Source organism: Mya arenaria, chromosome 9, assembly GCF_026914265.1.
Source record: "Mya arenaria isolate MELC-2E11 chromosome 9, ASM2691426v1".
In the NCBI taxonomy this organism is placed as follows: Eukaryota; Metazoa; Mollusca; class Bivalvia; order Myida; family Myidae; genus Mya; species Mya arenaria.
The window spans coordinates 29,743,741-29,998,227 of NC_069130.1; the positions used below are offsets into that span (position 1 = coordinate 29,743,741).

Sequence of the window (254,487 nt, forward strand, 5' to 3'; positions counted from 1 at the left end):
TTACAATCATGGAGATGTTTTTACGAGATTTGAGTTTCCTCTCCATTACGTTGTGTAGTTGTACTTAAACGATCAACTCGTTATTTTAATTAAAATTGAATGTACTTGAGGAAACTTGACTTCTATTGCACACTAAGTGGTTGTACATCCTTCTTCTGTGTTTGGTGGTTTCACCTATTTAGGTTAAACTCTTGAAAACAACATGTGCACTATTTGCATAAGAGCTGATTATGAATTAAATATCGTTCATATTTTGAGTTTTAATGGTATATATCACAAGCGAGCGCCTTGATGTGTTACATAAAATTCGAAATATAAACGATAACAAATTCCCAGTTTGACCCATTTTGTCACGTACGCAATGCCGCCCTCATTGAGTTGGTCCATGTAGACCACATACAGAAAAATACAGACTTATTTTCTCCATATCAAGGCGTCTGGGAATTTTATGAGAAATCTTTCTAAAATTTGAAAAGCAAACTGCAAATTAATTGGCGAACAAAGTCCTTCAAGAAGGGCAAACATCAAGGAGATTTGGAGGGGCGGGGCGCACCTGGCGCGCGCCCCCTCTAATATCTATCAAGTAAACCTTTTAATTTAATATGGGAAAAAAAAGTAATAGCACACGCTTATAATGCAACACAAGTCCAAGTCTAGACTCAGACTCAGTAAAGAAATTTTAATAGGTTATGAAAATCGTCTTTCACCCCTTTACAATAAATATGTAAATTCTAAATAATAAGAAAAACAATAATTTAATTCATCAAATATTGTTATCAAGAATCTTCTAAGTTATAGAAAATTCAAAATGAAATGATAATTTGCAATTTCCTGAGTCTGAACTCACTTAAGACTATATATTGTCATGGCCCTGGTCTTATCTGTGACACTCGTTTGTCTCAATGCTGTGAAAACGTTTGGACCCAGTGTGTTTATACCTTTTATATAACTGGCAGGGCTACTGCAAGGACACGAAAGTATAAAATACCCATAAGTACCAGGTATGAACAACTTCAGCTGGAATATCCTTCAAATGTAACATTGATCTTGATCTAGATCTCGGGCTAACACATTTTCTAGAACCGGGGCCAACGCATTTTCAAGAACCAGGGCTAACACATTTTCTAGAACCGGGGGTCACACATTTTCTAGATCTGGGGCTAACACATTTTCTAGCTGTTTTGTAGATCCGAGGCTAACGCATTTTCTAGAACCGGAGCTAACACATTTTCTAGATACGTGGCTTATGTATTATCTAGATCCGGGGCCAATGCATTTTCTAGATTTGGGGCTAACGCATTCTTTAGATCCGGGGCTAACACATTTTCTAGATCCGAGGCTTATGCATTTTCTAGATCTGGGACTAACACATTTTCTAGATACGTGGCCAACGCATTTTCTAGATCCGGGGCTAACACATTTTCTAGATCCATGGGCTAACGCATTTTCTAGATCCGAGGCTAAAACCTTCCTTAGATCTGGGGCTAACACATTTTCAAGATCCAGGGCTAACACATTTTCTAGAATCGGGGCTAACACATTTTCTAGATCCGGGGCTAACACATTTTCTAGTTCCGGGGCTAACAGGTTTTCTGGATCAGTGGCTAACATGTTTTCTAAAATTTAGTGTCAAATTGCTTAATATATGTTAAAGTTAAACAGAATACAGTGCATGTGGTGTCAGTTTAACTTTTATCTTTGAGCAAGGTGCTTTATTCTTGCGCATACCACCCCAACACAGTTGTGCCATATTAAGTATTACTATTGTTAAAGGAGAAGAAAGTCAAATGTCCAAAAACTCGCATTGATGCAATTACGTCCAGCTTATAGAGTTTTCAATTGACCTTTTACATACATACTATTGCATAATTGGCTTCAAGTTATGGACTTCATCTATGTAGACCGGTCCGTTGTCTCCATGTGAGCTACATTAAGGTTTGTGTCAAAAGGATACAGAGTAACAAGGTTGCATATTTCAAAATTATGTACAGAGTTCAGCATACGTGTATGATTTGACAGCATAGCTACATTGGTGCCCTTGGTCTCCACTTACTCGCAATGTATTCAACTTTTGTTGTTAAATAATGGGCATACTCAGGTCATTGACAGTTACAAGTCATTCATGAATTTGCATTTTTATTCCTACTTCCACATAGGTATATATGCATTGAAAAGGAATTTAAGAAAATTTGGACGGAAAAAATCTTTCTAAAGAAATGAAATACATGTAAACATTTCATACAGATCTAACCAGTAAATTACATACAAATGCCAGGTAATGCACTTCGCACATGAAATACAAAAATAATCTGGCATTTAAAAAATATCAACATATCAGAAGTGAATCCTTAAGTCATCTTGTAAACAGTTAAACACAGCTTAAATAATTACAGACATGAAATGAGTCTAATAATTGACTAGATGGGTGCATGCACCATTTGTTGTCCAACTATTGTAAAGTAAAAATGCCCATTTTTATTGACTTATCCATCTCATCACATGAGAATGGCTTATCAGTTATCAGTACAATAATATCTATCAGTTAATGCATGCATACTGCCATTCTGCGTGTCACATCGCTGGAGTTCATAAGAAAAAAGTATAATAGTATCACTGTAAGAGCATCAGAGAATAAAATGATTTATAATATTGTGTCAATATTAAATAACTCATTTTAATGTAGGTAGATGTTTGCCAAACATCCTGTGATGCTTTCATATATCCAATATACAGTGACCTTTAATACACAGGTGTTCATCACAGACATGCAAACATTTCATTTTGTTCATTTTATGATAAACCTCAAGCATTATGTTGTTTCGATAATGTTAGGTTTAGCCAGGTTCTAAAATGGCAGTGTGCTAAGGGTGGAAGGTGCACATTGTATCAGGCTGTGAAGAGCTTAAATATTATAAACTTGACAGAAAATATTATAAATATGTTTTATTTAAGTATTTTTTAAGGTTTCAACAGCCACAAATATAAAGTTATGTATCTATAATCATAAAATATGCTTTAAAACAAAATTAAAAAAATATTGGTTTATCTTAATCATTTCATTCTACGAAGGCAGAAAAGTGCGCATGCTAGTCATGATGAGGGCAGAAGGGTGTTATCAAAAAGGACAGGGTGCAGCATGCTTCTAAACTCATTAGCTGAAACCCTAGGTTATGGCACACTATTGCATATTTATTATAAATAAGCACCAATAATGATAAACATGGTATTATTACAAAAATGACACAATTTCAACACACATGTATACAGATAGTTCCCCAAAATAGCACTTCAGATGTATAAATATTGAACATTTATCAACCAGTTTCTCAGCAAACACAGTCAAACACACTTGCTATGTAATAGCTAGTACAAAGTGCAAACATGAGCACCACTACCAGATGCTAACACTTGTCTGGTGGTGGGCCTTTCACATTGTCAATAGTTACATATGTCCAAAGTTTGAGGCAAATATTGAGAGCAGTTATTGAGTTATGGCCAAGTTTTGCCTTAATACTTATCAACAGGTGGATTGGATTACTAGTTTAACAATGTTTATGGAAAAAATTAAATTAACTTGTTTTAATGCTGTCACTGCCACCAATGTTATTATAACATGACTGGTTTTCTTAGATTTTTTTTATAGAAGTTAAATACATCAGATTTGATAAAAAAGACACGTAATAAAACAGAAAAGTCTTATCTAAAAGCGTCAATATTAGGTATTTCTGTGAAAACACATGTAACTCAACCGTGACAGGAAGACTATTATTTTTATAAAAGCAAATGCATTGAGCCTAGAGTATTGAAAACAAGTTTCTGGAGTATTTTATGATTTCCTGATGGGGACAAACTTTTCGGTGCGATCCTTGATGAAGTATTTGTCCCAGAAATATGAGTGTTGTGCAGATCGATCCCAGGGTTTAACCCGACCACTCCAATGTAACAGCTTGGCTTGCTGTAGAAAACTTTTGGTAAACATATTGCCCCGACCTATTCCTGTAATTTACAACAGAATTTTTTCATACAACTTCAGTGTGTTTATTCCCTTTCAAACAAAGAGCCAGAATGTGTGGGAAAAGCATTAAAATATCTTATTATTAACTGTCGCTGTTTAAAATTCTATAATAAATTCAATTACTCACTCCTTTAATTTGTTTTTTTCCTGAATATCAATTTTCATCAACAATTCTTTACGTGGCGTAACAGAAATTCTTTAGTTCCTACCAAGGTTTCGGACATTCCAGCTGGGGTCCAGGGGGGTGTATTTCTTGTAGAAGACCAGCATCATAGGGGGTTGGGACCCGCCCCCTCCCTTCTCATTGCCATATACCTCCTCCCTGACAAGAAAAGTATTCAACATTTGTCAAAAAGGCCATTTCTTGACCTTTTAATTAAGAGTAGGTCAAGGAAGAGAATCACTGGAAGTGATTTATGCTCCCCAAATGCCCTTTTTCAATGAAAAGGCGCAAATTGTAATACCATCAGCAGGTAGAAGGTGAATGGTTGAAGCATTATTGTGATTATGAAAGTCAGTTTGTCTTATTGTAAAAATTTTACAGTAAACATTTTGTTTTCCGTTTAAAATTGCTATGAGATGACAAACTGACCGACTGATCCATGCATCCTTTGGTCAAGTAATGTCAATCCCTTATCTATTTGCTCAGAACCCATTTTCGAAATATATAAGGGAAAGGGGAGATGAAATAAACTAAAATATATGTAGGACAGAATTACTTTTTTCAAAGATATTGCCAAACAAGAACACATTTCCTAACAATATCAGGTTAAGGGGAGACTACTTTCATTTTCTTTCCAAGATTTGTCCTGGGAAAGGTTTAGTTTAACTTAATGTTGAAAAAGGTTAAGGGTAGATAACTTGATTCTATGATTCTTGTGCACTGCACTTACGCTCATTGCCATCTATATTTATATCATATTTTATTTCAATAACATAAGAAGTTTTCAAGTCATTCTCTAAACAAGGGTGTGACGTATGGTCAGACGAACAAAGTGGCAGCTATAATCATGATCCTCCCTTCGGGAAGCAAAATAACAAAAAAAGTGCAATATTTCCCCTGAAAAATGAAACATCTAAACAGTACAAAGCCTGATATATAATAATTGCTCAAGTCAAAAAGGGTTGCATCAGAATACAATAAGTACACTTGAAAAACCTCAACACATTTCAAGCTCCAGATTGTGTGTCAAAAATAACTTAATAAATGTGTGTAAGTCAATCTCTACAATATTCCAAAACCTTTATTGGAAAAAAAACATGAACTTAATTTAAGCAAACCATTATACATACAAACCATTACTTACTGTGTATTAAGAACAAGCCACTTTTCCAGTTTCTCTGTGATGTTGTGTTTTCTCCAAAGGTCAAGGTCAGTGACATACACGCCTGTGTTGAAGGCGCACTCTGTTGGGCTTATGCCCAACTCTTGTACATGCTTATTCTTGAAGTCAATGTAGTCAGCGTAGTGATTCTGAATGGTCAATAAAAGTCATATAGATTGTTTCTTGTATTTGTTTTGCATATATTTTAAAATAATGACAAGCATACACTTATAACAAATATTTATGATATGAGCGCACACGCAAAAACTCATATGTTATTCTTTCACTTGAAAAGGTGCATAACTTAACAAATATTTAAGCCAGATTTTCCCCCCTTACATACATGTGCAAATTGCTACTTGCAACATGTGTACTAATTGTTATGTAAATTGAACTGGTTTTGAGTTAAGCCATGGTTTAAGTTTTGGAACTATGACATCTACAACGTCAACATTAAGGCTATCACAATACCTAGACTACTTTTCTTTGAAATCCCCTGTGACTAAAACCATACTTTATAAGGACTAAGTACAATCCCAAAGTTTCCACATAGCATATTTAACACTGCTAGCATTGATGGTGACATTCTGATTATGTAAAAATGAGGAGCTTCTCCACATTTCCAGATTAGCTTGCTACATACCAAGATTCATCACAACACTACATTCCTAACTGAAGTTTCTAAGCAGAAACTGTTTTTTCATTTTTTAGTAACTGCAATCTTGACCTTGACCACAAATGCAATTGACCCCGTTACCCTAAATGCAGCGTGCATCAAAGTGAGCTTGCTAAATACCAAGTTCCACCATGATAACTCAATCCTAACTTAAATAATTGAGCAAAAATCATTCTTGCATACCGGACGTGTGTTTCCGGTCATGTGAACAGTGCTGGAAAAACCCGTCTTACACCCCCCATGTAAGATGAGTCATGTGAAACAACAATTTCTTTTTTTTAAATTTGTATGGTTTATAGAAAGTATATTATGCCATTTCAATAAAGTGCAATCAGATATATACTTATGCAAGACTTTTAATTGAAATTGGAAATAAACAAGAATAAAAACGTGATTTTTCAAGGAACTATTTGAAGTCATAAAGTGCAGTAATTTTAAACCACTATTGACTCAATAGTGGTTTAAAATTACTGCACTTTATGACTTCAGTAAACAACGTCGAACGCGATTTTTGGTGAAATGTACAACAGTGTCAATTTTTCCACAAAATGATGCATATCAATCATGTTTATCTGGTCTGGATCAAATAATCCAACCCTCTGGCATACTGCGTGTGCTCCTCGGGTTGGATTTATCTATCCATACCAGAAACACATGATAGATACTTATATTCTTCTATTTTAAGTAACAGTGACCGTCCTGGCCCTTATATAAAAAATGCCATGACAAGGTATGTCATCTTTTATCTGATAATCCAGTTTCGTTGAAAACCAAGTCAAAACAGCAAATGCCATTGAACAAAACAATGACACTCTAATGCAAATTTACAGTATTTTAGTTGGGATAGCTTTTAAGCATCTTGAACAAAGTACAGCAGAATACAGTACTATTACTGAATCTGAGACAATGCATTCTGTGCATACATATACGGTAGGCTGTGATACTAAAGCACATGAGTAGCAGAGTTTCAAGACATTATTTATCAAACAACTGTACCTGCATCATGGTTATCCTTTTAGCAGAACCGGTGCAGTCCTCAGCGAATGTTGCCCAGTGATCAGGCTTGATTGTCATTTTGAATAAATCATACACATCACCTGAAAACAGATCGGTAAACATCACCAGTCAAACAGATCATACACATCACCTGAAAACAGATCGGTAAACATCACCAGTCAAACAGATCATACACATCACCTGAAAACAGATGGGTAAACATCACCAGTCAAACAGATCATACACATCACCTGAAAACAGATCGGTAAACATCACCAGTCAAACAGATCATACACATCACCTGAAAACAGATCGGTAAACATCACCAGTCAAACAGATCATACATATCACCTGAAAACAGATCGGTAAACATCACCAGTCAAACAGATCATACATATCACCTGGCAAACAGATCATATACATCACCTGACAAACAGACAGATAATACACATCACCTGACAAACAGATGGTACACATCACCTGGCAAACAGATCATACACATCACCTGACAAACCGACAGATAATACACATCACCTGACAAACAGATGGTACACATCACCTGGCAAACAGATCATACACATCACCTGACAAACCGACAGATCATACACATCACCTGACAAACCGACAGATCATACACATCACCTGACAAACCGATAGATTATACACAACATCTGACAAACAGATTATACACAATATCTGACAAACAGATAATACACATCACCCGACAAACAGATTATACACAACACCTGACAAACAGATCATACACATCACCTGGCAAACAGATCATACACAACACCCGACAAACAGATCATACACATCACCTGACAAACAGATCATACACAACACCTGACAAACAGATCATACATATCACCTGACAAACAGATCATACACATCACCTAACAAACAGATCATACACATCACCTGACAAACAGATCATACACAACACCCGACATACAGATCATACACATCACCTGACAAACAGATCATACATATCACTTAACAAACAGATTATACATATCACCTGACAAACAGATTATACACATCACCTGACAAACAGATCATACATATCTCCTAACAAACAGATTATACATATCACCTGACAAACAGATCATACACATCACCTGACAAACAGATCATACATATCACCTGACAAACAGATCATACACATCACCTAACAAACAGATCATACACATCACCTGACAAACAGATCATACACAACACCCGACAAAAAGATCATACACACCACCTGACAAACAGATCATACATATCACCTAACAAACAGATTATACATATCACCTGACAAACAGATTATACATATCACCTGACAAACAGATTATACACATCACCTGACAAACAGATTATACATTTCACCTGACAAACAGATTATACACAACACCCGACAAACAGACTATACACAGCACCTGACAAACAGATAGTACACATCACCTGAGAAACAGATTATACACATCACCTGACAAACAGATCATACATATCACCTGACAAACAGATTATACACATCACCTGACAAACAGATCATACACATCACCTGACAAACAGATAGTACACATCACCTGACAAACAGATCATACACATCACCTGACAAATAGATCATACATATCACCTGACAAACAGATCATACATATCACCTAACAAACAGATCATACACAACACCTGACAAACAGATCATACACAACACCTGACAAACAGATCGTACACAACACCTGACAAACAGATCATACATATATCCTAACAAACAGATAGTACACATCACCTGACAAACAGATCATACACAACACCTGACAAACAGATCATACATATCACCTAACAAACATATCATACATATCACCTAACAAACAGATCATACACATCACCTGACAAACAGATCATACACAACACCTGACAAACAGATCATACATATCACCTAACAAACAGATAGTACACATCACCTGACAAACAAATAGTACACAATACCTGACAATCAGATAGTACACAACACCTAACAAACAGATAGTACACAACACCTAACAAACAGATAGTACATAACACCTGACAAACAAATAGTACACAACACCTGACAATCAGATAGTACACATCACCTAACAAACAGATAGTACACAACACCTAACAAACAGATCATACATATTGATACCTAACAAACAGATAGTACACATCACCTGACAAACAAATAGTACACATCACCTAACAAACAGATAGTACACATCACCTAACAAACAGATCAGACACATCACCTGACAAACAGATAGTACACATCACCTAACAAACAGATCAGACACATCACCTGACAAACAGATAGTACACATCACCTAACAAACAGATAGTACACATCACCTGACAAACAGATGGTACACAACACCTGACAAACAGATGGTACACACCACCTAACAAACAGATAGTACACATCACCTGACAAACAGATAGTACACATCACCTAACAAACAGATGGTACACATCACCTAACAAACAGATAGTACACATCACCTAACAAACAAATAGTACACAACACCTGACAAACAGATGGTACACATCACCTAACAAACAAATAGTACACATCACCTAACAAACAGATGGTACACATCACCTGACAAACAGATAGTACACATCACCTAACAAACAGATAGTACACATCACCTAACAAACAGATCATACACAACACCCGACAAACAGATCATACACATCACCTGACAAACAGATCATACATATCACCTGACAAACAGATTATACACATCACCTGACAAACAGATCATACACATCACCTGACAAACAGATCATACATATCACCTGACAAACAGATAGTACACATCACCTAACAAACAGATAGTACACATCACCTAACAAACAGATGGTACACATCACCTGACAAACAGATGGTACACATCACCTAACAAACAGATGGTACACATCACCTAACAAACAGATGGTACACATCACCTAACAAACAGATACTAGTAGTACACATCACCTGACAAACAGATGGTACACATCACCTAACAAACAGATGGTACACATCACCTAACAAACAGATGGTACACATCACCTAACAAACAGATGGTACACATCACCTAACAAACAGATACTAGTAGTACACATCACCTGACAAACAGATGGTACACATCACCTGACAAACAGATAGTACACATCACCTGACAAACAGATGGTACACATCACCTGACAAACAGATTGTACACATCACCTGACAAACAGATAGTACACATCACCTGACAAACAGATAGTACACATCACCTGACAAACAGATTATTTCAAATTTGGTATGTAATTAAAAGAAATATTTATTACTCTTATTTATACCAAGCAGCCAGTGCTTCTTAACATCCTTTGTTTGTCTTATTGGAACAGAAAAACATTCAATTCACAAATATGCAAAAGAATTAGTTTAAGCTATTAATGGAAAAATATAGATTACTTGTATTGAATATGAAACAAGTGAATAACACATATCTTACTTACTAGCTGACTATAACAGGAAGAAACAATATATCAATCAATTACCTTGTACGATGGAGTCATCATCTATAAACACAATTCTTCCATGCAGATCTGGAAACAGTTGTGGGAAATAGTACCTGGCATAATTCATCTGGAACAGCGAAACAATCATGCTTTTACATTGCAATTTGAGTTTAATCTTAATCAGACACTCCAGATGTTAATGAAAATGGACAATGGTCTACTTTTATGGGCAGTAAACATGTCAACTACAGCGCTCCCAAGGAAATGTTGTCAACTAAAGAGCTCACCGATGAATGCGTCAACTACAGTGCTCACCAGTGAATGTGCCAACTACAGCTCTCCAAAAAGTATGTGTCAACTAGAGAGCTCACCAATGAATGTGTTAACTGCAGTGCTCACCCATGAATGTGTCAACTACAGTGCTCACCAATGAATGTGTCAACTGCAGTGTCCACCAATGAATGTGTCATCTACTGTGCTCACCAATGAACGTGTCAACAACAGTGCTCACCAATGAATGTGTCAACTGCAGTGCTCACCAATGAATGTGTCATCTACTAGCACGTGCTCACCAATGAACATGTCAACTACAGTGCTCACCAATGAATGTGTCATCTGCAGTGCTCACCAATGAATTTGTCAACTGCAGTGCTCACCCATGAATGTGTCAACTGCAGTGCTCACCAATGAATGTGTCATCTGCAGTGCTCACCCATGAATGTGTCAACTGCAGTGCTCACCAATGAATGTGTCAACTGCAGTGCTCACCAATGAATGTGTCAACTACAGTGCTCACCAGTGAATGTGTCAACTGCAGTCCTCACCAATGAATGTGTCAACTACTGTGCTCACCAGTGAATGTGTCAACTGCAGTGCTCACCAGTGAATGTGTCAACTGCAGTGCTCACCAGTGAATGTGTCAACTACAGTGCTCACCAGTGAACTAAAGTGCTCACACGTGAAAGTTTCAACTTCAGTGCTCACCAGAAATGTTCTCATTTCAGTGCTCTCCAGTGCATGTGCCACCTACAGTGCTCACAAATGTTCACCTACATGGGAATTGGCAATTTATTAACTACATTATTCAACCAAAAATGTCTGTAAATCATTATGCCTTCTTTTCCAGAAACAAGCGCTTTGCTCATAAATCCATGCACAAGGCCTTGAGCTCTGAACTACTTGAACTAGAAAAGTGCAACCTATTTTCAATATTTCATCATTCTACTTCATACCATTTTGCAAATACCGTGGAGAAAACAAATCATACAATAAAATAGTGCTTTACTAGGTGTTTTTAGCATGGCGCAATGCTGTGCTGCCACCTGACTACCTAAAATGCACCGTGCTTCTCTTTCATATGACAGCTTCTTGTGTATGTGTTTAATGAGCAGGCAAAAAGTGTTTTCATAATCTCCAAATCCAATAACTGGGTCGCACATCCGCTGTTTCTTGGAACATCACCAGTATGCGAGGGAAAGAATATCAACAAATGAAAATGTACATTGAGAACACCCTCATCAAATGATGAGTTTGTTTAATGAGATAAGAAAAGCAAAGGAATGATGAAAACTGTTGTCACGCACTTTTAAACCATAGAAAGCAATTGTTCTCCAATTATTGTTGACATAGTAAATTAAATTGCTGTGACCTTGACCGTTGACCTTCTGACACCAAATCAACAGGGATCATGAACTGTTGTCAATGGCTAGCCAAACTACTCTTAAGCAATTGTGTGGAAAAATTATTTTATAACACGCTAGGTTTAATTTGTGGGCCATGCTCTTAATTCTACCTTTTAAGATTTCCTTCTCAAATAAAATAGTTTAATTTGTATATAGCACTGACATCATTTCCTGTTCATATTATAATAAAGGTGGCCGAAACATTGTAACAAAATAATGTCAAACAAAATTTGTGTTGAAATTGTTTAAATATCTAATCTTAATAGACATTACCAACTTACAGGATCAGCAAGTTCCGGTCTTCCCCCGCGAACCTTCACCTTTCCGCGCACCCATTCCTCTTGGAAGGCTATCACCTCATACATGATGTCATGGAGACGAGAACCCTCCAGCCAGGTTCTAGAAATTTAAAACATTCATGTTAAACCGTGGTGTGCAAGACCGCAATTTATTCAGGTATATATATTTATATCAAATATGTAGGTCAGGGACTCTACAGATGTATTTTACTCCCTTAATTATCTACCAATGCGTTTTGGATACCGATGGTATAACTTTTGATTGGAAAACTAAAATTAAATGCTTATTATTTCTGCTTACACACTCACAAGACAAAACTCTAAATCTGAAGAAAGCTTACTTGATATGAGTGAGGCTATTCTGGTCCACCACCAGATGGAACATGATGGGATGATGGGTATTCTGGTCTATACTGTTGATAAGGGCCACCATTCCACCCAGTGTATTCTCATCAGACGTTATACACACATGCACAACATCGTCTTGTTCCAGTTTCGTCTTGTTAAATCTGGCCATTTGAAAGGCTTTTGCTTCAAACTTGCCTGGAATGGAAATTTGAGCATCAAGAGAAAAACAATGTTGGTGTATATTTTGTATGTTTACGGAAATTAACATATTACAGGCTTACTGTATATTATGATTAATATGTTCTTTAAATAAACTTAATATCAACATTTTTTTCTGAGGCCAGTAGGAATTTAGATAAACAATTACCTATATACTGCAAACCATTATGAGGTAAGTGCAAGGTAACATATCTTATACACACCAGATTGTGGAGGACTGTCATTGTTCTGAGATCGCTGTGTTAGCTCCAGAAGTCTGTCAAGGTGAACTGTGTCCCGGAACCAGAGACAGAACATCACACCTAGCCATACCAGACCCACCGCCAGCAGAGCTGAAATAAGAAATAAAACAGCACACCTACATATTTGCACCATTATTATGAGGACATACATATAATCATGCATGAAACTAGGTAATGGGAATATGAAAGCTGTCTCTATTTTTTTCTGTAATCAATCAGTGTAGTGCATGTTCAATCAGACAATGTTAGTTTATTGTTGATACTATTAGTTGACTGAGACAGAGTTTTGTGAAATGATAGACATAAAATATCTATATAATATTCCTTAGATGAATGCCTATAATTTAATTTACATTCATATTCCAATGAACTCAGTATCTTTGTAATACTTATGATCTTACTTTTTCTTAGATTGGTCAAATAATGTATTCTTGCGGTAACATTTATGTGATGTCAAAAAATCAAATGGAGTCATTGGCGTGGCAAATGTTCAAACAGCTGAACATATTCTACATTCAACTATTTTGGAAGTGTTATTTTTCAACAGTTTAGATGGAATATTCTAATTTGAATATGGAATATATTGATTCAGTCTGAAGCACATTGCTTTAAGAAAGGACTCTTCAAAGTCTTGAAAGTTTGGCCCCTGAGGCCAATTTATAATTACACAACCAACCACATGTTTGTTGCACATTTGGCACATCGCCGCATATTTTCAACAGTAATCTTTTAATCCAATTTTCACTATACCCCGCAATATAAGCATAACACCCACCCCGTTTATTTCTATAATTTTTCCATGTTCCATGGCGTCGAGTCAACATTATACGAGGCATTACCAAGTGTAAATTAATGGTAATTAAGGTAGCTGTCAATTTTCTGGAGGCTTATTCTTTGTTCCCAGTCCTATAGTAAATAAAATATAATTCTAGTCAGTTTTATTAAACTCACAAACTCGACCTGTAATCTACAAATGACTTCATTTTAAAAATGTTGTTTGATCCTTGAAAACTGTAAGTTTTCAGACGCTATTGTCAACTTATTCTCAAGAATCTAAATTTCGAATGCCCTCTTAAAACTTGAAAAAACGAACAGAGCTTCTGGTACAAACTGTTTCTGAAGGCGTAAAGCCCTTTTGCAGGTATGTTTTGGTATCAATTAAGTTATTAAAAATGCTTTAACAAACACTCAATATTCCAGCAACATAATTTATACCCGTTAGCAGCCGATAAAAGCGGTGATAACGGCATCATAATGTGCATCACCGCATTGGCAACCATGGAATTTATCACCGTGATATTCCAGGCAATCTCACCCACTGTGGTTGGTAGTTTATGTGCAGAGCACCGTGTTATGGCTGCAAGCCCGGCACGCCAACACAGGTTTCTCTTGCTTTCTTTCCCTATGTATAGCCCACCTAAATGGCCATCAACAAGTCTTTGGAGGATCTTTTTTTACTATGGCAGACTCGTGACGTCCACCATCCCAGCAAAAAGTAGCGAACTGTCCTTGCGCAGAGAATCCTCGCGCCCACAATTTTGAGATTATCTCTGTTATTAATTCAAATTTCTACGAAAATGTTCTTGCCTACTGTTAAACACATTTATTTATGTCATTATGCAAAAAAAAACTTGTTCAGATATCATATAACATCCCAATATCTGTAAATCTGGGACAAATATGACAGGTTGTGTACATATATAAAATGGTATTCGTGACCCACAATATATTTATGTGAGAATAATGAATCTAATGACAAATTCAATCCAGTTTAGATCACTGTCAGGTATAAACTGTATAATGAACAATTTTGTCATTATAATTCAACATCGATGCATAATATTACTATATATTCTTTTGCGTGGTGTTAAATGGTATAGAGTTGTAGCATTACAGGGATACATGTATAAGAAATGTCAAAATAATAAAAAAGTATCCCTGACCGCTCATTATTGTAGATGTATACATATATTCCATCATGTATACTGTAGCCTAAAAAATCGAGAAAATCCCTGTGGCCACGCCGGGTACCGGATATTTCGTCACCTTACCAGTTCGTCTACCTTATTTTATAGCTCAAAATGGGTAAATGTTTCGTCAACATATGTTTACAGTTCATCAACCTTATTATAAGTAGCAATTAATGCAACTATTGTCCAATTTATTAGGTTTGAGCAAACACCAATTTAGGAAGAAAGAAATAATTAAGTAGACCATTTTATTGAATATTTTACCTTTGATGTGTATGTTGACAAGCGGAGTGTATGAAATCTTTTATTATTCAAAACCGTGTTTTTGCATATTTTTTATTTAAAATAGCATTGTTAATAAATGAAGAGATCTTGGTGTTTAAAACTATTTAATAAATATAAACAGTATAGCATGTACATTATTTACACAACAATCATAATAGTTAAACAGTTATTTACGTGACATTAATAAACACAATATTTGAGTCTGATTATGAAATTCATGGACATATATATGACAGTCAATAATGAAAAATAAATGCGCATGAGTTAGATTCTGATGTTTATTCGTCATGTCATCGTTGTGTATATCGTCTGATGGAGTCTTTGGTCCCAGTCCCGCGATGTTGCTGATCGTCCGAAGTAGTTGGGTGGTGGTAAGCTCGTCCTCCTCGTAGCGGTCCCAGGCGTCGAAGAGTCGTCCATGAATTGAAGCATACTTCTTACGTTGGATGCGGGTCTGCAGATGCTCGCTGACCTGGCGGATCTGCAGGTGGACCGTCTTGGATTCACCGTGGAGGAGGGGGACCAAGACATAGAACCCAAGGTTTCCTGCCACCTCGCTTGCTGCCACCCTCTACGACCTTGAAGGTCACTGGTACATCAGCAGGAACCTCTTTGGCTAGGGGCCTGTCAGGTAGTGACTCACCCAGTGGATGATGGGGTCGATCGAAGCTCCTGTTCGAGATGTCAAACCACCAGTCTTCCAGGATACCATCAGCGGCGTTGGTGCTGATGGTGTCGTCAGCTACTTCGTCGGTGGCGGCTACTGCGTTGGCTTCGTCATCTGCTCCTTCTTCGGCTACTTCATCAGCGTCATCGTCTTCTACTTTGTTGGCTGTTCTGATGACAAAAGTCGTAGACAGCAGGCTTATAGGCGATGCACTGATGTTCATAGCCGGTAGAGTTATATCTATCGATGCCGTAGAATTGGACTGATCGTCGACATCCATTCAGCATTCATAACATCTCCATGCCAGATTTAGCTCATTTTTTACCATCTGTTGGTACTGCTGCGCAGATACTCCTGAATTGCATTTACGATGTTGCCAACGTTCACACATGTGGCAACAGATCGCATGCATGCGAGCAGTTACTTTTTTAGAGTAATGTACGCAGTTGGTTATGGAGGCCATGATTGGTGACAAAACAAGATCAAACATTGCTTTTAAGCATTCAGGCATATTGACATCCATCACTAACATGGAAGACTGATAGAAATGTACAAACACACGCCGATGTCTCATTAGCATTATCACATTAAAGCCCACACACACCTGACAATTGCGGTTAATTTGGTCATCAAATGTTTCAGCTAATTGGTTTCGCATAAATGTGTGAAATAGTTCTAAACAATTAAGTTGACGAAACTGCTAATACGTGTGACGAAACATCTTGGCAATTTACTATATATATAGAACAAGTGTGACGAACTGGAGAGTCGACGAAACCTCCATAATTCGCCACACCTACAGTTACAATTGTTTAACTAAGGAATGGTGACACTATACTGTTTAGTAGAATACTTAGGACGACGGATTATTATTTTTTGGTTATTCAATATTAAATTCCTACAAATTCACAAAAAAATGAATAATTGATTTATTATAAAACAAAGCTTCTAAGTAAGGTGAATGAAAGTCAGAAATTAACCTTTCTTTGTGCTTGTAAACGCCATGGGTACTTTTTCTAAAATGTGTCATCCATTTATTTATAAAACAGTAAAAATGTTAAGTTGACACGTATTCAAACCATGGGCGCATCCATGTTGTTGAAAGAACCCCAAAACAAAACTCCGTCAAACTCGGTTTAAGCCGAGAGCTCCGTAGAAACCCGAACTAATGACGAACAATGCCGAAGAGCAATTTTTCGGTCGGTGGAATTACCGAAAATCCGAAAATCCCCGTAAATACCGAAAATCCCCGTAAATACCGAAAATCCCTTCCATTCTCTGAGGTATATAGCGTTTTCTTTAATACGCCCGGATTTACTACTTTATTGTGTTCGAATGTTGTATGCCGTAATTGTTGGAGGTTGGAGAGGGGTGGGGAAGCCTGGGGAGGGTGGGGGTGGGGGGTCGTGGTGACTAAAACCCGGGACCCCCTTTCATTTTCAAAAGTTCGTACAAAAGAAGAGTATGCGAGGAGGTTCTTACGCCGTTCCTTCAAAACTGCATTGTGTTTTAGTGGGTTGTATGCTGTATATCTTGGTGGTTGGAGAGGGGTGGGGGAGTCGGAGTAGTTGGGGTGGGGCAGGGAGTGATTAAACCCCGGGAACCCCATTCATATATCTAAGTACATACACAAGAGTATGCAGTATGGTTTAAAACTGTATTGTGTTTAAGTGGGTTGTATGTCGTGGTTGAGGTTGGTTGGAGAGTGGTGGGGGAGTCGGAGGAGGGGGTGGTGGCTACGAAGAAGTCTCAAATACTACTTTCACATATCTCATTTCAAATTGTAGAGGTAAGGGAGGGTAGGGTCGTACCTTACCGTATACAAAAAAGTATGCGAGGGTGTGTCCGCCGATATTTAATACTTCATTTTGGTCGTCCTGTATGCCAAAGTTGATGGTGGGTGGAGGGGGATGTGGAAGTCAGACGAGGGGGATGGCTAAATCCCGGGAAGTCCTTTTAATTTCATATATGTTAATGTTTTAACGACTAGTTCAATATCACATTTTATTGTGTTTGATTGCTATAATTTCTAACTACAATTCATATGATACCCAATACGAGTATCGGACGGTCATTCACATGAAGCCAGAAAACATTATAGTCAAATCACAATGAATAAGGTTGTATCAATAGTAGAAATATTACCTTTGAATCACTTGTACATAAGAAAAAGAATATCTAACAATTGTGTGCCTAATTTATACAATTGTTCTTATGTGTATCATAGCGATTTGTATGTGTCTCAACTGTTATGTGGAATCGCTTGGTATGTTTCATTGCACAATATCGCGGAGAAAGAAATGCAAATTGTACAATTTCACATAAATACCATCACTGTACCTAAATAAGAATCATCAACATATTTTAACATTTGTCATGACAATGATAGGAAAGTGTATTTAATGAATAAAGGCTTAATATAAGATTTAATATCATAAAGCATACTATTTAAATTCATACATGAAATATTCGTCTCAATATCGATATGGACATGTCATTGTGAGATATTGGTCCATGTCTGATACCTATCTGTAATGACACCCCGCTGTGACAGATTCTTATCGTGCGGTCAGTACTTGGAACCATGCTGCCACTGATGACTATAATACGATGTGTATTGAACCCCAATGGCGGTCAGGTTCAAAACGGGATGCTCCTGTGAACCAGAAATTAAATCTTGTATTTACACAAAGGAGTATTTGAAGATCAACTTTAAATATTGACTTATAATAGTTTTGTTCATCCTCACCTGATGTGAATATTTTTTTGAATGTATTTATGATTCTATTTCATATTATGTATAACCTATGTCATACCATGTGTTTGTTTATTTATTATTCATTTTTGGTTAAGAAGATGATGTACGTTGTACAAGTCTTAATAAAATATCTGTTCTGTTCTATTTACACGAAGGTAACAAGTAAGAGTACGCGGTGTATGAGAGAAACATCTGAAGTCGGAATATTTATTTCTTAATGCAATGCAGTTCAAGAGTACATTGCACGTCAGTGTTTCTATTTATATATATATGTATGTTTTATCAATTATATTCGTATTGTTATTGGTATAATAATAGTACAATATAGATTTAGTGAATACATTTTAGGAAAAGCGTTGTAAGCATTTGCTTTTAAAGAAAGCGCGTGAGTTTGTTGCTGCAGAGACCCGCCGTGAATCCCATTGTAGGGAAACTTCAGTCTCACTGAGGTGGCATATCTCTCAGTGCAACTCACGTCGCAAGTGCAACTACTCCTTTTTCCAAATTGCGTTAACCTTTTGTCGTCGTCGAAAACCATGCGCCAATAATAAGCAATAATAGCGGCTAGCTGATGTCAACATGCACTTTTATGTCAAACGATATACATGGTACATTCAATTTTGGGGTGTACCATTTATGTCAGAGCTAGACAATCAGTGAAACCCATTTAAGCGCGTGAGTTTGTTGCTGCAGAGACCCGCCGTGAATCCCATTGTAGGGAAACTTCAGTCTCACTGAGGTGGCATATCTCTCAGTGCAACTCACGTCGCAAGTGCAACTACTCCTTTTTCCAAATTGCGTTAACCTTTTGTCGTCGTCGAAAACCATGCGCCAATAATAAGCAATAATAGCGGCTAGCTGATGTCAACATGCACTTGTATGTCAAACGATATACATGGTAAATTCAATTTTGGGGTGTACCATTTATGTCAGAGCTAGACAATCGGTGAGACCCTTTCAAGCGCGTGAGTTTGTTGCTGCAGAGACCCGCCGTGAATCCCATTGTAGGGAAACTTCAGTCTCACTGAGGTGGCATATCTCTCAGCGCAACTCACGTCGCAAATGCAATTACTCCTTTTGTAAACGGCCAGCAATAAATACGGTTAGCTGATGTCGACTACATTTACTGGGATGGATTATTCCATAATCATCGCTTTATGATAAAATATTTCTCTATATCGCATCAACAACAAATAAATAAAAATAGTTCAGGAAAAGTTCATGAAGAGTTCGAACTTGCTCGACAACATGACATGTTACAGGCATATTTTCCTCGCGTTTCGCTTTCGAGTCTTTGAGGTACGCATGAAGTAACAACTGTACTTAAAAAATGAAAAAAGGGTGCTTATGTTTTCAGTTTATGTCCCCCTTTAGGGAAAGCTGAGACATATGCATTGACGTGACATTCAACAGTACTGCCAACAATGTCACACCATTATACCTATCTTTCTAGCCATGGGTTCTTTGTATGCTTTGATTGATAATTGACAGTCATTATACAACTGTTTTGTCAACTCAGTTTTACATCTTGTACATAAGTTTTATTTATTTTGTTTTATACACTGAATGTTCAGGCTATCATATGTGTATTTAACTTCTATTATTATACATGCTTTACATTTGCCACAACCCTTGCGCGTTAGTGCTACATTGCTGCTGAAGAGAGCCATTACATAGCTCTCTTACGTGGACTTAAAACATTGCATTTCTGTATGGTTACTAACCCATTTAAATGCTGGTGTGCCTTTATGTGAATAGTTCTAAAACGGGATATTAAGGTTTATAGAAAAATGTTTGTGAGCTAGATAGGTCTATATAACAAACAAGGTACAGTTCACGAGTACCGTCATAGTGGCAAGACGGTTGTTAATTACCTTTAATTCGAACATATCACTTTACGGTCATTCCCGTGAATGTTTCGGCAACCTAACTGTTTTCGCAGAATAGGATGATTATTTCAAAATAAGTATCGATTTCTTTCGGGATTAATTGATGAATATTTTTAACATTGCATAAGCAGTCCGTCTTAAAATAATACGAAATGAAAGTCCATAAGGGAGGGAGGTTATTTTCAATTAGACCAATTTTTTATGATTTTTTGAAGATGCTGTTGCATTTCAATGTTCTCTGAAGCTGTAGTACGTAACAAATTAGGAATGTGTTGAAACTTCTTCAACTAAATGAGGGTAGGTTTTGGGTGGGGGTGGGGGTGGGGGATGGGCCATGACGAGAGCACCTCCTCGTGGTGTGGCCTGGATATGGCACGGTGAATGAACAATCTGTTTTTCATCTAAATTAGAAAAAATATATATATAATACAAATCTTTGGTCCAATTCAAGTCCACATTCATCCTGCCATAACTGAACGCTCTCATATGGTCGAAAAATAGCAATATCACTTCGCTTAAGATCATCCTCTTTCATATAATATACCACTTCGGGACATATGGCATTATAATAACCGCCTACTCAGCCCCCGAAGGTGAACAGACCTCGGCTTACGCCTCGGTCCATATACACCTTCGATGGGTAAATGGCCTGTCCTTATTATGTCATATGGCCCTCAGTGGTGTATTATATTAAATTTCTTTAATATCGTAAACACTGACGTGCAACGTACTCTTCAACTGCATTACATTAAGAAATAAATATTCAGACTTCCGATGTTTCTTTCATACACCGCGTACTCTTACTTGTTACCTCCGTGTAAATACAAGATTTAATTTCTGGTTCACAGGAGCATTCCGTTTGAACCAGAACGCCATTGATTGGGGTTCAATACACATCGTATTATAGTCATCAGTGACAGCATGGTTCCAGGTACTGACCGCACGATAAGAATCTGTCACAGCGGGGTGTCATTACTGATAGATAACAGGCATGGACCAATATCTCACAATGACATGTCCATATCGATATTGAGACGAGTATTGCATGTAAGTATTTAAACGGTATGCTTTACGATATTAAATATTAGATTATGCCTTTATTCATTAATAACACTTTCCTATCATGACCAATGTTAATATGATGTTGATGATTCTTATTTAGGTGCAGTGATGGTATTTAAGTGAAATTGTACAATTTGCATTTCTTTCTTCGCGAGATTATGCAATGAAACATACCAAGCGATTCCACATAACAGTTGAGACACATACAATTCGTTATGATACACATAAGGACAATTGTATAATCAACTCCCGCTTGATACCAGTTATTCACCTTTCTCGACACACAACTTGTTCACAATACACAATTAATTATTATTTATCGATTAACTTATACAGCACCATTTCTATATACACGTTCAAAGGCGCTTTCAACAATATAAACTGGTAACTAATTACAAGCAATATCAATACAAAAACTATTAAACAATCAATGTACGACATATTAAAAATCAGAAAATCAATAAAAAAAATATAATGTGATATCAATTGAATTACTAGTTTGAAGTTAAAACATTAAATATCAATATCTACGATAACAAAATAACTCCAGCCCATGTAAAGTACACAACTTCTGTGTATCTTTATTACCGTTTGCTGTCTTATCAGATCACACATTTAAGTGTCTTGCTGTGCGGTGTCATCCAATACAGTACAATTTTTATAAACGAAACTGAATGAATAAATCTTGTTATCATACTTCGTTGGTTTTGATTACGTTTAAGTCACCCCAACACCCCTCCACCGACTCCCCTTCCCCTCTCTACAACCAACTATGGCATACAAGCGATGACACTAATAATAAGTAATTACTCCCGGCGTACAAACCACCTCGCACACTCGATGTAAAATGAAAGGGGGTCCCGGGTTTTAGTCACCACGACCCCCACCCCCACCCTCCCCAGGCTTCCCCACCCCTCTCCAACCTCCAACAATTACGGCATACAACATTCGAACACAATAAAGTAGTAAATCCGGGCGTATTAAAGAAAACGCTATATACCTCAGAGAATGGAAGGGATTTTCGGTATTTACGGGGATTTTCGGATTTTCGGTAATTCCACCGACCCGCAATTTTTCTAAAAATATCCAAGGGATATCCCAAAATGCGTAATTATCTCACGTGGGATTCCCTTCAGTGACACCGGCTAAGATGGCAAATCTACAACGACAGATTTTCAGAGGTTTGTATTTATAATTTTACTTACTAGTTCTAATCGATGCGCAGAATTTAAGTTTAATTTGTTATTAATAAGAGTGCAGAAGATTTTGTAATGTCGGTTTGATTTTGACTTTATAATGAGTATTTTGTAGAACATATTTTAATGTTGCATAACTGAAATTGTGTGTATTAAAAGTGTAACAGGTGGTAAAATTCATGACACATGAAGTGACTTCTGTTGCTATCATTTAAATTGATAAATGAGCCGCATCGCGCGATTTTGGGCCTTCGGACATATATTTGCTATTATTATGTTTTAAGGTATTTGGATTAAATGACATTTCAGTAAGTAATTGTGAATGTTTCATGATGATATCACTGAAATTGCGTAAGATACGTGTTGCGCATTTTGAATACTAAATTTGACGTCATTCCATCGTCGTCGTTACGAAAAAACATTTTTCAAATGACATGCAAAATTTACGTATCAATATTACAACTAGCTTATAATTTAAATTATTTTATAAACACACATTATTTAAGGAACATCAGTTTAGAAAGAAATCTGATTCATTTTCGTATTTCAATACATTGCACCGTTTAAATGCATACTATGAATGCAGTCAAAATAAGTCGGGACGAAATCCATAGTTACTTTGGAAATATGAGTAAACCAATGGTAATAAATTGTGGAGAAAATGAGGCACCAATGACAAACCTTTAAAAGAAAGAAGTTTGGAAGAACCAATGGTAATAAATTGTCGAGAAAATGAGGCACCAATGACAAACCTTTAAAAGAAAGAAGTTTGGAAGAAGTTGATATACATAGAAAAAAAACATTATTTTTGGCATTTTTTATTAATGATAATTTCATTTGTAATAATTATGTCTGAAGGCCCAAAATCGTGCGATTCGGCTCAAATCATCATTGAAATGCTGTTTTGCAGCTTATTTTAGTCTTTTTCTGCCTTTTATTTGAAGCAAAATTTGCAATATGAGTTCAGTTGCAACACATAACATATGTACCTGCTACATATCTAAATGTAGCTAAATAGCATCTGACATGATTCATCATATTTCAATGAGTTCAGAAATTTGGTACCATTAGCAAACGAGATGGTTTACAGGGGTTCTTCCACTATGGACAGTCATTTCACCCATGCCAGATGATTCATAATGTTCCACTTCTGAATTATTTTATTAAATAAATTATAAAAAACTTTGGATATTTTAAGGTTTGCGAGAAAAAAGATAAATTATATGCTTCAAATTGTTATTGAAAAATCCTCAGGCCAGTTATTTGGCAAGACGCATTATCACACTTTTGGATTGCATTTTTTTTTCAATTCCATTGCAATCATATGAATTAAAACAAAAGAAAACACCTGCTGAACACCTTAAAGCAAAGCCATTTCATGCATTTGAGAAATGTGGTACCTGAAGATTGAAAACATAAAAATGTAATCTTTTAATTCTTTAGCAAAAAAAATATTAAGTTATTTTATTTATTAATATTAAAATGCATTTAATCAAGTAAAACCTTCCAACAAAAATAGTCTCTGTAATATATTCCCCTATTTTCTATACATTCTCAGATAGTTTATCAAAATATTTATTAATATTAACTAAATAACATCTGATTTATTTGTATGACAAAGACAGGAATTCTTTTTACTCCTTATAGCTATTAAGCTATAAATTAATTTCCCTTAAAGGCCTAATCTTTTAATTTGCAGACTTATAATGAATTGTTGTATGAAATTAATTAAATGAGTAACTCTTTAAGCCTTTCAGAAGCAGTTTTGGCAAAGGTCATCATTACTGGAATCTCCTCCTGCTATAGCTTGTTTCAATGGCAAACTTAGATTTAGCAGCTCAGAAAGGTAAACATTGTTGATATGAAAGCTCTATAGAGCTTATATTTCTACTCATATGTTTTGAGAACACTGCTTACTAAGTAAGATCTTTTTTTTTCTCCATATTGCAAATTTGTTAAATTCTGCGTAATTTGATGAATTTTTAAATTTAAATAAATTTTAGCTAAATTTAATATGGCCAGTCATGTACTGTAGGCATGGTCAAAAGTCTACGAATGACCAATAAGTGATCAGTATCCGCTACAGCCCTGGTGTACATCAATGAAATTGACAATGTACATGTGGCTTCAATATTTTGGGGGGCATGAACCTGTTGCTGTTGTTGCTTGAAATAAGTTTGGATAATTTAAAACATGTGAAAAATATTTTAGGAGTCATTTAATTAAGGAGTAGCTTTTGGGTGAGACTGATGTTGAGGGATCCTGTCAAAGCTAATGGGGGATGTATAATTCACGCCTGTGATAGCTCTGACTGTGTTTGGAATGGAATTATAGTACTGCAAATGTTATAATCAATTCTATTTTAATTTCAAGTCATTTAGATGTATCTGTAATATTTGTTTTCAGGCCAAAGACCGGTATACTGATGTTGAACATGGGAGGTCCGGAGAACCTGGACGAGGTTCATGATTTCCTGCTTAATCTGTTCCTGGATAAGGACCTTATACAGCTGCCTGCACAGGAGTATGTATGCACACTATGTACATGCATACATGCTTTATATGCTCAGTGCATATAAAAAAAAAGATTTTATCACATCATATTTACACCTCAACTCCCATTCCTTAAATGAACTGCTTTTCGGCAATTGCGTTTATCATCCGATGAACGCAACATATTTGGATATGTTCGGATCGCAATTCATCGCATAACAATGTACATGAAAATTGTTGATCTTGTTAGTGTTTGTATTGTGTCAGCTGGTCCTGTAAAATATAAATCAACATTTAAGAAAGTGTTCATTTATGATATCTTGAGTGTAACTGTATTGTTGCCATAAATTGCTTCAATTTTATGTTTAAAAGTGATTTCAAGTGGTTGATCTTTTCCCGCTTTATTGTGATGTCATTTGATAAAATGTTTCCGGTTACAGTCGGGTCATTTAATTTAGGGAATGCAAGATGCAGTTGATTCAATTGAATTTCATTCTAATTTGATTTTTATAAATCATTTTGAATAAGATATAAAATGTTAAAGCTGCACTCGGACACACATATTTACCATTTTTACAACTTTTTTATTTTTTGTCTTGGAAAGGGGCAATTTTTGCGAAAATATCTGCAAACCAATGATATAAGGTTGCTTACAAAAAATCAGATCGTAGATTTTCATATTTCTATTTGAAAATTAATGTTTTATGGCTTAAACCGTTAGTAACAGTTTAAGAAAAATGTTTTTTAACTTAAAAACAAAGATCAGCGATCTATTTTTTTGTAAGCAGTCTTTTATTACTGGTTGCCATGGATTTTCACAAAAATTGGCTCGTTCCAAGACAAAAAATCTGTGAGAGTGCAGTTTTAAATCATATTTACAACATGTTAACAAAATTTGTAGATTTTCAAATGGTGATGATTGTTTTAATCTATGTTTATTTTCTATAAGACTGGCTTAGACAGTGTATTTTGAATGAAATCTAGATCCCAGCTGTCGAAGGTTTTTAAACGATACAAAGAAGACAAATAATTACACAAGCATGTTGGGTTTCGGTTAAAGTATTAGTTCAAGTTTATTTTTGTTACTCATAATCTTTAAATGAACTGAAATACAAGTTATGACCCTTTATTGACTTATAAATATTCACAAACTTCATGGGAAGGTAGGATAGGTCACCATGAAAATATGTTAGATGCTGAAGGCTATCTGTAAAGACAGGCCAAAATACCAATGGCTATCTTTCCACCCTGGGGCTTTTGTCACATTTCTGTGGCATACCTGTTGTAAATGTGGTTACCAAAGTTAGAACCATAAAATATCTCTAATGTCAAAATTTAGATTTTTATGCCCCCGAAGGTGGGCATATTAAAATCGCACCGTCCGTCCGTCCGGCTCTGTAACTTTCCCTTGTATGGACAGATTTTAATATAACTTGCCACATGTGTTCCACATACCAAGACGACGTGTCGCGTGCTAGACCCGTGTCCCTATCTCAAAGGTCAAGGTCACACTTAGTGTTTATTTACAATGGAGTGCTGCATATAAGGACATAGAGTATCGGTTGTTGTGTCCGGACTGTAATTTTCCCTTGTATTGACAGATTTTAAAATAACTTGCCACATGTGTTCCACGTACCAAGACGAAGTGTGGTGTGCAAGACCCGTGTCCCTACCTCAAAGGTCAAGGTCACACATAGTGTTTATTCGCAATGGAATGCTGCATATAAGGACATAGAGTATAGGTTGTCGTGTCCGGGCTGTTACTTTCCCTTGTATGGACAGATTTTAAAATCACTTGCTACATGGTTCCACGTACCAAGACGACGTGTTGTGTGCAAGACCCATGTCCCTACCTCTTAGGTGAAAGATTCACTAAGTGTTTATTCACAAGGGAATTCTGAATATAAGGACATAACAGTGTAGGTTATCAAGTATGGGTGGTATTTTTTTATGTTCAGAGGCAATTTAAAATAACTTGCCATATTATGTATTTGACACTTAAAGGCAAGATCAACTTTTCATGTACTGACCTTGTTCATAGGTCAATGTCACATTCGGGGGCATTCGTCACATACTGTGACAGCTCTTGTTATTTGTGTTTTACTTTATAAGTGTGGCTTTGTACTTGAGAAAATTTTATAAACCATAGGCTAAAATCACATTTAGGAAACTCAAGAACTTGAGATATTTTGAGGGGATAGGGTGCACCATCATCTTAGAATGCTTGTTTGTTTGGTGTTATATTGATTCTACCCCTTTACAACATGTATTTCTTTTATCTTTTCTTCAGTCGCCTAGCCCCATTGATAGCCAAACGAAGGACTCCCAAGATTCAGGAACAATACCATGAGATAGGAGGTGGCTCCCCTATCAAAAAGTGGACCCACCTACAGGGACAGGGAATGGTGGAAATACTGGATAGGATAAGCCCAGAAACAGGTTATTTACTTGCTGCACTAAAGCAGGTTCAGATGGTGTTGGATTTGCCATATATCAGTAAATGTTCATTTTACTTGTTTTCAATCCCCCGCCTTGGAGTGGGGAGGGGATTATAGGAATGCATTTCATCACTTTGTGTTCACACTACAACTTACTTATGCATTGATGGATTACCATATAACTTAGAACAAATGTTGTCCTCATTGATACAATGTGCAGTGACCTTGACCCTGGTCCATTCCTCAAAGGTCAAGGTCACACAAGATATTCAAAGGTCAGAGTACATAATTAAGTGTTTGTTAATTTAAAGTGTTAAACAAGTTCACAGATTGATACTTTGTGCACTCTGCCGAACATTATCATTATGTGCAAGTTTAAAATTTTAATGGACACAAATGTGATTATATATTTATAACATGTGATTTCTCTTCAAAAGCAGTAAAACAATGTTATGACATTACCACAATATATATGTATCACTTTAGCGAAAATACAAGACTTGCTATTTCATCGATGTTATAAATCAAAGACTCAGTTTTCTTCTTCTTCTTTTTCAGCCAATATAACCTTGACATTGATCTTACCTACACTACACACAATCTGAATAACTTGAACAAATATCCTTTTATAACATGTTCATAATATTTAGGTTACCGATATAACAACTTGTATTTCCTATTTTCCCACTCTTGGCCAGTGGTAGTGTACAATTTTGGTCAGATTCACTGCACCAGTGTTATTTGTGCAAAGGGTGACATAAACCTGTTGTAATCAAACTTGAACTTACTGGTACCCTGTATTTCATGGAGTAAAACATGTGTACAAAAATCAATTCACTCTGTCTGTCCTTTCAGGAATTAATGTCTGTATATGGTATTTGACAACTTTTGGGTAGAAGAAGGGGCATTACTCTATTAATTAAACTTATCTTGTACTTTAACTGTACTGTTGTCCAGAAACTGTATTTTTAGCAAATTCTAGGATTAAAAGGGGCATTAACTGTAAAGAATTAGTGGTTTGAAGTGAAAGGCAAACTTGCCCTTTATTGAATTGTACTTAACTTGTGTACCAATTTTTTTTATAATCTGTCAACCTTTTCATGAGTTATGGTCTGGACAGAGCGTAATGACAAACTGACAACCTCTCTCCTATATAACCCTCTATTTTGTGTGAGTATAAATACGTATTGTTTGCACATGATTAATTTTCTTTATACCTTTTTTGTAGCTCCTCATAAACACTACATCGGATTCCGATATGTGAACCCCCTCACAGAAGATGCCCTAGAACAGATGGAAAAGTAACACCTGTATTTCTTTCTCCTTTTGTTGTACAATAATTTGTCTCAATCTGTATATATGTTGGTTCTTGTGTTTTTAACCCTGTCATTCAGGCTTCTTCAATAAAAAAATCTGTACAAGTTTACTGTATAACATAGTGAGTTTAAAAGCAATCCTTGTTTAATGAGTGTACAGTATGCTTGCATGTTATGTCTTGCGGTCTTATCTTTAGGCTTATAAAAGCATTATTCATGAATGTGTACATCTGTCTGGCTGCAGGGATGGTGTGCGTCGTGGTATCGCCTTCTCCCAGTATCCCCAGTACAGCTGCTCCACCACTGGTAGTAGTATGAACGCAATCTACAAGCATTATCACAAGCGTGGCGTCGTCAGCCAGATTGCATGGAGCTCTATAGACAGATGGCCGACACATTCAGCCCTTATAAAGGTTAGTAAATGATCATTAAGTTAAGTTATGGTTATAAGCATAATGATGAAACTTATCTACAGTCATGACCACATGATAGGGTTGTCTGCCAGATTGTCTGAGCTCCTTCAACAGAGAGAAAGTATCTCCAGCACATACCTTTGGTTAATTTTTTTTCAGACTGTATACACATGAGCAATACTTTAATACATACATATAAACCCTTACCTCCGTAGATATCTACTGTTTGACTACCTTTGACCCTTTGGGTGACATGTAGTGTTATCTCTTGTTTAGACGCATGCCCAGCACATCCGAGAAGAGCTGGCCAAATTCCCGGAATCTGTGAGAGATGATGTGGTGATTCTCTTCTCTGCACACTCTCTGCCACAGAGGGTAAATTAACACACATATTTATTATTTCTGTGTGTGTTTCTTGTGTAAGCAAAATATGTATAAATGTAAAATCCAAAAAGATGCATACCTGTCTGAATCTATAAATCATTTAGGAAGTTTATAAAAAACAACAACCCAAACAGGTTTCTACGGGTTGAACATTAACCTTCTTGCTTCTGATAATGTCGATTACTGATTTGAAGGAGTTACTGTTAACTTCCAAACTATGGTAACCTTCTTTTAAGTTGATATTTTCATGTCCTATTTTGAACATATGACAGTGTTTTGGATTGACAACTTTTCCCTCTTGTCCCAGAGTCAGGATCGTGGTGACCCGTATACAACAGAGGTAGCTGCCACGGTGATGGCTGTTATGGAAGAACTGGGTCAAACACACTCGTACAGGCTCGTGTGGCAGTCCAAGGTCAGTTAAAGTGATATGAGGGATGTATACATACATTGGCAAAGTTGAATGAGGCAATGAATGAGTCGAGTCTCTTAGAGAAATAAAATAACAGCTTTATTCTAGGGATGCAAACGAATGACAAACTTGATATTCGATTATTCTGAAATTCTTTCAATCTAATATTCGATTATCAAAATGAATCTTTTAGCAGTGTAGTAGACTATCATTAGTTTTTCGCTATAGTAATACCTGAGGCCTTTTCATTATTCTTTGTTGTAGCCAGTACACGCAAGGGTCCTGATCTTTCCCAAAATAAGCATCTGAAATTCCCCATGTTCAAAAAAAAAAATCCAACAAAAAGCAATAGAATTTGATCATGCAAAACAACTTCAAATAATTTCAATTTCTCTGAATTCAAATTTGTATACAAGACGAGGTACGTAAATTCCAGGTTGAATGTTGTGATGCGCCAACAGAGGGTCGTTCTGTAGGACGAACAGCCTTGTTCTGAGATTGACCTCTACTAAATATAACGATGAAAATTTCAAACCAACTCGGGAATTATTTAAATAAATAAACGAAAATAACGGTGAATTTTGATTCATCTATTGTACAACAATACAGGAAATATATCCTAAGAGGCTATTCTTAACAGTTACATTTCCTAGCACGAACATTTTATCGAAACATGGAAAACAGTTTAAAGCACATTTCTAGCACATGCCATTCATATCATCAAGGCGATGCACCGGTTAATGGGCAGCCAAGAGAACACTTTTGTGACCAATTCTGTAAATCCTTCAATCATTAAAAATTGCCGAAAACAATTGAAACTTATTCGATGTCACTTGTATAATAACCAGTCTTCGTAAACTTACGGGGACTGTCTATAGTCCCCTACGCTATGTCCATAATTGACATATGACGTGTGTTTGTATTCATTGCATTCACACCTCAGACAAGAGTAAAAACAAGAGAAATAACAATTATACACAACAAGACAGTGGTAGCAAAAAGCTTTGTTTTTTTATTTATAAAAAAAAAACCCATCTAATAATTATGTCTCCCCCATTCATGGGGAGACATATTGTTTTTGCCTTGTCCGTCAGTCAGTCAGTATGTCACACTGCGTTTCCGCTCAATAACTATAGAACGCTTAGACCTAGGAACTTCATACTTGGTATGCTAGTTGGTCATGTCTGGTAGATGACCCCTATTGATTTTGGGGTCATTAGGTCAATGGTCAAGGTCTCCGTGACCTTGAGGTGAAGAAACGGTTTCCGCTCAATAACTAAAGATCCTTTGGGTCCAGGAACTTCATACTTGGTATGCTAGTTGTTCATGACTAGGAGATGACCCCTATTGATTTTGAGATCAGAAGGTCAAAGGTCAAGGTTACCTTAAAGTAAAAAATGATATGTTGGCAGTGACCTTAAGCTTAAAAATTGTTTCAGCTCAATAACTAAAGAACACTTGCACCCAGGATCTTCATGCTTGGTATGCTAGTTGGTCATGACTAGAAGATGACCCCTAATCGTCTTGAGATCTTTAGGTCAAAGGTCAAGGTCGCCGTGACCTTGAGGTGAAGAAACAGTTTCCGCTCAATAACTAAAGATCCTTTGGGTCTAGGAACTTCATACTTAGTATGCTAGTTGGTCATGACTAGTAGATGACTCCTATTGATTTTGAGATCAGTAGGTCAAAGGTCAAGGTCACCCTGACCTTGAGGTGAAGAAAAGGTTTCCGCTCAATCACTAAAAAACGCTTGCACCCAGGAACTTGATACTTGGTGTGCAAGTTGGTCATGACTAGTAGATGAGTAGATGACCCCTATTGATTTTTTTATCAGTCCGTTAATCAGTCATTCAGTCCGTCAGTCTGTATGTCACACTTTGTTTCCGCTCAATAAATAAAGAATGCTTGCACCCAGGAACTTTATACTTGGTATGCTAGTCGGTCATGACTAGATGACCCCTATTGATTTTGAGATCAGTAGGTTAAAGGTCAAGGTTGCCGTGACCTTGAGGAGAAGAAACTGTTTCCGCTCAATAACTAAAGAACGCTTGCACCCAGGAACTTCATACTTGGTATGCTAGTTGGTCATGACTAAAAAATGACTCCTAATGATTTTGTGATCACTAGGTCAAAGGTCAAGGTTGCCCTGACCTTGAGGTGAAGAAACGGTTTCCGCTCAATCACTAAAAAACACTTGCACCCAGGATCTTCATACTTGGTGTGCAAGTTGGTCATGACTAGTAGATGACCCATATTGATTTTTTTATCAGTCCGTTAATCAGTCATTCAGTCCGTCAGTCTGTATGTCACACTTTGTTTCCGCTCAATAAATAAAGAACGCTTGCACCCAGGAACTTCATGCTTGGTATGCTAGTTGGTCATGACTAGAAGATGACCCCTAATGATTTTGAGATCACTAGGTCAAAGGTCAAGGTCGAAGGTCGCTGTGACCTTGAGGTGAAGAAACAGTTTCAGCTCAATAACTAAAGATCCTTTGGGTCTAGGATCTTCATACTTGGTATGCTAGTTGGTCATGACTAGTAGATGACTCCTATTGATTTTGAGATCAGTAGGTCAAAGGTTAAGGTCACCGTGACCTTGAGGTGAAGAAACGGTTTCCGCTCAATAACTAAAGAACGCTTGCACCCAGGAACTTCATGCTAGGTATGCTAGTTGGTCATGACTAGAAGATGACCCCTAATGATTTTGAGATCACTAGGGCAAAGGTCAAGGTCGCCATGACCTTGAGGTGAAGAAACAGTTTCCGCTCAATAACTAAAGATCCTTTGGGTCTAGGAACTTCATACTTAGTATGCTAGTTGGTCATGACTAGTAGATGACTCCTATTGATTTTGAGATCAGTAGGTCAAAGGTCAAGGTCACCCTGACCTTGAGGTGAAGAAACAGTTTCCGCTCAATAACTAAAGATCCTTTGGGTCTAGGAACTTCATACTTAGTATGCTAGTTGGTCATGACTAGTAGATAACTCCTATTGATTTTGAGATCAGTAGGTCAAAGGTCAAGGTCACCCTGACCTTGAGGTGAAGAAACGGTTTCCGCTCAATCACTAAAGAACGCTTGCACCCAGGAACTTGATACTTGGTGTGCAAGTTGGTCATGACTAGTAGATGACCCCTATTGTTTTTATTATCAGTCCGTTAATCAGTCATTCAGTCCGTCAGTCTGTATGTCACGCTTTGTTTCCGCTCAATAAATAAAGAACGCTTGCACCCAGGAATTTCATACTTGGTATGTTAGTCGGTCATGACTAGTAGATGACCCCTATTGATTTTGAGATCAGTAGGTTAAAGGTCAAGGTTGCCGTGACCTTGAGGAGAAGAAACGGTTTCCGCTCAATAACTAAAGAACGCTTGCACCCAGGAACTTCATACTTGGTATGCTAGTTGGTCATGACTAAAAAATGACTCCTAATGATTTTGTGATCACTAGGTCAAAGGTCAAGGTTGCCCTGACCTTGAGGTGAAGAAACGGTTTCCGCTCAATCACTAAAAAACACTTGCACCCAGGATCTTCATACTTGGTGTGCAAGTTGGTCATGACTAGTAGATGACCCATATTGATTTTTTTATCAGTCCGTTAATCAGTCATTCAGTCCGTCAGTCTGTATGTCACACTTTGTTTCCGCTCAATAAATAAAGAACGCTTGCACCCAGGAACTTCATGCTTGGTATGCTAGTTGGTCATGACTAGAAGATGACCCCTAATGATTTTGAGATCACTAGGTCAAAGGTCAAGGTCGAAGGTCGCTGTGACCTTGAGGTGAAGAAACAGTTTCAGCTCAATAACTAAAGATCCTTTGGGTCTAGGATCTTCATACTTGGTATGCTAGTTGGTCATGACTAGTAGATGACTCCTATTGATTTTGAGATCAGTAGGTCAAAGGTTAAGGTCACCGTGACCTTGAGGTGAAGAAACGGTTTCCGCTCAATAACTAAAGAACGCTTGCACCCAGGAACTTCATGCTAGGTATGCTAGTTGGTCATGACTAGAAGATGACCCCTAATGATTTTGAGATCACTAGGGCAAAGGTCAAGGTCGCCATGACCTTGAGGTGAAGAAACAGTTTCCGCTCAATAACTAAAGATCCTTTGGGTCTAGGAACTTCATACTTAGTATGCTAGTTGGTCATGACTAGTAGATGACTCCTATTGATTTTGAGATCAGTAGGTCAAAGGTCAAGGTCACCCTGACCTTGAGGTGAAGAAACAGTTTCCGCTCAATAACTAAAGATCCTTTGGGTCTAGGAACTTCATACTTAGTATGCTAGTTGGTCATGACTAGTAGATAACTCCTATTGATTTTGAGATCAGTAGGTCAAAGGTCAAGGTCACCCTGACCTTGAGGTGAAGAAACGGTTTCCGCTCAATCACTAAAGAACGCTTGCACCCAGGAACTTGATACTTGGTGTGCAAGTTGGTCATGACTAGTAGATGACCCCTATTGTTTTTATTATCAGTCCGTTAATCAGTCATTCAGTCCGTCAGTCTGTATGTCACGCTTTGTTTCCGCTCAATAAATAAAGAACGCTTGCACCCAGGAATTTCATACTTGGTATGTTAGTCGGTCATGACTAGTAGATGACCCCTATTGATTTTGAGATCAGTAGGTTAAAGGTCAAGGTTGCCGTGACCTTGAGGAGAAGAAACGGTTTCCGCTCAAAAACTAAAGAACGTTTGCACCCAGGAACTTCATACTTGGTATGCTAGTTAGTCATGACTAGAAAATGACTCCTAATGATTTTGAGATCACTAGGTCAAAGGTCAAGGTCGCCGTGACCTTGAGGTGAAGATTTTGCTCAAAACCTAAAGATCCTTTGGGTCCAGGAACTTCATACTTGGTATGCTAGTTGGTCATGACTAGTAGATGACTACTATTGATTTTGAGATCAGTAGGTCAAAGGTCAAGGTCACCCTGACCTTGAGGAGAAGAAACGGTTTCCGCTCAATCACTAAAGAACACTTGCACCCAGGAACTTGATACTTGGTATGCTAGTCGGTCATGACTAGTAGATGACCCCTATTGATTTTGAGATCAGTAGGTCAAAGGTCAAGGTTGTCGTGACCTTGAGATGAAGAAACGGTTACCGCTTAGTAACTACAGAACACTTGCACCCAAGAACTTAGTACTTAATTCATGTAGATGATTCCTATTGATGTTTTGATCAGTAGGTCAAAGGTCAAGGTCATAATGACCTTGAGCTGAAAAATGGTTTCCGATCAATAATTGAATAACGCTTGCGCCCAGGAACTTCATACAATGCAAACTTTGTTTACATTTTCCGAGATTAATCAACAACACTTTTTTTCTCTTCACTATTTAATACGGGTGAATAAACCAAACTTCACTGTTGGTTCGTCTCCAGTCCAAAATTACAAATTTCATGTCCAGCATTTATTTTTTCTCAGCTACGACCACACAATAGGGGAGACAAGCGCTTTTTCAAAAAAGCAATCTAGTTGAATACCGATTTTGACTTTCGAATACCAAACGTTCGATCGAATATTCAAATTTTTGTTTGCATCCCTACTTTATCCACATACATATGACAACATTGACACAATTTATTAATACTATAAAACAGACTAGGAGTGTAAGTCAATGTGTGTCATGTAAGTATATAAAGCACTGATACTGAGTCTTTCACTGTCAACTGGCCAAATAACGAGTGCAAGGGTTAAACCACCATTCCTTTAAAATTTCTCATCTACAGACTTACTTACAGATGTGAGCAAAGTCACTTACAGATGTGAGCAAAAATACTCCTTGTCCATCGGTCAGCATGTCAAATAGTAAAAGTAGGCCCCAGATCAAATAAAAAGGCAGCATGTCAAATAATAAAAGTAGGCCTGCAATCAGCATGTCGGTGAGCATGTCAAATAATAAAAGTAGGCCTGCAATCAGCATATCTGTGAGCATGTCAAATAATAAAAGTAGGCCTGCAATCAGCATAAGAGGCAAAATGTCAAATAATAAAAGTAGGCCCCAGAACATCATATCGGTGAGCATGTCAAATAATAAAAGTAGCCCTGCAATCAGCAAAAAAGGCAGCATGTCAAATAATAAAAGTAGGCCCCAGATCAGCATATCTGTGAGCATGTCAAATAATAGTTGACCTGCGATCACCTTAAAAGACAGCATGTCAAATAATAAACGTAGTCACTGCGCGCATATCCATGACAACCACGAATTGTCACATATCCATACGCATTTATTTTCACTACGCACAAAAGAGTTCCAGTAAAAAGTACATTTTTACTTAATTTTGTTTAACTGAGGTGGGAGAAAAAGCATCTTCCATAGCCAGGGCTTCCATTAGTTGGAAACTGGAAGTATGAACTTCCTGTCAATCAATTTTGGAAGTTTTACACTGAATGTTGAAGTAAAAATCTAATGAATATAATATCATTTTCAACTATTTTTCAACAAGTATATATTCAAAATAAAAAAATGCAACTTTACCTTATATAACAATTCATTTTACTTAAAAACAGTTAAACTGATTGAAATTGTGACTATAAAGTAATATTGACGAAGGGTTTTGATATTTTGTACTTTCAAGCTTTCTACTTTGGAAGTTTTTGTACTTCCAAGGAATCAATTTTGGAAGTTTTAACCCATTTCTAGGGAGTAATATACTTCCAAACTTCCTTTAACGGAAACCCTGTAAAGCCGCTCGTGTAAGATGGGTTCATCCCAACCCTTTCGCAGGGTGTTTTGCGGAAACTCGGAAAACCTCGTTTCCCCAAAACACCCTAAGCTCTGGTCGGGATAAACCTATCTTACACTCTCGGCCATGGTAGATACTTATAATCTTGCATTTAATAGATTTTTCCTCTTCACTTTTTTACTTAGAAATTCTAGTTAAGGTTTTGCATGTAATCTAATTTTACAGTGATCCAAGCATGTTTCACTAAATTTTCAATCCTTAAACTTAAAAGTGGCGTGATAGTCAAACTTAAAAGTGGCTTGACAGTCAAACTTAAAAGTGGCTTGACAGTCAAACTTAAAAGTGGCGTGATAGTCAAACTTAAAAGTGGCTTGACAGTCAAACTTAAAAGTGGTGTGATTATCAAACTTAAAAGTGGCGTGATAGTCGAACTTAAAAGTGGCGTGACAGTCAAACTTAAAAGTGGCATGATAGTCGAACTAAATAAGTGGCGTGATAGTCAAACTTAAAAATGGCGTGATAGATGAACTTAAAAGTGGCATGACAGTCAAACTTAAAAGTGGCTTGACAGTCAAACTTAAAAGTGGCGTGATTATCAAACTTAAAATTGGCGTGATAGTCAAACTTAAAAGTGGCGTGATAGTCAAACTTAAAAGTGGCATGATAGTCGAACTTAAAAGTGGTGTGATAGTCGAACTTAAAAATGGCGTGATAGATGAACTTAAAAGTGGCATGATAGTCGAACTTTAAAGTGGTGTGATAGTCAAACTTAAAATTGGCGTGATAGTCAAACTTAAAAGTGACGTGATAGTCAAACTTAAAATTGGCATGATAGTCGAACTTAAAAGTGGTGTGATAGTTGAACTTAAAATTGGCATGATAGTCAAACTTAAAAGTGACGTGATAGTTGAACTTAAAAGTTGCGTAATAGTCGAGCGTGCAGTCTCTGTGACAGTTCTTGATGTTTTGAAAGAAAATTTGTGATGTTTAAATTAACGTTTCACACCGGAGGTATTTAGTGAAATATTATCCTGGGATCTTGACATTGACATGCTTTAGTATCGGTGATCTTGACTTGTTTTAGGTTGGTCCTTTGAAATGGCTGGAGCCACAGACAGACCAAGCAATAAAGGCGTTGGCCGAGCGCGGACAGAAGAACATTCTGCTGGTGCCGATTGCCTTCACGTCGGACCATATTGAGACCCTGTATGAGCTGGACCTGGAGTACTCCAAGGAACTGGGAGAGAAGGTGTGATTTCAGAGCTTCACACTTACATTATATAAGTGGAATAGTCAAATTTAGTCATACAGGTTCTTAACATGCCCAATCTGCTGTTTAAACTAAGACAAATTTATCCACTATGGATTTATAGCTTTTTTACTGTTCGAAGAATAAGGAGGGCTAAACTACTCACACCGGCGTCCAATTAAAGTTTTAAGGGCAAGTTAGCATTTTCACTTTGCATTACTCCAATACCCTTTATTCAATTCACTTCATACCTCTCAGGAATGTTCAGACGATCACACAATATGGTTACATAACTCCTTAATACAAGTTTGCCCTTGAATATCTCAAAAACTGTGGTTTAAGTTTTAGGGCATATGGTGTCCGGTTCAAGTTTAAAGGCAAGTTGGGATTTTCACCAGTTACTTTTATACCGAACATTTAATTGACTTCATATTCCACACAGTAATTTAAAGGTCATCACACAATTAGGAAATACAATTAACGTCCTTTGATTGATTTAGAAAGTTTGGTTAAAGTTTAAGGGCAACTTAGAGTTTTAACTCAGATCTCAAATTTCGATCATTCAATGGACTACATACTTTACAGTTATTCACTTCCATCACACAATTAGGATACATGACTTTATATAAACCTTTTTACAAAATAAGGCCCTTGATTGACTTTTAATATTTGGCATAGCAGTGTATAGTCAAGCATCCTGTCCTATGACAGCTTTTGTTTAGCTGTGCAAGTGACAAATGTCTTGATTTGATGAAATTATGTATTGCATGAAACTTACTGGTCCCAATATCATGCAAATTCTTAAGTCATATCTCAATCTTAGCGCATTTTACCACATAGCATAAAAGTTGATACAATCATGTACCGGTATGTTTTACACTTTTTTAAAGCCCATGCTCTTATAGAATATGTTGAAACAGTGGGCAAGATTCCAAAGAAAACATTATTTTACAGCAAAAAAAACAACAGCCATTGTTTTGAGCACTTAATCAAGAAAGTTATTTTTCTAGAATCAGTTTTCTTTGAAATATTAACAAACCTTAAATCTTCACAATCTTTGAGAAAATATGTTTTTAAAACAGTAAAAACAAGATTTTGATTCATACTATGTTTTTATTTGGTAAAATGAGTTGAGATTGAGAATGTGATTTGAATTGAGTATTTTTGTGATATTGGTGCCAGGCCCCAATTTCTTGAAACAATTGCTTCTAGGTCAAGCTGAGCAAACTATATTTTTGTATGGTTTTGAATTCTGTAGTGTTCTTCTTTCAATGAGTTTTGAGACTTTAAACAAAACTGTTTCAAAGATAATCAGGATAAGCTACAATTTTTTTTTGGAAAATCAAGTTTATGGAGGATGTTTGGCTAAATGAAATGTCACTAAGACCTGTTATGCATTTCATTGGCCAAGCCTCAATTTTAAGAGATGTCTCAACACTAAATATCTCTCAACACTAAATATACTACACTAATATGTATATATATCAATACCAGGATAAAGCTAAGCTCACATTTTTGTCTTCTGTAATTTTAAAGGAATGTTTTTTGAACATACATGTATTCATGCTAAACAATATTTTGGTTTAGAAAATCAGGTTTAAGCAAGTTATCTAGCTGATTGAAATATGATATGATTAAAAGGGGAGCAGGTCCTCCAGAGTAAATGATCTTTGCTTTGTTTTGTAAGAAATACATCAAGTGCCAGTTAAAAATCAATCAGGTATTTACTCGAACATTGTTTTGTATAGGCCACAAACAAGGAATGTCAGACTGAACATAACATCAAGTTAATTGTTATATCTTATGCAGGACAATTATAAATAACTGGTAATGGAAAGTGTAAAATTTTCCATTAACTGACTGAAATATTAAAAAATTAAACAGAAAGTTGTGAAAGCGTCAAATTTTGCATAAATTGACTGAAATATTGAAAGATTAAACAGAAATTTTTCATTTTTAGGGGCTTCTATTGTCAAATTAGAATTTAACCCCATTTGTACACCTCTTTTGGAACTATAGAAAACAAACACATGTTACCGAATTTCCTTAAGTTTATTGTTACTCATAACAAAAACAGTTTCAGTAGAATATCTTCAATGGTTCTATGTGTTAGCCAAGGTTCAAGTTTTTGTACAACATTGCCACCGCGGACACAAAGCTATTTAACACTACCTCGATTCCTCCTTTTTTCGAAAATCAGACAAGCTCAAAGTGATTCTGATGCAGAATTTTAAATATAAAACTGAAGTCCTGTATAAAACACACTGTCCAACTTTATTGTGATGTTTTCAGGTTGGTGCCAACATCAGGAGATCTGGAGCTCCTAACGGCAATCCTATCTTCATCGAGGTATACACAAATAAAAACTCATATTAGTTATTCTCCGATAGGTGTTTTTATTCGACTTGACTCAGTAAGCTTCAGTTTCCATATGATGTCTGTATGCTAGTTGAATTGTAACATTCCACTTATAATATCCGTAGTTCCCGTACGGTATCCCAAACAATGGTAGCTTTATTAACATAGGTGTCTGTAATATCTTTCTGACATTGTACATTGACCATACTCTGACAGGCCTCCCTTTGTTCCATAGTCTGGATGGACAATGTGCGATGCCTGTATGAGCTCTACCGAGCCCTTGTGAGCTGCTCAAGATTTCAATTTTTTCTAGGAGCTTGGCGAGAACTCGGCAGCTCAGTTAACATTTTCACAATGTCTAGATACAACTTCAAAAAATGCATTCAAAGCTAGCAAAAGTAAGATGTCCATACATACTCCATTCGTTTTTTTCACATTTCTACTGAAAACCTACTCATACGGAGCTTATAGTGTGGATGTGACCAGGGTATAATAAAGAATTTTGTTTTCATTAAGAAAGTATTTACATCCACTAATCTTATTTAAGGAACACATTTTTTTTTTAATTTTAGGGTCTAGCTCAGTTGGTTAAATCGCACCTGGACTCTGGTCTATCCTGCTCGGCCCAGAACAGGCTACGGTGTCCAAACTGTACCAATGTCACATGTGGGCGAGCAAAGGAGTTCTTCAAACACCAACAGCGATACATCACAAAATCTTCAGAGGCCAAGGCCAGTTCAAAAACAGCAGAAGAGAACGCAGAGAGGGTCTCCGGAACTGTTTGATAATTCCATTGATTCATATGTCATTGGTTGGAGTATTGATTTCATCAGTTGATTCTATCAATGAACAATGCCATAAAGTTATTATTTAAAGCATGACACAGCTGGGTTTTTTTTTATTGAGCTTTGTAAGCAGAGGTTGTAATATATTTAAATGGTGTTATTTTATGACTTGTGACATTCTGTGATTTCTTGGTGCATGGTTATAGCATCACGTATGGTTTGATCGAGCACTGAAGAAATTTGAAGGTGCTTCAAAATGGCATTACTTGTGGTTTTCATGTTTGAAAGTTTTGCATTACGAAACAGTACAAATCTTTCTCAATAAAGTTTGTCATACAAATGATATGGTTATTGCATCAAGTTCAGTACATTGCTTGTTTTTGAGCGAGAGAAAAGTTTAGGTATTTTAGAAATGTTTCATTGACAAAATGCATATGTGAAGCATGTGCCATCTCTCCAGATGGAATATCTGTTGTCAAGTTCAGTACTTGTATGCGGTGATCTACAATTCTAGTAGAGCTAACATTTTGGAAGCCGTGCAAGCACTACAATAATACCAAACAGCAACATTTCAAATTTGATAGAATAAATTATTGTATTTAATGTTCATTTCATATGATCATGTTACATGTATTTACCAATTAAATGCCATTTCATTGAGCCAAAGTAGACCAATGCAAGGCATTACTCTGATAGAATAGAAAGTTTCATGAGAATTTTGTAATGAATAACTTTGTTATAAATAAGTCAGCCCTCAAGCATATCATAAGGTTGTTGTCTCTTATAGTAAAAATATGTTGGTTTTATATATTTTATTCCTGAACACATAATATAAATATGTCATGTACAGATACAGATTCAAAACAAAATAAATACTGACTTCAGATTAAGTCTTGTCATAATGATATTCTAGTATAAGATTGAGATGATACACACAAGAGCACTGTACGTGAGATGTATGGTACATCAGTAAGGACGAGGGCCCCTCTCGCCAAGATCAGACTGTATGAAAAAAGCTTTTTTCTTGATGTTTCAACATTAAGCGTTTTATTGCAACTTGTTGCAACACTCTGATGTCTGATTATGGATATGATTTTTTCCAACAGATGGAAAAAGAAGTTTCTCCATTCGTTAGTTGATGTCTTAGTATCCTTATAATGTCAAAAAGTATATAGTTAAACAGGGATGAGATTGACCTGGGAGCTGAAGGGCTGAAACCATTTTGATGGGTTTGGGCGACTCTGTCACCAATGGAGATCAAAGGGTCAAAGCACCCTGCTGCAGAAGCAAAACTGGCTGAGGGCTCTCCTCACTTCAAATTTGATAAATAATTTCATAAATAAATAAAGTAACAACCAAAATCAACTAGTTAACTATTTTTAATCAGTTAAAAATAAACTAAAAAAAATCCTGTAGCCCTATTAATAGATCTGCAGAGTTCTGCCAATCCCTGGACATATCACACCCCTGTTGAAGAAACTGTTAATAATAATAAGAAGAAGAAAAGAACTAGACCTAAACTGGAATTGGGCATATTTTGGAGTCATATTTTGCATTGCCTTGTTCTACTGCAGGTACTGCAAATTCATGTTTACAATGATATAAACATTAAACAGTTTGACATTTCAACAACATAGACAAAATAGAACTGTTTTGTTGGCTTTTGTTTGAAAAACTAACCAGTAGACCTGTTTGGCAACAACCTTTTAAAAGGATTTATGCTTTTTTGTGAATACTTTGGACTGTGAAAACATTCATTATTGCTAGCTAACTTTGCAAAAAAATTATCATTTGTTGTCCTGTAGCCTGTACAGCTGTACATGTGCATATTGTCTCTGGCAACCTTTGTACCAAGTTTCATTTGAAAATCTTGCAACTTTTTTTGGTTAATGCCTTTGTTCAAGTTTTTGTGAGACAATGACACTAAGGCTATAACAAAACCACAACTTTTTCTTCGAGAAACAGATGGATAAAAAAGAAACTGAATAATAATATCATTATTGGAGATAATGTAGATAGGAGATGAACATTACTGTTATCCATACAAATATTTATACAATTCTCTGATCACAAATGCCTGAAATATTCAAATTTAATAAATAGAAATATCAACGACAGAACTAAATTTGAAAAATAAATTATGAAGAGTCAAGCTATTGAGTATTTTGGTATCATATATAAAAGCTGTTCTTTGCAAAAATGCTTTATGTACTTGGCTTCTTTAATCCAAACAACAAATTACATCCCTATACATTATTTATATTGCACAAAATGTCACCAATATACAAAACTAAGCTGAGTATGGATGTACAAGACAATGAAAGGTGTACACAAATGTCCCATAAAAATCCCATGCTCTTTAAACGTCCTAAATAATCTTGTCAGAGTAAAATGCCTAAAATGAGGAAGCATTGTTAAAAAACATGTACAGGCAAATGAGTGTTCCATAAATGACAAATTTACCAGCTTTTTGTAGAATTGAAGCTGAATAAGGGACCACATCCTGTTCATATTTCTTTTTTAAGACAAACCTTTGACTTACACAATAAATGCATTGCCTGACTCATTGTTTTCACAATATTCCTGTAAAGAGATTCTTTCATTCACACATTTCCAGTAACAGTCCAATGGTACCTAATTGGTATATAATGATGTCTGTAGATAATGACAGCTGCATGTCTCTTAATAATTCTTGCAATTTTATGAAAGCATTTAATTTTCTCCTATTATGATGTAGATGGAAAACATCAGTATGCCCTTTATACTAATCCACAGGTCTTGTAGTACCAGTATCATACAATATGTAAGGTTTTTTTTAAATGACTCAATTTATTGCAATGAATAATCAGGGTTTCTAACACTACAGAATCAGTACCAGAACTCCATACAATGCCTCAAATGTAATTAAAAAGTCCCAATGGGTGTGTTCTTTATAAGGCCAACTACTAAAAAACAGCTATTTGTTTTTGTGTACGTTCTAAGCTTCGTCATGTTTGTCACTGTGTTAAGAATGTTTCCCTCAATGGTGTTATGTATCCATTTCAGATGCAGTCACAAAACCAAGTTTGTTAAAAAATTTATAGAGATTATTTTTAATTATTTATTTAACAGAACTTGTGACGTTTTTTCTTCAATCCAAACTGTTTTCTTTGTATTACACAGTTTCTGGCTCAATTGTCCTGCCGCCAAGTATTGTTGAGTATCAAGAGTTGATCTGTTGGTAGAGATTCTATCAAGATTTACCCATTTTCCAAACACAGTATTTTCTTCTAGAACTCATTGACTAGAAGATCACTGAGGATGAGGGATTCCTAGAGATCACTTTATGGGTAGTTATTTACTTCAAGGCTTTTGTACAGCTTTCTCTAGTATTTTGGGGTTCCATGTCTTTCAAGAATTTCTGCGATGTTTTCTGCCTGATTTGTTCCACTGAAAGATGTCTGCCATGCCGCGGATCACGGCAACGATGATGAACACCGGCAGCAGGAACGGCAATACCAACAGCAACACAGGCTCACCTGCAATGTAAGAAAGTAAAATAAGAAAAGCTTATATTTACTTTTTACTGCTTATGATGTTCCATAAATTTTGTGTGAATCATCCTTGTTTTATGGTTATGATGTCTTGTTGCCAATCAACTTAGTTACCTACACTCTCTTTTGTGTTACTGACACTTTGTTTAGTTCATATGAGCTGAACATCTGAATCTAACAAAAACACTACATCACTGGAAAACAAATAAACTGCCATGCAAACTGACCATCTAGAGCGCATATTTGGCACCATTCTTGTTAATTAAGTCAGCATTTAAGGTAGGGGATCTGGGTTGGGGGGGGGGGGGGGGGGAGATGGCTGTGGGTGTAGGCATAAAAATATAGTTGATTTCAGATATATATAAGGGCCAAAAGATATAGGGTGGGTTGGTTGGGAGATGTTTTTTAGTCAAGTTGTGTCCAATGTCATTTTCCCACTAAAATCTGTCATGATTTGTGCTTGGATCTTTCCAAAAATATACCCCCTAAAAAAAAAACAGAACAAATTTTGTTTACTTGCAAATTATTTCAAGTTGGCTAAGAAAATAATATTTCATAAACCAGATGAGTATCATATCTTAGAATTATGTAAATGGATTTAGCCTGGTCTAGTGTTCACCTCTAACGTTTCAAGATAGAACCCAGCTTTTTACCAATGAAATGTTTACAACTGTATAAACAATCGACCTCATATAAATAAGTATGAACTGTACACAAAAGCTAGAACAATATTTAACACTTACTGAATCTTAATGATCCAAATGTTGCCAGGTGCAGATAACTTTGGTTGTCAGTGTCATGAGTTTCTTTCCTTGAGTCATCAACAAACTTGACAGGAATTATCTCCCCTGAATACTCCTCTGTATCTGTCCCTGAATTATGCATTTCAATATTCTGCTGCAAGAGATCCCGAGCCTCTTGCAAGAGCTGGTCAGTCTTACAGTCATCTTTCTTTGCACGAAATATGTGAGCAAATTTCTTACGTTCGTAAGCTTTTTGAGCATTAGTCCGGATTCTATTCATCCTATGTTCCATGTTCTCCAAACGAGTATTTTGTTCATTCTGAAGCTTAGTAAGTGCAGGATGATCATCGAATGGAATTCCCTTGTATGTGTATAGTTCCTCTAAAGCACTCATTGAGGACCCGCCTCCATTATTCACATTGTATGTAGCACACGACGGGTCTTCACCAATTCTCGTCCAGTCATGTTCTGTACCCGACAAACTTGGCGAACGTTCACAAGACGAAAAGTAACCACTACTGTTTGAGAATTGGTCAAGGTTGGATGAATCTCTGTATATCCGGTGTCCTGCGACCTTGTGTATGTTATCAGAATCTCTGTCACAAACGCACTTCATTATATCGGACAAATGGCCCATCTTATGTCGTCGCTTTTTCTCCTTCTTACGCTTTGATTGCACATGCCCCATCCTTCTGGAAAAGAAATTTCACCACATAGATAAACAGGGTTTATTGTTCAAGATAGAAACTTGTGTTAATGAGTATCAGCAATCTTAGGCATAGTATTAACTCTAATAATAGACAGATGCAAAAGAACCAAGACATAGAATTGCAGTGAATACAATACTTCTTCAATTACCTCAGCGCAACAACATAATTCCAAGAAAGAAAAAAAATCACCTTCCGAAAAATATCAAGTGCAAAAACATAAAATGTCAACTCTTAATACCTTAACTGTTTTTAGCAATTATTATATGAATAATTCTTTCGAAAGAAATATATCTTATTTGTTTTCTTATTTATTTACAAAAAAATCCAATATCAAGATAACATACAAAGTATCTTATCTCAGCATCTGACTTGGTTTGTAGATCTAGTTTGATGTGAGTCTGTTACAAAACACCCAACATACCAACATTTTTGAAGTTCATTATAAAAAAGAGAGTTCTAATAATAACTGATATTTCCACTGTTATTTCTTATTGACGATCTGCCATGTGTTGCAAAAGTAATCACCTAGTAGCTATGACGTAAATGCAACATCCAACAAAATGAGCAACAAACAACTAAAGGGCTTTTCTCAGCTGTTCGTCTGTAAATAAAATGGATTTAGAATACAACCTGTGGCCAATGAAATGGCACATAGGCCTATTTAGTACTACTATTATTCGTTAGGAATTCTAAGGTTTAGTTGGCTTAGCAAGCTACACCTACTCAGAATCTGTGTAAGAGTGACCATATTTGGAAATGTACTTTACCTGTCTGTTATAGTTTCTGCCCTTTCAAAACACATGAATATATCATCTGTACATTGTTTTGTTTACATTCATTCAGAAGATATTTATTTGTGTGCTCATTTGTGCTCTTGAAATCAAGTGTGTTGTTGTTTTTTAAATAATACTCTTGTTTTGCGATATATATATATATTTTTTTTCTTGGTGGCATTTGTTTTTACATCGCAAGAACACAGCATAATAAACTTACTGAAAAATTTAAAAGAAACTTCAAATTCCTCATAATTGCTTGTCAAACAGTTTAATCTTACGATGAAGATGATCAAATGTGTCCTCTACTGCGTTCAAGTCAAGCATTGCATGTTTTATTTTTTTTATCTTAAAATCACTCTAAAACATAAAATATATCAAATGGACGGATTCGGAAGGAGCCTTAACTGTTCCATTCAATTTTAAAATTACTTTCTATCAAATTGTTCTACGCAATGCTACATATTTTTACAGGCACCAATATTCAAACATTACATGCTAGATGCATGAATACAGCATGATCAAGGTTGTGTAGTGAACATGACATCCAATCAAAATGGAGGTAATGTTCTAAGTCAGTAAGCAGATATTAAGTAAGATTTTATTCGTAAGAGAGAAAACTTGCTCGCTGCCCTCGCTCCACATATTCTTGATCATTAAATTTTTACTTTTTTTAGTAGTGTGAATTTGCCGTCTTTTTCTCATGTAAACAATTGTTAAACTTTTGCTATGAATAGCCATTATCATTTACAGATGTCAGTGTTAATCATCGATAGCCACAAAATTCCAAATTTATTAACCCAGTTGTGCCCTAATTCTATAGGATATCAACAGCTACACGCTTGATTAACTGCAGAGACTGGCTACTCACATTTCAAGAAAATATTAGTGAAAATAAAAAAATTATGAAAATGATAGTGTAAGTATAAGTATGATTTTTTTTTTTTTTTTTAAATGTTGGCCTTATTGGCACAAATTGTGACCATGACCTCTGAGATAAAAGCACAAATTTTAAGTGTGACACACATTCTTATGGTGCTCTACATTACTGTGAAGTTTGATTCAAATCCCATCAATAATAACAAAGTTATTGCTGAGACAAGGTAATAATGAAAAGACACATAGATGAACAGACAGTGTGATTACTATATGCCACCCTGAAGCATTGAGGATAGACAGATGAATGGACAGACAGGGTCATTACTTTAGGGCAAAAAAATGCGGAACCCTAAAATGGATTTTTTTCCAACAAATTTGAGAGATCTTTTAATCCAAATAGGCTAACAGTTAACAAAAATGAAAAAATACCTTCCCTGAAACTTATTTGGAAACTGGACAAACAGAATTGATCTGTTAATTACTGCTATTGCCCGATTTCTCTGGCTTAAAAAGCTAAATAGCACCCCTAAAACAGGGTAGTGCTTTTCCCCGTTTCAACTCAATTCCAAACAATATTCAATATCTTAAATTGGCAAAACACTTCAAGATGATAACTTTGCAGAGAATTATAATTATTCAAAAACATTTACCAGAGGAGTTCTGGTAAATACTAGCTGCCTTATCATGTCCTTCTAAATTAATGTTTATCCTAGTTCTTTAGGTCAATAATGTATGAATATTAATATTTATCGCAACCTGTCATCACTTACGTTGTTTTCATATTTCACACACAAACCTCTAAGGAATAATTACTGAGTACGTGATATTTGTGTCATGTGCTATTTTTTATCACAAATCTTATACTGAAGACTGTATGGGATGCCATTGTTGATTTTATCATGTTAATCCAGAACAGTATCATTATTAATTGAAAACAAAATTAAGGAAAATAAAGCTACTAATTGTAAGGTTCCCTTATTGCAGTGTGAGGGTAACAGGGTGGGGGTAAAGCACGCCAGGTGAGTGAAAGGCCCCCACCCACACCAACATTCCTCAAATACAGGTAAACACTGCAGTACAGTTAGGCAGCATCTCATCACTTACTGGAGACTATAGCTTGGCTTTTACAGAAATCCTCAGCATTGAATAATTCTGAATACCCAGTTACTTTTAATATTTACAAATGATAAAGATGTTTTAATCATGACCTATTTTTTTAGTTCATATGAACTTGTAAGTCTTACACCTTCAACCTTAAACACTTAAGTACAAGTGTTAACAGTGTCAAGTTGTTTTTGGTAAGTCAACATTTACAAATTCACTGATCAAGTAGCCAAAAGCGTCATACGATTAAAAAAATATTCCTCGTGCTTCAATACATTCTCCCAGTCATGATGTCTTGTTTAGCGATGGTCAATTACAGCAAACGCTCTGAAGTTTGGATTTGTGACTACGAATGACCAGTTGGGAAAGTTTTTATTTGATTAGTTAGTGCAAACATACATATATAATTTTTTATATGATTAATGGGTTAACCGAATACACCTGCTCCCAGACAAGTACATGGAAATGTATTCAACATTTGTCAAACAGGCCAAATCTTGACATTTGACTTAAGAGTAGGCCAACAAGAGTATCATTGGAAGCGATGGATGCTCCCCATACAAGATATGGGCAGGTTTGCGAATTAGATTTTGAAGCAAATGAAAAGCATTGTGAAAGCCTAAATGATGATCTTCAAACATTTTATATTGTCAAACCATCTATCTATATACCAAGTTTCATTTGAATCACATTCAAAGATATAGCCAAGACAAGCACTGATTATTTAAAAGGGTTAAGGGGAAATAACTTATATGTTAATATAAAATATATGAAATAAATATGCAGGGTAAAATTATGTTTCTTGTGCAATGCACTTTCTCTCATTGTCATCTATCTATATATCAAGTTTTATTTCAATTTCATCAGTGGTTTTGAAGTTATTCTCTGGACAAGGGTGTGCAACCACCAATTATGAAAAAAAAAATCAGGGGAGATTATAAATATGCATGATAGGATTATGGTTATGTGCACTGCAGTTCCTCTCATTGACATTTATCTACATACAGTAAAACTGCGGTCGTTCCAACAAGTGGTCGGTTGAGAACTGGCAGTCCCTCGAGGTCGGAGCCTAGCTGGTCCCGAACATTTTTCCTTCTATTTTTATATAAAATATACCTACGCTGCATCGAAACCTAAATATGTCGAGGAGTCCAGCAATATTGTCGGTCCAAAGTACACAAATCATGCACAAAACCTTATGGCTCCCTCGAGGTCATAATTTAACACTTTTTCCCGCACACGTGTTCCAAAATAAACAAACAATTGCTAGGTGTTAAAATTTTCGCAAATTGTAAAAATTGCAATGACAGTTGAAAGGCAATTTGATGAGGTGTGAAAAACTGTTTATCACTGTTTACGCATTACCGATAGTAGTTGAAAAGGGCATTTGAGAAGATAATGATGAGAAGTTAATTGTGAGAAATGTAAATGAGTAATAACAATATGAATAAACACTACCATATCGATCCAACATCGGAATCTCTGAAAAGAATTCCTTATTGTCACTTTGCTATGCAATATGGCAATTTTGTAAAAATAAACATTGACGACTTCAAACTTAAAATACACTGAAAGATGTTTCATAACAGACTGGAAAATTGAAATTCGGGTCGTTTGAGACTTCGGCTCCCTCGAAGTCTTGGCTCGGTCCTCGGTGTCCTCGAGCGATCGCAGTTTTACTGTACAAAGTTTTATTTCAATCCTATCAGCAGTTTTGAAGTTAATCTCCACACAAGGGTGTGCAGCAAGTAAAAGGAAGTAGTTAGCTTCTGCTTTGTGCAAAGGAATATTAATCTATTAAATAACACTATTCCCAATCATTAGTGTCTGCGCTCATACCTCCACAAATGAGATCATCTATAGGATCCAATCATTAAGAAAGCTTCTAACAAAAACAACCACAACATTTCTATTTAGTAATTAATGGGTTTAATTAAGGGGTTTATCTAAAATCTCACACAGCACACTTGCCTGCTAACTTTATTTTTAGTACTAACAAAAAGTGCTTTAATGGGACGCAGTTGCATAACTATTTATAATGTGTAAGTATGTACATACCACAAGTTTTCAGTTTTCTACATTATTATATTGTTGTATTACCCATTAACTGGCAAGCAACTATTTATATGTACTGATTCACCTGATAAAAATCAATACTGGCTAACTGCTGATTTACTGAAATAAATGCAGTGGAAAACATGATAAATACTGCCTTCTTATTAGACAAAATAAAATGTTGACCACTTAAACCGCTAAGGGTGTGAGATTATGTCTATTGACACAGCCTCTCTTTATAATACAACTGACTGCTCTCTGATTTACGTTAAAAAATGTACAGCCGAATCAAAAACTACTGCCATCCCATTTGTCAAAATATGAATTCCAACGCTAAATATATTTTTATCCAAACTTTTTTTTATTGTATGTAGCAACAACAGTACACTGAAAAGACTGGTCATGACCAGAAGGTAAAGAAAAGTCAATTTAATTGCTCTTCAAACCTTCAGTATACTATATTTACATATTGGATGCTAGATGAACCTCTTGAATGCTTGATAAGCCTTCATGAACCTCTTGGATTCTACATGAACCTCTTGGGTGCTATATGAACCTCTTGGATGCTTCATGAACCTCTTGGATACTACATGAGCCTCTTGGATACTACATGAGCCTCTTGGATACTACATGAGCCTCTTGGATGCTACATGAACCTTTTGGACACTACATGTACCTCTTGGATGCTACATGAACTTTTTAGATTCTACATGAACCTCTTAGATTCTACATGAACCTCTTGGATTCTACATGAACCTCTTGGATTCTACATGAACTTTTTGAACGGATTCTACATGAACCTCTTGAATTCTACATGAACTTTTTGAACGGATTCTACATGAACCTCTTGGATTCTACATGAACTTTTTGGATGTTACATGAACCTTTTTGATGGTACATGAACTTTTTGGTTGCTACATGAACCTCTTTGATGTTACATGAACTTTTTGGTTGCTACATGAACCTCTTTGATGCTACATGAACTTTTTGGTTGCTACATGAACCTCTTTCATCCTACATGAACCTCTTGGATGCTACATGAACCTCTTGGATGCTACATGAACCTCTTGGATACTACATGAACCTCTTTGAAGCTACATGAACCTCTTTGATGCTACATGAACTTTTTGAACGGATTCTACATGAACCTCTTGGATTCTACATGAACTTTTTGGATGTTACATGAACCTTTTTGATGCTACATGAACTTTTTGGTTGCTACATAAACCTTTTTGATGTTACATGAACTTTTTGGTTGCTACATGAACCTCTTTGATGCTACATGAACTTTTTGGTTGTTACATGAACCTCTTTCATGCTACATGAACATCTTGGATGCTACATGAACCTCTTGGATCCTACATGAACCTCTTGGATGCTACATGAACCTCTTAAATGCTAGTTGTAAATGCTGCATGAAATTCTCAATAGTATATAAACCTTTTTTGGGACTACTTTAACCTCTCAATGTAACATGAACCTCTTGGGGGCTACATTAACCTCCCCATGTTACATGAACCTTTTGGGGACTACATTTATCTCCCCATGTTACATGAACCTCTTGGATGCTACAATAACCTCTCATTGTTACATGAACTTCTTGGGGGCTACATTAACCCCTCAATGTTACATGAACCTCTTGTGGGGCTACATTAACCCCTCAATGTTACATGAACCTCTTGGCTGCTACAATAACCTCTCGGTGTTACATAAACCTCTTGGGGGCTACATTAACCCCTCAATGTTACATGAACCTCTTGGCTGCTACAATAACCTCTCATTGTTACATAAACCTCATGGATGCTACAATAAACTCTCATTGTTACATGAACCTCTTGGGGGCTACATTAACCCCTCAATGTTACATGAACCTCTAGGGGGCTACATTAACCCCTCAATGTTACATGATTCTCTTGGGGGGGGGGGCTACATTAACCCCTCAATGTTACATGAACCTCTTGGCTGCTACAATAACCTTTCGGTGTTACATAAACCTTTTAGGGACTACATTAACCGCTCAATGTTACATGAACCTCTTGGCTGCTACAATAACCTTTCGGTGTTACATAAACCTTTTAGGGACTACATTAACCGCTCAATGTTACATGAAACTTTTAAGATGCTACATGGACCTATTGAATTCTATAGAAAACATTTGAATGCGACCTTGTGGATGAGAGACATACTTGTGTAGATTTTTAGAGAATAGATATAAGGTCTATGGTGTTTTACTATCACTGATGATGAAGAGTCTATCAGGTTATAAAAAGCTTACACATGTTTATATTATATAACTAAACACATACTTCTCTGAACTTTATGTATCAGCTCATTCTACTTCATGCTCTCATATATGAATTCCTCAAATCTGGCTACCTTAAAAATAAAACAAAGATGTCATCAAAATGTAGGTAGAACCTTTAATATTAATTCCAAGATATTTATATGGAATAATTCAATGCATATACTCAAAAAATCACACTTCTCGGAAATGGCCAACCTGAAATGGGTGCTTTTCAAAATAATGAGGCAAAAGTGTGACATAGGGGTTGAAAATTCTAACCCAGTTTTCATGATTGTCACCTATTTTACATGAAAGTAAATACTTCAAATTACACGGAAATAACTTTGGGAAAGTATCAGGAAATACAAATAAAAAAATATTTTGACCTTAAATCCAAATATTGCAAACATTTCTAACAATATGGGTGATCTATAAAAGTGTCTTATGACAAGAACCTAGCATAAATCAGATGTTTTTTCTGAATTTTATAATCAGTAATTGTTACCTGTGTGCAGTCATGTGCATAATAATTCAGTTGTTTTAGAAAAATAAAAAAATCAACACATTTTGTCTAAATTTGAAACCAAAAATGAATTGTTACCTCACAAAGTTTTTGCTGTAATTAAAACAAGAATCAAATAAGGGAAAAATCTACATTTACTTCACCTTATGCATCTTTATAGACCACATAACAAATTTCAAGAATGTATTGTAATTTACAATTGTCAAATTTTTCATTTAAAAATTGAACTATTTTTCGGTGCACAGGGGACACATATTGAAAGCAAATATAATCTGCATTTATATTCACTTTTATGTTAATAAAAACATTATTTGTGATCAACTTAAGACATTTCTGTGTATATGTTAGAGTGTATTCCTCAAAATTTCTTCAGTATCACATTTTTCACAACAATTTCCTCAAAATTCAACAGCATGTAATGATGCAAATGGAAAATAATGGCTATTTTAGAGAACAACTTACAGCAAACAGTCACATACATATATAACATGTATTACTTCAAATTGAGTCCAAAAATAAGAAAATATCATCAATGGTATAAATATAAAGTACTAGAATTCATACATGTTTAGTACTTTGTTATGTAATGGAAAGGGTGCACAGGGGACAAATCCTCACTGCGCTCACTCCTTTTTCTGTAGGTCTCCAAAACTAATTCTAACATATACTTGAATATCAAAAGAAACTGAATGGTAGAAGCAGCAGCACTCACAGAATACTAGGCTGATGTCTATTACTATTACGGAAACTATCTGTTTTATTACCAAACTCCAAAAATTAAGAAATACATCTTACTGTATGAATAAGTTAAACCACAATGATTCAGTTATTTATTGCATACACAAAATGTACATCCTTAGATAGATATTCAACCATGTCTCTTAGTCATGAAGAAAGGAATTTGTTATACGCATAAAATAAATATTGCATTCTTTCTCTTTTTATAGGATGATACCTGTACTGGAAGTATCTATATTTGTTTTATGTAAATTGTTAAAAACAATAACTAATCATGTTTTTTTTTGTGTTGCCAACTTTAACGCAGAAAACAGTATTTTTTAAAAATTATGCTGTAATTTTGTGAACAAAAACTACACGGATATCCTTTTGTTTATGTAATACTGTTTAACTTCAAAAATTGCCACTACATTAATTAATTATGGCTGGTTATTTTTGTAGCATACAAGATTCATTTAAATAACATAGAAGAGCAAAATTCTTGTTTCATTGTTTCGTTCTCCATTTTTTTTAAAAAATGAGTTGTTATTAAACCAAACTGAACAATGATAATTTGAAAAAAAGGGCATTACTTTTAGATGTACTTGTATATTTAACATAAACTAATTATGTTTCAACACATTTTCAATACTAGAAATTTGGGTCATCAAAAAAGGACAATATTGTAATAAATTAAATTTGTGGATCTTCATATTTAAAAATAAAATAAAATAAATAATCGAAACTGCCATCCTTAATCGGCTGCATATTCTCCATGCGCCCATCTCAAGCTGTGTATCATCTACGTCACTCAGTTAATGACAATACAATGGGCCTATTAGCTTAGATAACCATGTTAATTATCTATCGTTTGATTGGTAATTTAAGGGTCATAAATAACGATGCAGCCACATCAAGGATATAAAATAGTGAAGCCATTGGATATTATTAGTATTTTTTTGCAAACTGTGAAAACACAATAAGGGCGTTTAATTACATAATCGATTAAATTATTCAACAAAGAAACAATATCAAGGATCAAAAGCTTTCTAAAGATGTTTTGTTCTTTGCAAACAGACTGCCTATAATTAATAAAAGCATCAGATGGGAAACGGACAAAAGCCCTCCCGTCCAAAAATGACAAGGTGGACAAAAGCCCTCCCGTGAAAATGACAGGGCGGACAAAAGCCCTCCCGTGAAAATGACAGGGCGGACAAAAGCCCTCCCGTGCAAATAACAGGGCGGACAAAAGCCCTCCCCTAACATATTTGAATTCACGTAAATATGAAAGGATTATTCCCATATGAGGATTAAGATTGACAGAGTAAAATGACAAACAGAAGTTTAAATTCACTGAAATTAAATGTCCAAGATGTTTTTAACGTGCCTTGTAACGAATCAATTATTCATAAAAGTAGCTATTATATTTTTAGTTGCAAAAAAAATAAAATATATAGGCATAGTTACTTAGTTTTGTAAAATCATTATTAAAAGGCAATACATGTATATTTAACATTATCACAATTTAATTAAATGCTGGATAACATTAAGCTTATTTGTTTGTTATTGACACTATGCAGTTTAATCTCTTTAATTTGATGATAAAATTTATTAGTTTTCTGCTGTTTACACTAATTAACCAATGTTGATCTCTCTATACATATATACATACAACTGCATTAAGATATATTTATAATTAAACAGGTCAGTAGTTGGAGCAGGGGGTACACTACGATTCAGAAGAACGCCACCCTGATTCCACCCACAGACATGGAATGTACGAGAAGCGACCCTTCAAGACCGTCAAAGGACCAACAACATGTGCGAGTCTTGGAACAATTCCTTTAAACATCTGGTGGGCCACAACAATCCATCTTTATGGACGATACTAGGGTGTCTTCAGAAAGATGCAGCAATGTCCGAGGCTGCCATTCTTAGGTACGAAGAAGGTCAACCGGAGTCAAAAAGAGTAAGGAAATCAGCAGCCAATCACCAGAAGAGGGTTAAAAACTTGTGCCAGCAACATGAAAGGGGAGAGAAGAAAATGGCGCAGTTTCTCATTGCCATGGGACAATGCATACGTCTGGCAAGATAGACAGATAAATAAATGAACGGATATCTATGTGCTACGTACTATATGTGCTACTTTACTGTAGTGTATATAACTTGCATTGCTATACGTTTTGTAACTAAATTTGAACTTTAAAATTTGTTATAAAATAAAGAACGGAAAAAAAAGTTGGCTTATTCATATGTTGAATGTTCCCGAAAATGTTTACAGATTTTAGCATTTTATGTCCGGAATGTTCCGATACGGCATAAGACCAAATTGAAAATATCAACAACAAATATATCTGCCTACTTTACAGTTTAAAAATATTGGAAAGAAAAACAAAGAAGCAGGTATTTAACATACATAATTATATATTTATGTTACGGGAGGGCTTTTGTCCGCCCTGTAATTTTCACGGGAGGGCTTTTGTCCACCCTGTAATTTTCACGGGAGGGCTTTTGTCCACCCTGTAATTTTCACGGGAGGGCTTTTGTCCGCCCTGTAATTTTCACGGGAGGGCTTTTGTCCACCCTGTAATTTTTACGGGAGGGCTTTTGTCTGCCCTGTAATTTTCACGGGAGGGCTTTTGTCCGCCTTGTCATTTTTGGACAGGAGGGCTTTTGTCCGGGAGGGCTTTTGTCCTACACTCGCATCAGATGCACTTAAAATTTGCTCATAAATTAAATAAAAGCCTTAAATTTAGCGAATGACATGCCATACCTTCAATGTTATAATATCTTTGGAAGACAAATAATTTATTATATAATAATACAACATGATTTAAGCAGGTGTTAATGATCAGAAAAAAATACATGCTTAAAATAGCTTGTTATAATAACAGTAGATCTGCAGAAAGATTTTGATTTACATGTATCTTGGCGTCTTGTGTTTTCGACAGGCTTTTGTTTCCAAAGGTTCGAGAATTTCAATGAAAATGACATATCTTACAAGATTTTTTACAAGATTTTAGGCCCGAATGTAAACATTAACATAACAATGACTTAGGTTTAACTTTTTTACATATTGTCACAGAGTTATAAAACAGTTTATTATTTTAAATATCAAAATTGATTATATTTATATTTTTTCTCAAATTGATTGAATTAGGATTTCTCTACAAGTCCACATGTGGAAATCATATTGCTAATTACTATACCGGTATATTGTTATGGTCTAGAAGTAATTCATAGTCTAAATAATTCATAGTCTTTGAAATATTAGTTACAGACATAGATCTGCTAGTCTTGTTCTTAAATACTGGACATACTGTATCTTCCATAATTAATTGAATGAAACTTGGTAATGCTACGTTTACACCATGTTCCCGGTGGCCACGGCAGCCCTGTTTCAGACCACCGTGGAGAAAACGGGATAAACGTGAGACAGCGCAGGGGAACGAGATATGCAAACGTGACAGACCGTTATTGCCGTGCATGCCGGGCCAGAATTTTAAACTGTCAAAAATTTGCCACGGCAGCCACGGTGTGGATGATACATACATACATAAACGTAATGACACGTGACAGTACGTGACAGTACTTAATAGGCCGTTACACAACTTATAAATCGTCCGTAGGGGGACGGGAATCATATGTAATCCCCGGCATCTGAAGTTCCTTTCCAGTTTTGTCACGCTGTGCTTCGTTATGTCACGGTTTTCACGGCAAGCTAGGGTGAACGATAGCCGTTTCGTTACGTTTCATTTGCGGTGAAAACACAAAATCTTCTTCATCTTGGGAATTCATGTCTACTTCTCGAAGTATTCTGATACAGTGATACAGTGATTGCTGTTGTTTGGGGGATTTTATTTATACCGTGGACACAAACGTAATCCAAAGTTCAGCGGTGTTCGCGTTAGATGCATAGGAAGCCTTGACAAAACGTGGAAAACGCATCAGACCTGGATGAAGACGTGAACAACGTGAGGGATCCCATCAGAACGTATCGGACCGGGACGCAACGTACATGCATCCCTGGTAGACCGCGCCCGGACCTTAGTGCGCCTTGGACGAACCACTTATTCGCCCCTACGTCTTGTCACGGTAACCTTGATAAAATGTGAGGAAACTTAGCACAACCTAACAGAACTTGTTTATGGAGAAAAAAATGGCCAAAATCGCACGGCGCAATACGTTTGGGGCAAACGGGGCTGCCGTGGTCACCGGGAACATAGTGGAAACGTAGCATAAGCAGTTGTCCTTCTTAGATCAAAGCATATAACATGAAGGTGTGAATTAGATTCTTATGAGTTCTGGTCTGAAGGTGAAGACAATAGAAAGTTACATTAGGGGCTGGTATGAAAGAAGTTTTATAAGTATTTCTGTTTGGTTGGTTTATAATTATATGGGCGTGGCCTAATGAGAAGTTGTAATTGTATGTTGTATTGTAAGTTTTAATCAGTTCCTGTTAGGGAGTAGATAGACAAGGTTAAGAGACCTCTCACAACTTAGCGAGTGTATTATAATATGAATAAAATATGGAAAATGTATTTGGAGTTACGTGTTAATAAGCAATAGTTTGGGGACGAGAACCCCGCCCGGTGACAATATTACAAACGAACATCAGGAGTTCTAGAACACTTAATTTAAATATTCTTTCTGTCAAACTTTCAAGTATCATTTTTATATTTCTTCAAAAGACCAAAGCTAGATGCAATTATATTCCTTAATACTAAGGACTTGATAAAGACAAATTTGACATACTGTAAATTGCATGTAAACACGCTCAATCAAAATTCCAATACAGACCTGCATGATCATTGGTTCTCTTGAGACATAATTATAAATCTAGTTTACGTGTTGTTCTTGTAGGGAATATGGAATATGCTAAAACAGTATTTTCTGATTAATCTTTTTTCTAATTAATGTTTATTATAAGTTAAGAAAATTATAAAATACTCAGCATATCAACGTAAGTTATGCAATGCAATGTATACATGTAACATAATTATTTTGAGCAGTACGTAAATGCAGAACTACATGTTTTATTGTTTTTGTACAATGAATACGAATGAATGAACGTGCTTGGGTAACATTTTTGCATGTATCAATATAGTCAGTACTCAAATTGAACGTTCAAGTCACCATATTTATGTTTGCGCAAACTCATCCAATAAAAACTTTACATTTCCCAATCCGTCATTCATATTTACCTGTTGTACATACAATCATGTGGCGTCATGATTTTATATTTTTATCTGCGGTTGTCTCAAAAGGATATCTACAAACTAATTTTAAATTGATTATGTAACAACATGGATGATACACAGTAATGTTAATCAGCACATTGAATACAGAATCATATACGGCGAAAGACCTGAACAATGAAGTACGCTTCAGTCAAGCAGTCCGTAAATTTGTAAATGTTTATAGCCAATAAACCACACAACGCCATTTACATGTGTAAATGTGGGGGCCTTACCTAACATGTGACTGTTGAATCAGGTGGCGTACGACACGATATACATGTTCTTTTTCTGTTGAATATTGTCACTTGTCAGTAATGCACCAGTCAATTAAAATCACTGCCCCCCAGGTCCAGAGAATAGCATGGACTTTGACTTTCGGTCCTGCCAATCCCAGGTAAAATCCCCGCCATGTGCGGACAAACTGCTGGTAAAATCCCCGCAAAATGCCCCGGCGCAACCCGGGGACATACTAGGTAAGGCCTATCATAATGTACATATTTAAAGCATATGTTATATGTTAACTTCATATTGATGGTTATTTATGATAACAGATGATATCTCACGAGATCTTGTTAAACTCCATGAAAAGCTTGGCTTAATTAAACGTGGAAAAATCCCGTTAAAAGAACGGATATTTCCCGGCACAAAGCGACGGCCCATCCCCCGCTATTTTCTGTGTGATAACAAAACCACCACATTCACTCAGCCCTGTGGGGCCACCTGGAAGGTAAAAACACGGTCCATTCCCCCGCTTTCCCCTGTATACCGCTGGACATGGGGAGGCCATGGTTACAATTGACTGGTGCATTAGAACATATTTTTAAAGATAGTTGATTTTTGTTCGTTTAATATTCCTAATTTAAAGTTTATTTCTGGCAAAGGAAGTTATACACCACCGAAAACACCTTGTTGAGGATATACAGAACAATAAAATGTACAGAGTAAACTATACCATTATAATTTAAATTCAGTAGATCTGAGATGTGTTAATTATTACTTATAACACCAGGCACTTTTCTCTAACATGGCTGAATTGGAAGTAAGAGCGTTTCTAATTATTAGTCAAAGTAGAACAGATAAAACAAAGATGTAGCGGGTCAATACTGTTAACCACAAAATCCAGATCGTAGTCGAGATGAGTCATCACTAATCAATGCAATGTACAATGAATGGGTCGCTCTGTTCCTTCAATAAAATGAAGAAATAAATACAAACCGACTAGAAAACAGCAGATTTAATCCCAGGATTAAACAAATACTTATCAAATTACTTCAATAAATGAAACACAGTTAAAAACATTTACCGAAAGAAATCCCACTCCAACATGAACTGTGTTTTGTTTAGCTTCCGTGAGCTCAAAATATTAGATCGGTCACGTGCTAGTATACGTCACGTGCCAGATGCTGAGTGTAGTTTACGCGGGGAAATTAAAACATGCGCCGTGCAGTTCTTTTTAAAAAAACATTCTGGGTGTTGTTGTTTTTATTTGCAACTTTTGCTTAACTAGTTATACAAGTTTATTTCGAGATGAAATCGGAATTCTATCCGGTTCAAAATTCTATACAGGAGTCACCAAACACATCTAACAATAAAACAAAGCAACTATTAGTGTGTGTGCATGTGTTTACTGAACACATACAGTTCTGTGTATGATACCTGCTGTACATTTCCAGCATCGACGATGATACATGTATGTTAATTGAGGGATGGGTACCTCAATCCCCTCTCTGAATTCATAAACCGTTTTAAAAGCAGCCAATATCATAGTACAATATTAAAAACAGACTGGAATGTCAAGTTTTGCCACGCGGCCACCATAAAAAGATCTGAATCATTCGATAATGAAAAGAATCATTATGTAATATGCATAATATGAATAATACATAATAGGTTCTTCAGTGGCATGGTCCCCCGTGAAAATTTGATTTGATGATGCCCGTGAGATCGTTTAAGGGTATACATTTATTCCAGACAAAAATTGCTCGATTTTACAGCAGTATTTTCATGCATAATCTAGTGGGATGTTTACATAAAATACGGATTGTTTAACAATGTAGAGTATTTTCCTTTTACCATTTAATGAAAGTAAAAACTGGGTACAAACTGTTACAACTAAATATATCATATATTATATATATGTAAACAACAATACACAAGTATTGGTCATGGATAAACATTTTACGGAGGTACCTCTTGATGGATCGCAGCGCAGAGAAAGACCTTTTTACTTAATACATAGCTTGCATGAATCACTAACAGTATTCTACCTAAGGCCTAAAAAAATACATTTGGTTCGGGTTACCCGACCCTACCTACGGAATAGGCGCCGACCCTACCGTTTTTATAGTCAGTTTGAACAAAAATTTGAAAAACTAAAAAAAAAAAAAAAAAAAAAATGTTTTCGTTTTTTTTTAATTGCTTTTCAATATGTAGTTTAAACCTTAACTGCTTATACAGAAGATAGCTTTAACACCATTCTCCAATGATGAAAATGATATTCTTATATAAAGCCTAATAAAAAATAATAAAAAAAGCCTACCTACCCTACCTATTTTTGAAAAGGATGTAACCCTAACCAAACAATTATTTTTTTTAGGCCTAACTAAAGTCACCACCTCAGAGAATATTTCCCTGGCAGGAATTGCCAGTTGCCTAATATAGCTGAATATGTCACAAAGAATCACTGGTTTTAAAGTGAGTAATTAACATATCCAGCTGTACATTCAATAGGTTTCTGTCGTGATCTCTCGGAACATATCCCCTACCGTCACTACTAGTACCCAGCTGGTACTGGTCATTTCCTTTTCCGAGAAACAACTGGTTATGATCCCACAATACACTGTAACCCTCCGAATTCACCGCGCGTCAGGGTGTCCAACGCTAGCTTGGCTTGATGCCGATAGTGAGCCTTGCTGAGGTTATCGGTAATACGGAGGACCTCATGTGCCAACATCACCCCAAACAGGTACTCGAACGACTTCATCTGGGCGGACACGCCGTGTACCCTCGCGTTGGTCTCGGAGTCTCTCTTAGAGGTCCTGCAACACCGTTAAGATTAACTTTATAGTACGAGGAGTGTTCGGATTGTTTCAGGTCAAGTGCGGTAACATTCTTATTTTTTAATATTTATACACAATTCTTTAAACAGTCATACGAAAATGTCAAGAAATAAAAATACGGCAGCATTTGTCCCAAAACTTTCCGAACACCCCTCGCAACCAATAATAATAATATTGAGTGTTCTGTAACCTGAATAAGCATCAAACAATTAATAAATCAATAAATCAATAAATTCATTCATCCATCCATCCATCCATCCATCCATCCATCCAAGTAAAAGTAAGGGTTAGTGGTCGTTCTGTTTTTAAGCTTACTAGTCGCTTTGTTGTTAGGGTAAGTGGTCGCATTGTTGTTAGGGTTAGTGCACAGATGCCTGTGGGTTAGTGGTCGTTCTGCTGTTAGGGTAAATGGTTGCTCTGTTGTTAGGGTAAGTGATCGCATTGTTGTTAGGGTTAGTGCACAGATGCCTGTGGGTTAGTGGTCGTTCTGCTGTTAGGGTAAATGGTTGCTCTGTTGTTAGGGTAAGTGATCGCATTGATGTTAGGGCAAGTGGTCGTTCTGCTGTTAGGGTAAATGGTTGCTCTGTTGTTAGGGTAAGTGATCGCATTGTTGTTAGGGTTAGTGCACAGATGCCTGTGGGTTAGTGGTCGTTCTGCTGTTAGGGTAAATGGTTGCTCTGTTGTTAGGGTAAGTGATCGCATTGTTGTTAGGGTTAGTGCACAGATGCCTGTGGGTTAGTGGTCGTTCTGCTGTTAGGGTAAATGGTTGCTCTGTTGTTAGGGTAAGTGATCGCATTGTTGTTAGGGTTAGTGCACAGATGCCTGTGGGTTAGTGGTCGTTCTGCTGTTAGGGTAAATGGTTGCTCTGTTGTTAGGGTAAGTGATCGCATTGTTGTTAGGGTTAATGGTCGTTCTGCTGTTAGGGTAAATGGTCGCTCTGCTGTTAGGGTAAATGGTCGTCCTGCTGTTAGGGCAAGTGGTCGTCCTGCTGTAAGGGTAAGTGGTTGCCCTGTTGTTAGGATAAGTGGTCGCTCTGCTGTTAGGGTTTGTGGTCGCTCTGCTGTAAGGATTAGTGGTCGCGCTCTGCTAGTAGGGTAAGTGGTTGCCCTTTGTTAGGGTTAGTGGTCACTTTGCTTTTATAGTAAGTGGTCGCTTTGTTGTTAGGGTTAGCGATGGCTCTGTCGTTTTGGTTAGCGGCGGCTCTATTGTTAGAATAAGTGGTCGCTCTGCTGTTATGATTAGTGGTCGCTTTGTTGTTAGTGGTCGCTCTGCTGTTAGGGTTAGTGGTCGCTCTGTAATTACGATAAGTGTTCGCTCTGTTTTAGGGTTCGTAACAGCTTTGCTTTCAGGTTTACTGACCGCTTTGCCTTCGTGATAAGGGAAGGGTAAGTATAACCGGGTGTCCGTTGGGGTAAGCGTTCGCTCTGCTATTGTTAGGATTACAGTGCTCAAACTATAGGCCTAAATGGCAGGGCGGGGCACCCGGTTGCACTTTAAACCCTGCTACCTTTTTACTACACTCTGTTGTGCTCTTTCGTTTGACAGAGTCAATTCTCAGAAATAAGTACTTAGTATAAAAATGATAAGATTATGCACCAGTCAATTGTAACCACGCCCCCCCCCAGGTCTGGAGAATAGCGGGGACTTTGACTTTCGGTCCAGCAAGCCCGGGTAAAATCCCCGCCCTGCGGAGACGTACTGATGGTAAATAATCCCCACCAAATGCCCCCGCAAACCAGGGACCCTAGGTAAGTCCCATTCCCCGCTATATTTTGCGCAAAGACAAAATCACCGCATTCACTCAGTACTGCTGGGCCACATCGAAGGTAAAGACATCGCCCATTTCCCGGCTATCCCCGGTATACCCCCGGACCTTGGGGTCCGTGGTTACAATTGACTGGTGCGGCATATTACATATTATCATGGACCTATTTATAGGTCCATGATATTATGTTTACACTAAAGTAAGGATAGCAACTATGGTATTCATAACAAACTATTAGTGTTGAAAGTAGTAATAACACAAACAATAAAAATTGAACAGTGTAAGAGCCACATTCAGTGCGCATCAAAAGTGCCCTTTCTGACCTAGCACCCTGCCCTGTTCAAATCCTGGCGGGAGCACTTGATTAGTAATTTTTTTGCGTATGGTTAACAATAACTGTTAGTTGCAGTTAGTTACTGTGAGCTATTGTAGTATAAAACTAGATAGGATTAAAAACGGCTGAACATCAATGCCATTAGGGTAAGCAAACACTTTGCCGTAGTGGTAATTAAACAGTCTAACTGTTTTACGGCATCGGAGACGAAAGTCCCGCTACAGGGACGCCGCCGAATAAACCTTAGTAATTGCAATTTCTACGACCAATATAATTTTACCGAAATTTTCGACGCAATTTCTTATTTTCCTTTTTTGAAGTTCGATTCCATCACCAAATTGTTCCCGTTAAGGAAACTAGCGGCACGGGAGCCCATCTGGGCTCACGCCGCTAGCACAGGCTACGATATGAACTCTATGATGTCAGTGTTTTTTCGAAGAGGTCGAAAAATCTTTGAAAATGTGTTCAAACGGAACACTCCAAAAGTTGTTGAACGCACAGCAATCACAAGACTTAATACTGTCGGAAGAGAAAGGCAATTTTTACTTCACCGACTCTTTCCAAAGAAGTTTTCTAATAGTCCTGTTGTCCAACTAAGTCGGACAGCGTTTTGGTCCAACCCACGGAAAGGCAATGTCCTGCTCTTTGCCTTGACAGGGATTGTTATTGCACAGAAATCAGAAGATGACAATGTGCTGTCTGAAATACAGGTAAAAAAGGTCGATGAAAGTGATGTTTTAACTATATTTTGAAGTGAGAAAAATGGAGAATGATTTTTAACTGTCCTGCTCAGTAACTGCTGCTGGTGAGTTTACTGTGCCAGTGTTCTGATGGTTGTGGCTCCAAGCTGTGCACTCTGGGTATCTTTTATAGCGGGTATTCGGTCAAGTTTCGATGGCAGAAGAAACTTTCTTCCCAATTTTCAAATAGAAATTCCCCATCAGAAGTTAGAAAATCTTTGAAAGAGAAAACAATGATGAAAAAATAAGACAAAACAGTTATTTCCTTTACATGCAAGCATCTATTTTGAATGCTCCAGCTAGCCCGTTTTTTGAGGGCGGTCTGCCCGTGCCCCTTTTCTAACCAAACTGCCCCCTTTTTTGGGTAGTGCCTTTTTCACAAGTCAAGTCTAGAGCTCTGTTAGTGCCCTTTTTATTATTGAAATCATCACGAAAGATTGGCAGCCCTTAATCCGCTGTCACAATTGAGACAAATTACGTAATACTTATGATAATTGTGTTCCGCTAGGTGTCACCATGTTACCCCATTGACTGCTTGAAATTTGCCGTACTACCCTTCATCTTCCCATGTGCCTCGTCCGTGTCATATTACACCTTATTGTGTATTTGTGTAATGAGCAGACGACATGTGTATTCATATTCGGTCATCTTCTTATCCGATAATTAGGAAGAGCCAAATAGTGAAACTGATTGCCAGGAGGCGGAGCTATTGGATTTCAATAATCAGAATATACATTGAGAACTCATTCATTCAATGATGAAAGTTCGTAAAATGCGATAGAAAATGTGAAGGGATGGTGAAAAATGTTGTCAAGCACCATTAAACCTTTTAAAATAATTGTTAATTGTTTTGTACAGACTAGACTCGCCTTTTCAAACATTGTTGGTTTGAAGCAGACGGTCACTGCCGATTTGTTAACATAGGACAGGTAGCGCTAACACAATCAAATACATCACTTTTTCGGTAAATGTTTTGAAAGTGTAACCCACTTAAATATTTTCATGCTATATGTAGTGTTTACCTATCATCTCTATGGTCATGTCAAAATTCGCCGAAACCGCCATTTTATTAGAACGAGTTATTTTATCTTATTTTATCAATGTTCTATGTTTCATAAGTGATTTTTTTAAGCAAGGGCAGTGATTTTTATTGTCATTTTATTCTAAAACATCAGCATATTAAACATTATTTTACCAAAGAAAATTAAATAACAGCCAGGCTGAATGTAACATTCGTACCCAATCCCGATCGTACCAAACTAAGATTCGTCCCCTACATATTTGTTTTTGTGTATTTATGCCATTATGATTGTTTCAAATGTTTAACTGTCTTTGTTTTTCTTCATTTTACATGATTTTTAGAATAAAAATGTGACTAAAGAATACTCCAGGCAAGTAGACATATTACCTCAGACAAAAAGACAAATTTTAATATTCAAACACACCCTTCTAAATTTTGTTCAAAAGTCATGGAATATGATTTAAATTGAGTATGAAAACATAACAAATTCTAGGGGGAGACCCCCAAAGCCTCTCCCCCCCCCCCCATTGTGACAGGGGTGGAACCCTCCCACACCAACCCCCATTCGCCCCTATGTGACTCTTGTAGCTTGCCCTTTTCAAAATTCCACCCTGCCCTTTTCAAATCCTGGCTGGAGCACTATATTTACGGAGACGAACAGTGCCGGTCAAATATCCAGATCCTAGTACCATAATAGTATAATATCTGTTTTTCAGTCTAAGTTATTGTAACACTTTTTCACAATGACACTTTTCCATCTGTCCTATTTAAATAACAAACAATTTAACTGTGATGTATTACATTGTCTACACTTTTAAATAAAGTTATAACAAGCTAGAATTTTCAACAGGTCAAACTTTTTTTTAAATTAAGTCAGCCAGTAAATTAACTTTACTGAAAGATATCATCTATTTAATTTGATCACTTTACCAAAAAGTCACAAAATGCAATATACTTTTGAAGGAAAAAAATGAAAAAGACTGACAAAACACGGATCAGTATGTTCTTTAAGGGTTAAAACAAGGGATTTAGCTCTGGAGGGTGTTTACTGAGTCTGTGGATATAATTATGTTGCAGAAACATATGTTGAACAGTTTTTAGCTTGACTATTCGAAGAATAAGGAGGGCTATACTACTCCCCCCGGCATCGGTGTCGGCGTCCGGTTAAAGTTTTAGTGCAAGTTGGGATTTTCACTGAAAACTCCAATCCCATTCATTCAATTGACTTAATACTTCACACAGTTGTTCAGGGTCATCACATAACGAGGTTAGATAACTCCATATTATATTTTATACAAATTATGGCCCCTGATTGACTATGGAACTTAGGTTAAAGTTTTAGGGCAGGTTGGGATCTTTATTGATAACTTCTATACCCTTCATTCAATTGACTTAATACTTCACACAATTGTTCAGGACCATCACACAATGAGGTTACATAGCTCCATATTATCTTTTATACAAGTTATGGCCCCTGATTGACTTAGGTTAAAGTTTTAGGGCAGGTTAAGTTTTAGGGCAAGTTGGGATTTTAATAAAAAACTTCTATACCCTTCATTCAATGTACTTAATACTTAGCAGAATTATTGACGACCATCTTACAACAAGGAACATAACTCCATGTTAGCCCTAGATACAAATTATTGCTCTTGATTTTTGTTTTCTTTTTAACTTTTCTTTTAATTTTTTTTGAAAGGCACATTTTTAGCTCGACTATTCGAAGAATAAGGAGAGCTTTACTACTCACCCAAGGGTCGGCGTCACCCCTTGGTTAAGGTTTTGCGTGCAAGCACACATAGGTTAATATCTCAGCAACTACTCAGGGTTCGAATATAACTTTGAGGAGCACTCGCAAAATTTTGCGAGTGCATTTTGAGGCAACTCGCAAAATGACAAATCAACTTGCAATTTTATTATTTGCTTTATTCCCTTATAAAATTGTATAAGGCCTAAAAAAAAATACATTTGGTTCGGGTTACCCGACCCTACCTACGGAATAGGCGCCGACCCTAACGTTTTTATAGTCAGTTTGAAAAAAAAAATGAAAAACTAAAAAAAAATTAAAAATAAAATAATTTTTTTCTTTTTTTTTTTGGCTTTTCAATATGTAGTTTAAAACCTTAATTGCTTATATAGAAGATAACTTTAACACCATTCTCCAATGATGAAAATGACATTCTTATATAAAGCCTAATAAAAAAAAAAATTAAAAAAATTAAAAAGCCTACCTACCCTACCTATTTTTGAAAAGGATGTAACCCTAACCAAACAATTTTTTTTTTAGGCCTAATTAAAGTAGAAATTAACACCTAAGACATATTATGAATATTAAAAAGTATCAATCTTGAGTGACTCGACTACTAGAACTTGTTGATGGCTTATTCTATTTGGGGGGTATGGAAAGACTCGTCTGATGCTGGCAGCTTTTTGATAACAAAGCTGTCCAATAATTTGACATTGTTCACTTTGTATATTTACCCTCGCCATCGGGTAATTTAATACCCGTTCGACAAGCACGCTACAGATTTCATTAAGTCTATAAGTATTAAAAACAATAAAATAATAAATTTAAAATAAAAAAGCAACAGTAAATGTAGCGTGGATACTTTGGACCATGAAATATATCGATCAACGAAGTCTATTCATTTTGACAGGATGATGGGGTTTACATATAGTGTGCAAAAGCGCTAAATTTAGCCAATGATTGAGCTAGGTGATTACGTCATTCGTATTTACTTTGTATTATGCACGCCTCGGAGCATCCCGGAAAGATTCAAGATAAAACTCGGCCTTTTCCGTATTTGTTCTATTTTTGAAAACCTACTAGAGCGTGACTCCGTACCGTCTTCTTTATACCGGTAGTGTAAACATGCCACTTATAGGCTGTTTACACTCGACTACATAGCGGAATTAAGTTCATGTTTATTCTACTTTCCTTTTAACATTTTGTGGTCTAGAAAAAGCCACTCGCAGAATTTTGCGAGCTTGAATAAAAGTCACTTGCAATTTCCAAATGTCGCTCGCATTTTGCGAGTATGCGAGTCTAAATTCGAACCCTGACTACTTGAGGTATTGCATTGAGACTTTATACAATGGTACTCGACCATCCAACCTAAGTAATTAACCAAGTAAGATAACTTTAGTTTGCATTTAATGTCAATAATAGGCCTTTATTATGTCTCCCCCTCTCTGGGGGAGACATATTGTTTTTGTTGTCCGTCAGTCCGGTAGTCCGTCAGTCCGTCAGTCCGTCTGTACGTCACACCCCCAATATAAAAAACATTTCTGCTCAAAATCTTGAGAACGGTTTGACCTAGGTTCACCAAACTTGGTAGGGAGGTTGGTCATGAGGTGTAGAAGATCCCTATTGTTTTTGGGGTCACTAGGTCAAAGGTCAAGGTCACGGCGACCCCCAATGTAAAAAACATTTCCGCTCAATATCTTGACAATGGTTTGACCTAGGTTCACCAAACTTGGTAGGGAGGTTGATCATTAGGTTTAGAAAACTCCTATATTTTGGGGGGTCACAAGGTCAAAGGTCAACGTCGCTGTGACCTCTAATGTAAAAAAATATTTCCGTGCAATATCAGGAGAATGCTTTGTTCGTTTCCGATCGATAACTGGAAAACCGCATGACCTAGGATCACCAAACTTGGTAGGGAGGTTGGTCGTGAGGTGTAGAGGATCCCTATTGTTTTTGGGGTCACTAGGTCAAAGGTCAAGGTCGCGGCGACCCCCAATATAAAAAACATTTCTGCTCAAAATCTTGAGAACGGTTTGACCTAGGTTCACCAAACTTGGTAGGGAGGTTGGTCGTGAGGTGTAGAGGATCCCTATTGTTTTTGGGGTCACTAGGTCAAAGGTCAAGGTCGCGGCGACCCCCAATATAAAAAACATTTCTGCTCAAAATCTTGAGAACGGTTAATAATTCAGCAACTACTTGAGGTATTGCATTGAGACTTGATACAATGGTACTCAACCATCCAACCTACTTAATTAACCCAGTTAGATAAATCTAGTTTGCATTTAATGCAAATAATTGCCCTTTATTATTCGACTTAGAAATTCTGGTTAAGGTTTTGCATGCAAGCACACATTGGTTAATATCTCAGCAACTACTTGAGGTATTGCATTGAGACTCGATACAATGGTACTCAACCATCCAACCTACTTAATTAACCAAGTAAGGTAATTCTTATTTGCATTTTATGCAAATAATTGCCCTTTATTATTAGACTTAGAAATTTTGGTAAAGGTTTTGCGTGTTAGCACACATAGGTTAATATCTCAGCAACTGCTTGAGGTATTGCATTGATACTTGATACAATGGTACTCATTCATCCAACCTACTAAAATAATCAAGTTAGATAACTCTAGTTTGCATTTAATGCAAAAAAAATGCCCTTTATTATTAGACTTAGAAATTCTGGCTAAGGTTTTGCATGTAACCACATTTAAGTTAATATCTCAGCAACTACTGGATGTATTGCATTGAGACTTTATAAAATTTTCTAGCACACCGGATAGGCATTTCCGGTGAATTCAGCCGTGCTGGAAAACTCCATCTGGCATCCTACCATGCCAGATGAGTCACGCGCTGTGACGTAATACTTTTCATTTCTTTTATTTTACATTCTTTGTAACCATAATTATGAGATTTCAATAGATGAGTTCCATAAACATTAACTTTACAAAAATATACCTTCAAAACAAAACAAAATAACCCTCAAAAGACGTGATACTGAAGGAACTTCTTGCAGTGAATAAAAAATAGTGCGCGTCATGACGTCAGTAAACATCAGCGCACGCGCTTTTTGGTGAAAATACAAAAAATGCGCTTTTCTATGTATTTTTTTCACAAAAAATGTAATCTAAGGTGTGCTAGAAAAAATATCAATCATGTGTTTCCGGTCCGGATAAAAAAATCTGACCCCCGGGCACGCTGCGTGGCCGGTAACTCGGCAAGCCTCGTTATCTGGCAACGCAGGTGCCCTCGGGTCGGATTTTTCTATCCGGAACGGAAACACATGACAGATATTATTAGTACTCAACCATCCAATCTACTTAAATAACAAAGTAAGATAACTCTAGTTTGCATTAAATTCAAATAATGGCCCCTTTTTTATTCGACATAGAATTTTTTTTTAAGGTTTTGCATGTAACCACTTTTAAGTCAATACCTCAGCGAATACATCATGTATTGCATTGAAACTTTACACACAGGCTTCCAACCATTTAACCTTCTTATTTAATCAAGTTAGATAACTCTATCTTTCATATTATATCATTTTTACCCCTTTATTATGCGACATAGAAATTCTGGTTAAGGTCTTGCATGTTAGCACACATAGGATATTTTTTCAGCAATTACTTGATGTATTGCATTGAGACTTTATACAATGGTATTCAACCACCCAACCTAATTGAATAACCAAGTTAGATAACTGTATTTTGCAAATAAAGGGGCTTTATTATTACACTTAAAAATTCTGGTTAAAATTTTGCATGTTACCACATTTATGTTAATATCTCAGCACATCATGTATTGCATTGAAATCTAATCTAACAGTGATCCATGCATGTTTCGCCAAAACTTTTCAATCCTTACACTGAAAAGCGGCAGAATAGTCGAGTGCGCTGTCTCTGTGACAGCTCTTGTTATCAAAGTCGCCTTATGTATCGAATAATTTTAGCTAGGTTTGACATAAAGAGACCAAACTTTGTATATACAAAGAGTTTATGGAGACCTTTTATTGGATTGTGTTTGAGGCCCCTAGGATCAAGGTCAAGGTTACTATTAATAGAAAAAGGGTTGGTATTGTTTAACTTAAGTTAGGGTCTTCATATTGGTACCAAATTTGGTATATAGGAAGAGTTTATAGAGACCTTTCCTGAGATTGTGTTTTTGGCCCCGAGAGTTATGGTCTAGGTCAAGGTCAAAATAGAAATATGGTTAGTACTGAATAACTCAAGTAAGGGTTGACGTAGTGTGAACAAACTTGGTATATAGGACAAGTTTATGCAGAGCTTTTCATGGATTGCCTTTTCGCCCTCCCCTAGGGTCAAGGTCACTGTTACTAAAAATAGATTACTGTTTCAGTTATGGTTGACATGCTGTGACCAAACTTGATATGTAGGAAGAGTTTATGGAGGTCTTCCATGGGATTGTGTTTGGGGCCCTTAGGATCAAGGTCACTGTTACAAACAATACAAGAAACAGTTGAAACTGAATCTCTTTTGCCAATCATTAAAAACCTGGTTTTTGTCACAATGCGATTCTTGTTCACTTTTCAATTTGATTGTTTTATTGCTTTTGACAGGCACATATTACATCATTATTGTATTCACTTCTAAGTCAAAGCAGCGCAGTCAAGCGCGCTGTCTTACGACAGCTTTTGTTTAGTATTCTGTTTTGTAGTATTATAAATGTTATATTATTTGTATTTATTAATTAAAAATTTCCAATTTCCCCAAAAAACAATGCGAATATTCTCAATCCAAGGTTAAAGGTCATATTCCAAAAATACAAGAAAAACAACTTGGCTCTAGATGCTTTTTCCTGGTTTAGTTAGCAAACAATGTAGGGAGTGCTGGATTACTCAAAATGGTTGCAATGTACATTTAATTGGGCAGGCATGTAGGAAGAAGCTGCGCCGGTAAGAAACAGATGCTGGGTAGGACAAGTCAGTAAGTGGTAAAGCTTGATGCTAGAGTTCTGTTCTGTTCTAGTGCATCAGGCATTTTTTTCTTTTCTTATTATTGATTTATATAAAGACCAGGCTGGTTTATATTTATGAGATTTCCTATACTTGAAACATCTCTCACCATGCAACAGCAAACAAAACTTATACGCTTCTAAAGATTTGATATTTTACGGATCTGTTAATTCAATATTCAATCATGGACAAGCTGAAATTACGGTCAGAGAATTAAAATAACAAGAAAACAGGAGTGTGTTTTTTCATATAATTAATTGTCTTTCACTTGTGCTTGGCAGAATTTGAGCAAGCCAAGATACCAATAACCAGTTTAAAGCAGGCTTGTGCGAATATCTGAATAAGCTTGTTCTTGCATATTCCAGGCATTTGGAAAGTGTGGGCATAATGAGGCAGAGCCCAGTCTCTCCTTGCTGGTTAAGGATCTTTCTCTGGACAGTTTTGAGATTGGGCGAAACATTGGTCAGGGCTGCAATGCTGTTGTGTACGAGGCATCCTGGAAAACAGATCTTCTTTCAGGGAGTCGTGATGGTATGATTCCATATCTGTTTGTTTTTGTAGTTATTCATTCTCCTTTTCCACATTATTTAAAAAAATTAGGAAAAATGTGTCATTTTTACTTAAATAGGGAATTAAAATTTTGCCTAATGAACAAGAATGCTTTAAATTGACAAAAAAATATGAATATGATAAGGTTTATTTCTTTTACGATATGCTCCAGTGACATTCAAATTGTGTAAAGCCCATCTGGATGAAAATAAGGCTACTTGGACGCCGCCAAATTAACCAGTGTCATTGCTTTTTCCATGATCGGTCATCAATATATTTTTAACTAAATTATACTTGAACTTATGGTTCTCATGTACGTCTGAAGCCTTGAAAACGGTAAATTGGTTTTGACATTTCAGTTTGAACCATAAATGTCTAAGCATTACAACAATACATAATGTCAAATGGGGGCAAATTATGTAACATTTTGCACCAAAAACAAGGATATAACTTTTATTTAAGTTTTAAAGAATGTACGTCAATGTTTTATTTTAGTAAGCATTCTTAGAAAAAAATGAAATGAATGACATAAAGTCATCACATTGGTTATTTAGGAGGATTTCACAATCATTAAATATCATGATTTATTTACTTCATGTTGTTTTTTTTGTTTTAAATTTTACAGAAACTATTCATCTAGAATTTCTTTTAATTATTTCATCTAGATGACTTGGTATCTGAGGCTGACAGTGAGGTCACTGTTCTGTCAGTGGAGGAGATGTCTCATGATGACCAACCACCAGCAGTCTTCACAGTGGAGGTGGGTGGTGTAACTTGAGGAATAGTCTTCTAATAGTCATTGATAAAGCCCATTTATCATTCATGTTAATTTGATAATGTCTGTAAAATATTATTTAAATCATTGGAAACAGTCACATGATCCAGTTAAAAAGAACTTGAGAGTGTGTGGATCATTTCTTTAATTGCAAATATCAATAAGAATGGTTTATTTCATCACTCAAGGTGTCAACCTCAAATGCACTTCTAGTGAGTTTTAGGGTAACATTTGATAAATTGATGATGTATTTTGCCTTGAAAGTTTTGAAACTCCTTAGAATAAGAAATAAAGTAATTATACCCCTGACAAACTAAGTTTGATGGTTTATATTGGAGTCACCCTGTGGTTGGTCAGTTATTTCAGTTCGTTGCAATTTTCCTGTCTGTAGCATAACTTGAAAATAACTGCGGGGTAGATTAAATTTTATAAGATTGTCAAGCTCAATCATTAGAGAAACTAGTGAACAGGAGCCGTAACCCTTTTTAAGTTAATTACAGAGTTATTGCTCTTTGTTACTTTTCTTGTCCGGAGCAGGATGGAAATTCATTTAACCTCATAATGAGGGGAAGTGCAATGTACAAGAACCATAACTATATTTCAGATAAATACAGAGTTATTGCCCTATGTTACTTTTTCTTGTCAGCAGTGGTGCTTTGAAATTACTCAATTGATTTTAATTATGTTGCAGAAACATATGTTGAACAGTTTTTAGCTCGACTATTCGAAAAATAAGGAGGGCTATACTACTCGCCCCGGCATCGGTGTCAGCGTCGGTTAAAGTTTTAGGGCAAGTTGGGATTTTCACTTAAAACTCCCAATACCATTCATTCAATTGACAATTGACTGAATACTTCACACGGTTGTTCAGGGCCATCACATAATGAGGTTAGATAACTCCATATTATCCTTTATACAAATTATAGCCCCTGATTGACTATGGAACTTAGGTTAAAGTTTTAGGGCAGATTTTAATTAAGCAACACAAATTGGTTAAGCATGATTATAGTGAATAATATCATCAGAGTTATGACCTCTTTTCCATGAAATAATTTGCCATTCCTGTGTCCAGGCATTTTTCAGGCTTTTCCATTACTCCTGTGACAGTTATAGTAAAAAAACCACAACAGAAATAACTCATCACAGCTTGGTGTTGTTATAAGGGACGTTTGATTGCTAGAAAAATTGAGACCATGTGGGTAGAACCAATAGGCCAATCTCCTAAGAAACAATATGCTGTTGGTACATGTCAAGTAGTTAGTTTGTCTCAAGGTCACTAAAATATAATCATAAAGAATATGAAATGCATTTATAATTAACATCTATTATGAGATTTTTCATTAGCATACTTTGGCAACAAAAGTGAGAAGTATAAAAATATATGAGTCTGACTGTTTAAGTACTAAACAGAAGAAAACAATAAATTTGAGTCTGAATATCTGTAATAAAAGTGAATGTTTGCATTTAAGACTGTTCCAGATGAAGATGATATCATGAGTGTCACAGAGAGTTTGGACAGTGACATTTCTGTCCTTGAATTGGAGGATGGAGAAGACTGGCTGCAAGTTAATACAACTTCACTCACAATGTCAGATCATGGTAAGTCAAGACCTGAACTTCATTGATTTAGCTTAAAATTGAAAGATTGAGTATGAAAGCAGCTTTATATCCTTTGTTTGAGACAGAAACTGGGATATCTTAGGAGAAGGAAGACATCTTTATCACTTACCGCTAAATATAATTGTTAACTTCCCTATAAGTTATATTATTACATTGTCTTTGTAGCTGTGGATTGGACAATCTCTCCAGGAAGAGACACCATCATTGATGATGAGAATGATGATGAACATCTTGAATACTTGTCCCTGGATAGCAGACACTCTGGATTGCAGGCAGGTCAGTACAGTACATCAGTACATGTCCCTGGATAGCAGACACTCTGGATTGCAGGCAGGTCAGTACAGTACATGTCCCTGGATAGCACTCTCTCTGGATTGCAGGCAGGTCAGTACAGTACATGTCCCTGGATAGCACACACTCTGGATTGCAGGCAGGTCCGTACAGTACATGTCCCTGGATAGCACACACTCTGGATTGCAGGCAGGTCAGTACAGCACATGTCCCTGGATAGCAGGCAGGTCAGTACAGTACATGTCCCTGGATAGCAGACACTCTAGATTGCAGGCAGGTCAGTACAGTACATGTCCCTGGATAGCAAACATTCAGGATTGCAGGCAGGTCAGTAAAGCACATGTCCCTGGATAGCAGACATTCTGGATTGAGGGCAGGTCAGTACAGTACATGTCCCTGGATAGCACTCACTCTGGATTGCAGGCAGGTCAGTACAGTACATGTCCCTTGATAACACTCACTCTGGATTGCAGGCAGGTCAGTACAGTACATGTCCCTGGATAGCACTCTCTCTGGATTGCAGGCAGGTCAGTACAGTACATGTCTCTGGATAGCACTCACTCTGGATTGCAGGCAGGTCAGTACAGTACATGTCCCTGGATAGCACACACTCTGGATTGCAGGCAAGTCAGTACAGTACATGTCCCTGGATAGCAGACACTCTAGCTTGCAGGCAGGTCAGTACAGTACATGTCCCTGGATAGCACACTCTCTGGATTGCAGGCAGGTCAGTAAAGCACATGTCCCTGGATAGCAGACACTCTGGATTGCAGGCAGGTCAGTACAGTACATGTCCCTGGATAGCAGACACTCTAGCTTGCAGGCAGGTCAGTACAGTACATGTCCCTGGATAGCACACACTCTGGATTGCAGGCAGGTCAGTACAGTACATGTCCCTGGATAGCAGACACTCTGGATTGCAGGCAGGTCAGTACAGTACATGTCCCTGGATAGCACACACTCTGGATTGCAGGCAGGTTAGTACAGTACATGTCCCTGGATAGCACACACTCTGGATTGCAGGCAGGTCAGTAAAGCACATGTCCCTGGATAGCATTCGTTCTGGATAGCAGGCAGGTCAGTACAGTACATGTCCCTGGATAGCAGACACTCTGGATTGCAGGCAGGTCAGTAAAGCACATGTCCCTGGATAGCAGACACCCTAGCTTGCAAGCAGGTCAGTACAGTACACGTCCCAGGATAGCACTCTCTCTGGATTGCAGGCAGGTCAGTACAGTACATGTCCCTGGATAGCAGACATTCTGGATTGAGGGCAGGTCAGTACAGTACATGTCACTGGATAGCAGACATTCTGGATTGAGGGCAGGTCAGTACAGTACATGTCCCTGGATAGCACACACTCTGGATTGCAGGCAGGTCAGTACAGTACATGTCCCAGGATAGCACTCTCTCTGGATTGCAGGCAGGTCAGTACAGTACATGTCCCTGGATAGCACTCTCTCTGGATTGCAGGCAGGTCAGTACAGTACATGTCCCTGGATAGCACTCATTCTGGATTGCAGGCAGGTCAGTACAGTACATGTCCCTGGATAGCACTCTCTCTGGATTGCAGGCAGGTCAGTACAGTACATGTCCCTGGATAGCACTCATTCTGGATTGCAGGCAGGTCAGTACAGTACATGTCCCTGGATAGCACACACTCTGGATTGCAGGCAGGTCAGTAAAGCACATGTCCCTGGATAGCACACACTCTGGATTGAAGGCAGGTCAGTACAGTACATGTCCCTGGATAGCACTCATTCTGGATTGCAGGCAGGTCAGTACAGTACATGTCCCTGGATAGCAGACATTCTGGATTGAGGGCAGGTCAGTACAGTACTTGTCCCTGGATAGCACTCACTCTGGATTGCAGGCAGGTCAGTACAGTACATGTCCCTGGATAGCAGACACTCTAGCTTGCAGGCAGGTCAGTACAGTACATGTCCCTGGACAGCAGACATTTAAGGAATGAATTGCTGGATTGATGTTATTATCGGGGTATAAATGCAGTTGGGCTTGTTAAAGTCCATGCATACTTTAACCAGCCCTGCTGCATTCATATCCTTGATAATGACATCAGTCTGTCAATTCATTATTTATATTTACACCATTAGTTAATTTTTTCATTCAAAATTTGTTAAAAAGTACTTCATTTCATTCAGTAAACCTTACAGTAATTCTTTCTTGCCCATTCTGTAAATAGAACAACCCGACTGTAACCGGAAACAGTTGATCAAATTACTTGACAACAACGCAGGAAGAAATCAACCACTTGAAATCACTTTTAATGTAAAATTGAAACACTAATGACAAAAATACATTGAACTTAAATTAACACTCTCTTAAATGTAGATAAGTTTTCCGGGGCCTGCTGACTCAATACAAACAACATCAAGATAAACATGGTCATTTTTAGCTCGACTATTTGAAGAATAAGGAGAGCTATACTACTCCCCCAAGCGTCGGCGTCTGCGTTGGCGTCGGCATCACCCCTTGGTTAAAGTTTTGCGTGCAAGCACACATAGGTAAATATCTCAGCAACTACTTGAGGTATTGCATTGAGACTTTATACAATGGTACTCAACCATCCAACCTACTTAATTAACCAAGTTTGATAACTCAAGTTTGCATTTAATGCCAATAATAGGCCTTTATTATTTTACTTAGAAATTCTGGTTAAGGTTTTGCGTGCAAGCACACATAGGTTAATATTTCAGCAACTACTTGAGGTATTATATTGAGACTTGATACAATGGTACTCAACCATCCAACCTACTTAATTAACCAAGTTAGATAACTCTAGTTTGCATTTAATGCAAATAATTGCCCTTTATTATTCGACTTAGAAATTTTCGTTAAGGTTTTGCGTGCAAGCACACATTGGTTAATATCTCAGCAACTACTTGAGGTATTGCATTGAGTCTCGATACAATGGTACTCAACCATCCAACCTACTTAATAAACCAAGTTAGATAACTCTAGTTTGCATTTAATGCAAATAATTGCCCTTTATTATTCAACTTAGAAATTCTGGTTAAGGTTTTGCGTGTAAGCATACATAGGTTAATATCTCAGCAACTACTTGAGGTATTGCATTGAGACTTTATACAATGGTACTCAACCATCCAAGCTACTAAATTAATCATGTTTGATAACTCTAGTTTGCATTTAATGCAAAATAATTGCACTTTATTATTAGACTTAGAAATTCTGGTTAAGGTTTTGCATGTAACCACTTTTAAGTCAATACCTCAGCGAATACATCATGTATTGCATTGAAACTTTATAAACAGGCTCCCAACCATTTAACCTTCTTATTTAATCAAGTAAGATAACTCTATCTTTCATATTATATAATTTTTGCCCCTTTATTATGCGACTTAGAAATTCTGGTTAAGGTCTTGCATGTTAGCACACATAGGATAATATCTCAGCAACTACTTGTTGTATTGCATTGAGACTTTATACAATGGTATTCAACCACCCAACCTAATTGAATAACCAAGTTAGATAACTGTATTTTGCAAATAATGGCCCTTTATTATTACACTTAAAAATTCTGGTTAAAATTTTGCATGTTACCACATTTATGTTAATATCTCAGCACATCATGTATTGCATTGAAATCTAATCTAACAGTGATCCATGCATGTTTCGCCAAAACTTTTCAATCCTTACACTGAAAAGCGGCGGAATAGTTGAGCGCGCTGTCTCTGTGACAGCTCTTGTTCATGTATATTGTTATGTGATGATTCACGATCCAAACATATCTGAAGATGTTGTTTTCATCGGATGATTATAGCCATTGCCGAAAGGCAGTTCATTTAAAGGATGGAAGTTGAGGAGTAAATATTCTGGATTGAAGGCTGTTTTAGTACAGTACATTTCCCTGGATAGCAAATGTTCTGGATTGAAGGGAGGTCAATACAGTACATTTCCCTGGATACCAGACATTTTGGAAGAAGAGATGGTATATTGCTTTGCACATGTCGGTTGGTTGGTAGGTCGGTAGACCAAAGCTTGTTCATATGATAACTTGACAATGCCTGGACATAATTTACGGTCTTCAAACTTGACTTCGATGTTGGGCATGACCAGAAGATGACCCCTTTTTGAGGTCATCAGCTCAAAGGCTAAGACCTTAAATGCGGAAAGCTTGTTGGAGTAACCAGTAGATGACCCCTATCGATTTCTATGTCATCAAGTGAAGGTAAAAGTGGCCTTGAATGCGAAAAGCATGTCCTAGTAATAGATAGACAATGAATGACTTATGATCCTCTAAATGGACATGGTTGTTGGATGTTACCAGTAGATGACTCCTATTAATTTTAGGGTCATTTGGTCCATTATGACCTTGAACACGAAAAGCTTGTCTGAGTAGTACTTGACAATTATGTCTGCACCAACCGTGGAGGTTGAACGTGATCATTAGATGACCGCTATTGATTTCAGGTCATCCAGACAAATCAGCTGGAATTTTGGTCCATGCATATTTTATTCCATTGTCCAAATATTCCTGACAACATGGTGCTCAGGAGGCATAATGTTTGACAAGCATCTCTTGTTAAGTTCAATATTTTGTGCTTCGATCGTATAAGCGCGATATCATTTAACCAATGATATACAATGATACGACATTACAAATATCAGCTATGATTCTTTAATACAATTGTATGTTATCGGATACATTTCCATAAGAACAATTACTCAATTTGCAGAAGATACTGCTATTTTTTCATCAGAATGAACAATAACTTAATATGTAAACATAAGTATTGATCACATTTCTTTTTATGGCAAGCAAGCAATTGACCAAAAAGTGCCAGGATGCCTAACTGCGTTCATACAGCATAAATGCAAGAAAAAATATGGTCAATCTTTAATTGAAGGCAGTTCAGTACAGTACATGTCTATGGCATATACTCCATAATGCAGACAGGTTAGTACAAAACTGAAAACTTATCCTTGTTAAACATAGGTATGAAGTTGTTAAGTTTACAAGAAGTGGTATCCATGTTACTTAACATGTGTGTGAATCAAATGTTTTTACCTCTTCATTTCAGGCATGCACTATGACCTTGCAATCAAGATGTTGTTCAACTACAGCGTGGAGTCTAGAGCAGACGCTATTCTACATGAGATGGAGCGAGAGACTGTGCCCGCCCGCCTGGCTGATACACACCCTGACATGCTCACCTGGCAGAATGGGTAGGGCTGGTTGCAAGATAATGACCACGGCACATGATCAACATGGACTGAATTAATATGTGCCTTTGAATTTCTGCTTTGGTTTTCATTAAGGTTGTTAGTGAGTTTATCTCATACTTTATTAAATCCTCTATAATGCTGCTTCTATGTGTGTAGGTGTTGTGTACAATACCTGTAATTTTGTCTTTCCTTGCATTTTTAGAAGTTTTGCAGAGTTAAATCTCATTTTAAGATTTCATAGATTGTTCCTAATTTGGCTGAAAATTGAGAGTTTTTAAAAAATCAAGAGTAGTTTTATTATTTTTATTCCAGGACAAATCCAGAAATATGAGTAACTAAGCCATAGTGACATTATTTATGGTTATTCATATTTATCTGCAGTCACAAGGTGAGGAAACGGCGCCTGCCTCCCCACCAAAACATTGTGGACATGTGGGGTTTGTTTGTGGGCCTAGTACCTGAACTCCCTGACGGTGCGGACAACTATCCTGCAGCCCTCCCCACCCGCATACACCCCGATGGGATTGGTCGGAATATGACACTATTCCTGGTCATGAAGAGGTATGGGACATAGATGAAACTTGTGGTTTAAAATCAAGTCCAATACCTGGCTATTATTGAGCGATTAAACTGATCACACGAAACTGTCATGTTTATTTCAAAGAGATTTTAATGACATCAATGATACTAAAGTGTAACATATTTTTGTTTATAATTCTTGGTAACATGAATAATTCTCTACCTATTTCTTTTCATCTCCTCTTTTCATTGTATGAAACTTATAGTATGTATTTTTTAAATTTTATTTTTTTATGTCTCTTTATCTTTGAATGATAATGTTTTGCTTTTGAAACCTGTATCATTCCAATTGACTGTTTATATTTGTTTGAATCCAAATTTCCTAGTAGTTGCTTATGTATGAAAATAAATGTACCTCATTTATTTGTCAGCTTCAGCAAAGCAAAAACTTTAGCCTTGGCATTACTATTCAAGATATTTGATACACTGACAAGATGCACATGTACAGCAAGACCAATAACTATGGCTTTAATAATTTTTGGGTTATGTCTCATTTTTACCTAAATACATAATGCAGAATTTTCGATTTTGATGTGTAACTCGTGGAATTTTCAGGAAAAAATGCAATGATTTTAGTAAAAATATTTTCCGATTATTAGGGCGAGCTCTCATCCCAAATGCCTAAATATATAAGTATAGAAGAGAAATCATACTGATTTCATCAATATATTTCTTGATAGGTACAACACCACCCTGAATGACTACCTGGCTGTGGTAAGCCTGAGTGTGCGGGAGAGACTGTACCTTCTGGCTCAGATACTGGAGGGAGTCGCCCACATGAACCGACACAGTGTGGCCCACAGGGATATGAAAAGTGACAACATTCTGCTTGACACATTCAAAGGTATTTGACCTGCTTGGATGCTTGAATTTATTTTTATTCTTTTAAAGTAAATATGTCCCTAATGGGCAGTATATAGTGATAACACTTTCAGTATGTACAATATGGGCTACATAGCCATATTTTCTGTCTCCACCATGACCTTTTGATTTGCTATATTTTCTTTCTTCGCCATGACCTTTTAACTATTAATAGGAATTCAATCAAACTTTTCCAACTGGTAGAGCAGCATGAGAACTTGTGCCATGCATAAAGTTCATGCTCTTATCTCAAGGGTCAAGGTCACAATCGGATGTCAATTTTGTACAATACTTCGTTATTATTAATGGAAATTTGTATTGAAAATCAGTCTAACATCATAATCTATCATCAGAAATAATCAGTCAAGCAATTTGGTCAAGCAATTTTCGATTATGTTATGAAAGTCAACTTTAAAATGTATAAACTGGTACAAAGAAAAACAAGCTGTTTTTATTTTAAATGTTAATTGTCGTTGTAGCAATGAAGTAAATTCCACTTATCTGGGAATAGTCATGTTCCTAGTAGAATTTCAATCTTGTCATTCTAAGTAGGCAATTAGCACCATATGGATAGTACAGACAGACTAGTAGGAAAATTCGTTAAACTCTTGTTAGTTCACGGAGCTATATTGGTCACCATATTGCTTGGAATCGTTGGAAACTTGAATATTTTCACTTGGCTGTGAGCTAATTGGGGGTCATTTCACCAAATGATTTAATCTGTGTCTTTTTTGTCTGTGTCAACAACATAGAGCAGAGGGCACCAAGTACTCGGCTGTTACAACCATTTACCAGGACCAAGTTACAAAGCATTAATGGCTCACTTTTTGAACATCATAATTTATAGCGTCATTTGATTATAGGGCTATGTTGTAACAAAATGTGAATATAGCAACTTAAAGAACTACTTCTACCACAAACTGTTGTTACTTCCCTTCACTCACGATGGAGTACCTCACTTTTATACAGTAAATAAGGTCAAAATAATAATTTGATATTAAATGAAAATTGCATATGTTTAAATGAAGATTTTTCTAGTAAAAAACTTAATTGACCCTCTATGAGGAAAATGGTAGTCCTTAATTTGAAACGTTTTCTTGAAGCTGGATGCTGGAACAACTGCCTTCATATGAAGTCATTTCCGACAATAACAAAAGCATATGCTCGAGCATATGTTTGAGGTTATATCAATTATTTAATATTTTTCCAAACTGTCGGACTTTGTCATGTGAACTTCCTAAAAATTCAAACAACAGGCAATAAGCTGAAATAAGCCGCCTTAAAATATCCAAAACAACTCAAACATCAGCAATGACATGTGGTCTACACTCTTCAGTTGGAAAATGACCCGTCTACAAGTGACTCTGATTAATCTCTGACAGTGAGTGTGATTGAATATCATGTGCAAACATAGAACACTGTTTTTAATCCAGTGTTAATCCACATTTTTTTTCCTTTTTTTCTAGTGTTTCAAATAATTCATTCAGTAAGTGACGACCAGTGTAACTTTGTCAATTTTATTCATGTGCTGTTCCTTATGATTTTTTTTTTTACATAAACTATTATTATTTAGAACATAAATGCATTTATCAATGTTTTTTGATAAATGTTTACAAAATGTTTGATCTGAAACATGAGTATACAATAAACTTTATAAAATATGTTGGAGATATATTTCTTGGCAAAAGGCATGACAATTGAAGTCATTGGCAACCAAACTGTGTAAGGGGCGTCCCACTGGTATCAAAGGAGTATGCAAGAAGGGGGTCCTTACAAATCAAAGATGAAATACGAATAAATCTCCGAAGCATTTAAGAACATTCATTGATTTCAGTGTAAGATTATAGTATTTTATTTCACTAAATTTTTACTCATGGCTGCGCCACTCTTAAAAATATGTTTTTCAATAAAGCTCGTGAATTAAGTACTATCTTACAACTGAAATCAACAGTTTTTAGCTCGACTATTCGAAGATAAGGTGGGCTATACTACTCGCCCCAGCGTCGGCGTCCGGTTAAAGTTTTTTGGCAAGTTGGGATTTCACTTATAAGTCCAATACCCTACATTCAATTGACTTAATACTTCACCCAGTTGTTCAGGGCCATCACATGATGAGGTTAGATAACCCCATATTATTCTTTACACAGATTATGGCCCCTGATTGACTATGGAACTTAGGTTAAAGTTTTAGGGCAAGTTGGAATATTTATTATTAACTTCTATATCCTTTGTTCAATTGACTTAATACTTCACTCAGTTGTTCAGGACCATCACACAATGAGGTTACATAACTCCATATTATCCTAAATACAAGTTATAGCCCCTGATTGACTTGGGTTAAAGTTTTAGGGCAGGTTAAAGTTTTAGGGCAAGTTGGGATTTTCACTTAAAACTCCAATACCATTCATTCAATTGACTTAATACTTCACACAGATGTTCAGAGCCATCACATAATGAGGTTAGATAACTCCATATTATCTTTTATGCAAATTATGGCCCCTGATTGACTATGGAACTTAGGTTAAAGTTTTAGGGCAGGTTTGGATATTGTTTAATAACTTCTATACCCTTCATTCAATTGACTTAATACTTCACACAATTGTTCAGGACCATCACCCAATGAGGTTACATAACTCCATATCCTTAATACAAGTTATGGCCCCTGATTGACTTAGGTTAAAGTTTTAGGCAAGTAAAAGTTAAGGGCAAGTTGGGATTTTAATAAAAAAACTTCTATACCGTTCATTAAATGCACTTAATAAAATTCAAAATTATTTACGACCATCTTACAACAAGAAACATAACTCCGTTATAAGCCTAAATACAAATTATGGCCCTTGATTATTATTTTTTTTATTTTTTTTTAATTTCCTTTGAAAGGCATATGTGTATATTCTTAACCACATTTTCATAATGGGAAATCAAGTTATTTGAATGACTTGCGTCATTGTTTGGGCGGGCTGGTGGGAGGGCAGCATCAAAGTCACCTTATGTATCAAATAATTTTAGTTAGGTTTGACATAAAGAGACCAAACTTGGTATTATTACATTGTTATTGTATTCAAAGTCAAAGCGGCGTAGTCGAGCATGCTGTCTTACGACGGCTCTTGTTATCTTAAAAAAGGCGTTATAAAATAATTTATTCTATTCTACCATAATTTTCCATTTTTACAGAATAAAACCACCTAGCCATAATCAGTTCTAAGATTATGCAATGGATAATCTGTGACCTGAGTCGTTAATGATAGATTTTCCACAATACTTGATCATTCTTTTTTTTAACCTTATGGGAATTTAAATTCTAAAGCACCATGATAAGGTGTTTCCATCAGATTCATGCATTTATTTCCAGTCAAATGTCACACATGGAGATCAATGTTGTACAATAGGGTCTTCATACAAATACTCTAAGTCTCATTAATATCTTAGTTGTTATAAATGGTATTTCAATTAAACTACACAGATATGTAAAGAACCACGGAATTGCGTCATGCACTCAATGCATTCTATCATCGCAAAGGTTAAGGTCAATGTTGCACAATATGGATGTTTTAATAATACTTACCGTAGTCATTACAAAACTCAATCATTACGGTTCAACTATAATGAGAATTCAATAAATCTTCCCCGAATTTTAGAGCTTCATTTGATGCCGTTTGTTTAGATAATTTGGGATAAAATCAAACTTTTTATTGAACATGTTTTATATACTAATTTGTCTGACCAGGCTGAATTGGGAGCATTTGTCATGTTTCTGTGACAGCTATTGTTCTACAACCTGTTATATCAAAACCTTGGTAAAAGTGAGTGAAATGTGAACATACTATTGACATGGAATATGACAATCACTGATTTGATTGTGTTTATATGTGTGATAGAATTTTACTTGGATGTTAATGTTTCAGATGGTGAGCCCCAGCTTGTGATCAGTGATTTCGGCTGCTGTCTGTCAGATTGTAGGTTTGGTCTACGTCTTCCATACACTACTGACCACATAGATAGGGGTGGGAACACTGCCCTCATGGCACCAGAGGTAAGGCTTGCTATCTGTCAGACTGTAGGTTTGGTCTACGTCTGCCATACACTACTGACCACATAGATAGGGGTGGGAACACTGCCCTCATGGCACCAGAGGTAAGGCTTGCTATCTGTCAGACTGTAGGTTTGGTCTACGTCTTCCCTATGCCACTGACTACCTAGACAACAGACATTATCTTCTACGAATTGAATTGTTTTTATTACAGATTTTTTTATTTTCATAATCTTACACAAATTACAGATATCTTGTGCTGAGCCTGGACTATTTTCTATACTGGACTACCGAAAAGCTGATCTGTGGGCAGTAGGTGCCCTGACATACGAGATATTTGGAGCTGATAACCCCTTTTACAGGTTTGAGACAGAATCTCACTACACTTTTATGATTTAAAACTGATTGAAACGTGTTGTTTGGCAATATGGTAAAACATTTATGTGAAGAGCAGATCGAATAGAGGCATTGTGAGGTGTATCAAGCGTCTATAAGATGTAACAAAAATGGCAGCTACCATCGACTGTTAAGGTCATAGTCACTGAACTGCAATGTATATGTGTCAGTCATAAGAGCATGCATACAAGGTTGTAATATCAGATCCACCATATTTGATGTATGCTTTAGCCTGAAGAATGTTTTGTAGTATGTACCATAAATTTCATTTAGAGGCCATCAAGGGAGATTAGACAGTCGCACCTACACACTCCAGGAGTTACCTCCCTTGCCTGACTGTGTCCCTGAACCTGTGGGTAGACTGTCGCAAAGTATTCTGGATAGAAATCCTGCAAAGGTATGGAGTTTTAGTGCTTGTAATCCTGTAAAATTCTGCAAGCATTATGATAATTGGCACATGTGCTCAATACGATGATGTGTCCAGTACAAGAGTCACCTCAAAGTTCAAGGTCAAACTTACTCGTTTACAAAGAGTGGTTTTAAAATAAATTTGCACATGTGTCAGTATATAAAGGCGCTATGTTGCACGCAAGACCAATGACCCATCCTCAAAGTTCCAAGGTCACACTTGGAGTTGAATTGTTATGCAATAATGCAATGCTTCATAAAGTATTGTTAGTCATGTCCGACTGAAACTTTGTCCTGCAGAGAGGGATTTAAAAATTACTTGGCATATATGTTTGGTTCTTTAAAGATAATGTGTCAAGAGCAAAACCCACATCATTGCCTTAAAGGACAAGCCACAATAACAGGTTTATCAGTATGGAAAGCTGCATATATATGCAGATACAGTGTAGTTGATCGTGTCTGGCCTGTAACTTTTTCATGCACAGTGAAATTTTAAAATAAAATGGCAAATATTTGCGCTTTATAAAGTTATCATGTTACCTGTGAAACCCTCAATCCTACCTCTTTACAAGGTCGGACTTAAGTTAAAGCATTACAGAATTTTGCATATATGCTCATAGAGTGAAGTTGGTTGTGTCCTGGCTGTAGTTTTGTCATGCCAGGGGGATTTTTAATCTTATAGTACACATGTCACCTTCAATGTCGATAACTCAAAGGTCAAGGTCACACTTACACACAAGTTCATCATTATTGAACGCTGCATAGATGCATAAACAGTATAGGGTCCACACTGTAACTTTGTCATGAGAAGTGCAAGACCAACAACCCTACTTCAAAGTTCAAGATGCTTCATATATGTGCGTATCCATGTACAGGCTGTAACTTTGTCATGCACAGAGGATTTTAAATCTAATTGTGTATGTGTATGATACTTTAAGGCAATTTGTTGCATGCATGACCCACTACACTACCTTAATGTTCAAGGTCACTAGAGTCTAATTATTATGGAATGTTTCATATATGCACATAGATAATAGTTGGTTGTGTTCAGGCTGTATCTTGAATGGATACTTTTTCAGATTACTTAACATTTGTGTTCAGTACATAAAGACCACTCGTCAGGTGCAAGACCTATGTCCCTACCTCTAACTGGATCACTCCTCCACACTTGACATCATATGCTTATAGTTAATGATAGCTCTTCCTGAATATAGCCTAGGCATATTAGTAATTCCATAATCCATTGCATTGAACGTTACTTGAATGATGGATGTGCATTTGCACTATTACTTTGATGTTTATCTAATGTAGACAAAAACGGTATAATTATGGTGTCTCTTCAGAGTCTTTCCGCTTTTAATTTTAATCATTAAGTGGAGAGTGGATGAAAAATGCATATATTTATATATGTTTTGTAAAATATTTAAATCTATTCCTTGATTGATTTTTTCAGAGGCCAACAGCTAGACAAGCAGCAGATGTCATTCAGTTGATGTTATGGGCCCCCTCTGATTGGTTGTTACCTGGTAACCAACTATGTAGGTCGAATGTCATGTGGTGGCTGGTTGGCATGGCAACAGAAGCTCACCTTAGTAACAGGTCAACACTGAATGACCTTAAGAGAAGTTTCCTGGAAAACATTGATACAACAAGATTGAAAAATGCTTTTAGCTTTTTTGAGGTTGATCTTTTAATATAGTGCTTTAGAAAAGTTTTAGGCTTGGATCAATGTTGAACGAAAAGTGTTTTTAATAAACAATCAGTTGATAAATGGGAATGGTCCATTAAAGTCTTTTGACTTTGGACGTTAATCTTTTCAACTTGTGCTTTGAGCTATATAATAATTATGTGAAAATCTGACGGTGATTTTAGCTTTGTGAATGTGATAGAGCTTTGTGTTGAATCAGTTATATTCTTCTTTTCTCACTTGAAAACTGTAATACTTCACATTAAAACTTGTATTGGTATGTTTGTTTGTGATTTATCAAGTAGAATTAGTACCTTTTAAATAATATGTAAACCTTTGTAATTCCTGGTCTTCAAAAGTTTTATGCAGATCTTATAACTAATTATTAAGTTATTATTTTTGTTTGATGATGTTTCATTTACAGTTGTTTTTCACTGTTCTTCAAGATATTTGTCCTTAAATAACTCACAAATCATTTTTATACAAATCCCTTTTTTCTGACCCAGATTTAGTTCCAAACTAATGTTATCATGAACTTGATTTAACCTTCATGCAATGATAAAAAGGTTTCAAATATCCTTGATGATTAAATATTTTACTTTTATTTATATTATTACCCAGACTGAGGTTTCTTTTTGTTTTGCTTTTTGTTAATTGTTTTCTTTTTTCCAGAAAATAAAGGTTTAAATAGATCTTTTAGTATATTTTTAACCAGGTTTCAACAAATCCAGGTTATTAGAATCTGATGTCGTTGGGCGAGCAGGCGCCAAAAATTTGTTTCCGCCCAATTACTTAAGCTAGCATTGATGGATGGTAATGAAAGTTTGTGTGTTTGTAGCTCATATGAAGGCCAGATGCGATGGTAATGTTTACGTAGTATGTGCGTGCGTGCTTCTGTCAACAATTTCTTTTGAACACGATACAGTCTTCAGTTTTGATTGTATCTTGATGAAACTTGTACAGTATTTAGATATCCATTAGAGCTTGGTTCCTTTCGAAAACCAGCCAGATTCGCCCATGCAAGCCTAGATTATGGGCCTTGAAAGTATAAAAAAATGCTATTTTTAGCTATGTCTATTTTTAGCCAAATCTACATGAGCGAAGTCTTTTTTTAGCCAAGTTAACATGTAAATCAAGTGTAGGATTAAAGGGAGACAACTTGCTTTTTGGTTGTGCAGTTGGTTTTGTGTCTTACTCTCCCTTGTTCTTGTTGAAAGGCCAAAGGCCATTTTTAATTCTCTGTCGTTCGGGCATCCATCTAAACTAGGGATGGCAACGAGTAGTTAAATTGGTACTCGAGTACTCGGACAATCTTTCGATCGAGTACTCGGGTACTCCATTACTCGGAAAAAATGAATACGTTTTTAGGAAAGACAAGATTGCGTATACATGTATCCTTCATGGCGTATATTGTGCGTTGGTCGTATTATTGGTCATTTTCATCTTTAAAGGGACTGTGTCACAGATTGGCACCAAAAAAAGTTGTAAAAAAAAATGTAAAAAAAAATAATTTGTGTCGGAGACCGGGTTCGAACCCGCGTCGCCAAAATTGTAGTCCAGCGTCTTACTCACTGCGCTACAAAGGCTTATTCTAATCGGGTGATATGACGTGATAACACCGACTAGCCAATCACGCATATGGAATGAATTCTACCTGGTAGACATACCCAGTAATCTTTTTTAATGGAAAAATATGAACTAACTGCTAAACTTAAATAAATTGTAAACTATGTGGTACTTCAGTTAGTAAATTTCAATGCATTGTACACATCGATGCCAAATTTATGTTAGTTTTCGACAATTATACTTTCATTATGTACTTTAACAGGAAAACAAATGCTGTTTCATGCTTTTAACTTTGTCTTTTTCATTTCACTTTAATAATTTTCAATAAGAATGCACTTCAATTTAGCTACAATGAAGCTGAAAAGTTAAACCCGGATTTTGTTCGAGCGTTGAGATAGTCGAGATTTATAATGAACATCAATCAGAATTATTATGAATGAAAATTAATAACATACATAGAAATAATGAACGAAATACTTGGTACTGTTGTTTACCTCATTAATATTCATAATTCTTGATTTAAGATATCAACCAATCAATTGTGATAAACATTGCAAAAATAGTTAAAATACACCCATTAAGAAATCAATGCTCGTAACTATCGCTACTCGTTCGCTCGTTAGCATCCATTGTTTGGTGAAAGGTCTCTAAATGGTAAACAATAGAATTGTGTAGGTGAAAGTTCGCTATCAAAACTTCGCTAATTGACATCAGTGCTAATTGGAAATAGGGGCCCTTTGTTGTCTCTCAACTAATTTATTAGGGTTAATGGTGTACACAGCGGGGATTAGAGGGACCGTAAATTGTCCTCTTTGCAACAAACCAGATCTGTTACTTCATCTGTAAATCGTGTATTTTGTGATTTTTATAGAATTTTTATTCGAGTACTTGAGTTGTGATTTGGTACTCGGACGTTTGATAGAGTACTCGGGTACTCGTTGCCATCCCTAATCTAAACACAATTGCTTGTAAATGTTTGTTCAAATTATCCCCCTGGGGTAATTACTGGCCATGCCCCAGGGTTGACAGGTTTGGTAAACTTAAATTGGGAAATGTTTGAAAATCTCTTTGTGTGTTCGCACATCCATCGAAACACAATTGCTTGTGAATGTTTATTCAAATTATGCCCCTGGGGTCATGACTGGCCATCCCCCTGGGTTCCCTGGTTTGGTATACTTAAATTGGGAATGTTTGAAAATCCTTTTTGTCTAAAACACCCATGCAGACCCTTTCTATTTTGAATATGGCATAATTTAGTGGTCCGCTACCATGGTTGTTCAAATTATGCCCCTGGGGTCAAAACTGGCACTGCCCCTGGAGTCACAAGTTCCCTAGAGACTTATTTACAAAATATTTTCATATTCTTTTTTTTTCAAACCACAAGGCTCATACCTTTGATATTTGTTGTGGAGCATCATATGATGACCGTCTAGCAAAACAGTTGAAATTATGCCCCTTTGACCTACTTTTTTATTTTTAAAGCTACAGCGATGAAATTTGGACCATGTGTACAGTTTTGCAAACAAGCATCAATGTTGTCCTCGGATGACCTTGACTTTCAACACTTTCTGTCCTCAGATGTTGAACGTGCAATGTTTTTTGCTAACCCAAACACAAAATGTGAACTGTATGTTTGTTGACTATTACCCATACATACATGCTCTGGATTGAAAATGACCACAAGAGCCATGCCAGTAGAGCATAGGCCCTCATAGGCCTCTTGTCAAGGTCACTGTTCCTAAAAATGGTTTCTGCCCAAATACTTAAGTAAGAATTGATGGATAGTGATAAAAAGTTGTGTTGTAGTTCATGTGAAGAGCTAGCAAGGGAACTGGTGTCAAGGTCACTGTTACTAAAATTAGAAAAATGATGAAACATTGGTTTCTGCCCAATAACTCTGGCTAACATTGATGGGTAGTAATGAATGTTGGTGTGTAGGTAGCTTTTGTGGCGAGCTAGCTTGGTCACTGTTACCGAAATACAGAAAGGTGTCTTGGTAGCTTAAGTGAAGCCTTTCTTGAAAGCCTGTTACTAGAAATAGGAAAATGGTTTACGCCTAATTACTTAAGAAATGATGAATAGTAATAAAAAATGGTGTGTCAGTAGCTTATGTGAAGCGCTAGCTTGGGATTGCTTTTGAGGGGGGCTAGGTCAAGGTCACTGTTACTAAAAATAGAAAGATGGTGTACACCCACTTACTTAGGTTAGAATTGATGTATAGTTCTGCCCAATAACTTAAGTAAGAATTGATGGAAAGTCTTAAAAGTTGATGTGTAGGTATGTTATTGGAAAAGCTAGCTTGGGATTGCATGACCCGTGTCCCTCCCTCTAAGGTCAAGGTCACACTTAGGTGTCTATTCACAATGGAATGCTGCATATAAGGACATAGAGTATAGGTTTTCGTGTCCGGGCTGTAACTCACTTGTATGGACAGATTTTAAAATAACTTGCCACATGTGTTTGACATACCATGTCCCTACATTTAAGGTGAAAGATACACTTAGTGTTTATTCACAATGGATTGCTGAATATAAGGACATAAGAGAGTATGTTGTCAAGTATGGGTGGTATTTATTTATGTTCCAGAGGCAATTTAAAACAACTTGCCATATGTATTTGACACATAAAGGCATGATCAACTTTTCATGTACTGACCTTGTTCATAGGTCAATGTCACATTCGGGGGCATTTGTCACATACTCTGACAGCTCTTGTTAATTTAACGCTAGAACTCCGCGAGTCGGATGTGTCGCCTGACAAATTATTTACTGGCGACATTAAAGCTGTAAGATTGGCATTTTATTCATTTGTAGACAATGATGTTGCCATTAAACTTTCAAGTGTAGGTGGCATTTGAACTAAAGGTAACAACGTTAAGCCGGACAAAAATTAACAACGAAAAGTAACAAAAGGGCAATAACTCTAAAAATATGGAAGCAAGAGTTACGGTTCTTGTGCACTGCACTTACTCTCAATGAGATCTATCTACCTATTAGGTTTCAGGTTGATACCTCTTATAGTTTACGATATATGCCCGTGACAAAATTTATGCTTGAAAATTAACAAAGGGCAATAACTCTAAATATATAGATGCAAGAGTTATGGTTCTTGTGCACTGCACTTGCCCTCAATGAGATCTATCTAGCTGTGAAGTTTCAAGTTGATACCTCCTTAATAATAATCTTCAAGATATGCCCCGGACAAAACTTAAAGCATGAAAATTAACAAAGTGCAATTACTCTAAAACTAAGACAGCAAAAGTTACTGTTATTGTGCACTGCACTTGCCCTCCATGAGATCTATCTACATATGAAGTTTCAAGTTGATAACTCCTATATTCTACAAGATATGCCCTGGACAAAACTTTAAGCATGAAAATTAACAAAGGGCAATAACTCTGAAAATAAGGAAGCAAGAGTAACAGTTCTTGTGCACTGCACTTGCCCTCAATGAGATCTATCTACATATGAACTTTCAAGTTTATACCTCTTATAGTTTACAAGATAGGCCCCAGACAAGTGAAAACGGGACGCGAACCTGCCATCGCTGCCGCTGCCCTGCCGTCGACAAAAGTAACCCCTATATGTCGCCTAGTCAGGGGACACAAAAAACCACGACATACGGAAGACATACAGACAATATTACAGTAATGGCGCATCACCAACAAGACACAATGTACTGACCGTCTAATCTCCAATTGGTACATTATTGACCCTCTCAAATTTAAGACAGTTGTTGTGAGATTATTCAAACTGTCAGTTATTGAACTTTTGATAGTGGTACATCTCTGGCATAATTCCATTGTTTACCAATTAAAGACAATTGGTTAATGTTCCTATTTTGCAAGGATCATCACTATTGATTGATGGACGTCTTCAATTGAGAGTTGTCCATATTAATATTAACTCTTAATGAATTAGTCAGAGAAGACCAGCAAAAGATAAGCATTTTTTTATATGATGGATACTTCTGTAAAGCTTGATTTTTGCTCAATTTATTTTCAGTAAGTGTTGCTCAAAATTATGCTCATTTCATGATGTGATGAATTGTTCACAGGTAAATTATTATTTCCCATGCGCGTTATTTATAGTGTGATAAGTTCATATAAAATAAGATATGAAGGATAAACCAAAAATTAAATGAAAGAAATTACATTTTTTTATTAATATTTCTGATACATTAGCCGACACTTATTTAGGATGAAAAACAGATGGATGGCAAATATTATTATGACCAATAGCAGACAAAAGGCACCATAACAGAGTGATTTTGAAATGCTTACAAATATCAGTTTCCAAGTTGACAGTTAAAGTGGTGATCTAATGCCTTCTCGTGCAGATAGATAACTGGGCATAAATACTGTTAATAGACTTCAATATTCTGTTTGAAAATAATCTTTGTTACATCTATCGATGATTGAAACTTGGCGGCAGTTTGGTGCAAGTTTACATACATTTGGTGTTGAATAATGCCTCCACAGTGCATTAAAGCTGTCAGTTTTAATGGTCTCTTTTGTTGCTGGTTAATATATCACTTGTGAAATTATGGTTTCTGATAAATATCAATTATGCAAGTTATTTTGACATAGGTAAATCTTTTTACAATGAAAAATAACAATTATCTCTACATTTTATGCTTTTATAATTATTTCTGCATTTCATTGCTTTTTTGGAAGTGAAACCTAGCTTTAATTTGCAGCTAATTATGACAGACAGCCACATAGTTTGTGCGACATTCTTGTATAATAGTCTTCAGAAAAGTTGAATTAAAGTCTGGAACACTTAACGCTACTTTAGTCCTTATTTATACTCGTATTCTTTTTATGAGTTAAAAGGTGCTTAGGAATTTTTTTGTTGCCTCACACAGGTTAGTTGAGTAGATTGATTTATTTAAGAGCAATTGTAAATACAGCATGAAATCAAAATGAATCCTGCCTTACATCAATTACTTTGTAGAAATCAGTAATGATACCGGTAGTCATGTGAAGATGGGACTTGAATCTGTGGCCCTGTGGATCAGAAGTGAATACTTCAACAGCCTGGATGACTGTTGATAGGTTTAATAACAAATCTACTGAAACGGTACACTTTTTGCACATGCACCGGTCATTCTCTGCTGAAAACAAATCGGCAATGGACAACAATCCAGTTAATGTTCATTCTACTGATGAAAGGAGGTATGTCATGATGTGCAAAAGAAGTATACCACGGAACACCAGAATGTTATAGCTATGTCTTTTTTGTAATGTGCCCATTTTTCAATTACTGCAACTCCACAATATGCTACACAATATCGATATGTCTTACCTCGCCCACCGCCTCTGCATGTTCTGCGGGCTTAAATGAACAACTGGTTTGATAATGTACACACCATACATATTACATGTATTCATTTATATATCATATTCATACAAATTGCAATAATTTGTCAAAAATATATGTAAATACCTGTGATATTAAAAATTTATAGCAAAGAGGTTACCTGTGCTGCTGTGAAACCGAAAGTGGGGTGTTTTTTTTAATTTTACATATATTTTTGACAAATTATTGCAATTTGTATGAATATGATATATAAATGAATACATGTAATATGTATGGTGTGTACATTATCAAACCAGTTGTTCATTTAAGCCCGCAGAACATTCAGAGGCGGTGGGCGAGGTAAGACATATCGATATTGTGTAGCTGATTGTGGAGTTGCAGTAATTGAAAAATGGGCACATTACAAAAAAAGACATAGCTATAACATTCTAGTGTTCCGTGGTATACTTCTTTTGCACATGACATAACTCCTTTCATCAGTAGAATGAACATTAACTGGATTGTTGTCCATTGCTGATTTGTTTTCAGCAGAGAATGACCGGTGCATGTGCAAAAAGGGTACCGTTTCAGTAGATTTCGCAAAGAGGTTACTGATATGGATACGCACCGTGCCATTGCTGATCTCAAATACACAAATTATGCACACAACCTTTTGATTACCTCGAGGCCTTAATTTCACACATTTTCTCAAGAGCGTTCCAAAACAAACAAAAATTTGCTAGCTGTTAAAATTTTCGCATGTTGTAAAAATTGCAATGACAGATGAAAGGTAATTTGATGTGTAAAAAACTAAGGGCATTTGGGAAGATAATTGTGAGAATATAATGATAATAATTTTCATTAAGAGAGATTTAAATGAGTAATAAACATATGAATAAAACTCTACCATAACGGTCAAATTAATCCCTTGTTGTAACTTTGCTTTGCAATATGGCAAATGAAAAACAATTTACAAATTGTAGAAACCACTGAGGATCTTCAGGTTGTCAGAAGGTTCTTCAAATTCACTGCTAAGCTCACTGAGATCTTCAGGTGCTCTGCTTGCTTTCACGCCATATGATTTAACAGTTCCAAAAGACTGACAAGATGCTCCAATTATCCATCCCTAAAAGTGCGATACTTAAATCTGACTATGCATAGGCATACTCAAATGTTACTTAATTAGAAAGTGTGTATTTTTTGTAAAAATAAACTGCTATTTATCCACTGTTTTGTTTACCTTTCACATGTTCACATTTAGAACAGGACAGCCTACATATAAATAATTTGTTTACTACGCAATACATAAACAGCATGATGACTTCTATCTCACTTTGTAAGACATTTTATAACTGAATTGAAACTTTAAAACTTGGGTCATTCGAAACATCAGCTATCTCTCGAGGTTTTAGCTTGGGCCCCAATGTCCTTGAAAGGTCGCACTTTTACTTGAAGGGTTCTGAGCATCCAGCCAACAATCCAACCCCTCTCATTTTCCAATTTTGGGCAATAACTCCCTTTGTGTGTCACCAAAAAAGGCGTAGGCAGCATATTTAGTAAAATCTTGCGCCGACAATTACTCAAGTATTTTATATCCAATCATGATAAAACTTGTTGATAGTGTTTGGTTAGTATCTATCATTGGGTGAACCACCCCAGCAACTAGGTTTGAAAAAAACTGTGAAATGCTTTCACATGTTACCAAGAAAAAGACAAAATACAAAGCTTTTTTTTCACATATTTTATTGCTTTTTTGTTTATTATTTCTTTTTTTTTCCTATTGCATTAAAATTTCAATAACGGATAACCAATAGCCAAATAAAGGTATCAATGCTTACCAGTAAAACCTTCACATAACCACTGGTGTTTTTTCCCAGCAATACATGTAGAATATGGAAAGCGGGCAAAGGAAATGATATTGTTTTCCTTGTAAAAGGTTTTAAAAGGACCGGTAACCAATGACGTTTTGATTTGGCCATGAGCATAGATTTCACATTCATATGAAATAACACATATAACAATAATGAAAGCTGACATAGAATGGACAGTGACAAAGTGTTAACAAAATGTACAGATGGCTAGCCTATTGTTACAAGCACCATGAAAAGAAAAATCATTTTAATTTGGATACATGTACAGTTAAAATTTTCAATATCAAAAGCCAAGCCATGCAACATTATAAACTTGTAAGATTATCTAACAGTTCTAACTTCAAACACAAACCATTTTTATCAATAAACTAGTATTTAAAAAGTATGCATATACAACCAAACTTCTAGCTGAATGTTATAACAGTGAAAATGGAATGAATGCACGAAATATTTATCTAACAGTTCTAACTTCAAACACAAACCATTTTTATCAATAAACTAGTATTTAAAAAATATGCATATACAACCAAACTTCTAGCTGAATGTTATAACAGTGAAAATGGAATGAATGCATGAAATATTTTATACAAAATACTTGTCTCTGACATAATTCTGTTGAACAACATCAGAGTTTATTTGCTTGCAGTCAGTACACACACAGGCATACAAACAGGACAATATAATGTTTCTTGAACAACATGATAAAAGTTTATGTACATATCACATTTATGGTTCACTATATCTATCATTATTATTCAAAACAACTATATCAAAACATGATTTAACAATCGAGCATTTTATCCAAAAGTTGAAATATTTTTCAGAAACAATTGTACCATACATTATGATTTTATTATCTAAAATATTAATGAGAATCATAATAATGAAATATAGATAGACATTAGTATAGAACAGATTGTCACATTAAAATCATCACATAAATATAAAACCCTTTGTTGAAACATTGTGTCTGACACAGAACCAAAATGGAGACAGAAGCGAGGAATGAATCCATACATATCTTCCTTGTTCAATGAATCGCAATATCCTCCAATCCTTGTACCTTCCTTGTTCTATAATGCCAAGCTGTGGACACTATTTGGTCATTCTGATGCATATTGAATTTCTTATAAATTCCTGTTTTCGTCACATTCAATTGTAACCACGGCCCCCCAAGGTCCGGGGAATAGCGGGGACTTTGACTTTCGGTCCAGCCAACCCCTGGTAAAATCCCCGCCCTGCAGGGACAAACTGCTGGTAAAATCCCCGCTAATTGCCCCTGCACCCCAGGGACCCTAGGTAAGGCCCATTCACCGCTATATTTTGCGCAAAGACAAAACCACCGCATTCACCCGGCACTGCAGGGCCACCTGGAAGGTAAAAACACCGCCCATTTCCCCGGCTATCCCCGGACCTGGAGGGGCTGTGGTTTCAATTGACTGGTGCATTAAAACTTCAATTATACATCACTTTTTATACAAAAAGTAATATCACTCAGACATATTGAAGTTAAACTACCAAAAATCAAGCTTTTTGGAATAGCAATTGTTAATAAATTTACTACTACTAGCATAGAGCATTGTATGCAAGAATTCTCTACACATTGTGTATGGAACCTAGGATCTATGAATGCTGAACACAGTCTTCTGTGAAATCAGACCAGCCCTTTTCGGCTTCAGTGCTCTATATTGGCATTGTATATATTGTCCCTGCTGCATGTCCAATTCTCTCCTCCTTTTCTCTTTCCCCTTGACATACTGGCTTACACAGGTGGTCATTCACCTTATGCACTAGTTCCAACTTGACTTGTCCAACTCTTACACAAGTTTTTCTGAACCATAAAGCAAATATCCTGGACAAAATTGTCTGAAATCAGCTAACAAGAACGGATTACTTTGTGTCACAACCATTTAGTACACAAATTCATAACTATTAAAACAAGATTTTATTTTGACTCCTTTTTCACAAAGATATATTGTAAACAGCAAACAACTTTTAATAGGAATTACTATAGGGCGAGCACTTTTCTTTTAAAAAATTACAAGAACCCTAACATGCAACTAGTTGTGTGTCGACCATTTTCCCTGCATGTAGTCCTGCCACCTCTTAGCCGTTCTCATAAACAGTGGGTCATCCTCCATCCTGCTCAGCTGCAGAAGCTGACTGATATGAACAGTATGATAATCCCAGCGAGCTCGATTGGGTGCAATCCCAACAGTTATATGTCGCAGGTCGTAAAATGTACCTGTACCAGAATCATACATTAACAACATTGCTTTTAGGGATTTGATACCCTCATTGTAAATACGAGTCACTGTTTCTAAGGCTTGCCCTTCGGCCACTTGCTTCAAGTCATATAATCCAAACAATGAGAAGATGAACCCGTTTAACACAAAACTACTTGGGGTGGTGGGGTATTCCTCATACCAGTCATAGGAATTAGCAAATCTGGCTTTCACCCCACCTTGAGCACTGCTTATCTCAAATATTTTCAGAGCGTCAGTTGCGGCCTGCAAGTACACCTTGCTTCCTGAGCGTAGGTATGCTCTCACAAGCGTGGACATAGCCTGCCCCTGAGCCATTGCTGAGTACCACCCTGGGGGAAGCTCCATCACACCAGAGAGCAGCTTTCGAGTGACCTTGATAGGCCAACCCCCTCGAGAATCCTGATGATTCACAAACCAGTTGGCAGCGTCAAAGAAGTGGTCCATGTGAGCAGCTGAAGCCAGTGTTACGTTATCCACCCATCCCTGACCACGTATTGATAACCCCAAGAAAGTCAAATCTTTCATTTTTCTATGTTTGGAACATTTTAATGCTAGCCCCTTTAAGAGGTCCATATTTACATCTCGTGCTAGGTGAATCCACTTTCCCCGACGGTTTTCTCCGAGTCCGAAAAATATATTTCTACCATCACATGAAATGAGCGTGTTTGAAAACACGTAGTGAATATGGAATGTGTAAGTGTCGGATTTGAGTGAGGCTGTCACACTTCCGTTGGAGATCATCTTAAAGTCAAGGGTCACAGCAAAATTGTTCTTTTCCTTCAATTCATACTGCAAGCCCGTGTTTGAGAGGCTGTCTGCAACATAGAAACATACAACATTCTTACAACATATACAAATACCATGATTTCTGAAGTTTATTTTCTGAAAATGAATTTTTTTCTTTAGCTTTATATAATTTTCAAATGTTTCATATGTTAAGAGGTAAAAATATCAATAATATCTTTCCAACATTTATGATTACAAAGATTTGAGTATAGGAAAACAAGAATGGCTAATTAAATGTACTGCTTTTAACATCTTACCGGTATGGTAACATAATTTTGCACATTGAAAGGTCTATCCTATTACAACAAATTTTAATACTTGTTAAAAATGGTGAATTTTAGCTTATTTTTGACTTAGGTTTCATGAGTGTTTAGTGTTGTTCATTTCATGCATTATCATAAATCCTACTTAATCTTTTATATGATGCAAAAAGATATAAGAAAATGCTAAATAATTGCATAATAGTCAAATATTATACAATTAGGATTTCATAACTTAACAGCTTTAATTTTATTCAGAATGATATGCTCTCCTTATTTCAACAATCGGTGACTGTGCAACTCCTACGGAGACTACTACACTCTTGTGGATAACAATACATTAAATCTATTATACTTGATACCTGAAGTCTTAAACTGTATCACATCAGACTGTCTGGTGCGATCAAACAGACTCCGGGCGGTGGTCTTACTGCTACTGTATGCCCACAGGTCGAGGTCAAGGTCATTGCCCGTGATGAGGCGGGTAACTGTGGGCTTCCCCTCCACCAGATGCTTGCTGTAGTGGGAGAGCCCAAACTGGGCGATCTGTATCGGGTAGAAGTGTCCCGATGCTTCCCACTGGGTTGAGACAGGCACACCTGAAAAACAGACAAGGAGATGTATGGCCTTTCACCAATTAACAATGATGACAAAATGATGAGTTCATAAGCAATGACCCCTATGTATCCAATATGGCTATTCTAAGGTTTACCTTATTGGATTTATGTTATTCACATTATTTTATTAACTGATTGATCTGATGATAGAAATAACTTCGCTTCAAAAAATGAAGCCATCTTTACAATTTAATTATTTAAGGCTTAGGGCAATTTCAGCAGTGTGCATTTCAATGGTCACATGAGGCTTCAAATAGGCATCAGGAAAGAATTAAGATCTGAAAACCATCTTAAGGAAATGTGGACACATCACTCAGCAAACCGTACCCAATGAACCATCAATGATGGTCAACATTAAGTGATTGGACCTGCTGAAAGAAATATGGACTACTGAGTACTGACTGATGTCCTTCAGACAAAAAAGATGTTATTAAGGATTATGAAAACTACACATAGACTTCAGATATCCTATAATTTTCATCAACTTATAATCTTACTAATTACCTTCAGTAGCTGTGATACACTTGACACGTTTGCGTATCTCCACATTGTAGTGCTCAAAGGACATGAAGATGCCGTCAGGCCGAATCACCTCTGGTGGCACGTGCACTTCTGAGTAGCTGTGGGAGAATTCAAACTTCTCATCACCCTCCGAAACTTGAATCTCACCGTACACCTGTTACATGAATGCAGAAACAGTTAACACATTGTCTTGTTTCTATGTAAAATCCACTTTTTGTACTTTAAAACTATAAATCAACTGCATTTTACCCATCACCATATGCATCCCGGGTCCACATACCATTACCCTACACAAGTAACGTGTTTTAGTCGGAATTGCTACCAACCACACTGACAGGATAGCATGATTTGATACCAAACATTTGGGTAACTAAGTCGAAGCTTTCTTTTCAATATAGATGCTCAATACTAGATTTTGTCAAATAACCCATGGTACACATAATGCGGGGTGTGGTTATGTAGATCTGGCTGTTTTTAACAATGCAGTCAACCCACCTCAAAGTACTTCTTGATGAAGCTGAAGGGCATGTACACCTCATTCTCTTCCCTGCGACACTGTACGGAGTATTCATGGTTTATCTCGCACGTGATCTCATGCATGCTCGACCCCCCGCCAGCCATCTCCATCTCCGCAGGAACGTCATAGTTGTTGGCATTACGATTCCGGAAGTGTACAGACTGGTCGAGTGAGCCTTGTACCTCACTGCTCTCCCTGGAAAAGGTTTAATCAGTCAGATTTATAAATGCATATATTTTACGAGAAAAATACAAGCAAAAACATTCAGAAGATACCGAGCAAACTAAAATTTCTTTCAAATATGTCTGTTTTAAACTTGTAGACATCAAAAGGTACAGATAGGAAGCTGAGATGAAATAGAGCTACAAGCTGAAATCATGTACAATTCTGTTTCATTCGTAGAAACAACAACTGGTTTCTAACCAAAAGGCCATGATTATGTGCCACTAGTGGGGCTCAAACCTCCTGCATACATAACACGACAAGGTTTTAGCTAGAGTTATGGAAGGGTGCTATACCCTGTCCACTTTCTGCAGCAATCTTCTGACTTCATGGAGACCAACATGGGAACCCTTCATACAATTAAATTCAGAACACTGTAAAATATTTATTTTGTTTCGATTTAAACTTATTCTATGATTATATATACATACAAGCTATATTTGGCAGTTAAAACCTATTTTTTCAATGATACACAATTCCTACTTTATATTGTTCAAGTACTCCATTGCCCAGTACAATGTGCCCTTCTCTCCTTAAACACATTGTCCCTCTTTAGCAGCACCCTATCCTTTTTAAAACCTGGCTAACCCTAAAACCCTACCCGCCTTAAAAGACTATCTCGCCCTTACTTCACTAATTCACCAGAGTAACTAATGGCTTAAATTTCATGCAGCCTACCTGACAGTCTGCTGCTGGTCATTTAAAGGACATCTTGACCAGAATGAGAAGCTGAGTATGCATGTACACAAGACGATAAGGAAGACGAACGCCCTTCGAGGGTTTACACGCATGATGGTCGCACAACTGCCCAAGCTCTTCTTCATCGCATTCTTACCTCCTGAAACACACAAAATACATATCTATATCTGCATTGTTGGAAAAAGAAATTGTAAATGTGCATGGTCAAGGTTGGCACTAATGCAATATTAAGCGGCGACATTTATTGTCACTCAATTTTTAAGCCAATGTTTGTGACATTTGGAATTTATACTAAGTCTAATTCATAATATTATTTACTGGTAATACCCAGTGTCACTACCCATGGTACACATCCTAGTAACCGAAGTTTGGACGGATTATAGATTGACAAAATTTTCCTTGATTGACTTTCTGTGAATCAAATACAGGAAAGACTGTGGTCTTGGTGAGATTCCAACCTACAATGCAATGTTCTTTGAGCTCCCCAGTCAGGAGCACTTCTGACTGAGCTATCCAGGATTACCTATTTAAAGCTTGATAGGTTTGTTTAATTTTATAAAGCTATATCTCATTAATGATTTCCTTGCCAAGAAAACAAGCTTTTGCCAGTCAATATGAGTCTATGATACAGTTTAACCCATTCTGCTCTCCATAGTATACATTAGTTTGTTTATTTAGTTTGTTTATTTACTGTTTTTTCACAACCTTTCACTTGTCATAAGTAATGAATCAGTCGACACCTCTAGAAATGAGAGATTGAAGGTTTTATCTTGCCCACGGGCGAAGATAAAATGCCCGTATGGAACTCCTCTTTAATGGTCACCACACTGAAATTACCTCCCTTGTTGAAGACTGTCGTCTGTAGCATCATGAAAACCTTGTCCTGTGGCAATATTTAGAATGCTTATTAATTATTTCTCACTTCAAATGTCACCATAAAACAGTTTTCACGCACCTTTCAAGAAAAATGCTTCAATCTCCTTACAACTATTTAATGACCGACTTGACTATTAACATAATCTGAATCACTGCGCCCATATCCATGACAACCACTAATTATCGCATATCCATATGCAATTATTTTCAGCACAAAAGAATTCTAGCAAAAATTACATTTTTACTTAATTTTGTTTAACTGAGGTGGGAGAAAAAGCATCTACCATAGACCCTCGCGCAGGGTGTTTTGCAGGAACTTGGTAAACCTCGTTTCCGCAAAACACCCTACGCTCGGGTCGGAATCAACCTATCTTACACTCTCGGCCATGGAAGATACTTATAATATTTCCTTGTTAACTTCATGAAAATTAATCACTTCAGCATCTTCTGCTGGCAGTAAGGTATGAAGAGCTGTTTTAAATGCCCACCTGCCTTCGTTAGAATTATGGCCTGATAAAATATCCCCTTGCCTCTGGTCCGATGTTCTGTCTCATTTTTCAAAGGACTTTTAACGTGTCTTGAGGCTAAGCACAACATGCAAACATGGTGACAAATGTTAGCCACACTTCTGAACAGCCAGTGTGCACATAACAACAATTCACATTGCCTCTGGTGTACCGTCATTATAAAGGTCAATATTTCAACCCATTTAAAGTTCTACTATTAGCTTAAAGCACACTTTAACCTTTTAAAACCTTAAAGAAATTAAAAAGAGAACATTAGTTCCACCCAGCGGACCAAGCAATCTGATAGAATACTAAACATTATAGATTAGCTGGGAATGGTTGAGATACAGATCTGGTGGTTAAGGGAAATGTGAAATATTGTTATGTATGCTGGTACTAATCATCACCATCATTTGATACATAATAAGAGCTTTCACAGAGACAGCGCGCTCGACTATTCCGCCACTTTTCAGTGTGAGGATTGAAAAGTTTTGGCGATACATGGATCACTGTAAAATTAGATTAGATTTCAATGCAATACATGATGTATTTGCTGAGATATTAACATAAATGTTGTTACATGCACAATTTTAACCAGAATTTCTAAGTCCAATAATAAAGGGCCATTATTTGCAAAATACAGTTATTCAACTTGGTTATTCAATGCAATACATGAAGTAGTTGCTGATGTATTAACCTATGTGTGCAGAACCAGAATATCTAAGTAGCATAATAAAGGGGCAAAAATCATATAATATGCAAGATAGAGTTATCTTTCCTGATTTATTAAGAAGGTTGAATGGTTGGGAACCTGTGTATAAAGTTTCAATGCATGATACATGATGTATTCGAATTTCTATGTCGAATAAAAAAGGGCCATAACTTGAATTTAATGCAAACTAGAGTTATCTGACTTGGTTATTTAAGTAGATTGGATAGTGGAGTACCATTGTATAAAGTCTCAATGCAATACATCATGTAGTTGCTGAGATATTATCCTATGTGTGCTAACATGCACAATTTTAACCAGAATTTCCAAGTCAAATAATAAAAGCCCATAATTTGCATTATATTCAAAAAAGTGTTATCTAACTTCATTAATTTAGTAGGTTAGATAGTTGGGAATTAACATTGTATAAAGTCTTAATGCAATACATCAAGTAGTTGCTGAGATATTAACCTATGTGTGCTTGTACACATGCAAAACCTTAACCAGAATTTCTAAGTCAAATAATAAAGGCCCATTTTTTTGCATTAAATTTAAATAATTGTTATCTAACTTTATTAAATTAGCAGATTAGAAAGTTGGGAATACATATCTAAAATTTCAATGCAATACATGATGTATTTACTGAGATAATGACTTAAAGGTGCTTACATGCAAATCCTTAACCAAGGTGTGACGCCGCCGACGCTTGGGTGAGTAGTATAGCTCTCCTTATTCTTCGAATAGTCGAGCTAAAAATTGAAATTGTGGTCATCTTTACATTGTAACTGATCATAAGCTTAATTGTAATGGATAAGGTAATTATAAATTATTTTTTTGAAATATCAGTGTCTTCTATCTTGAGAGGTCAAATGAGATCGCCCTGTGTGGGGTTCAAACCAGTGGGACTCCCATGGTAAAAGGCGACCACCTAACTCTTAAATTGAAGACTCTTGAGAGTGCAAAAGAGTAAACCTAGGGGGACCTAAATACATGTAGCTGCAAAAAAACAGGCACTCCATACTTCTACTCTTACTTTAGTTAATTCATTACCTTATCTCCATTTACTATGAAACAGTGGACATTATATACTATGAAACAGTGGACATTATATACTATGAAACAGTGGACATTATATACTATGAAACAGTGGACATTATATACTATGAAACAGTGGACATTATATACTATGAAACAGTGGACATTATATACTATGAAACAGTGGACATTATATACTATGAAACAGTGGACATTATATACTATGAAACAGTGGACATTATATACTATGAAAAATGTGTTCCCTTCAAATTGCATCAACAGTTTCAATTGCTTAATATTTAAATGTGAGTCATCTCCTGATATATCGCTCCTCCAAAATTCAATGTTAACTTTCCATGTAGCATTCAATCGTCCAGTAATCACTTCTTAATCTTTTGTCCAATAAAGTACTCAAAATCATATCAATACAATTCCTATGATCAGTCAAAATGGCAATAAAAATTAACCAAATTCCTGTCCAATTGGTCTGACATAATCTTCAAACATAATACAATATGTATGAAGGAGTGTAGTGTGAACATAAACCTATAATGAACATTTTACAATATTTACATTCACCCATGCACCGAATGTACATTTACATAACTGCATTGGTTCCACTCATCCTCTTCATAATTTCAATTACCAGACAAACATACACTACAATGCAGGTAAGATAATATTCATAACCTGTTACCTGCTGTGATTATGTATCAAGTGGAGAGATCAGAGGCCCCTAAAACCCTCTTTCATACACTGAACAAACACCATTATTCCTGTCTCTATAAAGTAAACAAGCCTTCAAAGCAAGATATGAAACTCAACGTAAATCATGATTGAGATCAAAATTATTATCTGATGAATCAAATAGAATCAATCTGACTCCGTTTTAAACATACAACTGTAACAGAAATGACTACTTACAAACCCTTATGGAGCTTTGAACAATAATATTGTTCTATTACCCATCCTGTTACTTTGTTCAAGTACAAATATTAGTAATTTGATAGTGACAATCGGTTTGAAAATATTTCTCTTTGTTGTAATTACATTCAGGATGGCTAAAATTGATTTTCCGCTAAGATTATTATCTCAGGTTAAAATAGAAAATCACAATGTCACAGTAGAATTATATGTCTATGTTCATTACCGAAATTGTCAACCAGAAAAATGCTTGCAAAACGATATTTTAATAATATGAATCAGTAGTGGAAAATTATCGACATTACATTGATTTTATAGAAAGCACCAGAAAGAATGTATCGGCATGGAAGATTTAATTGTTTTTCTACCTTTCATGTTGTTTCATAATTTCAATTTCAGATTTAAGAGCTATTCAAAAATCTTCTCTGCACGAAAACTAAATTAGATCCTGTCAATTTCTTCCCAACATCATTACATTCAATTACACGCCGATCTGTTATTTGTCTCTGACACACAAATGGTGCTGAGTGCAAAATAAGCATGGTTGCAGTGCATTGTATTTCTACAAGAAAAGTGCCGAAATAGAGAAACAGCTATTTAAGCCTTGATGTCAATGTTTTCTGCTTATAATAAGAATTCAGGAAACTAAGGATTGTTATACATGTAATGCATTAATCATGTATTGTGTAAATATTTTACATGGACCAAGGTGATATTGAAAATATTATTCAGCTTCAATCTTGTATGGTTTAAAGACAAAATTTTCCTTTTATTTCCTCGCCAAGTGAAATATGTGCACTGAAATTATATCACTAGCTCTTTTATCTCGAGATACAATGCATTTTGGGTGACAGCCAATTCCACATATTTCAAGTTTAATTAAACAATTTACTGAAATAAATTCTGTGCCATAAGTATGTTAAACATCTTAAGAAACCTGTTTTTGTTTGGATATGCTTTATTCATATATTACTCAACATGCAAGTAAACATTTAAAATTCAATGAGAATTAATGTATCAAAGCTTTCAATATTAACAACGCAATTTCTTTCAACAAACTTATAGAAATTACAGTATGCAATAAACTGAATTATAAGCATTTATATCAGATCTTGTTTCAATTCATATCCCAAATCAAACCATCATGAGTTTATAAACCAAAGTACATACAATAAACCAAAAAGGATTGTAAAAAAAAGATTTAAGTGAAGTTACCATATTTTTCAACCAAGAAAGCAGTTTTATGTAACAGTTTCCCCACCATTCATCAACGCCATGTTTTATATGACAACCTGCAGCATTCAACAATATTTAATGCTGCCCTCGCACAGTCCCAAGTTCCTAGCGATTTCCCTTGCACTGGTAACACTCGCAATTTAATCGTAGTAATCAGGATATTGTCGCAAGACATTCGTTAATGTTCTTATCTACTGGCTACCATTCATTTGTTGTTGCAAATATTTTTTACTAAAAAGTGATTTTGATGTGAATACTGCTCATTCGCCCAGGAAGTGTCACAAGGTGACAAATGCCTGGTCTCCCCTTCTCATTCAATCATTTGTATTGTCATGGCCGAGGCCGCAAGACATGTGGCTACACTTGTCATTCAGGTATCTAAGCATACATGTAGCTTGCTGTTGCTGCACTGCAAGAAAACCAAGAAGAAAAAGGCGTCATATTAGAAACCCCATAAGAACATGAAGTCCATTTTTGTGTTGGTCGAGTGAATGGCTCTCACACAGGGAGTGCAGGTAATTGTAGCACTCTCACTACAACAGCCTCATGAAGATTTTACAATTGACTGACCAGGACCCCTTCAAGAGCTTCACTAGGTTGTAGCTGGCCTCTTTGATGAGCTGTTGGACAGCATCAGACACTGCATCACGGAGCACAACACCTGGTACTGTGTGCCATAGAAGCTTGACTGATGTTGGCTTGGACGCTGCATCATTTGGCGTCGAGCAACTCATACATGGACCTGGTGTACACCTTCTGTGTGGGCAACAAGAGCATGCTGTGCCAAGCCATTCTGAACAAGTTCATGAATTAAGTTGTTCCTAACCCTTCTACCAAGTATGATTGGAAGGGGATCTCTGGATTTCAAGAGACTGTGGAATGTGCCCCATCATACTTCTCCGCTGGCCAGTTCTCCTCACCACAATGCAACAGTGGAGAAGTAGGAGACCATCAGCTGCCTGTTGACTGGCAGAGCGTGGTTTGCAAGGGCAGGAGCGTGAACAGTCAAGACTGACCATGTGACTCAGGATCAGTCAGATGCCTAAGGAGAGAATGCAGTGTTCGACACTAACGGGGTCCCGGGATCCCGAGGACACCAATTTTTCAGGAGGGACACCTGAACTTCGAAGTCCGGAATTCCGTCAGGACACTTAAATTTTTGACTGATAAACGCTAAATATCAATAAATAAGTAGCATTTAATTAATTTATTACCTAAATTCGGGCTCCCCTAAATTTCTTGACAGCACATGTCAAAACGATATTATTAATTATCATTATCGGACTCATCAAAGCGAAAGTATAGCTGACTATTTGAATATAGTTACGTCATTAATCTATAAATAAACAGGTCATTTCACAAGGCGCATGCAGGTTAACGCTTCTGTTTTGTTGTTTACATTTTAAACAAGGTCAGAGCTGACAGAGATTTATTATCGGTAAAATACTTATGTGGAATTGTTTTGCTTATGTGTCAGAACCGCCCAAAAAGATGCCAACTCTGGTGATACCTTTTATATAATATGATACGACCTTTGAGTATTTACAGTAACATTTACGACACAAAAGAACAGCATCCTACATTCAGCATTCTTTGTTAACTGACATTCAACTTATCAATATTCTTTGTTAATTTTAAAGACATATATCTTATGCTTTGATAAAAAAATAATAGAAATAAAATTTGCAGGGTTTTATTCATTAATTCAATCAATTTATAAAATTGTATGACTTTTGGGCGCGAAAATTAACATGCATACACAATTTTTGGTCGTCTGCTCTTCCAGTATGCACTACGACTGTTGGGCAGTCTGATTGATTTATCAACAGCTCTACTAAATATTGATTGGAGTTTTCATAAGCCAGATGTAATATTCCTACAGTTTCTTAATGAAAAGCACCGACATTTGACAAGACCCTGAACCATGATGTATTTTATGCGTATTTTCCAAAAATCTAAAAATAGTAACAACATCAAGTTTTTGTTTACATTGTATCCATCTCTGTTTTTGACTGAAAACAAAAGGGACTTAGACATTCTCCCGCATTTGAACCCAGTCTACCAACTTAGAGACCAAAATATACCTCACTGCCATTCAGTGCTACTAACTTGTCATTACATGCTGCTGAAAACATGTATAATATGGTGGTGTATACTTGCATTACAAATTGAAAAGTAAAAGGATGTTGAATTTAATATTAAAACAGGCTCAACAATGAAAAAAGTGGAAGGGACTCCTAATTTCAGGAAGGGACACCTGATTTCAAATGTTGGTGTCCCTTCGGGATCCCTTGGAAAAATGGTTAGTGTCGACCCCTGAGAATAGCTTGGCAACCTTCTTTGAAAGTGGAGGAGGATACTTCACACTGTTTGCTGGAAGCCATTGATGCGGCAGAGTCTGGTGGATGAGGGATAGAGGACTTCTCTCCCCTCTTGGAGCCCCTCTTAATGTCTCCTGGCATAATAAACTTGACTGTCTACTATCTTAAATGGCTGGAGTACAAGACAGTGACAAAGAGACAGACGCAAGAAGAATTGCTGCATTCATAAGGTGTTTGCAAGCACTGACAACATTCGTAAGAAATTCTTGAAATGGATTCATATACCAGTACATTTGCAATGATCGGCAGAAATTCCCAAGTTACTACTCACAATGATACAAAATATACGGCTTCATAATATTATGTTTATTATTTTCCTGTCCTTATTCTCCAAATACAATATTTTCAGGATATTCCGGACTGTGTGAGAGCAGCAGACGGGATGAGACTTTTGTGTACATATAAATATTTCATTTCTGATTCACGATTGAATGAAATGCAAAATAAAATTTGAATAATAATATGAAAATTGGAAACCCAGAAGCATTGTAAGGTCAGATTACATGTCACTATAAGTGGTCCATGCTTCAAAGATCATTAAATCAGAATGCTTCCCAGAAAACAATTTTGTATAATACAATAATATAAGTTGCTTTATATAAAATATTCTTATAATCATAATGTTAGAAAACAGAATTTATTAGGTTTCCCTCTCCATGTACATTGTACTTTAGTTGCCATTAAGTTATATGTATATCTTTATAAATCGTAAATGCACTTACATGAAACATATCTTCAATCTCAGAAAGTAAAGCTGGATGTTAATGTGCTACGAGTGTCTTATACCTGAAATATAAAATAACATAATGTTAAATTAATTTTAAACATCTGATCATATTATACCAACTGATTATAAATATTTAACACAAAAAGTTATCTAAGTAATTTTTTCTTATTATAATTTGGCTATCTAAACTTTTATCAATATAACCTACATGTACATGTACTTCTAATTTTCCAACTTTTAATATTTGTTTAAGATTAAGTGTACCGATCATACTATAAGCACAAGATCATCCCATAGAATATACACATTTATTCCTTAGCTGTAACAACTTTCTTTATAAAATAAAGCCCTTAATAATTAAAATGCTAGTTTTAAATATTTTACAAATTAGGAGTAAAAGCCATCAGTGAAATGAAAAGTATTTTTCACACTTAAGTTGACATGAAAAGCAATTGCCAAACACAAGCAATTACGACTCTCCAAAGCACTGACAATATTTCCAGATTACCTGTGAAAGAGCTCCCATTCCTTTATAATTACTACATCTATTGCTCAATCTTGTTACTTAGTGACACATTGTAAGTCAATTACTTCTTTTCTTTGAGTAATTAACACTTATCACAAAGCCAATGTTGTTGATTTAATTTAAATTTAGTGTGAACAAACAGCTTTTACAGTCTAAATTTTTTGTGTCTGCCACTACTATATAATTTCTATTAATATTTTGTAGTGTCAAAATGAATTTAGTCGGATTTCATTAACTTTATCCAAACATTACATGTGAACTTGTTTATTGGCATTAAGTATAATGAACATGCAGATAAGTAAAGTTTGAAAGAATTTCATTGGAATGTTCACACTGTTCAAATCATCTTTAAAGCACATAATATGTAAGGCTTGTAACGCTTTGTATAAGAATTAAATACATTCTGCCATTTATCTTTTTGATTTTTCTTGAAAACTCAAAACAAACAACTTCAAAGTTTTATATATTTTGAAACAAACCCAATTTCTGGTCCCAATTTTTACATACTTGAAGCACTCAAAGTATGCACGGTTAAATGTACGCCATGTTTGCTCATTATACAGGCATCCACACATATCACTCATTATACAGGCATCCACACATATCACTCATTATACAGGCATCCACACATATCACTCATTATACAGGCATCCACACATATCACTCATTATACAGGCATCCACACATATCACTCATTATACAGGCATCCACACATATCACTCATTATACAGGCATCCACACATATCACTCATTATACAGGCATCCACACATATCACTCATTATACAGGCATCCACACATATCACTCATTATACAGGCATCCACACATATCACTCATTATACAGGCATCCACACATATCACTCATTATACAGGCATCCACACTAAACTGTCAATATTATCAAATATCATTTGAGCTGTCAAAACCAAACAAAACAGATACCATTAGGAGATTATTTTAATGCAGAAACAAAAAACTAAAACCAGCATAATCAAAGAGGGAATCAATGACTGCTTGTCAACATCTGATAACATCTTGTATTTGAATGGTGAAGCAACTATAACAACTGTCAAGATACAAGAAACACATCAAGATAATCTCAGTGTGACAAAAGAAGTCAATGCCTAAAACTAAACAAGTTCAACAAACATCAATGACTATACACCAATATGGCAGCAAGTTGATCAATCTCAAATATGGATGAAATATTACTACTATTGTTATAGTAAGGAGAACCTACAGCAGTTGGACTCCTGTTTCTGTCCTGTAGACTGTGACACAGCAGCCACTTGTAACATGGTGTGTGTGTAGATAAAGAGAAGATAGATAAATTTTTATTTCAAGTCGGCAAGTCAAAATTAACAATATAACATAAGCGACAAGCGCTTTTGAACCGACTATAACAATAGTATACATGTTTAAACACATGGTAAGAAAGCTGTAAAATAATTTTGAGCAATGTTAAATAAAGCACATATCACATAGCAAAAGCAAATAGAAGAGGTTAAACCTGTGAAAGATCTGCTGCTCTAGACCAGAGGCCTAAAAGACACTTAAGACAAAGAAAAAACAAAAACTGATAGTCAAAATAGTTGCAAAAAGCAGATTAAAAGTAGTCTAAACATGAATATCACCTCAGATCAGATCTGAGATGACCTGAGCAGCAAATCCTTCACAGCAGCACATACAAGAGCACAAACAATAATAAAGCATGGTATGACAATGACGATAGCATATACAAAGAAAGTTTTTATCAGCACGTTACTACATGTACATAGTAAGTACTAGTAAGCAAAATAGAACAGTAAGAGCAAATCAAGGAGCTTGCAACTATACAAAAGTGCAATGCAGCTAGAACACTTGAACAAGCTAAGGCAAGCAGAAAAACATAACACAAAATAAACTCTGAAGACACAACACAAGCAAGATATAAATTAAGGTAGATATTGAACATAAAGATAAAGATGATGTCCGGCCCTGTAGAACAAGCAACTTATTTGATTTACACATTGAACACCTGCAGTCCCGGCCATTTCAATGTGCAATCAAGCTTTTGAATTGATTGTAGTTTGTGGTGTTTCTAAAAGCTTCTGGGAGCGAGTTCCACATTTTGTGTGTGCGTGTGTGTGTGTAAGCTTATTTATACTCGAATTCGGGCCTTGCCCATTTGGCGAATGCTCCCTTAGGAGTGTTAGTTATTTTAGTTTTTTTTGAGCATATATAGTGCATAGACAGAATGTAACCCTGGTTAGTGCTAATCTGGTTCTTTAACGTGCACAGTCACACAGGACCCCCATTTAACGTCCCTCCCGGAAGACGATTAGTATTTTTCAGTGATGCGACGAGAATCGAACCTGCGACCCCTGGATTGATAGTCAAGTGTGTTACCACTAGACCACTTGTAACACTTCCACCTCAACTACACAATTATACAGTCAGAATTCCCTAGAATTATAGCAGATGTGTCAAATGCCATAAATGTGCATTTAGCCTGAAAGCTATACCTGATAAAATAATCCCAAACTTGTTTATTTTCCAAAGACATTATAAGATACTCGACAAGTCCACGCAGCAAGGTCCATGTAAATGTTGGTAATATTATTCACTGAAATCTTTAACATTACATGCCTAGAGATATAAACTGATGCATCAAAAGACTGAGCACTTTTGTAACTTACCAGATCAAATTATATTTACTGACTATTTCCAAATATTCTTTCTTTTTTAAAGAGAAGAAGATTTAAGTAACTTATAATGTATTATAAAGATATTTTCAATCTTGTATAAACATGTCAAAACTAAAACAATGTACAACATGTTTGCATCCTTTATAACACTAAACAGCTGAGGATTCACATTTAAAAAAGTTCAATCAACATCACAAAATTTTGCTTTGAAGACAAATGACATTTTAAATAACAATGACCTGTGTACTACAATGTTTTTAATGCAGAATGTCACAATTTTACATTTTCAACAGTACTGAAGACATATATTGGCTAAATACTTGGCAGACCACACATGCAGATTACTTCATTTTTTATAAACATGCACATTCTAGATGGTAAAGCCATTATAATCCCTTTCACAAACAAAACCTTCAAGTTTCATCAATATTGCAGGGCAAGTTGTGAAAAACCATAATCTACCTGCAAGCTTGTTTATATAGATCTAGCATGATTTAAGCATTATTCTCTTTCATTCCAGAAGCAAGCACACTGACTGATCAAGACTTGGGGTTTTGACCTAGCTTGATCGAAGTTCTATCTCGGATTCAACCCGTTATATGATCCATAACTGGTTATATTACATCATACATCTTTTGAATACAAAGCTATTAAACGCATAAACTTTCCATATAATGAAGATGGTCCATTCCCTTTAAAAAGAAATACAATAGCATTGCTCACCAACTTGTGATAATTATTCAGAATTTTCAATTAAATTCTCATTAATAAAATGTTGCATGATAGATACATAAAATTTAACCATAGCATTGATGTGGATAAGACACATTAAGGCCATTGTGATGGAATGTTGTAAAAAGCAATAAAAATGCTATGAACCACTGTATTTGCTAATTTCAATAAAATTTACATTTACAATATCTTCAGATAAAACAAATAATGGTTGCAAAATTCTGATCACACATCAGATAATAGCATGGAGTGATATAACAAATGCAAATAATTATTATGACAATGTTTTGTAATGGCCTTGGGAGTTAATGAATACAATCAATTCTGTAGGAAAATATGGTTGCCATAGGAATGTCATTGCATCCCAATGATACAACGCGGATATGTGTGTGTGTGTGTGTGTGTGTGTGTGCGTGTGCGTGTGTGGTATGTGGTGGTGGAGGGGGCTCATAATTGTCTTGGGTGGTTTAGTGGTGGTAAAAAGTGAGTCTCTTGCCCTATAATGGAAGGGTATACTTTCTCATGACCTCTCAGAAAACTCCCATTAGCTGACTTATTGTTTATTTAGTATACTATACTTACATCACTTACTATCAGCCCCTAATGTAATGAACAAATATCTTTACCTTCCTGTCAAAGGTCAGAAGACAACAACAAGCCAGCCAGGTGTGCAGTGGTCCACAGCCAGATGTTGGCCCACAGGAACTTACATCCATATCAACTACCTGGACTGACCATTATCTACTCCCGAAGTACTACTCACATTGATAAAGTAGCCATATCAGTAGGTTGAAAGAGCCATACTTAAGGAGCTATCAGTCCAGCACTACGGTCATATCTGTAGTGACCATGGCTTTATCTGACCACTTACTGTAACAGTAGCCTGATCATGTCTCAATCCCCAACACTGTTTGCACTACAGTTTACCTGGTTTATTTAACAATGCCACTTGACAACTGGGAATGGTCTCCTGACTAGATGTTACACAAGAACTACTTATTGAGCTTTCTCTCGCCTTTGAAAGGTGGAAATGAAGATATCTATCTATCTACTTACTGTTTTCAACATAGTCATATGTGCGCAACAATCAATATAATTATATCAGATACCCTTGGTAGAAGTTGATGCAGCAGGTTCTAGATGGAATTCCCTAGCCCCTTTCCAATATAGAGCCCTGTGAGTAAAACACCAAATAAAATAATGTATGTGTTTACAACACTAATGATTAAAAAAACATTGAAACTCCCCATTATGCCAAACGCTATACTGTAGGGAGGCATTAGAAGCTTTTTAAAAAGCACTGCTTTGCATCTTAGTGTTGATATACATGCCTCCGACAATAAGATTACCAGACATAAGATTGCCGGGCACAAAATTGCAGGGCATAAGATTGCCGGGCATAAGATTGCTGGGCATAAAATTGCCTGCATAAGATTGCCAAGCATAAGATTGCCGGACATGTCCAATAAGAAAGTCTCTGACAAAAACGAGTGCAAAAATTCCATTAAGTCATTCATTGGTTTTATTCAGTGAGCTATTGAGTAATTCATGTACATGTGCAGGCTAGTACAAAAAAAAATTCAACCAAAAACAATCAAAATAGCTAATTTTTTATTCATATTATTAAAGAGATTCCTCTTTAACAAAATTATGTACATTATACATCTTTTTTATTCAAATTTATAGCCATTTAAACTAATAGTAGGGTGATTTAATGGAGTTGTATGTGTCATAATGATTTCACTTTACCCTTTAGGAGTGGCAAAAAAATCTTAATGACAGAATAATTATGGAAATATTTCATGAAGCATAATAAAGATAAGAAAACTTTCATTATGACTGAAGGCACAAGCAAAGTGAAAATAATCCTGTTTTGGGTAAGTTTTGTAAGGTTACTCTAAACCAATGAGGAAGTTGCCACATTACAAACCAAAACAATAATTTCTGTTTTAAATGTGGCAAATTTTACGTTGAAATACTCAGTCATTGCACTTGCTGTCCATACACTTTACAATGTATCATCATTGTTAACATCGTACCAAGTTTACAATGAGCAATGTATTAAACAATTTCTGAGAAAAGGAATTAAAGATTAATTGCTGTAGCAATGTTTAAGTTAAAGGCTGACAAAACAAAACTTTTCAAAGGAGTAACAGACATATATACTGCGGGAACAATTTAAGTTCACTTCTTAGGAAGACCAAAAAACTTTCAGATAAGACACCAGGAAGCCATACATTGCACATTGGCAAATACTCCCAGCATTTACAACTTTAATCACCATAAACAGATATCAAGACTGTAAATGTCCTTCTGTTATTCACATTCAAGTTCAAGGTTATGATGACAAATTAGGTTCTAAAAAATGCAGAGCTCATCAAACTTGAGCAAATATAGTGGCAAAGATCCTGACCGCAACAATCATTCATTGGCAAAGCTCTTAAACATGACCAAAACCTAACAGCACCAATAATTCACTGGCAATTAAGCTTTAAAATGTAAAATGTCAGAGCCTGACAGCAACAAGTATTCACTGGCAAAGCTCTTGAATGTTGCCAGAGCCTGACAGCAACAATTATCCACTGGCAAAGCTCTTGAATGTTGCCAGAGCCTGACAGCAACAATAATCCACTGGCAAAGCTCTTAAATGTGGACAGAGCTGGACAACAACATTTATTCACTGACAAAGCTCTAAAATGCTGCCAGAGCCTGACAGCACCAATTATTCACTTGCAAAGCTCTGAAACATGGCCAGAGCCTAACAGCACCAATTATTCACTGGCAAAGCTCTTAAATGTTGCCAGAGCCTGACAGCAACGATAATCCACTGGCAAAGCTCTTAAACATTGCCAGAGCCTGACAGCAACATTTATTCACTGGCAAAGCTCTAAAATGTTGCCATAGCCTGACAGCAAAAATAATACACTGGCAAAGCTCTTAAACATTGCCAGAGCCTGACAGCAACATTTATTCACTGGCAAAGCTCTAAAATGTTGCCATAGCCTGACATCAAAAATAATACACTGGCAAAGCTCTTAAACGTGGCCAGAGCCAGACAGCAACAAATACTTACTGACAAAGCTCTAAAATGTTTCCAGAGCCTGACAACACCAATTATTCACTGGTAAAGCTTTAAAATGTTGCCAGAGCCTGACAGCAACAATAATCCTCTGGCAAAACTCTTAAACATGGCCATAGCCTGAAAGCACCAATAATCCACTGGCAAAGCTCTTATACATGGCCAGAGCCTGACAGCACCAATTATTCACTGGCAAAGCTCTTAAACATGGCCAGAACCTGACAGCAACAATAATCCACTGGCAAAGCTCTTAAATGTGGCCAGAGCCTGACAGCAACAATAATCCACTGGCAAAGCTCTTAAACATGGCCATAGCCTAAAAGCACCAATAATCCACTGGCAAAGCTCTTAAACATGGCCATAGCCTGAAAGCAACAATAATCCACTGGCAAAGCTCTTAAACATGGCCATAGCCCGAAAACACCAATAATCCACTGGCAAAGCTCTTAAACATGGCCATAGCCCGAAAGCAACAATAATCCACTGGCAAAGCTCTTAAACATGGCCATAGCCTGAAAGCAACAATAATCCACTGGCAAAGCTTTTTAACATGGCCAGAGCCTGACAGCACCAATAATCCACTGGCATGGCTCTAAAATGTTGCCAGAACCTGACAGAAACAAATAATTCACTGGCAAAGATCTAATATGTGGCCAGAGTCTGACAGCAACAAAAATGGCAAAGCACTTAAACATGGTCAGAGCCAGACAGAAACATTTAATCACTGGCAAAGCAAAACGTGGCCAGAACCTGACAGCAACAACTAATTCACTGGCTAAGCTGTTAAATGTGGCCAGAGCCTGACAACATAAGAATGTACCTATGTAACCCCAACATGGAAACACTGAGTTGAAGAGAAGATGGAATGAATTTAATGAAGCTTGTGTTTTTATCATAACACCATGGTTATGGAGTAATTTTGAAGATTTACATATATACCCATTAGGGCAATCAGTCACCAAACACAAATAAATGAACTTATAATGTATACATGTATAGTTATCTAGCTCATCTCATTTACCAAATATCATTCAATTTTTCATGTCATTTTGCCTTTCAAGTCATGTAATTGTTAAGATTTACAGCACTTAATTTGTCTGTATCAAAATTTTCTTCAAGGCACAAGCTTAAAATATTGTTTTCATCTTTGACTTGATTTAATGTTCAATAAACAGACCATGCACACACCATTGACTCTAAATCAAATTAGTTAAAATCTGGTAAACTTAGTTACTTTCATAGTCCATTTATAAAATCAAAATACAACTTTTTTGAATTTAGCTTTTTCCATTGTGAAAAGGTAACATTTATACCAAACATCATGTGAATATTTTGGAAATAGTGTTTGGCTAATTTTTATAGTTTAAGTTTCTTAATCATGCAGCTGACAATTTCACAAAAGCTTTGAATATTACCTTGACAATTTCAAACTTTATAAGATTTAGGATAAAAAATATTGAAAACAAATTCTAAACCGACTTGACTCCTTACTCAGAGACTGCTTATTTGTAACATTGATCAGACCATTAACTGTCCTATCACATATTAAAATGTTTGTCTAACACAAATATATATCATTAATATGCAAGATAAAATTCCCAAACAATAGAATGCCCACACAATTTACTCATTTCATAGGAAAATTATGGGCAAACAAGCCCATTAAATACCCGTTAAAGCTTTCAGCCTTCAACATAGAATAAATAAGTCTCCTGCATACATAAGCATGGGTGAAAGTCGGAAATCTTGAGAATCCTGATAATTTAGCTGGGGGCCGCTTGGGCCCCCAGTGGGTCCAGGACAAAGCCCTGGTAGGGGGCACAGGAGGGCAAAGCCCCCCGGAAACTCCTGGGAATTAGTGGTTTTGAGTGCTTGTACAGCGCTTTTCCAGGATCATGTGATTGCCAAAGAAACTGACTTATTTTCATGCAGAAAATGCATGATTTTCTGTAAACAGCTCTTGTTCATGGATATACCCTAAACATACTCTTAGATGTAGATTTAGAATGAAACATAACCTTCAAAATTTAGCAACATTTTTATTCTTGTGTCCATGTTTTATTCTTGTGTCCATGTAATTGATATCAACATAATATATTATGCACATGCAAAAAATGCATGATATACTTTCTAAGTCCTTAGTGTTGTACGCTGGGGGTAAAAACTTCATTTTCAAAATTTTTTGCAACAATCTTTTATCACAAGAATATTGTTGTTATTTTTTGAAAGAATCACCTAACCGCCCAAAGACCAGCTATTTTATTGGACTACAGCATACAGTGAGCCAATCAGAATTGTCGTATTATATCGTAATTCAACGCTACCTAGGCGTTTAAAAAGCGTCTGCAATGTCTTGATGATCGCGAACATTCCCGATTGGGAGCGATTGGCTTTCCCATCGGAACTTATTGGCGGAAACGGTTGAACCCAGCTAGTCTATTTACGGCCGTAGCCGAACGCGCTCCGGGCTAGCTTCATAAAACCCGTAAGCGAGCACCTTGCAATAACGAATCGTTACTAAAAATAAATCGCAAAACAGATCGAATCACTGGAATTTACTTTCGTTTTCGTTTTAACAATTTGAAAGTCAAAGTCAGGGTTGAGGTAGGCCAATACCCACTACCCCCTCTGAAATCTCAACGGATTTACACAATTTGGATAAGAGATCCCTGAGAACATCGAAAATCCGGAACTTCTGGAGCAGTCCGGAAAACTTTAACCCATGCATATGTCTTTATTAAACTATAGAGCAAAACTAGAGCGCTGCACAGTGAATGCCGGTCTGATATTCCCCAGTAGAGCAACTTGCCGGTCTGATATTCCCCAGTAGAGCAACTTGCCGGTCTGATATTCCACAGCAGAACAACTTGCCAGTCTGATATTCCCCAGCAGAACAACTTGCCGGTCTGATATTCCCCAGTAGAGCAACTTGCCGGTCTGATATTTCTGATATTTCCCAGCAGAGCAACTTGCCGGTCTGATATTTCCCAGTAGAGTAACTTGCCGGTCTGATATTTCCCAGCAGAGCAACTTGCCGGTCTGATATTTCCCAGTAGAGCAACTTGCCGGTCTGATATTTCCCAGTAGAGCAACTTGCCGGTCTGATATTTCCCAGTAGAGCAACTTGCCGGTCTGATATTTCCCAGCAGAGCAACTTGCCGGTCTGATATTTCCCAGTAGAGCAACTTGCCGGTCTGATATTTCCCAGCAGAGCAACTTGCCGGTCTGATATTTCCCAGTAGAGCAACTTGCCAGTCTGATATTTCCCAGTAGAGCAACGTGATAAGTATTATCGCGAGAGTTATGGGCCTTCCTATGTATGTGCATACTGTCTCTGGCAACTTGATTTGACACCAGGGCTTTCTAATCATAATTGCTTGAAAAACTCATGAGCTCATAAAATAATTGCAAAGAATATTTATGAGTCAGTTGGTTTGTTAGCAAATGTAGTTGCTTAGAAATCTTCCACTGAATTGCTTTGAATAATAGACGGATCATTTTTCATATTAATAACATTCAAGAACTTAATAATATCCTGTTTAAACACACAAACAATCTGGCTTAAACATGGATTTTGTAAATGCATTAAACACACTGCTTGTAGTGCTGGAAACACAGGAATTAACAGCAGGAATCATCATTGAAGACAATTTAGCCTCTATTAAATAACTATGTTCCAGCATTATATATATTTATGCATTATCATATTCCCATCTATCTGTGGTATTCCAGTGCTATATAGTCTTTTAGCCCTGAAGCTCTAAAGAAATATTACTTTATATCCATAATATCAAACTGAAAAATTATTAATTATGAAGAATTCCTGAATAATTGTACGGCTAAATTATTATTGCTGATCACTATCAAAATTATAAGGTTAGGATTGCATGTTATAAAAAATAAAATGAGTACATTCAAATAATTATAAGAATGCTAATGACATCATGATTTGATGGACATAAGATTAATTGCTATGTGAGCCAAAATATTGACAAAATCTATCAGAACTATGTGAAAAAGTAAAATGGTCTTAGTAAAATGAATGTTATAATGTTGTCCATAATTTAACCCAACACCGACCGAGAGCTTAATGTAATTGGAGCTAAGTATTTCCGAAAACAGCTGTGGCCTAATATATTGCTCAGAAAGTACTGTAAATCCTACTAAGGTGCCCACTACTTCACACTTTACACTTTACTATAATAATTTATGTAAACAGCAAAAATTAGTTTTAAGTAAAGTTACCAACTAACAAAGGATAGGGAATCCTTGGAGAAACACTAAATAGCAGTTGGAAAACCTATGGTGCACAAAATAAAGCACAGAATTAGCCATCCTTCTTGGCCATTCATAACCAGCAGGCTGCATATAATCCTGGCCATTCATCAGCAGCAGACCTGAGTAGACCATCCTGGCCATTCACCACAAGCAGACCTGAGCAGACCTTCCTGGCCATTCATCACCAGCTGACCTGAGCAGACCTTCTTGGCCATTCATCACAAGCAGACCTGAGCAGACCTTCCTGGCCATTCATCACCAGCAGACCTGAGCAGACCTTCCTGGCCATTCATCACCAGCTGACCTGAGCAGACCTTCTTGGCCATTCATCACAAGCAGACCTGAGCAGACCTTCCTGGCTATTCATCACCGGCAGACCTGAGCAGACCTTCCTGGCTATTCATCACCAGCTGACCTGAGCAGACTGTACTGGCCATTCATCACCAGCAGACCTGAGCAGACCTTCCTGGCCATTCATCACCAGCTGACCTGAGCAGACTGTCCTGGCCATTCATCACAAGCAGACCTGAGCAGACCTTCCTGGCTATTCATCACCAGCTGACCTGAGCAGACCTTCCTTGCCATTCATCACAAGCAGACCTCAGCAGACCTTCTTGGCCATTCATCACCAGCAGACCTGATCAGACCTTCCTGGCCATTCATCACCAGCAGACCTGATCAGACCTTCCTGGCCATTCATCACCAGCTGACCTGAGCAGACTGTCCTGGCCATTCATCACAAGCAGACCTGAGCAGACCTTCCTGGCTATTCATCACCAGCTGACCTGAGCAGACCTTCCTTGCCATTCATCACAAGCAGACCTCAGCAGACCTTCCTGGCCATTCATCACCAGCAGACCTTCCTGGCCATTAATCAGCTGCAGACCTGAGCAGACCTTCCTGGCTATTCATCACCAGCAGACCTTCCTGGCCAATCATCACAAGCAGACCTGAGCAGACCTTCCTGGCTATTCATCACCAGCTGACCTGAGCAGACCTTCCTGGCTATTCATCACCAGCAGACCTGATCAGACCTTCCTGGCCATTCATCAGCTGCAGACCTGAGCAGACCTTCCTGGCCATTCATCACAAGCAGACCTGAGCAGACCTTCCTGGCCATTCAACACCAGCAGACCTTCCTGGCCATTAATCAGCTGCAGACCTGAGCAGACCTTCCTGGCCATTCATCACCAGCAGACCGGAGCAGACCTTCCTGGCTATTCATCACCAGCTAAGCTGAGCAGACTGTACTGGCCATTAATCAGCTGCAGACCTGAGCAGACCTTCCTGGCCATTCATCACCAGCAGGCCTGAGCAGACCTTCCTGGCCATTCATCACCAGCAGGCCTGAGCAGACCATCCTGGCCATTCATCACCAGCAGGCCTGAGCAGACCATCCTGGCCATTCATCACCAGCTGACCCGAGCAGACCATCCTGGCCATTCATCACCAGCAGACCTGAGCAGACCTTCCTGGCCATTCATCACCAGCTGACCCGAGCAGACCATCCTGGCCATTCATCACCAGCTGACCCGAGCAGACCATCCTGGCCATTCATCACCAGCAGACCTGATCAGACCATCCTGGCCATTCATCACCAGCTGACCCGAGCAGACCATCCTGGCCATTCATCAGCTGCAGGCCTGAGCAGACCTTCCTGGCCATTCATCACCAGCAGACCTGAGCAGACCATCCTGGCCATTCATCACCAGCAGACCTGAGCAGACCTTCCTGGCCATTCATCACCAGCTGACCGGAGCAGACCTTCCTGGCTATTCATCACCAGCTTAGCTGAGCAGACTGTACTGGCCATTAATCAGCTGCAGACCTGAGCAGACCTTCCTGGCCATTCATCACCAGCAGGCCTGAGCAGACCAGTTCCTGGTCATTCATCAGCTACATACCTGAACAGACCTTTCTGGCTATTCATCACCAGCAGACTGAGCAGACCTTCCTGGCCATTAATCAGCTGCAGACCTGAGCTGACTGTCCTGGCCAACCTCACAAGCAGACCTGAGCAGACCTTCCTGGCCATTCATCACCAGCAGACCTGAGCAGACCTTCCTGGCCATTTATCACAAGCAGACCTGAGCAGAACATTCTTAGCTATTCATCACCATCTTCTCATTTGATTTCCCATGCTGGCTTATTAACAAATTTCTAACATAACTCATTCCCAAGTCTTAATCAATAGGGTACATAATATATATATATATGAGATGCCAGCAGACTAGCTGTAGGCGGTGAAGGCAGATTGTCCATGACAAAATATAGGCTTCTACAAATTACTTAAAATCTCTGTGCCTCTGCCAGGCTGCGAGTATTTACTCGCTGCATATTCTTGTATATAGGATTAAAGATGTCTTGTCTCTCTTAATCAATAACCAATTAGCATATAAGGGTGATTATTGCTTGTTTATGCATAGAAGTGTAGCATTACGACAACATTAAAAGGCTCCTAAAAGAACAAAACAGTTCTTGATTCATTGGATCAAAGAATATTTCCATTTCTGTGGCATCCATTTGTTTCCTACTGTCCTTCCAAGCTATACAGGGTTTGATACAAATGCATATGACAGTCTGTTCATACATCAATCTTTCATCTCAAGACATCAATGAACTCAAGTAATAGTCAGGCAATATTGGATTTCCTTCAGATTTGATTACCAGCAGGTGAGGTAGGTAGAATCATTACCAGATTAAATTCCAAAGTGCCATGTTGTACCTTGTTTTTTCCCATAATTCAGATAAATACAGACACAAGTCCTGCTGTTTATTTCCTAGGAAGATGTTTGGTGGAAAAGCATTAAATAATTCCTGTAATCTGCTAATCAAGAAGCGTTATGAACACTGGTATTCTCCTGCAGTGCTTATGAGCTAAATTGAGCTGCATGGTAAAGCATTAACCCATAGCTAAAATATTTCTATAGTTTTGAGGATAAGGAGACTTCAAATTAATTGCAAGATTTTCATCCCCGCCCGCCCCCTCTTTATTACGATGCCCCTTAATTTTTGTTTTACCTGCGTATTTGTTCGGTACTGTCCGGGAAGAACATTTATTCATAACTTCAGTGTGGATGAATAACATTCACATTTGAAAAAAGAAGAATTGTTACGATCTTGTTCATGGTTTGTCTAGAAACATGGGTTTATGGTCCAATATAAAAAAGAAAGAGCATGAACTCATATTCAATGGTCAAACAGTCATCTAAGAAAAAGTCACCCCCTGCCCCCATATTTGAAGTACACTGAAAACCTTGCAGTCATATTTGCCTTTCTTTAAAATAACCCATGACACTCACGTCAAGTGTTTTGAATCGGAATATGCCTCATGTCAGTCCTACCTTGTGGCCAAAAGGCAAAAAACAATGTAAAAACAGCACCAAAACTTACATGCCAACACTCATTTGTATTTCTCCTCAATAAAGGGGCATAACTTACCCGATATTTAAGGCAGAGTTACACGCCTTGTCACTGGGAACATTAGTGTCTAAAGCTCCATGTGATTATCTTCCAACAGTAGATATGTTAACAAGAGGCACATCAGTGCCTGTGCTCCACTGGCCAAAAGGTTCAAGCAAAGACCACCTAACGAACATTTTCGTCAAGTTTCATAGAAATACAATCATCAATTTTTGAGGAGAAGTTATTTAAAATTTTTTTTTACTTTAATAGCTCTGGCTGCCATGTTGTGCAGTGGACCGAAATGATTTGGGCAATTTGAGTAAAGGAGCACCAAACAAACATTTCTGTCAAGTTTTATCGAAAAAAGGTCATCGGTTTCGACGACAAGTCGTATAAAGTTTTTTTTATTTTTTAGCTCTGGCAGCCATGGTGTGCAGTGGACTGGAACCATTTAACAAATTTTGGTTAATGACCACCCAAGGAACATTTCTGTCAAGTTTCATCAAAATCTGATCATCGGTTTCTGAGGAGAAGTCGTTTAAAGGTTTTTCTATTTTTACCTCTGGGGGCCATCTTGTGCAGTGGACCGAAACCATTGAAGCAAATTTGATAAAGGACCATCCAAGGAACATTTCTGTTAAGTTTCATCAAAATCTGATCATCGGTTTCTGAGAAGATGTTCTTTAAAGGTTTTTCTATTTTTTTGCCCTGGCAGCCATGTTGTGCAGCGGACCGGAACCATTTGAGCAATTTTGGTTAAGGACCACCAAAGGAACAATTCTGTCAAGTTTCATCAAAATCTGCCTATCCGTTTCAGAGGAGATGTCGTTTAAAGATTTTGCTATTTTTAGCTGTGGCGGCCATATTGTGCAATGGACCAGAACCATTTGAGCAATTTTGGTAAAGGACCACCAAAGGAACATTCCTGTGAAGTTTTGTCAAAATCCGCTTATCAGTTTCAGAGGAGATGTCGTTTAAAGTAAAAGTTTACGCACGCACGCACGCACGCACACACGCACGCACTCACGACGGACAATCTGTGACGACATAAGCTCCAGTGGAGCTAAAAATGGCCAGTGAAGGCATTCCTGTTCTTATACTTTCAAATCTCCTCTACTGCAGGGCTTTTTCTGTCCATTTTGGGAAAAAGACCCTAGACATTTTAGGAAATTTTGCGCTGTGAAAATGACGAAATTGGGAAATTTTACAGTTAAAAGAAAAAGCTGTCTAGTCTCCTGCGAATTAGGAAATGATTTAATATTAGTTTATTTTCCCTTTAAAAGACACAAAAATATCAATCTTGCGGGTGTAAATATTTATTGCAATAAATCATGACAGATAATATTCCATACAGATCTCTGAATGTGATGAAAATCAATGATTTCCGAGTTCAATTATCAAAGAAACTTTACATCACATAATTTATTAGGATGTTGAAAATGAACCAGTACAGGAAAATACTTTTTTGATTGGGATTTTTTTCTGAAGATTGGGAAAAATATCTTATATTTTGCTTTGGGAATGGGTCCGATAGTCGGACCCGTGAGTACTATAGAAAATGCCCTGTACTGTCTTATGTTTTTTACACAAGCTGTGACATTTTCAGTCATCAATGTCTTTTTGTGAACTTATTTATGACCAAGCTTCCATCAAATCTGTATACTGTATAAAATGCATTCTAGGAGGTTGACAGTCCAAAATAGTTTCCTCTGCATGAGCAAAACCCTGCTTAAAAACTGCAGAAAAAAACTTGAAGTTGTTTTTGTTTATTTAATCAAGTACTTCATTATACTCTGTGAATAGCACATTTATCATACAATCAGCAGATTGGTGATCGGTGTTCAATGTTATTGTAGGGACTCACCGTGCTATGTAATTACTAGAAACCTTTAACCTAGGAGCAAAACATCAAAGCCTACTGTGACTGCATCATGCAAGGATATTACAACATGTACAGTAGGTACAATAGAGTCTGTCATCAATCTTATCAAACTTGCTACAATGCTTCAATCTATTAAAGTACCAACACCCTGCAATTTGATACAACTATTTACAATGCAAAACTGTCATAACATACATTTATATTTGAATATATAACAGTATTGAATATAACCTTCAAATAGAGCCAATCATCTGTCAAACAATCCGGATATCTTCTGTTATTTATTGCCTCAATGCCATGCAAGTTGCATCCATGGATTGTGCTAGTGACAAATGATGTCTCTACTTAACACACAACTGCTGTCTTTCTCATATTAATTATGCCAATTAAAGTCCAATTATTTGTTTTATCAAGATATAGATAAAAAAACATGATGCATTTGATGTCTGCCTCCTCGGTAATTATCATTTAAATCATCACCATAATATTTCATTTGATCAAACTTAGTACCTTATTTATTGTAATATAAACACATGTACATTAGCTTGCATTTATATACTTATAATTTGTTATACCAAACCAATTCTTGAACTCTGTCTTGCTGAGAAGTAAACACCAAAACAAAAATATATTTGTACTTTCAGGTCCCAATAAAATATTCAAACAAAACTGGTTTATATCAATTAAAACATGCAGTAAAACATGTAGTACAGTACAGTTAACTGAGCAAATCTCCCCCAATTGGTATAAATAGGAAAATGGACACCTAGCTCATTTATAGCCCTCACAAAGAGATGATATTAGTATCTTTGTCAAATAACAAAGACACATGATGGAACACCATACTCCAGGTATCATCATGAGCAGTTGTCCATACACTGCAGACAGGTTTGTGGAGGAATCAGCTTACATCATGTGAGCCTTGCATAGAAAACCATCCATGCATTTAACTCTACCTTATACAAATATGTATTTGATCTTAGTATGTTTGACATAATACTTTTAATCTGTCACAGAAGGCTGAAGATCAATGTACATGAGCAATTTCAAAACTTGGCACACCCATTTTACATAAATATTAGAATCAAACAGAATTTAATATTATCAAAGATCTACCATTTGGTAAGTACATTTACATCATACCATCACCATCACCATCATCATCATCATCAATGGTCTTCATCATCATCATCATCATCATCATCATCATCATCATCATCATCATCATCATCATCAACATCATCATCATCATCATCATCATCATCATCATCATCATCATCACATCATCATTATCATCATCATCATCACCAGATCTCAACAGCATCATCTGGTCTCATCACCATCATCAATTCACCACGATAACAGTCTCAAGAAGCAACATCATCATCATCATCATCATCATCATCATCATCCTTATTATCATCATCACAAGCAACATAATCACAAGCACCGTTATTACTAACAACATCAGTACAAGCATCATAATCATCTCAAACGACACAATCAAATAAAAAACTATTCAAAGAATGTTGATATAAAAGAAAGAATAAAATATTGTACAAAAAAGACTAATAATGCATTTTGAAAAAGTTGATAGCAGCATAATTTTCCACTGCATTTTAACTTTCAACACAACCCTTCTGCATGAGTCAAAACTTTTAAAGCATGAAAGATGTATTGTATAAATGTCAATATAATACACGTGGGAAGTTAAAATACAAATGAAACTTACCGTTTAAGAAATAAAATATCCTTACAAACTAGCACAAAGAAAAATCACTGAACTAATGTAACTTAAATAAAAAATCCTACATTATCACTTTACTCTAGTCCTATTAAACGTTATCACTTTATTCTAGTCCATCTGTTATTAATTTGTCCATATATGGTTCGTTCACTTTACTATCAATAAATTATTACAATCTACAACAAGCGTGCTTTACGAATATGAATGACACACTTTCCGCTACTATTTATTTATTAAAGAGCTCAAATTCTTACCTAAACTCTTTGCTCCTCCCCCTTTCTCTACTGCTTTATGTTACACTCATTTTGATTGGTCAATCAATAACTTATTACTCCTCCATGTAAAGTCCGGCTTAAACTATAGAACTTCTCAATTGGCTCGACTTTAACATCTTGCTGAAAATAGAAATAATTCACAATATCAATATCTCTGACTGAAAAGCACTTCAAACGACCAGAGGTTAGGACACACAGGACAACACTTAAAGATGCTCTCTTACTCCCAAAAGATTTACCACAGTTAATACAATTATTTTAATATACCAAAAAGGATGAATAAAGGTTGAAAACAATGGTTCTTATGAAGGATACCGAGTTTGATTTGAAAGAAAGGTGCAGAAAACTCGTTATTTCTACCTTATGTGACAATAGTAGATCACAGTCAATCTTTTAGCATATTCACCTATCATTTAATATATTGGCGTTTTCAGATTAATTATAAGGTTGCAGTCTTGTTATCAATAATTAATATTTTCCATAAATGCATTATTTAGTGAGTAGTTAAAGGTTTATCACTCAAAATGTATGTGTATTTTACATGTCTGTGTATTGATTCTGAATAAGAGTGTCACTTTTGTCAATACTGTTCATGATTATAAGCATCTAGTTTACCAGAACAATTCAGAACAGACATGGTCAACTTAGACAATGATAGGTGTTTCCATTCTTTAATGCCAAGCACTTTTTTGAAAACAATAAATTATTGACAAGACAAAACACTATAAACCTATAGATATGCTTTCCTTAAAAGAATTAAGTTCATATCATATACCAAAGAAAAACAAAACACTTTCAAATCCTAGTAGCTACAATTTCATAAAAAATATAAAAACAGTTAATATCAGCACATTCAATTATGCTTGTTATAAGCATTTTTCTTTCAATTAACATTTGAACACAGCCAATGAGTGACACTTATGTTAACTCCTGCAAACTCCTCAATGAAGGAGCATACAACAAAACCACACATACATGAAGGGGTATACACCATGGTCATCCATTGTAACCAGCAGCATGAACCAGGGTTGAACTTGAGATGAGGTCACATCATTTCATGTTTGTCACCCTGATAATATCATGTTGAGCAGACAGTGATCAATGGTAGCTCACTGAGGGCACATACTATGAGCTACTAGCTTGGCTAATGATGGGGAGAACTTCGGTATAAATGGCTCGGGATATTTCTTACTGAATGGGTCAAACCCGATGGCAAGGCTCAATCCCCCCCACACTCAAACACACACCGTACATGTAATATCGCCAAGCATGGAGAGGGGGGAGATTATGAGTGTAATTATCAATGGTAACAAGCAAATTCGTTGAATTGATATCCCCCGCCTCATTAGGCAAATTTCATGGATTGGAAATGAAAAGTAGGTGGAATATTCCTATATAATTACATCTAATATGGCTGCAGAGAAATGGATCGTTATGCAGGTTGGATATAAGTTTGAGTTTGTTTGGAATTATTTGAAATAAAAGTTCTGTATGTAGAGTAACATTTGAAATAGTTTCTATGAATTTGAATGATTTCAAAGTGAAAGTTTAGATACATGTATGTCTGAAGTGATAACAGTAGTGGAAAATGACATTTTAAGGTACCTGTTGATCATGTTCACTGTGTGTTATTTTCAAGCTCATAGGAGCTTCATGTTGGTGTCATTATTGATTATAACCTATCATAATCAATTAAAATGGAAATTGATGGAAGTAAATCATCATAAAATACATATATTTATTATCATGTGTTCAGTCATACATGTTTGAAGACAATCCGACAAATCACTACCATGAAATTGTTTTGGATAAGATTTTTGTAAGATTTGACCTAGTGACCTAATTTTTTATCACATGTGACCCAGTTTTCTAATTTTTTATCACATGTGACCCAGTTTTAAACATGTCAGAGTTCATCAAGGAAAACATTTTGATCACGTTTCATGAATATTAGACCATACATAATGCCTCTAATGTTTTCCAAAGATTTTTTCTAAGATTTGAGCTAGTGACCTAGTTTTTGATAGTTTCATGAATATTTGACCATGTATAATGCCTCTAGTTAGTTCCAAAGATTTTTCTAAGATTTGACTTAGTGACCTTGTTTTTGACACCATGTGACACACTTTTACAAGTGGTCGAAATTTGATCAAGGGGAACATTATGACCAAGTTTGAACATTTTCTGATCAATGCCTACCAAGATATGGTTCCGGACGGACGGTAGGACGGGCGGACAGAATGACAGACGGACAGACAATGCTAAAACAATATCCCCCTCCCAAAACCTTCGATTCGGCGGGGGATAAAAATTGTGTTTGCTTTAAATGTAAATGTGTGCATTAACCCTTCATTGTTGGCTTTAAGTACACTTTTTTGCCAAGAAGGAAAAAAGACCTAAATCTTCCAGGGAAAATGTATTCTAGAGTGCCTTCAAATCATATAGCACATGTTCTTTTTTCAGTCAAACAAGGGGCATAACTCAAATTCAGGAGTCTAGGTGGGCACAATTAGCTTTGCAATATTACATGCATATTTTCTATGGTAACATGTGTACCAATTCCGTTTGAATATCTTTTTAAGTTATAACAAGCAACTGCCACTGAAGATGACCTCAATAACCCAACTTTTATTCTTAAACAAGGCAGTCCATTAAAGGCTGCTATATCCCCCGCTGTTGTTTTTAAAAACAATTTGTTTTTCTCTTGTACACTTCCACTGATCATGCATGGGAAAATAGGAAACACAAATTGTTTGATCTGTAACCTAAATATTGTTGGATATATGAACATGTTATAAAAGGATATATATATGTTCAAGATATTCAGATTATGTTTAGTGTGGGTAAAATCAATGTCAAGGTTATTTTGGCTAAAAAAAGAAGGAAAATGAGTCTCTGATTTATAACATCGATGAAATAGCAAGCGATAAGTATTTTCAATAAAGTGATAATATAATGTGTTGATGTCATACCATTGTTTTACTGCTATCGAAGAGAATACATGTTATAAGTATTATCACATTTGTGTCCATGGTTTATTAAAATCTTAAACTTGTTGCACATAATGAACTTGTTTAACCCTTTCAATTAACAAACACTTTTAATTCTGACCTTTAAATGTCTCGTGTGACCTTGACCTTTGAAGTATGGACCAAGGTCAAGGTCACTGCACATCATCTCAATGAAGACAACGTTTATACCAAGTTATATGGTAATTCATCTATGCATAAGTTATAGCCAAGACACAAGCATGTGTACTTTTGACCTTAAAAAGGTCCCATATGACCAGACACGAAATGTTACAGACAGACTGATGGACCAATCAAGTGCTTTCCTTATATTAATCCCCTCCCCACTCTGTGGCGGAGGTTTAAAAACAACAACCCCAAATCAGCTAATGACAGACCTGATACCATACAGTATAATATAGATGAAAATATACAAAAACACAAGGAACAGGCAAAAACAATCTCACAGCATTTATTATGATGCCTAACTGCCATTTATTTTTTTTATAGTACAGTACATACTTTAATACTGGGTGTTGCAATAAACAAGTCATGTTTGTTCAGATTGTCTCCTATTTTGTCACTTTGGCCAATAAAGCCGGACACATTGGCTTGTTTGGAATGATTTAGTGCACATTCGGAGGCAAAGGCCATCTAGGGACACAGAGAACAGTATATGTAACAACACAAAACTTTAAGGCAGGGTTACTCAAATATTTGGCCATGAGAATACAAATAAGCATATTGCCTTTCTGCTTAAGGCAGCCAAGATCAAACTTTTGCATATACCTAATAAAACATAAATTAGTTACACACTTCTTGTACTGTACATCTTATAATATCATCAGTGTACAGTGAAAAGAAAATTGCAAAATAAACTTTTTCATACCATGCCCTCTAAACACTTACTCCACAACCAAACGAAGCAGCATATAGCAGTCACTTACAACCAGTATTTGATTAAAATGCAACATTGAAATTCTACCTAAAAGCAATGGAAGAACAAAATTAAGTCAAAAAGACATTTTGTTGAATATTGCAACATTGTTTGCTGGGAATAAAGTTCTAGCCAGAAAAAATTACATGTTTAAAAAATGAAACTGTATATTGAAGCTTCAATACATCATCCTTTCAGTGGCACAACATTCCCTGATTTTCGAAAAGATCCCTATTTCTTTTTATAAAGGGAAATAAGAGTTGGTCATGCTCACCTTTGTCAACATAACAGTGCGTCTGCTCTAGCCCGGAAGTGGTTTTCTCTAATTTTCACTATGGTCTCTTTTAGGTGGTGGAGCGAACGTTTAGAGGGCATGCATGCAGATTGCCCAGGTCTATTTTTAAAATGGAAATACTTTATTATCCGTTACATAACGCAATAGTACCAAATACATATAACAAGAGCTGTCACAGAGACAGCGTGCTCGACTATTCCACCGCTTTTCAGTGTAATGATTGAAAAGTTTTGGCAAAACATGCATGGATCACTGTTAGCTTAGATTTCAATGCAATATTAACATAAATGTGGTTACATGCAAAACCTTAACCTGAATTTCTAAGTCTAATAATAAAGGGCAATTAATTGCATTAAATGCAAACTACAGTTATCTAACTTGGTAAATTAAGTATGTTGGATGGTTGAGTACCATTGTATCAAGTCTCAATGCAATACCTCAAGTAGTTGCTGAGATATTAACCTATGTGTGCTTGCACGCAAAACCTTAACCACAATTTCTAAGTCCAATAATAAAGGGCAATTATTTGCATTAAATGCAAACAAAAGTTATCTTTTCTGATTTATTAAGTATGTTGAATGGTTGAGTACCATTGTATCAAGTCTCAATGCAATACATCAAGTAGTTGCTGAGATATTAACCTATGTGTTGCACACAAAACCTTAACCAGAATTTCTAAGTCAAATAATCAGGCCTATTATTTGCATTAAATGCAAACTAGAGTTAAATAACTTGGTTTATTAAGTAGGTTGGATGGTTGAGTAACATTGTATCGAGTCTCAATGCAATACCTCAAGTAGTTGCTGAGATATTAACCTATGTGTGCTTGCACGGAAACCTTAACCAGAATTTCTAAGTCAAATAATAAAGGCCTATTTTTTGCATTAAATGCAAACTAGAGTTATATAACTTGGTTAATTAAGTAGGTTGGATGGTTGAGTACCATTGTATCAAGTCTCAATGCAATACCTCAAGTAGTTGCTGAGATATTAACCTATGTGTGCTTGCACGCAAAACCTTAACCTGAGGGTGTGACACCAACGCCGACGCTTCAGGGTGAGTAGTATCTAAGCTCTCCTTATTCTTCGAATAGTCGAGCTAAAAATAGATATTTCAATCATTATAAACCAGAAATTGAAAATCCTCATTTTCAACTTGTTTTATGCTGGTTAAATTTGGCTGAATTTATTTTTTTGTATATTTGTGGTACTACATACATTTTCGTCGCATACTTTTTTCTTTTCCTTTTTATAATTTTAAAATTGAGGATAAGGCCCGTTGCTTTTAAATCATACAATACATTTATTGTGAGGCTGCTTCCATTGTAGAAAAGTGAGCACTGCTAAAAATTAAAGATGCGAAAGAGCAAGACTTAAGTGCTGAGGTAAAATAAGTGATACAAGTTTTGAATTTGATGATTATCTATTAAGGACCAAAAATGTTTTGTTAGTCAAACACGAATCAACTAATACAAATTCAGTAATATTTTATCATGTACCCCTTGTTTTAAACACTGTTGTTATAGAAGACAGTTACTTGAACATCATTTTATCCCACTGACTTTTAAAATCATTCTCCTACAATCTTAGATTCTGACTGCATGCCTACAGCTAGGCTCTGTTTGGTCTTTTGGAGGATTAACTTAAGTACAGTAGAAAATACTCTCTGCTAGACTCTGTGTCCTAGCTGAAGTATGGTAGACAATGCTTTGCTGGCGCTCTTTTTTTTAGCTCAAGTATGGTAGATAATGCTCTGCTAGCTCTCAGGGTTTAGCTGAAGTAAGCAATGATCTCTGCTGATATTCTGTGTCCTAGCTGAAGTACAATAGACAATGATATGCTGGCACTCTATGTTCTAGGTGAAGTAAGGTAGACAAAGCTCTCTGTTGTTGCTCTGTGTACTAGCTGAAGTATGATAGACAATGCTCTCTGTTGTTGCTCTGTGTCCTAGCTGAAGTATGATAGACAATGCTCTCTGTTGTTGCTCTGTGTACTAGCTGAAGTATGATAGACAATGCTCTCTGTTGTTGCTCTGTGTACTAGCTGAAGTATGATAGACAATGCTCTCTGTTGATGCTCTGTGTCCTAGCTGAAGTATGATAGACAATGCTCTCTGTTGTTGCTCTGTGTCCTAGCTGAAGTATGATAGACAATACTCTGCTTGCACTCTGTGTCCTAGCTGAAGTAGGGAATGCCATCTGCTGTTGCCATGTGTCCTAGCTGAAGAACGATAGACAATGCTTTCTGGTGCTCTGTGTCTAGCTGAAGTAGGGAATGCCATCTGCTGTTGCCATGTGTCCTAGCTGAAGAACGATAGACAATGCTTTCTGGTGCTCTGTGTCTAGCTGAAGTAGGCAATGCTCTCTGCTGATGCTCTGTGTCCTAGCTCAAGGAGGTACCTTGTTGATGAGGTTAACACATTATTGACAGTTATTGTTATAAGATTAGTTTGACATGCAACTTTAGAATGAACATCCAATATCTATGGGATCCTTTTAACCTTTTTACCATAATGTTAATAAAAAATTCACAGAATAATACAACAACACTACTATTAAAATATTGTTCGTATAAATATAAGGAAAGAGAGTAATTTCTGACAGAAAATTACAAAAGCTCAACTTTGTGTATGCAAATATTTAGCTCTGCTGTATGCTTTGTACAACGAGTGACACTGAGCTGCATTGTATAAACACAGCAGGAATCTTCGAGTTGAGCAAACTTGTGTTAACTTTTGTGAGACATTTACAAACATGGACAAACACTGAGCAATATACCTTGGTGGTCTAGCATGATTGCTTGATTATTTCATCATTGTGCAGAAAGTTTGTTTTTTCTCAACTAACTAGAGTATATTTTAAAGAGGTTCACATTCGTCGAATGAGAAATTTACAATGAAGGACAGAATAATCTCAAATTTAAAATTATTTAAAGGCAACCATTCAGAATTTTTTTATCATTCATCACCAAATTGTTATAATTAATTATACTATCTTGAAAAATATAATGCTTATATGATATACGGTGCACAACAAGAACATCAATTATTATATTCAAAGCAAGTGGATGTTGTATATGCCTTTATCTATATAAGCATTTTGATTTTCAAAAATATTAATTGTCACCATTACACCGACATCAACTGAAAGTGTTGATATATTTTTGTCATCTTTTCATTTTTTCAACATGATACAGAAAAAATTTAAGCGGACCTGATGAAATTAATATATGTATACGACACTGGTGGTACAATGTTTTATGATTTCATCTGATATTAACGCTCACTGGCTTGGGCGTACACACTGTTAACATGCTGAACATGAAGAACACACCTTCAAATATTTCTTTGTTGTAATCAAGCACAATGTAAGAAAGAACAAAAAAATAGCAGGAAAAGTGTTATCTGCAATCACATAATTAACTGGTGAAATAATCAGGAAATATGTGCACTCAACCAATTTGTTACAGTTTCAAAATCGGTCATATCATATTGCATGATTTATGAAATGTATCTCTTGTTTCACTCAGTGTATTTTTTATCAGAGTTAAATCTTTAAAATAGATTATCTTGATTTGTATCATGACATGCCTAATCCAAAACAGAAATCTAACATCTTTTCTGAAAACTTCTCATCAGATTTTATTGTCAAAATCTCTCTTTTCATGTTATAAGACCAATTTAAGCTAGTCATGAAATTCTCCAGTATTTATGTAAGCTCTCCCATTCTCAAGCAGTATTTGATTACAATGTCTTCCTTCTCAAAGGTGTTAAGTTCTTCCTCTAGACAAATGTTTCTTTATTTGACAAAAGACCTTAGTCAACTTTGAAAATTAAAATTGCCTTTAAAGCGTCATTCAAAATTATTGATACTGCATACATGCCATATTTTCTGGAGACCATTCAGGGGGATTTGTTCAAAAGGCTGAAAATTCAGGGGGATTTTGGTTGTATTCAGGGGGATTTTTTTAGCAGGTCTAAGTTGGCGAAATTTTAAAGTATTTTTAGACGCAAGTACGAAAAAATGTATTCACATATAGTTTGCTTTGAAAACCTCTTAACTTTTTCATTATACAGGATTATTTTATGTCATGATTTATCATATTCTTATGATACACTGTCATGTCATACTGTAATGCACTTGCAGAACAAAATATGTCATTGGAAAAATATGTTTTCGAGACAATTAAATTAAATTTACCTTCCTCCAAAGTCTTTTAAAAAATTGTGCTTAATTCTATCAGCTTGATGACTTTCAGACAATAAGAGAATAGAATAAATATTATTAATTTCTTCCTTCCAAAATAGTAATATTTCTTTGCCTTTGATAATTACTACAAATTAATTGATCACTTGTTGTAAAAGTTTCCTTTTGGCATTTCACCCTTGTGGAGTTGTTTCTTTACAATCAGTAACATACTGTGGTTTCACTTACTTTGTCATTATTGCCTGATGTAAAATTTCTAAAAAAAAAAAAAAAAATTTTTTTTTTATTTTTTTTTATAATTCCGGGGGATTTTTATCTCCCGCCGGGAGACCGGGGGATGGATCGAAATTCCGGGGATTTTTTCCCCTGCCGGGGGATATGGCATGTATGATACTGTTTCTATTTTGACAGATTGAGTGGAAGCACTTGTCTTAATTGATTTTTTGAATTCTTCAACCACAAAAAAAATAAAACAAGTTTCTAGGTGGGCCATTAAAAAGAAAGAATTCAAGACACATTTGTACTTAGTTCTAAATAATTCCTGTTGACAACAGAACAAAACCTGGACCATTCCCATTTAAATGTGAATACAATAATAATCCTAAAGACAGAATCATGTATTGAATACTGAATATACAGAGAATAAACACATGCTACGTAGGACTTTCGTTATGTAACATGACCTAAGCATGGACACTTGTTATGCTACATTACAAATATCTTAGCATGGACATAGGCTACATTACAAACATCTTAGCATGGACAGAGACTACATTACAAACATCTAAGCATGGACATACACTACATTTCAAACTTCTAAGCATGGACATAGACTACATTACAAACATCTATGCATGTACATATACTACATTTTAAACATCTAAGAATGGACATATGCTACATTACAAACATCTAAGCATGGACATAGCTACATTACAAACATCTAAGCATGGACATGCCTACATTACAAACATCTAAGCATGGACATGGCTACATTACAAACATCTAAGAATGGACATATGCTACATTACAAACATCTAAGCATGGACATAGCTACATTACAAACATCTAAGCATGGACATGCCTACATTACAAACATCTAAGCATGGACATGGCTAAGCATGGACATGGCTACATTACAAACGTCTAAGCATGGACATGTCTACATAACAAACATCTAAGCATGGACATAGGCTACATAACTAACATCTAAGAATGGACAAAGGCTACATACAAACATCTAAGCATGGACATAGACTACATAACTAACATATAAGAATGGACAAAGGCTACATTACAAACATCTAAGCATGGACATAGACTACATAACTAACATATAAGAATGGACAAAGGCTACATTACAAACATCTAAGCATGGACATAGGCTACATTACAAACATCTAAGTGACATATTCTAAATTACAAGGATCTAAGCATGGACATAGGCTCAGTAACAAGCAATATATTTAAGAAATTTTACACACCACTGAGGGTCATTATGACATTATTACACGGCTGCGAAACTGTGGTTCCAGCTCTTTTAGGAGCTGTGTATAAAAAGAGCCAATGACACTTCCAAGCTAGAGCAAAAGAACAGATATCATCATAAAACGTAAGTATGGCTCGTTATTTTATCTAATATCACAATTGTAAGGGCTTATTTGAGAAATCGAGGAATGTGGACCTTCCAAAAATTGATGATGTGGACCGCTGATGTCATAAAAAAGGATTTTTTTCAAAAATACTGTGATATTCGGACCGATCGACTTTATTACAATATACAAAGAATGGACACATTTATGTAAGGTATAATATTCTACATTACAAACATCTAACCATGTTTATAAACCAAAACTGAGCTGAAGATATCAGACTTTTATTTAAATAAAATAGAATTAAAATAAATGAACTTCTTAACAGCTCATTTTCAGTACAATTAAAATAGTGTGACTAAAATATAATGAAGTAGGAAGTCTAACATGACATTGGTGCACACTCCTCTCATTTCAAATACTGATACACAATTGCAAATAGTTTCAATACTGAGACACAAACGTACAAGGAAAATACAGGCCACATTTCAAAAGTTATTTCCAAATACAAATCTGCTATTCAGGCCAAGAACATTTAATGAAGATTCCGCCACCTGCCAATATAGTAAAATTCCATAAAGTAGAAGTGTCTGAAATACATGTTCCCTTCAGCAAATTTTGCAATGGGACACCAAATTGAAGCTATTTGGACTTTTGGTAACTTGCGACTATAATGAGGGTTTTATTTGAATAAAACACAGAGGGACATCCAGTGGTGGCATTATTGTCCAATTATACCCAAAATTGAGGACGCTTTATCAAGTATGGATGGAAATGAAATTGATCATGATTTCAATGAGAGCCCACTTGAAAAGAAATGGAAGACAAACAATCAAGGCCGAGCAATCCCTCCTCAGCCGGGATTTCAAGAGGACCACTAACAAGATTTGAGCCTCGATAAATGGATATAGAACACATTATATGGCTGTTGAGCACATTTTAGGATAAAGATCCCCACATCATGTCCGATCAAGTTTGACATCATATCACTTAAGAAGTCTGAATTTATTGAAACTTATATTGCTTTTCATGTCTTAGATAGGAATTTTTAGTCTTTGAATGAAATTTCACAATCCAATTTTCATTGCAGTTAACAATGATTTGTTGAACGAGGGTATCACTGCAACATTTCATTGTTAAGGTAAAATTTTCATGCATTAATTATCAGCAATAATTTAACAGATCTTTTTACCAGAAAAGAACAGTGATAAGACTACAGTCCACTATCCATACAGCTGCGACATATGGTGGCCCTCAATTAATAGAAACACCTTGTCCTACATTGTCCTACAGTATGCCTGAAATACATGCATGGTTTCACAATCTATTTTTCATTGAGTAAATATAAGTCATGCACATTTTTAAGGAGATTATACTGTAGACATCTAAAGTACTTATTCCAACACAACAACCTACATTCTACCTTGACTTATACAGACTGTCTTGGAACAAAAGCAAAACAAAACATAAACACACATCTCAACATGCCAGAGGTTGGAAGAAGCATGCATGATGGGAATTTGAGCAGCTATGTCAAGAATTGGGGTAAAAACATAAAGATAAACAGCCTTTTAATTATGTTATTTGAACAAAAATTCTTGAGTTAAAAAAATTGTATACATTCAATTTATGTTGATATCAAAGTAACTTACTCAGGCAAACAGTTACAGTCAGGAAGATACGAGTTTTCTACATGTCTATCCAAAATGTAATTTGTATAACAATTGATTCCATGCAAAGCTGATAAACTCAAGAAACTACCACAACAAAAGACAAGACCCAGACTTAGTTTATTAGCCAGGGTAACATGCATTTTTTTCAATAGGTTTGTGATTTATTTTCAGTCCTCAATACAATACCCCTGTGCAAGTTTTCCTAGTACAGAAATTGCTGCTTCAACCAATTTTAGCTGATTTTGAAACAAAGATAATATAAAAAGATATAAATGGCTAAGTATTACAAAAAAAGGCCAGGCCAATAAATCACTTCCATACCAGAAGTGTCCAGTCATCTTAAAACTTAAATGGTGACAGATGAACGAAAGGTGGCCTATAAGGTTGGCAGATGCAATGGCAGGAACATCCCCCAGACACACAGTGTCACCTTACACAGGAACTTTCAAGTTCATAAACTCCAATTTAGTTCATGAACTTGATTTGTCCAATTTGCCATTCATGAATATATAGTTCATGAACTGTTCATGAACTAAGTTAATGAATAGTTAATAAATAGTTCATCTAATTCTCGACAGGATGTGAACCTTGAAATATATATATGAAAAGGAAAGGTGCTGTAAACATCAAAACTGATACAAAAGCTTCACAATGCAGATTTCACTCAAACTTGTTTTTCTAACCTACAAAATGTTTTTTTTGCAAAAACCTAATTAAGCCGGTGTTGACGAAGCAAGTTGATTTATTATGACTGCTAACATCAAACATATGAGTCATGAATGTAAATTGCGGCCTTTTAACTCAAACAAAAATGTTACAGTAGCATGATACAATGTAAGTAATCATTATTTATTACAGCACGTATCAGGCTGGCATGTTGACTTATGATAAACATTACGCTTTCATCTACCAACTGTAAACAGTTAACATAGAACCTCTCCGCCTGGACACATTCACGTGTGATTTACACACCCCACCCCAGTTAAACTAGCTGGAACCCAGAGCCTATTTGACTGAACACATTCAAGGGTGATTTACACACCTGGCCACTCTCAAACTAGCTGAGACCCAGAATCTCTCGGCCTGGACACATTCACATGTGATTTACACACCCCACCCCAGTAAATACTAGCTGGCACCCAGAGCCTATCTGACTCAGAACACATTCAAGGGTGATTTACACACCCGATCCCTCTCTCACCTGTGTATGAGTAGCTGCAACAATAGTGGCATGAGTAGTGACAATAAAATCTAAACATAAACTTGACAAAAATGAGGAACTTCTGGATTTACAGCATTTTGTGGGATTCCCTTTAGGTGAGCAAATGCAGATATCTCTATTCAGATACCATTGCATTAGGAAGGCCTAAGTCAGTAGTTGATCTGAGTGGAAAAATACCCCTCAACTGAATGTAAACCCAATGTCCACAGCAATATTGCAATCCCAACTATGACAAACTGCTCTTTTCTTACACTGGGTAACAAAACATGTTTGTCCTGCTGATAATGCCTAATCCTTCATAATCTTCATGAAATACAGTCTAATAGGGCACTCTGACTCTCAGCTATCAATGCCCATTCATCAGAGTGACACAAACAGTCTTTACTGCCTAATCCATGCCTTTGAGAGAACGACATAAATAGACAGTTTGTGAATGAGCTGTGTACCTGATAGCTCTCAGAATGGCCTCTTTCCATGAGGACAGTGTTGTGAATGCGCTGTGTGCCTGATAGCTCTCAGAATTGCCTATTTCCATGAGGTTAGAGTAGTGAATGAGCTGTGTACCTGATAGCTCTCAGAATTGCCTATTTCCATGAGGTTAGAGCAGTGAATGAGCAGTGTACCTGATAGCCCTCAGACTGGCCTCTTTCCATGAAGTAAGAGAAGTGAATGAGCTGTGTGCCTGATAGCTCTTAGAATGGCCTCTTTCCATGAGGACAGAGTAGTAAATGAGCTGTGTGCCTGAATGCTCTCAGAATGGCCTCCTTCCATGAGGTTAGAGTAGTGAATGAGCAGTGTACCTGATAGCCCCCAGACTGGCCTCTTTCCATGAGGTTAGAGTAGTGAATGAGCAGTGTACCTGATAGCTCTCAGACTGGCATCTTTCCATGAGGTTAGAGTAGTGAATGAGTGGTGTACCTGATAGCTCTCAGAATGGCCTCTTTCCATGAGGGCAGAGTAGTGAATGAGTGGTGTACCTGATAGCTCTCAGACTGGCCTCTTTCCATGAGGACAGAGTAGTGAATGAGCGGTGTACCTGATAGCTTTCAGAATGGCCTCTTTCCATGAGGTTAGAGTAGTGAATGAGCGGTGTACCTGATAGCTTTCAGAATAGCCTTTTTCCATGAGGACAGAGTAGTGAATGAGCTGTGTACCTGATAGCTCTCAGAATGGCCTCTTTCCATGAGGACAGAGTAGTGAATGAGCGGTGTACCTGATAGCCCTCAGAATGGCCTCTTGCCATGAGGTTAGAGTAGTGAATGAGCGGTGTACCTGATGGCTCTCAGAATGGCCTCTTTCCATGAGGTTAGAGTAGTAAATGAGCAGTGTACCTGATAGCCCTCAGAATGGCCTCTTGCCATGAGGTTAGAGTAGTAAATGAGCGGTGTACCTGATAGCCCTCAGAATGGCCTCTTGCCATGAGGTTAGAGTAGTGAATGAGCGGTGTACCTGATGGCTCTCAGAATGGCCTCTTTCCATGAGGTTAGAGTAGTAAATGAACTATGTACCCGATAGCTCTCAGAATGGCCTCTCCGATAAGGACAGAGTAGTAAATGAACTGTGTACCTGATAGCCCTCAGAATGGCCTCTCCGATAAGGACAGAGTAGTAAATGAGCTGTGTACCTGATAGCCCTCAGAATGGCCTCTTGCCATGAGGTTAGAGTAGTGAATGAGCGGTGTACCTGATGGCTCTCAGAATGGCCTCTTTCCATGAGGTTAGAGTAGTAAATGAACTATGTGCCTGATAGCTCTCAGAATGGCCTCTTTCCATGAGGTTAGAGTAGTAAATGAACTATGTGCCTGATAGCTCTCAGAATGGCCTCTCCGATAAGGACAGAGTAGTAAATGAACTATGTGCCTGATAGCTCTAAGAATGGCCTCTCCGATAAGGACAGAGTAGTTAATGAACTATGTGCCTGAAAGCTCTCAGAATGGCATCTTTGATAAGGACGGAGTAGTAAATGAACTATGTACCTGATAGCTGTCAGAATGGCCTCTTTCCATGCGGACAGAATTGTGAACGAGCTTGTGCCTGATAGCTCTGAGAATGGCTTCTTTCCGTAAGGACAGAGCTGTGAACAAGCTATTTGCCTGATATCTTTCAATATAGCCTGTTCCATAAGAACAGAGTTTTGAAAGAGTTATGTGCTTGATATCTCTGAGAATAGCCTCTTTCCATAAGAACAGAGCTTTGAATGAGCTATGTACCTCATAACTTTGCGAATGGCCTCTTCCATCATAGCTCTAAGAGTGGCCTCTTTCTTTAAGAAAAGACTTGTGAATGCGCACATAATGATACTGGATCATGATGGGCTGCACCTAATGGATCATGATGGGCTGCACTTAATGAATCATGATGGGCTGCACTTAATGAATCATGATGGGCTGCACTTAATGAATCATGATGGGCTGCACTTAATGAATCATGATGGGGTGCACTTAATGGATCTTGATGGGCTGCACTTAATGAATCATGATGGGCTGCACTTAATGAATCATGATGGGCTGCACTTAATGGATCATGATGGGCTGCACTTAATGAATCATGATGGGCTGCACTTAATGGATCATGATGGGCTGCACTTAATGAATCAAGATGGGCTGCATTTAATGGATCAAGATGGGCTGCACTTAATGAATCATGATGGGCTGCACTTAATAAATCATGATGGGCTGCACTTAATGAATCATGATGGGCTGCACTTAATGAATCATGATGGGCTGCACTTAATAAATCATGATGGGCTGCACTTAATGAATCATGATGGGCTGCACTTAATGAATCATGATGGGCTGCACTTAATGAATCATGGTGGGCTGCACTTAATACATCATGATGGGCTGCACTTAATGAATCATGATGGGCTGCACTTAATGAATCATGATGGGCTGCACTTAATGAATCATGATGGGCTGCACTTAATGAATCATGATGGGCTGCACTTAATGAATCATGATGGGCTGCACTTAATAAATCATGATGGGCTGCACTTAATGAATCATGATGGGCTGCACTTAATGAATCATGATGGGCTGCACTTAATGAATCATGGTGGGCTGCACTTAATACATCATGATGGGCTGGACTAAACAGATCATGGTTGGCTGCACTAAGAGGATCATAGTGGGCTGCACTAGTCGATCAGGCTGGACTGCACTGAATGGATCAAGGTGGGCTGCATTTAATGGATCAGGGTGGGCTGCATTTAATGCATCATGATGGGCTGCACTGATGGATTGTGGTAGGCAGCACTTAATGGATCATGATGGGCTGCACTTAATGGATCATGATGGGCTGCACTTAATGGATCATGATGGGCTGCACTTAATGAATCATGATGGGCTGCACTTAATAAATCAAGATGGGCTGCACTTAATGAATCATGATGGGCTGCACTTAATCAATCGTGATGGGCTGCACTTAATGAATCATGATGGGCTGGACTAAACAGATCATGGTTGGCTGCACTAAGAGGATCATAGTGGGCTGCACTAGTCGATCAGGCTGGACTGCACTGATCAATCATGGTGGACTGCACTGAATGGATCAAGGTGGGCTGCATTAAATGGATCAGGGTGGGCTGCATTTAATGCATCATGATGGGCTGCACTGATGGATTGTGGTAGGCAGCACTTAATGGATCATGATGGGCTGCACTTAATGAATCATGTTGGACTGCACTTAATGAATCATGATGAGCTGCACTTTATGGATCATGATGCGCTGCACTTAATGAATCATGATGGGCTGCACTTAATGGATCATGATGCGCTGCACTTAATGAATCATGATGGGCTGCACTTTATAAATCATGATGGGCTGCACTTAATGGATCATGATGGGCTGCACTTAATGAATCATGAAGGGCTGCACTTAATAAATCATAATGGGCTGCACTTAATGAATCATGATGGGCTGGACTGAACAGATCATGGTTGGCTGCACTAAGTGGATCATGGTGGGCTGCATTTAATGGATCAGGGTGGGCTGCACTGACGGATTGTGGTAGGCAGCACTTAATGGATCGTGATGGGCTGCACTTAATGGATAATGATGGGCTACACTGATGAATCATGGTGGGCTGCACTTAATGGATTATGGTGGGTTGTACTGATTGATCATGGTGGGCTGCACTTAATGGATTATGGTGGGTTGTACTGATTGATCATGGTGGGCTACACTGATGGATCATGGTGGGCTGCACTTAATGGATTATGGTGGGTTGTACTGATTGATCATGGTGGGCTACACTGATGAATCATGGTGGGCTGCACTTAATGGATTATGGTGGGTTGTACTGATTGATCATGGTGGGCTGCACTTAATGGATTATGGTGGGTTGTACTGATTGATCATGGTGGGCTACACTGATGGATCATGGTGGGCTGCACTTAATGGATTATGGTGGGTTGTACTGATTGATCATGGTGGGCTACACTGATGAATCATGGTGGGCTGCAGTTAATGGATTATGGTGGATTGTACTGATTGATCATGGTGGGCTACACTGATGGATCATGGTGGGCTGCACTTAATGGATTATGGTGGGTTGTACTGATTGATCATGGTGGGCTACACTGATGAATCATGGTGGGCTGCACTTAATGGATTATGGTGGGTTGTACTGATTGATCATGGTGGGCTACACTGATGGATCATGGTGGGCTGCACTTAATGGATTATGGTGGGTTGTACTGATTGATCATGGTGGGCTACACTGATGGATCATGGTGGGCTGCACTTAATGGATTATGGTGGGTTGTACTGATGGATCATGGTGGGCTGCACTTAATGAATTATGGTGGGTTGTACTGATTGATCATGGTGGGCTACACTGATGGATCATGGTGGACTGCACTTAATGGATTATGGTGGGGTGTACTGATTGATCATGGTGTGATGCACTTATTGATTATGGTGGGCTGCACATACAGGATGAAGTCGGGTTGCACTTAATGGATCATGATGGGCTGGACTTAACAGATCATGATTGGATGCACATAATGGATTATAGTGGGCTGTACTACTGGATCATGGTGGGCTGCACAGATGGATCATGACGCGCTTCACTGATAGATAACTGTGGGCTACCAGATGGAATATGGTAGACTTAGTAACCTTGAAGGATCATGGTGGGCTTCACTGATGGATAATTGGGGTCTGCACAGATGGAATATGGTAGGCTTAGTAAGCTTGAAGGATCATTGTGGGCTTCATTGATAGATAATTGGGGGCTACACAGATGGAATATGGTAGGCTTAGTAACCTTGAAGGATCATGGTGGGCTTTGCAAATAAATCATGACAAGCTGTGCTTATGAATCATGGTAGGCTGTGCTTATGGATCATGGTAGGCTGTGCTTATGAATCATGTTAGGCTGTGCTTATGGATCATGGTAGGCTGTTCTTATGAATCATGGTAGGCTGTGCTTATGAATCATGGTAGGCTGTGCTAATGGATCATAGTGGCTGTGCTAATGGATCATGGTGGGCTGTGCTAATGGATCATGGTGTGCTTTGCTAATGGATCATGGTGGGCTGTGCTAATGGATCATGGTGGGCTGTGCTAATGGATCATAGTGGCTGTGCTAATGGATCATGGTGTGCTGTGCTAATGGATCATAGTGGCTGTGCTAATGGATCATGGTGTGCTGTGCTAATGGATCATGGTGTGCTGTGCTAATGGATCATGGTGTGCTGTGCTGATGGATCATGGTGTGCTGTGCTGATGGATCATGATGTGCTGTGCTGATGGATCATGGAGTGCTGTGCTGATGGATCATGGTGTGCTGTGCTGATGGATCATGGTGGGCTGTGCTAATGGATCATGGTGTGCTGTGCTGATGGATCATGGTGTGCTGTGCTAATGGATCGTGGTGTGCTGTGCTAATGTATCATGGAGGGTTGTGCTGATGGATCATGGTAGGCTGTGCTAATGCATCATGGTAGGCTACCCTGATGGATCATGGTGGGTTGTGCTAATGGATCATAGTTGGCTGTGCTGATGGATCATGGTGGGTTGTGCTTATGGATCATAGTAGGCTGTGCTAACAAATCATGGTAGGCTTTGCTGATGGATCCTGGTAAGCTGCACTGATGGATCCTGGTAGGCTGTACTGATGGATCATAGTGGGCTTCACTGATGGATAATGGTGGGCTGCGCTGATGAACTATGACTGGGTGCAATTGATGGATTATGGTGAGCTGCACTTAATAGATTATGGTGGGCTGCACGCAATGGATCATGTTTGGCTGCACTGAGGATAATGGTGGGCTGTATTTAATGGATTATGGTGGGCTGCACTTAATAGATTATGGTAGGCTGCATGCAATGGATCATGTTTGGCTGCACTGATGGATAATGGTGGGCTGCACTTAATGGATTATGGTGGGCTGCACTTAATGGATTATGGTGGGCTGCATGCAATTGATCATGTTTGGCTGCACTGATGGATAATGGTGGGCTGCACTTAACAGATTATGGTGAGCTGCACTGATGAACTACCACTGGCTGCAATTAATGGATTATGGTGAGCTGCACTTATGAACTACGACTGCCTGCAATTAATGGATTATGGTGGGCTGCACTTAATAGATTATGGTGGGCTGCATGCAATGGATCATGTTTGGGTGCACTGATGGATAATGGTGGGCTGCACTTAATAGATTATGGTGAGCTGCACTGATGAACTACGACTGGCTGCAATTAATGGATTATGGTGGGCTGCACTGATGAACTACGACTGGCTGCAATTAATGGATTATGGTGGGCTGCATGCAATGGATCATGTTTGGCTGCACTGATGGAAAATTGGCATTTATTTGTTTTTGCTTAAAAGAAACAATAAGACCCATAAACAATGATGTATGGTTATATAAATTAAACATGACATTTGGCGAGTTCAGTAAAACTTTTTGAGTAAACCACATATCAACTTACTTATAATTGCCAATTCATAAATTGACCACTGCTTCAGTTTATTATATCATGATCATGTACCACAGCAGTCATGTCTTTAAGAACATATGGATCTGTCCTCATGGGGATTGGAGTAAGGGAGAAATTGGGCTGAAGACACAAAAGGAAACAGAGGTGGTGTGTATAGATCTGCAGGTTAACATGGAGTTCCCAAACTCTATGTGAATTGCTCATAAGACATCCTTATGCTTTTAACCATGTATAAAACCTTATGAGGTATTTCACCATAATACAAGGAACAGAAGGTGGATGGCCACAACCAACATTATAATCTTAACAGAAGTCTGATATAACTTGCCAAAGACAAATATCTGACCAATCTTGTTCTAATTGCTGCAATTAACAGCAAATATTGGACATCAAAGCTTTCCAACAGCTATTAAATACTGTGATATCCAATTAATTTCACTTAAAATACCATAAGTTTAGACCATTATAGACAATTAAGGTATTAAATATCCACATATTAAATTTTTATTTATATTTCTTCAGAAAATTGGTCAAGTTTATAAGTTGCAATATTATATGCTGGCTTTTGACTGGCAACATGTTCTGTTGTACCTTGGGTTTATAAACAATTATTAAAAGGCAGATGCATGGGCATACACTTGCAACTTGTTCAAAGGCAAAGCCAGCTTTAGAAGAAAGCCCTAGTGTTTAAACCTTAGAATTTTGGCTTGAGTGACTCATGACAGGTGCAAAACAACAAATGACCACCAGCTACTTGGCTCCTGCCACGGCCTGCCGCTCATGAAGCCGCTGATAGTAACCACAATTATATGGGTCATCTGGCACATTAAATCCTAATGTAAATTTGTTTTTGGGCCTAATGAATTTCTAAAAGTCTCAATCTTGGAAAGATGGAAATAGGGATATGTTTAATTTTAATGGGTTTTGGCATTTGTTAATTTCTCATTGAACACTTATTTGGTGCTGATCCATTGATTTGCTCAGGTGATGTTTTCTATGACAGAGTCTTTTCGTACAATTTAAAGTGTGCTTTAAAAAAACATGTCAAAACTTAGTGGTTTGGTATATATCAAAAATTATTTCAATCCATCGACCCTTTCATGTGTTATCATCCGAACACCATATTTTTGGGCAAACTCTAAGATAAGGCAATAACTCTGTAAAAAAACAGTTGATCAAAGATGAACTTGACCTGTGAATTATGGTGTTAAACATGTGTACCAAACTTGCAATCAGTCAACTCTGTCATTACATGTACATCTTTCATATCTTTCCTATCAAAATGAGAATATTTAAAAGCATTCAAAGAGGGAATGAAAATGCCTTTCTTCGCTGATTGACATTTAGCAGTTATGTGGTATTTTTACTGCAGGGTTTTAATACTTCCTCCCATGGAGTACTTGAATACATTTTCAAATATTCAAAACAAGATTTAAGTGTAAAGAGCACATCTTTCATAATTCTCATAAAGATAAAGAAAATTGATTTTCATTTAATCTTTGTTTTTTGAAGATAGCTTATCAAATATACATACACCTGCTTAATAGTTTCAGGCAGTCAATAGAACATTCCAAGTTTTATGTTAAAAGAACAAACAAAAATATTCAGTATATAATGATAGAGAATAATCAGATAATGAAAACATCGACAACAACAACACTGATTATGGCAATTAATCAATAGATGTAAACATTGGCAACAACGCCAATGATTATGGCAATCAATAGATGTAAATATTAACAACAACGGCAATGATGATGGGAGTCTACAGATGTAAACATTGACAACAATGCCAATGATTATGGCAATCTATAGATGTAAACATTGACAACAACAGCAATGATGATGGGAGTCTACAGATGTAAACATTGACAACAATGCCAATGATTATGGCAATCTACAGATGTGAACATTGATAACAATGCCAATTATTATGGCAATCTACAAATGTAAATATTCACAACAACAGCAATGATGATGGGAGTCTACAGATGTAAACATTGACAATTATGCCAATGATTATGGCAATCTTTGGTCATAAACATTGACAGCAACAGCAATGATGATGGAAGTCTACAGGTATGACGTCACCATTGCGTCATATGTACTTCCATTGTGTGGAAAATTCTCAATAAAAAAATTATGTTTTTATGACTGATAGACATATTTTCACATGCTCAATACACTGTAAATCAAAGGTAATTTAAAGCTTGTACTTTAAGAATATATATGTTTATCATAGTCTGCATTTGCTCGATATGCCTTTAAATGTTGTCTAAAAATAATCATTTCACATTGAATTATAGAGGAAATGACAATGGTGGTGTGTAACCTACAGATGTAAACATTTACAACAATGCCAATGATTTATAATGGCAATCTACAGATGTAAATATTCACAACAACAGCAATGATGATGGAGTCTACAGATGTAAACATTGACAACAATGCCAATGATTATGGCAATCTACCGATGTAAACATTGACAACAACAGCAATGATGATGGGAGTCTACAGATGTAAACATTGACAACAATGCCAATGATTATGGCAATCTTTGGATGTAAACATCGACAACAACAGCAATGATGATGGGAGTCTACAGATGTAAACATTGACAACAATGCCAATGATTATGGCAATCTTTGGATGTAAACATTGACGACAACAGCATTGATGATGGGAGTCTACAGATGTAAACTTTGACAACAATACAAATGATTATGGCAATCAACAGATGTAAACATTGACAACAATGCCAATGATTATGGCAGTCTTCCAATATAAACATAACAACAGCAATGATGATGGGAGTCTACAGATGTAAACGTTGACAACAACAGCAATGATGATGGGAGTCTACAGATGTAAACATTTACAACAATGCCGATGATTATGGCAATCAACAGATGTAAACATTGACAACAAGGCCAATGATTATGGCAATCTTTCGATGTAAACATTGACAACAACAGCAATGACGATGGGAGTCTACAGATGTAAACATTGGAAACAATGCCAATGATTATGGCAATCAACAGATGTAAACAATGACAACAACAATGATGATGGACATCTACAGATGTAAACATTGTCACAACTGCAATGATGACAGCAATCTTCAGGTGAAAACATTGACAACAACAACAACGATGATGGACATCTACAGATGTAAACATTGACAACAACAATGATGATGATAGGCCTCTTCAGTGTGAACACCAACAACAGCAACAATGATTATGGCAATCTTCAGATGTAAACAATGACAACAACATCAATGATTATGGCAATCTCCAGATGTAAACAATGACAACAACATCAATGATTATGGCAATCTTCAGATGTAAACAATGACAACAACATCAATGATTATGGCAATCTTCAGATGGAAACATCGACAACAATGCCAAAGATGATGTCAATCTACAGATGTAAACATTGACAACAATGCCAATGATGATGGCAATCAACAGATGTAAACATTGACAGCAATGCCAATGATGATGGCAATCTACAGATGTAAACATTGACAGCAACAGCAATGACAACGGCAATCTGGCAATCTCAGAGGAAGAAACATTTTGCATGGTCAAGCATGAATCCTGTGTGTTATGCAGTTTACTTAAAAAAAAATCTGGCAATCTTCACAATTGTATAAAAAAAGAATGAGCCTATTGTCACATAAAACTCATTCATTCGAGCATTAAAATCATCTTACGAAGTTTTCATCCCATTAGTGGTTGTCAGGTAGCGAGGCTGTGTCTGGGTATGTTGATTGCGGGCGAGGGGGGTAACAAAGGTATGCTAGAATCCTGGGTATTGTCACCTACCCCACACCTGGCTTGACGATGGCCCACATATAACTGGAACCATGAGCCCCAGGCTTAAAATCCTTGAAGACACTCAAATTAACACACATCAAGCTGGGCTCATGCTTCCTGCGTTTAAATCTTTCCAAGCCCGTGAAATGACTTTTATACCAAATTGGTATAGGGTTTAACCCAAGCTTGAAATAGGCAGGGTGCTGGAGAAAAAAGGGCACAGCGCAAAGGGAGAAAAAGGCGCATTATAATTATCAGGCGTGAAGAATTTGAACATCATGAATTTGACCGAAATGTTTGAAAATTTATATAAATATTCGGAGCCTATGAATGTTGAACTGTCTTGAAAGTATTTTGCAAATACAATGGCCAAGTGTTTAGATATTATAGTATATGTATATAAATATGAAGCTTAAGATTTTGGTGTTTTTTCATTTACATTATGGGCTTCAAGTAAAATATAATGGACAATTCAAGGGAAGTAACTGTAATTTTTATGGAACAGTTGGAAGACAAAGAAATATTCTTTTCAGTTTTGGTAACCAGGTGTCTTCAGATATACCTGCAAACATTCATCAAAACATTCATACTTATTTTGGGGTAGACTGTTCATTATGGCAATTAGGCATGTAGCTATGTGACATTACATAAAATGCAAGATTAGGCACAAGTTCATCATAAAGTACACTGTATGATACCACTCTAAATGATACTATATGACATTGAAGTGTCACTTTATCATTCATACAGGCCTATATTATCTTTTTAAAACATTCAGTATAGTTCTGCTAGAGGAGTATAATCAGCATTTCAGACATTCATTGGTTCAATATTTGCATAACAAGAACAACAAATAACACATTTTACAATTAGTCAAACTAGTTTTCCAGAGATTTTTTAGCATGTCTGTCACATTGATGTTATGTGGTACTGGCACATTGAGGTACTGTCACATTGAGGTACTGTCACTGTACCGTCACATTGAGGTACTGCCAAACTGAGGTACTGTCATTGTAGTGTCACATTGAGGTACTGCCACATTGATGTTATGTGGTACTGGCACATTGAGGTACTGTCACATTGAGGTACTGTCACTGTACCGTCACATTGAGGTACTGCCAAACTGAGGTACTGTCATTGTAGTATCACATTGAGGTACTGCCACATTGAGGTACTGTCATTTTACTGTCACATTGAGATACTGCCACATTGAGGTACTGTCACATTAACGGTACTGTCATTGTACTATCACATTTAGGTACTGCCACATTGAGGTACTGTCACATTGACGGTACTGTCATTGTACTGTCACATTGAGGTACTGTCATTGTACTATCACATTTAGGTACTGCCACATTGAGGTACTGTCACATTGATGGTACTGTCATTGTACTGTCACATTGAGGTACTGTCACATTGAGGTACTGCCACATTGAGGTACTGTCACATTGACGGTACTGTCATTGTACTGTCACATTGAGGTACTGTCATTATACTAGCACATTGAGGAACTGTCACACTGAGGTACTGTCACGTCAAGGTACTGTCAAATTGAGGTACTTCACATTGAGGTACTGTCATAGCCTTGGTGTTGTCAGCAGCATTACCATGCAATCTTTTATTACCTCGGTCATTTCTCAAAACTTTTTCAAATCATATTTAGGTACGGTACATGACTTAAGTGAAACAAGGCCAATAACTGTGGATTTCAATAATTGTTGAAATATGCCCCATCTTTGTCTGAAGAAAACAACACCCAGACAGGAGTTGGTGGTCCCTTCACCACCCTCTTGTTATGTTTAGTACACATACAGAAGTGAACGCTTCATTAGTCTCAGATTATGACTAAAAAAATAAGTGACAACATGATAATAACTGCAATGTCTGACAAAGCTATGGAGTCACATTAAAAAATAAAGTCTCAAATACTGTGACTGACTGACTGGATAAACCATGATACCTATTTCAATTTGGAGAACCAACAATACTTAATACAATGAGGATCAACCATGACCCTCATTACAATGTGGATACACCACAATACTAATTATTGTGTGGATACACCGCAAAACTCATTTTAGTGTGGACAAACCACAATACTCATTTTTGTGTGGATAAACCACGATACTCATTTTCGTGTGGATAAACCACAATACTTATTATAGTGTGGATAAACCACGATACTCATTATAGTGTGGATAAACCACGATACTCATTATAGTGTGGATAAACCACGAAAGTCATTATAGTGTGGATAAACAATAATACTCATTTTAGTGTGGATAAACCACAATACTCATTATAGTGTGGATAAACCACGATATTCATTATAGTGTGGATAAACCACAATACTCATTATAGTGTGGATAAACCACAATACTCATTATAGTGTGGATAAACCACAATACTCATTATAGTGTGGATAAACCACACTACTCATTATTGTGTGGATAAACCACGATACTCATTATTGTGTGGATAAACCACAATTCTCATTATTGTGTGGATAAACCATGATACTCATTATTGTGTGGATAAACCATGATACTCATTATTGTGTGGATAAACCATGATACTCATTATTGTGTGGATAAACCATGATACTCATTATAGTGTGGATAAACCATGATACTCATTATAGTGTGGATAAACCACAATTCTCATTATTGTGTGGATAAACCATAATACTCATTATTGTGTGGATAAACCATGATACTCAGTGTGGATAAACCATGATACTCATTATTATGTGGATAAACCATGATACTCATTATAGTGTGGATAAACCACGATACTCATGATAATTTTATCCATTTTACTTTTAATAATGTGGATTATAAAATGATGATGACATCGACATAATTTAAAGATATCAAGCCAATAAGTTTTGACTGTACATACAAGTATCCTCTTTATGAAATAATCTGATTTCAAAGAAAATGTCTGGCCAGTCCAAGTGGGATGGCATATCAGGAACACTGTCACAAAGAAATGACTGCCAGAGACATGTTCGGCATACAAAGGCACCATTAGTTCTGCCTGGTAGTCTCCAGGGCACTGTTACTCCTACCACATTAACTTCAGACCGATTGAAGTACATGGATACAAAGTCTCTTAAGAAATTAAAATATTTCTCCGCTGTAAACATCATAATCTGCCTGCCTACCTGATGAAGTATTTTATCTAATCCACTACCCAGTTGTATCATATAGCAAGTTACAAAAAAATGAATCAGACATTATAGAAGACATTTTTTGTTATAATTACAATGCAGAATGTTATATTTGACACAAAAACAAATAAAATAATCAGACTAGGTCAAGGGCCTGATGAACCTTGTTTGGAATTAATTGGAGCACACAATTAACAATAGCGAAAAAATCGGCAAAACTCTGTCATGAAAACACTTAAAAAATCACGAATTGCTGTAGCAATACATCGATCCGAGATGCCAAGATAAGCTCCGCCCCCTTAGATATTGTTACTACGCGCTCCAAGCGTAAATTCAAAATGGCGGCTCTCGCTGCTACGAAAGCATCAAAATCCGATTCTCTTGCGAAGATTCCTGACAATATATCAGTTAAATATTTACCAGATAAAGCCAAATTATAGGGAAAGGTCTTAGAAAAGGGATTAAATTACTTTCTACAAGGTTTTATTCATGACATTAAAGTTTTGGAAGAGGAAAGTATCTGCCATGTTTACGCGAGATGCTGGCCTTCAATGAGAAAAAAACGACAAGCCTCATATGTTAAGTGTCAATGTGGAGAAGGATTCCATACGATATAGGTATTGCTCATGAAAGGCAGGGTATGTGGATTTCCAAATGTATTTAAAAAAAAAAATTATACAGTAGCTTTATTCTTAAATATACATTGTGTAATATAAGCACTTTTGGATCGCCTTGTCTTTTACATCTCATGCCGTAATACGGAAAACGAAAAAAAATATTTGCAAGTCGTCGAGTAGAGAAAGAAGTAATATACTATATGTTGTATTTCAATTTATTGGTTTTCATATTTCTAGTTATACTGCCTTGTTTTAGACATTTAACATCTGGAAAGTCAAATGATACTTCACGGGTCAGTGTAGGATAAACACATGCCAATTTCACAGCATGATATCATGCTTTTGTTTTGACAACTTCTGTCAACAATCTCTGTTTTCATGTTTTTATAGATTGAGCGGTCATTGTTCACACATGGTTGGCTTAATCAAGTCACTTCAGGAACTCAATTTGTACAACTTCACCCATGTTCCTGATCAACAAAGTTACACAAGTATTCCCCAACAATGGAATGTGCCAAAGGGATCAAAGATCAAGCCAGTTAGAGTGAACCAAGTCATAGTAGCACAGTCGGAAAAGGAAACCTGTCCTTTGCCAGATGGATATACACACCAAGTTTACAAATTTTAAATTTAATTAAATAAATGAACTACAAACACACAGTTCACTTTACAATGCTTTATTCCAAACATAAATAAACTAACAGTTATTCAATTATATCAAAGAAGCAGAAATAAAATCATATGATTCCTGTATAATATTTAAACAAATTTTAACTCTTGCTTCTTTGAGCAGAAATATATCGACATTTAAAGTTTGTTTATATTCCCACCAGTTGCTTTAAAATCTGAATTTCACAACACTTTGATGAAAGTGCAAACTGTAATTCTTCAACTTGGACTTCTTTTTGTGACAACTGTTCTTTTAGGGAAGCATTCTGAGCGGTAAATGCAAACATATCCAAAGGTGATGTCCCTGAAAATAAATACATAATAAATTTTACATTTAAGACAAGATGTTTAAAACTGACTCCTACCATTTCTCAAGAGTGTGGGAATACCTCTGATTGAAATGCAGCACCAATTGATTTACCGAAAGAGTTCACACCATTAAATTACCACACAACCTGTGAAGACCGAAGTAAAACAGAACTGACAACAAGATCACAGGCATTGTTAGAGTGTTGGTTTCACTTACATGGACATTCGGTCTGTGTTTCTACTCCTTGTACAGTGTCTGCAGGATCCTGGACCAGCTTTTCTCTGAAAGAAATTGTTGTAATGTTGATATAATTATATGCAAATTCACACACAAAAAAACTGAATAATTTCCGTGTAATAATGTTCTCTTCAGTTCTTTTGAGTGTTCTGTTCTGTAACATACCAAATACTTGTATTAAAATATATGTAACTATAATGCTGTTGTTTGGTATTGAAAAAGGAACAGTGGCATTTTAAAAATGAGTAGAAGTCTTCAAAATAATACAGTCTCAGTTTTGCAATTTATCCTACATGGTACATGTTATTCAATCTTTCGCGCACTCCATAAAGATAAATAAAACTCTAACGTACAGGCATGTGATATCTTGTATAAAATGCATACACTTGCATTTTGTGTATAAATGCTGCCATAAGTTTCCTTTCCAAGTGACCGCTTTGTGTGGAGTTTTCTTGAAGATGTTATTCTCCAGCCATCAGCTGATAATGGGTCAGGATACTCTTTAGATGGTCCATTTCCTCCATGAAAGTGCTTAAATATGCATAATAGTAAAATATAATTAGTGTGACAACGACTCCACAATGCCAGTCAGTAACATATTAAACAATAAAACAGTAGTTTTAACTTGACACAGTCTTTACCTGATGGAAACTGTTTAAGGTTTCAACTAGCATGATCATGGAAGTCAATATTTAGGACACAAGAAAGTAAACAAAATAAACATTTGCAGAATTCAGAATTTTAATTGAAATGATTGTATTTTGATCGTTTTACGATAAAACCAAATTTGAATTTACTAACCTTCGAGCAGACATCTTCGTGCTGGTTTATCCTGTTAACATTCAGTTTCTCGTGTGGCCGTCCACAGGCTTTAATCCAGCATTTGCACTTTTCAATGTCGGATTATAGGTAGGAAATCGTTTAAATCAGCCTCCATTTAGTCCCTCCGGATACCTTTCATCCGCATAACATATTCCCCATTCGCATCGTTTAACCATTTTCACAAATAAGTCTTAAAACTTCAATAAAATGTCCGGTTGTCAACAGTTATCGCTGCTGTGAGTGTGGGTAAAGATGGCGGACGGGACTCGGTGAATAATATGCAGCTTTCTCATTGGTCAATAATGATTAGTCTGATTGACAGGTCGGATCGATGTATATCGTTTCATAACGGCGTTAGAGCCAAATGTGCAACGTAATACCACTTTTCTGCCACCCCTGTTATACCAAGATGCCTTCATTGTTCTCCTGATGTGCCAATGCTGACCGGAGCTATAGCTGGGTGATATCATTGTTCTCCTGATGTGCCAATGCTGACCGGAGCTATAGCTGGGTGATACCATTGTTCCCCTGATGTGCCAATGCTGACCGGAGCTATAGCTGGGTGATATCATTGTTCTCCTGATGTGCCAATGCTGACCGGAGCTAAAGCTGGGTGATACCATTGTTCCCCTGATGTGCCAATGCTGACCGGAGCTATAGCTGGGTGATACCATTGTTCCCCTGATGTGCCAATGCTGACCGGAGCTATAGCTGGGTGATATCATTGTTCTCCTGATGTGCCAATGCTGACCGGAGCTATAGCTGGGTGATACCATTGTTCTCCTGATGTGCCAATGCTGACTGGAGCTATAGCTGGGTGATACCATTGTTCTCCTGATGTGCCAATGCTGACTGGAGCTATAGCTGGGTGATACCATTGTTCTCCTGATGTGCCAATGCTGACCGGAGCTATAGCTGGGTGATATCATTGTTCTCCTGATGTGCCAATGCTGACCGGAGCTATAGCTGGGTGATATCATTGTTCTCCTGATGTGCCAATGCTGACCAGAGCTATAGCTGGGTGATATCATTGTTCTCCTGATGTGCCAATGCTGACCGGAGCTATAGCTGGGTGATACCATTGTTCTCCTGATGTGCCAATGCTGACCGGAGCTATAGCTGGGTGATATCATTGTTCTCCTGATGTGCCAATGCTGACCGGAGCTAAAGCTGGGTGATACCATTGTTCTCCTGATGTGCCAATGCTGACCGGAGCTAAAGCTGGGTGATACCATTGTTCCCCTGATGTGCCAATGCTGACCGGAGCTATAGCTGGGTGATACCATTGTTCCCCTGATGTGCCAATGCTGACCGGAGCTAAAGCTGGGTGATATCATTGTTCTCCTGATGTGCCAATGCTGACCGGAGCTATAGCTGGGTGATACCATTGTTCTCCTGATGTGCCAATGCTGACCGGAGCTATAGCTGGGTGATACCATTGTGCTGCTGTTGTAGTACCCATGTTCAGTATAAGTACAAAGTAGTGCAGTATCAAATCGGAGCTTGTTTTATATATCTGTTCTGTTTCTACTTGTGTATACCCGAGAGCCTTTCAACTGTATCAACTGGTAGAACTAAAGTACATTTTTCGTTTCTGATATATAAAACAAACTGTCTTCTATAAAACCTTATGAAAGTATTTCAGGTGGCAATAAGAAATATTTTTTATATCTTTTTGGAGGGATTAGATATCAGATATTGGAAATGTTGCACAAAGACTTCTATCTTTTAACATAAGCCATCTTACTTAGGGAATCAAATTAAAGCACAGCTATCAGATTTTGTGAAGATCCATGCACACCTCTGTAACTGTCTCATTTCCTCATAACACTCAAGCAGCTGCACATTTATTTTTATACTTTTTAACTGGAGCTGTTCCAGGAAAGTGCAATTGCTTTCAATGCAGCCATATATTGAATGCCTATATCATGCGAGAGTGGATTAAGGAGCATGCCAGCTTTCTTTAAACACAAGAGCTGTCACATTATGTGACGAATGCCCCCGATTGTGACATTGACCTTTGAACAATGTCAGTACATAAGAAAGGGAAGAAAATAGCAATGAAATGTCCATTATGTCTAACCAATATGGCTGGAGCATTTGCTATAACATGTGGCATTATGTCTAACCAATATGGCTGGTGGCCTTGCAAGACCACATGACATTATGTCTAACCAATATGGCTGGTGGCTGGTGGCCTTGCAAGACCACATGACACCATGTCTAACCAATATGGCTGGTGGCCTTGCAAGACCACATGACACTATGTCTAACCAATATGGCTGGTGGCCTTGCAAGACCACATGACATTATCTCTAACCAATATGGCTGGTGGCCTTGCAAGACCACATGACACTATGTCTAACCAATATAGCTGATGCATTTGCAAGACCATGGCATTATGTCTGTGCCATAGAATTGAAACTCATCTGTGCTTGACAACAATACAGCGTGGGTCTTGCAAATGCAACATTGCCTTTAGGTGTCAAATACATACGGCAAGTTATTTCAAATTGCCTCTGAACATAAAGATAGTTAACAAACACTTAGCGTGACCTTAACCTCAGAGGTAGGGACATGGGTCTTGCATGCAACACGTCATCTTGATATGTCGAAAACATGTGGCCAGTTATTTTAAAATATGTCTATACTAGAGAAAGGTACAGCCAGGACACAACCAACTATACTCTATGTCCTTTTATGCAGCATTCCATAGTAAACAAACACTAAGTGTGACCTTGACCTTTTAGGTAGGGACAAAGGTCTTGCACGCTACGTGTCGCCTTTGTATGTCTTACACATGTGGCATGTTATTTTAAAATCTGTCTGTACAAGAAAAAGCTACATCAACCACCTAGTATATACTCTTTGTCTTTATATGCAACGTTCCATAGCATTCGAACACTAAGTGTGACCTTGATCTTAGAGGTAGGGCCACAGGTCTTGCACGCGACACATCATCTTGGTATGTCAAATACATGTGGCAAGGCATTTTAAAATCTGTACAAACATGAGAAAGTTACAGCCCAGACAAAACCACCTACACTTTATGCCCTTATATGCAACATTCCATAGTATTCAAACACTTAGTGTAACCTTAAACTCAAAGGTAGGAACACAGGTCTTGTAGGCAACATCTCATCTTTGTATGCCGAACACATGTGGCAATTAATTAGGTTATTTTAAAATCTGTCAATACAAGAGAAAGTTACAGCCTGAACACGAAAAGTTGAGTCAGCCACACAGAAGGACCGACTTTGCATACTTAATATGCCCACCTTCAGGGGCATAAAAAAAATCCTGTATTAGTGTTTTAGCAAGGAATTAAAAAGGGCAAGGTGGGCAAGAAAAAGGGCAGGGTGGGCCAAAATAGGGGCATGGTGCTTTCTTAAATGGGAAAACAATGTGCACAATATTAGCTTTGTATTGTTGTAAAAGGACCATGTACCTTATCAAAGTACATGCATGTTCATGCACACATTGTGGTAATATCCCTACAGAATACTCTTAATTCTTCTTTCTTGTTCATTTTCACTTCAGACACTTTCTTAACTATTTTCGGGTTGTTGTCAACAGGGCTCTCACAAGGCTGATTTTTTGGGGAGAAGTCACTTCTCCCACCAGTCAAATTAGGGAGAAGCTAAGTGGAAAGACTTTAAGGAGAAGAGATACTTATCGTAAAACCTGAGATAAATATTGTGCCATGCCACAAAACTTTAAATTCACATATACTTTGATTGCTTTTACTAGATGGAATGTTAAAAGCGTACTTGTCTAGAGTCTCCTTTTTGCAATGTATAGTTTACCTCAAAAAGCGTCTAAAATAAAAACAAAGACATTTAAAAAAATACCATTTGAAACAATCAGAATGGCCTTATATATGAGCTGTTAAAAACATTTAAGTGCAGGGGGCAAACCTTGTTTTCGTACGATCAGGATAGGGTACGAATGTCACATTCAGCTATGCTGTTTTTTACTTGTCTTTGGTTAAATAAATTTCAATATGCTGACATTTTAAAACAAAATGACATTTAAAATCTCTATCCTTCATGAAAAACTCACTAAAACTTAATAATAGAACTAGAAAATCAAGAAATAAACTCCAAAAAATGTTATGACAAAATGGCGGTGACTCGCTGAATCTTCTACTTTAAACCATTGTACAAATGAGGAAAATACTGTAAGTAAACGCTATATAAAGCAAATAAAAAAGTTTTGAGATTACAAAACAAATTTTCATTATGAACATTCAACACAAAAACTATCAAATATTGGTCATGAAGTTTTGAGTATTTGATTTTCTTTAAGCGCCACTGTCTGTTTTTCAATGACCGTCTGCTTCAAACGAAACAATGTTCTAAAAAGTGTGCCTTGTTTTTACGCTGCAAGTATCAATTGTTTACTAATGCTTGACAACATTTTTCATCAATTCTTCGCTTTTTCTATAGCAATTTAACAAACTTTTAATCATTTGACCAGTGTCTTCTCTGATTGGTTAACATGGGACGTTTCGATAATTGGATGATAGACGACACAATTAAGTGATTAGGAGATTACCGATTATAAATGGCTTAATTAATTAAATTTGTAACAACATCAGCATCAAAGATCGACATTTAGAGGTACAACTTCGATGTCTCAGACAATGTGTCATAATGAACAGCAATTAGCACCCAGATTATAAGCGTGAATTACCGTTAATCAGACCCGCGGTGATGACGGTGGTGTGCCTTAGCATGCACTGATCTATGACAGATTAGGAAATGGCGACATTGACCAATGAAATACTTTTAGGGCGTAACTTTGTGATAAACAACGATCTGAATGGCCAGAAGGGCGCAAGGGGGCGGGAAAAATATGACAGGGCGTGTAAAAAGGGGCAACGGGGCGGGGTCAAAAAAGGGCAGGGCGGGCTGCCCTTCCATTCCGCTGTAGCGAAAGCACTATGTATGAAACCTATTTGTAGTCTACGCATTGTGTTTAGGTGCTCATCTCTTTTAATCCATGGCAACTAAGGTCTTGGGTTGGATCTCCAGCAAGGCAGCTGAAAGTTCTATATTTCTGGTGATTTATACCATAAAAAGTGAATTTCTAATAGACAAATTAGCAGAACTTCCTTAACTAAATAACACGTTTATGCCTGTTATGTGTACTTATGTTCCAAGCAGGAAGCCTTTGGTGGTAATTTGTTCATTTAGAAATGGTAATTTGCCTCTACAAATTTAAAAAGTACAGGCAACAATAATGACATAAGTAATAATTTAATTACAGTCAATCTTCATTAGGAATCATATGCACTCCAACCCCACCCTTGTTACCCCTACCCGCCTCTACCCACACACTGATCCCACCTCACCCTTGTAATCCCAAGCCATCCCCATCCAGCCCTAACCACACACTCCCACCCCAACTTTTGTAACCCCTACCCACACACTCCTACGCCCACCCTTGTTTTCATTTCAAACTCCTACCCCACTACTGTAGCCCCAACATCCACCCACCCACCAACTACTTCCCCCACCCTTGTAATCCCCACTCACCCCCACCCACACCCTTGTAATCCCCACTCAACCCCACCCAAACCTTTGTAATCCCCACTCAACCACACACCACCAACCCCACTCTTGCAATCACCACTCACCCCCACACTCCTTTCCCCACCCTTGTTATCCCCACTCACCCACACACTCCACCCCCATCCTTGTTATCCCCACTATCCCCCAATCCACCTCCCCCACCTTGTAATCCCCACTCACCCACACACTCCACCCCCACTCACCCAAACACTCCACCCCCACCCTTGTAATCCCCACTCACCCACACACTCCAACCCCCACCCTTGTAATCACCACTCACCCACACACTCCTACCACCACCCTTGCAATCACCACTCACCCACTCATCCCAACCCCCACCCTTGTAATCCTCACTCACCCACACACTCCAACCCAACCCTTGTAATCCCCACTCACCCACACACTCCATCCCCACTCTTGTAATCCCCACTCACCCACACACTCCATCCCAACCCTTAAAATCCCCACTCACCCACACACTCCACCCCCACCCTTGCAATCACCACTCACCCACACACTCAATCCCCACCCTTGTAATCCCCACTCACTCCCACTCCGACCCTTGTAATCCCCACTTACCCACACACTCCACCCCACCCTTGTAATCTTACACTAACCCACACACTCCATCCGCACCCTTGTAATCCCCACTCACCCACACACTCCAACCCCACCTTTATAATCCCCACTCACCTATGCACGCCTACCCCCACCCTTGCAATCACCACTCACCCACATCCTCCACCCCCATCCTTGTAATCCCCACTCACCCACACACTCCACCCCCACCCTTGTAATCACCACTCATGCACCCACACACTCCACCCCACCCTTGTAATCCCCACTCACCCACACACTCCTACCCCAACCCTTGCAATCACCACTCACCCACATACTCCACCCCCACCCTTGTAATCCCCACTCACCCACATACTCCACCCCACCCTTGTAATCACTACTCATGCACCAACACACTCCACCCCCACCCTTGTAATCACCACTCATGCACCAACACACTCCACCCCCACCCTTGTAATCACCACTCATGCACCCACACACTCCACCCCTACCCTTGTAATCCCCACTCACCCCTACCCCAACCCCTGCAATCACCACTCACCCACATACTCCACCCCCACCCTTGTAATCCCCACTCACCCACATACTTCACCCCACCCTTGTAATCACCACTCATGCACCCACACACTCCACCCCCACCCTTGTAATCCCCACTCACCCACACACTCCTACCCCAACCCTTGTAATCCCCACTCAACCACACACTCCACCCCCACCCTTGTAATACCCACTCACCCACTTATCCCCATCCTAACCCTTGTAATCCCCACTCCCCCACTCATCCCCACCCCCACCCTTGTTGCCACTTTTTTAATCTGATTAGTCATGTTACCAGTATATTCGACAAAAAATCAATCATCCTCTTTGAGAATACTTTTTAGTTTATGGATTTGATACATCACAAATCCTGATTCAGTCATTAAAATTGAAACATTAAAACCAACATCATGTCAGTAAAACAATAATGATGCAGGATCAAAATTGAATTGAAGCAAATTTTAGGCCCATTAATTGGTTTATTTTATTTGCAGCCCAACATTAATAAACCACAAAAGTTTATTTACACATCATTTTTTATTCCCTTGACATGCTGACATTAAAATTCAATCTTTATTTGACAATCAAGGTATTTCCCATATATTGCGCTTTAAACATGGGGGTCAAGTTTTATAATTCAAGACAGTATTTAAATACCATGGACTTACAAAATACAAGTCTTTAACAAAACCCCTTAAAAACATCATTAAACACAACTAAAAAAAGCAAACAATTGGATACTTCAGTGAAATAGAACAAGAATAGCCTTTAATTTGAATTTCTTAGAGGCATTTCAAGGAGGAAAGGTGATAGCAACTTTTAGGGCAGTCACAAAGAACTGCTAATACAATTGTTACTTGAGTAAATTTGTCCACAGTCAATAAAGCAAAAGACTGCAAAGAATGTTCTCAAGTTAGCCCTATAATCACAGAGTAAAACAAGATAGCAAATATTTGCCAGAATTGGAACTGGAATTTACACTTGCAAGTTTATTATATTAAGGCCTAAGATCCAATTAGTTCTATTCACAAAATAACTTCACTCTACATTATTTTTCATGCTTGAATTTCTCATTTTATTTTGTAAATTATTGTTTTGCTGTTCTTCAAATGTTGCTTGCAGAGTTAAACAATTTAAATGTGCATAAAAAACATTTAAACAAACAACAGTAACATCCTTTATTTAATTGCATTTATTAAATAGGCAATTTGTTATTTAAATTACGGATGTAAATTCACCATGAAACAATTTAAACATGTTTCATTGTGGCTATAACACACTCCAATGCCTTTAATGGAATGCTGGTATCCTTATTATAAATTGTTTTCAGATTTAAAATTGGGAACTCAACTGTCTGCCACAATTATGTAACTAGGGGCTCTGATTTTGTGATTTCAGTTATTGTCACCGTGAAATCCATTTGTGCTGATTTCAATTAAAGACAAAAAGTATTAATTATTTAATACACAATATACCAAAACATCATGGTTAGCATTCACGAATTGCTTTGCTGTTTTCACTAGATTTAAAAAACAAAAAAACTTTGTGATTACCCTACCCAGCCTTTTGAGACAGAATGATGTCCATCCATTCAATTAAGAAGTCTTACCGTTATTCAAGTCATGATGGAATCTGCATTATCACACACCACTGTCCTTCAAGCTATCCTTCATCTTCTCTCAGTCTCCATCCGTTCAATCTGAAAAAAAAGATTATTAAAAAAAAATCATTTATGTCCTTATCAAATTGTATGCAAACAGAACCACAACATGGCATATTAATCAATTATTGACTTTATATTGTCTGAGGTTGTCATTACAAAAGACTTTAGAATGAAGGTGACATTCAAATTATTACTGCACAAAGACACGGCCTCTAAACGCCAGCTCCACCACTTTACGGTGGTGCAAAGAAAAAGAGCTGTCGACACTTCCGTGGTGGAGCTGTCTGCCCTATGTTTACATGAACAAACATGAGTATGATTTATATTTTATTTGATAATTTCATTTAACGGGCATATTTCGAAAATCGGAGAATGTGGTACCGTGTAAGAACACTTCTACTGCAGGCTGGTTACTATTTCGTTTCAATAATGTGCAAACTGTGGTGCCAGGAGCTTTTCTCCCGAATCGGACTTGTGCATATTTTGAGATCTGATTGCATAGCAAGTACATTTCGGTGCTTACACACCCTGTAAGAACATTCTCACGCATGCAAAAATAACTGTTATGTATAGTACTTATACCGGAACACAACAAAACTGATAAGTACTTCTTAAAAAGGAAAAATGCACATATTTATAAAAGTGGTGGCGCTGTTGCCCTAGTGGTCGCGCTATCGAGTATGTTTTGCGCTTGAAGTAATATAACAAGTTAACCCTTTTGGAATGAATACAACAGTTGCTATGATTATCATTCATTGAACATTACGCTGGTTATGCATACTTCTTGCGGAAACAAAACTCTACGCGAACTACCTTAACCTTACTGAAAACTATTTCGAAAACAAATGGCTAGGTGCTGTTAATTTTACCATACCTTACACGACAGCTCTTTTTCTTTGCACCACCGTAAAGTGGTGGAGCTGGCATTTAGAGGCCGTGAAAGAGTAAAGAAAATGATGGTTCCTAATAGCTTCGTTAGTTACTTGACACATTCTAGAACTTACATTTAATACTTTCTTTCAAAAATATCCATAAATCTCATATATTACCCCTAATTACCCACCTCAAGCTATTTATCTTCACAGCAAAAAACAATTATAAACTCCAAGTTTTCCTATTTTCCCCGAAATTCCATTATATCATTTAAAACATTTCTCTTAGTCTAAGATTTTCAGAAAGAAAACATAGAAAACTTAGTTGAGCCCATCCTATTTTTCACTACATGTAAATCCCATCATACTCTCTAAAGCTGCTATTAACACGGAGATGCACATTCTTTCAAAAAAAACTCTGTAACTAATTTGAAACCATGCTTGAAATTGCTTATTTAACTCGCAGGTATGACAGTTCGCATACACTTGGATGGAAGCACAATTGTTACTTTTTGCATCTCACTGGCATGACGCCACCAGTTCCGCACAATCATAGTCTCTGACAGTCTGTACTTTGAGGATTGCCAACAAAATATTGAGGACTCAAGGTTGCAACCAGAAACAAAACAATGAAACACTCAACAGTTTCATAAAGCAATTAAGGGTTACATGATATCATTTGCACAGATGTATTTCATCAGTGTGTTTTTTCACACAGCAACAGCCTTTGATGGGAGCGTGCAGTTTCCAAAAAATTGTCTACTATTACAGAATTCCTGAGATACTTTTGCCCAATAGTAGAATAAATGATATAAGGGCCCTTTCTCCAAACCCTCAGGTAAACTGCGATAAATGTGCATATTTCTATGATAATTCCTCATTCAGAATTTACTATTAAAATAATGCATTTATGGAATATATTAATTACAGTCTGACAAAAAGATTGTAACCGTGTATTTATAAAAAAAAGCTGAAATCGCAAAAATATTAAACGATTGGTGAATGCCAAAAGATTTACTTTGATCCACTTAATCGTCCCATAACGTAGAAATATCGTGTTTTCTGCACCGTTCTTTCAATTTAAACTCGGTATCCTTCATAAGAACCATTGTTTGCGACATTTATTAATCCTTTTTGGTATATTTAAACAATTATAATATTTGTGGTAAATCTTATTTGGGAGTAAGAGTGCATCTTTAAAGAATTATAAAAGACTTTAAACAATACAACACTAATTATTCTAAAGCAAAACCCCCATTTATACTGTTAATCGCTATAAACACGTCAATCAGAGCTAAGTGTTCCTGCACTCTATTTTGTTTATCTGTGTATTGCATCTGTATATTTGGCCCTGATGTCATGGTCCTCTTACACTAATTCCAACAATACCACACCACACTCCCTTGAAATCAATTTGTTTAATTTGTAACTCTAAGCTATACAATCATATTATTCCCTAAAAACATCCATAGCAGAATAACTACCCATCACTTTCAAACTTGTTCTAATCAGACTGCTAATTAATGCTGTCAGACTAACTGCTTGGAAAGTGCACATATGTTTAAAAATTGTTATAAGAAGAACTCAAAAACTACAGCCCATTAAGAACAGCGCCATCACAGGAAGATATTTTGTATTATATGAATTTGTGAAAAACAGCAACTTTAAAAAAACGAGAAAAACAGCCATGTAGAACATAAACATTCACCTCTGTTTTTCTCTGGAGCAAGAGGCATAACTTATGGGCCTGACTTCACATGTGCATATCGTAAATAGCTACATAAATTCAAAGTTTCAAGTGACTATCTTAGAACTATTTTGAAACATGGCCAAGGTAAGTGCTGTCAATGCTACCTCAAGGCTTTGACAATAGTTCAACATTATATATGTCTTGTAACGGACAAGCTAAAAACTGTTTCCTTTGTGAAATGTACTACACTTCTCTTAAGTCTTTCAGTTATAAAATTTGTTTTAGCTAAACTGATTTAAAGCTTTTGTTAGTTCAAGATATTTGATGGAAAATTAACATTACAATAAGCAGAAAATGTTAAAACTTGATCATTTCTATGGGAGTTAAAATCAAGTAAGCCTCCTACAATGACCAAATCCCCCTTTTCAACCAAGTATGTCATCCTCTGAGTTCGAAATTTTCTGCTTAATTTCCCATTGGCTATGCTTACATATGCTCCATTCAAGACATCTTTACAGCATCTCAGTTAGGCCGTGAATTGCCAGGGTGAACTGCAAGGCGCGTGCCAACAATGCAGTAAAGCCATTCAATATGATTTACACATGAATACACTACCACTACTGAGGGTCTTTGCTCATGCCATGTCCGCATGAATGCGCCGCTTGTTAGTGGTGCTTGTATCCTAGTCAACCATGATCTCTCAACATTTGTGAAAAGAGCACAATACTATGTAAGCATTCTTGGACCACTGCATGACAATTCTGTTTTCACTTCTAGGGCAACATACCATTGAACTTCACTTACACATGACCTAAGAAATGGCATTACAATAACAAAACAAACAAAAAAGTGATGCAATTTTTTTTTAACATCAAGTTGGCGCAATAAAATCAGAAGAAAAACATGCATGTAGATAACCAAAAAAAGGTCATTATTTAAATAATACATGTTGGGTATACATATGTACGAAGGACATTATGGTTGATAATATTGTTACAATAGTTTAAGCCAGGAATTATAGATATTCTGGTTTTCCCAAGCTAATCCTCCGGTGCAAACAAAATTATACCAAAAATATACACACGTTACTTCAGAAACAATATAGTCAGTCAATGGTCTAATACATGAATTTCAATAGCATGAAATTTACCTTTTATTTGTACCAGCATGTTATATAAATTCTGGGCATTATATATTGTATTTGTTTTTGTAAACACATTTTACTCTTATGAGTAAACCGAACGGGGGATAAAAAATACTAAACATTAAGATGGAATTATCTGGAATTCATTCTTTCAAATGACATTTTCAAACTCAAACTCGCTTTTTTGCTGCTCTCCAAGGGAGATTACTGCATAGGAGTTTTAGAAACATAAAGGATATTGTAATAGTACTGTGTAACCTTCATCTACTTTGGGGGAAAGTTGGTATTTAAAATCAAAATTTTCAAAAAAATGATAATCAGGGCTATTATAATTTAAGGTTTCATTATCAATTAAAGAGTAAATTTTTATAAATTATAAAACACATTAAACTTCACATTTTATCGTGCAACTTAGAAAATATCAAAAGGATTGTTCTGCAATTTATGAACTCGTCTCTCAGTTGGAGCAATATCTTGAGTAATATCAAATATAGTCAGCGCACATCTGGACGTCGACTTATAACACTACATAAGTTAGTTCTTTTTTGTGTTACACAAATGAAAACGTGGTAAGAAAAAACAATACCCGTACATGCATAACCTAACATTAAGTTTTGGTTAGAAAGCATGAACACCTCACACCCATCACTGAACCATGGTGCCAAATCATAATCTAAAACCATTGATATGAATAGTTCTACTGTATTGTTCCTGGCTCTTACTCAGGGAAGAATAAAGTTTTACACTTAATTGATGCACAAAAGAAATAGAGTGGTCAACAGCTCTGAATGTTGACTGGGGAAAACCAGCATTTGAATATGACTTTCTTGTTGGAGTGGTCAACATCTCCAAATAATGCCTGGGAAAACCAGCATTTGTATATGACTTTCTTGTTGGAGTGGTCAACATCTCCTAATAATAACTGGGGAAAACCAGCATTTGTATATGACTCTCATGTTGGAGAGGTCAATATCTCCAAATAATGACTGGGAAAACCAGCATTTGTATATGACTTTCTTGTTGGAGAGGTCAACATCTCCAAATAATAACTGGGGAAAACCAGCATTTGTATATGACTCTCATGTTGGAATGGTCAACAGTTTCGAATAATGACTTGGTAAACCAGCATTTATATATGGCTTTCTTGTTGGAGTGGTCAATATCTCCAAATAATACCTGGGGAAAACCAGCATTTATATATGGCTTTCTTGTTGGAGTGGTCAATATCTCCAAATAATAACTTGGGAAAACCAGCATTTGTATATGGCTTTCTTGTTGAAGTGGTCAATATCTCCAAATAATAACTGGGGAAAACCAGCATTTGTATATGGCTTTCTTGTTGAAGTGGTCAATATCTCCAAATAATAACTGGGGAAAACCAGCATTTGTATATGACTTTCTTGTTGGAGTGGTCAATATCTCCAAATAATAACTGGGGAAAACCAGCATTTGTATATGACTCTCATGTTGGAGAGGTCAATATCTCCAAATAATGACTGGGAAAACCAGCATTTGTATATGACTTTCTTGTTGGAGAGGTCAATATCTTCAAATAATGACTTGGAAAACCAGCATTTATATATGGCTTTCTTGTTGGAGTGGTCAACATCTCCAAATAATGACTGGGAAAACCAGCATTTGTATATGACTTTCTTGTTGGAGTGGTCAACAGCTTCAAATAATGACTGGGAAAGCAGCATTTGTATATAACATTCTTGTTGGAGTGGTCAACAGCTTCAAATAATGACTGGGAAAGCAGCATTTGTATATGACATTCAAATAATGACTTGGGAAACCAGCATTTGTATATGACTTTCAAATAATGACTGGGAAAACCAGCATTTGTATGTATGACTTTCAAATAATGACTTGGGAAACTAGCATTTGTATATGACTTTCTTGTTAGAGAGGTCAACATCTCAGAATAATGACTGGGAAACCAGCATTTGTATATGACTTTCTTGTAAGAGAGGTCAACATCTCAGAATGATGACTGGGAAAGAAGCATTTGTATATGACTTTCTTGTAAGAGAGGTCAACATCTTCAAATAATGACTGGGAAAACCAGCATTTGTATATGACAAATTCTTTATATCACTGTCACCTTTAGACCACTGTGTAAATCAGGTGCAGTTCAATCCACATACAGGCGTAGATCACTCCACACACAGTTATAGTACACTCCACACACAGGTGTAGTACATTCCACATGCAGGTGTAGTACACTCCACGCACAGGTGTAGTACACTCCACGCACAGGCAACAGGCGTAGTACATTCCACACACAGGTGTAGTACATGCCACACTCAGGTGTTATAAACTCCACACACTGGTGTAGAACACTCAACACACAGGTGCAGTACACTCCACACAAACATGTGTAGCACACTCCACACACACAGGTGTAGCACACTCCACACACAGGTGCAGAACACTTAACACACACAGGTGTAGTACACTCCACAAACAGGTGAAGAACACTCAACACACACAGGTGAAGTATACTCTACACACAGGTGCAGAACACTCAACACACAGGTGCAGAACACTCCACATACAGGTGTAGCACACTCCACACACATAGGTGTAGTACATTCCACACACAGGTGTAGTACACTCCACACACACACAGGTGTTGTACACTCCACACACAGGTGCAGAACACTCAACACACACAGGTGTAGTACACTTAACACACACATGTGTAGTACATTCCACATACAGGTATAGTACACTCCACACACAGGCGCAGAACACTACACACACAGGTGTAGCACACTTAACACACACAGGTGTAGTACATTCCACATACAGGTATAGTACACTCCACACACAGGTGCAGAACACTCCACACACACAGGTGTAGTTCACCCCACACACAGGTGCAGAATACTCCACACACACAGGTGCAGTACATTCCACACACAGGTGTAGTACACTCCACACACAGGTGTAGTACACTCCACACATGGGTGTAGTACACAAGTGTAGTACACTCCACATACAGGTGTAGTACACTCCACACACAGGTATAGTACACTCCACACACAGGTGTAGTACACTCCACACACAGGTATAGTACACTCCACACACAGGTGTAGTACAGTCAACAAACGGGTGTAGTACACTCCACACACAGGTGTAGTACAATCCACACACAGGTGTAGTACACTCCACACACAGGTGTAGTACACTCCACACACAGGTGTAGTACACTCCACACAGTTGTTAAACTTTTATAATAAAAGCTATGACCATATCAATATGGAAAATGATGTCATACAGCTTCACATAACAGACAGTCACAACAAGGAGAATATTGGATGTTTGTATCATTTGAGATATATGATTTACAGTTTAAACCTACATGTTAAGGCATGAAAAACACTTTATAAAAGTTGGCATACAATTCTACTTTCAAGTTGATATATTAAGAGCAATAAGTATATGATATTGTTTATTTTGAGGTGTTTTATGGAAATAAAACGTTAACGCTCACCTTACAGCGTCAAAAATGATTTTAACCATTTAATAGTTACTGTATGTTTGCTAATAACTCTTAGTATAAAAACATTTTAACCACTTAAAATGCAAAACTTGCAAACATATTATACATTATTTTACTTGTGAAGTTCGGCTAGACACATTTCATAACACCAATGGCAGTGTCAAATCATTAAAATAACAAGCTAAAGAAAATGGCATACTCTTTCTCTAAGACAAATCAATTAAATTCCAATGACTGGGTAAAGAAAGTGAAAACTCAGGATGGCTTCTCAGTGTTCTCAATAAGAACCGGCTGCCAGCCAAAATGGACGGTTCAAATGGCAATAGGGCCGGTTCAAATTCGGAAAACTAAATGAATTTTCAGTAGAATAAGTAGAAGCTGGTCGTTTACTTTACTATTTGAGACAGTTCAACCGAAACTTATTGAGAACCCTGGCTTCTGGTATTTGCCAGCAGCACAATCAAAGTTAAATGCGTTGTTATCTCATTTGATTTTGAAATAAACAGTCGACATATAAACAGCAAAGTTAAAAGAATGACAAAGAGGACAACTTCTCCACTTCATTATGATACAATGGCAAGAGTTATCTGACTTGACACTAAAACCAGTGACTGTAGAATACAACATCAAGACATTCGCTAAATATACTTAGTCATATTCAGTACCCTGCCGTTTTTTTCTCAAAGAATACTTCTTAATGGATACTCAGAGTAACTAAAGGATGCTTGAGGCAAGACATTTTTATATATATATATATATATGACCTGAATATTGAAGACTGCTGGGCTGGAGGAAAGATTGCCCAGCAGTTTTCTACAGTAATCCTATTACTTCCAGTTGAAATGCTCAAGTAATCACTCTTAACCTGATTTTGCTCACAAATAATGCATAGAAAAACAGCTTGAAATCGAAATCATGCCATTGAATACAGTTTGCCTTATTACCATTTTCAATTACTAAATACTTTGAAGCATTAGGACATTCTTACATTTCTGTATTTTGTATAGAAGCCATTTACATCACTTGGGTTGCTTACAATACGGATGCTTGCAAAAGGAAAGCACACAATTCATAAAGCAGGCCAGCTTTTCATTATATCCCAACAGTAATCATATGCATACATTTATGGTGTGACCAAAGTCTTATATATGTATCAACTTCATTCCACATAGAGAATTCTTTAATAAAACATAAATACAAACATACAACTTACCATGTAATACAAAAGAAATCTGATATAAGCAAACTCCATAAAATTTTAGTTCACTTGCCTCTAGTCTTTTGTATAAAGAAACATTCGTATAGTATAACACACAAGGATTATGATGTCATTGTTTATTTCAATAATCCAGGGATCTGATTGGGTTTAAGCGCGATGTCATTTAACAACAGTTAGGCCAGAGTTTTTTTATTTTTCGTTTTACGGGAGCGCCGTACCTATTATTGCAAAACCCAAATAAGAAAAAGATTCCAATTCCTAACTTTATTTTTATTTTTTTCGCCACCCGTTTCTTCGATATCCAATAGAAAATTAAATTCAGTGTTATTTAACCTAACGCTAATTTCACAACAACAAACAATTATCGCGCACAATTTCCAAGATGGCGGAAGCGGGCGTGTATTGCTTATACTGTTTACTGAAATATGTTTCTTTCATTGTTTTGTGATATCACATGCATATTATATGCCATGAGGAAAATAAAACTTGAAACTTACTTATTATCATCATCTTAGCGCTTGTAAGGAATATGGCTGCCTTTTACGAAATTTTAAAGTGGATTTAGTTTGAAGACTGATATAGTACAAACTGTACTGTTGTTCATAAAATCGTGGCGTTTGTCATTTTGTGATATCGGAACATAATTTTTTTAATCTTTATATCGAAGCATAAAATCACTTAAATATTTCTGTGTGTAGACCTGTTTACACGGGGACACACAGAAAATTGGAATTTGCTGTACAGTTTCCGAATACAGAAAAAGACGAGAATTTGACATTGGATTTGGCTTGTTTGTCTAAAAGACAATAAAGTTATACCAACATATTGCATACCATTTTAAAGGGCATTGACTCCTCTTTTCATGTCACCCATTTTAAAATGGATTGTTTGTATGTTGATTAAGAAACTTAAGAAAACTGGACTCGACCGTGAAATCTGGGAAGTTTGAGTTACATACCTTGTTTCTTTCTTGTATATCAGACATTAAACTTCCTCAGATGTGTTGTTTATCTCATAATATACCCAAAATGATATTAATCAACATTTTAGACACAAACAATGAGCCAGATGTCTTTGGTTTCGCCAGTGCAACATTGACTATTAAAAACACTACAAAAGTGTACAAGCACATATTAAAATCATGCACATATATATACAAAATTGATTTAATTATCATCATGTGAAAATGACAGCTTGTTTTGCCTTTAAAGTACAGACTATTGTTGCATCATTTAATCGATTAACGGTTATTTGCAAATATTAAGGTCCTGAGTGAGAATTTTTTATATTTATATGTTAAATCTGCTTTAGGAAGTCAGGATTTTTTCTACTAAACGTTGTTTTTCATATATATCCAATATGGCTGCCGCTGTTTCGGCTACAGCGGGGTTGGCCATTTCTCGGCCACCGGCCAAATGTCAGGTAGTAAGTTGGCTGTTTTCTTGGCCAAATATGGGCCGCTCTGTTTAGACACCGGCCAGAAAACGACCTTGCCTATTTTCAGCCAGTTTATGGCCAAATCCATGGAAATTGCCGGGAGATGGCATTCTTGTTTAGGTGTTCATTGAGACAAGCCGCATTTTTAGTTTTCTTTAATTATTTTAATAACTTTGGATTTTTGGCGAAAAGTTTGATAATTTTACAAAGATTTAAAATGAATAACATTTAATGCTGCGGCTGTCCTTTTATTTTCTACAAACTTGGAACATTTTGGCATTAATTCTTGTTAAGAAAAACATAACTTAGATAGTATTTAATTTGAGAAATTTTGGACTTTCTGAAAGTATGGACACTACAAATATATTTGAAGAAGTTGTAATTTTATTTCACCAAATAAAATAACTTGAAATGATCGAGCCGCATTCTTTCTGAAACCTGACGATGCCCTCTAACAGCTGTGGCGCAACACTATTATACAACAGGCAGTATGGAGTACAAAACAAGTGTGCACAACTTCAAAACATGCATTGTATAAAAAATTCAAAAAAAAAAAGAAAAAAATATGGAAAATCCTTACTGATATTCGACAAAAATGATTGGCTATAATTTTATACAGCTCATATTTCGTTGATACTCAGCTGCAGAAGATTTCATTATATTTTTCTCTTGATGAGTAATTAATTCAATGAAAATATAAGGATTTATCACCTTATTTCGTACATTTATGCTGTACAAACATAGGCGGGCACCCTCGCAAATTTCCCAAGAATCACTAAGCACCCTTTATAAAATATTTTCACATAGCCTCCTATGCATGAACACAAATAAAAGGCTCACAAGGCATGCATCAAATAATTGCTTTAAATATTATTAATTATAATATCAGATTTACCCAAATCCCCTTTTTATATTTTGAAAGCTTTATCTTACCAGTACATTAATGGACATAGAATTCACCATAGAACTCCCACAAAGGCAGGACTGGCATTGTTGATACAAGAGATCAGCCATGTGAAGATGAAAATAGCCATAGAGCTAACAGAGCAGACAAAAGCATTAATTAACACCAGAGACCAAGATCTATATAGTCTACTTTTAATGGAGATCTGTTCATCTCTGGCACACAACTTCAGGCTAAAACATCAATGTCAAGTTACTTATGTTGCTCACTATACATGACTTCACTGTTTGTTCTGTATTCATAATTAAAGAAAACCTAATGGACAGTATACACAGCTCTTTTTGGTAAATATTTGTACATAAACCCAAAGTTTACTTGACTAGCCAAATTAGTGGTGGTCATCCCCAGAGATGTAAACATGATCTTTCCTTACTGTACTGTAATAGAATGGAAAGTGTCACATTTCAATTCAGTCTTGACATCAGTCTTACACCAGTCTAACTGACTGTGTTGACACCAGTCTTACACCAGTCTAACTGACTGTGTTGACACCAGTCTTACACCAGTCTAACTGACTGTGTTGACACCAGTCTTACACCAGTCTAACTGACTGTGTTGACACCAGTCTTACACCAGTCTAACTGACTGTGTTGACACCAGTCTTACACCAGTCTAACTGACTGCAGGGGTTTTCTTAAGCGGACGCCCGCTTGCCAGCGCCGGGTTAAAATCGCCGCCGGCAAGTGATTTTCCAAAGCAGGTAGCCCGCCGGGCAAGTGAGCTTTCGTAGTGAACGCTTTCCGGTAGTTTTATTTTATTTTTCTTTCGGTTAAAATATTTCCTAACAAGCATAAGTTAAACCAATTTTGATTGGTTATTGGAGTTTAAAAAGCCAATCAAATGAATCGTAACGTATAGCGTTCGTCAGCCTTGACAAGATGGCGGACGGAGACAAACGGGCCGAAACTGAACACTTTTTTCTCAATTTTCTCTAAAAGTAAACAAAAACCTAAGCCGAAAACTACCGATAATGAAAGAAAAAGATAGTAGAAAGAGAATCTTTCAATCTTCCTGGTTAAACGAATTTAAATGGTTAGAATACGAAAATCATCTCATGAAATGTAAAGTTTGTACGAAATATGATGATGTTGGTTCTTTTGTTACGGGTTCAAACTTCTTTCGAAAACACTCTTTAAAGGCTCATGAAGAATCGCAAGGTCATTGTAAAAATGAAATGATAGAAAATGCACAAAATCGACCAGAAGTGACAGTGAGGCTATGGCTGGATGATGCTCGTTTGAAAATAAAATGTAGCAGTTAAGATCTGTTAAATGTTATTCTTTGTGTTTATTAATAAATATCATTGCCTTTAATACAGATTGACTAAAATGGTATACATATAAACATTTGCAAAGATCGGGCAACAAAATTTCACAGGGGGCAAGTAGATGTTCAAATTGACTTGCCCCCGGGGCAAGTGAAAGTCAAATCATTAGGAAAACCCCTGTGACTGTGTTGACACCAGTCTTACACCAGTCTAACTGACTGTGTTGAAACCAGTCTTACACCAGTCTAACTGACTGTGTTGACACCAGTCTAACTGACTGTGTTGACATCAGTCTTACACCAGTCTAACTGACTGTGTTGACATCAGTCTTACACCAGTCTAACTGACTGTGTTGACACTAGTCTAACTGACTGTGTTGACACCAGTCTTACACCAGTCTAACTGACTGTGTTGACATCAGTCTTACACCAGTCTAACTGACTGTGTTGACACCAGTCTTACACTACCTTACTCGAGCATAACTGACTGTCTTGAATCAAACTGACACCAGTCTAAGTGACTGTCTTGAATCTAATTGACTGTTTTGATGCTAGTTTAAGAAGCCGTCTTGACAAAAGTCTCAGTGACTCTCTGGAGTCTTACTGTCTGTCTTGACACTATTCTAAGTGACTGTCTTATGTCTTACTGTCAGTCTAAGTGACTGTCTTGACTCTAGTTTATGTGAGTGTCTTGGGTCTTACTGTCTGTCTTGACACCAGTCATAGTGACTGTGTTGAAAGAAATCTGAGTGTCTGTATTGACACTAGTCTAAGTGACTGTCTTGACACTAGTCTAAGTGACTGTCTTGAAACTTGTCTAAGTGACTGTCTTGAAACTAGTCTAAGTGACTGTCTTGACACTAGTCTAAGTGACTGTCTTGACACTAGTCTAAGTCACTGTCTTGAAACTAGTCTAAGTGAATGTCTTGGGTTTTACTGTCTGTCTTGACACTAGTCTAAGTGACTGTCTTGAAACTAGTCTAAGTGACTGTCTTGTGTTTTACTGTCTGACATGACACTAGTCTAAGTGACTGTCTTGAAACTAGTCTAAGTGACTGTCTTGGGTTTTACTGTCTGACATGACACTAGTCTAAGTGACTGTCTTGAAACTAGTCTAAGTGACTGTCTTGGGTTTTACTGTCTGTCTTGACACTAGTCTAAGTGACTGTCTTGAAACCAGTCTAAGTGACTGTCTTGGGTTTTACTGTCTGACATGACACAAGTCTAAGTGACTGTCTTGACACTAGTCTAAGTGACTGTCTTGAAACTAGTGTAAGTGACTGTCTTGGGTTTTACTGTCTGACTTGACACTAGTCTAAGTGATTGTCTTGACACTAGTCTAAGTGACTGTCTTGGGTTTTACTGTCTGACATGACACTAGTCTAAGTGACTGTCTTGACACTAGTCTAAGTGACTGTCTTGGGTTTTACTGTCTGACATGACACTAGTCCAAGTGACTGTCTTGAAACTAGTCTAAGTGACTGTCTTGGGTTTTACTGTCTGTCTTGACACTAGTCTAAGTGACTGTCTTGAAACTAGTCTAAGTGACTGTCTTGGGTTTTACTGTCTGACATGACACTAGTCTAAGTGACTGTCATGACACTAGTCTAAGTGACTGTCTTGAAACTAGTCTAAGTGAATGTCTTGGGTTTTACTGTCTGACATGGCACTAGTCTAAGTGACTGTCTTGACACTAGTCTAAGTGACTGTCTTGGGTTTAACTGTTTGACATGACACTAGTCGAAGTGACTGTCTTGACACTAACCTAAGTGACTGTCTTGGGTTTTACTGTCTGTCTTGACACTAGTCTAAGTGACTGTCTTGACACTAGTCCAAGTGACTGTCTTGACACTAGTCTAAGTGACTGTCTTGACACTAGTCTAAGTTACTGTCTTGGGTTTTACTGTCTTTCTTGACACCAGTCTAACTGACTGTCTTGACACTAGTCTAAGTGTATGTCTTGACACCAGTCCGAGTGTCTGTTTTGACAGCAGTCCAAGTGTATGTCTTGACACCAGTCTAAGTTTTTGTCTTGACACACCAGTCCAAGTGTATGTCTTGACACCAGTCCAAGTGTATGTCTTGACACACCAGTCTAAGTTTTTGTCTTGACACCAGTGCAATGTCTGTCTTGACACCAGCCTAAGTGACTGTTTTGAGTCGCGACGTCTGTCTTGAAACTAGTATGACTGACTGTCTGGAGTCTTATAGTCTGTCTTAACACCAGTCTAAGTGACTGTCTTGACACCAGTCTTAGTGACTGTCTTGGCACCAGTCTAAGTGACTGTCTTGTCACCAGTTTAAGTGACTGTCTTGACACCAGTCCACATGTAAGTGACTGTCTTGACACCAGTCTACATGTAAGTGACTGTCTTGACACCAGTATAACTGATACCTGAGTCTTAAAGTCTTTCTTGACACCAGCCTAAGTGTCTGTCTTGACACCAGTACAAATACTGTCTAGACACCAGTCTAAGTGACTGTCTTGACACCAGTCACTAAGACTTTCTTGACACCAGTCTAAGTGACTGTCTTGACACCAGTCTTAGTGCCTGTCTTGGCACCAGTCTAAGTGACTATCTTGGCACCAGTCTGACTGCCTTGACATCAGTCTAACTGACTGTCTTGTCACCAGTTTAAGTGACTGTCTTGACACCAGTCTACATGTAAGTGACTGTCTTGACACCAGTCTACATGTAAGTAATAATAATAATAATAATAATAATAATAATAATAATAATAATAACTTTATTTAAAGAAGGTAATACATTAAGACATAGGCATCATATTATAAACAAACATAACACACGACTTATTTACAATGTGGCCTTCTGAAAGAAACATACACACGCACACACACATAAATGCTTAGAATGAAAACGCAAGCAATAAATCTATGTTATTTCAAAAGGGTATGTATTAAAATGTTATACGAAAACATAAAGAAACATGAATATAATACATTAATTATAACGTCAATGCCGAACAATACATCAATTTGTACCTAAAGGTTAACAAATCGTATCATTAAAATTTATTAACTGAGTAAGTAGGACAGTCACACATGTATTTAACACCTTACTCGAGATATATATAATGTAAAAACAATAGTCATGGAATTATGCGTACAATTCTTACAACGGTTTTTGCAATTGATTATGTAAAAAGAACTTCTTGCAGCAGGCTTTAAATGACTTTTCCGTGTTCGATTTACGTATTCGTTCTGGTAAAGAGTTCCAAACTGTCCCACTGTAGCATGCAAACGAGTGTTTCTTGTATTGAGTTTTATGTTGAATGTGGGCAATGTCTTGTCGCGTAGAAGATCGCAATCCATATCTTGTATTGTTTGATAACTTTATAATGTCTCTTATATAACTCAGTGTAAGATTGTTAATAGATTTATATACCATAACAGCCGTTTGATGTTTGCAACGGTATTCAAATTGAAGCCATTATAATTGTTCAAATAATTCATGCGATGGCGTTCTAATAGGCTTAAAGAGAATAATTTTAGCAGCTCTTTTTTGAAGCATGGTTATTCGTTTTGTATGCGTTTGCTTGCTTTTCCCCCAAACACTACAACAATAGTCAAACATAGGAATTATATACGATTTATAAAACAAATGTCTCATTTGATCCGTTAAAAAGTAATTAAGTCTTTTTAAAAGAGCTATCTTTGCAGTTACTTTCTTGCAGACAAAGTAAACTTGCAGGTTCCATGACAATGATGAATCAATAACAATTCCAAGCAATTTCTTCGAAGTTACATTTTCAATAAGTACTTTGTCTACGAATAATTTGAGGGCACATGCATTTCTTAACTTTGCATTTGAACCCAGCAACATGCAATTCGTTTTCAATGGATGTATTGCCATGTTGTTTATTTTGCACCACTCCGATATTATATCTAAATTTATTTGCAACGTACGTTCAATTTCCTGCGTATTTGAACCTTTTGCATATAGTGTAGTATCATCAGCATATAAGTCAATCAAGGAATTTTCTATTTCACAGGTAATGTCATTAATATATATAAGAAAAAGAATAGGTCCAAGAATGGATCCTTGATGAACTCCAGACCTTATACATCTTCGTGAAGATTGGTAACCCCCAAACTTTACAATTTGGTGTCTATCTTTCAAATACGAAGTTATCAGTTGAACGGTATTATCACTGAAATTGTATAATTTCAATTTATGTAAAAGTATTTAGTGATCTACTAAATCAAAAGCCTTTCGTAAATCAAGGAAGAGAGCACCTACAAAGTTTCCATTGTCAATTCCATCAATCCAATCATCAATTATTCTTATCAACGCTGTGTGACAAGAATGATTTTCTCGAAACCCATATTGAAATTCATGTATGATATTCGTATTTTTTAAAAAGTGACTGTCTTAACTGTATAACTGATACCTGAGTCTAAGTGACTGTCTTGACACCAGTCTTAGTGACAGTCTTGACACCAGTCTTAGTGCCTGTCTTGGCACCAGTCTAAGTGACTGTCTTGGCACCAGTCTGACTGCCTTGACACCAGTCTAACTGACTGTCTTGTCACCAGTTTAAGTGACTGTCTTGACACCAGTCTACATGTAAGTGACTGTCTTGACACCAGTCTACATGTAAGTGACTGTCTTGACACCAGTCTACATGTAAGTGACTGTCTTGACACCAGTCTACATGTAAGTGACTGTCTTGACACCAGTATAACTGACTGTCTTTAGTCTTAAAGTCTGTCTTGACACCAAAGTATCTGTCTTGACACCAGTATAATGTCTGTCTTGACACCAAGATAACTGGCTGTCTTGAGTCTTAATGTCTGTCTTGACACTAGTATAACTGACTGTCTTGAATTAAAGTTTGTCTTGACACCAGTCTAAGTGTCTGTCTTGACACTATTCTGAGTGACTGTTTTGACACCAGTCTAACTGACTGACTGGTCACTACTCTAATTTGTGACTGTGTTTTTAATTGAAGGATGCAAACAAAATATTCGAAGAATCATTGGAACATTTGGTATTCGAATGTCAAAATATTTGAAAATTTAATCAAAAGAATACCTGAATCTTCAAATATCAATTTTGCCATTTGTTTGTTTTCCTTAGCTTTTATCAATCAATACTGAAATGACGAATCTTAAAAGGAAGTTAAATTGAGAAATGTGTTAGTGTACAGAATTTGAAACTCATGTTTTGTGTTTTATTTAATAAAGTGGCCTTCAAATGAATTCACACATAATCTGTAGCCATCAATGATAATGCCTGAACACGAATATGTATTGGTAAAAAACAACCAGAGTTGTCACAGAGACAGAGAATTTCTAATTCAATATTAAAAGCCATAATTAATATGATATGCAAAATAGAGTTATGCAATTTGATTATTGAAGTATGTGTGATTGTTGAGTATTGTATAAAGTCTCAATGTAATAAATCAAGTATTAACCTATGTGTGCTCAAGGGCAAAACCTTGACCAGAATTTCAAAGTTAAATAATAAATGGCAATAATTTGCAGTATATGCGAAAAGGGGGGTATCTAACATGGTTATTCAAGAAGGTTGGATGGTTGAGTGCCGTTGTACTAGGGGGAGGAAGTTATTTCATTTCATGCAAACAATAAAAGAGAAAAATGTTTTAGAGCAAACAAAATGGTGGATTTATAAGGAAAAGAACTGATTCTCATAACACCTTTTGACTGGTAATTTAGTGGACTTTCTCCTTAAATTATGAAAAAAACATATGCGCTCAGTATGTGGCGACAAGCATATTCTTTTGATCAGCATCTTTGTACGGTATCATAATTTCAAACATGAAAAAGTTACTGAACAGACTGTAGTTAAGATGCAATATTTACAAATAAACATGTTGATTTGATCCACAAATTTTCTTATTTTCTCGGCAAATATGGCATTTCTGTGCATATTGTAACTGTGCCACCCTTTATTTCTCAAACTTAATTGTATTAACTCAGCTGTACATGTTACTTGTCTAATTCATACTGGATGCAGAAAACAAAGTACTGTTTTACCTGTATTTTATAGTACTTTACCTGTATTTTATAGTATTTTACCTGTATTTTATAGTATTTTACCTGTATTTTATAGTATTTTACCTGTATTTTATAGTATTTTACCTGTATTTTATAGAGTTAAACATTTTTTTAATCTGCCAACCCTTTCATAAGTTATTGTTTGGGGCAAAGTTGAAAATGGGCCATAACTCAATGAACATTTAGTGGTTTTAAGTACAGCGTCAAACTCAGTCTGTATGTTATGCAGGGGCTGGAAGCCGGTAAAATAACCCAGTTACTTTAGCATCTTCACCCGGCTATTTTCGGCGCATCAACAAAAATAAAATATGTTATTTTTTGTCATGTTTTTATGTTTACATCTGTTTAAAACCTTGAGTGTTGGTATTTTTTATTTTGGTTTCTGCCCGTTTGGACTACAAAACAGCATAAGTCTGATATGTGACGTCATTAGTCTCATCCGCCTCTGGGATGTTTTCAAGTGCTAAGTTTGGGTTTCCCAGCATTCCGAATACAATAACATTAGCTCTATACATGACTTCATTAGTCGCATCCCCCTCTGGGGATGTTTTGAAAATAATGATTTGCGAAGCAATGGAGGGTGAAAAAAAAAAAAAATTCCAGACACCGAAGACTAGAAATTGTGGTTAAAAAGGCTTAAATTCATCCCACAAGGGACGTTGCCCCCTTGACCCTAACTTGGGGAGGACACCCAGACCCCCCACCTACTTTAGGAATATTTCCTGCTAATTGAATTTATTTCTACACCCATGGTGTTAAATATGTGGACCAAAAACTATTTGATTTCGCTGACCGTTTGATGAAATATCATGACAAAACCTGCCAACTAGCTCACTCATAATATATAGCCTCCGACCCACTAAACTTTGTTTTCTTGGTTTATGAAAAATGATTTGGCTTTTATATCCAAGTTCCATATTGATTTCGTTTTTATTTCTACACTTGTGCAACGGTGTAAAATTGAAGGGAGATAACAACTAAACAAATCAGTGACCTATAACTTTTGAATCCTTCCACAGTTAACCTTCTTTTACACTTTATTCATGCCAGACCTCATATTGCTTATGCATTCTATGCAGTTTTCACTGAGCATTTTGGCGAGATCGCAATTTTGTCAGAACAATTTTGGGAGTTTATTTCCCAACCTTTCTTTATGTATTGGTATTTGTTACATCAAGGAAATATATTTTAAATGTCAATTGATTCCAAAAAATATCAATTGATTCCAAAATGTCAGCATATTGAAAATTATTTAACCAAACACAAGTAAAACTTTGGCTTGGTAGTTGCCCAAAGGGCAATCAAGTATTAGAGTAAGCATCGAGCCCTGGAATTATCATCTCAGTGATCATTAGTATCGTGTAAATTAAAATAGGGATATAGCTAAAGACTTATTGAAGGGTGTTGCACCCTGCCCTTCTTTTGGTAGAACCAATCTGCCCTTGTGGAGACCAGCATATGCACCTGTTTACACTCATAAATTATGACATGAGATATTCATTTTGTTTTGATTAAAACTTACATACAAGTTTTACATATGTTACAGTTGAGACCTGGTATTACTTCAATGAAACATTATTCCCAACATTTCCTGTTAAATTCATAATGTTCAAATTCTTTGGGAAACAATGTGCCATATTCTCCCTCAGCAGCGTGTTCCTTTTCTGCAGCTCCCTGCCATTTTGAAAACCTTGCTAAAACCAAATACAAAGAAAAACTATGACCTGTCTTCGAATGATCCTAAAAACTGACAAGTCAGTAATAGTAGAACACTGCTTTCAAAACAGAAAATGAGTGCTTAATAACGTGTCCCCTATTTACAAAGCTTAGCACCCAATTTATCAAAGCTCAAAAAAGGATGTTTTGCTTATTTAATTTAATCTGAATTCTAATTAATTGGTGAACTTGAAAATTCAATGACTACTAAAGAAATTATTATGAGCCACATCGCATGATTTTTGGCCTTCGGACACACATTTGCTTTTATAATGGTATTGGGTGTTTGAATAAAATGGCATTTCAGGAAGTCTTACTGAATTTTTTTCTGATGATGTTACATTTATTGCGTAAGATACTTGTTTACAAATGAGACTATGTACAATACATTCCTGGCAGAATTTCCACTTTCCTCGGTAACTAAGAGGGTTTTACAAATACTTTGCGGACTTAAGCCGAGTATGTTACCCCATTTCCTACTTAAAATCGGCCAATTTCAGGGAGTTGCTCGTTTTCGGCAGAGAGTTTAATTGTAAGTAGCTACGTTGATTGCCAGATCATGTTTATATATTGACCACAAAGCGGAACTTCGGGTTGTATGAATTGCTACCTACATTGCTTCTGTTGAAATTAAATGGAAGTAATTTCGTTTAATTAAATCAGTCAACCATTCTCACATTCATTTGTTTTTTTTTGTAAAAAAAGAAAGAAAACATCTTCCATAAAAGAACATATTTCACTCAGCTATTAATTTACCTTTGAAATTCTATTTCCCTCTTGTTATTCATACTATTAAGATATAACACCAGAGCTGGTCAGAGCAATGTAACGGTCTGCTGTAGGCGGATGTGTGTAGCATAATATTCCGTTATAGACGGAAGTACGTTCATAGTACGTTGATGAACTTGGTTGGTAATATATGCAAATTAGCAAAGCCCGGGCTCCAGGTGGATTGAGAATTTACTGTATATAAAGACCAGTTGACCCCTTCAGGGTTGAGCATGCTTTTCTCTGACGGGATCTGTTAGGTCTTTGACGTCACACGTTACAACAACATCAAAATATTTTCAATACCGACGTTTCCATGCAACCTCGATCAAAACATTCAACAGAACTTGATCGCCTAAAAGATCATAAATTATTAGAGAACATTACCTTCATAGAAATAGTGAATGCAAATCATGAGGTTATATTTTAGTCAAAACTTGATATGATATGGAAAGCAGATTCAATTGCGAGATTCAACAGTTCAATAGTCTGAATAGAATGTGTACAATCTTAATTCAAAACAAGATACTAAAGTATGCCAACTGGATTGGTGTCAAAACCAAAAAAATACATCGAGGGGATGAACAGGCCTAAACAGCCGCACATTTTCCCTCAATGAGTAGAAGAACCTCTGAACTATGGAGAGAAACATCAATCATTCATTGCACATGAAAATGAAATGATAAAAAAAAGTTTCCTGAACACGATGGTTTTCAGGTTTACATCATGTGTACATCAGACATAACAAGATATTTGATTGAAACGTGATGTCAGTAGGGTAAATCTGATTTTGACTACTGAAAATGACTACTTACCATCCCTTGAAAACTAGAAAATTATGACAAAACACTGTCAATTTTTGTTGTTGTAATTTGCATGTGAAAATAGCGATTAGTAGGCTACAGTTCACTAAATTTTTCGCACGATGACAGGAGTTACTCCCTTAGCGATAATCAATTGATGGCTGTGTCTATCTAGTAAACATCGGCGACCTCAAATTAAGAGACAGAGGATACTTATTGAGTTTAGCATAAGATTGTGTTTTTTTCACGAGAGTCACAAAAACATATGTTCAAGAGTGGCGAAGATAGGATCCGGATGTGAATACAGAAACAAAGAGTGCTTGTGTTCAAGTATCAATATTTTATTAAAATTGAATGAAAAAGAAGCAAAAAATGTTCTTTTTGCAGAGAACTTGACTGAATTTGACACTCTATTGCAGAAATTGATAGTTTTCAATGTAAATATTGGAAAAATCATAGCTTGTGGAAGTCTGAAAATTAGTTGTTTGTAGCCGATTGACTCCCTGGCGGAAGGGTTATGTATTTGAACTCAATTTTGACAGTCGGGTCAATGGTCAACATGGTGTTTTCTTGTGATTATATTTTGTGTCTTGAATTGTTCTAGAGATGCCATGTCCTTGTTTTTCAATTGGGGTGTGTATAAAGTCAAAAGCTAGGTTAGTGTCTATATGAAACATATAGTAAAAATAACTGTGGTCTCACGCCAAATGTATCCTTTAGTTGGGAGCGAGACAAATCGGCCCCTTACCAAATCGGCCCTGCCATTTCGTCCCCTCAATTAAATTGGCTCGAGACGTTTCGGCCCCTTACTGATTTTCAACAGAGACATTTCGGCCCCTTAATTTAATTTTATTTTGAATATGTAAAGAAAATAATAATTTGTCGTATTTTGTTATAACTGTTAAATATCAATTGATCAATAAAGATTTCATAGAAAATTTGTCTTTGAACAATGCGTTCTTTATGTGTGTTGTGGGTGTGAAAAGACATGTGAATGAATACGTGTCTTTAATTTGTTAATGTTTTTACAGCTGATTAAAGAAGATTTGAGTGATATAAACAACGTCTCACAACAACGTCTCAAAACCGTATAACAAAGTATAACACTTTCCAAATATGGCTTTGTATGTGACAGCAAGATTTCCCATAATTAATGTTAGAATAAAATGCATATGATGCCAAAATTATATCAAAGCTGTTGTATAAGACTCACATTGGCTAGTGTCATAGTTGCATCGGTACATTATAAATTACACACATGTGTGACATGGTATTATCAAAATTGAAAGATTTATATTAGCGTGTTTTTTTAACTTATAGTAAATGATAAAATCTGGTGTACAGCTTAGTTGAAGTTTATTTTTTCAGGTTATTAAAGTATCAATAAATCAAAGATACTACATGATTAAATTAAAAGCTACATGGCCACAAATTCATATTTTTTTTTAAATGATTAGACATTGCAAACTGCTTTTCCATATTCCTTTACGTTTCAACCATCATTCATTATGTACATATTTGAGGTATACTATTGCTCTCAATATTGTCATAAAAATATACCCTTATTTCAATATTCAATGCATACTTAATAATGATAACGTTTAATTGCTGTGTACTTTTTGACATTTTTTTTGGTGACCTGAGTGTAGACGAATAAACTTGTAAAGTGTCACAAATTCCGACGCCTGACACCTGTGTGGAATGTGACAATTCGCCATAAGACTGTCTCGAAAAAAATAACAGCTAATACTCGTGTCGGAGACAGCCCATGGCCGTTAGCGGAGAGCGCGGTATGTAGACATTGACGCGAGGATTATGGGTGAGTGGGACTCATAATACTCGCAAGAGGTTACATGTGAGGAGTTTTTGAGAAATGTTGATGCCATCTACGGCATGCGACCTTGAAACAGTTTTAGATAGTGGACTTGATATCAAACACATATCATTATTCCTCTTGTAAATATTAGCAACATGCTTATGTATATTATTTTAAAGATTATGTCAATTTTTTTTTAAGTCTATAGATTTATGTTTTAACTCGATTCAGTTTTATAAAACAAAAAATCTCATGAATAAATGTCTATGTTCACATGTATATTTGTGTTCCAGTATAAATATATTTCCTTTTAAATCTATTTTTATTATTAATACTTTTGTATGCATATATAGCTTTATGTGAATAAACATACCTCATTAAAACTTCTTTTCAGATAAAAAATGAAATTATATGTTTTTTACTTATATTTCGAAATAAAAAAAATGAAAATAAGGGCCGAATGTCTCCGTAATAAGGGGCCGAAACGTCTACAGGATGGGGCCGATTTGGCAAGGGGCCGAAAAAGTAGCCTTTTCAACTAGGGGCCGATTTGGTAAGGGGCCGATTTGTCTGGTAGCCGTCTAAACTTATAGACGTGTTATACGGGATTCTGAAGGATTTGCCATATCAAAAAACGTAAAAAAATCCGTAAACGTACAAATATTTGGACTAGCGACAGGGATACAAAAGAAATGTAAAAATAATAAAAAAAGTATCTCTGATCGCTCATTATTGTTGCTAATGTATCCTTTTTAGTTTTATTGGTATCATGTATTTTTTCTATATCCCCTTTTTGTTTTTACGCTGCTACGAGTGGGACGTACATGTACGCTCACCCCGCCAAAGTTTTGATTGTTGATAAGGTACATGTAGCTGTCATTTCCATATCGAGCCAAATCGGCCCTGAGATATTTCGGCCCCTTAAAATTATTGACTCGAGACCTTTCGGCCCCTCACTGATTTTCAACAGAGACATTTCGGCCCCTTAATTTTATTTAAGTTTTTATTTTAAGTATAATCAAATGGTAAAATTTTGTTTCAATAGAAGTTGGAATGAGATTTGTAATTCAACATAAAACATAAATTTACCCAAATATTGATAAAATCGGGAAAAAAAGGTAATATATTTAATTTATTTATACTTTAAATCAAATGTAAATAAATATAATAAAACCACATAAAAATAAATTTACCACACAAACAAATGATAATGTATATTTAAATAACATTAAAATCACTACAATTTCAACACCTATCTGCCGCTGTAAATGGCACCCACATTCTTTAGGAATTGCTTACATCTGATCTCGTTTGGCCTTGGAGTAATCTCCTCTGGAGATGCCTATTAAAGGCCTAGTTTAATCCTTCTATAAAAGACCCCTCCCAAAACCGTGTATTTGTACACAACCTCTGTTAATTGATCTTAATCTTATTGCCTAATTGTCTTATCCGATCTGAAATCTGAGTATCCTGCTGTGCAGTTTCAGGGGTTTCATTATAAAAATGGACCCTAAATGGCCCTGAGCCAAGAAACGAATACACAGGTAATTGGCCCCTACTGTGACACCAGTGCAATAAGCAGGAGATGCACAGCAGGGGATTATCATGCCAAACATTCCTTAAACTAGGCCTTTAAGATGGTTACAAGACGAATGTTGATGCTAGACATCAAAGACGCGGCTGAATGGGTTTTATTGAATATAATACGTGAAAAATATCGATACCCAATTGGCTCAATAAAGTCATGTGACAATATATACAATTGTTAACATTCCGAATAAACACGGACATAGCCGAACTATGATGGTTTAATCAACTTTCTAGATCGTAGTTACTCGGTCGTCTCCGGCATGCGTAAATTAATAAGACTGGTTTCTGGCATTATCACCGATGAAATTATTGGTGTCGGGTCGATTCGGCCGAGATATCATTTCGGCCTGATACTTTTCGGCCTACTTTTATTCATTAATGTTTGTTATAAATCGTGTGAATTACGCTTTGAACTTTCATTTTATATCAGTTAAATTTAAAATGTGTTAATTTCGTTATTGCGACTTATATTTGTTAATAAAATCGTGTGAATTAAGCTTTGTACTTCCATTTTATATCACTTAAATTTAAAATAGTCAATTAATGTCGTGTTAAGGCACTTATATTTCTTATCAAATGCATAATTTAAACTATTATTCACAATATGCCCGTAAATTCTCACATGCTTATTTACTACCACAGCGTGTATATCTAAAATATCTAAACTGCGTTAATGAAAATAAATATAGAATAGCTATTACAAAATTTAGACTTTCGTCACACGACCTAGCCATTGAAACTGGAAGGTATATAAACATTATAAGATCGGAACGTAAATGCTTACACTGTAACACGAATGCCGTAGAAAGTAAGTATCATTTCTTACTATGTCCTAAATACAAAATCCTCCGACAACAATATCTCAAACCTTATTACAACTCGTGGCCTAATCTTAATAATTTGACAATCTTATGTCATCAACATCTGTTCACTGTATTTACAACATAGCGAAGTTTATCTATTTCGCATTTTGCCTGAGAACAAATGCTACAGCAATAACACTTCATTAAATTGATCATTTATCTGAATGTAAATCTTTACGTATTGAAATATGTAAATTGTTACTATGTCTTTTTTTGTAACATGACACCTACTTTCTTGAATGTTTGACCTCTCTGTAAATAACCTGTGTTTTCACTGTTCAATATTGTACTTTATTATATGGCTATAAATGTGCATATGCCGTTTAATGCTGAATAAAGATATGTTATGATATGTAATGTTATATAAATCGTTTTCACAGAAAGTAAATTTCTAAAATAACGAACTCGTATGACCGGCGACCAGTCAATACAAAAATACAGAGAATAACTTTTTTTAATTTCCTGTTTTAAACATTAGGCTTATTCGTTTTATATGACGTTTTGGACCTTTTACACGCATCAAAACGGTTATTGACGACAAATTTTAAGTAAAGTTGAATAAGAGTTAATATCATTAACAAATCTTCTTCTTTTTTTATAACTAAAATCTATCCGTATACACTTCCCCATTGACAATTGCAAACATGTATCCCTATAGAGGCCGCGTCTAACAAGGGGGAGGACGTTATTTCGTTTCTGTCAAACATTAAGTGAGAAAAATGTTTCATGGCAAACAAAATGGCGTTGCTGGATGATAAATATCGATTCTGGGACCAATTTCTGCCTGGTAAGTTGACTTTTTTAATAATTTTGAAAAATGAATGCGTCCAGTGTGTGGGGAAAAACATATTCTTTAATCGACATCTTAGTTTGGTATCATAACTTTAAAGATAAAAAAGTTATTGAACAGATTGTGGCTCGGGAGGCAATGTTTACAAATAAATGTGTTGAATTTATCCTCATTTTTCGTATTTTCTCGGCAAATATGGCATATCTCTGCATGTTGCAACTATGCTTTCATGTATATATTTTCCTATCTTCCAAACGTCATGGTTATTACTCGACTGTACACATTTCCTGGCCGAATTTTTGTACCTTAATCCCCCATTTTGTTTAGTGCAAGCACATTACCCACATTTTGGTGACAATGCAAACAGCCTTTTGCATCATTTCAGTGTGTCCAACTGTTCATAATGTGCTGTAAAATTAACTACATACCTCTGACTAACTACAATTGTATGTGTTTACGATTATACCATAGGTAAAAAGTAATACAACAAAAATTATTCTAGAATAACGGACCTTGATAATCGATATTAATTGATGTCCTCCCCCTCGATTAAAATTGAAGAGTTTCAAGTGGAGGTTTTCATTACGGGTGTGCTACCTTAATTTCAATTTCAAACCCCATAATGAAAAATATACCAACTTTAATAAATTTAGAAGTAATTTTGGCGATTTAGTATATTTATCACAAGGTTTTCGAATTTTGTTAATGTTGGCCATTGGCAGTAAAAATTGCTTAATATTTTTTTCGTAATTCTCTGTGGTTAGGGCAAACTAAAAGGAAATGGTATTCACCCTCAATGATTCTCATTTTACCATTATTATTATTATTATTATTATTATTATTATTATTATTATTATTATTATTATTATTATTATTATATATATATATATTCTTTAATTTCGTGTCGACGGGTAGTAGCATATCTGCCTATTCCTATTTGTAGATCGTGTGATGTAGTTCTTAGTTTGGTTAAAGCAATTCTAAATTTATTTTCAGTCATATCACTAAGGTACGTTTCCTGGTCAATATCATGTTTAAATAATGAATATGAGCAAAGTTTAGGTAGACTGTTTATTTTTCCATTGCATGTCTGTTCATAATTGTCGATTATTCTTTGCCTTATTGTTATTATATCAATAGATAACGTATCTTGATTAAGCCAAATGTCAGTCATCCCAAGGTGATTCAATACGGCTTGTATAAGATAAGCCCAGTTATTACCGTTTTACATAACAGTATTATTAATGTCATCGCGTAGCATATTATATACTAGTTTAGGGAGAGTTAAGAATTTTTATCCAGTATCTGATCATTCTAATCGTTCTGATTATTTTCATTGAGACCCTTCCTAATTCATCATACAAGCATTCTAAATTTGTTGATTGTTTAACACATAATAATTTTCTGCAAAATTTAGTATGTGTCATTTCAACATCTTTGGCATCGTTAAAACCCAGTACTTCTGCCGAATAGTTAAGTATTGGTGACACTAGGCTATCAAATACTGTTTTTTTTTCTATTATAGGTATGTGCAGTTGATTGAATACAACAAATGCATTGTGCATAGAATATGCGGCGTGCTGTGCTAATCGCTTTTGTGTTCTGTTCCAGTTATTGTTCTTATATAAATGCGTCCCAAGATATTTAAAGGAAGTAACTATTTCTTTCTCGGCGTTGTAAAGATAAAATTGGTAGGTTGTGTTACGACCCTTTTCAAAAATCATAGCTTTCGTTTTGTTGGCATTAATTTATAACCCCCAGTTGTTGCAATATTCTTGGAGATCATTTAACATACATTGTAGAGAGTTTGGTTTATGTGGAAGTAAAGCTGCGTCATCGGCAAACAGGAGAAATACCTTTATGTCGTTTATTGTATATATTCCTTCCCGATTACTGTTTATATTAGACGTGACGTCATTCACGAAGAATGAAAATAATAAACTTGAACTCGGGCAGCCCTATTTCAGGCCAGTGCCAGATTCGAAGTAGTCTGATCTTGACTGTTTATATCTAACACAACATTTGAGAGCAGAATACAATATATATACTTGAATTGAGACCGAAAATATAAAACAAAAAAATCATGACCATTAACACGATGTATATCTATTTAAATCATCTTTAACTACCTGTCACACACATTACTAAATTAAGGACACCAATTCATTCACACGTCTTTGAACGTCTTGTTCACACCATCGACAACAGCATTACTAAGGGTGCATTAATCAAAGACATTTTTTTTAAATATATCTATTCAACAGTTTTAACAACATAATATTTATATAGCACGTAATATTAATAAAAAATAAGGACCGAAACGTCTCCGTAATCAGGGCCCGAACTATCTACAGGGTGGGGCCGATTTGCCAAGGAGCCGAAAAGGTCACCGTTTAAACTAGGGGCAGATTTGGTAAGGGGTCGATTTGTCTGATAGCCGTCATTTCTACGCCGGCTCGTGAACAAAAGTGTTTTTATAGTTTATTCGTGTCTCATTAAAAATATATTTGTGATCAGTCATGAATGCATAGATCTATGTTCCAAGAATATAAGTATTTTTTTTAGATTAAAAGGACATCAATACATTACCAAATTGCACTGGTCGCCATTTACTGAATTAATTTTTAAGGATCGAACGTGTAAGCAAGCAATTGCGGATTATCATTGGATAAAAAAACATGTTTTCCTAGCTTTAGTTTTTCTTCGTGAAACATGGGTATTCAAGCACACGTATCCGTGCAGACTGTAGATATTTTCACAATGCATTGTGCAAACAGACTTAATAGACTTACACTCACAAAAGACCTCTCACTGCTGATTATTCGCATAAAAAATAGTACTATGCTCGTCTTTCTATGTTTCTTGCTTGTTCATGAGTACTATCTTTAAAACTTATACGACAGCTCTAATATAATTGTAACATTTATTTTTGGTTATCCTTTTATTTTGCATGTCTCAGTGCGTTTTAAGGCTTTTGAACATTAAAACGGATGCAGTAAAATCAAAGGTATTATTATAAAAGCATATTTTCCTGAGCACCTTCTATTACTTGTATTTCAATTTCGGCAATTTTTTGAACTAGGTGCCACGAAATGTTTTTGGATATTGATTCTTTTTTTCTATTTCATTTTTAATTCTTTTCTTAGAATAAAATAAAATAATAGAAATAAGCATTCAGTGTAATGTACATCGCATTAATGATAATAGCCACAAACTCAGAAAATATAAGCTCAGTTCTAAAGTATATGCCTTATCTTACAAAATTATTACATTAACATCGTCATCCTTGTGTAATTACTTTGTGCCTTATAACATGTAATATATATTGCTGTACATACTGTATATATGACCGTTTGTTTGTTAAATATGTTTAAATCACTTTTCGGGTGGAAATAAAGAGAATAATAATAATGTAGGTTGGTGACAAATTTGTTAACATACATGGAAGGGTAAAACAATCATCTGTTAATTGCTGTGTGAATTTTCAGGGAAGGCCTTATTACAAAATAAAACAGTGTACAAAGATATTTGATTGATGATTTAACATCGAATATGTTCGAGCACTTGTTTTCGTATAAAAGCAAATATTCGAACATTCATCTTCAAAGTTCAAGAAAGCGTTTGAAAACAAGATTATCTTTTTTAATAAAAAACGGGAAATTGTTTATTTTCAAAAATAACTTTATTAAAACTAATGCAACATTTTTGATTATTAAATTATTATTTTAGCAACAATTTCTGGTTCAAAAGTGAAAAGTGGTTTTAAAGTCAGCGATATTTTCCCTCCTTAGTTTGTAGTGAAAGTATCAAATTAATATTTTCACTGTTGTTATCTCACCATAATACAACACATGTCACCGAAAAGCATGAACGAAGTTGAAGCATTTTTTTGTTTCAATTTTTGGGCAAACGTCGTCCAATAACATGAACGTTGGGTTCCTGGTGATCTCACATTAGTTTAGTACAAGAAAAACTGTGATACAAAGTATCACAGCGGGCCAACAAACAGATCTACCATGTAAATATTTTGAAGTTGGTGATGGCTGATGTTAAGTCAAGGCTATGAAGGAATTAAAAAATACCTATTTTGGTAAAACATTAGTCTATGCACAACTACAGTTTATATTAAACACTTCTTCCAGGTTTCAGTACAACTATAAGTTTTACAGTGGACAAAGTTTTGTGACAGACAGACAGCACTAAATCAATATGTTTCTTGCTTACTCGAAAAAAGACATAAATAAGGCAAACCAAAGTGAAAGTTCTTGCACAAGCACAACTGTCACAATACTATTTATTTTATTTTGGTACCCATTTTCATATTCAGTAACAATTCTTAGGACATTTAGTTACTTATATTGAAAATAAGTTTCAACAACATATTAGTTAAATCACTATGTAAATTGACACTAACTTTACAATGCATCAGAGTCAAGTTTACATATATGTTACATTGGTCAGCGGAGGAATTAGTCAGTAACTTATCAATACGGCAGACGGCGGATTTTTCAAGCACTGTGAAAATATGGATATTTTAGCAGATTAGAGTATTTAAAACACAATACTCAGTTGCACTGTGAGTACATGGAGTAATATCTTAATGGGTTAAATGACAAAGAAGAGGAAAAAGAGCAAATCGTCACCAGGAGATGCAAATTTGCAAACACCTTAGAAAAGGCGGGAACCCAAACCAGTCCAAACAATGGCAGAGGCGTTGGCCGAGGCAATCGCACCGAGCGGGGGGAACATTGAGCCCATGACGCAGTATAACGGTCAAGGCATGTATCAAGCAAGCCCGAACTATGCTCTTCACCAAAATATGCCTTATAATGGTGGCGCATTCTGGAGCCCGGGCCCGGGCCAAGGATATGCCCAATGTGCTACACCTACAGGTACATCGCCGAAAATTGTAAACAAGGATATGTTGACCAAGATCATGAATAAACTTGACACAATGGATACAAAACTGGCTCAACTCGAGAATATTCAATCCAGTGTAAATAGCTTAACGGTCCGCTTGGATAATACTGATCACAAGATCAGCGACTACAATGGGGGAAATCTGTGACATTGAGATAAGCCGTGAGTTCGGTAGTAAAACAGTGGCGGATTTATCAAAACAACACGAATCACTCGAGTCACTGGTGAAAAAAATGCAAAAGTATGAAAAAGATCAAATGCAAAAGGAAAGCACGCTCAAAGACGAAATACAGGACTTAAAATGTCACATTATGCGAGATAACCTTCTGTTCCACAAGGTCGCCGAGGAGAACACGATATTTTGACAGATGCTCAGTTTGGTTTTAAAAGTAATTATAGTACAGTTTACCCGGTGTTTATACTTAACTCTCTTATACAAAAGGCAATTAAGTAAGAAGAAGAAATTGTATTGTTGTTTTGTGGACTTCCGGAAGGCATACGACTGTATTGATAAGGGCGTCTTTGGTGTAAACTTATCAAACTTGGTATAGATGGAAAGTTTTTGTCTTTGCTGAGGTCGATGTATAGTGAGGTGTATTAAACATCTTGGTTCTTTGTCAGATTTCTTTGACAGTAATATTGGCTTGTTTCAAGGGGAGATAACCTCCCCGATTTGTTTTTCTCTCTTTCTCAATGATATTGAGCTTCATTTACAACAAGGTTTAAATGCAGGTCTGACAGTTAGTGAGATTTCGGTTTATTTATTGTTATTCGCAGACGATGCAGCTATTTTGTCGGAAACTAAGGAAGGCCTGCAGGAATCATTGAATAATTTATGTACTTATTGTTGTAAATGGAATCTGACGGTCAATGTGGAAAAGGTGGTCGGTTAGCTAGAAATGATATATGGACGGACAACGATCAAGCTGTTGAAACTGTCAATTCCTTCAGCTATCTCGGTGTAGTATTTTCCTATGGTGGATCTTTCATGCAGGCGGCTAATACACTGGCTGGCAAGGCATTTCGGTCTATGAACTCGCTTAAGGCTTTAATCAAACGTAACCAGGTCCCTATTGGTATAATGTTCAGCTTGTTTGATGCATTTGTTTTGTCAATTCTTAACTATAATTTTAGAAGTGTGGGGCTATATTCAGCCAGAGGTGATGGATAGAGTACAAAGAAAATTTTGCAAGTGCGTTCTTAATGTCAATCGCTCCACAAATTCATTGTCAATTTATGGAAGGCTAGGCAGATTTCCTCTATACATTGAGAGACATATTCGCGTTATTAAGTATTTACTTAAATTATACAAAGAGAAAAAAGATTATTGTATCCTCAGAGCAATATTAAAGGATCAATACATGGATCTTGATGATAATACACAGAATATAAACTGGGTCTCTAAAGTAAGAAGTATACTTCAGTCAGCGGGTTATGCGGATGTGCGGTTATTCCCTGAGTCGGTTAATATAAATTCATTAGTCCCCATGTTTAGAAATAGATTAAGAGATGTATACATAACTAGTTGGCGAGCTACCATGGAGACACATTCATCATTGTATTTATATAAGGAAGTTAAACATACGTTCCAATTGTCTAACTACATGGTATTACTGGATAATATAAAATATAGAAATGTTTTAGCTAAACTCATATTGTCCTCGCATAATTTGTATATTGAACTAGGTAGACATAACAACATCCCTAGACAAGATCGAAAATGCACACAGTGCCATTTAAACGCTATAGAAGACGAGTTTCAATATGTTCTTGTCTGCCCAATGTTTAGTAATATCCGACAGACTTATATTCCTAGATACTATGTTAGAAATCCCAGTATGATTAAATGTATATCATTACTAAATTCTGATAAAAAACCCACTCTGTTGATAAAATTAGCTATTTTCTGTATTAAGGCTTTTAAGATAAGAGACGTAAATATATGATATATTATATAAGACATTCTCACATTATATTGCTGTTAAATGTGTTAGTTTTGTGTATATCATATGTATTGTTGGTATAGTTACCAAAATATCCATATGCATTACTTATTTATCACATGCATGCTATTTTTTTCATTTTTGCATTCTGTGTTTATAACGATGAGCTGTATATGTTTAAGTTAAATAAACATTATGTTCTGTTCTGTTCTGTTCAGTATCGAGTTTCCCTAAAGCATACATTGGTCAGCTAAGAAATTGGTCATTAAATTCTGAATGAGGCAGTAATTGGTCATCTATATGCACTGGACCATGAAATGTAATGACCATACATGTACAACAATTCAACACCCCGAGGGGCTTTGTGCGAAATGTGACAACACGCCTTTGAGGCTTAATGGACGATACAAGTTAATGAAAAAAATAATACATAAAAATGAAAAGATTACACTTATTTCGCCATTAATGATTCATGCTTTATTTTTTTAACATCATATGAACATTTCATTAGCAACAGTTTGCCTTGTTTTCCACAAAACAACTTCGAAAATACAACAGATTAAAGAGGAATCTATTTCATTTAAAATGATCAATAATGGATTGGCAAACAACATTCTTTTGATCGTTCTTTGGTGTAGTGCAGATAGTTTTCCACAAGTTGTGAGGCTAACATTTAAAGCTACATTTATAATTAAAATAATTGGTTCAAACAATTGTAAATGAAACACCTAAAAACGTAATTTAATCCGTGATATCTTCTCATCTTTTCACCAAACCAGCAAAAAAAATAAAATTACTCAATTCATTTCAATGAACTGCCATTTTCAATAAAAATACACAAACATCCGTCTTTACGTACACTTTAAGGTGTATATAAAATAAATTAAACAAAATAAGTCTTAAAAAATCTTTAATTTCAAAACTTATTTTTTTCTTTGTCTATATGGTCAGCAATTGGTCAGCAACTCTATTCTATTTCTATATCGTCAGCTAACTCGTCAGCACTTTAGTACGTGCCCAGAAACGTCCGAAAGACAAATCTGTAAAAAATTATAGACTGTGTCTACATTATTAATGTCAAAAGTAACACCGTTTATTTAATGACGAGACAATCATTATGGTAAGAACGACAACTCATGTATTCAAGGGAAAAATTGAATGTGTCTACATTTTCAGCCCAAAAGTACTTGAATTTTTTAGGAAAAAGAGACGCATATTTTCAACCAAGTTCTTAAGTCTTCATAAACCTTTTACTCACTACGTATTAAATGTAGCGAGGATAAATTTAATATTCCAAACGCCTCAAATGACATAAGGATCCAGCGTACCCATCGCATAGGCGCTTACAATGCAGCCAAGACGCGACCGATCGTCGCAAAATTGGTATTCTACCCGGATCGAGAGCTGGTTTCCGAGCAGTTCCCGATGGAGATCATGAAAAAGCGCCGGAAGTTGATGCCAGCGATGCTTAAGGCTCGTGAGGAGGGGAAGGAAGCATTCATCAGGGTCGACAAACTTTTCATCAATAAGCGTCTCTATAGAGACGGTGAGTAGGAGGATGTGCTAAGATGTGTCTCATGGAACATTGAAGGACTTACATTAAGTAAAACATCGGACTCGAAATTTTTAATCTATTGTGTGAATATGACATTATTTGTTTAAACGAAACATGGACAAATAGTAAGTCAAACATTAATTTTAAAGGCTAAAGTAATCCTATACATTCATACAGAAAGTACCAAAATCGCAAAGCAAAACGCTCTAGTGGCGGCTTAATAATATATGTTAAAGACCGTATTAGAAAAGGCGTTTAAGTAGTTAAAATGATATCGATTGTCTTGTTTGGTTAAAGTTTGATAAATATTTCTTTAAAACGGATTATGATTTGTACATGGGCTTTACATACATAGCGCCAGAAGCATCTCCTATACATAACATGTATAATGTAGACATCATTAGGCAAATTGAAGAAGATATTACTAATTTTAGTCAGTTTGGTAAGACTTTTTTGACCGGCGACACTAATTGTAGAGTAGGACAAAAGCACGATTTCATTGATAACGATCGTAGTATTGACCATGATGACGTATTACCTATTGATATTCCCACACATAGATCATCACGTGACTTTACATCCAATCGCTTCGGTGATTATCTACTTGACCCTTGTAAAGCTTCAAATATTCGTATAGTTAACGGTCGTTGGAAAAATGATCGTGGGAATTTCACGTGCATGACCTACAATGGGCAAAGTGTTGTAGATTATTTGATCACTTCTCTCGATAATTTTGATTCAATAGGACATTTCAGTGTAGAGGATTTTAATACTTTTTCTAACCATGCACCCCTTTCGTTATCTTTGAAAATTAATACTAGACATGATGAGGTGCCTTCAGCTAATAAAATTTATTATAAATGGGACTCGAAATTTAAGGATAATTTTGTAGCAGATATAAGTGCAGATATCCATAAATTAGAACATGATTTGCATGATGAATATTCTAAGGAAGGAAATGTTGATAAACTAACCACTATTTTTACAACATTTCTTTGTAATAAAGGTCAGAGATTTTTTGAGAGAAAGGCCAATTCTTCGCCTTATTTTGATAGGGCACGGTCTATTAAGAATGATTGGTATGATAGTAAATGCAAGCAAAAAACACTGTATATAAAAACGCTGTCTCTCTGTATAATCTTTTTTTAACCGATGAAGATAGAAAAGCAGCGTTTAGCGCAAAGAAAGATTACAAGTACCAGTGTAGAACATCTAAGAACAATTTTAATAAGGCGCGATGTAAAAAGATGAACGAAATGCGAAAGAAGACACCTAGGGAATTTTGGAAGATATTTAAGAATAAGTCAAATAGTAATTTCGGGGACAACATATCGAAAAGAGAGTTTAAGGACTATTTTGATAATTTGATGTCAAATATAGATGTCCAACCTGATGAGGAAAGTAGGACGTTTGTTGAGGATTTCGATAATAATGCCAATAATGACCCAACTTTTGCTAGTTTGGATGAACCTATATCTGATCAGGACATTGTTAATGCTGTGAAGAAATTGGGTAATAATAAAGCTTGTTCTCTCGATAATATTCTGTATGAGTATTTTAAGTCAAGTATACCTGTTATAATTAATCCCCTAGGGATATTCTTCAATCATATAGTATATATGCGATCTTTTCCCAGTAGTTGGGCTAAATGAGCCATAATTCCAATATATAAAAAGGGAGAGCAAACGGACCCAAATAACTATAGAGGTATTACACTAATAAGCTGTTTTGCTAAACTATTTACATTTATATTAAATGACCGGGCAAAAGAGCACGATATTTTGACAGATGCTCAGTTTGGTTTTAAAAGTAATTATAGTACAGTTTACCGGGTGTTTATACTTAACTCTCTTATACAAAAGGCAATTAAGTAAGAAGAAGAAATTGTATTGTTGTTTCGTGGACTTCCGGAAGGCATACGACTGTATTGATAGAGGGCGTCTTTGGTGTAAACTTATCAAACTTGGTATAGATGGAAAGTTTTTGTCTTTGCAGAGGTCGATGTATAGTGAGGTGTATTAAACATCTTGGTTCTTTGTCAGATTTCTTTGACAGTAATATTGGCTTGTTTCAAGGGGAGATAACCTCCCCGATTTGTTTTTCTCTCTTTCTCAATGATATTGAGCTTCATTTACAACAAGGTTTAAATGCAGGTCTGACAGTTAGTGAGATTTCGGTTTATTTATTGTTATTCGCAGACGATGCAGCTATTTTGTCGGAAACTAAGGAAGGCCTGCAGGAATCATTGAATAATTTATGTACTTATTGTTGTAAATGGAATCTGACGGTCAATGTGGAAAAGGTGGTCGGTTAGCTAGAAATGATATATGGACGGACAACGATCAAGCTGTTGAAACTGTCAATTCCTTCAACTATCTCGGTGTAGTATTTTCCTATGGTGGATCTTTCATGCAGGCGGCTTATACACTGGCTGGCAAGGCATTTCGGTCTATGAACTCGCTTAAGGCTTTAATCAAACGTAACCAGGTCCCTATTGGTATAATGTTCAACTTGTTTGATGCATTTGTTTTGTCAATTCTTAACTATGATTTTAGAAGTGTGGGGCTATATTCAGCCAGAGGTGATGGATAGGGTACAAAGAGCTAGGCAGATTTCCTCTATATATTGAGAGACATATTCGCGTTATTAAGTATTTACTTAAATTATACAAAGAGAAAAAAGATTATTGTATCCTCAGGGCAATATTAAAGGATCAATACATGGATCTTGATGATAATACACAGAATATAAACTGGGTCTCTAAAGTAAGAAGTATACTTCAGTCAGCGGGTTATGCGGATGTGCGGTTATTCCCTGAGTCGGTTAATATAAATTCATTTGTCCCCATGTTTAGAAATAGATTAAGAGATGTATACATAACTAGTTGGCGAGCTACCATGGAGACACATTCATCATTGTATTTATATAAGGAAGTTAAACATACGTTCCAATTGTCTAACTACATGGTATTACTGGATAATATAAAATATAGAAATGTTTCAGCTTAACTCATATTGTCTTCGCATAATTTGTATATTGAATATAATATTGAATAACCGTATACATTTCCAACTAATGGTTATATTGTGATAAGATAAGAAAATCACCGTATACAATACCAACCAAGGGTTAAATATAAATAAAACTTAAAATGAGCTTGTGACCTTTAAATAAAAGTGTATATTTTAAAATGAACACATATTGGAGCAAGTATTTACAAAAGCCGTTCGTTATCATATTCATGCATACACATACAAATAGGGATGTTGGATTTCAGCATTGAAAACAGTGATAACATCAACATGTTTTCCTAGCTGTACGGCCAGTCCACAAACGCACGGTTCCACTAGTTGATATACCACTGTAAAATGGTTAGTTGTTTCAAAAGTATAACTTAAAGGGTATATACATTGAAAAAGCAAAATTGTAAGTAGCAAAATATACAAGGGAACAACAGCTTTGTACATCGATGTGTAGTTCGTAAAAAAACTCATAATTAATCTACTTGTTAGGAACAATCTTAAAGTATTGCTTAGAGGAGGTATGATATTTATCATGTTATTTTGATATTACACCTATCACTGTAAAATAATGTTTATTGAAGATGTTAAATCGTAACACCTAAACAAAATACTTGCCGAAAGAAAAACACAAGTAGTTGTATGAGTTCGACAGATGTTATATAAATTTGAAACAATCATAAATACATATTAGCCCATGTTATTTAATTTAATAATTTGTTATTTTAATAAAAAAAGTCCGCTAAAATCTTTTCTGGTATTTGAATGCCATATTTTGTCCAGTGGGTGTAAGCCATCCCACTGAAAACAAAATTCCTTTTCCGTTAAGACAAATGATAAAAGATATTAAGTGAAACATCTTATAATTCTCTATTTCTTTATTTTTTAAAAGCAAAAAGGTATTGTTTGCACATTTACAAGAGGGACCTGTCCAGGTACGGATCAGCCTTCTAAATTCCAGGTAGTTTTGGGAGCACCTTATATCCTTTGGGAAGCTGTTCCATACCTGACTGGCCTCAAAGCGGAAAGAGTTTTTCCCATATTTAGTTGTTCTTACTGAAGGAACGTCTACACCGTTTTCGTATCTGAGATTACATTTCGTAAAAGTTACTAGGTTTTGAAAATATTATGGTGAGATACGATACAGACATTTGCAAGTTTCAATAGCAATGTATCTTACCCTGCTCACATGTAATGTTGGCAATTGAGCTCTATGAAGATTTTCGTAAGTTGAGGTGTATAGTCATTGCAACAATTTTTTAAACTCAGTATTGAATCTTTTCCAATTTCTTCTGTGTTGGTCTTGCTACAAAAATGCCAAACGATAGGACGGTAGTTGAATTTGGATCTGATAAAAGATTTAAAGGTAATATGCTTAGTATTGGTAAAAAAATTGCTTAGTCTTTGAAGAATTTTAAAAATCAGGGCATCAAAATTTAATAATCTAACTACCCCAACACCTAAAAGTTTCACTTGCTCTTCACAAACAATGATGTGATTAAGTATATTGAATTGTTTTATTTCTTTAACAGACCTTGAGCCTACTGAAATTGCCTGAAATTTGTCAAGGTTAGCCTGCATTTGATTGGAAGTAAACAAGTTTATCAAAATGTTACTTTCTTCTTCAAGAGTGGTCTTAACAACATCAGGATTTTTATCACACACAGAAAGAGTATTGTCATCTGCATTATTATACAAAGCTGAATTATTGATGTAGAAGATGTTGTTTAGGAAGATGTTGAAAACTAAGGCCCTAATAATGATTCTTGTGGTACGCCTTTCAGGATGGAGTCCCTCTCACTGGTAATTTTACCAAGTTTGACACGTTGCTTTCTGTTTTAAAAGTAGCTGTGCATAAGTTTACATGTTGGGGTTGGGGTTGAGATAACGTATGTATTAAGCTTATCTAAGATGATATCATTGGGCAGACAGTCGAATGATTTTGAGAGGTCCATTAGAACTGCGCACACATCTTTTTTCTCATCAAGGGCTTTTTTCCAGTCTTCCACCAGCCTTAACAGTGTAGTTTGACATCCAAATGTTGTTCTGAATACTACCAGGAAAGGATGAAAAATGTTATAAAAATGACAAATCAGTTGCTCACTTATGACCCGTTCATATAATTTTGACATTGATGGTAAAATACTGACTGGTCTATAGTTCTTTTCAATAAAGGGTAATCTTTCTTGAAGATAGGGGTAACTTGTGCTAATTTAAGACTTTTTGGAAATGATCCTTGGCTAATAATTTCATTGGCCATGTTTCTGATGGGAACATGTAAAGTATCTTTGCCAGCAATGCTGATTTTGGTAGGAATCAGATCTATACCAGTTGCTTTTTAGGGGATTTAACCTATCAATGTATTTTGTATGTAAAAAATAAATTTCAATATACTTTTAGAATAGTTTGTGTCTGATTTTGTACACATCAGGCAAAGGCCAACGATGGGGGAGTCTAGTGAAAACTATAAGGTTACGTGCGTTTTACGTCTGTTGAGCACGTTGAACACTTAAACTATAAAGAAAATAATGGTATATCCGATTCTAGTGATTTGATTTAAGGACAGATATATTTAGACGAAAATAAAAGTTAACGTATTACAGACGTTGTATATTTTCCGATGTTCGTCTATTGCAATAGACATGCCATATTTGACTTCACCAAAGGGAAATTAAAAAGAATAATGCAACAAGTAAACATAAATGTAACGCTGTTTTTATTGCATTTTTGTTTGGTTGCTTAAAATTAAATGGACTTAGGAGATGTTTCATGATTCAATTTTCCCAAGTTATCATTTCTGAGGTGAGAGTGGTCTAGTGGTATAGGTGTCCGCCTCTCACCCAAGAGGTTGTGGGTTCGATCCCCACAAGGGGTACTTTCTCATAGCCTCTCAAAAAGGACACAGTACTGGTTTCTGCCCAGGAAACGAACTCGAGAGTGATTCTATAAGCTATCAGCTTTCGTCACAATCGAGCTAAAATAAATTAGTATAAACCAATAACAAATATGTTTGTTCATACCACTTGTCATAAGAGTTTTCCTTCTCGGCATGTAGTCTATACTGCGGCGGTTGAGCGGGTGACTGAGCGTGAGTAGTCCAGTTTATTGCCCTCTCAATAACTTATAATAAGACTTTGGACAAGTTAGATAACCAGCGTTATTGCTTCAATCATTCGATAGTTAGTGCCCTGTAATTATAGAAATTACCTCAAATCGGTTTTGTCCGATCAATAACTTTAGATGACTTTGTCAAATCACCACCAAATTTGTTCAGAATTGAATGGCAATAATGTCTTGGACAAGTTCATTAACCAACTATATCGCTTTAGTCACTCCAGAGTAACCCTTAAATTATATAAATTACCTAAAATCGGTATTGCCCGATCAATTAAATTAGAAGATGTTTTCCAATCATATCCAAATTTGGTGAGAATGTGTGTGGGCAGAATATTAAATATTTTATACTACAAGCTATGTCGTCTCTGTCACTCCAGAGTAATGACCCTTGAATGGTCAAAAACTACCCTTGAATGGTCAAAAACTACCCTTGAATGGTCAAAAACTGTCTTTACTGTGTCCCCTCTCTATATTTTGCAAAACGTACATCCACTTATCACCAAACTTAGTGTCCTAAGGATACAGGATACAATAATCTTTATTTAAAGTCGGGTATATGATAACAAGAAAAATAGCCCAATGAGCAATATTCTGACATAAATCATAAACTTAAATAACAAATCAAAACTTAACAAAGAACTTGAAAAAACTTCTTAGAATTGATTGTCAGAAATTTGCTACGTCTTTGAAAGATATTTCGTTGTTTAGCGGTTCTTTTTGCACATTTTTGAAATCTGGGCATAATGAACTATCTACCTGAACGCGTGAAAGTTAAACTTGCTCTTCACAAACAATAATGTCATTAATTTATTGAATTGCTTTATTTCTTTAACAGTCTTGAGTCCAAGTGAAATTGATTGTTAACCTGCATTTGATTGGAATTAAATCAGTTTATCAAATTGTTACTTTCTTCTTCAAGAGTGGTCTTTACATCTTAACACATCTTAACATAGGATTTTTATAACACACAGAAAGTGCACTGTCATCTCCATAACTATACATGGCTGCCTTATTGATAAAGTAAAATATGTCACTGAGAAAGATGTTGAAGACTAAAGGTCCTATTATTGATCCTTGTGTTCCACGTGTTTTATGATGAGGTTCCACTCACTGGTGATATGGCCAAGTTTGATCCATTGTTTTCTGTCTGTAAGGTACAAAGTAACTGTGCACATTCTGGGACTGAGGGACCATAGGTATTAAGTTTTTTTTACGACGGGATCATGGGGCAGGCAGTCGAATGCTTTTGAAAGGTCCATTAGAACTGCACCTACATATTTATTCTCAACAAGGGCCTTTTACCTGCCTTCCACGACCCTTAACAGGTTACTTTGACACCCATATGATGTTCTGAAAGCAGCTCACTAATGACCCTCTCATATAATTTGAACATCGAAGGTAAAATATTGTTCTACATTTCTTTTCTATAAAGGGGTCATCTTTCTTGAAGGTAGGGCTTACTTGTGTTAGCTTAAGACTGTTTTGAAATGACCCTGGTTTATGATATTATTGTCCATGTTTCGGATGGGAGCCTTTAAAGTATCTGTGCCAGCAATGATGACTTTGAGAGGAATCAGACCTTTTTCAGTTGTTTTTTATTGAACCTATCGATTTATTTTTCAATATATTAATCGTAGACGGAAGTGAAATGAAAATCAGCTGACATTTGACAATTTTCCTGTATTTTGTCAAGACTATTGTGTTTATCTTTAAACTGATTTCCAGATATTCCAGTATTTTCCGCTATATTGATTGTAAAATGAGTAAATTTGATTTGACACAAGTTGTTTTTATATCTTAAATACTTATGTAAAAAAACTACAAGCTCAGTAGCCAAATGTTTAAACATAAACCCGGTTTAATGGCACTGGGTAAACTCCAAAGACATAGAACACAAAACGCAAAAACAAACAAGAAACAAGAAAGCACAACACAAAACTCTACAGCACAGTGCATATATACTATATAAAAAATAGGTATGTTAATCAAGATTTGTTAGGTACCGCCTTGGAACGGTCAGTAAAATGTAAATTTACTGGGGGTTTAAACCAGTTTACGTGCATGAACCTCACTCTTATACCAACAATCCTAAATAAAGAAAAAAAACCGTAAAAGGTAAATCTTATCAAAGTATGCATTAACTTAAGGAAACTTAATAATACAACAAATAATAATAAACTAATAGGTAAACCCCAAGTACTTCAATGATTAGAGATCCCAACTCTATCTGCAGACGGAGGAATACAATTCAGAGCACCTAATGCAAAAGATACGATGCAGTCATTGTTTGAAACAATGAGCATCACACACAGTCTGCCTTATAAAATAAAATATTTAAAACTGTTTGATTATAGAGTTTCATAATAAAAAGCATCATTGTACTAAAACCTGGAACAAATAATGAAAACATTATTAAAGATGCACTCTTACTCCCAAATAAGATTTACCACAATTAATAATATTGATTTTTATAGTCCAAAAAGAATGAAAGTGTCGAAAACAAGTGGTTCATATGAAGGATACCGAGATTTATTTGAAAGAAATGAGTATAAAACACGGTATTTCTACCTTATAGCAGACCACAGTAAATCTTTTAGCATTCACCAATCATTTAATATTTTTGCGCTTTCTGCTAAAATAAATACAAGGTTACAAACTTGTTATCTGTAATTAATATTTGCCATAAATGCACGATTAGGTAAGTAATAAAAGGTTTATCAGTCAAAATAGATGTTTGTTATATATAAGCTAATCTTTTCTTTCAAATGTAAAAAAAATGACGCCACGTGCCAAAACACTCCGAGCCCGGTTTAAAGATAACATGAATCTGCAAAATTTGCATAAAATCGAAGGACTGGAAGCTTAGTAGAGCCATCCAAAGACGGTTTTAAAGATATCATGAATTTGCAAAATTTCCATTAAATCAAAGGACTGAAAGCTTAGTTATGAAAGGATGCTATATTCAACCCTATATTTTGTTTCTATTTCATTTGAGCATCAGTGGGTTATCCGATATATGTGTTGGTTTGTGTGAGAGAAAAGGTTTAATAGTTAACCAGAAATTCTTTGGAATCCGGGACCCCACCAAACCGTTCTTGGGAATAAACAGCTATAGATCTTCTTTTGACCTTGCTTTTAAGATTTCTGAAATTGGTGTAGCTTAACAAGTTTGCCTGGACTGGCATATATTGAGACAGTTAGCGCTCATGTTATTTCTATATTTCTGCCCCAGATTGAACAAGTGGATATGTATTTCTTTGCACATGTAAGTCGTTCAGTCAGTAGACCAATGCTTGTGAGACTGAAAACTAGGAATGCTTTAGTCTACAGTTCTCTCACTAGGTTAGGATATGACCCCTTATTTAAGACAGTCAGGTCAAAGGTGGAGTAATACATCATTGAAAACAATATGAACAACAGATGACCCCTATCACAGAGACATTGAACACGCAAGAGGGATGATCCGAATTAAACAGGATTGTTCTCATATAAAAATACGGTTTAATAGTTTACTTAAAAATACATGTTAACGACGCTGGTAGTATTAGCTACATACACTGAAAATTATATGGCAATATTATGTATGGTGCAAAAGTTACAGGGATCTGAACATGATCTCTAACGAAGACCCAGCGCACGTTGGATGCGTTAGAACGACGTTAACAACGTAAACGACGTCAAACTAGTGTTTTTCAAAATATTCGCCGTCACACTGGAAACACCGTTAGAAGCGATAAATATATTCAACTCAATATATTGGTGTCGGAATACATTCCTATACCACTAAGAGTCATAATCTCATAATAGAACCAAAGCCACGTCTCGTCTGTCGTTCTTTTTCTATTCAGAGATGCATGGCCCTCCCGTTTCAACCTCCAAAGGAAAGCCCTGAAATCACGGACACGGCGTTCTTTTTCATGATCTGTAAGCAGACGTAGAACCACGTAGAATCACAATGTAAGCCCTGAATGTGTACATGGATTTTACTATCCTATCACAATATAAGCCCTGAATGTGTACGAAGATTTTACTATCCTATTACAATATAAGCCCTGAATGTGTACGAGGATTTTACTATCCTATCGCAATATAAGCCCTGAATGTGTACGAGGATTTTACTATCCTATCACAATATAAGCCCTGAATGTGTACGAGGATTTTACTATCCTATCACAATGTAAGCCCTGAATGTGTAAGAAGATTTTACTATCATATCACAATGTAAGCCCTGAATGTGTAAGAGGATTTTACTATCCTATCACATTAAAAGTCCTGAATGTGTACGAGGAACGAGGATTTTACTATCCTATCACAATGTAAGCCCTGAATGTGTACGAGGATTTTACTATCCTGTCACAATGTAAGCCCTGAATGTGTGCGAGGATTTTACTATCCTATCATAATTTAAGCCCTGAATGTGTACAAGGATTTTACTATCCTATCACATTATAAGCCTTGAATGTGTAAGATGATTTTACTATCCTATCACAATGTAAGCCCTGAATGTGTACGATGATTTTATTATCCTATCACAATGTAAACCCTGAATGTGTAAGAGGATTTTACTATCCTATCACATTATAAGCCTTGAATGTGTACGAGGATTTTGCACAGACATTACGCATGTGATATGAACACTTTGAAGAATATTCCAGGCATTACCAAATTAAACAATTTCAAGTGATAGTATGGAAGGGTGTTACTTGAAATAAGAATTGTTTTGGTACTATTCTACTACCAGTTAGTTATAGTTATATAAGTTTTAAAGAATTCAGCTCACACGGTATTAGATTGACGAATTTATTCAATTTGACTACGTCCGACATGTTGCATTATATTTAACAATTGGCTAGTTCCAACTATTAACTTGTCCCTGCATTGGATTTGCAATATATAAATCATATAAGATTAGTGATAGACGAATGAAGACTATAAACATACTAAACCTTCTAAAGGTGAGATAAGAGACGCTTGTTTTATACTTGCACAACAATCATATGGTATATGATAACTATTATTGTCGAAAAGATAAAACGTTATGTAGAATAATTGTGTTTTTCTTCTTTTTTCCTTTATTCTCTGTTGTGGTTGTTTTGTTTTCGGGCAATTTTTAGACACTCGATTGTTCAACTATTTCGTTTTTGTAAGTAGACATCGTGAGTACTCTTATAACATCAGTTACAGTCTGACTCATGAAGGGTTTCTATGTTCATATAGATTTCTGTTTTTTTCTTTCTTGTTTGTGTTTATCAAACTTTTTTAAATTTATAACCTTTAAAATTTCTTTTATCGATCAGTTTGAATAGGTATATATCGTAAAAAATAATATAAACGACAGAAAGTTTTATTTTAAGATGCATACACAAACACAGTTTCCGCAAAACAACCTACGCTTCGGTTGGGATGAACCTATCTTACACGAGCGGCCATGGAATATACTTATAAACCTATCACAAGGTAACACCCTAATGAATATAATAATATATTCAGTTCATTCTTTATAAAGTGAGGTAACATCATAGTTTTGACGTGTTCCAGTTGGCTGATCTTCGTTTCGGATAGCGGCACTCGCTTCTCTATTGACTTATTGAATGATTTTGAGGTTTGCATCTCAGGAGGGATCAGGGGGAATTTTCCCTACAATGTACATGAAGTTAAAGAAAGTGAGTTTACAAAGGGTAATAAATCTGACGATATGATAATGAAGACATAACTTGTCATACAGAAGTGTATTGTTTCCGTGGGCAAATTTACAAGTGAAAAGTTGACACCTTCAATAGTTTTGAAGTTATTAGATAAAAATGAAATCACAAATCAGTTTTGACGGACAGACGGAAGAACGGTGATTACTTTATAAGGACACCTGCAAACATGTAATACCAAGTATTAGCGATATAGCAAGACAGAGATAAAAGCATGACATAACTTTAATACACAAATTCTTAAAATATTAGTCCAATAAATGCAAACACACTACTAACGCTATTTTCTCTAATGCTCCTATATGTACTTCTCAGTCAAGCCTACAACAAACGCAGCGTGAAAGTATACGATGGATTTGTAGAACAGCAACCCAAAACATTAAAAAGGTTAAATCTTTAAAGGTTCAATCTTTCTCAAGCATTATACTTACATTCTTTCAGACAAGTTCGGTGTTTAAAGCACGTATTACAATATTAGTAAATGTTCCAGGTGTCAAAATGTTTGACACAAGCTAGTAAAAATGTATTGTGGCTCTGTGGTGATAACATTCGTGATCTTAAGAAATAAATTTGCACCAGGGAGTGCATTGTATGTATACTTTTTTCTCATATAATATTACAAACTAATCGCTATCAAACCTCCCCGTTACTCTTTTTGAGCGACTTCTCAATTCCACACTCTCCTGCTAACACAGCTGCCCATAACATAAAGACAATGAATGCTATGACATAAGTTACTCTCTGACAACTCTTCACCATTGACCTGCACCCCATTGTCAACATTGACAAACCCTTTTTATATATAAAAGACCCCCGAACTTTAGCTACGTTTCTAAAAAAAATCATTTAGATGTTTCTCTTTTGGCAGTAAAGCCTTTGTCGCTATTAAAGTCCAAGTACATATACGGGCAGTTCTGTCTGAGTAAAAAAAGTTCGGCGAACTTACCCTGAATGTTTTTACCTCTCTGTAATTCTGACAACAAGCCGCACACATATGATGAGATGACTAAGATTTGTTCTCGGAATATTTTTTTCCGCTGGATAAATAAGAATTATTGTTTTCATAAACGTAGGTTAAGTGAAAGGTTATTAACGAACATAACTTTATTTTGATTATAATGATGAATATGTTTATGCTAACGATTTTATATTTTGCATTTGTATTCGTTTTCTTGAAGTACATACGGTCTAACTATACTTTCCTCTCATTATTTGTGTTCGTTTAATTTTCGCCAGTTTTTTCCTTTGAGTTTTTTATGCATTCGGAAGTGTTCAGTTATAATCTTAAACAATATGGCCCAAGGCAACAACAACACTAAATAACTTCAAACATACGCATCACATAAGCATAACAAAGGGGTACGAGTTATTGTACAAGAATAAAACTACAATTAAGGTATTGTCAAAAACCGATTGCTCTATCGATAGTCGGTTACTTGAGTGGAACTTATTATCGATAGGCAAACTGGAACCGATTCCAAACACTAATTTCCACATCTTTGTACAACATCTGGCACAGGAGTCTTCGTTAGGCATTTTTTTATATTTAAACTTGTAAAGTAATTTTCTTCTTTTTAATGGGTGTTTCGACTTGATATGTTGGGTTCGGCAGTAGAGAACGCTCTGCTGAAACAGAAGGTGGCCACCCCGGATGAACAAGTGATACGCCTAAGGAAAGACGTTTCATCATGTGATCTCAATGGCGGTTCAATGCTTGTTTCAGAATTATTCAAAGGCTCAAATTTAGATAAAGCATTGACAGAATTATCTGGTTTTATGATGTATTGAAATATTACAAAGTCATGGTTGGGTTAAAGATGGAGATGCTGTAATGGCCGATAAAGGATTTACTATTGATAGAGACATTTCTGATCGTGGTTTAAAACTGAACACGCCATCTTTAGCCTCAGCTAAAAGTCAAATGTCTGCATCAGATACTTTGTTAACAAATAAGACTGCCAAACACAGAGCTCATATCAAACGTTTAATATGTAAAGTTAAAACATACAAGATGTTAAGTCATTGTATACCAACTTCTCTGTTTCAAAACATTAATAAAATTTGGTCAGTTTGTTGTTACCTTTTTCACTTAAAACTAATTCAAGCAGCAAATAAAGGACAAAGTTCATTTAAATATTTATTGGATCAATATCTCTTAAGTTAGACATGAATGCACATTCTTTTAGTATTATTTTTGTAATGATCCATTTGAGTGAAAAGTAACTTAATGACTCAGTCACATAGCCCGGCCGATGAGGTTCCGATGAGCCAGCGATGCGATTTTCACCGAACACCGGCCGGACACCGGCCGGACATCCGTGGCGTTTGTTGCTTAAAACCGCATCGGTGGCAGCTCGGTGAAATTTTAACTTCGGAGCTAAATTTCACCGGGCTCTCACCGAGCTCCCTCATCGCAGCCCCATCGTAACCGCATCGGAAAACACGTCGGCCGGTGCACGGCCGAGTATCGGCCGGTGTCCCGTGCATCTGAGACAACCAGAGGACGAGGTTTTTTTAACGGACACCGGCCGAGCTCCGACGGAGCTCCGGCCGATGTGGGACAGAGCCGTGGAAAGTATAGTACCGGTGGCTGACCGATGTAAGGGACACCGGCCGATGCTCGGCCGGAACTCGGCCGTTACCCGGCCGGATATCTCTGCTAGTATATATACTGTTCGCTCCTGTCTGTGTACAGCATTCAGCAAGTTGTATCCACACGATTCACTCTTGACAGACTTTATAAACAGGATGCCAAAATTAGTCAAGGAAAGTGATGGAGATAAGAAGAATTGCGGCAAGAAGAGGCAGCAGCCAGCTAGCAGCAAGGGAAAGGGCCAGAAGAAGCAGAAGACGCTAGCAGTGAAGACCAGAAAATCTCCCCGAAAGAGGATACAAGAGGAAGAAGGCGGTGCCAGTGGTACGGAGGGAGAGCAATCAGAGATATCCGATGCTGAGTCCATTGCGTCCCGGGCGTCCCAGGCGTCCCAGGCGTCAAAGTCGTCGCAGTCCATGCCCACGTCCTCGTCCAAGTCCAAGTCCAAGTCCTCGTCGGCGTCTGCGTCGCGGCGAGCCGTTGGTGTGCCGATAGAGGAGATCACCCAAGACCAGATGCAAAAGATAGCAGATTTCTACGAGGGACACCCTATGTACTACGATGTTGGGCATGAGAAATACAAAAACACGGCATTCTGGATGTTGGGGTAACGAGTCCTCATGAGGTTGTGTAGGGTCATGCAGGCCATGACGGTCTTAGTAACTGTCGACGGTCTCATTCCCAGGGTTGTTAGAAGACATCTGAAGCGATTGGCAAGTATACCAAACGCATTTTCAACCACACGGCGTGCCCTGGAACACCGGTAATTGAAGATCCGCTCGTCCCGTGCCAGGTGACGATGAGGGTAGGGCTTTAACATGAATTGCCGAAGGGGGAATGCGTCGTCTCCGACCATGTAGTAGGGTGTGTCCCGGTCGTCATTAGGCAGGGAATCCGGTTGGGGGAGTCCGATCGTTCCCTCACGAAGACCTGGCTCTAGCCGCGACCGGTTAAAGATGCCGGCATCGGAACACGACCCTGGTGACCCCACATCCACCCAGATGAACTTGTAGTTCGAGTCTACCACCGCAAGCATGACGATAGAAAAGAAGCCTTTATAGTTGTAGTAGAGTGAGCCACTCTTGGGGGCTTCTTGATTGCGACGTGCTTCCTATCGATCGCGCCACAACAGTGGGGGAAGTCTTGAAATTCAAATGATTAGAAATCGTTTTGGGACGACATGATTTACATAACTTATTTAAACATTTAACACATGCCACAAAATCAAGAACTTCAAGATTTTAATATCCGGAAGAACATAATATTCTAGAACCCGGCCACCTAACGTTCTTGCACTGTTCTAAAACCCTTCCGTCCTTGCACCGTTCTAGAACCCGGCCATCTAACGTTCTTGCACTGTTATAGAACTCGGCCATCTAACGTTCTTGCACTGTTCTAGAACCCGGCCATCTAACGTCCTTGCATGTTCTAGAACCCGGCCATCTAACGTTCTTGCACTGTTCTAGACTCCGGCCATCTAACTTCCTTGCACTGTTCTAGAACCCGGCCATCTAACGTTCTTGCACTGTTCTAGACTCCGGCCATCTAACTTCCTTGCACTGTTCTAGAACCCGGCCATCTAACGTCCTTGCACCGTTCTAGAACCCGGCCATCTAACGTCCTTGCATTTTTCTAGAACCAGGCCATCTAACGTCCTTGCATTGTTCTAGAACCCGGTCATCTAACGTCCTTGCACCGTTCTAGAACCCGGCCATATAACGTCCTTGCATTGTTCTAGAACCCGGCCATCTAACGTTCTTGCACTGTTCTAGACTCCGGCCATCTAACTTCCTTGCACTGTTCTAGAACCCGGCCATCTAACGTCCTTGTACCGTTCTATAACCCGGTCATCTAACGTCCTTGCACTGTTCTAGAACCCGGTCATCTAACGTCCTTGCACCGTTCTTGAACCCGGCCATCTAACGTCCTTGCACTGTTCTAGAACTCGGTCATCTAACATTCTTGCACTGTTCTAGAACCCGGCCATCTAACGTTCTTGCACTGTTCTAGAACCCGGCCATCTAACGTTCTTGCACTGTTTTAGAACCCGGCCATCTAACGTTCTTGCACTGTTCTAGAACCCGGCCATCTAACGTTCTTGCACTGTTCTAGAACCCGGCCATCTAACGTCCTTGCACCGTTCTAGAACCCGGCCATCTAACGTCCTTACATTTTTCTAGAACCAGGCCATCTAACGTCCTTGCATTTTTCTAGAACCAGGCCATCTAACGTCCTTGCACCGTTCTAGACCACGGCCATCTACCGTCATTGCACTGTTCTAGACCACGGCCATCTACCGTCCTTGCACTGTTCTAGACCACGGCCATCTAATGTCCTTGCACTGTTCTAGAATCCGGCCATCTACCGTCCTTGCACTGTTCTAGAACCCGGCCATCTACCGTCCTTGCACAGCTCTAGAACCCGGTCATCTAACGTCCTTGCACTGTTTTAGAACCCGGCCATCTAACGTCCTTGCATTGTTCTAGAACCCGGTCATCTTACGTCCTTGCACTGTTCTAGGATCCGGTCATATAACGTCCTTGCACTGTTCTAGAACCCGGCCATCTAACGTCCTTGCACTGTTCTAGAATCCGGCCATTACGTGTTTACACTGTTCTAGAAAACAATGTTTAAACTGTTTAAGAACTGTTCATGAAATTCTCGCAGTGCGGAGCGCCGACTTTTAAGCGGGTGGCGTTTATACATAACACTACTGCTACTAAGATAACATTTCATTGTACATGGAATGTGTAAAGAATAACAAAGTTTCTTTACAACTCATGCTGGTTCGAAAGGCCGGCAACTGATCTTGAGAAAACTAGAAGCCAAACGTTAACAATGTTACATTGCACTATTTCTGTTTAAATCATTTAGTTTATAAATATGTCTTCATGGAATAAAATATGATTAAATCAAATGCTGGTTCGGTCTTTCAGGGGACCTCGGCGGCAAGGTACACATATACATATTTACACCTCAACTTCCATTCCTTAAATGAACTGCCTTTCGGCAATAGTGCGTTCATCAATCGATGAACGCAACATCTTCGGATATGTTCGGATCGTAATTCATTGCATAACAATATACATGAAAGCTATTGATCTTGTTATTGGTTGTATTGTGTCTGCAGGTCCCGTAAAATATAGATCAACATTTTAAAAAGTGTTAGTTTATTATATTTTAAATATATTGGTACCAGAAGTGTTTCAATTTTACGTTTTAAAGTGATTTCAAGTGGTTGATCTTTTCCCGCGTTATTGTGACGTCATTTGAAAAAAATATTTCCGGTTATAGTCGGGTCGTTCTATTTACCGAATGGGTAAGAACGGGTTTCTGAAAGGTTTTCTTAAATGAAATGAAGTATTTTTTTAACAATTCTTGAATGAAATAATGAACTATTGGTGTAAATATAAGGAATGAATTGCGGGGTTGATGTCATTATCGGGGAAATGAACGCAACCCCGCAATTCATTCCTTAAATAAAACATCTGATTCTAGTGACCCGATTGTCTCTTAAAAATTGGGGCCGACTTTTTTAATTGATAAGTGTGAAACATTTTGTACAAACGAATTAAATACGGGAAACGAAAGTGGATAACTTATAACAAGTTCTGTAATTTTCATATCTATATGTCTAAAGGGCAACTCTGTCGGCATATCCCTTGTCCGTCCTGTCTTTCATGAAGATTTTGCATAGATCATAATATATTAATAATTGTTTAGAGCGCATTGTTAATAATGGTGGATTTCCTTATATGAAAGTCTCTTCATGAAATGCAATAAAACATCGTAAAACTCAATAAACCTATGATTAAAAAGTTTTGTTCGAGAATAATTCTAAAAGAAAATCGATATATTTGATGGGGTATTGCAATTTAACGCTGTCAATTTAGTGCACTGGAGGCAGTAAAACATTCTAAATTTGCTGAATTTGCCCGAAATGCTCAACCGCGTTTGCAATAAAAACACACTCTGCGTTGGATAACGGTGGTGATTAAATGTCTGGAATTTTAAAGAAATAAGACGCGCTTGTAATAAAGTGTTGTTTTTATGAAGACTATGAGATATGCATACTAATATTTGTTGTAGTGTTATGTGAACGCAATTTTGTGCAGTCAACAGATACACATGTTTAAAACATGCAATGGACTCATAATTGGCACAGTCCTGAATTTCTTTGTTAGATGGCTTTCTTTGAAAAATTGCATCGTACCTTCTTCGGATTGCAGCAGCGTACTATGGACAACAATTTGGAAACATTGTTGGCACTGTTGCTCCGGCTTGAGTGAAATCTCTATCCGGTCGTTGAAATTTTATAAAATAATGTTAGATTTACATTTGTATTCAGTGTTTTCAGGTTAATGCTGTCTACGATACAGGTACATTTGTTGTAAGTTTTCTAATTATTGCTGCATATTTGGACAAGTGTGAGGTTATATACATATAACATAGTTAAAGCCCCGATTGTAATCCTTAGCGTTTTTGTTGAAGTTGAAAAGCGATACCCCACTATTGATCAATATACTGCTCGTTACTTTTACATAAAGTGTTGTTCCTCAGGGTTTTCATGACTGTTCGCGAAAGGCTCGTTTGTGGTCGTTAAATCTAATTCTTTGTTGATGAAAGTTGGGACAAGTTTATGGTTGTGTACACCTAAACTAGTTTAACCCCCCCGAGTGAACTCGTGTTTCACTGACCGTTCCAATGCGTTAACCCCTCTTTTGTGCTTCCCTCTCCCAGAGTCTTTTTTGCCCGTAGCTTGTGCCTCTAATCAAGGTTTATATTTGAATTATTGTTGACCACTACCCGTAAATTATAGTGCATACGTGTATGTATCTAGTATGTGTTGAAAGAAAAACAAAAATTGGGGGAAATATTGTTGTCCATGGTATGTTTGCTACAATCCGACGGAGTTTCACGGTGGTATTGTCACAGACACGTTGCACACTCTAGGAATATTTGACAGTGAAACTACATTTATGTGATCCTTTTACCTTTTATTTCCAATTCATGCCTTATTATTTAGTAAAGCGTAATGATTTGTTGGGGTATTTTTAGTACACTTGTTGAAAATTTTCTTTACTCGAGGGCGCATTACTGAGCGAATTTAATCGGATATCCCAATCCTTAAAGTTTGATTAAAACAATAAGAAATGAGGCATTCGTTAAGCTCCATTACAAAGCTGCGAAAGTATACATTCCATTGATTGTTAAATGTTTACCAGTAATTGACTTGCAATAGTTTCAAGTTTCTAGTTCAATATTATATTTATATAAACAGGTTTACCAAATTGATAAGAACGTTTCCAGGAATATTTAATGGCAACTGCCACTTTGATACATTTGCACATCCCCAGGAGATTTGAATATATTAGAACAATTCCATTACATTAACAACCACTTCGAAATGTTGCCTGAAGCAATATGACATAGCAGAAACACGAAGACGATACTTTGCAAACAAACACAATATACAGTAGGAGTACACAAGCATTAATTTTGCTCTATTGAAATACTCTGAATTTGACACTTAAGACTGTCATTATAATACATTCATTGCAGCCCTACCGCAACATGCAATACATTCCATAGCTGCACTCTGAACTGTATCGGAGCAGACATCCATCTTCATGTACCATTCTAGAACACACTAGAACACACTTCTTGAAGTGTTCAAGAACTGGCCATGAAATCTTGCAATGCCACTGGCGTTTCAGCCATTAAGCAACGTGAAGTTTGTACATTTCAGATCATCGATATTAAGATTACATTAAACTGTATTTGGATCGTTCAAAGAATGAAAAAGTTCTTGATATTCTGCTTGCTAGTTTAACGTCTCCATGGTCTTCAGTGGTAATAATACAATACAGTTGTACTTGAAACATTTTTATACCCCTGGGATTAAACCTGCAATTTCATTAATTGACATCCCCTTTGTATTTGATTCAGATTGATCAGGAGACTGCGTAGGAAACTCGCTGCTTTTTTATTACATTATCTTGGTGGTAAATTGAATTTGAACGCACTTTATTCTAAAACAAAGCAATGATGCTGAAGTTGAATTTGATCAGTGTAAACCAGGAGAAATTCTGCAGCGGCAATGTGTATTCTATAACGTAAATTGATTGAAAAAACGGCGGTCATTGCTTTGAGTTTAATTAATTATAACGGAACACACTTCTTCTCGTTCTTTTCTGGAGTTTCTGAAAATGTTCATTTGCCTTTGATTTAACTCAGCTCAGAAAGCAATTTAGCTCGCATGCAATAGAGTTGGAATGGGTTGACCTGGAATGATTCCATGTCTTACATGTATGTCGTCCGAGGTCAGCATTGTCGTCTGTCATCCGGGGTTACCATTGTCGTCTGTCATCCGATGTCAGAATTGTCATCTGTCATCCGAGGTTAGCATTGTCGTCTGTCATCCGTGGTTAGCATTGTCATCTGTCATCCGATGTCAGCATGGTCGACTGTCATCCGAGGTTAGCATTGTCGTCTGTCATCCGATGTCAGCATTGTCGTCTGTCATCCGAGGTTAGCATTGCCGTCTGTCATCCGAGGTTAGCATTGTCGTCTGTCAGCCGAGGTTAGCATTGTCGTCTATCAGCCGAGGTTAGCATTGTCGTCTGTCATCCGATGTCAGCACTGTCGTCTGTCATCCGAGGTTAGCATTGTCGTCTGTCATCCGAGGTTAGCATTGTCGTCTGTCATCCGAGGTTTAGCATTGTCGTCTGTCATCCGAGGTCAGCAATACTTTTATTTTTCACCTCATGCTAATAGATCCCTTGGACCGTTTCAACACACTTTAAATTCTTAAATATATTTTTTGTACCGAAAAGATATGAAAATATTCTTTAGCCTATACAAAACTATGCTATTTTCTGCTTCTAAACGTGTAAAATAATTAAGATTTGCTTGTATTTCAAAAATGCAATCCTTGGCCATTTATTTTACATAACGGAATTTTGTAGAACGATGCAATGTGTGCGCCGTGATTCTTTGTTTTGTATGCATTTCTTAGTAATCAGTAATATTAAAAGGTCAGTCATGCGTTAAAAAGTTAGTTTTGTGCATTACTTTCATTAAACGAATTGTTTGGAAAATGTCTTTTAGTTCTTTCAATAAAGATCGATTTCCCAAAAATACTGTTGTAATCGTGAAATTTATATTTGCTGTTGTGAACGTGAACTTTTCAGCTAAATAAAGCAAACTGTATTAAATCGGTAGACTTTACAAACTTATCGTAACATTAAAAGTTTAAATTACCTACTCAACTGTGACGGCATGTGCTAGTTGCATGTACGTTTCACAAACTGTTTTCCGTGTTTCGATATATCGTTAGTGGTTTGAAATGTAACTATTGTAAAGCATTTTAGGATATATTTCCTTAACTATTGCAAACGAAATTGGTACAAATCCATAAATGTTTTCATTTTATTATTTTACCAATTCCCGATCTTTTTCCCCATAATTATATTTGATAAATGCCAATTCCAAAACGAGGCTGCTCTTCCTACGGAAAGAGCCACCGTTAGCTCATAACGTCATTAAACCGGGAATTTACGATCTTCACCGGTCTGATTTCGCATTGTCTACAAATAAGAATGCAGTGGAATTGAACTCATTCGATTTTGTTTGTTCAACAAGGTATTGCATTTTGTTGGGCTTTGGAATTTCAGAGGCTAATTTAGGGAAGAATCAGGATCCGTCGCGTGTACCGGATACGACAATAAAGGGTAAAAGGCCCGGCTATGACTATAGCGAATAATAGTAGTTAACTGCATCTTCTTAAAGATTCATTTTGGTAATCGAATATTCGAAATTCGATTAAAAGAATTACCGAATATTCGAATATCAGTTTTGCCCTTTGTTAGCATTCCTTGAATATACACATGGACATACAGTGACAACATGCATGCCATATTTGCCGAGAAAATAACGAACAATTGTGGATACAATAAAAAAATAAAGAGGTGGTCGAGGAAAATGTTTTAGCCACATGTTTGACGGATACTATTCTTAAAATTTAAAGACAAAGTTTCTAATCAGGCAAAAGTAGGTTCCTGAATCGGTACTTGTCCTTATAAATCCGCCATTTTGTGTGCGCTAAAACAATTTGCCCACTTAATGTTTGTATGAAAAAAAATTACGCCTACCCCCTTGAATTGTGGTCAATGGGTTTCAAATATTATTTTTCTGTCGTATTTGAAAACCGGTTAAAAAGGACGAAATTAAGTCAGCTCATTTTACTTTACAGAGCTAGTAAAACACGGCGGGGAATCCATATGACTTCTTGGTCAAGTACAATACAAAAAATGTAAACAATACATCTGTCTCGATTCAGGAAGGTTTTTTTAAGATAACTTTCTTAATATTGGGAGAAGTTTTGTCGTATAAAGACCATAAACCCACAATAAATAATAACTTTCCACGGTTCTATAAACTTTATTTAAAATCCCTAACTTTATCTAAAAATGTTAACCAACTGAATTCTCGGAGTTGAGAATTTCTCTTTTACAATGCCAATGTCTTTCACGAAGTCATTTAAAAGTGCACACTAAACTATTCAGGAAATTGACAAACTACAAAGTAATTAAGCAATTTTATGTTACTTTACGAACATGTAACATTATAATTATACAAACGAAAGATACGTGGAACACACATCACAACAAATTGCAAGCCTTTAATATATGCATTGCGATTATATTGTTGAACTACACGACTTGATTTTACTGTAATAAAACAATTTTCATTGATTTATAAGAATAGCTCATCAGTTTTTGTGACTCCGTCGGTCTGAATGTTAAATCTCTTATTTTATTGCCACTCAATTACAATGTGACTGCTTGGCACAGCCACCAATGTCCAATAACGAGTTTAACAGAACAAACATAAGTTTCATGATAAAAAAGTAAGAAAGATGCAGTGCAAAACGGTGCAGTTAGAGATAACAAAAATCAGTCTTATCTTTGGAGAAACTTAAGGAATATATCAAACTTGAATCAAACCAATAATATTACATTGCCCCAAAGACTTACAAAAAATGATACACTTATTGACTGTCCTTTAAATATTATAAATGAATTAAACAAGCATTTTGTAAACATATCAACTGTTTTAGATAGAACAAGTTTCTCACACGAAAACGCTTTGTCTTTGAAAGTCAGGCTTGACAAAAAGCTGGGTACAGATATATTTGATATATTATATTAATAAATATAACGTTATATCAAGTTCAAAAAATATTGTTAACTGCGAAGTGGGAAAGGCCACGGGATTGGATGGTACAGGCCCTTAAGTTTTAAAACAATGTGGTGATATTATTACACCTTATATTACATCTATCATCAATAATATCATTGCACAAGGATTTTTTCCTAACAAACTTAAAGAAGCAAGAGTTATATAAATACCAATTTTTAAAGCTGATAACAAAGACGATCCAAACACATACCATCCAATTTCAATTCTTCCAACTATAAATATTGCAACACAAGTACAGTCATATTTTGAAAAAAACCCTGATATTATACATAAAACGCAGTCCGGATTTAGGAATAACCTCTTTTAATACTGCCCTTATACTATTAATAGATGCATGGTTAAAGTATATTGATAGTGGTAAATTGGAGGGAACAATATTTTTACATTTAAGAAAGGCTTTTGATCTAGAAGATCACGAAATACTTCTCCACAAATTAAAGTTGTACCATTTTTCAAGGTGTACATTAAAATTGTTTAAATCATATAAAAACAGGACACAAATTGTAAAAGTTGGAAAATTACAATCTGAGATACTCCCCATCACATCTGGGGTACCCCAGGGGTCCATATTAGTGCCGTTGCTTTACATTCTTTACATAAATGATATTACGTTTATGTATCCTGATCTAAACATGGATTTGTATGCAGATGACTCAACCTTATATGAATCATATTTCATATTTCAACAATTCAAAATTAACTCCAGAATAGTCTTGACTATGTAAATAAATGGTGTCAATTAAATAATATAGCATTGCATCCAACAAGAACTAAATGTATGATACTTGGGTCTGCTTATTAATTAAAATCCGCTCGTATTCTACAACTATTTATCAATGACATACGTCTGGAAAACGTTACTTATATAAGTTACTTGGAGTGTATGTTGACAATAAACTAAACTGGCACAATCAAATTGACTATGTCTGTAACAAACTAAATAACAAAATTGCCCTGTTAAAGAACATAATATATTACCTCACACCTGAAATGAAAGTCATGCTTTTAACGCATATATATTGCCCATATCTGACTTCTGTTGTACGGTCTTGGGCAAAGGAACAAGTCAGTATGTGAATAAGATAAATATACTGCAGAAACGAGTTGCAAAATAATACTTAATAAACCGATGCGAACTCCATCGGCAGAGCTATTCCAAGAATTAAAATGGCTCGAGTTGTTCAGACCGATGCAAATACCACTGTGCTGTCCTGGAATACAAAATTATTAATAATAATGCCCCTTCATATTTGGCAGATATTGTAACGTTCTCTGACAATAAAACATACCAGTTAAGATCAGTATCAAACAAGGATCTTGTCTTACAGATAACACATCGTACTAAATACATGGACACGTCATTCACAAATTATAGCAAAAATATATATGGAATGACATTCCTTTACATATACGTACCTTGAAAACCCTTAAAACGTTCAAAGGAAATTATAAGCTTCATTTATTGTGTATATGTTAAATTCATAGTCATGTCGTTTGAGCGTCTGTCAGTGAATATTTAAGTATGAATGCATTTATAAACAGAATGTTTAATAGTTCTATATGCAAATGTATCTTTCTAGTTTTAACATTGACAGTTGACTTATTTCCAAGGATAATGTTTGTGTTTTTATATTTTTTTTCTTTACTTCGAAGGCCATATTGAAAATTAGAATATATGTTCGCATATGTCTAAATGTGTAACCTTCGGTAAATAAAGTTTTTATTATTATTAATATTATTATTATTATTATTATTATTATTATTATTACTATTATTATTATTATTATTATTATTATTATTATTATTATTATTATTATTATTACATGTATAAGCAAATAGTGAAATAATAAGGATATGCAATTAAGGTTCGTGTACTTGATCAAATCTAAAATGTCCGTGCACTTTACCATTTTTATTTTTGCTCATTTTCGCATTTAAAATAAATATATGAAATAAATCCATAGCCTCTGAAACCTAAAAAATGCATTAAACCAGTTGAAACATGACTATCGTATGAAATTTACGGGTTACGTTAATCTAAGTAATATATTTGTCAGGAGCCAGGTACTTTGTCGGAAATTTCAATTCCGAGATATCAGTCGGTCAAGATTTTCAGAAAAAAGTTTAGGATTTTAGAGATTGTTCCATATAACCATTTGTTTGGAAAGTGCTCTTTTTGCGGGGTTAATGGTCGTTATATGACAAATTCTCGCAGTATTAAGAAAGATATCTTTAAAAAACCTGCATGAATCGAGAGCTGTTGCCTAGCACTTGACTTATAAGTCACGTGGGTTCTCCATCGTGAACAATAGTGAAGGCTACACAATTACTTTAATAAACGAAGAATCCGAGTTGCGGCGCTATCCTTAAATTATGTTACTTGAATTTCTGGTGATAATGTTATGATAGACGCGCTAAAAGTCCACCGTAAATCTTACTTTATTACGAAATGAAATGAAATGCAAAGCAATGGAACACGACTAGAATCGTTTCCGATATACTAACGCAGATATAAATTTCGTTCTCCAATACAATTTTCGGAAAAGTTGCTCTTAACATAATTAATAATCAAATGGTCTGACTTATTACTCTATCGGCTTCCCTTATTGATAACAGCAAGGTTTTTTAAATCAATCAGAATTGTATTACAACAGGTTTAAATTTCCAGGAGACGATATGGTGTTATCTTGAATGTCATTCTGACGATAATGTCGAGGGCTTTGACAAGAAAGTCGCGTTTGATGCACTTTTTAACCAGGTTTTCACATAGTGAAACTTGGTTATTAGAATGACGAACGTCTTTGTTCCGGCGGGCGGGCGTCCGGGCGGCGTCAAACTCACCTATGAAACTGAATAATTTCAGTAAGTGTTGACTTATCTTGACCAAACTTGGTCTATAGGAAGAGTTTATGAATACCTTTCATGGAATTGCATTTGGGGTCCCTAGTGTCAAGGTCAAACTCACTGTTACTAAAAATAGAAAACAACAGTTGAAACTGAATAACTTTAGTCAGGATTCACACATCTTGGCTAAACATGGTATAAAGGAAGAGTTTGTGGAGACCTTTCATAGGATTGCGTTTGGGGTCCCTCGGGTCAAGGTCACTGTTACTAAAAATAGAAGACTGGTTGAAGCAGAATAACTTTAGTCAGGGTTCACATATCTTGACCAAACTTGGTATATAGGAAGAGTTTATGAAGACCTTTCATGGGCTTGCGTATAGGGCTTCTAGGGCCAACGTCAAGGTCACTGTTACTAAAAATAGGCTTCACATATCTTGACCAAGCTTGGTACGGGCGGCGTCAAACTCACCTATCAGTAAGGGTTGACATATCTTGACCAAACTTGGTCTAAAGGAAGAGTTTGTGAACACAATTCTTTAAAATCATTTTCATTTTCCAGCAACAGAGTTTGATGATTTACTAAAATCACCGATGATAACAATATCTATATGTGCCATGACCATCATGAAGTAACATAATCATCTTTATCCTTTAATATTCATTACCACTCTTATGCATGCTTCCTGACTTCTATGTATATCCTCTGACCAATATGGCATGTTCTTATGCATACACACAACACACAACAAAACAACTTAATTATAATTCTCACAACACAGGCTGAAGTTCTTCTGTCAATCATTGAAAACCTGGTTTCGTCGCATTGCGGCGTTTCTCGTTCTTATTTTAATTACAACGATTAGCTTTCAATAGCCATTTTTCTTCATAACTTTCATAAATAGACAAATGATGACTTGAAGCACACCGTCATGATTTCTGTTACACTACTGTGGTACAGGTTGTTAGACGAATGCCAAAGTGGGGTCGTCTACTTTTATCTAGGATGTGTACACTAGTATGACCTATTGTATGTACATGTACTAGAAACATTTTTTAAAACTAGGGCCAAAGTCAGTGTGTGTATACCACGTGATAAATTACGTCATATATGCTACATCAGAAGGCAACATTTTGTTTAAAATGAAGACTAAATCAAAGATAACTTTTCTTTTACAAAACCGTTTTAAATGAAACAAAGGGCAGTCTACGGCGCTTAAAGAGCCCCGCCTTCGATTTATTACCGGAGTTTGATAAGGTGATTAGTTTCATCAAACACTTCGACAATCCATTTTCCAAAATATTGTTTTGACAGTGCTCCGTCAGACGGCCGTATTGTGAAAGGGTTTGTCGAAGTGATTTAAGAAACTAAAATCTCAATCAAACTCTGGTAAAAGACCGAAGGCGGGGCTCCGTAAGCGGCGTAGACTGCGCTATGTTTCACTAAAAATGGTGGAAAAATAGGAATGTTATCTTTGTTCAAAGTCTTCATTCGAAGCAAAATATTGCCTTCCGACGTAGCATTTATGACGCAATTAATCACGTGGTATACATACACTGAAAGTCATGTCAGTAAATTCAGGCAACCTCTCGTTTGCACGATATCGTCTCGATTAAGCTCTTCCATTTAAAAAGTATGGCAAACATGGTTTACATGTTTTGTCTGGAATATAATTATGCATAAACACTGATAAATCGAGCATTACGGTTTTCCTTCGAAAAAGGTCGCACCCGCATGTATCCATTGTGTACGGTAACTGTTTTCTCATGCGATCCGACCACAAAAGCTAATTTGGAAGTTTTTGATCCTGTACACTTAAACAGAAAGATAAATAAAGTCAACGCACAAACAGGGGAAATGCGCTTTTCGCATTGGCTGGTCAATGTGTACATCGATATGCTGTCAGCCCGGTTGTGAGTATCCACCAGTTGATATTCCAAAATAATATTTCCTTCAGTGTTCTATGGCTGCGATTTATGGAATACTGCATCTGATATCGCATTCAGCATTTCGTGTTAAAAATAATGCAAGAGAAAACTCTTGAAACCTGGATATTAAATCACCCTCATCGTCATAGATCAGTCTGATTCGCTTGTAGACGGGTCGTTCCCAGTATACGTTCGAGTTCATTTTGGCGATCTACCGAACATGAAGCGAGGCTGCAGGCCAAGAAAGCTCGTACAATTTTCTGTAGCTCGCCAAAATCAAACTTATTTGGTATTCACACTATGTTGACCAACTAGCCCCGCCCTTTGTGTATTTACGTGGTGTTTTGGCGCGAAAGTTAGACCGCCCATGGGCTGGTATCAATATGCAACTTAATTAAATCGTATGGTCATCCATCATTTGACTTTATTCATGGTGTATGTTTGTTATTTATATCGAGCAATACGATTAGCTACATCGTTCTGAGATTTAATTAAAAACAATTTTGCATACAACCCCAGACGTATGTTTCATTAAATGAGTGTCGGGCGAGTGCATACTGCATGAAAGCACAAAAAATAAGAATCAATCCTTAAATATGAGGGTGTCTACAGTAGGAGTCACTTAAAATGTTTGAATAATTGCTTCTTATTCAACGTAGTGTTTATGCTTCAAGAAGGGTCTTTGCAGTTGAATACAGTTAATATAAACAACAATATTTGATGTGAATACTTTTTGGGAATTATGGATTTGGTTTTTAATTGTTCAATGAAACCTTTAGGGACTAGTTCGATTCAACCCCGTCTTTGAATTGTGGAAATTTCATAAAATGTATCGGATAAAGATTACATTTTAATTTTGCCGTTAGAATTTTCCCAGAGTTCGCTGATCTAAGAAACTACTATGGCAACGACTGCAATTATCAAACCATTAGTGTTGTCTGTAATTTGAGTAGGATCCATTACGAAAATATATTGCATTTTAAGTGCGTTTTCTTCTCAGCAAATAGTTCAGATTACCAACCAATATCTCGAGTAATTTAAATAGTGTGGTTCTTGTTTCATCTATCATTTATCTGACCATAACCCAACCAGACTCGCCTACGCATTTTGTTCACTTCATAAAAGTACAGCTGGCTCCAATTTCTCGAATATGAGTATAAATCATTAGTAGTCAACAATAAATACATAGAAGTGCAACTCTTACAATGTTAAGCAAGTCCATGAAAATATTGTTAACAAAACAATTCACCTGACATATAATTCTGCCAAAGAATGAACTCCATACTTATTTCGAATTGCGTCTTGGATAATAACTTGTCACGTATTAGCGAAATGGTGGCAGCACATTCCATTGCCTGGTTCAATCATATTTCAGGGTCAAGCGTATTAGCTCATGATCATCCTCTTTCAATTGGCCACACGTGTGCTGTACGTGATTCTGGACATGTTATACTAAGAGGAAATTGACGTATGCGCACAATTCAGAAATTTGAACAATATAACCAAGGGATGTTATTATCGCTTAATGTTTTAATTAGAGGAAGCTGTTTTCATTCCAAAGTGATTTCTAGACATATATATGGCGTAAACAGATAAATACTAGGAGATATTGGAAATACCAGATAAATAACACCAATGCTATTGGAAATGTGTGGATCTTTTATGCGACAAGTTGGGGGCGCGGCATTGTGTGTATCGCAACCGCAACCGCAACACGACATTGCGCATGCCCGCCACATAACTTACTCTTGCAAAAAGATAGAACGCGCAGCGGCATTTGTTGTTCACTTTTTATTCCAGGAAAAACAACAGAGAATTATGAATAGTTTGACATATATAGATAATTGTCTTTTTATTAGCTTGTTCAATTAAATTAAGTTAGTTAGAATGTTCACACAGTTTAATATGCACATAAAGTATAGCACAAAGTTTTACACAGAGAGAGACCAAGATAGTACAATGTCTATCACAAAGTTACACAGAGAGAGACCAAGATAGTACAATGTCTATCACAAAGTTACACAGAGAGAGACCAAGATAGTACAATGTCTATCACAAAGTTACACAGAGAGAGACCAAGATAGGACAATGTCTATCACAAAGTTACACAGAGAGAGACCAAGATAGTACAATGTCTATCACAAAGTTACACAGAGAGAGACCAAGATAGTACAATGTCTATCACAAAGTTACACAGAGAGAGACCAAGATAGTACAATGTCTATCACAAAGTTACACAGAGAGAGACCAAGATAGTACAATGTCTATCACAAAGTTACACAGAGAGAGACCAAGATAGTACAATGTCTATCACAAAGTTACACAGAGAGAGACCAAGATAGTACAATGTCTATCACAAAGTTTTACACAGAGAGAGACCAAGATAGGACAATGTCTATCACAAAGTTACACAGAGAGAGACCAAGATAGTACAATGTCTATCACAAAGTTACACAGAGAGAGACCAAGATAGTACAATGTCTATCACAAAGTTACACAGAGAGAGACCAAGATAGTACAATGTCTATCACAAAGTTTTACACAGAGAGAGACCAAGATAGGACAATGTCTATCACAAAGTTACACAGAGAGAGACCAAGATAGTACAATGTCTATCACAAAGTTACACAGAGAGAGACCAAGATAGTACAATGTCTATCACAAAGTTACACAGAGAGAGACCAAGATAGTACAATGTCTATCACAAAGTTACACAGAGAGAGACCAAGATAGTACAATGTCTATCACAAAGTTTTACACAGAGAGAGACCAAGATAGGACAATGTCTATCACAAAGTTACACAGAGAGAGACCAAGATAGTACAATGTCTATCACAAAGTTACACAGAGAGAGACCAAGATAGGACAATGTCTATCACAAAGTTACACAGAGAGAGACCAAGATAGTACAATGTCTATCACAAAGTTACACAGAGAGAGACCAAGATAGTACAATGTCTATCACAAAGTTTTACACAGAGAGAGACCAAGATAGTACAATGTCTATCACAAAGTTACACAGAGAGAGACCAAGATAGTACAATGTCTATCACAAAGTTACACAGAGAGAGACCAAGATAGGACAATGTCTATCACAAAGTTTTACACAGAGAGAGACCAAGATAGGACAATGTCTATCACAAAGTTACACAGAGAGAGACCAAGATAGTACAATGTCTATCACAAAGTTACACAGAGAGAGACCAAGATAGGACAATGTCTATCACAAAGTTTTACACAGAGAGAGACCAAGATAGTACAATGTCTATCACAAAGTTACACAGAGAGAGACCAAGATAGTACAATGTCTATCACAAAGTTACACAGAGAGAGACCAAGATAGTACAATGTCTATCACAAAGTTACACAGAGAGAGACCAAGATAGTACAATGTCTATCACAAAGTTACACAGAGAGAGACCAAGATAGGACAATGTCTATCACAAAGTTACACAGAGAGAGACCAAGATAGTACAATGTCTATCACAAAGTTACACAGAGAGAGACCAAGATAGTACAATGTCTATCACAAAGTTTTACACAGAGAGAGACCAAGATAGTACAATGTCTATCACAAAGTTACACAGAGAGAGACCAAGATAGTACAATGTCTATCACAAAGTTACACAGAGAGAGACCAAGATAGGACAATGTCTATCACAAAGTTTTACACAGAGAGAGACCAAGATAGTACAATGTCTATCACAAAGTTACACACACCTGTTACGTTTTTGATTACTGTATCTTCACTATTTAAATGGAAATATGCATGTGTTTATATACTCCTAAGATCGGATACAGATTGATACACTACGATGTGTTTATCAGTGATATTATTTGTCTTCAAGCAAAATACTGACACAATATGTCAATTACTGAAATATCATTTATGATTAGGTAGATCCTGTTTCAACCCCAGAAGTGAGAAGTATAACATAAACAGATACCTACAAGGGTAGCGCTCATGGTATATTCGAAAAGTATTAATTTTAACATGACCAGATATAATTGAATAACACACTTTTGATATTGGCACTTTCCATACAAACTTTGCATATCCCTGAAGCAGGGTGTACCTCAATCTCATTAAAATCATATCGCGACGTTCACTGCTGACCCGGATTCTCCCTTCCCGCTTCATGATTCTTTCCGAAAACCAGTGACTGTTAGCCTTTGATAAATCAAGTTTGAACCACGTCAAGTATGACAGTTTAACTAAATCGAAAAACGACAATATAAATTGGATTAAAGAACGTTGAATAATGCTATTTAAGAAGAGCATTTTGTGTAAATAGATAAATTACATTATTCATTAGAGCTAAACACGATACATAACTACAAACTTTATGTGATGTTTTGAATTTGACAATGTAATACAAGTTCGCAAGTAACAAAATTGTCTAGATTTCTGCAGTGAACTTAATTCTAAGACTTGAATCATGATGATTGACAAGTGAAACGCTGCAATTTATCATATGTATGAACGAATATATTTCTAATGTTATATGTTGTACTTAAACATACAGGTATAGCATGTGCTAACTCTATCACCTATGCTTATAACGATACACAGCAAATGTTAAACTTATTTCTCATTTAATAAACCTCAGTCCTGGCATGTATGCACATGGTAGCATTTGTAGCGTAGGTTGTCAGCCAAAGGTAATTTTTATCTAAGTTTGAACAACAGTCCTGTTTGAATGACAAAATATATATACATCATCGACTTGTATCCATCATTTTTCACTCCTGCATAGCCCAGATTGAAAGTGCATATCAGACGTATATCGCTTAAATGATTTACGTCATTTGGATCAGTTTCGACATAACTATACTTGTCCCCCGTCTTTACGCACTCTCGCGAATAACAGTCGCGAATATGTAGGCACCAAGGAGTCGGCACTGACGACATCGATTACGAAACATGTCAGTTACAATAAGAATTACAGGAAATTTATCGTCTATTTACAACTTAATGCACTAAGTTTGCTTACGAAGTGCCCTTCTCTTCATATTGAAGATAAAGATGACTATCACATAACATTCAATCACCAAGTGCATTCATTTTATGCCCAGATTTAAAGTGCATATCAGACGCATATCGCTTCAATGATTTACGTCATTTAGATCAGTTTCGACAATCACTATACTTGTCCCCCGTACCAAGTGCATTCATTTTATGCAACTTTCCTCGCCACACTTCAAAAAGTGATAGATTAATTAAAAACATCAACTTTGTTAACCACATCAAATGAAATTAAATGGATACGATGTTTTAAATGACCCTCTTCTCAACTATACCATTCCCTTAGTCTACCATCACCCTCGGTGTGTTGATTTTAGGAGACCCGTTACTTCTTTTCTTGTGAAAACAGTTTCGTTAAGCCCTTCATACATAAATAACCAAAAACTACTTTAGTGTGATAGTCTGTGTCAGGTTTTCCAGTAACTCTTCCATGCCTTTTAACTGAGCCTGGACTCGAATGGCATTTTAAGTATCAACGTGTACAGTTCTACACATCTTTGCACAAGTTCCTGCAGTCAAGTATTCACCAACTTTTGACTTTTTATGTACTTTTATGTGCTTGAAGGAATAACTTAAAACAGGGAAGTGACTCTAGCTCGGACCTGACAAAATCCCAAATCCTTAAGGAAGGCCCATGATTGAAAGGTTGCCACTTCAGTATATAGACCATGATATAGATGGTCTGAACCAGTCAAAGATGTAAGATGGCAAATTTGAAAGAGGATTCTATGATATAAACCTATGAACTGAAAAAAGGCTGATATAAGTGATGCTAAGTGATATATATACAATATATATATATATATATATATATATATATATATATATATATACATAACCTGTGGATTTCATACAGCAATGTTTATGCATTGACAAAATATGGAAGGCGTACAGATACAGAAGTTTGTAACCAACCAGATCTACCCGCGGTTTCAAGCGAACAGTGCAACTCAACATGGACTAAAACTTGAAGCTGAAGATCCTTCACGAATATAGAACAGCTGGGGGAGCAGGTTACTCAATCAGGCTTAGCAGTTGGCCAGGAGCCATACCTTGTACCTTGCAACCAGTAGACAATATCACAATCCCCTCTCCATAAGCAATTTAAGGAATGTTTTCCAAACAACAGCATTGCATTTGCATTTATTAGCACATATATTCCATATAATATATTACATATAAATAAATATGTACATACAATTAATTTTATTGATTAACTTCTTACCCGCATGTGTTTTCTGCAATTGCTGAAATGTATCGTATCAGAAAATAAAAAAGAAGCAGTGAACGGAACCCAAGGTTGGAGAATGCGCACCAAGATGAAGGACAGTACACACTAATAATAAGGAAGTATTTCAGATAATGATGAAAAAGAGAAACACAATTTCAAGAAGGGAATTTATCCTGGTTAGTAACAGGAGTAAAATTGAATAGAGATAAAACAAATGTGCAGACACTTGTTGGTACAAGAAAACTACATGCTGTGAAGTCAGTAGGCAGGAATTTTGAGCTGAGCATAAGAAACCTATGCTGCTATTGTGAGCAATGCATTGAAGGTAAGTGGGGTATGCAACTTCAGCAACCATGTTAATGCCTGGGATACGCGGGAGTTAGCAGTCATCAATAACAATCAGGAAAAAAAAACACAAGCAAAATGAACAAAACGACACTAGAAAAGCTTCATAAGAAAAGAAAGTCATCAGAAAGACACAACAATACAACAAAGAGGAGTAAAGTTCACATCAAAGTACGAACTGAGAGAGAAAAACTAAAATAATTCCAAATACACAGCCACAGAAACAATATCTCTATATGTATTTGGCAGAAGTAACGGGCGTTTTTGACAAAGATACCAGATATCTGATATCAGATTGAAATACATGAGATAGTCAGGCCCGATGAAGATGATTATTCACAGGAAACCGTTAGATGTAACCTTGTATACTGTACAAGCTCCAGCAATAGTCAGGCCCGATGAAGATGATTATTCACGGGAAACCGTTAGATGTAACCTTGTATACTGTACAAGCTCCAGCAATAGTCAGGCCCGATGAAGATGATTATTCACGGGAAACCGTTAGATGTAACCTTGTATACTGTACAAGCTCCAGCAATAGTCAGGCCCGATGAAGATGATTGTTCACGGGAAACCGTTAGATGTAACCTTGTATACTGTACAAGCTCCAGCAACAGTCAGTGAAAGGGGTCATTTTAGATTCAGGTCAAATGGTATGTTAAAGCTTAAAGTTGATCTTGAAACAAATCATTTACATTTCTATTTTAATTGAATATACTCGAGTATAAGAATTAAGCTCATCTGAACAAACACGACCATTTTTACCCGACATGACATCCATGCAGTGTATATAATCAAATGTGGGATCTGTAATATGCCTCTGTATCTAAGATGTAACTTTTGTTAATTCATAGGATGGAAATGGTGGATAAAAAACGATGTATGCATGTTAACGGAAAAATAAACTTGATTTGTGTAAGGGATACCCAAAACTTTGTAATTAACTCCATAGAATTATGGTGTCTAAAATTATTTTTTTAGGTAAGTGAGACTACTTTGAAAATCAATACCGTGTCTCAGCAGCCGTTAATCGAAAAATTGACTTGTCAACTAATTTTACGGGTACTTGGGCCACTACCGTTTACTTAATTGAGTTTGACAAGAAACCATGACTTTCACGTTCAGTACTTGTTGATATTGATGTTTTAAATTACAACCAAGTAAAAGTGTTGACTTGTTGATAATATTATTGATGTTTTTAACTACATATCAGTAAATGAGTTGCCTTGATGAAATTGATGTTCTCAACTTCATACAAGTAAAAGTGTTGCCTTGTTGATATTGATGTTCTAAACTACATACAAGTAAATCAGTTGCCTTGTTAATATAAATGTTTTAAACTACATACAAGTAAATGTGTTGCATTGTTAAAATGGATGCTCTAAACTACATACAAGTTGATATGTTGCCTTGTTGATATTGATGTTCTAAACTACATACAGGTAAATGTGTTGCCTTGTTAATATAGATGTTCTAAACTACATACAAGTTAATGTGTTGCCTTGTTAATATGAATGTTCTAAACTACATACAAGTAAATGTGTTGCCTTGTTGATATTGATGTTCTAAACTACATACAAGTAAATGTGTTGCCTTGTTGATATTGATGTTCTAAACTACATACAAGTAAATGTGTTGCCTTGTTGATATTGATGTTCTAAACTACATACAAGATAATGTGTAGCCTTGTTGGTATTGATGTTCTAAACTACATACAAGTGAATGTGTTGCCTTGTTTATATGGATGTTCTAAACTACAGACAAGTAAATGTGCGGGTTTATTAATATTGATGTTCTAAACTACATACAAGTAAATGTGTTGCCTTGTTGGTATTGATGTTCTAAACTTCATACAAATAAATGTGTTGCCTTGTTAATATGGATGTTCTAAACTACATAAAAATAAATTTGTAGCCTTGTTAATATGAATGTTCTAAACTACATACAAGTTAATGTGTTGCCTTGTTAATATGGATGTTCTAAACTACATACAAGTTAATGTGTAGCCTTGTTAATATGGATGTTCTAAACTACATACAAGTGAATGTGTTGCCTTGTTAATATGGATGTTCTAAACTTCATACAAGTAAATGTGTTGCCTTGTTAATATGGATGTTCTAAGCTTCATACAAGTGAATTTGTTGCCTTGTTAATATGAATGTTCTAAACTACATACAAATAAATGTGTTGCCTTGTTAATATGGATGTTCTAAACTACATACAAGTAAATGTGTTGCCTTGTTAATATGGATGTTCTAAACTACATACAAGTAAATGTGTTGCCTTGTTAATATTGATGTTCTAAACTACATACAAGTAAATGTGTTGCCTTGTTGGTATTGATGTTTTAAACTTCATACAAATAAATGTGTTGCCTTGTTAATATGGATGTTCTAAACTACATACAAGTAAATGTGTTGCCTTGTTGATATGGATGTTCTAAACTACATACAAGTAAATGTGTTACCTTGTTGGTATTGATGTTTTAAACTTCATACAAATAAATGTGTTGCCTTGTTAATATGGATGTTCTAAACTACATACAAATAAATGTGTTGCCTTGTTAATATGGATGTTCTAAACTACATACAAGTAAATGTGTTACCTTGTTGATATGGATGTTCTAAACTACATACAAGTCAATGAGTAGCCTTGTTGATATTGATGTTCAAAACTACATACAAGTCAATGTGTGGCCTTGTTTATAAGGATGTTGTAAACTACATACAAGTAAATGTGCGGGTTTATTTATATTGATGTTGTAAACTACATAAAAGTAAATGTGTGGGCTTATTAATATTGATGTTCTAAACTACACACAAGTAAATGTGCGGGTTTATTTGTATTGATTTTCTAAACAACACAAAAGTAAATATGCGGGCTTATTAATATTGATATTCTAAACTACATACAAGTAAATGTGTGGGCTTATTAATATTGAAGTTCAAAACTACACACAAGTAAATGTGCGGGTTTATTCATATTGATGTTCTAAACTACAAAGAAGTAAATATGTGGGCTTATTTATATTGATTTTCTAAACTACACACAAGTAAATGTGCGGGCTTATAAATATTGATGTTCTAAACTACACACAAGTAAATGTGCGGGCTTATTAATATTGATGTTCTAAACTACATAGAAGTAAATATGTGGGCTTATTTATATTGATGTTCTAAACTACATACAAGTCAATGTGTAGCCTTGTTAATATTGATGTTTTAAAACTACGCCTAGTTGACGGTAACGCGCTACACCACACATACATGTTGCCTAGTTGACGGTAATGCTCTACATCACACATACATGTTGCCTTGTTGACGGTAATGCTCTACACCACACATACATGTTGCCTAGTTGACGGTAGTGCTCTACACCACACATACATGTTGCTTTGTTGACGGTAATGCTCTACATCACACATACATGTTGCCTTGTTGGCGGTAATGCTCTACACCACACATACATGCTGCCTTGTTGACGGTAATGCTCTACACCGCATGATTATACATGTTGCCTTGTTGACGGTAATGCTCTACACCGCATGATTATACATGTTGCCTTGTTGACGGTAATGCTCTACACCACACATACATGTAGCCATGCTCTACACCACACATACATGTTGCCTTGTTGACGGTAATGCTCTACACCGCACATACATGTTGCCTTGTTGACGGTAATGCTCTACACCGCATATACATGTTGTCTTGTTGACGGTAATGCTCTACACCGCATATACTTGTAGCCTTCTTGACGGTAATGCTCTACACCGCACATACATGTTGCCATGTTGACGGTAATGCTCTACACCGCACATACATGTTGCCATGTTGACGGTAATGCTCTACACCGCGCATACATGTTGCCTTGTTGACGGTAATGCTCTACACCGCGCATACATGTTGCCTTGTTGACGGTAATGCTCTACACCGCGCATACATGTTGCCTTGTTGACGGTAATGCTCTACACCGCGCATACATGTTGCCTTGTTGAAGGTAATGCTCTACACCGCACATACATGTTGCCTCGTTGACGGTAATGCTCTACACCGCACATACATGTTGCCTCGTTGACGGTAATGCTCTACACCGCACAAACAAGTTGCCTCGTTGACGGTAATGCTCTACACCGCACATACATGTTGCCTCGTTGACGGTAATGCTCTACACCGCACAAACATGTTGCCTCGTTGACGGTAATGCTCTACACCGCACATACATGTTGCCTCGTTGACGGTAATGCTCTACACCGCACATACATGTTGCCTCGTTGATGGTAATGCTCTACACCGCACATACATGTTGCCTCGTTGACGGTAATGCTCTACACCGCACATACATGTTGCCTCGTTGACGGTAATGCTCTACACTGCACATACATGTTGCCTCGTTGACGGTAATGCTGTACACCGCACATACATGTTGCCTCGTTGACGGCTATGCTCTACACCGCACATACATGTTGCCTCGTTGACGGTAATGCTCTACACCGCACATACATGTTGCCTCATTGACGGTAATGCTCTACACCGCACATACATGTAGCCTTGTTGACGGTAATGCTCTACACCGCACATACATGTAGCCTTGTTGACGGTAATGCTCTACACCGCACATTCATGTTGCCTCGTTGACGGTAATGCTCTACACCGCACATTCATGTTGCCTCGTTGACGGTAATGCTCTACACCGCACATTCATGTTGCCTCGTTGACGGTAATGCTCTACATCGCACATACATGTTGCCTCGTTGACGGTAATGCTCTACATCGCACATACATGTTGCCTCGTTGACGGTAATGCTTTACATCGCACATACATGTTGCCTCGTTGACGGTAATGCTCTACACCACACATACATGTTGCCTTGTTGACGGTAATTTGACGTTAATGCTCTACACCACACATACATGTTGCCTCGTTGACTTAATGCTCTACACCACACATACATGTTGCCTCGTTGACGGTAATGCTCTACACAACACATATATGTTGCCTCGTTGACGGTAATGCTCTACACCGCACATACATGTTGCCTCGTTGACGGTAATGCTCTACACCGCACATACATGTAGCCTTCTTGACGATAATGCTCTACACCACACATACATGTAGCCTTCTTGACGGTAATGCTCTACACCACACATACATGTTGCCTTGTTGACGGTAAAGCTCTACACCACACATACATGTTGCCTCGTGGACGGTAATGCTCTACAACGTACATACATGTTGCCTCGTTGACGGTAATGCTCTACACCACACACACATGTTGCCTTGTTGACGGTAATTTGACGGTAATGCTCTACACCACACATACATTTTGCCTCGTTGACTTAATGCTCTACACCACACATACATGTTGCCTCGTTGACGGTAATGCTCTACACCACACATATATGTTGCCTCGTTGAATGTAATGCTCTACACCGCACATATATGTTGCCTCGTTGACGGTAATGCTCTACACCGCACATACATGTTGCCTTCTTGACGATAATGCTCTACACCGCACATACATGTAGCCTTCTTGACGGTAATGCTCTACACCGCGGATACATGTAGCCTTCTTGACGGTTATGCTCTTCACCGCAGATACATGTTGCCTTCTTGACGGTAATGCTCTACACAGCACATACATGTTGCCCTGTTGACGGTAATGCTCTACACCGCACATACATGTTGCCTCGTTGACGGTAATGCTCTACACCTCACGTACATGTTGCCTCGTTGACGGTAATGCTCTACACTGCACATACATGTTGCCTCGTTGACGGTAATGCTCTACACCACACATACATGTTGCCTTGTTGACGGTAATGCTCTACACCGCATATACATGTTGCCTTGTTGACGGTAATGCTCTACACCGAACATACATGTTGCCTTGTTGACGGTAATGCTCTACACCACACATACATGTAGACTTCTTGCCGGTAATGCTCTACACCGCACATACATGTAGCCTTGTTGACGGTAATGCTCTACACCGCACATACATGTAGCCTTGTTGACGGTAATGCTCTACACCGCACATACATGTTGCCTTGTTGACGGTAATGCTCTACACCGCAAATACATGTTGCCTCGTTGACGGTTATGCTCTACACCGCACACACATGTTGCCGTTTTGACGGTAATGCTCTACACCGCACATACATGTTGCCTTCTTGACGATAATGCTCTACACCGCACATACATGTTGCCTTCTTGCCGGTAATGCTCTACACCACACATACATGTTGCCTTGTTGACGGTAATGCTCTACACCGCACATACATGTTGCCTCGTTGACGGTAATGCTCTACACCGCACATACATGTAGCCTTCTTGACGATAATGCTCTACACCGCACATACATGTAGCCTTCTTGACGGTAATGCTCTACACCGCGGATACATGTAGCCTTCTTGACGGTTATGCTCTACAACCCAGATACATGTTGCCTTCTGGACGATAATGCTCTACACCGCACATACATGTTGCCCTGTTGACGGTAATGCTCTACACTGCACATACATGTTGCCTTGTTGACGGTAATGCTCTACACCTCACATACATGTTGCCTCGTTGACGGTAATGCTCTACACCGCACATACATGTTGCCTCGTTGACGGTTATGCTCTACACCACACATACATGTTGCCTTCTTGCCGGTAATGTTCTACACCACACATACATGTAGCCTTGTTGACGGTAATGCTCTACACCCCACATACATGTTGCCTTGTTGACGGTAATGCTCTACACCACACATACATGTTGCCTTCTTGACGTTAATGCTCTACACCACACATACATGTTGTCTTCTTGACGGTAATGCTCTACACCGCGCATACATGTTGCCTTGTGAACGGTAATGCTCTACACCGCACATACATGTTGCCTTGTTGACGGTAATGCTCTACAATACACATACATGTTGTCCTGTTGACGGTTATGCTCTACACCACACACAGATGTTGCCTTGTTGACGGTAATGCTCTACATCGCAAATACATGTTGCCTTGTTAACGGTAATGCTCGCACATACATGTTGCCTTGCTGACGGTTATGCTCTACATCGCACATACATGTTGCCTTGTTGACGGTAATGCTCTATTCCGCACATACATGTTGCCTTGTTGACGGTAATGCTCTACACCACACATACATGTTGCCTTGTTGACGGTAATGCTCTACACCGCACATACATGTTGCCTTGTTGACGGTCATGCTCTTCACCGCGCATACATGTTGCCTTGTTGACGGTAATGCTCTACGCCGCACATACATGTAGCCTTGTTGACGGTAATGCTCTATCCCACAAACACATGTTGCCTTGTTGACGGTAATGCTCTACACCGCGCATACATGTTGCCTTGTTGACGGTAATGCTCTACACCGCACATACATGTTGCCTTGTTGACGGTAATGCTCTACACCGCACATACATGTTGCCTTGTTGACGGTTATGCTCTACACCGCGCATACATGTTGCCTTGTTGACGGTTATGCTCTACACTGCACATACATGTTGCCTTGTTGACGGTAATGCTCTACACCGCACATACATGTTGCCTTGTTGACGGTAATGCTCTACACCACACATACATGTTGCCTTGTTGACGGTAATGCTCTACACCACACATACATGTTGCCTTGTTGACGGTAATGCTCTACACAGCACATACATGTTGCCTCGTTGACGGTAATGCTCTACACTGCACATACATGTACCCTTCTTGACGGTAATGCTCTACACCTCACATACATGTTGCCTTCTTGACGGTAATGCTCTACACCGCACATACAGGTAGCCTTCTTGACGGTAATGCTCTACACCGGAAAACATGTAGCCTTCTTGACGGTAATACTCTACACCGCACATACATGTTGCCTTCTTGACGGTAATGCTCTACACCGCACATACATGTTGCCTTCTTGACGGTAATGCTCTACACCTCACATACATGTAGCCTTCTTGACGGTAATGCTCTACACCGCACATACAGGTAGCCTTCTTGACGGTAATGCTCTACACCGGAAAAACATGTAGCCTTCTTGACGGTAATACTCTACACCGCACATACATGTTGATTTCTTGACGGTAATGCTCTACACCGCACATACATGTTGCCTTCTTGACGGTAATGTTCTACATCGCACATACATGTTGCCTTGTTGACGGTAATTTCTCTACAGCGCACATACATGTTGCCTTGTTGACGGTAATGCTCTACACCGCACATACATGTTGCCTTGTTGACAGTAATGCTCTACACCACACATACATGTTGCCTTGTTGACGGTAATGCTCTACACCACACATACATGTTGCCTTGTTGACGGTAATGCTCTACACCACACATACATGTTGCCTTGTTGACGGTAATGCTCTACACCACACATACATGTTGCATTCTTGACGGTAATGCTCTACACCGCACATACATGTTGCCTTCTTGACGGTAATCACCACACATACATGTTGCCTTGTTGACGTTAATGCTCTACACCACACATACATGTTGCCTTGTTGACGGTAATGCTCTACACCACACATACATGTTGCCTTGTTGACGGTAATGCTCTACACCGCACATACATGTTGCCTTGTTGACGGTAATGCTATACACCGCACATACATGTTGCCTCGTTGACGGTTATGCTCTACACCGCACATACATGTTGCATTCTTGACGGTAATGCTCTACACCGCACATACATGTTGCCTTCTTGACGGTAATCACCACACATACATGTTGCCTTGTTGACGTTAATGCTCTACACCACACATACATGTTGCCTTGTTGACCGTAATGCTCTACACCACACATACATGTTGCCTTGTTGACGGTAATGCTCTACACCGCACATACATGTTGCCTTGTTGACGGTAATGCTATACACCGCACATACATGTTGCCTCGTTGACGGTTATGCTCTACACCGCACATACATGTAGCCTTCTTGACGGTAATGCTCTACACCTCACATACATGTAGCCTTGTTGACGGTAATGCTCTACACCCCACATACATGTTGCCTTGTTGACGGTAATGCTCTACACCGCACATACATGTTGCCTTGTTGACGGTAATGCTCTACACCGCACATACATGTTGCCTTGTTGACGGTAATGCTCTACACCGCACATACATATTGCCTTCTTTACGGTAATGTTCTACATCGCACATACATGTTGCCTCGTTGACGGAAATGCTCTACACCGCACATACATGTTGCCTTGTTGACGGTAATGCTCTACACCGCACATATATGTTGCCTTGTTGACGGTAATGCTCTACACCGCACATACATGTTGCCTTGTTGACGGTAATGCTCTACACCACACATACATGTTGCCTTGTTGACGGTAATGCTCTACACCACACATACATGTTGCCTTCTTGACGGTAATGCTCTACACCACATACTTATACACGTTGCCTTGTTAACGGTAATGCACTACACCGCACATACATTTTGCCTTGTTGACGGTAATGCTCTACACCGCGCATACATGTTGCCTTGTTGACGGTAATGCTCTACACCGCACATACATGTTGCCTTGTTGACGGTAATATCTACACCACACATACATGTTGCCTAGTTAATATTGATGTTCTTCGCTAGTTACATGTGTAGCCTTTTTATATCCATGTTCTACACTACGTACATTTATATTCTTGATAATATTGATGTTATACACTGAATCTATGTTTTACCTATCGATGTTCTACAACACCGATATTTGTTGCCGTGTAAGTATTGAAGTTGAACACCACGCATTTGTGTTGTTTTGAATGGTTTATCTGGTGTTAGCTTGATTTTAGAAGTAATAGTATGAAAATGTCCATTTTGACATAAACATATTGCCTCTGGCCACCTTTGGTTAGGCGTACTTATTTATCGTCAGTTATATTTATTATCCAGCGTTTGTTTTTTTCAAAATATTACAGATACATGATATACTCTAGAGTATTTGATACGTGGTGTTGAAATTTATTTGATGGGATGAAGTACGCCTACATATCCCATGATAGTTGAAACTATATTATTTCAGTGATAATTGTTTTGGCAATCAGACATAATAACTAAGCTCAAGGAGGATTGGCTGAAATCAATATTAATGTTCTATTTAGAGAGTTTCCACTATGTTAACATCATAATTGCTGAAGATATTATATTCATATTATTTCACTGACATTTGCAATCGCAAGTAACAACCGAGATGCAGTTGGTTGGCACCATGACCATATGGCCATAATTAACTTGCAAGATCTTTTGTTTGACACCAGGACCATATGGCCACAAATAACAAGCACTATACATATGTTTGGCATCAAGAACATAAGGCCAAACATAACGAATAAAATCAAATTGCGTTGAACAAGGGTCATATTGCGACAAACAATAAGCAAAATCCATTTGTTTGGAACCAGGACCATCTGGTCACGGATAACAAGCGATATACATTTGTTTGGAACCAGGACCATCTGGCCACGGATAACAAGCAATATACATTTGTTTGGAACCAGGACCATCTGGCCACGGATAACAAGCAATATACATTTGTTTGGAACCAGGACCATCTGGCCACGGATAACAAGCAATATACATTTGTTTGGAACCAGGACCATCTGGCCACGGATAACAAGCAATATACATTTGTTTGGAACCAGGACCATCTGGCCACGGATAACAAGCAATATACATTTGTTTGGAACCAGGACCATCTGGCCACGTATAACAAGCAATATACATTTGTTTGGAACCAGGACCATCTGGCCACGGATAACAAGCAATATACATTTGTTTGGAACCAGGACCATCTGGCCACGGATAACAAGCAATATACATTTGTTTGGAACCAGGACCATCTGGCCATGGATAACAAGCAATATATATTTGTTAGGCAGGAGAACCATATGGCAACATACACAAGCAAGATTCAGTTGTTTGTCACGAGGTCCATACGATCACAAGCAAGTCCCAGACCACATCTAGATGTTTGGCCCCAGGACCAAGATGGGTTGCTTGGCCCCAGGACAAAGATCGGGTTCTTTGGCTCAAGGACAAAGATCGGGTTGTTTGGCTCAAGGACAAAGATCGGGTTGTTTGACTCCAAAGATCGGGTTGTTTGGCTCAAGGACAAAGATCGGGTTGTTTGGCTCAAGGACAAAGATCGGGTTGTTTGGCTCAAGGACAAAGATCGGGTTGTTTGGCTCAAGGACAAAGATCGAGTTGTTTGGCCCCAGGACCAAGATCGGGTTGTTTGGCTCAAGGACAAAGATCGAGTTTTTTGGCTCAAGAACAAAGATCGAGCTGCTTGGCTCAAGGACAAAGATCGAGTTGTTTGGCTCAAGAACAAAGATCTAGTTGTTTGGCTAGACCCACGACCAAGTCCCAGGTATTTGGCCCAGGACCACTTGGCGAATATAACCATCAATATCCGGTAATTGGTGTCTGGACCCCATGACCACAAATAACCACGATCCACTTGTATGGTCCGGGGACAATATGGCCACTAATTACAGCTAAATCCATTAGTTTGCAACATATCAACTATCCAGTTGCTTTTGCCCAAGGACCACATGGTCTCAAATTACAACATTACAACGAATATCCATTTGTTTGGAATCAAGACCATGAATTCTTTGTTTGGCACCAAAACAAATACCGAGTTGTTGGGCACCAGCACCAAGACCGAATTGATTGGCACGAGCACGAAGACCTAGTAGTTTGGCACCATAACCAAGACCTAGTAGTTTGGCACCATAACCAAGACCTAGTTGTTTGGCACCAGCACCAAGACCGGATTGTTTGGCACCACTACCAGGACCTAGTTGTTTGGCACCAGAACCAAGACCTAGTTGTTTGGCACCAGCACCAAGACCGAATTGTTTGGCACCAGTACCAAGACCGAATTGTTTGGCACCAGAGCAAAGACCGAGTTAATTGCCACAAGTACCAAGATCGAATTGATTGGCACAAGCACGAAGACCTAGTTGTTTGGCACCATAACCAAGACCTAGTTGTTTGGCACCAGACCCAAGACCTAGTTGTTTGGCACCATAACCAAGACCTAGTTGTTTGGCACCAGCACCAAGACCGAATTGTTTGGCACCAATACCAAGACCTAGTTGTTTGGCACCATAACCAAGACCTAGTTGTTTGGCACCAATACCAAGACCTAGTTGTTTGGCACCAGAAACAAGACCTAGTTGTTTGGCACCAGAACCAAGACCGAATTGTTTGGCACCAGCACCAAGACCGAATTGTTTGGCACCAATACCAAGACCTAGTTGTTTGGCACCAGAACAAAGACCGAATTGTTTGGCACCAGCACCAAGACCTAGTTGTTTTGCACAAGTATCAAGACCAAGTTGTTTGCCCCTGGACGAAGATATAGTTGTTGTACACCATTACCATGATCTAGTTGTTTGGCCCAGGACAAATATATTTTTTTGCGGAAGAACCAAGATCTAGTTGCTCGGCACAAGACTAAGGCCCATTAATAAACTAATTCTGACTAATCAATACCAATATTTGATTCCCGGCATATGTTTTCAAGGATTTGACCTTCTGACCTAGTTTCTGAACTCATGTGACCTAGTTTCGAACTTGTCAATGATTTCATCAGGGAAAACATTCTGATTAAGTTTTAAATTAAAAATGACCAGATAGTATGTTTTTCGAAGATTTGACTTGGTGACCTATTTTTTACCCCATGATCTACTTTTACAGGTGGTTTATATTAAATCAAGTGGATCATTTTGACCAAGTTTAAATATTATCTGACCAATCCCTACCAAGATATGGTAAAAAGTGTGACGGACGGACAGAAGGACGGAATAACGGGCGGACGGACAGCGCCAAAACAACATCCCCACCCGAAACCTTCCATAAATAAACTACCAAAAAACCCCTCTTATTTATGAAGGAAATGACATGCCTTGCACAAAATTTGTATCTGACATAATTACTTTGGTGCGGGCGGAAAACACTTCAAATGAAGTGCATTGGAAAACAGGAAATGGCTCGGCTGATGGTTTTTAACTGCTGTTCATATGACGATTCCATCAATAATATGGACTTCGTTTGAGACTTTGAGACGGGATTGTGAAAAAACAACACAATATGGGTTGCTAAATTGTGAGGATGTTATTAGGATGCTTGCCGGGTTTCCCTGGAGTTATTTTATGTAAATTTCAATCATCGTGATCATCATATTACGACAACATTACTCATCGACGTCGTCGATAATCGAAATAACTATTTTTAAATGACTAAAAATCCGTAATTAACAACCATACTACCACATGCGTACCTCTTCCAGAAAGTTTGAAATTTCGCTCTGCGCAGATAATACATTTTGAGTAAGACAGTTTTTAAGTTATATAAAAAGTCACCGTAATTTTGTATCCGACCTCCCACGGTGAGTTGCATTGAAATGCTTTTTGGTTATTGACGCATGCACACGCTAATTTAAGAATGCAATACATAAAAAAGTATAAGAATGTTTTATTCTATAGTTTATTTTTTAATCGATTGTTGTTATACATCTTAAATACACACATATCAATCAAATCAATTATATCGTTACATTTTATATATATTTTTTGTTATTATTTTAGTCATTTGTCAGTTATTTGTGAAATGTTCTCAATACGAGTCGGAACAAGGCTACAATTTCACAAAATATCTTTGCCCCTTTTAACAGGATCAATCTCAGCACACTATTTTTGATTTGTTATAAATTGTGTACTATTCTCTTTTTAAAGAGTTTTTAGGCTAGTAAAGGAAATAATATTTTGGATCAATAAGATAAACTACTTTTGTGTTATAAAATCATATTTAAGTAAGTCATTTTGCTAAATGAAATTAGATACTTTAAAAGTGAGTTACGATTAAGAATTTTTGAGAAATTGGGGCCCTCTTGTTCTCAATATTTAATCTCGAAATGTTCATAGGTTTTAAAAAATATGCAGGCATACAACAATTTAAGAAAAAAAAACAATATTTATTTCTTGAGCAACTAACAGACATATTCGAGGTGCATTACTCCCGACTGTTAACAGGTGCAAACAGATTTGTTACCTACATGACAAGGCTATATTTAAAACACGGCGTTAATTTCCTAGCGCATGAATTCACATTCACAACTATGAGACTTGTAGATTATTGAACTCGCATTGAGAGCTTAAAATGCGGCCAACCTACAACGAGGAAAAGGACGCGGTAACACAATAAATAATCAAAAAGTTCATTCAATACCGGTCTATTTACAGCAAATTATAAATACATATAATTTCTTAATAGATGTTTATCCGTAAGAGGTTTAGAACAATTTAGGATACGAGTGACACTATATGAGGAACTTGAACACAATTTGGATCTGTTTGAAACACGTGTTGCATTCAAATGCAAAGTACATGTATATATTTCCACACTTGTTGCATTTTGAACAATAAATTTTACACGCAAGACAAATTTGTATAAACAACCATAGACTATAAAGCCAGAGATCTCAATGAACAAAGTGATCAGTCCTGAATCCCGCAATCCCGGTTCACTATGATCAGACATATTACCCCGCAATGCCGGTTCACTCTGATCAGACATTAAACCTACTATTCCGGTTCACTCTGATCAGACATGAAACCCATAATCCCGATTCACTCTGATCAAACATTAAACCTGCAATCCCGGTTCACTCTGATCAGACATAAAACCCGCAATGCCGGTTCAC

General features: G+C 36.7%; 5 protein-coding genes across 15 annotated transcripts; 2 read left to right on the top strand and 3 right to left on the bottom strand.

Moving 5' to 3' along the window:
- Positions 1 to 2,123: 2,123 nt before the first annotated feature.
- LOC128203427 (glycosyltransferase 8 domain-containing protein 2-like) lies at positions 2,124 to 17,353 on the bottom strand. The gene is made up of 9 exons (XM_052904836.1): positions 17,194 to 17,353; positions 13,253 to 13,381; positions 12,824 to 13,025; positions 12,465 to 12,582; positions 10,541 to 10,628; positions 7,013 to 7,113; positions 5,323 to 5,489; positions 4,225 to 4,337; positions 2,124 to 3,996 (listed from the first exon to the last, which is right to left on the bottom strand). Exons 1-9 carry the CDS (start codon positions 17,216 to 17,218, stop codon positions 3,827 to 3,829), a joined length of 1,113 nt encoding a protein of 370 aa, XP_052760796.1. The 5' UTR covers positions 17,219 to 17,353; the 3' UTR covers positions 2,124 to 3,826.
- Positions 17,354 to 23,052: 5,699 nt separating this feature from the next.
- On the top strand, positions 23,053 to 42,539 carry LOC128245705 (ferrochelatase, mitochondrial-like). 2 transcript variants are annotated; one of them, XM_052963929.1, is made up of 11 exons: positions 23,053 to 23,103; positions 24,876 to 24,964; positions 25,525 to 25,641; positions 27,901 to 28,049; positions 29,277 to 29,349; positions 29,609 to 29,777; positions 30,054 to 30,152; positions 30,469 to 30,576; positions 38,346 to 38,510; positions 40,803 to 40,859; positions 41,441 to 42,539. In XM_052963929.1, exons 3-11 carry the CDS (start codon positions 25,544 to 25,546, stop codon positions 41,651 to 41,653), a joined length of 1,131 nt encoding a protein of 376 aa, XP_052819889.1. In that variant the 5' UTR covers positions 23,053 to 23,103; positions 24,876 to 24,964; positions 25,525 to 25,543; the 3' UTR covers positions 41,654 to 42,539. The 2 variants fall into 2 exon arrangements, with proteins under 2 accessions (XP_052819889.1, XP_052819888.1); XM_052963928.1 differs by having other exon boundaries at positions 23,054 to 23,103; positions 24,868 to 24,964.
- LOC128245706 (uncharacterized) lies at positions 42,451 to 61,597 on the bottom strand. Of its 6 annotated transcripts, none has more exons than XM_052963935.1 (4): positions 61,518 to 61,597; positions 53,757 to 53,826; positions 45,930 to 46,618; positions 42,451 to 45,171 (listed from the first exon to the last, which is right to left on the bottom strand). In XM_052963935.1, exons 3-4 carry the CDS (start codon positions 46,615 to 46,617, stop codon positions 45,044 to 45,046), a joined length of 816 nt encoding a protein of 271 aa, XP_052819895.1. In that variant the 5' UTR covers position 46,618; positions 53,757 to 53,826; positions 61,518 to 61,597; the 3' UTR covers positions 42,451 to 45,043. The 6 variants fall into 6 exon arrangements, with proteins under 6 accessions (XP_052819895.1, XP_052819891.1, XP_052819892.1 ...); XM_052963931.1 differs by having other exon boundaries at positions 45,930 to 46,621; XM_052963932.1 differs by having other exon boundaries at positions 45,930 to 46,621; positions 61,430 to 61,521.
- A 4,021-nt stretch (positions 61,598 to 65,618) lies between these two features.
- On the top strand, positions 65,619 to 90,945 carry LOC128246887 (serine/threonine-protein kinase Pink1, mitochondrial-like). The gene is made up of 12 exons (XM_052965416.1): positions 65,619 to 66,082; positions 74,215 to 74,380; positions 75,064 to 75,158; positions 76,643 to 76,772; positions 76,959 to 77,069; positions 82,148 to 82,292; positions 82,674 to 82,853; positions 83,552 to 83,715; positions 87,638 to 87,765; positions 88,012 to 88,124; positions 88,432 to 88,555; positions 90,020 to 90,945. Exons 1-12 carry the CDS (start codon positions 65,780 to 65,782, stop codon positions 90,263 to 90,265), a joined length of 1,905 nt encoding a protein of 634 aa, XP_052821376.1. The 5' UTR covers positions 65,619 to 65,779; the 3' UTR covers positions 90,266 to 90,945.
- Positions 90,946 to 99,192: 8,247 nt separating this feature from the next.
- Positions 99,193 to 191,323, bottom strand: LOC128246565 (D-glucuronyl C5-epimerase-like). 5 transcript variants are annotated; one of them, XM_052964824.1, is made up of 9 exons: positions 191,215 to 191,323; positions 169,716 to 169,805; positions 131,862 to 132,002; positions 113,270 to 113,333; positions 104,860 to 105,019; positions 103,938 to 104,154; positions 103,425 to 103,596; positions 102,666 to 102,902; positions 99,193 to 102,072 (listed from the first exon to the last, which is right to left on the bottom strand). In XM_052964824.1, the coding sequence occupies exons 5-9, from the start codon at positions 105,003 to 105,005 to the stop codon at positions 101,051 to 101,053; spliced, it is 1,794 nt and encodes a 597-aa protein (XP_052820784.1). In that variant the 5' UTR covers positions 105,006 to 105,019; positions 113,270 to 113,333; positions 131,862 to 132,002; positions 169,716 to 169,805; positions 191,215 to 191,323; the 3' UTR covers positions 99,193 to 101,050. The 5 variants fall into 5 exon arrangements, with proteins under 5 accessions (XP_052820784.1, XP_052820787.1, XP_052820786.1 ...); XM_052964827.1 differs by lacking the exon at positions 191,215 to 191,323 and adding an exon at positions 175,580 to 175,598; XM_052964826.1 differs by lacking the exon at positions 191,215 to 191,323 and adding an exon at positions 170,833 to 170,989.
- Between the last annotated feature and the right edge of the window lie 63,164 nt (positions 191,324 to 254,487).

Bases quoted from the DNA above. Each gene is read 5' to 3' on its own strand.
- LOC128246565 (XM_052964824.1), bottom strand. From the start codon at position 105,005: ATGAAGAAGAGCTTGGGCAGTTGTGCGACCATCATGCGTGTAAACCCT. The intron at 102,903-103,424 runs GTAATTAGTAAG...TCTGTTTTTCAG, and splicing joins GTGTATCACAGCTACTGAAG to GTGTGCCTGTCTCAACCCAG. The intron at 102,073-102,665 runs GTATCAAGTATA...TCTATGTTGCAG, and splicing joins GATACAGTTTAAGACTTCAG to ACAGCCTCTCAAACACGGGC.
- LOC128245705 (XM_052963928.1), top strand. From the start codon at position 23,073: ATGGCAAATCTACAACGACAGATTTTCAGAG. The intron at 29,778-30,053 runs GTTAGTAAATGA...TCTCTTGTTTAG, and splicing joins CACATTCAGCCCTTATAAAG to ACGCATGCCCAGCACATCCG. The intron at 30,153-30,468 runs GTAAATTAACAC...CTCTTGTCCCAG, and splicing joins CACACTCTCTGCCACAGAGG to AGTCAGGATCGTGGTGACCC.
- LOC128246887 (XM_052965416.1), top strand. From the start codon at position 65,780: ATGAACTCTATGATGTCAGTGTTTTTTCGAAGAGGTCGAAAAATCTTT. The intron at 76,773-76,958 runs GTAAGTCAAGAC...TTGTCTTTGTAG, and splicing joins ACTCACAATGTCAGATCATG to CTGTGGATTGGACAATCTCT. The intron at 88,556-90,019 runs GTATGGAGTTTT...TGATTTTTTCAG, and splicing joins TGGATAGAAATCCTGCAAAG to AGGCCAACAGCTAGACAAGC.
- LOC128245706 (XM_052963930.1), bottom strand. From the start codon at position 61,540: ATGTTGGAGTGGGATTTCTTTCG. The intron at 46,622-61,517 runs GTAAATGTTTTT...TTTCTTTTCCAG, and splicing joins TTGGAGTGGGATTTCTTTCG to AAGGATGGGGCATGTGCAAT. The intron at 45,172-45,929 runs GTAAGTGTTAAA...CTTACATTGCAG, and splicing joins ATTTGGATCATTAAGATTCA to GTGAGCCTGTGTTGCTGTTG.
- LOC128203427 (XM_052904836.1), bottom strand. From the start codon at position 17,218: ATGGCGTTTACAAGCACAAAGAAAG. The intron at 7,114-10,540 runs GTAATTGATTGA...ATCTGTTTTCAG, and splicing joins TGATGACTCCATCGTACAAG to GTGATGTGTATGATTTATTC. The intron at 5,490-7,012 runs GTACAGTTGTTT...TTGACCATTCAG, and splicing joins AAAGGATAACCATGATGCAG to AATCACTACGCTGACTACAT.